The sequence below is a fragment of the Saimiri boliviensis genome, chromosome 7, assembly GCF_048565385.1.
Source record: "Saimiri boliviensis isolate mSaiBol1 chromosome 7, mSaiBol1.pri, whole genome shotgun sequence".
NCBI lineage: Eukaryota > Metazoa > Chordata > Mammalia > Primates > Cebidae > Saimiri > Saimiri boliviensis.
In genome coordinates this window covers 11571166-11856150 of record NC_133455.1, presented here as the reverse complement: position 1 = coordinate 11856150, position 284985 = coordinate 11571166, and the positions used below count along the sequence as shown (strand labels likewise).

Below are 284985 nucleotides of genomic sequence, written 5' to 3'. Positions count from 1 at the left end.
GTGCCATGGTGGTTTGCTGCATCCATCACCCCATCATCTACGTTAGGTATTTCTCCTAATGCTATCCTTCCCCTATCCCCCTGCCCCCTGCTATCCTTCCCCTAGCCCCTCAGCAACCCAAAGTGCTGGGATTACAGGCATGAACCACTATGCCTGGCCAAGCCCCAAATTTAAGTGACGGGCAGAGGAAGAGAAATTTAGGCAGTACCAGCTGGGGTGGCTAAAGATTGGGGAACAAACCAGAGTTTTCTTTCTTTCTTTTTTTTTTTTTTTGAGACGGAGTTTCGCTCTTGTTACTCAGGCTGGAGTGCAATGGCGCGATCTTGGCTCACCGCAACCTCCGCCTCCTGGGCTCAGGCAATTCTCCTGCCTCAGCCTCCTGAGTAGCTGGGATTACAGGCACGCACCACCATGCCCAGCTAACTTTTTGTATTTTTAGTAGAGACGGGGTTTCACCTTGTTGACCAGGATGGTCTCGATCTCTCGACCTCGTGATCCACCCGCCTCGGCCTCCCAAAGTGCTGGGATTACAGGCTTGAGCCACCGCGCCCGGCAAACCAGAGTTTTAAAAAGTCATCCACATTGCCCAATGCTTTTGAGAATTTAAGACACGCAGATCTGAGAATTACGCAGGAAAACCACTGGCAATGGAGGTGGGTGCAGTTTTAGGGGAGAGGAGGGAGCTGAAGTCAGATTAGGGTGGGTGGGATGGGGGGCACGGAGACCGGAAGTGCAGATGATTCAAGGAGTTCATCAGTCATGACATATTTCAATTTAACTTTTCAAACTGGCTAACCCCAAGTGGAAAGCATCACATGTTTTAATCACATGAATTCTAAAAGTTCTTATATTTCCAATGTTTGGTAGTACTTAATCCTTGAGCAATACCATATTATGAGGATTTAAAGAGCAGTGACACGTAGAGATGAGATAGCTGTGTTGCCCAGGCTGGTCTCAAACTCCTGGCCTCAAGTGATCTTCCTACCTTGGCCTCCTAGAGTGCTGGGATTGTAGGTATGAGCCACCACACCCAGCCCATTTTACCTATTTTTGCTTAAACTGTTTTGAATTGGGTCTGTGACTTGAAACCCACAATGTCCCTATGTTCCAGGAGTGAATGGAATGGAAGGACACATGGGCAGAAAATTGACTGGCAGGCTTGACATGGGGTCTGGATAGAAAGGCAAGTAAACCAGGTGTAGACGAAAGGCGTCAGCAGTCCAAGCTCCTTCTTCCTTGAAACCCCAAGACTTTCTTCTCTGAAGCCCTTCTTGGAGCTGAATCAAATTCACTGGGTGCCTCCTGGTCCCCCTGTGATACTGGGCTCTTGCTAACTCCTGTCAGCCGGTTTTCTGTAGGCCCCAAGAACTCTACAGAATTGTGAACACCCCCCTGTTTAAAAGTAGGAAGACTGTGGAGCCCTGTCCCTGATGATTACCATAATTCATCTCCTTGTACTCTTTTTTTTTTTTTTTTTTTTTTTTTGCCAGAAAACTCAGAGGTCCTGATAAGGCAGCCAGCCAGGCCCCAGGGAGGTGTCTGTGAGCGCTGCACAGACAGTGAAGGCAGGAGCAGTTACCCAGCCTGGAAGGGGCTAGGGCTTCCCCGGAGCTGCACTCAGGCACCAAGTCTGTGGGTCTTATGATTCTTGCTACAAACAGCTCAGCTGGACTTGTGGGTCTTAGGCCCTTTCTCCTCGTGATATCTGGAGAGCCATGGAATAAAGCTGCATCCAGTCTGCAACCTACCCAAAGGACAGAAACCTGCACAAAAATTGTCTCAATGCCTAATATCACAACATTTTCTCCATCCTCCTTCCTGGCTCTAAAGCACGAGGGAGATAGCTCCTGGGGATCCTGAAACCAACTGGCAAATGGCAAATGTTGTCAGGGATAAACATGCAAATTTATGCATAAAGTAGGAAAGAACACCAATGGTCAGAACTTAATCACATGGTCACACCCAGCTGCAAGGGAGGCTGGGAAATGTAGTCTTTAGCCTTTGGCAATGTGCCTAACTAAAAATTCTATTGCTATGAAAGAAAGGGAGAAAGGACATTGAGGGAAAATAGCAATTTCTGCCACAACATTTGTTCTGTTTTTGCCATTTTGGCCCTGATATAGAACTAGGAGTGAGGGAACTGCCAGGACTGGAAAGAATCCAGCTCTTTAGAATTCTCTCTACCCCAACACTAGGATATGAAGGCAGAGTTTGGAGGGGGCAGCGGAAGGACCTAATAACAGCTGGTAGCTGCTGCATTTATTGAGCACTTGTGTGCTAGGCACTGGGTGAAGAATTTCACCTGTGTCATGTTGTTCCAGACCTCGACCAAGACTTCACTCAAACCTCCTCTAATTCATCCATTCATTCAACACGTTTACTAAGCACCTATTATGTGTTAGCCACTATGTTAGGGACTGGGAGACAGTGGTGAACAAGATGGTCCTCCGTTCTTACTGAGTTTACAGCAAAGCAAAGTCGTTGTAGCATGAGCTTTGGATCCAGAGTGCCTGGGTTCAAATCCGAGTGTATACATTGTGTGAATGCGGAAGTCGTCGAAACTATCTGTGTCTCAACTTCCCCACCTGGAAAATGAGGATGATAATATTACCTACATCCTAAGGCTACTGGGATGCTCCAAAGAAGTGAGAGATGAAAAGCACTCAGCCTGGTACCTGGTACATAGTTGGTACTCAATAAATGTGAGCTATTCTAATGGAGCAGACAAATTTCAAATTGAAATTTTAATTAGATGAGTATGAACAGAAAGAAGAGCAGGGTTCACTCTCTGTTAGCAGTGGCTAGAAATCTGGGAGTCTTTTTTTTTTTTTTTTTTTTTGAGATGAAGTCTTGCTCTGTTGCTCAGGCTAGAGTGCAGTGGTATGATCTCAGCTCACTGCAACCTCTGCCTCCTGGGTTCAAGCAATTCTCCTGCCTCAATTTCCCTAGTAGCTGGAATACAGGTGCATGCCACCACACCCTGCTAATTTTTTTCCCATATTTTTAGTAGAGATGGTGTTCCACCACATCGGCCAGGCTGGCCTCAAACTCCTGACCTCAAGTGATCCACCTGCCTCAGCCTCCCAAAGTGCTAGGATTACAGGTGTGAGCCACTGTGACTGAATCATTCTTTTTCTGGATTATTCAGTTGAAATTTCAGATGTAACTCACACACAACAGAGCACACAGATTTGAAGTGCCGTGAATGAGGATGACGTGACTTGCCACCAGATGCCCCTTCAGGACTGGGACACTCATTTCCCAGCTGTTGGGAGTGTTGCTGCTGACAGCTCCTAGTTGAGTCCCTGCCAGAGCATTGCCCTCAGACAATGAGAGGTTGCTTCACTCAAGATCATGTCCTCGGGCCGGGCATGGTGGCTCATGCCTGTTATCCCAGCACTTTGGGAGGCCAGAGAGGGAGGGATGCTTGAACCTGGGAGGCGGAGGTTGCAGTGAGCTGACATTGAGGAAGGAGACCCTTACTCATCCTTAAGCATCTAAAACCACCTCCCTCTTGACTTTCACATTGTATTTCAATAGGGGAAGTAAAGGCTGGCAGACTGGGCACCACCTTTAATCACCATCCTATAGATCACAGGCATGGTATGGAGGAACCTTTCCAGAAGGCATTGCTTTTACTTAAACACGATCAAACCCCCACCTAAGTCATGTACCTCACGCTACTCCATGGACCAAGACCCTTCACATGTAATTTCTAGAGTTGTAAGCCCCAAACCCTTTCACATAGAATTGTAAGCCCAAGACCCTTTCACATGTAATTTTTAGAGTTGTAAGCCTTTAAAAGGGCACAGACTTTCTTTGTTAGGTGAGCTCGGCTGTTTGGGGCATTCAGAGCCGCTGCAGCTCCTGGCCAAATAAGTTACCATTTCCTTCTCAGTTTGGTGTTCGAGAGGTTTGTTTCACAGCCTTTCATGCTTCAAGATCATATCATTGCACTCCAGCCTGGGTGACAGAGCGAGACTCTGGTCTCAAAAAAAAAAGAAGAAAAAAAAAAAGAAAAGAAAAAGAATGGTAAATATCTGTAATTACAAAGAGTTCTTACAACTGATGAGAAAGACAGCTCAATGGGAATATGTGTAAAGTACATTAATAGCTCCCTCCTGGCCTCAAGTGATCCTCCCACCCCAGCCTCCTGAGTAGCTGGGACCACAGGTGAATGCTACCACACCTGGCTAATTTTCTGTAGAGACAAGGTTTCATTATGTTGCCCAGGCTGGTCTTGAACTCATGGGCTCAAGTAATCTGCCTACATTGGCTTCTCAAAATGCGGCGATTACAGGCAAGAGCCTGGCCTAACGATTCATTAAAGCTGCGTTTCTTTCCTTTGCAGTCTTATTCTCAGCAGCTGTTGCCATTCCCAGGTAAAGCCTGATTTGCTTAAGATAGCTTTCATTCTAGCAAGATGAACCAAATCTAGATTTATAGTCAAGGCATTTTTGATTTAGGGTGATGTGTTAAAAGTTGAATACAGTTTAGTACTTTTCCAGGGGAAACCATGCTACAAATAGGTATTTGATTCCATCGTCAACCCCTAACAACCTCTCTGAACCCGTAGGATACCCTCTGATATTACTAGGTAGTTTCTATCAAAATCAGTGTCATTTTAGAAGGAAAAAATATATATACAAAGATATATAAATATAAATAAATCTTTGTGACTTTAGGGGTAAATAGTGGAACTTGTTAAAGAGGAAACGAAAGGCATACATTTTATTTTAATTTCTTTTAAAAAGTTAAAAACTTATTTAAAAAATTAAAAATTTTAAATAATTGAGCCAAGGTCTTGCTGTGTTGCCCAGGCTGGCCTCAAGCTCCTGGGCTCATGCGACCCTCTCCCCTCGACCTCCCAAAGCGTTGGGATTACAGGCGTGAGCCACGGCGCCTGGCCAAAAAGCATACATTTTCTACAGACCTGTTACCCGTATCCCACTTGATTGTCTGGCACTCAGACAGCTGCATCCCAAATCATCATCATCATCATCCAGATTTTTTGAATAGTTTACTGTTTAAGAGCCCTTTCCCATGCTTTGTCGCATTTACCGTTATAAACCAGCTTTAGAGAGGAAGAGACTGACGCTCAGAGAGACAAAGTAACTCATCCCTTACCATTCCGCAATCCCACAGTCCCACAGTCCCACAGGGCAGAGCTGGGATTTGAACCCCGCGGATTCCAGAGTGCCTACCTTAGCCACCTTCAGCACCCTGACTTCTTGGTGCAGAATCAGCTCAGCACAGCACTGATCCCTCAAGAACTGCTTGACTCTGTGCCTGGCATCCTTCTCTCCATCCTTCTAGTCCCCCTGGGGCTGGAGGCTGTGTGTTAGGAAGGCATCCAGCCTGTTCCTGGGTTGTCATACTGGTCCTGGAAGCCTGCCATCTCTGTGGGACCAGGAATGAATCGTCTCTGCCTCTGCCCAGCCCTGTAAGTGGCAGCTCCCAGCCTTTGTCCAGCAGGTCTCAAAACTGCAGATGGGGTGAGTTAGAGATTTAGCTTTTTTTTTTTTTGAGATGGAGTTTCGCTTTTGTTGCCCGGGCTGGAGTGCAATCTCGGCTCACTGCAACCTCCTCCTCCCAGGTTCAAGCGATTCTCCTGCCGCAGCCTCCTGAGTAGCTGGGATTACAGGCGTCCGCCACCACGCCCAGCTAATTTTGTATTTTTAGTAGAAACAGGATTTCTCCAGGTCGGTCAGGCTGGTCTCGAATTCCGGACCTCAGGTGATCCACCGTCCTTGGCCTCCCAAAGTGCTGGAATTACAGGCATGAGCCACTGTGCCATGCCTTTTTTTTTTTTTCCTGATACAGAGTTTTGCTCTCTCACCCAGGCTTGAGTGCAGTGTGGCACTGCAAACCTTCGCTCCCCGGGTTCAAGCGATTTTCCCACCTCAGCCTCCCACTTAGCTGGGATTACAGGCGCCCGCCACCACGCCAAGCTAATTTTTTTTTTTTAAGACAGGGTTTCGCCATGTTGGTCAGGCTGGTCTTGAACTCCTGACCTCAGTTGATCTGCCCGCCTTGGCCTCCAAAGTGCTTGGATTACAGGCATGAGCCACCAGGCCTGGCCTAATTTTTTTTTTTTTTTTTTTTTTTTTTAGGCAGAGCCTCACCCTGTTGCTCAGATTAGATTGCAGTGGCACGATCTCGGCTCACTGCAACCTCCTCCTCTGGGATTCAAACGATTCTCCTGCCTCAGCCTCCCAAGTAGCTGGGATTACAGGTGTGTGCCACTGTGCCAGCTAATTTTTATATTTTTAGTAGAGACAGGGTTTCACCATGTTGGCCAGGCTGGTCTCGAACTCCTGACCTCTTGAACTGCCCACCTCGGCCTCCCAAAGTGCTGGAATTACAGGCGTGAGCCACTGTGCCAGGCCCTAAAACTCTGTCTGTAGAAAATATTCAAAAAAATTAGCCAGGCATGGTAGCATGCACCTGTAGTCCCAGCTACTCGAGAGGTTGAGATGGGAGGATCACCTGAGCCTGGGAAGTCAAGACTGCAGTGAGCTGTGATCAAACCACTGCACTCCAGCCTGGGCAACAGAGTGAGACTCTGTCTTTAAAAAGTTAAAATAAAAATGTCCAGATTCATGACACCCTGTCTCTCATTCTGCTTGATGGAATAAAGGATACTGAGCCTGGAAAAACTGGCTTAGAAGATGCAGGCCGGGCGTGGTGGCTCACACCTGTAATCCCAGCATTTTGGGAGGCTGAGGTGGGTGGATCACAAGGTCAAGAGATTGAGATCATCCTGGCCAACATGGTGAAACCCCACCTCTACTAAAAAATACAAAAATTAGCTGGGCATGGTGTTGTGCACCTGTAGTCCCAGCTACTTGGGAGGCTGAGGCAGGAGAATTGCTTGAACCTGGGAGGCAGAGGTTGCAGTGAGCTGAGATCGGGCCACTGCACTCCAGCCTGGCGCCTGGGGACAGAGTGAGACTCTGTCTCAAAAAAAAAAAAAAAAAAAAAAAGAAGAAGAAGAAGAAGATTCAACAGTTGCCTTGGAGAGGGGAAAAGCACTGTGTCCAGAGATGCCTGTGAAGAGTTTGAGTTAAAAATCCTTTTTGAAAACTGAAAGGGGAAAAGAGTAATACTTACATATAGTACCCCCATAACCTATATAAATGTATAGGTGTATCTAAATAAATTAACTAAATATTGGAAGCGCATATTTCATTTCCTGTAAGCTTAATCAGGGCTACATCAATATATTTTTATTTATTATTCATTTATTTATTTTTATGTTTTTTCTCCATTGGTTTGTGTGATTCTGAAACACATTTTTTTATTTTCTTACTGGCAAATATTTGTTATTAGTCCACTGGGAAAACTGATTGGAATTGGGGATCACCTTGTATTAGGGCATTTTTGGTAGATGTGCTCATATTTTACAAACTGTGGCTTCCAGTACATGCTTCTCACAGGAAACTGACATTTTTGTCAATTTTCCTCTCTTCCACAAGGTGGTGCTGCACACGCACCTGAAACAACCACCATTTCTAGTTCCTAGGATCCTAGTGCGAAGAGGCAGAGGGGATCTGCTTAACCCTTGTTTTGCAGGAGGCGGACAGGAGCCCCGAGTGTTCACCAGGGCTCTTTGACATGATGGTATTAAAATTCACCCCAATAGCTATTACTTATCAAGCACTTTGTGTATACCAGGCTCTTTACGCAGTTTATTTTATTCTTTTATTTTTTTGTGATGGGGTCTGGCTCCATCACCCATGCTGGAGTATGTGGCATGATCTCAGCTCACTGCAACCTCACCTCCCAGGCTCAAGTGATTCTCCCACCTCAGCCTCCTGAGTAGCTGAGACTACAAGTACGCACCACCACATCAGGCTAATTTCTGTATTTTTTTTTGTAGAGACGGGGTTTTGCTATGCTGCCCAGGCTGGTCTCAAACTCCTGGGCTCCAGAGATCCACCTGCCTTGACCTCCCAAAGTGCTGGGATTAGAGGCATGAGCCTCTGCACCCAGACTCTTTTCACAGTTAAATTCCCATAATCCTCATAAGACTCTGTAATGTAAGTTCACACCATATTACATATGAGGAAATTGAGTCTCAGAAAGATAATGTGACCTGCCCAGAGTCACACAGCAAAGAAGTAGACAAGGTGTGATTCTTCTATTTTTTTTTTTTTTTTTTAGATTAGGGAGGCCAGACAGACAAGCTGATTCAAACCCAGGATCCCTGATTCTAAATGCCAGAGGCTTACCCACAACATTGTCCTCCTGCACGAGGCTTGGAGAATACAGAAAAGAATAAGGCAGCCCCATTCTATGGGCAGCTTGTTGTGTGTCTTCTCTACTGGAAATCTTCAGGTGAGATGCTCATGGTCCCAGGGTCTAGCACAGAGCTTGGCACACAGTGGGGCCTCAATGAATGTTGGCGCACAGTGGGGCCTCAGTTAATGAATGAATGACACCATGTTTCCTCGGAGCACTTGAATCTTGTGACTGTATTTTTTAGTCCATAAAAGGGATAGACTGTGGAGGACAGAGAACTTCCTGGTGCCTTTCTGCTTGTCCCATCGAGGCTTCTATCAAGGGTCCCCACCTTTGAGTATAGTGACTCAACCACAGTGGACCATCCCAAAGGTCCCCTCTGGTTCTGTATCGCAGACATTCTGTGCATGGAGGCTTCTTCATTTACCCCAGGGTTTCTTAACATTTTGGAGTCTTGTGCATGCCGGAGAAGATGATGAATGCAAGGGGCCCTTTCTCTAGAAAACATGTCTATGCTTATATTCTGCACGCAATTTCAGAGGCTTCCTGAAATTTTTTTTTTCCAAAATGCAAAATTTCCTTCTATTGCCCCCATCATTTGCACACATTTTTGTCAAGTCCAAACATAATTTGAAGTGAGGTAGGCAGTTTCTCTCTCCTTGTGCTGTTGTCCTGGGGGTGATGTCGGGGCCTGTGCCCTGAACATGCTGGGGCAGTGCCAGGGCTGGCACCAGTGGCTGGTGGAGCTTCTCAGTTGGCTATATTCTCAATCTCGTCCAAATCATCTGTGTCCAATCTTTCTATCTTCTTATGAAAATGCCCCTGGATTCCATTCAGAATGTTCATGCTGGGCTTGGTGTCCACCATGTTCACTGCCAGTCCCCTCCTGCCAAAGCGGCCCGTGTGTCCGATCCGGTGCAGGTAGGTCTCATTGTCAGGGGTCCCATCCTGGTCCACGGGAAGATCAAAGTTGATGATGAAAGACACTTGTTCGACATCCGTCCTGCAGGTGCACACGGTGGTGGTCACCAGAACCTTCTCTTTGCCCCCTCGGAAGTGCTCAGTCCCCACAGCCCTCTGCTCCACCATCATCTCCCCACTCAGCAGAGCCACCTGGTGGCCTTCTTTTGAGAGCTCTGCCGCCAGCCAGCTAGTGGTTTTGTGAGTGTGGCAGAAGATGATGGCTTGAGCAATGGTGTGTAGCGGTTACACAGGGCCTGGAACTTCTCACCTCTGCTGCTGCACAGGACACAGTACTGCTTGGTGGTGTCCAGGGTCTCTTCCTCTCACTTCAGTTTGTTAACGTTTGGATCTGGGACCACTTTCTGGGCCAATTTCCACACAGAGTCTTCAAAGGTGGCGGAGAAAAGCAGCATCTGGCAGTTCCTGGGCAGCATCCTCTGGATGCAGATGCTCTGATCCTGGTGGCCCTGAGTGGCTATCGTGACGTCAGCCTCATCCAGAACAAACACCTTGATTTTCTTGGGATCAATGAACTTGAGCTTGGAGCACTAGTCCAGCACAGTCCCGGGGGTGCCAATGATAATCTGCTCACTGGTCTTCTGGACTCTTTCCAATTTATTGCCTCAAATGGCAGAGGCAAGCTTCAGTTCTTCCGCAGATGGGTAAAATGTGCCCCTCTGCTCAATTGCTTTTCCTGTTTGAAGCACCAGCTCATATGTTGGGGAGAGGCAGAGACGCCGGGGTATCTGTCTGCTGGCTCCACTCGGCTGAGCACGGCCAGGAGAAAGGCAGCTGTTTTACCAGTGCCAGACTGAGACTGGGCAATCAGATTCTGTGGGGGATCAGCAAGTATCATGGGTAACACGTTCTCTTGTATCTTGGATGGTCGGTGGAAGCCCATAGCATGGACTCCCTTGAGAAGCCGTGGTTTCAACCGAAGCTCTTCAAAAGACTTCACTGAGGCCGGGCGCGGTGGCTCAAGCCTGTAATCCCAGCACTTTGGGAGGCTGAGGCGGGTGGATCACGAGGTCAAGAGATCGAGACCATCCTGGTCAACATGGTGAAACCCTGTCTCTACTAAAGATACAAAACATTAGCTGGGCATGGTGGCGCGTGCCTGTAATCCCAGCTACTCAGGAGGCTGAGGCAGGAGAATTGCCTGAACCCAGGAGGCGGAGGTTGCGGTGAGCCGAGATCGCGCCATTGCACTCCAGCCTGGGTAACAAGAGCGAAACTCCGTCTCAAAAAAAAAAAAAAAAAAAAGACTTCACTGAGTACAGGGGGGAGTTTGGATCCTGCTGCGGGACTTCCACTTGGTTTGTGTTATCCACAAGGTTGCTTCTGATCAGCTCGTTGAGTAAGGACTGTGCAGCCCTGTCCTCTTTCTCCTCTTCATCTGTTTTCTTGGCAGTGGTACTGGTTTTGATAATACCATCAGTGTCTGCTTTGACTTTCTCTTCCTTGATCTGCAAATTGGTCATTGACTTTACAGCCACTTCCTGTTCATCCACCGCCAGGGCCCACGAGTCGGTGGCCATAGTCCCAGAAAAGAGACCCGCTTGTGAAAATATGAGCTGCACCACATCCCAACGCCCTTTTTTTTTGGGGGGGGGCTGTGATATCGATTTATTGCAGCTCCAATCTGAGTCCACTCCTACTCACACCCTGATTCTCAGGGGCTTGGGGAAGGCTACCCAACCAGACCTTGGACATGGGAATCTTTCCCAAGCAGGGGTGCTGTCCTTCTTGGGGGCTCCCACATCTCTCCCGGGCCTGTCCGAGCTCTGGGCAGGGCTGGCACGTGGCTATTAAGAATCTTTTCTGTGGGGCTAGATGCAGTGGTCATGTCTGTAATCTGAGCATTTTGGGAGGTCAAGGTGGGTGGATCACTTGAGGTCAGGAGTTCAAGACCAGCCTGGCCAACATGGTGAAACCCCATCTCCACTAAAAATACAAAAGAATTAGTGAAGTGTGGTGGTGGGTGCCTATAATCCAAGCTGCTTGGGAGGCTGAGGCAGGAGAATCGCTTAAACCGGGGAGGCAGAGGTCGCGGTGAACCAAGATTGCACCACAGCACACCAGCCTGGGTGTCAGAGTGAGACTCTGTCTCAAAAAAATAAAAGAACGAATCTCTTATTTTTTATTTTTCAAAATTTTTGTTAGAGATAGAGGGGCATCTCAGTATGTTGTCTAGGCTGGAGTCAAACTCCCGGGCGCAAAGGATCCTATTGCTTCGTTCAGCCTCCTGAATAGCTGGGATTACAGTGCATGCCACCATATGTGGCTTCTCCTGTAGAAGATTCTTGAGAACCAAAAGACATCCTAAACAAGAGTCCCATCTCAAACCTTTTTCCTGAATTTCGACTGTGCATCCTGCTGAGTGTTAAGGGATACTGTAGGAAGAATCAGCAGTCTTCAGATCAATCAGAAGGGAGCCCTGGGGCAGCAGGGCACCTGGTCAACAGCCTCTCAGGTCTCAAGCCACACAGGGGCATCTGAGTGTTTCCCACCTCCCCAGTAAGCCTGCAACTTTTTCTTCCGTCTGGCCCCCATTTTAGAGCCTTGCATCAGTTTCTCCAAGAGAAGCCTGTTTAATCCTGAATTGCCTCTAATAACCACATTCAAAAAAATTTTTTTGAGATGGATTCTTGCTCTTGTTGCCCAGGCTGGAGTGCAGTGGCACAATCTTGGCTCACTGCAACCTCCGCCTCCTGGGTTCAAGTGATTCTCCTGCCTCAGCCTCCCGAACAGCTGGGATTACAGGCACCGCCACCGTGCCTGGCTAATTTTTGAATTTTTTGTAGAAACGGGATTTCACCATATTGGCCAGGCTGGTCTCGAACTCCTGACCTCAGGTGATCTGGCCACCGAGGCCTCCCAAAGTGCTGGAATTACAGGCATGAGCCACTGTGCCTGACTGTAACCACATTTTAAAATCTTGTTTCCAACAGGTATCCCAGGAAGTACAAAAAACAGTTGCACTCAGGGTTATAAGTTCAAAGTTGCCCTCATCCCAACCATCATCAATAAAATGCAAGAATGGTTTTCTTCTTTTCGTTAATGCTGAAAATAAGATTTTGCTATTTGTTGGGATCATATGTATTGAGCACATTTGGGTAACTTGTGACTCTGGGTCACAAAATAAGACTGGGCTTTTGAAAATGTGAGTAGATAAGGTGGAGTGAGGGGGTGGGATAAGCTCATAGCTGGCTGCAAAAGCCTATCCAGGGTTTGTGGAGCTTCTACAATTTTCTAGATCCTGTTTAAGAAAAACGACATAAAATAGTGAATACGAATTTCAGTTCAAAAGTGTTGCTGTTTCTGACCTATGTCATTTTCCTTGTTTCTGAACACTTTTTTTTTTTAAAATTTAACATTTCTTGCAAGACAGATCTACTGGCGGTAAATAACTGACACATTTTGCCTAAATCCAACCCTCATTTTTTCTGCATTTATGAAATGGAAATCTATATTCCTCCAACATGCCCCACCATTTTTTGCTCACCTGAAAGTTCTTTATTTCTCTTTCACTTTTGAAAGATAATTTTGATGGGTACAGAATCCTAGATGTGTGGGTTTCTTCTTTCAACACTAGGTATTTTACTCCACTCTCCTCTTTCTTATATAGTTCCTGACGAGTTCCATGTAATCCTTGTTTTTCTTCCAAGACAGGGTTTCACTCTGCCCAAGCTGGAGTGCAGTGGCATGATCTTGACTTACTGTAGCCTCAACCTCCTAGGCTCAAGCAATCCTCTTGCCTCAACCTCCCGAGTAGCTGGAACCACAGGCACATATCATCAATCCCGGCTAATTTTTTGTAGAGATGGGGTTTCTCTATGTTGCCCAGGCTGGTCTCAAACTCCTGAGCTCAAGCAATCCTCCTGCCTTAGCCTCCAAAGTGTTGGGATTATAAGTGTGAGCCACTGTAATTACACTGGGATTATAAGTGTAAGCCAGTGTAAGTCTTTTTTTTTTTTTTTTTTTGAGATGGAGTTTTGCTCTTGTTACCCAGGCTGGAGTGCAATGGCGCGATCTCGGCTCACCGCAACCTCCGCCTCCTGGGTTCAGGCAATTCTCCTGCCTCAGCCTCCTGAGTAGCTGGGATTACAGGCACGTGCCACCATGCCCAGCTAATTTTTTGTATTTTTAGTAGAGACAGGATTTCACCATGTTGACCAGGATGGTCTCAATCTCTTGACCTCGTGATCCACCCGCCTCGGCCTCCCAGAGTGCTGGGATCACAGGCTTGAGCCACCGCGCCCGGCCGAAGCCAGTGTAATTCTTATACTAGTTCCTCTACAAGTAATGTGCATATTTTCCTTTGGCTTCTTTCAAAGTTTTTTTTTTTTTTTCTTTTTCTTTTTTTTTTTTTGAGATGAAGTCTTGCTCTGTTGTCCAGGCTGGAGTACAGTGGGGCAATTTCAGCTCATTGCAGTCTCCACCTCCTTAGTTTAAGCAATTCTCCTGATTCAGCTTCCTGAGTAGGTGGGATTACTGGTGCCTACCACCTCACCCGGCTAATTTTTGCCTTTTTAGTAGAAACTGTGTTTCACCATGTTGGCCAGGCTGGTCTTGAACTCCTGACCTCAAGTGATCTGCCCGCCTCGGCCTCCCAAAGTGCTGGGATTACAGGCGTGAACCACTGCACCTGGCTTCTTTCACAGTTTTTAATCTTTGATTTTATAAAATTTGAATATGAGACGATGAGATATTGACTTCTTTGTATTTATCCTGTTTGGTGTTCTGAGATTCCTGGATCTGTGGCTTGGTGTCTGTCAATAATTTTGGTAAGTTCTCAGGCACTATTAAAGTATTTCTTCTGCTCCTCTCATTCTTCTCCTTTTAGTATTCCCTTTACAAAGATGTTATCCCTTTTGTAATTGTCCTGCCATTTTTAGATATCCTTTTCTGTTTTCCTCAGTCTTTTTTTTCTCTTGCTTTTCAGCTTGGGAAGTTCTACTGACATTTCTTCAGGCTCACTGATTCCTTCCTTAACCATGTGCAGTCCACTGATGAGCCCATCAAAGGCCTTCTCCATTTCTGTTATAGCATTTTTTATTTCTAGCATTCCCTTATGATTCTTTCTTAGTGTTTCCACTTCTCTGCTTACATATCATTGGTTCTTACATTGCTTCCACTTTTTCCATTAGAGCCTTTAGCATATTAATCATAGTTATTTTAAATTCTCAACCTGATAATCATCAAATCTCTGTATATCTCAGTCTGGTTCTGATACATGCTCCATCTTTTCAAACTGTGGTTTTTGCCCTTGAGTATGCTTTGAAAATTTTAGGATGAAGATGAAAGAGTTGTTCTGTTTCAAAGAAAATAGGTACTGGCTGGGTGTGGTGGCTCGTCCCTGTAATCCCAGCACTTTGGGAGGCCGAGGCGGGCACGTCACCTGAGATCAGGAGTTTGAGATCAGCCTGGCCAACATGGCAAAACCCAATCTCTACTATAAATACAAAGATTAGCCAGGCATGATGGCATGCACCTGTAATTCCAGCTACTCGGGAGGCTGAGGTGGGAGAATCGCTTGAATCTGGGAGGCAGAGATTGCAGTAAGCTGAGATGGCACCATTGCACTCCAGCCTGGGCAACAAGAGCCAAACTCTTTCTCAAGAAAAAAAGAAAAAAGAGTCTTCCGATTATTTATCAGTTTGGGACAGGTGCTGAGGCTGAGGAGTGGCCAAGCACTGAAAGAATTTGACTGGTCATCCCAAGTGGTGTCCTTCAACTCTTAAAATCTGCAAAGCTGTCCAAAAGCATTTGTGCTTTTTCTTTTCTTTCTCTCTCTCTCTCTTTCCTTTTTTTCTTTTTTTTGAGGCTGAGTTTCACTCTTGTTGCCCAGGCTGAAGTGAAACGGCATGATCTCGGCTCACCGCAACCTCCGCCTCCGGGGTTCAGGTAATTCTCCTGCCTCAGCCTCCTGAGAAGCTGGGATTATAGGCACGTGCCACCATGCCCAGCTAATGTTTTGTATTTTTAGTAGAGACGGGGTTTCACCATGTTGACCAGGATGGTCTCGATCTCTTGACCTTGTGATCCGCCCACCTCGGCCTCCCAAAGTGCTGGGATTACAGGCTTGAGCCACCGCGCCCGGCTTTTTTTTTTTTTTTGAGGCTGAGTTTCACTCTTGTTGCCCAGGCTGGAGTGAAATGGCATGATCTCGGCTGACCACAACCTCTGCCTCCCCAGTTCAAGCGATTCTCCTGCCTCAGCCTCCTGATTAGCTGGGATTACAGGCATGCACCACCACACCCAGCTAATTGCTGTGTTTTTTTTTCTTTTGAGATGGAGTTTTGCTCTTGTTGCCCAGGCTGGAGTGCAGTGACACGATCTTGGCTCACTACAACCTCCACTTCCCAGGTTTGAGTGATTCTCCTGCCTCAGTCTCCCGAGTAGCTGGGATTACAGGCATGCACCACCATGCCCGGCTAATTTTGTATTTTTAGTAGAGACGAGGTTTCACCATGTTGGACAGGCTGGTTTCAAACTTCTGACCTCAAGTGATCCACCTGCCTTGGCCTCCCAAAGTGCTGGGATTACAGGTGTGAGCCACCACCCCCGGCCTAATTTCTGTGTTTTTAGTAGAGACGGGGTTTCTCCATGTTGGTCAGGCTGGTCTCAAACTCCTGACCTCAGGTGATCCGCCTGCCTCAGCCTCCCAAAGTGCTGGGATTACAGGCATGAGCCACTGCGCCTGGCTCAAGTCATATTTGAAATCTCTGTAAGACCCCACCAGACTGTATTTGACCTGACTTGAAGTTTGTCTGAGGCAAAAAAGCCTTTTCTCTGGCGCAACTGTCAAAAACCATGAGAGGCAATTGTTTAACTTTGTGGCTGCTTGAAGTGGTGGATTACAGTTGAGGCAAACAATACATTTAAAAGCTTAAAGGGAAAGCTGGCGAGTGAGATGACCTTATGGCTTGTGAAAAGTTCAGACACATTCCTAGGTATCTAGAAAATGCGCAAGGGTTCCCCTCTCTGATAAAAGAAACTCACTGTGCCTAAACTGCTCTTACAAACACTATGGTTTGTGCCAAAGATATTCTCTTCCTGGGATACTGGAATTTCGGTATGGGCTAGGAATAGGACACCAAATAACTAGTCCCCTTAAAAACCGTGGGCACTTAGTCTCCAGTGAGCCTCCCTGGCAGACAATGTTTCATACATGTTGTCACAACTCGTTGGAGAAAAGTTTTGTGCCTGTGTGATTTGTTTGGACAGGATTCTTGGAAGGCTGTGCCTGGTTTCCTCTGAACTTTGCCCCATGCACCTTTTTTTTTTTTTTTTTTTTGGTTTATTTTGCTAGGCATGCTTTCACTGTAAGAAATCACAGCTAGGTGTATGACTATACACTGAGTCCAGTGGTTTATCCTAGAGAATCACTGAATCTGTGGTGCTTCTGGGCCTCTCCAACACAGGCTGATTGGTACACTGGAGAAAAAAAAGCAACCAATAGATACCATCCCTGAGGAAGTCCAGGCATTGGATTTACTAGACAAAGATTATATTAGCTGTTTTCAATGTATTCAAAAAATTAAATAAAACTATACATGAAGCACTGAAAGGGTGACAATTACGTTTCACACCATAGAAAATAGTAATAAAGTTATGAATCATAAAGGAGAACTAAATAGAATTTCTGAAATTGAAAAGTAAAACACCAACTAAAAATTTACTCGAGGGGTTCGTATTTGTTTCCTAGGGTTGCCAAAACAAGTCGTCTCGGTGGCTTAAAACAGCAGAAAGTTATTTGCTTACATTGCTGGAGGATAGAAGTCCAAAGTGAAAGCATCAGCTGGGCTGTGCTCTACTTGAAGGCTCTAGAAATAATCCTTCTTTGCTTCTTTTTAGCTTCTGGTGATTGCTGGAAATCTTGGGCTTTCCTGGGCTTGTAGCTGCAGCACTCCAGTCTCTGCCTGTGTCATCACATGGCTTTCTTTACTTTGTACCTGTGTTCAAATCTCCCTGCTCTTATGAGAGAAACAGTAACTGGATCAGGGCCCACCCTAATACAAGATGCCCTCATCTTAATTGATTACGTCTGCAAATACTGTATTTCCAAATAAAGCCACATTTACAGGTTCTAAGGAAGAGGGCTTTGAACATATCATTTTGGAGAACACGATTCAACCCACAGCAATGCTGAACAGCAGATTTCAGCAGGTAGAAAGATTCAGTGAATTTGTAATTGGTCCATTGAGATTATCTAGCCTGATGTTAAAGAAAAAAAAGCAAAGAGCCTCAGAGAACTATGGAACGCTATCAAGCAATACCAACATATACATGAAAAGAGTCCCAGAAGGAAATGAGTGAGAGAAAGGGGATACAAGAATATGTGAAGTCATCACAGCCAAAAACATCTCTAATTTTATGAAAAATATTAATCAAAATATGCAAGAAGTTTAATACACTTCAAGTAGCATAAACTCACATCTTAATAAGTTAATCAAAAACCAAAGGCAAAGATAATCATGACAGCAGCAAGCAAGAAATAGTTATTTATAAAGAATCATTGGCAAGATTAACAACTACAAACTTTCAGTTTAAGATAAATTCTAAGGATCTAATGTATAGCATGGTAGCTGTAGTTAATTGTACTGTACTGTAGACTTGAAATTTGCTAACAGAGCAGGTCTTAAGGGTTCTGATTTTTAAAAAGTACCTATGTAATGTGATGAATATCTTAATTGACTTGGTTGTGGCAATCATTTCACAATGCATATGTGTAGCAAATCATCACACTGTACATTTTGAATGTAAACAATGCTTTTTGTTAGTTATACCACAATAAAGCTGAAAGAAAGAATCCTTGGAGGCTAGAAGGCAGTGGGATGACATATCCAAAGTTCTGAAAGGAAAAATAAATGTCAGCCAAGAATTTTTTTATCTAGATGCGTCCTTCAAAAAATGGAGACATGAAAGGATTCCCAGATAGACAACGTTTGAGAGAATTCATTGCTATCAGACCAGCCCCATCAAAAACATTAAACAGAGTCCTTCCAGCTGAAATGAAGATGAGAGAGTAACTCAAATCCACCTGAAGAAATAAAGAGCATAGGTAAAGTTACGTAAGTAAAAACAAGAGAGTATGTCTAAATAAATAAAATGTATGGGCTGGATGTGGTGGCTCACGCCTGTAATCCCAGCACTTTGGGAGGCTAAGGTAGGTGGGGTGCTTGAGCTCAGGAGTTTGTGACCAGCCTTGGCAAAATCCATCTCTACAAAAAATACAAAATTAGTCAGGTATAGTGGTGTATGCCTGTAGTCCTAGCTACCTAGGTGAAAGGCTGGCTTGGGCCCAGAAGGCAGAGGTTGCAGTGAACTGAGATTGCACCACTGTACTCCAGCCTGGGTGACAGAGTGAGACCCTGTCTCAGTAAGTAAGTAAGTAAGTAAGTAAGTAAGTAAGTAAATAAATAAAATGTATGTAGTAAAAATGTATCAATAATGAGTTTTTCATGTATCTGTTTTGAAGGACAACTACATAAAGCAAATATAAATTTATGTTCTTGAGCACACAATGTATAAAGACATAATTTGTATGAAAATAAATAACATACAGAGTGGGGCATGGAACGTGTATGGGAGAAAAATGTCTATATGCTATTGAAATTATTAATCATACTTATATGTTTTAAGTTAAGATGTTAATTGTAGTCTCCAGGGCAACTATTAAAACAAAAAAATTTCAAAAATATATGTGACAAAAGAAACAGCACAGGGATTGAATCAGCACAATAGGAAATACCTAACACAAAAAAAGGTGGTAATGGAGGAATATCAAAAGCAAAAGACACACCACTTATAGAAAAATAGCAAAATAGAATATTTCGATCCTGTTAGTATTTTACTAAACTCTAATTCGTAGTTAAATCAAATGGACTTTGATTATACACTTCAGTTAAGTGGCAGAGAGTGGTAGAACAGATTTAAAAAATGTGATCTATCTATATCCTGTCTGCAAGAGTCAAACTTTAAATTCAAGACACAAAGATGATCGAAGTAATAGAACGGGAAGAAATGCATCGAGCAAGTGTTAACCAAAAGAGAGCCAGAATAGCCTTATTAATATTGGGTCAAATAGAACAAAATTATTCCTAGAGATGAAGAAGAATATTTTATAAGGACCAAAGGGTCCATCCTTCAAGGGTATAATAATTACAAAATTGCCCTGCAATTATAAATGTATAAATTATAAAGAATTTTGCGCTTAACAACAGAGCTTCAAAATACATGAAGGAAAACTGACAGGATGGAAAGGTGAAATAGACACTTCAACAATAATATTTGGAGACTTCAATACGTAATCTTAAATAATGAATAAACAGTGAGGCAGAAAAGTTCGACAAGGAAGTAGAAGACTTGAACAATACTCTCTGAGAAACCTAACAGGCATCTACAGATTGCTCCACTCAGCAAGACACACATTTTTCTCAAGACACATCAGACACTCCCCAAAATAGACCATATGCTAGGCAAAAAAACAAATCTCCATAAATGTAAAGTGATTAAAATCACACAAGTTATGCTTTTGGGCCACAATGTAATAAAATCAAAAATAGGCAAAAATTTAGGAAATTCACAATATAGGTTAATCAAGCAATATCACGTCTATATAGCTTGTGGGTCAAAGACACAACAATAGGAATTAATAAAATACTTTATTTATTTTTTTATTTTTTTATTTTTTGAGACGGAATCTCACTCTGTCGCCCAGGCTGGAGTGCAATGGCGTGATCTCAGCTCACTGTAACCTCCACCTCCTGAATTCAATCGATGCTCCTGCCTCAGCCTCCCAGTTAAATGAGATTACAGGCATCTGCCACCACACTTGGCTAATTTTTGTGTTTTTAGTAGAGATGGGGTTTCACCATCTTGGCCAGGCTGGTCTTGAACACCTGACCTCGGGTGATCTGCCCACTTCAGCCTCCCAAAGTGCTCGGATTACAGGTGTGAGCCACCTCACCTGGCCATAATAAAATACTTTAGATAGACGGATACAATAACACAAAATACCAAAACTTTAGGGATACAGCAAAAGCTGTGCATCAAGGGAAATTGGCATCCTATATTAAATACATTTAATATAGGAAATGCCTATATTAGAACACCTGAACTACCTCAAATCAGTAACTTAATCTTCCACCTAAGAAACTGAAAAAAAAAAAAAAAGCCCAAACTAAACCAAAGCAAGCAGAATGAAGAAATAGAGATTATAATGAAAATTTAAAAAATGGAGAAAAGAAACAGAATAATCAATGACCAAAATTTCCTTGAAAATATCAGAAAAATTGGCAAACTTTTAGCTAGATGGATCTAGAAAAAGAAGACTCAATACCAACCCTACAAAAATATTAAAAAATGATAATACCATGAACAATTGTATGCTAACAAACTATGTAAACTAGATGAAATGAAGAAATACCTGGAAAGGCACAAATTGACAAAACTTAAAAAGATAAAGAATATCTACCAAGGCAGCCACGGTAGATTGAGCTATTAATTCTTATTTTTTAAGGCCAAAATCCCCATAAAGGAAAGATCGGGGCATGATTGTTTCACTGGTGAATTCTACTACAAGTTTACAATAGAATTAAGTCTTTCACAAACTTCTAAAACATGAAAGGGGAGGTGTCATTTCCCAACCACCCATCCTATAAGGTTAATACCTTGATATCAAAACCAGCCAAAAACATCATAAGAAAAAACACAGCAGGCCAATATCTTTAATGAATACAGATGCACAAAGTCCTCAACAAAGTGCTTGCACACCGAATGCAGCAACAACAACAAGGGTGATACACGGGCCCTGTGCGCTGGCTCCCGCCTGTAATCCGGCACTTTGGGAGGCCAAGGCAGGCAAATCACTTGAGTCCAGGAGTTCAAGACCAGCCTGGGCAACATGGTGAAACCTCATCTCTACAAAAAATACAAAAAAAAAATGAGCTGGGTGTGGTGGCATACTGCTGTAGTCCCAGCTACTTGGGAGGCTGAGGTGGGAAGATCACCTGTGTCTGTGGAGGTCAAGGCTGCAGTGAGCTATGATCACACAACCACGCTCCAGCCTGGGGAACAGAGTGAGAGTCTGTCTCAAAAAAAGAAAAAGAAAAGAGAATGATAATACATGATGACCAAATGGGATAATTTTAGCAATGCAAGGTTGGTTCCAAAAATTCGTATTAGTCAATGTTAATACACCATATTAATAAAACAAGGTTAAAATGCGTAATCATCTCTCGTGTCCCCGTGTCTTGGTTGAGGAGCGGCCTCCCGAGGTCTCCTCTGCGAATCTGCTCTGTGGCCCAGCGCCCCTGTCCCCGACACCCGTGATCGTGTGCCAAGGCCCGATAGGGGTGGCCGCCCAGGCGGACTGGCTTCCACTTCCAGAAACAGCTCCTGCGGCAGTGCCAGGCTCCCCGGGGAAGCCATCCCCCACCCCCCGGGTCTCCCCAAGGCGGACCCCGGTCTGGTGGGCCAGATTCTTTTTCAGGAAGTCCACCCTGCTGTTCATGGCCATGGTGTTGAGGGCGGCAGAGCACCCGAGACTCCCCAGGCCTCCAGCAGCATGACCACCTGGGGCCTGGCTCGGGACACCCCAGGAAGCAGCCCGGTGGCCAGTCCAGCACAGCCAGCGCTGGACCCCCATCCTGACCTGAGCCGCCACCACCAGCCCCATGTCTGCAGAGGTGCCAGGCCACCAGACCCCCTCCCCAGTCCCCTTCCCACTCCTCACCCTGTAGACTAGGCGGCTGCAGCAAGCAGACGTTCCATTAACACAGCAGACCCCAAAAAGGAGTGACAAAGCCCCTCTCCCCACGGCCACAGCACTTGTGAGCTTTCCTGATACCTGGAACTGTGCACCTGGCACCAAGTGGAAAAAAAACTCCAAGCAGCCAGGAAAAAAAAAAAAAAAAGCATAATTATCTCAATAGACTAAAAAATGATTTGGCAAAATGCAACACCCTATCATCATTAAAAATAGTTGACAAACTACGAATAGAAGGTAACTTCCTCAACCTTATAAAGGACAGCTATGAAAAGCCCACTGCTACTTAATGGTAAAAGACTGAGAAATTTCCCCGATATTAAAAGAAGATAAGGATGTTCACTCTCACCACTTTTAATCCAATACTGTAATGAGGATTCCAGCTACAGCTACTAGGCAAGATGAAGAAATAAAAAGTAGGCTGGGTGTGGTTGCTTGTAATCCCAGCACTTTGGGAGGTGGAGGTGGGTGGATCACAAGGTCAGGAGTTTGAGTCCAGCCTGACCAACATGATGAAACCCCTGTCTCTAAAGCAAATAAATAAATAAATAAATAGCATACAAATGGGCAGGGAAGAAATAAAACTGCCCCAATTTGCAAATGACATGGTGCTGTATGCAGAAAATTATAAGAAATAAACAAAACAAAACACTATTTGGACTAATAAGCAATTCAGCAGTATTACAGGATACAAAATCAATAGGTAATAATTGTTCTCACCACAAAAACGATAAGTATTTGAGGTTGTGGATTTATCAATTAGCTTGATTTGATTATCCCACATTGTATTGGTAAATCACAGTATCACTTTGTACCTCATAAATATGTACAATTATAAATTGTCAACTTACAATAAAATAAAAATTCTTGGGCTAGAATTACTGTGTCAAAGGAAATGATGCATTTTAAGATTTTTTTTTTTTTTTTTTTTTTAGATGGTGTCTTACTCTGTCACTCAGGCTGAAGTGCAGTGGCATGATCTTGGCTTACTGCAACCTCCGCCTCCTGGGTTCAAGCTATTCTCCTGTTTCAGCCTCCTGAGTAGCTGGGATTACAGGCATGCGCCACCACACAGGGTTTCACCATGTTGGTCAGGCTGGTCTCAAACTCCTGACCTCGTGATCCCCCCCCGCCTCAGCCTCCCAAAGTGCTGGGATTATAGGCATGAGCCGCCGCGCCTGACCAAGGATCTTGATAACTTGCCAACTTGCCTTCCAGAAAGTTGATATGAGTTTATTCTTCCACCTGTCCATAAGAGAAGATTTCAAGTTTTTTTGAGCATATTCCTATATTGAAAAATAATAATAAACCTTTACAAGGCTTCGAGGCTTGATAAACAAATCAATTGTATTTCTATGCACTTGCATAAACAATCTGAACTTGCAATGAAGAAAACAATTCCTTTTGCAATAGCATCAGAAATAAATACTTAGAGGCCAGGCACTAATTCCTGCACTTTGGGAGGCTGAGGTGGGTGGTTCACTTGAGGTCAGGAGTTTGAGACCAGCCTGGCCAGCTACTTGGAAGACTGAGGCAGGAGAATCACTTGAACCTGGGAGGTAGAAGTTGCAGTGAGCTGAAATCATGCCACAGCACTTTAGCCTGGGCAACAGAGCAAGACTCCATCTCAAATAAATAAATAAATAAACAAATAAATATATAGAAATGAATTCATCAAAAGAAGTATAAAACTTGTACATTGAGAACTAAAAAACATCATTGGAAGAAATTGTAAAAGATCTAAAAAATGGAAAGACATATGTCCATAGACCGGAATAGTTACACCTAATACTGTTAGATGTTGTGTTCCCCTAATTCATTGACAGATTCAGCAAATTCCTATAAGGATTTCAGCTGCCTTGAAACTGACAAGGTGATCCTAAAACTCACAAAGGAATAGAATCTAGTATAGAGAAAATAATCTTAAAAAAGAACAAGGAGCCGGGCGTGGTGGCTCAAGCCTGTAATCCCAGCACTTTGGGAGGCTGAGGCGGGTGGATCACGAGGTCGAAAGATCGAGACCATCCTGGTCAACATGGTGAAACCCCGTCTCTACTAAAAATACAAAAAACTAGCTGGGCGTGGTGGTGCATGCCTGTAATCCCAGCTACTTAGGAGGCTGAGGCAGGAGAATTGCCTGAGCCCAGGAGGCGGAGGTTGCGGTGAGCCGAGATCGCGCCATTGCACTCCAGCCTGGGTAACAAGAGCGAAACTCCGTCTCAAAAAAAAAAAAAAAAAAAAAAAAAAAAAAAAAAAAAAAAAGAACAAGGACTCAGACTATAATCAATCTGTACAGTACTGGTGAAAGGATGGATATATACATCAGTGGAATAGAACTGAGGGTCTGGAAGTAAATCCTCACATTTACGTTAATTTTTTAAAAGGATGACAAGGCCAAAGACAGAAGATTTTTTTCAAAAAATGGTGCCAGGACAATCAGCATCCACATGCAAAGAATGAAGTTGAACCTCTAACTCACATCATATACAAAAGTTAATTTAAAAGGCCAGGCGTGGTTGCTCATGCCTATAATCCCAGCACTTTGAGAAGCCGAGGTTGGTAGATCAACTTGAGGTCAGGAGTTTGAGACCAGCCTGGCCAACATGGTGAAACCCCATCTCTACTAAAACTACAAAAATTAGCCAGGCATGTTGGCACATGCCTGTAATCTCAGCTACTCAGGAGGCTGAGGCAGTAGAATTGCTTGAATCTGGGAGGCAGAGGTTGCAGTGAGCCAAGATTGTGCCATTGCACTCCAGCCTCGGAGACATGGCGAAACTCTGTTTCAAAATAATAATAATAATAACAAATGGACATAATAACAAAATAATAATTAAAAAAGATCAAAGACTGATAAAACATAAAACAAAAAACATAAAAGAGCAGAACTATATGAATCTCAGAAAGAAAGGCATACTGTTTAATTTTCTTGAATTTGGTGATGAATTCTTAGATGTGTCACCAAAAGTACAAGCAACCAAAGGAATAATAAATAGGACTCACCAAACGTAAAATCTTTTGTGTTTCAAAGAACACCATCATGAAAGGCATACAACACCACACAGAGGTGCATAGATGATCTGCAATTCATGTATCTGATAAGGTCTGTTATCCGGAAGAGATGAAGAACATTAGCAAATCAACAGTAAAATGTCTAACAAATTTTCAAAATGAAAATTGGATTTGTATAGATACTGCTGTAAAGAAGATACACAAATTGGCAATAAATACATGAAAACATGTTTAAAATCATTGGTTAATAGGGAAATGCCCATCAAAACCACTGAGATAGCACTTCACATCCATTAGTGTGGCTACAATTTAAAAAGCAAGTACAAGTGTTGGCAATGATTAGAGAAACGGGACCTTCCCACGTTGCTTGTGCAAATGTAAGAAGGAAAAGCCTCTGGTGGTTCCTCAAACAGTTACTCACAGGGCTACCACGTGACCTGGCAGTTCCACTGCTGGTTGTATACTCAGGAGAAATACAAAACATTTGCTCATACAAAAACTTGAACATGGGTGTTTATAGCAGTACTGAAATATAATTCGCATCCCATAAATGCACCTTTTCAAAGGATACAATTCAGTGGTTTTTAGCATATTCTGGTTTTGCCATCATCTTCACTAATTCCAGTCCTGCACCACTCCAGAAACTGGAGAAGTAGTCACCACTTTTGATAGTGGTCAAAACATGAAAATAGCCCCTTTGTCCATCACTGATAAATAGAAAAATGAAATGAGCGTTGTCCGCACAATGGATGATACTGACGACAAACAGGTGAGGTCCGGATTCAGGCCACAGCACGGGTGAACTTGAGTACATTCTGCCTGTGGAAAGAAGCCAGGACATAAAACACAGCCCATTGTATAATTCGAAGTATATGAAATGTCCAGAATAAAAAAATCCATAGACCAAAAACATATTAGGGGTTGGCAGGACAGGGCCTGTGGAGAGAATAGGGTTGGCTGACATGGGCAAGGGGTTTCTTTTTGGAGTGGGGAAGTATGAAGGCAAAACCAGAATATGCTAAAAACCACTGAATTGTATCCTTTGAAAAGGCACATTTATGGAAGGTGAATTATATTTCAGTACAAAAGAATATGACTATTTTGTTTCTAAACATGTTACACTAAATAAACTACAACAATTGCTGGTGAATGAATTCAAAGATTAAATTCCCCCAGGGACGTCAGTGGAGGGGGTTGTACGGGATGATATTTGAGGCTTAACCTCGTTCTTTGGCCAGAGCCTGTTTTGACGCAGCCGGACAGCTGTGGGGCTCGGGGGTACGTTTTCTTCCCCAAGGATCCATCCCATGTACATTCGTTATTGGAATCCATGATCTCCTTATCAGTAACTGTGCAGCAGTGCCACCTGAATGAAAGTGGGGTTACGAGGAGGGATCTTGTAGTGTACTGTGCGGAAAACACCCACAGGCAGATTGTATGTGAACAGTCGCTTTTGTTAGATGAGACCGTGTAGAAACTTAGCACAACACTGTGACCAGAGCATGGGTGCCAGAGCCTGATGACCTGAGACGAAAGCCATGTGTACCTGGGAATGTCACACAGGACAGAGCCCTACTGTTCCACATGGGCACGGGTGCGACACTTTACAGCTCCTGGATGGGCAGAGCAGGGGCTGTGACATTTACTTTATGGTTCAGGGCACTGAAATGTACAGAGATCCAGTGACTTGCTCAGAGCGGCAACACTGATGGGTAATAACGCAGGGAATTTACTGGTTCCCAAGAGATGGAGATGCCCGAACACCCGAGACTGAGGCAGGAGATGAGCAGGACTCACTTTCCCAGCACCTGTCACGGCCCTGCTGATCAAAACAAGATGTAGCAAAGAAACTGGCCCAAACCAGCTAGGACTAGGAATTCTAATGCATTCGCTTGGGTCACTCCCCCAGGGCCGTGACAGTTTACAAATGCTATAGCAATGACCTGGAAGTTACCTTACATACTTCCAGGAACTCGTGCCCCTTTACCAGAATAGCCCACCCCCTGATTAGCATATAATTAGGAATAGGTATAGATACAGCCAGCCGTCACTCCACTGGTGCTTCACGCCTCTGGACAGCCCTGCTCTCTATGGAGCAACCATTTTGGGCGATACTTGTTCACACAGACATGCCTTCGTTCACCGTTCGCTCGTTCTTGCTTATTGAGTAGAGAAAACTTTCAAGCTCATCTGCGTCAAGACCATTAGATCCCGCCCTGGACACTGAACCAAGGACCCTCCTCACTCCTCGTCCAAACCACCACTACGCCCACAGCTGCTGCAGGGAGACACTGACGCCTGGAGGAGGTTCGTGGCCCTAGAGAAGGGTCCAAATCCCGACTGAACTCCCGGGTTTACATTTCAATCCCAGACCCAAAATGCCATGACTTTCCCCAAATGAAGCCCTGCTGAAGGCATGGGGTCCAAATTTGCATCTGTCTCCCCCAGCACGTGACTCTGTGGCTGCCCTGTGAAGACACTTCCCTGAGGTTGGGTGACTGCCCTGAATGACCAGTAGCCCCCTTGACTCCCAACCGACTTGGAATACAGGACGCTCCCCACCAACTGCCCATGTGACAGTTGGACTTTGAATCACATTCGCCTTCAACTGACCAAACCGGGCTGCTGGGCAGTTCAGATTCTTTCACTGAAAGAGTCCTGCTGGGCTGATGCTTGGGCAGCTCAGGGAGTGAAGCCTGCAAGCTGCCAGGGTCTCAGTGCCTGTTGATCAGAGCAGCTGCCGCAGCAGCCTGGACTCAGGCCTGGCTGAGAAGAAACAGTGGCTGCCCCAGCTCTGAGTGGGCGCCTCCCTGCTGCTGTCCGTCCTCACCAAGACTCAGGCCCTGCCGCGCAAACCGCAACAAAGACCCCAATCTCCTGACGGCTTCAGGTCCATGACGCCCTCAGTGGAGGAGCGGGCAGGGGTGATGTCTGAGGCTCCCCTGCTGTGGCCAGATGCCGACTGGGATGCTCTGGGAGTAGCCAGGAGGTTTTGTTGAGCCCAGATCATGTTTCTGGTGTATTCTAAATTTGAATATTTGGTGATATCTTCTTGTATCCACGAGCCATGAGCTGGGAAAAATACATTGAAAGTAGCGCCCCCTGTTGATACGGTGCGGGCAGGCGACCACGGGCAGGTGTTCATCTGTCCCAGGTCACACTCCTGCCCAGCAGCTGCCTAGGGGAGCCAGCGAGTCACAGCTGGGCTTAGGAGCACGGGTGCTGGGGTGCTGTGAGCTCTTCATATCAACACCGGGCTGATAGCGTGGGAACTTGCCTCTAATGAGACAATTCAGAAGGCAGCTGAGCTCCGCGACCCAGAGCAAGGACAGGTGCCTGATGGCCTGAGCTCAGATCCCACCTAGAGGCAGACCCAGATGAAGCCGAATCCAAATAACTGACGCTTCCTAAGTGCTCTAGTGGTGCTCAGATCCGGAATGTCTGGGGACTGGGACAAGCAGCGGTGCTTTCCTCCAGAGACCCCACAAGTCATGAGTCACTTTCCAGCCTGGACACGGGCAAGATGCCTTCCAGCTCCTCAAGAGCATCTGCCGCCATCCCTCTGACCCTCACAGGGGCCCCGTGGAGTGCGCGGAGCAGGGCTGGGACCCACAGTTTACAGCTGAGGACACTAAAACTGAGAGGGCCTAAGTGACTTCCCCCGAGTCACAACACTGAGGAGGGCTGTGGCTGAGCCAGGAACCTAGTTAGTTCCCAGGAGATGGAGCTCCCTGAAGCCCAGAGGCCTCTCGATCATGCCCTGGGCGCCAGAACCACGTCTTCCCTCACCCCATATCCCAAATCCTCTTGTTCCAGGAATGCTTTGAGGAGAGCTCCTCTCATGAGTGGTCCCTGACCCAGGCTCCTGCCTCCATGTTTTAATCCTTGATCAAAAATCTGACCCAGGTGACCTCAAACAAAGAGAAGGATCAGGGTCCACTCTGCGCCCCTCCTGCCCCGACACCTTCCCACCAGGAGCCGCCTCAAGGTGAGGTTTCCGATGCTCCAGCGACCACCCTGAATGACTAGTGGCCTGCTTGACCCCTCACTGGCTCAGAGCTCAGGACTCTCGAGCCAGCCACACCATGGGAGCAGAACCTCTCAAAGAATTAGCTTCACTGTAACTGACAAACTCTTATGACCAGTGAAGGTGGACACCTGGGGAGGAGGCCTCTGGGCTGGTGCTCCGGTGGCTCAATGAGTGAAGCCTCCCAGCACCCGCTTTCCTCTCCTTCATGGACTAGAGATCTGAGCAGGTGTCTCAGCAGCCCGGACTCAGGCCTGGCTGGGAAGAGGCAGTGGCTGCTCCAGCGCACAGTGGGCGCCTCCCTGCCCATGTCCCTCTTCACCAAGACTCAGTCTCCAAAATCTTCTCCCTCCCTAGACCCTGCTGTGCCAGGGCCAGAGTCCATCTCTTCTTAGAGGGATCTGTCCATCGCCACAGCCTGAAGACCCCACCCCAGGATCCTTCCTGAGGACCACCCAGGGCCTCCGTCACTCTGTTGCCAAATGTGTATTCCATGGGCCCGATGGCACCTCCTTTCTCACCACTCTCCTGGCTGCACCAAAACAGCCAGGGGTCCTGTCCTCCTCAGTCCCATGCAAACCTCAGCAGGAGAGTTCACTGACTTTCCTTCCAAGCATCTCGGAATCGACACTGCTGAAGATTGCCGTCAGATTTGGACACATCCTCTCCAGAGCCTTTGGCCTGACGTTCCCCTTCCCTGCAGTGTCTGTTGCTAGGGTGGGGTCAAGAGTCTCTGCATCTGATGAGGCAGCTGGATGGGTCCCCACGTCTCGTCTCTGGAAGAGCATGTAGGAGATTGGCATTCTTTCCACCTTAAACATTTGGTAGAAATCAGAGAAAACCAACCTATGCCCGTAGTTGCCTTTGTGGCAAAAAAGGACTTTTCTGCTCTGTTTTGTTGTAAAATGGACGCTTATTTTGCCGATGATGTGGTGCACAAATGGGAAGCGTACAGCCTGGTTGCTCTTTAGAGCCACGTGTCTCACCAACCCCCAGTTCAACATACACGACGTCCCCAGCACCCTGACAGCCTGCTGTGGGTGGGGAGGAGAATCACACCCAACGTCAGGTTTTAAGAAAGAAACCAGTGACTTCACTTTTGAGCACAAAACTCCACCTAATTAGCACAGAAGGAGTGGGGAATGACCCTCGGAAGGAGCAGGGCAGAGCGGGAGAGCATGGAGAAGCCCACGGAGGCGGTGGGCACTTTCCATTAGAGAGTCTGAGGACAGGGCCAGGAAGCTGAGAGAAACCTCTCAGGAGCACTGGGCTCCACAGTCGGAAACACGACCGCAGTGTAAAGGGCAGAGCTCAGAGGATCATCAAGGCCTCTCTGTTTAGGCTGCTTTTCACAGATTGATCTCTTTTTATACAGAAAATATTTATAAAATATGATTAGTTGTAGGGAAAGCCACCTGCATTAAACATGAACATTTCTCAACACAATCCTGAATCTGTAATATTGAAAAATGAACCACCGCTATATGAAGTGAGGCAGCCTCCTGTCTGTCTCCATCTCCCTGAACCCTGTCCCTCTGCAGGTCCTCTCTGGGCCTGGCTGGGGTCTGCACATCAGGGCCTGCCTGGGTGTGGGACAGAATCCGCCACACAGACCTGGGCGCAGGGTCACTGGGAGGCCCAGGGAGAGAGGAGGAGAGGCTCGCTGGACTGGGTGAGCAGGACCCAGAAAGAAGCCCCTCAGGCCCCGGAAGGTGACCTGGCCTGACGACCCCCGGCTCAGGTCCGCAGGGCACTGAGGCCTGGTTGCTGCTCTCTGCTAAGGATGCTGTCTGCCCGCAGGCCTCCTCCACAGTTAATTCGCCTTCACTGCTCTTAAGAGTTTGTCAGTTACAGTGAAGCTAATTCTTTGTGAGGCTGTGTCCTATGGATCTGTCTGCATAAATGTGTATAAATGTCTTGCAGAAGCAAATTAACGCAGACATTCAACTGGGTAGACTTCGGGAATCTGGTCTCTGGATTGTTGAAAAGGATGCTCTCCTCTGCCCTTAAGAGAACCTGCTCCAGTGTTTTCACGGACGAAGATCACTGATGTTATGGTCAGGGCAGTAAGAAAGTGTGGGGCGCACTGGGCCGCGTGCCCGTCCTGGCTGCCCCTCTTCCTGAGGCCCCTCCACGCTCGCTCACTCATTTCCTCTGCCACCTTTGTGTCCTCTGTGTCCTCTCCTGCAGGGAGAATGGGACGCTGTCCTGACTTCTGGAAGAGAAGACCTGTGCATGTTTAGAGCCCCTGGGGCAGAAAATGCCTGGTGAGGAGGGTGTCCAGGGCAGACCCAGACTTTCCTTGGGGTTCCCTTCAGCACGAGGGGTCCAGCTCTTCCTCCCCCAGCCCAGCTCCCTGCCTGGAGCCCTCGGGGCTGCTCAGCAGGAGTCAATGCTGCAGCCTGGGGTCAGCACCCAGGGCAGGGCCAAGGCGGTGAAAGGAGGGCTGGGGGCTCCTCCTCAGCGCAGACCCAGGACCTCAGCTGCCTGGGTGGGACCTGGTCCTTCAGGGGGACGATCCTAAAAGACGGAAGAGGGAATGGCGCGGGGCTCAAAGAGAAGCTCCTGACAAAGAAAGGGGGGATGAGAAGGAAAGGGAGGATGAAAGGAAGATGAGACAGGAACTAAATGACATGCCGGCCGCTGCCTCCACTCCAGACTCCGTGCAATGTGCCGCATTCCCGGCTGCATGTCCTCCTGCAGGAAGCGCAACGGGGTGGCCTTGGGAAAGGAAGGGGCAAGTTAGAGTGCAGGTGGGAACCCGGGTTCCTGCTGCTCCGGGGATGATGGAGCCCAACCCCAGGGCCTCTTGGTCCTCAGCTCTACGGTCACCTCCTCCCAGGGCCTGGGTCCCGTCACCTCTGCGAGGAGAAGCGGGCCTCGGATTTCACCACTTTTCCAGTCATCACATTCCAAAACTGTGAGCAGGAAGGGGTTGCCTGGGCCATCCGGTGTCTCTGAGAGTTGGCCACCGTCTCCGTAACTTTCTGTGTATCACACGGACTTCCCTCTGTCCTCCCCATTTCTTCTCGGTGATAACAGCCATCTCCTGTCCCCTCCTCACCTTCCACCATTCATATTGTCCTCCAATCCCTGATGCAGTCACCATGGGCATACTGCCACCACCTCCAGTCAGTTGATGAGTTCACCAAACTGAGCAGCCCAGGGCGCCCCTCCCACCGTCCTGAGTTATGTTGGGTACTATGGGAGAGGATTAAATCAGACTCACCATGCCACGTGAGGTTTCTGCTTTTGGTATAACTTTGGGGACCTGCGGAGACATTGGATCTTCATGGCAATTCCAGAGCCCATGAGAGGATAAACATGAGTTTGGGGTCATGTAACTTGCGGAAATAACCTTAGTCTGAAATTGAGGCAGCAGGGACTTGACAACAGGCAGGATCTGGCCACACACAGAGAGGGGACCGGTCAGGGTTTGCACCAAGCTGTGGGTGGGAGGACGGGGTGGGAACCTGGTGCCCCAAGGGTGGAAGACAGAGAAGAGGCTGGAGCGTGGGCAGCAGGGCAGCGCTGTCTGGCCAGGGCAGTGGGCATCAGAGTGCAGAGAACCCTTTCCCTGCTGCCAGGGACTCTGTCCCGGGCCTGGAGGATTCCAGGGATCAAGTCACTGAGACCGTGGCACTCAGAATGGGCAGCAAGCCCAGCTCCCTTCACACGTCCTCTCAAATGGGGAAGGTCTCCAAGGGCAGCTGGACTGGGGCCTCTCAAATCAAAGTAAATTCAGGTTTTATTCCCCATCACAGGATGTAGTGTTTGGGTGAGACCTGGGGACTGAAACGTGCTGAGGGCTGTGTTCCCTGTTGGGTCTCCAGGATGCAGGACATCTGCAGTTATCCCAGGGGAGATTCCTTCCCTTGTCCAGCCCAGGGAACAGCCTTTCAACCAGGAACAGACAGTGAGGCAGACCAGGAAGCAGTGGCCACAGTCCTGAAAGCGAGGAGGGAGAGGGCCGGCTTCTCACCCCCCCTGCACTGGCGAGAAGAGGTTTGGCTCCCGGATCCCGTGGTGCCTTCGAGGGAGTAGGGCACCCAGATTCCATCCCCTGCTGGTCGATGCCGAAAACCCAGACCGAAATCTCCTGTGTACATTTCCCAAGAGGTGCTGCACACATCACCAAAGGCTTTGAAGATTGGCTGAGGCAAAGACAGGAAAGACGTGGTTTGCTGGGAAAGATTTTTTTTTAAACTGCAGAGAGAAAAAGTGATTACAAACGCTGCACGCGCCAAGCCCAGAGGATCTAAACCTCTCCCTGCTGGGTCAGGAAAGACAAGGACAAAGCCGCCTTCCTCACACACCTCCTTTCTCTTTCTGATTCGTCCCACTTGCTTAGTCTCTGAAGCCGCAGGCCGACCCCAGCTGCTGCAGGCGCCCTCTTCTATCGGGTCCCTCCTTGGGTTGTTCCAAACCCAGAGTGTCGTCTTCTTCACTATTTCGTTCGTGTCTTCTGTTGACCATGGAGTCTCTAGAGAAAAAAACGATGACTCCAGAGGAAGGCTCATCCATCCTCCTCCTCCAGCTGCCCTGGACCGCCCAGGACCACCCTGCTGTCTCTCTTGGGCTGTTCAACCCTCCTTTGCCTCTGTGGAGTCTGGAGTCTCCAACGAGACGCTGCTGACACGTGCAAACCGTCAGGAGAGGGGACCCCTGCGTCTTCCCACTTCCCCGTTTCCACTAGGTCATTAGAGCTCTCATTTCCATTCTCATTCACCTGAAATTCCAGCTCTGATGCACGGGTTTCTTCGTTAGATGAGTTCAATGCACAGACTCCATGCCATGCTCCGAGCAGAGTCCCAGGGGTGTGTTCCATGTGGATGCAAATGCTCTCACTTTACTGTTGAATTTGGTGGCCGGTGGCACAAAGTGTGTGGGGCACGGGAAATGTGGCCAGTGTGACTGGGGAGTGGAATGTCTCGTTCTATTTGGATTAATTGCACTCACGAGTGAACTAGTTATACACAGCACCGCCAGGCCGGGACTCCCATGCTGGATGGTGCAGCTCTAGAGATACACAGATGAGGAAGGTGTGACTTCCTTCCTGGGTGTTTCCTTGCAGAGTTGTTGGGTGCTCTGATCCGATCATTCATGTGTGGTTTCTGAGGGCTTTTGAAAGAAAATCACATATGTTTAGAACCTGCAGAAGGGCCAGGCACTACGAGTTGTGGGCACTTAACAGTGAGGATAGTGTCTGGACCCAGAGGGACCCTGTGCTGTAGGGGGTGCACTTGCACTCAGCAGAGTGAAACCAACCCTGTCTAGACAGGATCAGAGCAGAGGGAGCCCAAGAACAGGGACAGCTCTGTCTGCAGGAGCCCGCCCTCATCACCCCCTGGTTTGATTTGAGCCCTGGGAAGACACCTCACCCAGTGGGAGGGTCCAACAGGCGGGACAGGGTGAGGAGGGAACTTTCGTCCACTGGAGCCTGGTCCAGGGCTGCGTTCATGAGACCCTCCTGGGGCCTAAGACAGGCTGCCCAGGGCTGAGGGCTGTGAGGAGAGGCGATGCCAAGGGCAGAGATCCTGTCCTTGCACTGAAAAGCTGTGGCCAGAATGTGGCTCCCCAGGAGGACGAGGACTCAGAGTTTGGGCCTGAGAACTCGGAAATCCTTTCAGAGAAACTCTCAAACCCATGTCGCCTGTGCTGTGAAACGGAGGAGCAAGGAAGGCCTGGGCTCTGGGATCGGCCTACCTCGCTTTGCTGAGCTCGCCTGGCACGGGACTGGTGCCCTCGTTTTTACCGGGCAGCTCCAGTGTGTGCAGCTTCCCTGGCCGGGTGGGGGCCACACTGCCTTCAGTTTCAACACACTTCTGAGCTAGGCAGCCTTTGGCTAGGGCCGTCTACAGAAGCACGCTTGACAGGAAACTTCCAGAAGCAGGTGGCAGACGGAAACTGGTTTCTGTCCAGCCCCACAATGATCAGGCCTGGGATCCTCTCTCTGTCAGGCCTCACCTTGAGTCTATCCCTGCTGAACTATGTCCCCGCCAGTCTGGCTCAGAATATCGGAAATGTGATTCCTACTCTCTGGCTGTGGCCAGCTTCCAGGATGGGAAAGGTCTGTGTCGTCACAACCTGATGAAGACCCCGGTCCCCAGCTCCTGTCACAGAGACTCCTCAGGAAGGAACCCCCTCTCTTGAGAAAGGTCAGAGGTGTCCATGCAGGGCTCACTGCAGCCAGGACAGTCCTCCCTGCTCTTTCCCACTCAGAAGGAGCAGGAAAATCACCGGACTCAGGGGATGATGATGCAATGAGTCTCCTGACATTAAACCCTGGAAGCCATCCTGCCCCATCCCCGCCCTCTCCGCGCCCGGGTGCTCTTGGGACTTCCTTCTCCCCCTCTGTATCTTCTCCCTCTCAAGGTCCAGCCTGGGGCCCCAGCCCTGCCTTCTCCCGCGAGCCCACCGAGCGGCCCCTCCGGGTTCCTGGAGCCCTGTCTTGTCGTCACTCCTTTTGGCATGGAATTCCTCACCGTGGGTTTTTGCTCAAGCACCACTGGGCCGCTGTGTTCTGGAGAGTGAGAAACGTCTAGGGCAATCTTGTTATGAGAAGCCTGTTTCTGGAGAAAAAGTGACCCTTTCCAATGGGGCGGTCTCATCTTTTTGTTTTGTGGAAAACAATATGAAGAGCTCAATTTCAGGCTCACGGAATTCTATGCAATACAAAGCATTTCACGTGATGTTTATGATCCAGAGGGTTCCTCAAGCCATAATATGCCTCATTTTTCATCTACATTTTCTTAAGCAAGAACCCTGTTTTCTTCCAAAGGACCTCAGAAGGCAGCAGAAACCTGTATCACCCGCGAGGTTAGGCAGGGAATCGGGTGGGTTGATTTTGGTCATGAGACTGAGTAAATCTTTCCCAGCCTTGCAATCCACCACCTATCATGTCTTCCTCCTAGGAAGAGGCCACGTGCTTGCCTGATGCTCAGTCCCTGAAGAAGCCCCTTTTCTCATTTTACATGGCACACCTTGCCCACCACGCAGAAGCCGTGAAGGGTGGTGAAGGGAGGCAGACTTTCCACATTCTTGGGAACATTCTCTCCAGTGAATCATGACACTCTAGTACAGAAGGTTGGAATGAAGTTTCCATGACTCTGCATGGAGCATCCTCCTTTCTCAGATTCCTATCAGAACTGGCTGGGTGGTGGCTGCAGGTTCCTAGGAAATTTCACAGTGGGGGTGGAGCCCCAGGACCCCAGGGCAGGAGGCTGCTGCTGTCCCTGGTCCTGGCCTTGCTGACACTAGTGGGTGTTGGAAGGGCCTGGGTAGATGGAAAGAAGCTCCCACTGAAGCCCACATGAGGCCTTGCAAAGAAAGGCTGGGAAGAGAGGGTAGCCGCTACGAGGTGATCTCAAAGTCAGATGCTGGCTATGAATGAATATCGCTGAGTGGAATAAGGCCCTCTGAAAAAGCTGCCTGCTCTATGATTCCAGGCGTAGACAGTTCTGGAAAAAAAACCTCTAGAGACAGTGAACAGGACTGTTGTTGCCAGGGCATCTGAAAAAGGGGAGGGGAATTGTCGGGAGAAGCACAGGGAGAGTTTGGGACATGCAGCTTCTTCGTTGGGGTGGTGAGAGGTATTCAGAGTTTGTCAAAACCCATAGAGGGTACAACACGCTGAACCTCAAAGCAAACTCCTGACTTCAGTTGGTAGGAATGTAGCAATACTGGTTTAATTGCTCTTACACGTGAACCACACCACTAAAAAATGGGGTTCAAAAAAGAAAAGTGTGGACAAAGGGTCTGAGAGCTTTCTGTACTGTCTGTTTCAGTTTTATGTTAACTTCAAAGTGTTCTACCCCGTGACTAATTTTGTCAGGGATGGCAACACTGTTTCAGGAAGAGGTTTATCTGTCTAACATTAGATTGAGATGTTGCCTTCTAGTAAAAGAGTATCAAACTTTACATTGTAAATACCTCTTTACTTCTCTAGTTGTAGGAATAGCAATGACTTCATTTTAAATGTGCACAGATGAACTGAAAGAAAACTAAAGCATAAAAGTGTTAGAGTTCTGACTTCAATACGGGGCACTGAACCCACTGGAATCGTGATGATTGAATGAACCTCACTGACTTCCCACAGGACCTTCAATTGATGGTTTTCTGGGAGGGACTCAGCTGTGTGGCCAGTAGTGGGTTTTTCAGAGCCACTGCATGGGGCAAGAATAGACGGTGCCGACTCCTCAGGAACTGCTGTCAGATCCTGGAGGCCACATCCTCCCAAATGTATGACGATAAAGACAGCTGTTGACATCTTGTTGGCAGGATTTATACAGAGATTCACACCAATTAATTTGCACTTGAAGCCGTTGATTCCCTTGGGATTTTGCAAGACGTGGCTGAGCCCAGAGAAGAGCTCGTCTCAGACGACGTTTCACACTGAATGTGGAACGTTACATTGAGATGGGGCTTTCTGGGAAAACTGTCCCAGCTTTACACAGTATATATATCCTCCTTCTCTAGTTATAAGACTAGCGATTGACTTAGTAATTTTGAATTAGCACAGATGAACTCAAAGAAGACCATAGCATAACAGTGTTAGAGTTTTGCCTTAAATATGAGACACCGAACCAACCAGAATCATGATGACTGAATGAGCTGAACTGGTTTTCCACAGTACCTTCCACTGATGGCTTTTTCACCTGCACAGAATGGTGCAGCCAGTTGTGAACTTTTCTGAACCACTGTGTTGGTCCAGCAATAGAATTCCCTGTGCTGAGTTTTCAGGTACCACTGTCAGATCCTGGATTCAACATGCTTTCAAGTGTATTACAAGAAAGACCACTGGTGATATCTGGCTGGCAGAATTCCATAGGGAATTTCTTAGTAGTTTATTCATAGTTCAAGCTTTGGAACACTGTTTGAGCAACTGCATGGGAAGCCACCTGAATCTGAGCTGGGCTCTAGAAAGAGCTTGAAGCTTGGGTTGCACTTAGAACCCAACAGACTGATGTGTGGGCAAGCATGTGCTTTATATGAGGCAAGAGAGAGAGACAGCATATCCTAGTGAGCAAGGGCACAGCGCCTGGAGCCTCCCTGGCTGGGTTCAAATCCTACTGAGGAGCTCTAGGTACCGGCATGTTCTGTAGACCTCTCTATGCCTTGGTGTGCCCAGTTCTGAGAGGGTCAAACATTAATAGGGTCTTTGTTATGCTTTAAGGCTCAAAATGATTGTATTCAGGTAAAGCCTTATGTAGACTAGTTCCTTCTCAGCACGCTATAGTATTCATTCATTAAATGTCCCACAGAACAGGCCAGACTCTTGGTAGAGGTTGAATGCAGACAGGGGGTTTGCATGGCTTCAGGGAAGTGGGAGATAGAGACTCCCTTCATTCTTTATGTGGGGTGATCCTTTCTCTCTTTTGGCACTTATCTGGGCAGTTTGTATGTGGCTCAAACCTGTAACCTCTTGGAAGATGTGGCTGATCCCAGAGAACCTCAAATCGTAACACAGCCTCCCTCCTCTAGGTTTTCATCCCTGACCCAACATATGACAGTTTCCTCCTAACCCCAGCCTCAGCGAAGGTCAAGTTCAACGGTGTGAGCTCCTCCCCCAGCATCTTCACACTGTGGGCGGCCTCGTGCCGAACCTTCCTGGCCAGTTGACTAGTCCAAGAGCCCATGGGCAGCCTGGCTCCTAAGCTGGCTCAGGATGCAAGATATTCAAACCAATGGCCACAGGATGGCTAGGCCAGGAATGAACTTCCCTTCCACTGACAGCCTGGATGAGCATGAATGGGAATGAACTGGGGATGGGGGTGTCTGGCAGGTGCTTCAGCAGATGAATGAGTGGAGAGAGTGACCCCCACTGTCTCACTGACCATACTTTCCATAGCAATGTGATCAGGGTGAACCCAGGCCTGATAGGAAGGGGCAGTGGCTGCGCCTGCACAGAGCGGGCCCCTTCCTGCTCACATCCTTCCTCACCAAGACTCAGTTTCTACAAACTCCTCCTGCCTCCGTAGGCCCATAGGGGTTGGGGGGAGTCCCTCTCCTCTTAGAGGAACCTGTCTGTCCACAGCATTTCAGATTTCCCAACTCGGAGGACTCTATGTGAAAGTCTCTCAAATTGCCACCTGCTGAGGCGGACTCTTCCACTCTCAGGGTGGCAGCTGAAATGGAAGGGAAGACGCTAATCAGTGCGTGGCCGTGGGCACGTGTCATTATGGAGTTTTCAAATGTGCGACTGCCTCACTCTGGGTTCCCATGGCTCTTATCCAAACGTGTATTTTTCACGTACAAGGGCGTGATTTGGGGGCACCTGTTCTGTTTCATAAACAGAATCACTCCCTCCACATGATTATATTCTCTTTGTAAAAACAAGTTACAGGACAAAAGGGACCTGCCCCGTCATGTAGAGCTGAGAGTGTGGACACAGAAAGTAAACATTTGAGAGTAGAAAGTTCATCCCAGTGTTTGTGCTTAGTTGTTAGCGTGCTGATGTGTAACAAGGTTCTGGGAAGGCGTGCGTCCCACGCTTCCGTGAAAATCCACTCGCCATGCTTATGAACTACAGAAGGGTCTGAACTTCTATTCCTGATGTGAAATTTCAAAGTTCGAATGGAGCTTTAAAACCTGTGTGTAGGAAGCTGTTAGCGTCACGGAGCCAGGAGGAGGCCCCACAAGGAGAGGCTGGGGGGGTGGGGGAGTGGTGTCCGTGGGGGTGACCTCAAAGTCAGTCTCTGCCTGAAGAGCCACCCTGCAGATGTGCTGGCCAAGGGGCTGGACCCAGCTGCAGATGCAGGGATGGGCAGGCCAGGGGAGAGAGCGGAAGTAGGCTGAGTAGGGGAGAGAGTCTCTGAGTGGACGCGATGGAGGAGCCACACACCTGGGGCATGGGGATTGCGTTCTGGTGGAACTGGGCGTGGGGCGGGAGGCAAAACTGGCATCTGCTGCAGCTGGGCTGAGACCTGGGGATGGGAAGGGCCTCCGTGCTCCCCATTCAGAGGGGCCTGGTGTGGGCTTCAGTGTGAATGGGGAGGGGCTGCACAGCTGCAGGAGCAGGAGAGGCAGGGCCTGGGCTTCTCATGGTTCCATCCATGTTCTTCTCGGCTTGTAGCTCAGCAGAGAGCAGGGGTGCATGGATTTGATGGCCCAGGGGACAGCTCAGCTCTTACTGAGCCTACAAAAAGGACAGAGCAGGGGTTGGCCAGGTGAAGGAGGCTAAGGGCAGGGAGTGTGAAGAGGCCAGAAGATTCCCTGAGGAGGGGCCTGGTGAGCTGTGCTTCCTCCCAGATGCAGGAGGCATGGAGGTGGCCACTGCAGCAGATGCCAGGAGGGACCCTGGGCCCAGGGAGACCTGTGACCTGTCTCTCTCCTGCTGTGCAGCCATGCTGGGGGCTGAGGGGCAGCGGCGGAGAAGCAGTCCCTGAAGCAGGCGGGGGCGAAGCGTGGGAAGACTGTGAGGCTCTGCTCTCCCAGATGACCTTGGCCTCACCCCGCAGTGCACTGTTATGCACTTGAGCACTGTTGCTGTCTCCTCCAGGTTTTCAGAAACCCAGGGGAGAGGTGGTGACAGCATCGAGCGCGGCTCCCTTCACTTGCACGGCAGCAGAGGAGTCTTGGATTCACAAGAAATGGGGGATGGGAGGGAGCCTGCCCGGGGGTCAGTTTCTGCCCTGATATTGTATCCACCGCTTTTCACTCTTGAGTCTTCCTCTTAGAAAGTTCTGAAGCTGCAGAGGGAGACCAAGGGTCCTCCTCGTTCAGTTTCTTTGAGGACCCAGGGGCTGCTGGGAGCTGGGTAAAACTCGCCCCCTCCTCCTCGTTAGCAGTGGGAAACCTCCCAGGCTCGGTAGGAGCTGGAGTTAGCATTTTGTTTAGGGCAGGAGCCCACCCAGGAGGCCTGGGATTTTCTTGTTGGATCTGACTTCTCACTTGTAGCCAGGGAGCTTTCTCTGCAGAGTGCCAGGCAGTTGAAGAAACAAACAGAGACTCCATTGACCCTCAAGTGCTTAAATGGGGTCTGTGCACTCCCAGTGCCGGCAGGAAGCCTTCTCTGATGGTCTGTGTCCTTGTCCTGCTCAGGGGTCTGGCTCTTGTTCTCCCTCAGGGCCCTGAACAGGATCCTCTCTGGGCAGAGACTCTTGGGCACATCTGGATGTTGTGGGTCCCAAAGGGGCGGCTTCCTGGTCCTGGGCCCCACGGAGTCACTTTGCTCAGTGTACTGGCTGAGCTGCAGGACATCTCAGAATTGGGAACACACATCACCCACCTCTTCTGGTGGTGACTTTTGCAGATGGAAGTCGGGACCCTCAGGAAGGAGCACAGGGTCGGCAGGATGATGGAATATGGTCTTGAAATGTTTGTACAAGTCACATGGTACTGCCAGTCTCGGCGCAGGCACAGCTAGGGCACCCACCAGCCACGGGAACGGGGGGACTCGGTGAGCAGGCTCTAGGTAGCTGACTCCTTCCAGGCAGGTCCTGAACCCCCAGGACAGCAGGTAGGGGCAAAGGGCAAAGCTAGTTCAGGTAGCTTCCCCTAGGAGCAGTGGGGTAAGCTTCCATCCTTGAACTAGAGGGCTGGGCTCTGAGCCTCCTCCTCTAGCTGCCGACTGGGCCATAGGTGACACATGCGCTGTTTCCTCGTTTGCCAGGGTGATGCATCTTTGACCTCTGATAGATGAATGCGCACGCCTTACACATTTGCAAGGAACTGGCTTGGGCATGCACCTGCTGGCAACCTCCAGGGGCAAAGGATCCTGGAGGAAGATGCGCCAATGCCAATGACCCAGGAGGAACAGGGGAGCCCAAATGCTGGGGATCCCGCCCCTGGACGCCTAGAGGTTCTCATCTCTTGTTGATGGTTTAGGGTGCTGGGCTCCAGGGAGATGCACTTACTGGCAGAGCAGCGGCCCCAGTTTTCCCATGTCAAGCTCTGGAAAGTCAGGACATGTCCAGGATGGGGACCCGGCACACAGAGGGTGAGCTGCTGGGGAGCAGGGTTCGTGACCTGGCAGCTGGGGCAGGGGGTGACAGCTTTGGGATCCGTGCTCATCTGTCCTTTTGCCCTTACCCTGGGAACACCGGAGGGGAGCGTGGCTAACGGAAGTGCAAGGACCACCCAGAGTCTGCTGGGGTGGCGGCCAGGGCAGGCAGGTACCCTGGGACCCTGCACTCCCACCCCTGGGCTATTTTACCAAGGAAACCCAAAACTCAGCTTCTCGCAAAACCTGTATGTGAACGCTTTCGCTGCTCTCTTCTCCTCTCCTAGGTGAGGACTGAGGAGGTGATCCGGCTTTTCTGGAGTGTGTCCTTGTTCTCACTGTTTTTGACCTGTTGTTCTGGGAATAATACTAAGTATGTCAATCATTTCACCAGCTAATTAGAGTTACTATTTCACCAGTGATAGAAAACAGAGAAGCTTTGCAGCCACATATATTGTGTTCCCTTCCTCACTTTCTGTTACCGTTGTCGTACATATTAATCTTTATACTAATAAAGTTCCATGGCCTGAGACGGTGGAATACATCTTGCATTCAAAAGTCACACATCCATGTAGGAAGCGGTGGCTCACGCTTGTGATCCCAGCACTTTGGGCATCCAGGGCTAGCGAATTGCTGGAGCCCAGGTATTTGACACTAGCCTGGGCAACATAGGGAGACCTTGTCTCTAAAAAACCTTAGCTGGGTATGGTGGTGTGCACCTTTGGTCCCAGCTACCCAGGAGGCTGAGGAGGGAGGCTCACCCGAGCCCCAGAGGTCCGGACCGCAGTGAGCTGTGATCATGCCAGTGTCCTTCCAGCCTGGGCAACACAGGGAGACCCTGACCCAACAAACAAACCAACCAAAAACAACAACAACAACAAAAAAATAAAAACACAGAAGCGTCTTGAAAAATTCATAATTATTCTAAGAATTTCTAACATTTTTTATTATGAAAAATGTCATTTTTTTGCATAACTGAATGTTGGTGATAAAAAGCATGCAACTGCGGATCGGATGTACTCATTTTAATTCTGGCGGCATTGTCACACCGGTATTCTAGTATTTTATTCTTATTTTTGTGCTTGTGACGTTGAAACAAACTAGAACAATAGTGGTAATGAGACCCCTTCCTTTCCAGTCTGTAGATGTGACTTTCCACCACCGGCTGCGCCTGTGTGCAGCTCTCCGTTGTCTGAGGGCGGCAGTGTGCGTCCTGGCGGGAATGCGCAGTGACATGGCCCATCTGGAAAGGGATCTTTAGCTCTTTGCGAAGTTGAACATAAACTTTTCATTGACTCTAGCCATTGTATCCCTGGAAATTCTCCCAGAAGAAATAAAAATGTATGTTCACAAAAGACTTGTACATAAATCTTCTCAGAACAATTATAACAGCCAACAAACAGAAACAACTTAAGCATCCATCAGCTGGTGAATGGATCAACAAAACGTGTGCATCTGGGCTGTGGAGAACTACTCAGCAATAAAAAGGAGACAAGAAAATCCCTCCAGATGCACGCTAGGTGATGAGGGAATCTCACACACATTATGCTGAGTGAATGAAGGGGTCCAAGGCTGTGTATTGCATGATTCCATTGATATGAAATGTCTGGAAAAGGCCCATTTATGAAGACAAGAAAAGCACTGGAGATTTTTCTCAGTCAGCAACCTATGCTCAATGCAGCAAGCTGCAGGATTTGCATGGTCCTTAGTCACTCAGGGCATAGAGTCAACACAACGCCATGGTGATGCAGTTGTGAGGCTCAGACTTTCATCCACGACATGAGGTTACACAATGAGGTACATGAGAATCTAGCACCTTGCCCTCCCTCCTCCACCCCCGACACACACACACACACACACACGCACGCACAAACACACACACACCCCCTTCTGTGTTATATACCTTTGGAATGGTCTTTAGGAAGACTGAAAGACAAAATTAGCCACATCTTCACGGCTGCAGAGGGATATTTGGCAACTTGGGGAAATTTTACATCCGTATTTTAAGTACTTCTATCGCTAGAAGCTTTATGAAATATCTTGGAATCCCTGGATATTTGTAACCTGGTTCTCCATGAAGTAAAAACCCATTTGAAAATACTCTTTGACAAAGTCTACATAGCCCAAAATATACATTTGATTTCAAAATCACTTTTTCTTTTATTGTGAAGATGAATTAAACAACTTTAAAAAGCACAATCAATCATAGGTAAATGAAATATCCAAACATCATATTACACAATTTTAGATATAAGAATATTTCCAGCGCCGGGCGCGGTGGCTCAAGCCTGTAATCCCAGCACTTTGGGAGGCCGAGGCGGGTGGATCACGAGGTCGAGAGATCGAGACCATCCTGGTCAACATGGTGAAACCCCGTCTCTACTAAAAATACAAAAAAAACTAGCTGGGCATGGTGGCACGTGCCTGTAATCCCAGCTACTTAGGAGGCTGAGGCAGGAGAATTGCCTGAGCCCGGGAGGCGGAGGTTGCGGTGAGCCAAGATCGAGCCATTGCACTCCAGCCTGGGCAACAAGAGCGAAACTCCGTCTCAAAAAAAAAAAAAAAAAAAAGAATATTTCCAATCCAAATTGAGAGGCATGGCTGGATGCCGCGGCTCAGGCTCGTGCTCTCAGCACACTGGGAGGCCGAGGCAGGTGGACTGCATGAGCCCAGGGTTTGGAGACCAAACCTAAATATAAAAAGGAAAAGACTTTGCTGGTTCCTCAAACAGTTACAAGCCTACCATATATGATCAGCAATTCCACTGCTGGATAGACACCAGGGAAAATTCTAAAAATATATGTTTTCCAAATCTTGAACAGTTTGATAGTAGCCAAAAAATGAAAATAACGTATTTTTCCACCAAGTGATAAATGGAAAAACGAAACGAGTGATGTCCACACAAGGGGTAGTATTCAGCCATAAACAGGGGAGGTCCAGAGTCGGACCACAGCACGGGTGAACTTGAGTACATTCTGCCTACAGAAAGAAGTCAGGATACAAAAGACAGCCCATTGTATGATTCTATGTATATGAAATGTCCTGAATAGAAAAATCTATAGCCAGAAAGCAGATTAGAGGCTGGTGAGTCACAGCCTGTGGAGAGAATGGGGTTGGCTGACGCGGCCAAGGGGCTTCTTTTTAGAGTTGGGAAGTACTGGAATTAGGTAGTGGGAATGACGGCAAAACCGGAATTACTGAGAACCACTGAACTGTATCCTTCAAAAACGTGTATTTATGGAATGTGAATTGTATTTCATTACAAAACAATACGAGTATTTTAGATGCACTGAATACACAACAATTGCTGGTGAATGAATTCAATGATTAAATTCCCCCAGGGACTTCAGTGGAGGGGGTTGTACGGGATGATATTTGAGGCTTAACCTCGTTCTTCGGCCAGAGCCTGTTTTGACGCAGCCGGACAGCTGTGGGGCCAGGGGGTACGTTTTCTTCCCCAAGGATCCATCCCATGTACATTCTTTATTGGAATCCATGATCTCCTTATCAGTAACTGTGCAGCAGGGCCACCTGAATGAAAGTGGGGTTACGAGGAGGGATCCTGCAGTGTACTGTGCAGAAAACACCCACAGGCAGATTGTATGTGAACAGGCGCTTTTGTTAGATGAGACCGTGTAGAAACTTAGCACAACACTGTGACCAGAGCATGGGTGCCAGAGCCTGATGACCTGAGACCAAAGCCATGTGTGCCTGGAAATGTCACTCAGCCCCTCTGTCCTCAGCTCCCTGTTCTGGGGTGTGAACATGTTACTAGGGCTTGCTTAGTACTACCACGTTATGAGGCTAAACGTGAACACAGACACAGCCTGGAGAAAAATGATGGGTCCTTCATAAGCGCTGCCTACAAAAGTGTTCAGTGATCACATGTCTGGAAGGATGAGGAAGACAGGCAGCACTGGTGACCCTCAAAGAGGGGACATGGAAGGTGACAGATGGGGGAAGGACAGAGCCCTACTGTTCCACATGGGCACGGGTGTGACACTTTACAGCTCCTGGATGGGCAGAGCATGGGCTGTGACATTTACTTTATGGTTCAGGGCACTGAAATGTACAGAGATCCAGTGACTTGCTCAGAGCAGCAACACTGACGGGTAATGATGCTCAGGCAGGGAATTTATTGGTTCCCAAGAGATGGAGATGCCCGAACACCTGAGACTGAGGCAGGAGATGAGCTGGACTCACTTTCCCAGCACCTGTCACGGCCCTGCTGATCAAAACAAGATGTAGCAAAGAAACTGGCCCAAACCAGCTAGGACTAGGAAGTCTAATGAATTCCCTTGAGTCACTCCCCCAGGGCCGTGACAGTTTATCAGTGCTAAGGTCATGACCTGGATGTTACCTCCTACGGTTTTGGGAACTCCTGCCCCTTTTCCAGAAAGTCAGGAATAGCCCGCCCCCTGGTTAGCATATAATTAGCATATAATTAGGAGTAGGTATAAATTCAGCCAGCCAACACTCCACTGGTGCTCCTCGCCTCTGGGACAACCCTGTTCTCTGTGGAGAGCAGCCATTTGGGGCGATACTGTTGTTCGCACAGACACGCCTTCGTTCACTGTTGGCTCACTCTTGTTTCCTGAGCAGAGCCAATCTTCAAGCTCACCTGCATCAAGACCATTAGATCCCGCCCTGGACACTGAACCAAGGACCGTCCTCACTCCTTGTCCAAACCCCCCCTACGCCCCCGGCTGCTGCAGGGAGACACTGACGCCTAGAGGAGGTGCGTGGCCCCCAAGAAGGGCCCAAATCCCGACTCAACTCCCGGATTTACATTTCAAACCCTGACTCAAAATGCCATGACTTTCCCCAAATGAAGCCCTGCTGAAGGCGTGGGGTCCAAATTTGTGTCTGTCTCCCCGCAACGGTGACTCTGTGGCTGCCCTGTGAAGACACTTCCCTGGGGTAGGGTGACCACCTTGAATGACCAGTACCCTCCTTGACACCAAACTGACTCGGAATGCAGGACGTCATCCACCAGCTGCCCACATGGCCATTGGAATTCAAATCAGATTCACCTTCAGCTGACCAAACCGGGCTGCTGGGCAGTTCAGATTCTTTCACTGAAAGAGTCCTGCTGGGCTGATGCTTGGGCAGCTCAGGGAGTGAAGCCTGCAAGCTGCCAGGGTCTCAGTGCCTGTTGATCAGAGCAGCTGCCGCAGCAGCCTGGACTCAGGCCTGGCTGAGAAGAAACAGTGGCTGCCCCAGCTCTGAGTGGGCGCCTCCCTGCTGCTGTCCGTCCTCACCAAGACTCAGGCCCTGCCGCGCAAACCGCAACAAAGACCCCAATCTCCTGACGGCTTCAGGTCCATGACGCCCTCAGTGGAGGAGCGGGCAGGGGTGATGTCTGAGGCTCCCCTGCTGTGGCCAGATGCCGACTGGGATGCTCTGGGAGTAGCCAGGAGGTTTTGTTGAGCCCAGATCATGTTTCTGGTGTATTCTAAATTTGAATCTTTGGTGATATCTTCTTGTATCCACGAGCCATGAGCTGGGAAAAAGACACTGAAAGTAGCGCCCCCTGTTGATACGGTGCGGGCAGGCGACCACGGGCAGGTGTTCATCTGTCCCAGGTCACACTCCTGCCCAGCAGCTGCCTAGGGGAGCCACCGAGTCACAGCTGGGCTTAGGAGCACGGGTGCTGGGGTGCTGTGAGCTCTTCATATCAACACCGGGCTGATAGCGTGGGAACTTGCCTCTAATGAGACAATTCAGAAGGCAGCTGAGCTCCGCGACCCAGAGCAAGGACAGGTGCCTGATGGCCTGAGCTCAGATCCCACCTAGAGGCAGACCCAGATGAAGCCGAATCCAAATAACTGACGCTTCCTAAGTGCTCTAGTGGTGCTCAGATCCGGAATGTCTGGGGACTGGGACAAGCAGCGGTGCTTTCCTCCAGAGACGCCACAAGTCATGAGTCACTTTCCAGCCTTGACATGGGCAAGATGCCTTCCAGCTCCTCAAGAGCATCTGCCGCCATCCCTCTGACCCTCACAGGGGCCCCGTGGAGTGCGCGGAGCAGGGCTGGGACCCACAGTTTACAGCTGAGGACACTAAAACTGAGAGGGCCTAAGTGACTTCCCCCGAGTCACAACACTGAGGAGGGCTGTGGCTGAGCCAGGAACCTAGTTAGTTCCCAGGAGACGGAGCTCCCTGAAGCCCAGAGGCCTCTCGATCATGCCCTGGGCGCCAGAACCACGTCTTCCCTCACCCCATATCCCAAATCCTCTTGTTCCAGGAATGCTTTGAGGAGAGCTCCTCTCATGAGTGGTCCCTGACCCAGGCTCCTGCCTCTATGTTTTAATCCTTGATCAAAAATCTGACCCAGGTGACCTCAAACAAAGAGAAGGATCAGGGTCCACTCTGCGCCCCTCCTGCACCGGCACCTTCCCACCAGGAGCCGCCTCAAGGTGAGGTTTCCGATGCTCCAGTGACCACCCTGAATGACTAGTGGCCTGCTTGACCCCTCACTGGCTCAGAGCTCAGGACTCTCGAGCCAGCCACACCATGGGAGCAGAACCTCTCAAAGAATTAGCTTCACTGTAACTGACAAACTCTTATGACCAGTGAAGGTGAACACCTGGGGAGGAGGCCTCTGGGCTGGTGCTCCGGTGGCTCAATGAGTGAAGCCTCCCAGCACCCGCTTTCCTCTCCTTCATGGACTAGAGATCTGAGCAGGTGTCTCAGCAGCCCGGACTCAGGCCTGGCTGGGAAGAGGCAGTGGCTGCTCCAGCGCACAGTGGGCGCCTCCCTGCCCATGTCCCTCTTCACCAAGACTCAGTCTCCAAAATCTTCTCCCTCCCTAGACCCTGCTGTGTCAGGGCCAGAGTCCATCTCTTCTTAGAGGGATCTGTCCATCGCCACAGCCTGAAGACCCCGCCCCAGGATCCTTCCTGAGGACCGCCCAGGGCCTCCGTCACTCTGTTGCCAAATGTGTATTCCATGGGCCCGATGGCACCTCCTTTCTCACCACTGCACCGAAACAGCCAGGGGTCCCGTCCTCCTCAGTCCCATGCAAACCTCAGCAGGAGAGTTCACTGACTTTCCTTCCAAGCATCTCGGAATCGACACTGCTGAAGATTGCCGTCAGATTTGGACACATCCTCTCCAGAGCCTTTGGCCTGACGTTCCCCTTCCCTGCAGTGTCTGTTGCTAGGGTGGGGTCAAGAGTCTCTGCATCTGATGAGGCAGCTGGTTGGGTCCCCACATCTCGTCTCTGGAAGAGCATGTAGGAGATTGGCATTCTTTCCACCTTAAACATTTGGTAGAAATTAGAGGAAATTAACTTGTGCCTGTAGTTGCCTTTGTGGCAAAAAAGGGCTTTTCTGCTCTGTTTTGTTGTGAAATGGACGCTTATTTTGCCCATGGTGTGGTGCACAAATGGGAAGCGTACAGCCTGGTTGCTCTTTAGAGCCACGTGTCTCACCAACCCCCAGTTCAACATACACGACGTCCCCAGCACCCTGGCAGCCTGCTGTGGGTGGGGAGGAGAATCACACCCTACGTCAGGTTTTAAGAAAGAAACCAGTGACTTCACTTTTGAGCACAAGACTACCCTTAATGAGCACAGAAGGAGTGGGGAATGACCCTCGGAAGGAGCAGGGCAGAGCGGGAGAGCATGGAGAAGCGCACAGAGGCGCCGGGCACTTTCCATTAGAAAGTCTGAGGACAGGGCCAGGAAGCTGAGAGAATCCTCTCAGGCGCACTGGGCTCCACAGTCGGAAACACGACCGCAGCGCAAAGGGCAGAGCTCAGAGGAGCTCATCAAGGCCTCTCTGTTTAGGCTGCTTTTCACAGATTGATCTCTTTTTATACAGAAAATATTTATAAAATACGACTAGTTGTAGGGAAAGCCACCTGCATTAAAAATGAACATTTCTCAACACAATCTTGAATCTTTAATATCGAAAAATGAACCACCGCTATATGAAGTGAGGCAGCCTCCTGTGTGTCTCCATCTCCCTGAACCCTGTCCCTCTGCAGGTCCTCTCTGGGCCTGGCTGGGGTCTGCACATCAGGGCCTGCCTGGGTGTGGGACAGAATCCGCCACACAGACCCGGGCGCAGGGTCACTGGGAGGCCCAGGGAGAGAGGAGGAGAGGCTCGCTGGACTGGGTGAGCAGGACCCAGAAAGAAGCCCCTCAGGCCCCGGAAGGTGACCTGGCCTGACGACCCCCGGCTCAGGTCCGCAGGGCACTGAGGCCTGGTTGCTGCTCTCTGCTAAGGATGCTGTCTGCCCGCAGGCCTCCTCCACAGTTAATTCGCCTTCACTGCTCTTAAGAGTTTGTCAGTTACAGTGAAGCTATTCTTTGTGAGGCTGTGTCCTATGGATCTGTCTGCATAAATGTGTATAAATATCTTGCAGGAGTGAATTATCGTAGGTGTTCACCTGGGCAGCCTTGGGACCCTGGTGGCTGGATTGTTGAAAATGGTCAAAGAAAGTCCACAGATCTCCAGGGCTCCAGGAAGGAAAGGCAGCGTCCCCTGCCTCTGGGCCCTCAGAGCCCCGGGGGGGGGACTGATGACACAGAAGTGGGAGAGGTGACCCGGCCCCTCCACGAGGACCCTCAGCAGCATGGGGGTCAGGACCCTGCTCGTTCCCATGGACAGATTACGGGAGCTCTTTTCTGTTTGCCCCTAATCATCCTTTTTTGTCTTCAATCACCCGACACAACTTGCTGTGGTTTTCAACTAAAAAGAAACATGATTCTGCGGCGGCAGGCCCCTCCCCGGCCCCTTCCATGGCTTGCATGCGTGCTCGGCTCCTCTGCTCTGCCCCTGTTGGGTTCCCCTTCAGAGAAGCTGCTCCAGTGTCTTCTGGAATGGACTTCACTGATGTTGTGGTCAGGGCAGTAAGAAAGTGTGGGGCGCACTGGGCCGTGTGCATGTCCTGGCTGCCCCTCTTCCTGCGGCCCCGCCGCGCTCGCTCACTCTCATTTCCTCTGCCATCTTTGTATCCTCTGTGTCCTCTCCTGCAGGGAGAATGGGACGCTGTCCTGACTTCTGGAAGAGAAGATCTGTGCATGTTTAGAGCCCCCGGGGCAGAAAACGCCTGGTGAGGAGGGTGTCCAGGGCAGACCCAGACTTTCCTTGGGGTTCCCTTCAGCACGAGGGGTCCAGCTCTTCCTCCCCCAGCCCAGCTCCCTGCCTGGAGCCCTCGGGGCTGCTCAGCAGGAGTCAATGCTGCAGCCTGGGGTCAGCACCCAGGGCAGGGCCAAGGCGGTGAAAGGAGGGCTGGGGGCTCCTCCTCAGCGCAGACCCAGGACCTCAGCTGCCTGGGTGGGACCTGGTCCTTCAGGGGGACGATCCTAAAAGACGGAAGAGGGAATGGTGCGGGGCTCAAAGAGAAGCTCCTGACAAAGAAAGGGGGGATGAGAAGGAAAGGGAGGATGAAAGGAAGATGAGACAGGAACTAAATGACATGCCGGCCGCTGCCTCCACTCCAGACTCCGTGCAATGTGCCGCATTCCCGGCTGCATGTCCTCCTGCAGGAAGCGCAACGGGGTGGCCTTGGGAAAGGAAGGGGCAAGTTAGAGTGCAGGTGGGAACCCGGGTTCCTGCTGCTCCGGGTATGATGGAGCCCAACCCCAGGCCCTCTTGGTCCTCAGCTCTACGGTCACCTCCTGCAGCCGCCCTGGACCGCCCAGGACCACCCTGCTGTCTCTCTTGGGCTGTTCAACCTTCCTTTGCCTCTGTAGAGTCTGGAGTCTCCAACAAGACGCTGCTGACACGTGCAAACCGTCAGGAGAGGGGACCCCTGCGTCTTCCCACTTCCCCGTTTCCACTAGGTCATTAGAGCTCTCATTTCCATTCTCATTCACCTGAAATTCCAGCTCTGATGCACGGGTTTCTTAGTTAGATGGGTTCAATGCACAGACCCCATGCCATGCTCCGAGCAGAGTCCCAAGGGTGTGTTCTGTGTGGGTGCAAATGCTCTCGCTTTACTGTTGAATTTGGTGGCCGGTGGCACAAAGTGTGTGGGGCACGGGAAATGTGGCCAGTGTGACTGGGGAGTGGAATGTCTCGCTCTATTTGGATTAATTGCACTCACGAATGAACTAGTTATACACTGCACCGCCAGGCCGGGACTCCCATGCTGGATGGTGCAGCTCTAGAGATACACAGATGAGGAAGGTGTGACTTCCTTCCTGGGTGTTTCCTTGCAGAGTTGTTGGGTGCTCTGATCCGATCATTCATGTGTGGTTTCTGAGGGCTTTTGAAAGAAAATTGCGTATGTTTAAGAACTGCAGAAGGGCCAGGCACTGTGTGAGTTCTGGGGACTTAACGGTGAGGACAGTGTCTGGGCCCTGAGGGACCCAGTGTCGGGGGTAGGGGGGGTGCACTTGCACTCAGAAGAGTGAAACCAACCCTGTCTAGACAGGATCAGAGCAGAGGGAGCCCAAGAACAGGGACAGATCTGTCTGCAGGAGCCCGCCCTCATCACCCACTGATTTGATTTGAGCCCTGGGAAGACACCTCACTTAGTGGGAGGGTCCAATGATTGGAGAGAATGAGGAGAGAACCCTTGCCAACTTGCCATAGAGCCCAGCCCAGGGCTCCGCACATGCGACCCTCATGGGGCCTGAGACAGGCTGCCCAGGGCTGAGGGCTGTGAGGAGAGGTGATGCCGAGGGCACATTCCCTGCCCTTGCATTGAAAAGCTGTGGCCAGAATGTGGCTCCCCGTGAGTGAGAGCACTCAGAGTCTGGGCCTGAGACTCCAAGACGGTTTCAGAGAAACCCTTAAACCCATGTCCCCTGTGCAGTGAAACGGAGGAGCAAGGAAGGCCTGGGCTCTGGGATCGGCCTACCTCGCTTTGCTGAGCTCGCCTGGCACGGGACTGGTGCCCCAGCTTTTACTGGGCAGCTCCAGTGCTTGCAGCTTCCCTGGCCCGGGGGGGAGGGAGGCACACTGCCTTCAGTATCAACACACTTCTGAGCTAGGCAGCCTTTGGCTAGGGCCATCTACAGAAGCACGCTTGACAGGAAACTTCCAGAAGCAGGTGGCAGACGGAAACTGGTTTCTGTCCAGCCCCACAATGATCAGGCCTGGGATCCTCTCTCTGTCAGGCCTCACCTTGAGTCTATCCCTGCTGAACTATGTCCCCGCCAGTCTGGCTCAGAATATCGGAAATGTGATTCCTACTCTCTGGCTGTGGCCAGCTTCCAGGATGGGAAAGGTCTGTGTCGTCACAACCTGATGAAGACCCCGTTCTGCGGCTCTTGTCACAGAGTTTCATCAGGAAGGAACCCCCTCTCTTGAGAAAGGTCAGAGGTGTCCATGCAGAGCTCACTGCAGCCAGGACAGTCCTCCCTGCTCTTTCCCACTCAGAAGGAGCAGGAAAATCACTGGACTCAGGGGATGATGATGCAATGAGTCTCCTGACATTAAACCCTGGAAGCCATCCTGCCCCATCCCCGCCCTCTCCGCGCCCGGGTGCTCTTGGGACTTCCTTCTCCCCCTCTGTATCTTCTCCCTCTCAAGGTCCAGCCTGGGGCCCCAGCCCTGCCTTCTCCCGCGGGCCCACCGAGCAGCCCCTCCGGGTTCCTGGAGCCCTGTCTTGTCGTCACTCCTTTTGGCATGGAATTCCTCACCGTGGGTTTTTGCTCAAGCACCACTGGGCCGCTGTGTTCTGGAGAGTGAGAAAAGTCTAGGGCAATCTTGTTATGAGAAGCCTGTTTCTGGAGAAAAAGTGACCCTTTCCAATGGGGCAGTCTCATCTTTTTGTTTTGTGGAAAACAATATGAAGAGCTCAATTTCAGGCTCACGGAATTCTATGCAATACAAAGCATTTCACGTGATGTTTATGATCCAGAGGGTTCCTCAAGCCATAATATGCCTCATTTTTCATCTACATTTTCTTAAGCAAGAATCCTGTTTTCTTCCAAAGGACCTCAGAAGGCAGCAGAAACCTGTATCACCCGCGAGGTTAAGCAGGGAATCGGGTGGGTTGATTTTGGTCATGAGACTGAGTAAATCTTTCCCAGCCTTGCAATCCACTGCCTGTCATGTCTTCCTCCCAGGAAGAGGCCACGTGCTTGCCTGATGCTCAGTCCCTGAAGAAGCCCCTTTTCTCATTTTACATGGCACACCTTGCCCACCACGCAGAAGCCGTGAAGGGTGGTGAAGGGAGGCAGACTTTCCACATTCTTGGGAACATTCTCTCCAGTGAATCATGACACTCTAGTACAGAAGGTTGGAATGAAGTTTCCATGACTCTGCATGGAGCATCCTCCTTTCTCAGATTCCTATCAGAACTGGCTGGGCGGTGGCTGCAGGTTCCTGGGAAATTTCACAGTAGGGGTGGAGCCCCAGGACCCCAGGGCAGGAGGCTGCTACTGTCCCTGGTCCTGGCCTTGCTGACACTGGAGGGTGTTGGAAGGGCCTGGGCAGATGGAAAGAAGCTCCCACTGAAGCCCACATGAGGCCTTGCAAAGAAAGGCTGGGAAGAGGGAGTGGTCGCCAGGGGGTGACCTCAAAGTCAGTTGCTGGCTGTAAATGAGTATTGCTGGGTGGGATAAGGCCATCTGAAACAAAGCTGCCTGCTCTATGATTCCAGGTGTAGACAACTCTGGACAAGAAAACTCCAGAGACAGTGAACAGGACTGTTGTTGCCTGGGTTTCTGGCAAAGGGGAGGGGGATCGTCGGGGAAGCACAGGGAGTGTTTGGGACATGCAGCTCCTTCCTTGGCGTGGTGAGAGGCATTTGGAGTTTGTCACAACCCATAGAGGGCAAATCACACTAAACCTCAATGCAAACTCCTGACTTCAGTTCCTAAGAATGCAGCAATATTGGTTTAGTCATTTTACACATGGACCACACCATTCAAAAATGGGGTTTAAAAAAGTGTGGACAAAGGGTCTGGCAGCTTTTTGTACTGTCTGCTCCATTTCTATGTTAATTTCAAACAGTTTCTACAGTGACTAATTTTGTCATGGATTGCAACACTATTTCAGGAAGAGGCTCACCTGAGCGGATGTTTCAGACTCAGCTCTATGTGTCAACAGGAGTTTGAGATGTTGCTTTCTAGTAAAAGAGTAGCAAACCTTAAATTACAAATCATCGTTATTTCTCTAGTTGTAGGAATAGCAATGACTTGATTTTAAATGTGTGCAGATGAACTGAAAGAAGACTAGAGTATAACAATGTTAGAGTTCTGACTTCAGTATGGGGCACTGAACCCACTGGAATCGTGATGATTGAATGAACTTCACTGACTTCCCACAGGACCTTCAATTGATGGTTTTCTGGGAGGGACTCAGCTGTGTGGCCAGTTGTAGGTTTTTCTGACTCACTGCACGGGGCAAGAATAGACGGTGCCGACTCCTGGGGAACTACTATCAGATCCTGGAGGCCACATCCTCCCAAATGTATGACGATAAAGACAGCTGTTGCCGGGCGCGGTGGCTCAAGCCTGTAATCCCAGCACTTTGGGAGGCCGAGGCGGGTGGATCACGAGGTCAAGAGATCGAGACCATCCTGGTCAACACGGTGAAACCCCGTCTCTACTAAAAATACAAAAAATTAGCTGGGCATGGTGGCGCGTGCCTATAATTCCAGCTACTCAGGAGGCTGAGGCAGGAGAATTGCCTGAACTCAGGAGGCGGAGGTTGCGGTGAGCCGAGATCGCGCCATTGCACTCCAGCCTGGGTAACAAGAGCGAAACTCCGTCTCAAAAAAAAAAAAAAAAAAAAAAAAAAAAAAAAAAAAAAAAAAAAAAGACAGCTGTTGACATCTTGTTGGCAGGATTTATACAGAGATTCACACCAATTAATCTGCACTTGAAGCCGTTGATTCCCTTGGGATTTTGCAAGACGTGGCTGAGCCCAGAGAAGAGCTCATCTCAGACGACGTTTCACACTGAATGTGGAACGTTACATTGAGATGGGGCTTTCTGGGAAAACTGTCCCAGCTTTACACAGTACATATATCCTCCTTCTCTAGTTGTAAGACTAGCGATTGACTTAGTAATTTTGAATTAGCACAGATGAACTCAAAGAAGACCATAGCATAACAGTGTTAGAGTTTTGCCTTAAATATGAGACGCCGAACCAACCAGGATCATGATGACTGAATAAGCTGAACTGGTTTTCCACAGAACCTTCCACTGATGGCTTTTTCACCTGCACAGAATGGTGCGGCCAGTTGTGAACTTTTCTGACAAAAAATGGGGCCAGCAATAGTGTGCCAACTGCTCAGGAACTACTTTCCGATCCTGGAGTGAATCGTCTCCCAAATTATTACAAGAAAGACAACTTGCTGGCAGAATACCATAGAGAAATTTACAGTAATTGACTCACAGTTGAAACTTCTGATCCTTTTTCACCATCTGCATAGGAATCCACCTGCGTCCGAGTCGGGCTCCGGGAACCCCCTGCAGCGTGTGTTGCACTTAGAACTCTGCAGACTGTGTAGACGAATCCCTGCCTGCAGAGGGGATGAGAAAGACAGGCAGCAGACCCCAGTGACCAAGGACACAGTGCGTGGAGCCTCACTGTCTGGGTTCCAGTCCTGCTGAGGAGCCGTCTACTGGGAATGTTGCGTAGACCTGTCCGTGCCTCAGTTCTCTGTTCTGACATGTTCAACCATGATTACGGTGGCTGTTTTCTTATGAGGCTAAACGTGATTGAACTCAGGTAGAGCCTTGAGAAGACGGGGCTTCCTAAGGGCCCTAATGCGCTCAGTCATTAACTGCTTAGGAGAACAGGCCAGACTCTTCCCAGTGGTTGAATATAGACAGAGAGCTCGCATGGCTTTAGGAAAATGAAATGGAGCAGCTCACATTATTCACAACAGGTGGTGATCCTTTTCCTCTCATGAAACACATCTTAGCCGGGCGCCCGTGGCTCACACTATAATATCTTGGAAGATGTGGTTGACCCCAGAGAGAACCTCAAATCCTAACACAGCCTCCTTCCTCCAAGTTTTCATCCCTGACCCAAAATATGACCGTTTCCTCCTAACCAAGACTTGGTGAAGGACAAGTTCAATAGTGTGAGCTCCTCCCCCAGCATCTTCACACTGTCACGGCCTCGTGGTGAGCCTTCCTGGCCAGTTGGCTACTCTAAGTGACCAGTGATCCGCTTGGCTCTCAAGCTGGCTCAGGACTCAGGACATTCAAACCAACTGCCACAGGATGGCTGAGCCAGGAATGAACTTCCCTTCCACTGACTCGGCCTGGATGAGCGTGAAAGGGAATGAAGTGGGGATGGGGGCATCTGGCAGGTGCTTCAGCGGATGAATGAGTGGAGATAGTGACCCCCACTGTCTCACTGACCACGCTTTCCGTAGCAATGTGATCAGGGTGATCTCAGGCCTGCCTAAGAAGCGACAGTGGCTGCACCTTCACAGAGCGGGCACCTTCCTGCTCACATCCCTCCTCACCAAGACTCAGTTTCTACAAACTCCTCCTGCCTCCCTAGACCCTGCAAGGGTGGAGGAGAGTCTCTCTCCAAATTGTGGAGAAAAAGCCATTATTTCCATGTTTCAAGCTCATTGTTCTACAATTCTGTCAACCTTAAGGAGAAATCTTCCTCATCCATTCCTTCCGTGTGTAGGGGAAGGATTCTAATAAATCGGACTTTGGTTCTGTGTTTGCGGGTCGTGGGCCGTAGCGCCATGCTTGGCCAGCTTTGGGAATCACAGTACACGCGTGTCTCAGGCGGGCGTGGGAATGGTATTAAAGTGGGTACCCTAGTTGGAACCACAGATGGAATTGGGAAGCAGATGTTCCCTAATTGCAAGGAGAGGGGAGGAAGTGCTGTCATCTGAGGACAGGAACGTGGGCAACCCGAACAGCGCCCGCCTGGACTGGGCCTCCAGCATTCTCCATCTTCCCATTTCCCCAAGATGGGAATCGCGGGGGACGCTGTGTTCAACTCTCTCAAACTGCCAACTGCTAATGCGAACTCTTCCACTCACAGGGTGACGGGCGGAGTAAAAGGCCATACGCCAATCAGCGCATGGCCTTGGTGACAGGTCACCACGGGATTATCAAATACACAACACAGCCTCACTCTGGGTTTCCACCATTGCTATCCAGACATGCCTATTTTCACATGTACAAGGGTGTGATTTCTGAGCACCTGTTTTGTTTCTAAACAAAATCACTTCCTCCACATTATTATATTCTGTTAAAAAAAAAGTTTTAGGAGTAAAGGGACTGGCCCCATCCTATAGAGTTGATAGAGTGGACACACAAAGTGAACATTTGAGAATAAGAAGTTTCTTCTAGTTTTTATCGTTAGATGGGAAGTGTGTTGATGTTGTTAGATCACGGAGAAGGCACATCTCACATGTGCCTGTCAACATGCAATCATCACGGTGAGGCGCTACAGAAGGATCTGACATTCCATTCTTCATTAGAAAAGCCAAGCCCACGCATTTCTGTTGCTCCTGAGTGACCAGACACTTCTAGATGTGCTACTTTCACAATTTCTTGATTGAATTAAAACACATGGTGGAAATACAATTTAAGAGATTCAGTGTCCCTCACTGAGAAACATTGTGAAATGATTCAAATGGTTCTCTCATTACCTTTTGTGTACCTGCTACTAAGACTTCACACTTAGTTATGTCTTTGTCTTTGTGACTTCACTGAGCAATTTCACATGGTTGCAGAGGGTGGGATGATAGATAATGGGTACTTGGAAAAGTGAGGGGGTGGGAGGGAAACGATGATGGGGAATTGGTTAATAAATTCAATGTTCATTACTCAGGTGATGGTTACCCTAAATGTTCTGACTTAACCACTGCACAATCTGATTGCAACAAAATTGCACATGTATCCCATACATTTATGCAAATAAAAAGGAAAAAGTAAATAAATGGCACTCACACAAGGTCCATCCTGGGAGGATGATGGACACTGGCTCCAGGAAGGTTTCCTCTGAGTCCTACAATCTCCTCTTAGATCACAGCGAATGCATCCCAATCTGGAGGAGGATGAGCTGGCGGACGGCCCTGGAGTTCTGTAACCAGCAGAACCCTCGACAGGGTACTGGGAGGCCATAGAGTTGAGGTTTCCTCTCTCTGTGCCCAGAGAGATAGAGTTGCTAGGGTCAGAACCTGGCCTGGACTTGCACCTAAGGGCAGCCTTTCTTTCAGTGGTCTTGGGCCCCCCAGGTAGAATGACAGGTTTCTGCTTCAGTGATTCACCAGAGATGTAACCGAAAAGAGGGGTAACAGTGCCTCCAAAGAGACACTGTTTCCAGCACTGGGTCCCTGGGTCACCATGGCGTCCTCTGGCTAGGGGAGCCGCACCTGTTCAGGCCGAAGCTTCCCCCCATAGGTTGTGAGGTTCTCAGGCCTCTCTCCTTCCTGCTGTGCTGCCGAGTGATACAAAGTTGGAACTCAGATCTGGGGTCTCCTCTCTGCTCCCAGAGCCCACGGGTGCCGCTGAAACTGCCAACCTCAGGGAGCTGAGCTTGTGCTGCCCAATGTGGAGCAGGGCTGCTCAATGTGGGGCCAAACCCCGTTCCCGGTGCTGGGGGTGTCGAGGCAGCTGCAGAGCCAGAGGCAGTGGGTGTCCCCGGGGGATGAAGGAGGCACAGCAGAGACCTTCTGGGTGCTAGTGTGGGTGAAGAAGATGGAATTTGTAGATGATGAACCTGCAAAGCTGAGTGTGCTGGGCTGCCCCTGGCAGGTGGGGCCTGGAGTGGAGGTTGCGGCTGGAGCTGGAGCTGGAGCTGGAGCTACCAGATCTCCAAACCAGAAATAGCGGTCAGAGGCAGGGGCTGCAAGCTGCTGTCCATCAGGGACTCCCAGTACTGGCTGGGTGGTGGCTGAAGGGTTACTGGGAAATTGTAAAGTTGGGGTGGAGCTGCAAGACCTCATTGCAGGAGGCTCGTGGTGTCCCCGGTGGAGGCCTTGCTGCCCCTGGGGTACAACTGAAGGGCCTGGGCAGATGGAAAGAGGCTCCCACAGGAGCCACCATGAGGCCTTGTAAGGAAGGGTGTGAAGGGGGAGTGGTGTCCATGGGCGGGACTCAAAGTCAGCTGCTGGCAGTCCACGTGTATTGCTCAGTGAGACAGTCAGTCTGAAGAAGCTGTCTACTCCATGATTCCAGCTGTATAAAATTTTGAGAAAGAAAAGTATAGAGACAGTAAATAGGGCAGTTTTGTCTTACAAATGGGACACTGATCGAAGTCTAATCATGACGATTGAAAGCGCTCCACTGACTTTCCACAGTACCTTCAACTTGCTGCTTTTCTGGATGAACTTGGTGGTGCGGCCACTTGTAGATTTTTCTGACCCACTGCGTTGGTCCAGCAGGAGAATTCCCTGTGCTGAGTTTTCAGGTACCACTGTCAGATCCTGGATGCAACATGCTTTCAAGTGTATTACAAGGAAGACCACTGGTAATATGTGGCTGGCAGAATTCCATAGGGAATTCTTACTAATTTATTCACAGTTCAAACTCTGGAACACTGTTTAAGTAACTCCATGGGAAGCACCTGAATCTGAATTGGGTTCTAGGAAGAGCTTGCCATTTGGTTGCACTTAGAACCCAACAGACTGATGTGTGGGCAAATGCCTGCTTTATATGAGGCAATAGAGAGAGACAGCATATCCTAGTGAGCAAGGGCACAGCGCCTGGAGCCTCCCTGGCTGGGTTCAAATCCTACTGAGGAGCTCTAGGTACCTGGGCATGTTCTAAAGACCTCTCTAAGCCTTGGTGCCTGGTTCTGAGAGGTTTAAAAGTTAATATGGTCTCTGTTATGCTTTAAGGCTCAAAATGATTGAATTCAGGTAAAGCTTTCAGTAGATTAATTCCTTCTAAGTGCGCTAAAGTATTCACTCATTAAATGTCCCAAAGAACAAGCCAGACTCTTGGCAGAGGTTGAACGCAGACAGGGAGCTTGCATGGCTTCAGGGAAGTGAAAGATAGAGAGACTCCCTTCATTCTTTATGTGGGGTGATCCTTTCCCTCTTTCGGAACATATCTGGCCAGGTGCACATGGCTCACACCTATAACATCTTGGAAGATGTGATTGATCCCAGAGAGCCTCAAACCCTAACCCAGCCTCCTTCCTCCAGGTTTTCATCCCTGACCCATAGTCTGAGAGTTTCCTCCTAACCAAGGCTCTGTGAAGGTCAAGTTCAAATGGTGTGACCTCCTCCCTCAGCATCTTCACATTGTGGGCGGTCTCGAGCTGAGCCTTCCAGCCAGTTGACTACTCCAAGTGCCCAGTGGAGAGCCTGGTTCCCAAGCTGCCTCAGGACTCAGGACATTCAAACTAATGAGCACAGGATGGCTGGGCAAGAAATGAACTTCTCTTCCACTGACACAGCCTGGATGAGCATGAATGGGAATGAAGTGGGGATGGGGGCATCTGGCAGGTGCTTCAGTGGATGAATGAGTGGAGAGAGTGACCCCCACTGTCTCACTGACCATACTTTCCATAGCAATGCGATCAGGGTGAACTCAGGCCTGATAGGAAGGGGCAGTGGCTGCACCTGCACAGAGCGGGCCCCTTCCTGCTCACATCCTTCCTCACCACGACTCAGTTTCTACAAACTCCTCATGCCTCCCTAGGCCCATAAGGGTGGGGGAGAGTCTCTCTCCTCTTAGAGGAACCTGTCTGTCCACAGCATTTCAGATTTTCCATCTTGGAGGACGCTAAGCAGAAGTCTTTCAAACTGCCAACTGCTGACGCGAACTCTTCCACTCACAAGGTGACAGCTGAAATGGAAGGAAGATGCTGATTAGCACATGCCCGTGGGAACAGGTCATCGTGAAGTCTTCAAGTGAACAACCGCCTCACTCTGGGTTCCCACGGCTCCCATTTAAACGTGCTTTTTTGCGTGTGTGTCCAAGAGTGTGATTTCTGACCTTCCCTTTTGTTTCAAAAACAGGATCACCCCCTCCACATGGTTATATTCTGTTTCTAAAAACAAGTTACAGAAGAAAAGGGACCTGCCCCGTCATATAGTTGATAGCGTGGACACACAACATGAGAATTTGAGAATAAAAGGTTCCTTCCATTCTTTATTGTTAGGCCAGTAATGTGCTGCATTTGTAACAAGCTTCTGGGAAGGCACTTGCCACACATGCCCGTGAAAACCCAATCATCATGCTTGCGAACTACAGCGGGATCTGAAGTTCCATGCCTGCTGTGACATGCTAGGTCAATGTATTTCTGCTATTTCAGAGTCACCAGATGGTTCCAGATCCTGCTATAACGATTGTTTGACACAGTAGTAAACATCACATTGTACAAACTGAATTTTAAAAATTCATTGTCTCTCAGTAGGTAACATTGCCAAACTATAGAAATTGTTCTTTTATCAACCACATATTTTACCTTTCCCCTGCCTGCCATTGAGTCTATGGACTCAACTGTCGTCTCTCAACCTCTGTGAGTTCCTCAGAAATTTCAAATGTTTGGAGACAGTGGGATGGTAGATAAGAAGACTGGGAAGTGTGAGGGGTAGGACGGAAAGGATGATGGGGAATTGTTTAATAAATTCAATGTTCATTACACTGGTCATGGATACCACTTCACAATCCGTGCATGTTACAAAATTTCACAGGTATCCCACAAATTTGTAGAAATAAAATGGAAAACAGTTAGCACTTACACCAGGTCCATCCTGGGAGGATGACGGACACTGGCTCCAGGAAGGTTTCCTCTCAGTCCCGCATTTCCCTCTTGGTCCCAAAGGGAATGATGGATCCCAATCTGGAGGAGGATGAGCTGTTCCCAATCTGGAGTTCTGTGACCAGCAGAACCCTCAACAGGGTACTAGGAGGCTGTAGAGTTAAGGTTTCTCCTCTTTGAGCCCAGAGAGAAGCAGGGTTGCTGGGGTCAGAACCTGGCCTGGACTTGCACTTAGAGGCGGTCCTGGGCCTCCGAGTTAGAATTAGAGGTCTCTGCTTGGGTGATTCTCCGGGGAGGTGACTCAAAGGAGGGGCCAGAGTTCCTCCAAAGAGACACTTGTTTCCAGCACTAGGTCCCTGGGTCTCCATGGAGTCCTCTGGCTAGGGGAGCCCCTCCTGTTCAGGCTGAAGCTCCCCCCAGAGGGTGGGGTGCTTAGTCCTCACTCCTTCCTGCTGAGCCGCTGAGTGACACAAAGTTGGAACTCAGATCTGGAGTAGCCTCTCTGCTCCCAGAGCCCATGGGTGCCGCTGAAACTGCCAACTTCTAGGGGCTGGGCTTGTGTTTCCCTATGTGGGGCAGAGCTGCTCAATGTGGGGCCAAACCCCGTTCCCAGTGCTGGGGGTGTCGGAGGCAGCTGCAGAGCCAGAGGTAGCAGGTGCCCCCAGGAGACGAAGGAAGGACAGCAGAGACCATCTGGGTGCCAGTGGGGGTGTCCAAGATGAAACTTGTCAGTGAGGAACCTTCAAAGCTGAGTGTGTTGGGCTGCCCTGGCAGGTGGGGCCTGCAGCAGAGGTCGGGGCTGGAGCTGGGGCTGGAGCTGCACTATCAGATCTCAAACCGGAAGCCGCGGTCAGAGGTGGGAGCTGCATGCTGCTGTCCATCAGGGACTCCCAGTACTGGCGGGGTGGTGACTGAAGGGTTACTGGGAAATTTCAAAGTTGGAATGTAGCTTTAAAACCTCGGTGCAGGAGGCTGTTAGCAGCGCGGAGCCAGGAGGGGGCCTCATCAGGAGAGGCTGGGGTGGGGGAGTGGTGTCCATGGGGGTGACCTCAAAGTCAGTCTCTGCCTAAGGACCCACCGTGCAGATGTGCTGGCTGAGTGGCTGCAAGCAGCTGCAGATGCACGGATTGGCAGGCCAGAGGAGAGAGAGGAACGAGGCTGAGTAGAGGCAGGGAGTCTCTGAGTGGAGGAGGTGGAGAATCCACAGGCCAGGGGCATGGGGATCGCATTCTGGTGGAGCAGGGAGTTGGGGCGAGGGAGGCAGAACCGGCACCTGCTGCAGCTGGGCTGAGACCAGGGGATGGGAAGGGCCTCCGTCCTCCCGGTTGACAGGGGCCTGGGGTGGGCTTCGGTGTGAGTGGAGAGGGGCTGCACAGCTGCAGGAGCAGGAGAGGCAGGGCCTGGGCTTCTCATGCTTCTGTCCACGTGGGATCTCAGCTTGCAGCTCAGCCAAGAGCAGAAGTGTACGGATTTGGGGGCCTAGGAGACAGGTTGGCTCTTAGTGCCTGAAAATAGAACAGAGCAGGGATCAGCCAGGTGATTGGGGCCGAGAGCAGGGTATACAAAGACGAGGCCAGAAGATTCCCTGAGGAGGGGCCTGGTGAGCTGTGCTTCCTCTCAGATGCAGGAGGCATGGAGGTGGTCACTGCAGCAGATGCCAGGAGGGACCCTGGGCCCAGGGAGTCCTGTGGCCTATCTCTCTCCTGCTGTGCAGCCATGCTGGGGGCTGAGGGGCAGCGGCGGAGAAGCAGTCCCTGAAGCGGGGAGGGGGGAAGCGTGGGAAGACTGTGAGGCTCTGCTGTCTCAGATGACCTTGGCCTCACCCCAAAGGGCATTGTTTGTTCTTTATTTCACTGGAGCTCTTCCTTCTCCTCCTCCTCCTCCAGGTTTTCAGAAACCCAGGGGAGAGGTGGTGACAGCATCGAGCGCAGCTCCCTTCACTTGCACGGCAGCAGAGGAGTCTTGGATTCACAAGAAATGTGGGATGGGAGGGAGCCTGCCCGGGGGTCAGTTTCTGCCCTGATATTGTATCCACCGCTTTTCACTCTTGAGTCTTCCTCTTAGAAAGTTCTGAAGCTGCAGAGGGAGACCAAGGGTCCTCCTCGTTCAGTTTCTTTGAGGACCCAGGGGCTGCTGGGAGCTGGGTAAAACTCGCCCCCTCCTCCTCGTTAGCAGTGGGAAACCTCCCAGGCTCGGTAGGAGCTGGAGTTAGCATTTTGTTTAGGGCAGGAGCCCACCCAGGAGGCCTGGGATTTTCTTGTTGGATCTGACTTCTCACTTGTAGCCAGGGAGCTTTCTCTGCAGAGTGCCAGGCAGTTGAAGAAACAAACAGAGACTCCATTGACCCTCAAGTGCTTAAATGGGGTCTGTGCACTCCCAGTGCCGGCAGGAAGCCTTCTCTGATGGTCTGTGTCCTTGTCCTGCTCAGGGGTCTGGCTCTTGTTCTCCCTCAGGGCCCTGAACAGGATCCTCTCTGGGCAGAGACTCTTGGGCACATCTGGATGTTGTGGGTCCCAAAGGGGCGGCTTCCTGGTCCTGGGCCCCACGGAGTCACTTTGCTCAGTGTACTGGCTGAGCTGCAGGACATCTCAGAATTGGGAACACACATCACCCACCTCTCCTGATGGTGACGGCTACAGATGGAAGTCAAGACCCCCAGGAAGGAGCACAGGGTCGGCAGGATGATGGAATATGGTTTTGAGATGTTTGTACAAGTCACATGGTACTGTCGGTCCCGGCGCAGACACAGCTAGGGCACCCACCAGCCAAGAAAACTGTGGGGTGCAGTGAGCAGGCTCTAGGTAGCTGATTCCTGGCAGGCAGGTCCTGAACCCCCAGGACAGCAGGTAGGGGCAAAGGGCAAAGCTAGTTCAGGTAGCTTCCCCTAGGAGCAGTGGGGTAAGCTTCCATCCTTGAACTAGAGGGCTGGGCTCTGAGCCTCTTCTTCTAGCTGCCGACTGGGCCATAGGTGACGCATGCACTGTTTCGTCAATGCATCTTTGACCTCTGACAGATGAATGGGCGCACCTTAGGCATTCCGGAGGAACCTGCTCGCGCAGGCGCCTGCTGGCAACCTCCAGGGGCAAAAGATCCTGGAGGAAGACGCACCAGCGCCAATGACCCAGGAGGAACAGGGGAGCCCAAATGCTGCGGATCCCGCCCCTGGACGCCTAGAAGTTCTCGTCTCTTGCTGATGGTTGAGGGTGTTGGGCTCCTGGGAGATGAACTTACTGGTAGAGCAGCGGCCCCTTTTCCCCCAAGCTGGACCCCAGAAAGTCAGAGCATGTCCAGGACCGGGTCGCGGCGCAGCAGAGGGAGAGCTGCTGGGGAGCAGGGTTCTTGGCCTGGCGGCTGGGACAAGAGGTAACAGGCTTTGGAATTCGCGCCTGTCTTTCCTTTGCCCTAACCCTGAAAACCCTGGAGGGGAGCGTGGCTTACAGAAGTGCAAGGACCACCCAGAGTGTGCTGGGGTGGCGGCCAGGGCAGGCAGGTACCCTGGGACCCTGCACTCCCACTCCTGGGCTGTTTTACCAAGGAAACCCAAAACTCAGCTTCTCACAAACCCTGTCTGTGAACGATTTCGCTGCTTTCTTCTCCTCTCCTAGGTGAGGACTGAGGAGGTGATCCGGCTTTTCGTGAATCTGTCCTTGTTCTCACTGTTTTTCACTTGTTGTTCTGGGAATACCACTAAACATCCCAATCATTTCACCATCTAATAAGAGTTAATCTTTTACCAGTGATAGAAAATGGAGAAGCTTTGCAGTCATATGAATTGTGCTTTCCTCCTGTCTTTATGTTACAGTTGTCAATATGCATTAATCTTTATAAAAACAGAATACGATGCCCTGAGGAGGTGGGGTAGATCTTTCGTTCACAAGTCACGCATCCAGGCAGGAGGTAATGTGTAATCCCAGCACTTTGGGAGTCCAGCACCATCAGATTGCCTGAGCCCAAGAGTTTGACACTAGCCAGGGCAACATAGCATGACCTTGTTTCTAAAAACCTTAGCTAGGTAGGGTGGTGTGCACCTGCAGTCCCAGCTACCCAAAGGCTGAGGTGGGAGACTCATTTCTTGACCCTCATGGGAACTCTGCAAAGTGGGCAGAGCTGGGCTGTGACCCACAGTTTACAGTTGAGGATGCTAAAACGGAAAGGGCCTAAGTGACTTCCCCCGAGTCACAACACTGAGGAGGGCTGTGGCTGAGCCAGGAATCTAGGTAGTTCCCTGGAGACGGAGATTCCTGAAGCCCAGAGGCCTCTGGATCATGCCCTGGGCACCAGAACCACGTCTTCCCTCACCCCATATCCCAAATCCTCTTGTTCCAGGAATGCTTTGAGGAGAGCTCCTCTCATGAGTGGTCCCTGACCCAGGCTCCTGCCTCCATGTTCTAATCCTTGATCAAAAATCTGACCCAGGTGACCTCAAACAAAGAGAAGGATCAGGGTCCAATCTGCGCCCCTCCTTCCCCGACACCTTCCCACCAGGAGCCGCCTCAAGGTGAGGTTTCCGGTGCTCCAGCGACCACCCTGAATGACTAGTGGCCTGCTTGACCCCTCACTGGCTCAGAGCTCAGGACTCTCGAGCCAGCCACACCCATGGGACCAGAACCTCTCAAAGAATTAGCTTCACTGTAACTGACAAACTCTTATGACCAGTGAAGGTGGACACCTGGGGAGGAGGCCTCTGGGCTGGTGCTCCGGTGGCTCAATGAGTGAAGCCTCCCAGCACCCGCTTTCCTCTCCTTCATGGACTAGAGATCTGAGCAGGTGTCTCAGCAGCCCGGACTCAGGCCTGGCTGGGAAGAGGCAGTGGCTGCTCCAGCGCACAGTGGGTGCGTTTCTGCTCACGTCCTTCCTCACCAAGACTCAGTGTCTACAAGCTCCTCTTCCCTTTCTAGACTGTGAAGGGGCAGGGCCAGAGTTCATCTCCTCTTAAAGGGATCTGTCCATCGCCACAGCCTGAAGACTTCACCCCAAGCTCCTCCCTGAGGACCACCGAGGGCTTCCTTCCCTCTGTTGCCAAATGTGCATTCCACGGGCCCGATGGCACCTCCTTTCTCACCACTCTCCTGGCTGCACTGAAACAGCCAGGGGTCATGTCCTCCTCAGTCCCATGCAAACCTCAGCAGGAGAGTTCACTGACTTTCCTTCCAAGCATCTCGGAACCAACACTGCTGAAGATTGCCATCAGATTTGGACACATCCTCTCCAGAGCCTTTGGCCTGACGTTCCCCTTCCCTGCAGTGTCTGTTGCTAGGCTGGGGTCAAGCGTCTCTGGATCTGATGAGGCAGCTGGATGGGTCCCCACATCTCGTCTCTGGAAGAGCATGTAGGAGATTGGCATTCTTTCCCCCTTAAACATTTGGTAGAAATTAGAGGAAATTAACTTGTGCCTGTAGTTGCCTTTGTGGCAAAAAAGGGCTTTTCTGCTCTGTTTTGTTGTGAAATGGACGCTTATTTTGCCCATGGTGTGGTGCACAAATGGGAAGCGTACAGCCTGGTTGCTCTTTAGAGCCACGTGTCTCACCAACCCCCAGTTCAACATACACGACGTCCCCAGCACCCTGGCAGCCTGCTGTGGGTGGGGAGGAGAATCACACCCAACGTCAGGTTTTAAGAAAGAAACCAGTGACTTCACTTTTGAGCACAAGACTACCCTTAATGAGCACAGAAGGAGTGGGGAATGACCCTCGGAAGGAGCAGGGCAGAGCGGGAGAGCATGGAGAAGCCCACGGAGGCGCCGGGCACTTTCCATTAGAGAGTCTGAGGACGGGGCCAGGAAGCTGAGAGAAACCTCTCAGGAGCACTGGGCTCCACAGTCGGAAACACGACCGCAGCGCAAAGGGCAGAGCTCAGAGGAGCTCATCAAGGCCTCTCTGTTTAGGCTGCTTTTCTTTATCTTTTCTTGTATAGAAATTATTTTAAAAAATAAAACTGGTCGTAGGGAAAGCCACCTGCATTAAAAATGAACATTTCTAAAAACAAAAACTTCTCAATGCAATCCCGTATCTGTAATATTGGAAAATGAAGCTGGGCGTGGTGGCTCACGCCTGTAATCCCAGCACTTTGGGAGGCCGAGGCGGGTGGATCACGAGGTCAAGAGATCGAGACCATCCTGGTCAACATGGTGAAACCCCGTCTCTACTAAAAATACAAAAAATTAGCTGGGCATGGTGGCACGTGCCTGTAATCCCAGCTACTCAGGAGGCTGAGGCAGGAGAATTGCCTGAACCCAGGAGGCGGAGGTTGCGGTGAGCCGAGATGGCGCCATTGCACTCCAGCCTGGGTAATGAGTGAAACTCCATCTCAAAAAAAAAAAAAAGAAAGAAAGAAAAGAAAAGAAAAACGACCCACCGTTAGATGAGGTGAGGCAGCCTCCCGTCTGTCTCCGTCTCCCCAAAAGCTTTTACTCTGCACGTCCTCTCTGGGCCTGGGTGGGGTCTGCACATCAGGGCCTGCCTGGGTGTGGGAACAGGATCTGTCACACAGACCCGGGCGCAGGGTCACTGGGAGGCCCAGGGAGAGAGGAGGAGAGGCTCGCTGAGCTGGATGAGCAGGACCCAGAAGGCCCCTCAGGCCCTGGAAGGTGACCTGGCCTGATGTCCTCGGTTCATCTCCGCAGGGTACTGAGGCCTGGTTGCTATTCTCTGCTGAGGGTGCTGGCTGCCCACAGAGCATGCCTAGAACTGTTGTGTAGCAGGGAGTGAACGTAGGCGTTCTGAGCAAACTTCGGGATTCCGGTGTCTGGACTGTTGAAAAGGAGGCAAAAAAAATGAGGAGATCTCCAGGGCTCCGGGAAGGAAAGGCAGCGTCCCCTGCCTCTGGGCCCTCAGAGCCCAGGGGGTCAGATGACACAGGGGAGGGAGAGGTGACCCAGCCCCTCCACGGGGACCCTCAGCAGCATGGGGGTCAGGACCCTGCTCGTTCCCATGGACAGATTACGGGAGCTCTTTCCTGTCTGCCCCTAATCATCCTTTTTTGTCTTCAATTACCCAACACAACTTGCTGCGGTTTTCAACTAAAAAGAAACATGATTCTGCGGCGGCAGGCCCCTCCCCGGCCCCTCCCATGGCTTGCATGCGTGCTCGGCTCCTCTGCTCTGCCCTGTTGGGTTCCCCTTCAGAGAAGCTGCTCCAGTGTCTTCCGGAATGGACTTCACTGATTTTGTGGTCAGCGCAGTAAGAAAGTGTGGGGCGCACTGGGCCGTGTGCCCGTCCTGGCTGCCCCTCTTCCTGAGGCCCCTCCACGCTCGCTCACTCTCATTTCCTCTGCCACCTTTGTGTCCTCTGTGTCCTCTCCTGCAGGGAGAATGGGACACTGTCCTGACTTCTGGAAGAGAAGACCTGTGCATGTTTAGAGCCCCTGGGGCAGAAAACGCCTGGTAAGGAGGGTGTCCAGGGCAGACCCAGACTTTCCTTGGGGTTCCCTTCAGCACGAGGGGCCCAGCTCTTCCTCCCCCAGCCCAGCTCCCTGCCTGGAGCCCTCGGGGCTGCTCAGCAGGAGTCAATGCTGCAGCCTGGGGTCAGCACCCAGGGCAGGGCCAGGGCGGTGAAAGGAGGGCTGGGGGCTCCTCCTCAGCGCAGACCCAGGACCTCAGCTGCCTGGGTGGGACCTGGTCCTTCAGGGGGACGATCCTAAAAGACGGAAGAGGGAATGGCGCGGGGCTCAAAGAGAAGCTCCTGACAAAGAAAGGGGGGATGAGAAGGAAAGGGAGGATGAAAGGAAGATGAGACAGGAACTAAATGACATGCCGGCCGCTGCCTCCACTCCAGACTCCGTGCAATGTGCCGCATTCCCGGCTGCATGTCCTCCTGCAGGAAGCGCAACGGGGTGGCCTTGGGAAAGGAAGGGGCAAGTTAGAGTGCAGGTGGGAACCCGGGTTCCTGCTGCTCCGGGGATGATGGAGCCCAACCCCAGGCCCTCTTGGTCCTCAGCTCTACGGTCACCTCCTCCCAGGGCCTGGGTCCCGTCACCTCTGCGAGGAGAAGCGGGCCTCGGATTTCACCACTTTTCCAGTCATCACATTCCAAAACTGTGAGCAGGAAGGGGTCGCCTGGGCCAGCCGGTGTCTCTGAGAGTTGGCCACCGTCTCCGTAACTTTCTGTGTATCACACGGACTTCCCTCTGTCCTCCCCATTTCTTCTCGGTGATAACAGCCATCTCCTGTCCCCTCCTCACCTTCCACCATTCATATTGTCCTCCAATCCCTGATGCAGTCACCGTGGGCATACTGCCACCACCTCCAGTCAGTTGATGAGTTCACCAAACTGAGCAGCCCAGGGCGCCCCTCCCACCGTCCTGAGTTATGTTGGGTACTATGGGAGAGGATTAAATCAGACTCACTATGCCACGTGAGGTTTCTGCTTTTGGTATAACTTTGGGGACCTGCGGAGACATTGGATCTTCATGGCAATTCCAGAGCCCATGAGAGGATAAACATGAGTTTGGGGTCATGTACTTGTAGAAATAAATTTAGTCTGCAAGTGAGGCAGCAGGGACTTGACAACAGGCAGGATCTGGCCACACACAGAGAGGGGACCGGTCAGGGTTTGCACCAAGCTGTGGGTGGGAGGACGGGGTGGGAACCTGGTGCCCCAAGGGCGGAAGACAGAGAAGAGGCTGGAGCGTGGGCAGCAGGGCAGCGCTGTCTGGCCAGGGCAGTGGGCATCAGAGTGCAGAGAACCCTTTCCCTGCTGCCAGGGACTCTGTCCCGGGCCTGGAGGATTCCAGGGATCAAGTCACTGAGACCGTGGCACTCAGAATGGGCAGCAAGCCCAGCTCCCTTCACGCGTCCTCTCAAATGGGGAAGGTCTCCAAGGGCAGCTGGACTGGGGCCTCTCAAATCAAAGTAAATTCAGCTTTTATTCCCCATCACAGGATGTGGTGTTTGGGTGAGACCTGGGGACTGAAACGTGCTGAGGGCTGTGTTCCCTGTTGGGTCTCCAGGATGCAGGACATCTGCAGTTATCCCAGGGGAGATTCCTTCCCTTGTCCAGCCCAGGGAACAGCCTTTCAACCAGGAACAGACAGTGAGGCAGACCAGGAAGCAGTGGCCACAGTCCTGAAAGCGAGGAGGGAGAGGGCCGGCTTCTCACCCCCCCTGCACTGGCGAGAAGAGGTTTGGCTCCCGGATCCCGTGGTGCCTGCGAGGGAGTAGGGCACCCAGATTCCATCCCCTGCTGGTCGATGCCGAAAACCCAGACCGAAATCTCCTGTGTACATTTCCCAAGAGGTGCTGCACACATCACCAAAGGCTTTGAAGATTGGCTGAGGCAAAGGCAGGAAAGACGTGGTTTGCTGGGAAAGATTTTTTTAAAACCACAGAGAGAAAAAGTGATTACAAACGCTGCACACGCCAAGCCCAGAGGATCCAAACCTCTCCCTGCTGGGTCAGGAAAGACAAGGACAAAGCCGCCTTCCTCACACACCTCCTTTCTCTTTCTGATTCATCCCACTTGCTTAGTCTCTGAAGCCGCAGGCCGACCCCAGCTGCTGCAGGCGCCCTCTTCTATCGGGTCCCTCCTTGGGTTGTTCCAAACCCAGAGTGTCGTCTTCTTCACTATTTCGTTCATGTCTTCTGTTGACCATGGAGTCTCTAGAGAAAAAAAAAACGATGACTCCAGAGGAAGGCTCATCCATCCTCCTCCTACAGCTGCCCTGGACCGCCCAGGACCACCCTGCTGTCTCTCTTGGGCTGTTCAACCCTCCTTTGCCTCTGTGGAGTCTGGAGTCTCCAACAAGACGCTGCTGACACGTGCAAACCGTCAGGAGAGGGGACCCCTTCGTCTTCCCACTTCCCCGTTTCCACTAGGTCATTAGAGCTCTCATTTCCATTCTCATTCACCTGAAATTCCAGCTCTGATGCACGGGTTTCTTCGTTAGATGAGTTCAATGCACAGACTCCATGCCATGCTCCGAGCAGAGTCCCAAGGGTGTGTTCTGTGTGGGTGCAAATGCTCTCGCTTTACTGTTGAATTTGGTGGCTGGTGGCACAAAGTGTGTGGGGCACGGGAAATGTGGCCAGTGTGACTGGGGAGTGGAATGTCTCGTTCTATTTGGATTAATTGCACTCACGAATGAACTAGTTATACACAGCACCGCCAGGCCGGGACTCCCATGCTGGATGGTGCAGCTCTAGAGATACACAGATGAGGAAGGTGTGACTTCCTTCCTGGGTGTTTCCTTGCAGAGTTGTTGGGTGCTCTGATCCGATCATTCATGTGTGGTTTCTGAGGGCTTTTGAAAGAAAATTGCATATGTTTAAGAACTGCAGAAGGGCCAGGCACTGTGTGAGTTCTGGGGACTTAACGGTGAGGACAGTGTCTGGGCCCTGAGGGACCCAGTGTCGGGGGTGGGGTGCACTTGCACTCAGCAGAGTGAAACCAACCCTGTCTAGACAGGATCAGAGCAGAGGGAGCCCAAGAACAGGGACAGCTCTGTCTGCAGGAGCCCGCCCTCATCACCCCCTGGTTTGATTTGAGCCCTGGGAAGACACCTCACCCAGTGGGAGGGTCCAACAGGCGGGACAGGGTGAGGAGGGAACTTTCGCCCACTGGAGCCTGGTCCAGGGCTGCGTTCATGAGACCCTCCTGGGGCCTAAGACAGGCTGCCCAGGGCTGAGGGCTGTGAGGAGAGGCGATGCCAAGGGCAGAGATCCTGTCCTTGCACTGAAAAGCTGTGGCCAGAATGTGGCTCCCCAGGAGGACGAGGACTCAGAGTTTGGGCCTGAGAACTCCGAGACGGTTTTGGTGCTCGCCTGGCACGGCAGCCGGTGCCCTTGCTTTTGCCGGGCAGCTCCTGTGTGTGCAGCTTCCTTGGCCGGGTGGGGGCCACACTGCCTTCAGTTTCAACACACTTCTGAGCCAGGCCACCTTCGGCTAGTGCCATCTACAGGCGGGCACTCCACAGAAAACTTCCAGAAGCAGGTGGCAGATGGAAACTGGTTTCTGTCCAGCCCCACAATGATCAGGCCTGGGATCCTCTCTCTGTCAGCCTCACCTTGAGTCTATCCCTGCTGAACTATGTCCCCGCCAGTCTGGCTCAGAATGTCGGAAATGTGATTCCTACTCTCTGGCTGTGGCCAGCTTCCAGGATGGGAAAGGTCTGTGTCGTCACAACCTGATGAAGACCCCGTTCTGCGGCTCTTGTCACAGAGTTTCATCAGGAAGGAACCCCCCTCTCTTGAGAAAGGTCAGAGGTGTCCATGCAGGGCTCACTGCAGCCAGGACAGTCCGCCCTGCTCTTTCCCACTCAGAAGGAGCAGGAAAATCACTGGACTCAGGGGATGATGATGCAATGAGTCTCCTGACATTAAACCCTGGAAGCCATCCTGCCCCATCCCCGCCCTCTCCGCGCCCGGGTGCTCTTGGGACTTCCTTCTCCCCCTCTGTATCTTCTCCCTCTCAAGGTCCAGCCTGGGGCCCCAGCCCTGCCTTCTCCCGCGAGCCCACCGAGCGGCCCCTCCGGGTTCCTGGAGCCCTGTCTTGTCGTCACTCCTTTTGGCATGGAATTCCTCACCGTGGGTTTTTGCTGAAGCACCACTGGGCCGCTGTGTTCTAGAGAGTGAGAAACGTCTAGGGCAATCTTGTTATGAGAAGCCTGTTTCTGGAGAAAAAGTGACCCTTTCCAATGGGGCGGTCTCATCTTTTTGTTTTGTGGAAAACAATATGAAGAGCTCAATTTCAGGCTCACGGAATTCTATGCAATACAAAGCATTTCACGTGATGTTTATGATCCAGAGGGTTCCTCAAGCCATAATATGCCTCATTTTTCATCTACATTTTCTTAGGCAAAAACCCTGTTTTCTTCCAAAGGACCTCAGAAGGCAGCAGAAACCTGTATCACCCGCGAGGTTAGGCAGGGAATCGGGTGGGTTGATTTTGGTCATGACACTGAGTGAATCTTTCCCAGCCTTGCAATCCACTGCCTGTCATGTCTTCCTCCTAGGAAGAGGCCACATGCTTGCCTGATGCTCAGTCCCTGAAGAAGCCCCTTTTCTCATTTTACATGGCACACCTTGCCCACCACGCAGAAACCGTGAAGGGTGGTGAAGGGAGGCAGACTTTCCACATTCTTGGGAACATTCTCTCCAGTGAATCATGACACTCTAGTACAGAAGGTTGGAATGAAGTTTCCATGACTCTGCATGGAGCATCCTCCTTTCTCAGATTCCTATCAGAACTGGCTGGGCAAAGTGCGTGGAGCCTCACTGGCTGGGTTCCAGTCCTGCTGAGGAGCCGTCTACTGGGAATGTTGCATAGACCTGTCCGTGCCTCAGTTCTCTGTTCTGACATGTTCAACCATGAATACGGTGGCTGTTTTCTTATGAGGCTAAACGTGATTGAACTCGGGTAGAGCCTTGAGAAGACGGGGCTTCCTAAGGGCCCTAATGCGCTCAGTCATTAACTGCTTAGGAGAACAAGGCAGATTCTTGGGAGTGGTTGAATACAGACAGAGAGCTTACATGTCTTTAGGAAAGTGAAATGGAGCAGCTCACATTATTCTTCACACGTGGTGATCCTTTTCCTCTTACAGAACACATCTTAGCCGGGCGCCCGTGGCTCACACCTGTAAAATCTTGGAAGATGTGGTTGATCCCAGAGAGAACCTCAAATCCTAACACAGCCTCCTTCCTCCAAGTTTTCTTCCCTGACCCAAAATATGACAGTTTCCTCCTAACCAAGCCTCCGTGAAGGACAAGTTCAATGGTATGAGCTCCTCCCCCAGCATCTTCACACTGTCAGAGGACTCAGGGTGTACCTTTCTGGCCAGTTGACTACTCCCAGTGACCAGTGATCAGCTTGGCTCCCGAGCTTGCTCAGAAATCAGGACATTCAAACCAACAGCCACAGGATGGCTGAGCCAGGAATGAACTTCCCTTCCACTGACACAGCCTGAATGAGCATGAATGGGAATGAAGTGGGGATGGGGGCATCCGGCAGGTGCTTCAGTGGATGAATGAGTGGAGATAGTGACCCCCACTGTCTCACTGACCATGCTTTCCACAGAAATGTGATCAGGGTGAACCCAGGCCTGATAGGAAGGGGCAGTGGCTGCGCCTGCACAGAGCGGGCCCCTTCCTGCTCACATCCTTCCTCACCAAGACTCAGTTTCTACAAACTCCTCCTGCCTCCCTAGGCCCTGTAGGGTTGGGGAAATCTCTCTCCATATCGTGGAAGAAAAACCCATTATATTTATGTTTCAAGCTCATAGTTTTACAGTTTTGTCAACCTTAAGGAGAAATCTTCCTCATCCATTCCTTCCGTGTGTAGGGGAAGGATTCTAATAAATCGGACTTTGGTTCTGTGTTTGCGGGTCGTGGGCCGTAGCGCCATGCTTGGCCAGCTTTGGGAATCACAGTACACGCGTGTCTCAGGCGGGCGTGGGAATGGTATTAAAGTGGGTACCCTAGTTGGAACCACAGATGGAATTGGGAAGCAGATGTTCCCTAATTGCAAGGAGAGGGGAGGAAGTGCTGTCATCTGAGGACAGGAACGTGGGCAACCCGAACAGTGCCCGCCTGGACTGGGCCTCCAGCATTCTCCATCTTCCCATTTCCCCAAGATGGGAATCGCGGGGGACGCTGTGTTCAACTCTCTCAAACTGCCAACTGCTAATGCGAACTCTTCCACTCACAGGGTGACGGGCGGAGTAAAAGGCCATATGCTAATCAGCGCATGGCCTTGGTGACAGGTCACCACGGGATTATCAAATACACAACGCAGCCTCACTCCGGGTTTCCACCATTGCTATCCAGACATGTCTATTTTCACAGGTACAAGGGTGTGATTTCTGAGCACCTGTTTTGTTTCTAAACAAAATCACTTCCTCCATATTATTATATTCTGTTAAAAAAAAGTTAGAGGAGTAAAGGGACTGGCCCCATCCTATATAGTTGATAGAGGGGACACACAAAGTGAACATTTGAGAATAAGAAGTTTCTTCTAGTTTTTATCGTTAGATGGGAAAGGTGCTGCTGTGTTAAGAACAGTTGGAGAAGGCACATCTCACACGTGCCCATCAACATGCAATCATCACGGTGAGGCGCTGCAGAAGGACCTGAGATTCCATTCTTCCTTTGAAAAGCCGAGCCCACACATTTCTGCTCTTCCTGAGTCGCTAGACACTTCTAGGTGTGCTACCTTCACAATTTCTTGATGGAATTAAAAACATATGGTGGAAATGAAATTTAAGAAACTCAGTGTGTCCTCACTGAGAGACACTGTGAAACGATAGAAATGGGTTTCTTACCACTTATGTAAGTTACCTTTTGTCTGCATGCTACTAAGTCTACGCACTTAGTTCTGTCTCAGTCTCTGTCAGTTCACTGAGCAGTTTTACAAGGATGCAGAGGATGGGATGATAGACAATGGAGACTCTGGTGGGTGAGGAGGTGGGAGGGAAAGGATGATGGGGAACTGGTTAATAAATTTACGGGTCATTACTAAGGTGATGGTTAGCCTAAATGCCCCGACTTGACCACTGCACAATCTATGCATGTAACAAAACTGCACGGGTATCCCTTAAATCTGTACAAATAAAAAGAAAAAAATAAATCATAACACACAAGGTCTATCCAGGGAGGATGATGGACACTGGCTCCAGGAACGTTTCCTCTGAGTCCTGCATTCCTTTTTTGGACCCAAAGGGAATGGATTCCAATGTGAAAGAGGATGAGCTGGTGGACGACGATGTAGTTCTGTGACCAGCAGAGCCCTCAACAGGTACTGGGAGACCGTAGAGTTGAGGTTTCCTCTCTCTGTGCCCAGAGAGAAGCAGGTTTACTAGGGTCAGAGCCTGACCTGGACTCCCACCTGGAGGCAGCCTTTCTTTCAGTGGTCCTGGGCCCCCAAGTTAGAATTAGAGGTTTCTGCTTGGGTGATTCTCCAGGGATGTAACCCAAAGGAGGGGTAACAGTGCCGCCAAAGAGACACCTGTTTCCAGCGCTGGGTCCCTGGGTCACCATGGCGTCCTCTGGCTAGGGGAGCCACACCTGTTCAGGCCGAAGCTTCCCCCCATAGGTTGTGAGGTTCTCAGGCCTCTCTCCTTCCTGCTGTGCTGCCGAGTGATACAAAGTTGGAACTCAGATCTGGGGTCGCCTCTCTGCTCCCAGAGCCCACGGGTGCCACTGAAACTGCCAATCTCAGGGAGCTGAGCTTGTGCTGCCCAATGTGGAGCAGGGCTGCTCAATGTGGGGCCAAACCCCATTCCCGGTGCTGGGGGTGTTGGAGGCAGCTGCAGAGCCAGAGGCAGTGGGTGCCCCCAGGGGAGGAAGGAGGGACAGCAGAGACCTTCTGGGTGCTAGTGTGGGTGATGAAGATGGAATTTGTAGATGATGAACTTGCAAAGCTGAGTGTGTTGGGCTGCCCTGGCAGGTGGGGCCTGGAGCGGAGGTTGCTGCTGGAGCTGGAGCTGGATCTCCAAACCGGAAACAGCGGTCAGAGGCGGGGGCTGCAAGCTGCTGTCCATCAAGAACTCACTATGTTGGCTGGCTGGGTGGCAGTCAGTTTGTTATTCAATTCCCAGGCTGCAAGAAGTATTCGCAGAAGACTGAAACTAGACCCCTATCTCTCACCACACACAACAACCAAATCAAAATGGAATAAAGACTTAAAACTTTTTGGAGGCAGGATCTCACTCTGTCACCCAGGCTGGAGTGCAGTGGCACTCTCCTGGCTTATTGCAGCCTTGACATCCCTGGGCTCCAGTGACCCTCCTGCCTCCCAAGTAGCTGGAACTGTTCAGACACACGCCACCATTCCTGGCTAATGTTTGTATTTTTTGTAGTGATAGGGTTTTGCCATGTTGCCTAGGCTGGTCTGGCACTCCTGAACTCAAGCAATCCTCCGCCTTGGCCTCCCAAAGCTCTGGGATGACAGACATGCACCGTCACTCCCAGCCAGACTTAAATCTAAGACCTGAAACTATGAAACTACTAAAAGGAAACATTGGGAATATGTTCCAGGACACGGCTCTAGGCAAGGAATGTTTGTATAGGGCCTCACAAGCGCAGGCCACCAAAGCAAAATCAGACAACTGAAATTACATCAGCTAAAAACTAAGAGAAACCACGAAGTGAGGAGGCCAATGCAGGGCAGGTGAACCCCAAAATTAGCTCGGGAGGGTTCTTGGCTTTGCCCAGGAAAGAATTCAGGGGTGAGCCCGTGGTGTTAGACAGCAACTGTCATCGAAGCAGCAGTATGCAGCAGCGACAGAGGTTCTGCTGCGTGTTGAGCAGTGTGCCCAGAGCAGCAGCTTAGGGGACGTTCTGCAGTCCTATTTAGAGGGATGAAATGCAGAAATTTCTAGAAAAAGGGTGTTAACTTCCAGGTTGTTGAGTTGCCGCCATGGAAGGGGGTGGTAACTTCCGGGTGTTGCCATGGCCACGGTAAACTGACAGGCACAGTGGTGGCCCTGACTTATGGAGAAGTGCTTTCGCCTCTTCCCTGTTTTAGCTAGTCCTCAATCTGGTCTGCTGTCTGAGCCCTGCCGCTGGCATCGAGTTCCACCTCCTATTTCAAGACAATCCATAGGATAGGAGAAAATATTTGCAAACCATCTCACAAGGGATCAAAAACCAGAATATATATGGAGCTCAAACAACTCAATAGCAAAAAAAAAAAAAAAAAAAAAAATGAATAATCCAATTTTAAAATGGGCAAATGATCTGAAATATGTTTCTCAAAAGCAGACATTAAAATGGCCAACGTGGTTGGGTGTTGGTGGCTCATTCCTGTAACCCCAGCACAGTGGGAGGCCACAGTGTGAGAATCCAGTAGTTCTCACACCAGTAGTTCAAGGTCAGTAGTTCAAGACAAGCTTGGGCAACATAATATAATTCTGTTTCTACAAAAAATAAAAAATGATCTGGACATGGTGGCATGTGCCTGTAGTCCCAGCTACTCAGGTGGGTGAGGCAGGAGGCTTGCTTTATCCCAGGATAAGAAGATGTGGTAAACACTAAGGAATAGTATTCAGCCACACAAAAGAATGACATCTTGTCATTTGCAGCAATGTGGATGGACCTGGAGATTATTATGTTAAGAGAAATAAGCCAAGCACAGCAAGCCAAACATCACATGTCCTTACTCATCTGTGGAAGTTAAATAAACAGCACTCGTCAAGATAGAGAGTAGACTGATGGTTACCAAAAGCTAGCAAAGGAACAAGGGAAAGGAAGACACAAGGAGGAAAAAGAATATATATAACTGTACTTATTATTACCAAATTTTACACTTAAAAATGGTAAAAATGGCCAGGAACAGTAGCTCACACCTATAATCCCAGCACTCTGGGAGGCCAAGGTGGGAGGATTGCCTGAGCCCAGGAGTGCAAGGTTACAGTGGCCTATGATCAAACCACTGCACCCCAACCTGGGTGACAGAGTGAGATCCTGTCTCTTAAAAAAAAAAAAAAAAAGTAAGGCCTGGAACTCACGCCTGTAATTCTAGTACTTTGAGAGGCCAAGGCAGGAGGATCACCTGAAGTCAGGAGTTCGAGATCAGCCTAGCCAACATAATGAAACCCCATCTCTACTAAAATTATAAAAATTATCTAGGCATGGTGGCACATGCCTATAATCCCAACTACTTGGGGGGCTGAGGCAAGAGGATAGCTTGAACCCAGGAGGAAGAGGTTGCAGTGAGCTGAGATGGCGCCACTGCACTCAGTCCGAGCAACGGAGCGAGACTTCGTCTCAAAAAAAAAAAAAGACAACCCCAAAACCAAAACCGAAAACAAAAGCAAAAAACAACAACATCAAAAGACTATCAAAAACAGTGACTGGATGTTTGGGGTGTGGCTATCAGAATCTGGAGCTGGGGACAGGTGTGTCATTTTATTGTCCCTTTGGAGAACCGCTGTTGACCTAAAGCTATTCCAGTTCCCTAGCGGATTGCTAATAACTGGTGCAGCTGCTGAGACACGGAAAGGGGCTTACTTCATTTTCCAAAACAAAGAGCAATATTTGGATGAGAATGCAGTACATTTCATCACATAAAAACTGCAAAATACCAGGCTCTGCCATTTTTAAGCTAATATTTCTGGGAGTCCACCAACCCGCCTCTAAGACAGAGCTGATTGTGAATATGCTGCTGCTGGGTGCAGTGGCTCACACCTGTCATCCCAGCTACTCAGGAGGCTGAGGTGGGAGGATCACTTGAAGCTAGGAGTTCGAGGCCAGCCTGGGCAACATAGCAAGACCCTGTCTCAAAAAAAAAAAAAAAGTCTGGGAAAAAAAAAAAAAGGAAAATGCTAAGCCAAATGATATAGCCTCTAGAAGCCACAGTTTGCTCATTTATAAACTGGAGGAGAATAAGATGAGAATTGTTTACTATAGAGGATCAGAAAGTGCTTCATGAACCATAAAGCAGGTAATGAGTGATTGATGCTATGCTGCTCAGACGTACAGCAATGGGTTCATACCATTCTGAGAGTCTAAATTTGGGATGTGATGTGACCAAAATTGCCAGAATTAAGTTTCTTATGCCTCTGGGGCTCTGCTTCCTCATCTCTGCACTGTGGCAAGGCCTTGCTCTAACTATGCACTGATTTTTTTTTAAAAAAAGCCAATAAAATAAGGCTCTTTGAAAAAGAGAGTGACACAGACCACGAATTAATGATTTCAATGTTCCTGTCCAAGGCCAGACAAAATGCAGATTCGCAGAGAATGTTGGTGCATCACTGCCCTCTGCTGGTCGATTAACAGCACCACCCTGGTTACAGATAGGAAAAGTCTTTACAAATGGATTCCTGGGAAACTGAGGCACAGAGAAGAGAAGGGATTTGCTCAAGGGCACAGAGTTAGCTTTGGACAAAGTGATGGCTCGAATTTCAGATTCCTGATTCCTAGTTCTTTCCAGAGAGAGGGAAATAAGGGCTGGAAACTCGTCCGCTGTGGTTTCACTCTCACCAGGCTCTCCACGGCGTTTCTAAACGGCCTGATTGGAATTTCTCTCTCCCGTTCTCCCCTTGCTACCCAAACTGCTCGGGTTTCTTGTCCTTTTCTTCATACCAGGATAATCACCTGTGGCCCCTTAAGGCCCAAAGTCCTCCTGGGTGCTGGGTGCTTTACAGAAATTACCTTGGATCCTTATAAGTTAGGCCAGGAAACTAAAGCTCAGAGAGGTTAAGACACTCGCCAGAGGTCCAACAGCCAATAAAGCACAGAAGCTGGGGTCTGAGCACTCACTTGAGACCCCAAGATCCACAATCTATTTACCACCAAAAAAACAAGACAAAGCAAAACACCTTGGTAACTTGTGTTGAAGAAGATAGATTTAAAGTCATCTTGTGCTTTGTAATTGCCCCGAATGGTGTTTGCTGGGCAGACACACGATGATGCCACAGTGGAGGGAAGATGTTTTTGAGCACCTATCACGTGCTGGTGATACTCACATACATTATCTCTGTTAATTCTCCTATGGACACAAAAGGATTTTTTTCTTCCCCAAGATGGAGTCTTGCTCTGTTGCCCAAGCTGGAGTGCAGTGGCATGATCTCAGCTCACTGCAACCTCTGCCTTCCGGGTTCAAGTGATTCTTCTGCCTCAGCCTCCTGAGTAGCTTGAATTTATAGGTGCCTGCCACCATGCCTGGCTAATTTTTGTATTTTAGTAAAGATGGGGTTTTACCATGTTATCCAGGCTGGTCTTGAACTCTTGACCTTGTGATCTGCCCACCTGGGCCTCCCAAAGTGCTAGGATTATAGACGTAAGCCACCACGCCCGGCCCGACACAATATGATCTTGAATCCTGTCCCCCAATATTGAGGCACAGATGAAGAAATGAGTTCAGAGAGGTTCAGAAATTTGCCCAAGGTCATTCGGTGGAAGCTGGGATTCAGACTCTAGTCTCCCTGCTTGATGTTAGAATCTAAGTAAATAATGCTTTTAAAAACATAAATAGAGGAAAGAACAGGGTAGCAGTCAGGATGCACCACAGGCCTCCCAGAATGGAGCCCTTCAGACTCTCCCATAGAAACGAGGGGAGCTGAGCCAGGTGCAGTGGGTGCCTGTAATCCCCACTTGGGAGACTGAGGCAGGAGGATCACTTGAACCCAGAAGTTCAAGGCTGCAGTGAGCCATGATTCTGCCACTGCACTCCAGGCTGGGGGAGAGAGTGAGACTCTAAGTCGAAAGAAAGAGAGAGAGAGAAAGAGAGAAAGGTAGGAAGGAAGGAAGGAGGGAAGGGAGGGAGGAAAGGAGGAAAAGGGCCGGGCCAGTGGCTCACGCCTGTAATCCTAGAACTTTGGGAGGCCAAGGCAGGCAGATCACTTGAGCCTAAGAGTTTGAGACCAGCCTAGGCAACAGGGCGAAACCCATCTCTACAAAAAATACAATAATTAGCTGGGCATGGTGGCACGTGCCTGTAGTCCCAGCTATTTGAGAGGCTGAGGTGGGAGGATCACCTTAGCCTGGGAGGTTGAGGCTGCAGTGACCTGTGATCACCCTCAGGACTGGATTCAAACTCTACATTTCTGATTTGCCAAGCCCTGGCAAAGCATGTTTCTTTTAATTCTCCTGATAACACTGTAAGGTTGGTATAATTATTATACCATTTTACAGATGAGCAAGTTGAAGCTCTGAGGTGTTAAATATCTTGCTTAAGAGCAAGAGCTGTGGGTGAGCCCAGGTGTTGATAATTCGCTAACATTTGCTGAGACCCTTCACGGTCTTATTCCTCCCCATTTGCAGACAGGAAAACCAAGTCACAGACAAGTGAAAGTGACTTGCATTTGCTGTCATCTCTGCGGGGAATGCTCTTCCCAGATACGCCCTTGGCTCGCCCCTCACCTTCTCAAGGTCTTCACCTAAAAGTCATCATCTCAGGGAGGTCCCTTCTGATCACCGGATTTAAAAGTTTAGGCTGGGCGTTATGGCTCACACCTGTAATCCTAGCGCTTTGGGAGGCTGAGGCAGGAGGATCACTTGAGCCCAGGAGTTCAAGACCAGCCTGGGCAACATGGTGAAACCTGCTCTCTGTAGAAAATGCAAAAATTCACCTGGTGTGGTAGTGCCCGCCTGCAGTCCCAGCTTACACGAGAGGCTGAGGTGGGCGGAACACTTGAGCCCAGGAGTTTGAGGTGTCAGTGAGCTGTGATTGCACCACTGCACTCCAGCCTGGGTGACAGAGTGAGACCTCGTCACAAAAAAATAAAAATAAGTTCACCCCATGCTTTTAACTCAAGAACAAAAAGACAAACAACTGAAGTCAAAAGTGAGCAAAGGACTTGAATAGACATTTATCCAAGAAGACATAGGCCGGGCGCAGTGACGCGGGCCTGTAATCCCAACACTTTGGGAGGCTGAGGTGGGTGGATCACCTGAGGTCAGGAGTTCGAGACCAGTCTGGCCAACTTAGTGAAACCCATCTCTACTAAAAATACAAAATTAGCTGGGCATGGTGGTAGGTGCCTGTAATCCCAGCTACTTGGGAGGCTGAGGCAGGAGAATTGTTTGAACCCGGGAGGCGGAGGTTCTAGTGAGCCGAGATCGTGCCACTGCACTCCAGCCTGAGTGACAGAGTGAAACTCCCTCTCAAAACAAAACAAAAAAAAGAAGATATATACACACAGCCAATGAGCACATGGAAAGATGCTCACCATGTAATTGTCTGCATTAGGGAAACAAATGTAAACCACAGGACACATGACTTCCTATCACTAGGACTACTGTGATTTGTAAAATGGAAAATAACAGGTATTGGTGAGAAGATGAAGAAGTTGGACCCTATGTATATTACTGATAGGAATGCAAAATGGGCTGCTGCTGTGGAAAACGGTTTGGCCATTCCTCAAAAAGCTAAATAGAATTACCATACGACCCAGCACTTTTGGATTTTTACCCCAAATAATTAAAAATGGAGACTCAAACAGATATCTTTTTTATTTTTTATTTCTAGTAGAAATGGGGTTTCATCGTGTTGGCCAGGCTGGTCTCGAACTCCTGACATCAAGTGATCCACCCGCCTTGGCCTCCCAAAGTGCTAAGACTACTGGTGTGAGCCACCAGGCCTGGCCTCAAATAGATACTTGTAACCTGGATGTTCAAAGCAGCACTATTCACAATAGCCAAAGACGGAAACAACACAGATGTCCCTAAACAGACTAATGGGTTCACAAAATGGGGTCTGGGGTCAATTTTATTTAGCCATGAAAAAGAATGAAAGACGGCCAGATGCGGTGGCTCAAGCCTGTAATCCCAGCACTTTGGGAGGCCAAGGTTGGCAGATCACGAGGTCAGGAGTTTGAGACCAGCCTGGCCAGTATGGTAAAACCCCATCTCTACTGCAAATATAAAAATTAGCCAGGTGTGGTGGCGGGTGCTATAGTCCCAGCTACTCGGGAGGCTGAGGCAGAAGAATCGCTTGAGCCCAGGAGGTGAAGTATGTAGTAAGTGAGCCGAAATCATACCACCGCACTCCAGCCTGGGTGACAGAGCAAGACTCTGTCTCAAAAAAAAAAAAAAAAAAAAAAAACGGGGGAGGTGGGCACAGTGTCTCACGCCTGTAATCCCAGCACTTTGGGAGGCTGAGTGGGCAGATCGCCTGAGGTTGGGAGTTCAAGGCCAGCCTGACCAACATGGAGAAAACCCATCTCTACTAAAAATACAATATAAGCTGGATGTGGTGGTACGTGCCTGTAATCCCAGTTACTTGGGGGGCTGAGGCAAGAGAATTGCTTGAACCTGAAAGACGGAAGTTGTGGTGAGCTGAGATCACACTATTGCACTCCAATCTGGGCAACAAAAGCAAAACTCTGTCTCAAAACAAAACAAAACAAACAAACAACAACAACAAAAGAAGCTACAACACGAATGAACCTTGAGAGCAAGGTAAGATTTTTGTGAAAGGAGCTAGTCACAAAAGGCCACATAGTATATGATGCCATTTATGAGAAATATCCAAACACAGACAAATCCATACAGAGAAAGAAAAGCAGTGGTTACCAGGGGCTGGAGGGGGATGGAGAGGGGCCACTTAATGGAAATGGAGTTTCCTTTTGGATAATGTGAGCCGTGATTGTGCCGCTGCACAATAAGAATGTTCTGGAACTAGACAGAGATAGTGGTTACACAACATTGTGAATGAACTAAATGCCACTAAATTGTTCACTTAAAAAAAATAGAGATAGGGTCTTGTCATGTTGCCCAGGTTGATCTCCAACTCCAGGGATCAAGTGATCCTCCCTCCTCAGCCTCCCAAAGTGCTGGGATTACAGGCTTGAACCACCGCGTGGCAAATTGTTCACCTTTAAATGGTTAATTTCATGTTATGTGAATTTCACCTCAGTGGAAAAACTCAACCCCAAACATGCCTTATCTTCCCTCCCTGCCTGATTTTTCTGCTAGTGCACAGGGTGCCTCACATATGGTATGTTTGACCTATGTGTCCTGCTTCTTTAAAATATAAATTCCAAGAGAGTAGGGATTTTGTCTGTTTTGTTAACTCACACATGCCCAAAGAGTCTCTGGTCCTCAATAAATGAATTAGATCGGGTGTGGTGATGAAGACAGTCCGGTCGCCATCCCCACCCGTATGTTCTTGACCTTGGAGCCTGTTAAGGATGATCCTCAGTCTCCGCTCATTTTCCCCTTCCTGACTAGCAGCATCCACAGGCTTTTGCTCAGCTCAGCCCCTTGCAACCCTTCTCTGCTGAGAGTTTGAGATAAAGGGGGCCACAAGAGAAGACAATGAATCCATCACCATGTGTGATGAGCTGTCTGCTCTGTGCCTTCCCATAGCAATTTATCATAACCTGGAACCACAGCTGTGAGGCAGGGTATTCCCATGCCAGGACCTCGCTCCCCAGCTGCTTCAGAGGGGGACATTTACAGGAACCTGTCAATACCTATTTACTGAACAGTTGCTCAGATGCAGCACTGTCTGAGGCACTCAGCCAAATGACAAATGAACTATATAATCATTCATTCATTCATTCCATGATTCATTCATTCTGGGACTGATTCATTCATTCATGCATGTGGTTGTCAAACATTCATTAAGCACCTGCTGTGTGCCAGACGCTGTACCTTACACTGTGGCCCTTGATTTCGGAGATGTCAATGCGTTATAGGCCAGGATTTCTCAGCCTAGGCACTGGGGATACTCTGGTCTTTTGTTTTTGTTGTTGGTTTTGATACAGGGTTTTGCTCTATGGCCCAGGCTGGAATGTGGCGGTACAATCACAGCTCACTGCAGCCTCAACCTCCTGGGCTGAAGCAATCCTCCCACATCTGCCTCTCAAGTAGCTGAGACTACAAGCACACACCACCAAGCCCAGCTAATTCTTTTGTATTTTTTGTAGAGACAGGGTCTCCCTATACTGCTTAAGCTGGTCTTGAACTCCTGGGCTCAAGCAATTCTCCTGCCACAGCCTCCTAAAATGCTGGGATTGCAGGTGTGAACCACTACGTCTGGACACTGTGCACATTGGGACCAGACATTTCTTTGTCCTGGGGGTTGTCCTATATATTACCAGCATCCCTGGCTGCAGATGCCAGCAGCACTCCCTCAGTCATGACAACTAAAATGTGTCCAGACATTGCCAAATGTCCTTGGGGCACACAGTCACCCCTAGTTGAGAATCACTGGTCTAGACAAGTCTATTTTCCACAAATTAGCAGAGACAAAAATGCATTCATTTTTGCTGTTTCTTCCCTCTCTCTCTCCCTCCACTTACCTACCTACCTGACTCATTAGACTAGAAGGTAAAAGCATAGTTACAGTTAATATTTGTAAACAGATTTGTAAGCACATAGTAAGGGGTCATTTTTTCTTGGTTATTCTCGCAACGACGACATGGGGAAAATACTGCAAATGTTCATTTTACACATGAAGAAATCAAGGTTCAGAGATGCTAAGCAAGTTGTCCAGGATCACACCAAGATGCAGGGGCAGGGCTGAGATTCAAATCCAGGGCCAGAGGACTCCAGAGCCCGAGCTCTGCCCACTGTACCACACACTCCCTGGCCCAGAGCCGCATACATCATAGTGATCAATAAACATTTATTAGCTCAATGAATGAACACAAGATTTGGACAAGGATTTGGAGAAAGGCCTGGAGAAGCCTCGGCTGTAATTTGAGGGCTTGATGTTCCGGAGGGATGTGTATTATCTTAATTATTTCCACCCATCAGTCCATCCATCCGTCCATCCATCCACTCATTCACCAAGCATTCCCCAAACACCTGACTTGTGCCTGGCACCTAGGAGAAATTCTGGTTTCAAGATCTCATAGCTGGCTGGGTGCGATGGCTCATGCCTTTAATCCGAGCACTTTGGGAGGCCAAGGTAGGCAGATCACTTGAGGTCAGGAGTTCGAGATCAGCCTGGTCACCACGGTAAAACCCTGTCTCTACTAACAATATAAAAATTAGCCAGGCATGTTGGTACACACCTGTAGTCCCAGCTACTAGGGAGGCTGAAGCAGGAGAATCACTTGCACCCAGCAGGCAGAGATTGCAGTGAGCCGAGATCGCACTACTGCACTCCAGCCTGGGCAACAGAGAGAGACTTCATTGCAAAAAAAAAAAATTCTTATAGCCAAGGAGGATGCCTGAAATGTGCTCAGGACTAATTGCAAGTTAAGATACAAAGTGAGAAGCCACATTATGAAGGGACACATAGATGCTAGATTAGCCAAGACTCTTGGTCAAAAGTAATAGGTGTGCCTGCTCCAATTGGCTAAAGCAATAAAGGGAGATTATTGGCTTCTATATCTAGTCGAGGTTTCAGGTATGGCTTGATCAGGGTGTTCAAATAATATCATCAGAAATCCCTCCATCATTTCCCTCTAGTTTTCTTCATTCCCTGCTGGCATGATGGCCACCAAGAGCTTTAGGCCTGCATCCTTCCAGCTTAGCAACTCCAACTCAAAGAGCACCACTTTTTCAATGATTTTAGCCAAAATCCCAAGGCTCATATTAGACCCACCTGAATCATGTGCCCCCTCTTGAACAAAGCACAGTAGCCAGGGGAAGATGGTGCTGTGATTTTCTAGGGCTGGGTCCTGGAGCCACCCCTGGGACTTGTGGAAGGGGACAGCTCGACCTGAGCCATGTCAACTGAGAACATAGGAAGCATGGTCCTACCAAGAGGTGTCTACTCCAGGTATGACAGAACCTCAGAGGAGCGCGTGACTGTCTTTCAGCTGGTGGATCAGGGAATGGTCCAATAAGCAAGCCACAGCTCTGGATCTGAAGGTCTGTTGATTTCAGATTGAGCTAGAGGAGGAAGTTGGGCATGGCAGAAAAATCGGTCAGTCTCTGTTATAGTTAAATGTTTGAATATTGGATTGTTTGCAGATCTTGTGAAATCAGTGACCTCTGGGTCATCTAGGGACCCAGCACATCCCCACAGGACACAGCCTAGCAGCTGATCAGAGCAGCAGTTCATGCCTGAGTCCCTGGACTTTCAGACCCTCCCGCAGCCCCCACCAGCCTCTGTCAGTGCCATGCTGGACAGAACCACCACATAAGGTTGGCCGGGCCTCTACCCCATGGAAAAACACAGAATGGTTGTTTGTTGCCTGTACATTCCTGGACAAATAAATTCTCTTTTGGGAGCTTTTTCCTGTCTGGACTATGTTACATGCCTCATAGCTGCCCAGATCCTCTGGGAACCCAAAGACCTCCTTCCATGTGCGGGACAGGCTACTCATTCAGCCCCGGGTCAGAGGACTGTTTCGTGGGTATTGGTGGTGGGAATTCTTGGTTGTCCTCACTGTCTGGATTCCTGATTTTCAGTGGGGAACATGGTCAACAGACGAAGGACTGCACTTCTCACCTTCTGCTGTAGGCAGGTGTGACCGTGTGACCACGCTCTGGACAATGACCTGCAAGTGGCAGTGACAGATCACACCCTTCAAGGGAGGAACATGCCCTCTCTTTCTCCTTTCCTCCTTCTTCCAGGCTTTTTATTTTTGTTTATTTATTTATTTATCGAGACTCACTCTGTTGCCCAGGCTATAGTGTAGTGGTGCAATCTTGGCTCACTGCAACCTCCATCTCCCAGGTTCAAGAGATTCTCCTGCTTCAGCTTCCCAAGTAGCTGGGATTACAGGCATGTGCCACCATGCCCAGCTAATTTTTGTATTTTTAGTAAAGATGGGGTTTTACCACATTGGCCAGGCTGGTCTCGAACCCCTGACCTCAGGTGATCTGCCTGCCTCAGTCCCCCAAAGTGCTTCCAGCCTTTTTAGAATTCAGTTCCAGTGGGAACCATTTTGGATCATGCTTATGAGAGTCACACCATAGAGATGGCAGAGCTGGGGCTGGGCATGGTGGCTCACATTTGTAATCCTACCACTCTGGGACGCTGAGGTGGGAGGACCGCTTGAGCCCAGGAGTTTGAGACCAGCCTGGGCAGCATAGTGAAACCTCATCTGTACAAATAAAATCCTGGCTCAAGCGTTCCTCCCATCTCAACCTTGTAAGCATCTGGGCTGCAAGCACACACCACCATGCCTAGCTAATTTAAAAAAAAGAAAAAAAAAATTTTTTTGTAGAGACAAAGTCTTGCTATGCTGCCCAGACTGGTCTTGAACTCCTGACCTCAAGTCATCCTCCTGCCTTGGCCTCCCAAATTGCTGGGACTATAGGCATGAGCCACTGCACGTGGCTCATATTCTCAACAGAGTGGTCCAATTGGCCACTGGCTCTCCTGGGCAGATGCTCACCCTGGTCCAATAAGCCACACCTATGGATATGAAGGTCTGTGATTTCAAGTTGAGCTAGAGGGGGAAATTGGGCATGGCAGAAAAATCTGTCAATCTCTGCTACAATTAAATATTTGAATATTGGATTACTGAAACTTGGCATACAGTAGCCACTGTCCTTGTCTTCTAAGAGCTTATATCCTATTATTATCTTATTAGTACTAGTAACATATGATTATTAATTAATAGCTGCAGTTCACTGAACGTTATTAGGTACCAGGCATGGTGCTAGTAATTAGCCATCTCACTGAATTCCCTCAATGAAAATTGGGTAATCAGAGACCTTTCTTCATGGATCGCAACCCCAGGGGCACATGGGATTTCAGAGATGTGTTTTGGGGAAAGAGGTCTAATTATTCAACTTTCAGTTAATCAGAGAAGCTAAATGGTAGGTGGAGCTGCAAAGGAAGGCAAAGAACCGGGCAGGCAGATGCTAAGTGGGAGATTGTTCCAGGCAGAGAAACGGGGGTGGCTATGAAAAAAAGCGAGCAAGAGAGAACGAGAGCCAAAGGAAATTTGTTGAAAAGAAGGAGTTTTGGTAGGAGCTATGCCACGGGCAGGGAGAAGTACACAGATCGTCCATCGTGACTCTGTCGCCATCCGCTCTCCTCTTCCTGCACGTGGGCAGAGCCAAGGTGCTCTTGCTCTTCCTACCCCTTCTTCCTGGGGCCGCCAGAGATCCTGAGTTCATCGTCCTGGCCTGGCCCCTGGGCTCTGGCCCTCATGTCCTGCTTGCTGTACCTGCCTTATCCCATGTCACCATCTCCGTGCCCCAGCCCGGTGACAATCCCACTTCCTACCCATTCCATTGGCTTCTCCATCTGGCATGGAGCTCTTCAGCTGGACTGAGACGACTACTCTGATGAGTGCCATGTCACTGGCTCGACGGAATGGGCCCGAGTGAGTCAGTGTCATCGACACGGAGGTGCTGTCAGTTTGGTGGGGGACCGAGGGAATGAGACTGTGTTTTAGTGGCATTCGTTTGATTGTGAGGAATAGGCAGTCACACACTTAGGGCTTCTTACGCGGATGCTCAGAGAGAAATACGGAAGAAGAGATTGCACAGAAAACAAGAGGACACGCTGTAAATGAGTCAGGCTTCCTGGAGTCCAGGACAAGGGAGGAACTCTCTATTGAGGACCGCTCTAGGGGGTCTGGGGGCTGAGGGTCTCCAGGCCAAAGCCCCACACTCAGCTCCTCTCTTGCCTCAGTCTCTCTGCTTCTGTTTTTTTTGTCTCCTGGTCCTAAATGTCCAACCATTCAGTGTAACTTTATTCTGTTCTCCTCTCTATCCTCTGTAGCAAAATGCGCTGTTGAAAATAAATTTTTATTCATTATTATTATTTTTTAAGACGGAGTCTCACTCATTGCCTAGACTGGAGTGCAGTGCTGTGATCTCGGCTTACTGCAACCTCCGCTTCCCAAGCTCAGGAGATCCTCCTGCCTCAGCCTCCTGAGTAGCTGGGACTACAAGTGCCCACCACCACACCTGGTTATTTTTGTATTTTCAGTAGAGATGGGATTTCACCATGTTGGCCAGGCTGGTCTCGAACCCCTGACCTCATGTGATCCCCCTGCCTTGACCTCCCAAAGCGCTGGGATTACAGACATGAGCCACTGCACCTGGCTGGAATTAAATTAATAATTTTTATTTCTGCTTTAGCGAGAGAGGCGGTGACTCGCTAATACAAGGAAGGTATTTCCCCTTCCAAGGGTGATGTATGCAGCTTTTGAGTTAAAAAGGAGATGCTGTTAGGCACGCGTGCCTATCCTGGTAGATTACATAAAAGCACTGAAGAAATGCTCTCTGTGTTAAAAGAAGAAAACAGAAAAAACAAAATTTGTTTCCTCAACAACTTAAATACAGAGTGACCATATGACCCAGCAATTCTACTACTGACTATATCCCTCTCCCCTGCCAACCAGGTAAAGGACTGAGAGCAGGAACATGAACAGGAATTTGTAGAACCATGTTTATACCGGCATTATCCACAGTAGCCAAAAAAGTGGAAACAATCTGAACATTCATCAATGGATAATAGATAAACAAAAGGTGGAATATCTGGTCAACAGACTATTATTCAGCCTTTAAAATAAATGAAATTCTGCGCCAGGCACAGTGGCAAAAGCCTATAATCCCAGGACTTTGGGAAGCTGAGGTGGGCAGATTTCTTGAGCCCAGCAACAGGAGGAAACCTCATCTCTCCAAAAAATACAAAAAGTAGCCCAGTGTGGTGATGCACACCTGTAGCCCTAGCTACCGGGAGACTGAGGCAGGAGGATTGCTTGAGCCCTGGAGGTTGAGGCTGCAGTGAGCTACGATGGTGCCACTGTACTCTAACCTGGATGACAAAGCAAGATCCTGTCTCAAAAATGAAAGAAAGAGAGAGATAAAGAAAGAAAAAGAAAAGGAAGGAAGAAAAGAGGGAGGGAGGGACGAAGGCAGGAAGGAAGGAGGGAGGGAGAGAGAAAGAGAGAGAGAGAAAGATAGAGAGAGTGAGAGAGACAGAGACAAGGGGAGGAGAGGGGAAGGGAGGGGAGGGGAGGGGAGGGGAGGGGAAGGGAATGGAAAGGAAGTTAGAGGCAATCAACCCATCCATGATTTGAATGAGAGCATCTCTTCTGTGTTAGGACTGAAAGAAAAGCTGACAGAACCCTCAAGGGGAATGAGAAAATGGAAGAGAATTGAGGCTTTGGGTCTCTAAGGTAGCAGACACCTGAGCTGCATTCCAGCCCCTTATTCCAGGATCTGTCTATGACCAGGAGATGCCAGGGCAAGGACACCACAGGAAAGATGCCAGTGTGGGTGGCCCATTGCATGCTGGATCGGAGACGGATCCCAGCACCCAGGCAGCTGCCTCCAGGTGGCTGGATGTTTGCCTGGGTCTATACTGCAGGGATGCTGTGGTCTGTCTTCTGATCATCACAGAATTCTTTGGCTATGAGTAAATGAAACCCCAGTTAAAATGGCTTAAACAATATTAAGAGAGAGAGAGAGACAGAGACAGAGACAGAGACAGAGAAAGTCCCAAGGCAGGGTGGCTCCTGGGTTAGTTAACTGAGTGGTTCAAACCTAGTCCCACCTTTCTGCTCTGCCATCCAGAGCATGCCGTTTCAGGCCATCTCTTCTCGTGTCTGTTTCTTAGGCATGACTCCTTCCCTCTTTCCTTCCCTCTTTCCTTCCTTCCTGGCTTCTCTCCCACTTTCCTTCTTTTCCTCTGCCCCTCCCTCCTACCCTCCCTCCTTCCTTCCTTGACGAGCTCTCTCTCTCTCTCTCTCTGTCACCTAGGCTGGAGTGCAGTGATATGCAACCTTGACTCCTGCGCTCAAGGGATCTTCCCACCTCAGCCTCCCAAGCAGCTGGGACTACAAGTGTGCGCCACCACACCTAGCTCATTTTTAACATTTTTGTAGACAGGTTTGACTGTGGTGCCCAAGCTGGTCTTGAACTCTTGGTCTCAGGCAATCAGCTCGTCTCAGCCTCCCAAAGTGCTAAGATTACAAGTGTGAGCCACGGTGCCTGGCCCCTACATCTTTCTTTAGAAGCCCCCAACAAACTTCTTCTCACGTTTCATAGCCATACACTTGTTTTCATATCCGTTCTTACCAGTCACCCACAAGTAGAACGGGGCTAGCCTGAGACTGCTGAATTGAGGGTGATGTTATCTTTCTCAAGGGTTTCAAACCTGAACAAAATTGGGGATTCTGTTAAGAAGGAAAATAGAATGAATTATTTATTTTATTTATCGAGACAGGGTCTCCCTCAGCACTCCAGGCAATCACAGCTCACTGCAGCCTCAACCTCCTGGGCTCAAATGATCCCGTGCAACCACCACCCAGCTTTCAGAGTAGCTGGGACTACAGGCACGTGCCCACCACACCTGGCTGTTTTTTTTTGTAGAGAAAGGGGGTCTCACTATGTAGCTCAGGCTGGTCTTGAACTCCTGGGCCCAAGGGATCCTCCTGCCTCAGCCTCACAGAGTGCTGGGATTATAGGCATGAGCCACCACACCCCACCTAGAATGGATTTTGAATAGGCAACTAGGAGTGTCTGCTACACCCCTGATACGACGAGCTCTAGGGATTAATGGACAGGTGGGAGGGATTGTTTCAAGCATGCTTCTATTACCAATTAGCGAGTGGGGATATGACCCAAACTCTGGGTCAAAGGTGGCTCACCTACAGATTCTCATTCCAGCCTGTGAGACGGAGAAAAGGAAGAGTGGGGTGTGCTCTCTGTTTTTAAGGTCCTGACCTCTGCACACAAAGTTCCCTCTACTTCCTGCCCTGAGTAAGACCTGGCTCTTCCCGACAGTCCTTGAAACCCTTCCCAGAGGATGGTGGTCCGTCTCCCATCCCCATGGTGTCCTCTGTGCCCCACACCTCCATTACCAGATCCAAAGTTCTCTATCGTGTGTAAGCGCTGAGGCTCCTGGCATCTGGCTGTACCACCTTCTGTGCCTTCTCATGGATGATGCCTACTTATCAATCAATCAATCAACCATTATTCTCAGAGAGCTTCGGCACCTGGCTTATTCTTCTCACCCCAGTTCCTACCGCCATATCGGTGACTTTAATGACCCAGGACCTGGCCGAACTCCTGGTCCCCTCAGCTCCTGTCCCTTCTTATTCCAGTGACCTTCACCTCCACTCCACTTAAGCCACCATCTCCCTGGACCATGTTTCTCCTGAAATGAATCTTCCTCTAAAGTCTCACATTTCTCTCATCACAGACTTGTACCTTCTGTTCTTTTGATCGTTCCAGCTTAGCAGGTCTTTGAACTCTAGAATCCCGTGGCCCTTCCACTTTCTCCCTCCCAGGACCCTCCTTCCTCCAGTTCCCATCCAGCCTAGATTCCATGATCTTCGCTCTACCGAGGAGTCATGGACGTTGTGAACAACTCGCCGACATCCATTCCAACCCGGATGGTTGGTACAAGTGGGTCATGGTCATTCCCTGTCTCTTATCAGGAGAGGAACAGGCGTGCGACTCACTTCTAGTACTAGAGGGTAGCGTGAAGTGGGGTGAAGAAGACTCTGGGAAAGATTTTCCCATGAAAGAGACACAAGAATTGATGATCTTTCCTACTGAGAAGAAATTCAACAAGGGTGACAATGCAGAGAGACAGAAAGAACCCAGATCCTTGATGATGTTGTCAAGCCACCAAATCAGCCCCATCTGAAGCTTATCTTCCCCCAGGACATCCCAGTACATGAAATAATAATTTATTTCATATTTAAGCCCGCTTGAGTCAGGCATTCTGCTACTCTCAGACAAAAGCACCCTAAATAACATAATTTGCAACTTGCAGCAAAAGCCCAGCCCTGGATCAATGTAAATTTCCTTCCATTCTGTTTTTATACCTGTTCTGCTTAGATTGGAGGAGAAAACAGTAGGTTCTCTGTCCTCCAGAAACTCAGACGTCCCTCAGCCATCCACCATCAGGAAAGCCTTTCCTCAGCCATCTGCAGCCTTTGTTTAGGGTTGCAGAAGAACTGGGTTGTTATGCGAAGTGGCCAGCTGTCTTGAACAGGAAATAAACATTTTTAAAAGTTCTCAAGAATAGCATAGGTATTTGGCTTGGGTAGAGGGAAACAGGGGAGATCTTGAGGTTAAAGGAAATCCAGCATTCATAAGAAGGTGCAGTAGTTATACCCAGATTAAGTGGAGTGAACCAAGTCATTTCCAGCGACTGAGTTGAGTTAGGGGACAAAGAGCCACTTCCTGCCCGGTGCTGTGGCCGGGCAGGGGTTGCAAGCCCCACGGAAGGGTGACCTATGGGCAGAGCAATAGAATCAGCCTTGTGCTCCTGTATCTTGGGCCTGGCATGTTACTGTCCACACATGTCGACACCATAACAAACATAGTAGATGCCAATGATGACACAACCTAAAACTATGTGAACCAGTTGGCAGGTCCTGGTGGGTTGCTGGGTGTGGAAATGGGAGGCGGTTCCCGTTGGTGGGAAGGCCCCAGGCCCCTACCATAATCTCAGCCACCTAGACTGTTGGCGGTAACAAATTCATGATCTCTAATTCTTACCACCACCCCGGAATTCCTGTTTGCCCCGTTGGCTCTCTCCTCCCGTTCACCATGGCAACTGTTCTGAATCTTCTCCACTCCTCCCACCTCCCACCTGCCTGCCTTCCCTCTCACTGTCAGGCAAGTCTGCCTCCTATTTCTTTATCTTTTCTTTCTTTCTTTCTTTTTTTTTTTTTTTTTTGAGACAGGGTCTTGCTCTGTTGTCCAGACTGGGGCGCAGTGGTACAGTCATGGCTCACTGTAGCCTTGACCTCCTGGGCTCAGGTGATCCTCCCACCTTAGCCTCCCAAGTAGCTGGGGCTACTCTGCTTCCTATTTCACACAGAAATTTTTTTTTTTTTTTTCCAATTTGTTACCCAGCCTGGTCTCAAACTCCTGGCTTCAAGTGATCCTCTGACCTCAGCTTCCCAAGTAGCTGGGACTACAGGCATGAGCCACCACACAAGGCTTCACACAAAGTATCTGATGGGGACTATCCGTACCTTCCTCATTTACCTGCAACTGTCGCAGCGCTGTCCAGCTGACCTTCCTGTAATGCTGGGCTGCTTATCTTTGCTGCATATCTGGCTGTACATCTTTGCTGTTCAATATGGTAGCCACTAGCTACATGTGAAGATCAAACTATGGCTTGTACAGCTGAGAAAGTGAATTTTAAATTTTACTTCATTTTAATTAATTTAAATTGAAGCAGGTGTGAGTGGCCGCCCTATTAGGCAGCACCAGTCTAGCATAACTAAAAGAAAAACATTTTTGGATACCAAGGCACTGGGGTTTCTGCCAACCCTTTGACATCACTAGGCAATAGACTCTTGACCAACTTATAAGAATGCTGAATTAGGTGATGAGAAGGAAGCAAGAGAGAGTTAAAGAAGCACACGTGGCCGGGCACAGTGGCTCACGCCTGTAACCCCAGCACTTTGCGAGGCTGAGGTGAGTGGATCACTTGAGGTCAGGAGTTCGAGACCAGCCTGGACAACATGGCATAATGCTGACTTTACTTTGGGAGGCTGAGGCCGGCCAATCACAAGGTCAAGAGATCAAGACCATCCTGGCCAACATGGTGAAACTCTGTCTCTACTAAAAAATACAAAAATTACCTGGATGTGGTGGCATGTGCCTGTAGTCCCAGCTACTCGGGAGGCTGAGGCAGGATAATTGCTTGAACCCAGGAGGTGGAGGTTACAGTGAGCCAAGATCGTGCCACTGCATTCCAGCCTGGCGCCTGGAGACAGAGTGAGACTACGTTTCAGGAAAAAAAAAAAAAAAAAATACAACAATTAGCCAGGAGTGGTGATGTATGCCTGTAACCCCAGCTACTCCGGAGGCTGAGGCAGGAGAATCACTTGAACGTGGGAGGCGGAGGTTGCAGTGAGCCAAGATCACGCTATTGCACTGCAGCCCAGGTGACAGAGTAAGACTCTGTCTCCAAACAAAAGCCACATTCATTGAGAAATTGCCCTGGAGAAATATAGAGGAAAAAAAATATTGCTTTGACATGCTTTTTCAGTCGTGGCAGTTATCAGGAAAGAAACCACAGTGACGTGGTCCACAGCGAACATCGGTTCCATGGCTGGTACGTGGCTCTGTACACCTGGCAGAGAAGAAAAGCCTTGCATCATGGCTGAAGGCCCACCGGTACTGACATGTTCACAGTCTGTGGGAGGAAGACTAGAACGCCAGCCAGGTAGAGAACAGCGTGAGGGGTCGTCGTCAGTTCAGTAACTTCAAAGGGCGTCCTCTTTGCCTTTTCTACCCTTCGTGCAAAATGTGTGCAACACAAACGGATTGGTAACTTGCATGTCCCATTTTGGGTAGCTGATGTTGCTCAGTTCTGGGGACTCTCCTCCCAGGGCGGTCCTGGAGAAACAGCTGAGAGCGCAAACCAGCAGAACGCTCCTTATTTTCTTAAGATAGCCGCAAAAGCTCTATTTCGTTTCTTAAACAGTTTCTTTCCGTCTCTTTACCTATAGGTGTGCTAGTTTACGAGGACTCCAGATGGCCTGGGAGCTTTAGAACAGTTCACCAATTATCAGAGGAAAGTAAGGCCAGCTGGAAACCAGAGCAAACCAGAATCAGGGACTCCTTGTCATCTTTAAACCATTAATATATCATTATAATACTAAAACCCCCACCCACAAAAGAAAATTGTCATTTTCTTTCTTTCTCTTTTTATTTTTAATTTTTGTCTTTCTTTTGAGACAGAGTCTCGATCTGTCCCCCAGGCTACAGTGCAGCAGCTCAACCTCGGCTCACTGCAACCTCTGCCTCCTGGATTCTCCTGTCTCAGCCGCCCGAGTAGCTGGGATTACAGGCGGGTGCCACCACGCCTGTCTAATTTTTGTAGAGAATTGCCGTTTTCTAAACATGCGTCCTCTGAAAAGACATGTTTATGATTTTTACCTGCATATCTTTTTTTCTCTCCTTTTTTTTCCTTCATTTTCGACCCTTGGTGCTAAACCATTAGCTGCACATCTAAAGTTCTTCCTTGCACAAACATACAAACCTTCCCGCCCCACATGTAATTCCTTAAAATTTCCCAGCTTGGCCAGTGGCCATGGTATGATGGCTTATACCTGTAATCCCAGCACTTTGGGAGGCTGAGGTGGGCAGATCACCTGAGGTCGGGAGTTTGAGACCAGCCTGGCCAACATGGTGAAACCCTGTGTCTACTAAAAATGTCAAAATTAGCCAGGCATGGTGGCAGTCACTTGTAATCCCAGCTACTCAGGAGGCAGAGGCAGGAGAATCACTTGAACCCAGAAGGCAGAGGTTGCAGTGAGCTGAGATCTCGCCATCACACGCCAGCCTGGGCAACAAGAGTGAAACTCCATCTCAAAAAAAAATTTTTTTTTCGAGCTACCCACAACCTGGGGCGGTATCTCCGCAGGAAGAGGCCACTTCTTCTCCTTCTCTGGCCAGAGAATAAATCCTTTGCCTTTATTTTCCCCAAAATTTGTGTGTTCTTTCTTTGCAACTGATATAAAGTAGGAAAAGGACTCAGTTTACCCATGGCAGTTCTATCACATTTTAAATAGTTACACACTTTTCCAAATCTGCAATATTTGAGTACATTTTCCTGTCTCATCTGACCTCCTCTGAATGAGCAGCCAATTGTTTAAAGATCCTATTTGGAGGAATTTCTTTCTCCCCTATTTAAATGCTTTTATTACACATTAAGTTTCTACTTTTTTTTTTTTTTTTTAATTATTGCATACAGAGTCTCAGTCTGTGGCCCATGCTGGAGTACAGTGGCATGATCTTGGCTCACTGCAGCCGCAACCTTCCGGGGTCAAGCAATCGTCCCACTTCAGCCTTCTGAGAAGCTGGAACTACAGGTGTGCACCCCCAGGACTGGCTAATTTTTTAAAATTTTTTTGTAGAGATAGGGTTTTACCATGTTGCCCAGGCTGGTCCCGAACTTCTGAGTTCAAGCAACCCTCTTGTCTTGGCTTCCCAAAGTGCTGAAACTACAGGTGTGAGCCACCGCACTCAGCCTGCACCTATCTTCGTGTTTCATACTTGACTCCATTCTGTTCCAGTCATGTGTCTGTCAGTTCCCTTACTAGAGCTGCCTTAATTACACAGCTTTACCATCGCTCTTACTGTCTCCTTGACCACCGGCTTATTTGTGAAGTGTTCATGCCGTGGCCTCTGGGGACTCCCTGTCTCCTGGCTTTCCTCTCCTCCCTACTGCCTCAGCTTAGTCTCCTCGGTGCTGGTGTCCTTCAGGGATCTGTCTTCGGTCCCCTGCCACGTCACTGTGCCCTCTCCCTGGGCAGACCCGTGGGTCCACTCCTGCCCCTTCCGCCCATTTTCCACGGTGCTCTGACTGAGCTGCAAATGAGATGATGTCACACACTGTTTATAAACCCACCTATTGCTCTCAGGGCAAATTCCAGATCGATTTCTTAACACCAGCACATAAGGCTGGACGACATTCAGGTGCAAGCAGCTTGTTTGGGAGGTGACCCAGGAAGAGGATTGAGAAGGGAAGGGAAGGCAGACAATACAGGAAGCATTCAAGAGCAGCTCAGGAGGCCGGGCGCGATGGCTCACGCCTGTAATCCCAGCACTTTGGGAGGCTGAGACGGGCGGCTCACCTGAGGTCAGGAGTTCTAGACCAGCCTGGGCAACAGAGTGAAACCCATCTCTACCAAAAATACAAAAATTAGCCGCAAGTGTTGGCAAACGCCTGTAGTCCCAGCTACTTGGGAGGCTGAGGCAGGAGAATCAGTTGCTTGAACCCGGGAGGCAGAGGTTGCAGTGAGCCGAGATTGCACCACTGCACTCCAGCCTGAGCGACAGAGCAAGACTCCTTCTCAAATAAATAAATAAATAAATAAATAAATAAAATTGAATAATTAATTAAAGAGCAGTTCAGGGCTGTGGGCATCTGGGCTCAGTACCCCTAGGGCCCTCTGGAGACTGCCTAGATGTGCCTCAGAGTCTTCCCACCTGAGGGAAAAATTGGGGTATTTAACCAGCAGTCCCTCAGGCGTGGAGCCCGGCGGAGAGCCACATTCTCTCTCTCTCACCCTCCCCATCTTCCTTTTTCCTCCCCCTTCCCTTCTCCCCTTGGCCCTTGACGCCATGTTTGTCTATGGCCCCGCCCACAGCAATAGCTGATTGGACCACAGATAAAGAACTAGGCCAATCAGATTCATTCCCCTTGACTCCGGAACCGGGCAGGGCATCTGGGTTTGCCTCTGAGCTGTGGACACTTCACTTCGAGAGCCTTGCTGGACCACGTGTCCTGGGAGAAACAGAGGAAACCAGTGTTTAGGAGACTCGCCATGTGCGCACAAAGAAACAGAGGCTGGCTTCAGACCACGCAGCTTCAGACAAACTGAAAGAGCAACCTCAGCAGGAGACAGTTTAGTTTCTGATTCTGTTAATAGGTTCTCGTGAGGCTGGGCCACATTTCCTGCAATTGAAGTCTGTGAGATAAGTGTTTCCTCAAAAACACCTCCCTTTTCTGCTAAAGAATGTCACTTGATTTTCTGTAAATTGTAAACACACGCACATGCAATCCCCAATCTCCATTCCTTCACACCTGGCTTCCTACTCCACAAAGAAACAGAGACCACCATTCTCAACATCCCACTTAGTACACTGTAATCTTTGAGTGGCTCAAATGCTTCCAGCTTCTCTACATCCTTGCAACACACACACACACACACACACACACATTTTTCCTTGACTCCATTAAAAACCATTCTTACCTCTCTCCTATAGAAAAAGTAGTCCATGGCCAGGCGTGGTAGCTCACACCTGTAATCCCAGCACTTTGGGAGGCCGAGGCAGGTGGATCACTTGAGGTCAGGAGTTCAAGACCAGCCTGGCCAACATGGTGAAACCCCGTCTCTACTAAAAAATACAAAAAGTAGCCAGGCATAGTGGTGCGTGCCTATAATCCCAGCTACTCAGGAGACTGAGGTGGGAGAATCGCTTGAATGCCGGAGGGGCGGAGGTTTTAGTGAGCGAAGATCGTGCCACTGCACTCCAGCCTGGGTGACAGAGCGAAACTCCATCTCAAAAAAAAAAAAAAAAAAAAAAAATGTGGTCCATGATTGCTGTCTGCACTCTCTCCTCTCATTGGTCCTTCCTTGCACTATTATTCTGTGGGAAGGTGTTTCATTTTGAAGATGTGATTCGAAGTGTCTGTGGGATATATAGGTTCATAGGTTGATAGACTACACAGGGGTGGAGCTCAGAACTCAGATACGGTCTGGAGATACAGATTTAGCATTCAGTGATTTAAAAAGTAATGAACACATATGGTAGAAAAAAATTCAGACACAAGAAGGGTGATAAATAAATCTCTTGTCAAATACCAACCAATTCCCCCAGCTCCCTTCCCAGAGACCACCTTGTGTGTCTTCCAGATGTGTCATCTTCATGGGCATGGGACCTGTGCAGTCATATAGAGACCCACACTTAGAAGGAAACTGAATTCATTTAACGCTTTGCTGTCGCCATTTTCAAATTCTTAATTTTTGAATAAGGGACCCCACATTTCATTTTGCCCTTGGCCTTGCAAATTATATGGTAGACCCTGTTTCCTGTTATTTTCCATGCATCATTAAACATGTAATATACATATATGCCCCTTGCTCTCACCTGTATTTCTTTTAGCATCTTTTTCTTTCTTTCTTTCTTTCTTTCTTTTTTCTGAGGCAGAGTCTCTCTCTCTGTTGCCCAGGCTGGAGTGCAATGGTGGGATCTTGGCTCACTGCAACCTCTGCCTCCTGGGTTCAAGCGATTCTCCTGCCTCAGCCTCCCGAGTAGCTGGGATTATAGGCACCCACCACCATGGTGGTTTTTTTTTTGTTTGTTTTTTGTTTTTTGTATTTTTAATAGAGACAAGCTTTTTGTATTTTTAGTAGAGATGGGGTTTTTTGTATTTTTGTATTTTTAGTAGAGATGGGGTTTCACCATGTTGGCCAGGCTGGTCTCAAACTCCTGACCTCAGGTGATCTGCCTGCCTCAGCCTCCCAAAGTGTTGGGATGACAGGTGTGAGCCACCATGCCCCGCCTGATTATTCTTAAAACAATGTGTGTGAATGAAATTTCCCAGGGAGAAGATCCAATAATCATTAGCGCTGTTCACCGAATATTTCTGCTTCTTCTGTTTCTGGATACATGGGGGAGATACGTGGAGATTGTACTTCCTTGCTCCCTAGTGGCTGGGTAGAACGAAGTGATTACTTTTGATCAATGAGTAATATGAGTAATGAGTAGAAGTGAGTGCATTTCCAGGTCAAAGCTTTTATACATATGTATATATTCGTTCAACCACGAGGTCAGAACGTAAACTGCTGCTGTGAGACTCTCCAGGGTTCTCATTAAAGAGTTCAAGACAGTGGCTGTTCTGCTAGCCTTGATCTCTGAGTGATTACAGAGAGCAGAGACTTCTGGGAGACCCAGACCCGCATGTAGTGTGGGTGAGAATTAAATCATCACAGTTATAAGCCATGAGACTCTGAGAGTGCTGTGTTATTGCAGCATAATCTGTCCTATCCTAATAGAAACATAAAAAGTGCTGAGAGACAATTTGCTGGAACTGATACTTACAGGGAGAGGAGAGCCAGAGAAAGAGAAGACAAAGGTTGGATGCTCATGCCTATAACCCCAGTACTTTGGAAGGCTGAGGCAGGAGGATCACTTGAGACCTGGAGTTCAATACCACCTTGGGCAGCATACCAAGACACTATCTCTACAAAATTTTTTTTTTAATTAGCCAAGCTTGGTGGCATGTGCCTGTAGTCCCAGCTACTCAGGAGGCTGTGGTAGGATGATCACTAGAGCCCACAAGTTTGAGGCTGCAGTGAGCTATGATCACGCCACGGCACTCCAGACTGGATGACAGAGCAAGACCCAGTCTCTAAAATAAATTAATTAAATTAATTTTTAAAAAAGAAATATAAAGAGTCATAGAAGTACAAATGAGAAACCAGGAGAACATAGGACCCAGGAGAGTAATGGAAACCAAGGGAAAAAGCTGGTCCAAGAAGCAGAAAGCGGCCAGTGATGTTGAATGCATCCAAGAGATCAAGTAAAATAAGGAATAGAATATGTTCACTAAGTCTGGCAACTGGGAAGTCTTTGGTAACCTCATTGAGAACAGAATCCTTGGAGTGGTGGAGGTGGCAGGGGTGAAACAGCAGATAAGGGCTGAAGCAGTGGAGAGGAGACAGCATGAGGAATCCGTGCAAGAGTTTAGCAGAGAGACAAGAAAACAGGCTGGGCGTGGTGGCTCCCGCCTGTAATCCCAACACTTTGGTAGGCTAAGGTGAGTGGATTGCTTGTGACCAGGAATTCAAGACCAGCCTGGCCAACACGGTGAAACCCCATCTCTACTAAAAATACAAAAATTACCTGAGTGTGGTGGCACACGCCTGTAATCTCAGCTACTTGGGAGGCTGAGACATGAGAATCTCTTGAACCCAGGAGGCAGAGGTTGTGGTGACCCAAAATCGTGCCACTGCACTCCAGGATGGATGACAGAGGGAGATTCCATCTTAAAAAAAAAAAAGAAAGAAAGAAAAGAAAATAGATGTCTTTTAGTGGTAGCAAGAGCAACACTGAAGTGATTTGCCTATTCTGGACATTTCCTATAAAGAGAGTCATAAAAGATGTACCCTTTTGTGTCTGGCTTCTTTCACTTAGCGTAATGTTTTCAAGGTTCATCTATGTTGGAGCATGGGTCAGGGCTTCATTCCTTTTTATGGCTGAATAACATTCCCCTGTATGGACAGAATCCTTTTGTGTATCCATCCATCAGTGGATGGACACTTGACTTGTCTGCCTGTTCATGGTGCTCTTGGGAATGAGTGAATGAATGAGGGAATGAATAGCAGAAACAGAGCCGTTCAAGGTCACAGAGCTGGTAAGATGTGGAGCCAGGATTGGAAGCCAGGCCATTAGTCCCCTGGAGCCTATGTTCTAAGCATCAGGCTTTCCCTGTGAATCTCCTCCTTGTACAGATGGAGATGACCGTATCACTCAGATTCCCAGCAGGAAAGCAATGGCATACTCAGGTGGGGTAACTAATGATGGGGGCATTTACAAAGCTGTAGGCAGAGTTAAGAAAAAGTAACAGGGGATAGTGAGCTGCCTGGGGCTGGCAAGAGTGGGGAGCCCCCGCCACTCCCAGGACTAAAGGAGGGAGTGGTGGCCAGAAGCCCCGCCTATATGCACCTGAGAAGGGCGGGGCCGGGGAGTCCTGTCCATCCTCACTGCTTTCCAGTTTCCTGAACTGGAAGCCAGAGGGAGAGGGGGAACCCTGATGCAGTTTGGGTGGGTGGGAAAGTACAATTCACTCAGACTGAAAAAGTAAAAATCTACCCGGCCACTTAGCAGGCTACAGTAACAGAAACGGATCATGCCAGCTGCAGAAATAACAGGGAACACTATTTCTCTGTAGCTGTAAAGTAATAATACAACCCTGCATCTTTAAGCGACTGCTGAAACATTGTCCTTTAAAATCACAGACCTGCAGAAACTTTGCTGTTTGAGATTACGTGACTAAGACTGAAGTATTCCAGTTTTGCCTGGAGGACCTAAGTCATCTTGACAAAGAGAAGCAGCCTCAACTTACAACTCAGGAGCAGAGCTGCAGGTAGTTTCTGGACACATTTGACATATATCTTAGCTATGTTGCTTTCAAGGAAACAGGGCCCTGGGACCCCTTTGCAATCCAGATTTGAAGATGACTGCTTTGTACAAACCTGCTTTGCTTGGAGTCTTTCAAAACATGACTTCATTTAGATTTTATCTAAATTCCACTTTCCTGGGAATCCTTTAATACATTGCTCTACTCCTTTGGTAATATGCTGTGGCTCTTCTGGTGGGTGGTGTCCCTCACTGAATAGGTCAAGAAATGTAACTCTGTTGGACTGCCACTGTGTTCCTGGTCATCTTGGGCTCACTGGTCTAGGTCATGGGTTGACCTTCCGGGGTGTAGGGCAGGGTGGAGAGTAATTCAGAGGGTCAGGCATGAAAGAGCTGGCAGAAAAATAAAGTCCCTCTACCCCCACCACCCTCACCCTTGCAAATCTGATTTCCCCCACCAACTACAGACCAGACAGACCAGGCAGTGGAAGAAGAGAGGGAGACCTTCCTTTACCCAGAGCTCCTGTACATCAGGGGCTGAATAAAGGCTTGTAGAAATGAATGAATCAATCTCTGAGAGGGGCTTGAGGCAATGGAAAGATCGCAGCCCTTTTCTGAGGCACAGTGAAAGCTCCGGGTCTTGCGACATTTGCAGAGCTGCCCCTTTCTCCCAACAGAAATGAGCCCAAAAAAGCAAAAGGAAAGGAGAGAAAGGGAGAATTCTAAAAATGCCTATCCTCTGAACACCGTCTTTGTGAAGGCATCTGGGGGAGGCCAGCTGGGGCGAGGTCATCTGCCAGCCTGGTCCGTAGGACTTGGCCCTTCTTGTTTATTGCAGCCACATCTGGGGCAACTGCCAGGGCCCGCCCTTACTCTACAGCCATTGGAGGAGCTCAAAGTTAAAGGCTCCTACTAAAAATCAGTAAGCTTCATTTTGCAGTTACTGGGAGGGAGCTTGCTGTGGCCCCACCGGGGATAGCTGAGCCCTGGTCCAGCCCCGCGCAGGGAGGGAGCCTGTCACCATGCCGGCCTGCTGCAGCTGCAGTGATGTTTTCCAGTATGAGACCAACAAAGTCACCCGGATCCAGAGCATGAATTATGGCACCCTTAAGTGGTTCTTCCACGTGATCGTCTTTTCCTACGTTAGGTAAGTAGGATGCAGGGAGGACCCCAGACCTCTTGCAGTGGTTACCAGCACAGTAAGCCCCAGGGGGCAGCTTCAGGTGCGCATTCTGAATCTCACATGGTTTCGGAATCTGAGACGCTCTCTCGCAGCAAGCTGGGCGGGAGGGCGGAAGCAGCAGCAGGCAGGATGACAGGGCGCCGCCGCCGGGCTGCAGCAGAGAGAAGCGGCGGCAGGCGAGTGGGACTCCTTTCCGCTCTACTCTGGGCCGGCCCGGGCGAGCAGGGCAGGGCGTGGCTGGGGAAGGTGGGAAAGCTCAGGGAAACACCCTGGATTCCCGGAGAGAAGGCAAGGATCTCGGGGCACGCCTGGTGATCATGCCATCATCTGAGTCACCGTGCTTGGGAGGAATAGGCCCAGGCTTGAAAATGTATTATAACTTTAGGTCACCAATGTCAGGAAGACACTGTTTTTTTCTAAAAGAAACTTACCGAGATAGAATTTACACACCATACAATCCACCCATTTAAATGATACAATTTAATGGTTTTTTGGATTATTCAGAGTTGTGCAACCATCCCACAATCAATTTTAGAATATTTTCATCGACTCAAAAAAAAAAAAACTCACACTCCTTCGCCACCATTTCCAGCACTGTTCCTCCTCCTTCCCACTCATGAATTCACTTTCTGCCTCTATGGATTCGCCTATTCTGGACATTCCCCTAAATGGAATCACACAATCTGTAGCCCTTTGTGGCTGGCTGTTTTCACTTAGCATGTTTTGAATGCTCATTCATCTTGTAGCATGTGCGGACACTTCATTCAATTTATTTAAGAGACGAGGGTCTCACTATTTGCCCCGGCTGATCTCAAACTCCTGGACTCAAGTGATCTGCCTACCTCGGCCTCCCAAAGTGTTAGGATTACAGATGTGAGCCACTGTTTGCCTGGCCTATCCTTCACTCCTTTTTGTGGCTGAGTCATATGGTTGCATGGAGAGACCACCTTTCATCCACCCTTTCATCCCTTGATGGACATTTGTGTTGTTTCCCCTTTTTGGCAATCATGAATAATGCTGCACGAACATTTGTGTACAAGGTTTTATGTGGATATATATTCTCATTTCTCTTGAGTGTGTACCTAAGAGTGGCATTGCTGGGTGATATGTTAAGTATATTTCACCTTTAGCGGAACTGTGGACTGAATGTCACAGCAGCTGCAGCGTTTTGCATTCCCATCAGCAGAGTATGAGGGGTCCAGTTTCTCCACATTGTCACCAACGCTTGTTATCGTCTGTCTTTTTGTGCTTTTTGTTTTTGTTTTTGTTTTTTGAGATGAAGTCTTGCATAGGCTGGAATGCAGTGGTGCAATCTTGGCTCACTGCAACCTCCACCTCCCCAGCTCAAGCGATTCTCCTTCCTCAGCATCCTGAGTAGTTGGGATTACAGGCATACGTCGCCTGTAATCTGGCTAATTTTTGTATTTTTAGTAGAGACAGGGTTTCATCATGTTCGCCAGACTGGCCTCGAACTCCTGACTTCAAGTGATCTGCCTACCTCAGCCTCTCAAAGTGCTGGGATTACGGGCATGAGCCACCATGCCTGGCCGATTGTCTGTCTTTTCAATTCTAGCCATGCTAATGGGTGTGAAGCGGTAGTTCTCTGTGGTTGTGATTTGAATTTCCCATATGGTGAGTGCCTCTTATTCTCTGTGCTGATTGATAATGATGATGGAGGCAATTTGTATCTATAGAGGGTGGCAGTGTAGTTTACTAAGAGTTAATCCAACTTATTTCATACTACTGGCTATGTCTTCCGGGGCCAAGTCATTAACTTCTCTGAGCGTCTCAGTTTCTGCATCTGTTCGTAGGGTTGTGACAATTAAACAAAAAAAAAGCATGAGCAGCCCTTATTATGGTGACTGACATAGGATAAGAGCTCCATAACTAGTATCTATTTTTAAAAATAATCATTTTGAGGCTGGCCGCGGTGGCTCACGCCTGTAATCTTAGCACTTTGGGAGGCCGAGGCAGGCGGATCGCTGGAGGTCGGAAGCTTGAGACTAGCCTGGCCAATATGGTGCGACCCTGTCTCTACCAAAAATTCAAAAGTTAGCCAGGCATAGTGGTGCGCACCTGTAGTCCCAGCTACTTGGGAGGCTGAGGCAGGAGAATCACTTGAACCTAGGAGGTGGAGGTTGCATTTAGCCAAGATCGCACCACTACACTCCAGCCTGGGCAACAGAGCAAGACTCTGTCTCAAAACAAAACAAAACAAAACAAACAAACAAAAAAAAAACCTTTTTTAATTATATAATAGTATACGTATGTGTATAAAATACATATATGTATTTTTATGTACATCTTCTGGTCTGACCCTCAGAGTAACCATATATAAGCTCAGGATTTGAGATCTGGAAATGTGGACTGAAAAATCCTTCACTTCTTTGAGCCTTGGTTCCCTCATGTGTAAAATGAGGAGACTCATTGATAGGAATATTAAATGAACTAATAAATGCCGAGCTGTTTGAAAAATATATGGCATATATTTTTGTTAGTTCTCTTATTGTTACTTCTTATTAATATTGCTATTATTAGGATTATTACTATTATTTGATTCATATGTTTACTGTTTAATAAATATTGAATGATAAACATATATGCTGGGCTGGACACGGTGGCCCATGCCTGTATTTCCAGCACTTTGGAAGGCCAAGGCAGGCTGATCACTTGAGGTCAAGCATTTGAGACCAGCCTAGCTAAGGTGGTAAAAACATCATCTCTACTAAAAATACGAAAATTAGTTGGATGTGGGAGTGGGGGTGCCTGTAGTCCCAGCTACTGAGGAGGCTGAGGCAGGGCAATCACTTGAACTTGGGAGGTGGAGGTTGTAGTGAGCTGAGATCATGCCATTGCACTCCAGCCTGGGTGACAGAGCAAGACTCCATCTCAAATAATAATAATAAATTTCTAAAAACAGATTACTATGAGAACACCTTATAATGATAAATATTTTTCCTTCACATGGTGAAATCATAACTTACATGTATTTAACTCCCCCAGATTCAGTTATACATGTTCCACATGGACATGGAGAGAGAGGTCTCCCAAAGTGCTGAGATAACAGGCGTGAGCCACCACGATAACGCAATGATCCAGCAACCCTGGCGTAGGTCTGAGATGGGATACTTGCATCTGGGCTTCCCTCCGTCAATCTCTGTTCCCACGTGCTTCTCACAGAGTGAGCATCTTGCTGCTCTACTTATTAATATAGGTACATATTTTTCAGCCACATGACCCCTAAAATAAGTCAACTCCTTCGCCTTCACCTGGAGCAAAACTGTAAAAACAGCAACTTGTTCCAGAGCTGGAGGAAAAATTGGCTCCAGCAGACCCAAGTGGGAAGTGTTTGCTATGCTTTGTGGACAATTCAAGGATTTATCAAAGGCAATTTTGATGAGCCATGATTTTCATCTTAAGTGTCGACCTTAGAGGATAAGCTGCATATTAAAGTTTCTCCACTCTTTGTATTTTAAAATATAAAATGGAAGAGAAAACATTGCCAGCTTTGCTTTTTTCCTCTTGGTTAATGGACTATTAACATCTCACCAAATGGCCAAATGGAGCCTCACAGTACACAATTTCGGAAATGCTGCCTTAAGTTGCACGTGAAGCTTTAAGTTCATGTAACCATGACTTAGCCATCTGTGAAATAGGTAGACCCAATGGGCGTAGGGATTGGGGGAAGTAGTTTGCATCAAGTAGGACTGGTGTGGACCATAGGTGGAAATCCAGACAGGCTCGAGCAATGCTCAGGACACAGCAGCAAGTGACAAGTTCTGGCCAGCTGTCCCTCCTGGGGCTGGAAGGACTAAGAGCCAGGATAAGGATATGGGGCCTCGGTCATTGAAAATGGGATACAAAGCAGGGACTGATTATGGAGGAAATTAGCCAAGAGGCTGTTCAGCTTCTCCTATTCTCACAACCAAGTTCAGATCTGGAGTCAGAGGCAGGGATGCCCCTGTAAGAGGAGTTTGTGTTGGAGGTCTGTGTAGATAGGATGCTGAGCAGTGACAGAAACTCGACTTACATTAACCACAAAGCCTCAATGGGGAATTTATTGGATCATGTAACTGGGCAGTTGAAGAGATGGTGCTGTCCTCGGACATGGATGAAGATAAGAGTTCAAACTATGTCATCAGATCTGATCTCTCTCCCTACATGTTGGCTCCATTTGCTCCTATTTGGCTTCCTTCTTGAGCAACTCTTATGTACCAAGATACTCTTACAGCAACCTCAGAGGAGCAAACAAATCTTTCCTGATAGCTCGGATAGGAAAGTCCCAGGAAAGACGCTGATTGGTCAGGTGTGAGTTACAGATCCATCCCTGAACCAATCACTGTGGCCAGGGCCAAGGTGTCACCCGATTGGCCAGCTTGGGTCATCTGCTGCCTACCGTGGCACGAAGTAGCGAGAAGACGAGGAAGCCGTGTGAGCCCCACGTGAATGAACCACATCCAGTGGATTTTCCTCAGGAAGGAAGATTCTGTTCCCAGACAAAATGGGAAAAAGAAGTGGGGAGGGTAGGCAGACAAAAAAAAAAAAAAAAAAAAAAGCAGTGATCTATTACAAGGTCCTTCCGAAACCCAGAAATTCCAGGGATTTCTGAAGTCTGCTTCTCTAGTCCTGGCTTGTCTCAGCCCTGCACCTGGACTGTGGAGAATTAGGCAATTGCTGAGCTTCTTTCTTACCTTGGCCCCTTCCTCAGTCCCACCAGGAGCCCTGCTCCTCATCCCCAGATGTGCTGCTTGGGCCCACGGAGGCTGCCGGCTCACCTTGGTACTTCACTACTACTTGGTTCCTGTTGCCACCAAGCTGTTGCTTAAACCAAGCCGCCTGTGATGGCACTGCCTTGATAAAAAAAGCAAAAAACAGAATACTCTTTTTTACTTTTTTTTTTTTTTTTTTTTTTGAGACAGAATCTCGCTCTGGTTTCCGAGACTGCAGTGTGGTAGTATCTTGGCTCACTGCAGCCTCAACCTCCTGGGCTCAGGTGATTTTCCCACCTCAGCTTCCCCAGTAGCTGGGACTATAGGTGCATGCCACTATGCCCAGCTAATTTTTGTATTTTTAGTAGAGATGGGGTTTCACCATGTTGGCCAGGCTGGTCTTGAACTCCTGACCTCAGGTGATCCACTCTCCTCAGCCTCCCAAAGTGCTAGGAATACAGGCATGAGCCACCGTGCCCGGCCGGAGAATTCTTTCAAATTTATTCCAAGTGGGTTGAGAAGCCATGGGAAGATTGTAAGCAAAGGAATAAAAGATGGTTACATTCTCTTGGGAAGATTTCCCTCTTCCCTGGAGACCAGTCCTCACAGAAGCTTTTCCAGCAGCCGCAGAAGACCAGGGAGGATTGAGAGAGGCACAGGAAAACAAACTCCACTCACAGCGGCTGCCCCACTGCCCAGTCGGCCTCCACTGGCAGCCACAGTGAGCCTGTGCTGTCATTCCTGGTCCCAGGCTGGCTGTTGCCGTGGAGATGGTGCTGCCATGCTAGTTTGTGGCTGTTAAAATGGAGCTCCTGGCTGGACACCTGTTTCCCAGTGGGTGGCCACACACCTGGGCCTCCTCCAGCTGAGCAGAAGTGAGCCCAGCACAGAGGCCAGGGAGGCACCAGATGCCAGGAGGAGCAAATCTCAATCCAATGCAAGCGTGGCACCTCTGCCCCGACCATCTTTTTTTTTTTTTTTTTTTTTTTTTTTTTTTTAAAGACAGATTCTCTCTCTGTTACCCAGACTGGAGTGCAGTGGTGCAATCTTGACTCATTGCAACCTCCACCTCCCGGGTTCATGCAATTCTCCTGCCTCAGCCTCCTGAGTAGCTGGGATTATAATAGGTGTGCGCCAGCACACCCAGCTAATTTTTGTATTTTTACTAGAGACAGGGTTTTGCCATGTTTGCCAGGCTGGTCTTGAACTACTGGCCTCAAGCGATCTGCCCACCTTGGCCTTCCGAAGTGCTGAAATTACAGGTGTGAGCCACCACACCTCATCTGTCCCGACTGTCTTCAGAGGAATAGAAACATGAGGTCTGCCACATTCTCATCCTACCTTTGACACCTGAGTGAGGTGATAGAGCTTGAGGGGAAGGTCAGAGATAACCCAGTTCAGGAGGTGACCCCATAGGAGGATTAGAATCCAGCCATGTGACACATGGTACCAAGAGAGCAGTAAATGCAAAGCTCTGGAAACACAAGAGGAACAGCAAGGACAGCACATTCCGGAACCTGGGGAGAGAGGAGGGGCCACCGGAGCTGAAGGCAGGTTAGGAGAAGGGTTTCAATTTGATTTTCAGTGCCACGGGAGGCCACTGAAACATTTTATGCAGAGAAGTGAAACCACCTGACTCATGCTTCTAGAAGCTCTCATGGGCCACTGTACAGAGCATAGAGTGTGGTGGGACAAGAATGACAGCGAGGGACCAGTGAGAAGGTTCCTGGAGTCACCGGATGTGAGGAGATGGAGACTTGGGCTAGAATAGGATGGCAGAGCTGGAGGGATGTGGACAAAGCCCGGATGTGTTTTGGAGGCTGATGGATTTGCTAGGAGGTGAAGGATGGTTCTGGATTCCTGAGGCATGATGGCCTTTCACCAATGTAAGGAAGACCAAGGAGAGGCTTGAGGACTAACAGAGCACTGTTAAGGATGTCAGGCAAAGATGGAGACTGCCATGAGCTGTGATTATGCCACTGCACCCTAGCCTGGGTGACAGACTGACATCCTGTCTTGAAATATACATGTAATAAAAAAATAATAAATAAATAAAGGTCCAGGCGTGGTGGCTCACGCCTGTAATCCCAACACTTTGGGAGGCTGAGGCAGGTGGATCACCTGAGGTTAGGAGTTCAAGACCAGCCTGGTCAACATGGCAAAACGCCATCTCTACTAAAAATACAAAAATTACCCGGGCGTGGTGGCGCACACCTGTAATCCCAGCTACTTGAGAGGGTGAGGCAGGAGAATCACTTGAACCCAGGAGGCAGAGGTTGCAGTGACCCTAAATTGCGCCATTGCACTACAGCCTGGGCGACAGAGGGAGACTCCATCTCAATAAATAAAGTCGGGCAAGCAATTAAAACACTTGCCTACTACCGTCTATCCTCGTCCCTGTTTCATGTCTAACACCGAACCACCAAAATAGTTGAAGCACATCATCTCAAAAGATAAGCACAGTTCTTTCAAATGAGTGGCTTTAGCATATGAAAAGCTGCCTCAGTGTCTGATTTTCTTGTTTTCAAGGGGTAATGATGGAGGCTTCTCTCCTGCACCGGCTGGCCTCTGCGGATGCCACCCCAGCCCCGCTGCGTGAGTAGCACAGTGTTGGGAAGAGGAAGGAGCAGTTTGTCTGGCGTCTTCACAGGCCCGCAGCTGGCGGGTACAGTGGCAGAGAAGGCGATGCCAAGGTGGAGCTGGGGAAGCCCGCGGGGGCCAGATCATGGAGGGCCTTGGCTGCATCTGGCAGACACTGAGAAAGAGCACAAAGAGCTGTACCCGCAGCCCCCAACGTCTTATTAGAAAATATTCAAACATACAGAAAACATGAAGGGTTTTATGCTCATGTTTTCATTTTACGGAGATCATTCTGCTTGAAATATAACATCTTCTTTTTTTTTTTTTTTTTTTTTTTTGAGACGGAGTTTCGCTCTTGTTACCCAGGCTGGAGTGCAGTGGCACGATCTCGGCTCGCCGCAACCTCCGCCTCCTGGGTTCAAGCAATTCTCCTGCCTCAGTCTCCCTAGTAGCTGGGACTACAGGCATGCACCACCATGCCCAGCTGATTTTTGCATTTTTAGTAGAGACGGGGTTTCACCATGTTGACCAGGATGGTCTCGATCTCTTGACCTCGTGATCCACCCACCTCGGCCTCCCAAAGTGCTGGGATTACAGGCTTGAGCCACCGCGCCCGGCTGAAATATAACATCTTCTGAGTCCTGCCGAGGACTTAGCCTGTGCTGGGTTCTCTTCTTAGCACGTGACATGTATTGGCCTGTAGAGTGTGGCCACGTTTGTAACATCAGTATACCTATTTGGATATCTAGGTATGGACATAAAGAGATACCTAGGAGACATTCCCATTGCCTATGGGAGTGATTTGTGCTGGGATATTATTTATTTATTTATTTAGAGATGAGCCTCTCTCTGTCAGCCAGGCTGGAGTGCAACGGCGTGATCTGGCTGACTGTAACCTCTACCTCCCAGTTCAAACTATTCTCCCGCCTCAGCCTCCCTGGCAGCTGGGACTACAGGGGCCTACCACTGTGCCTGGCTAATTTTTGTATTTTTAGTAGAGATGAGTTTCCACATGTTGCCCAGGCTGGTCTCAAACTCTTGACCTCAAGTAATCTGCCCACCTTGGCTTCCCAAATTGCTGGGATTGCAGGCATGAGTCACCATTCCCGGCTGGAATCTTAATTTATATTTTTTTCTTTCTAGCCCTTGATTTTCACCCTGTTAGGCTGACTTTAGGAATCTGACCCCAAAACTGCAAAAGAATAAATTAATCTGGAAAGCCACTAAGTTTGTGGTAATTTGTTACAGCAACAACTTGGCTCAGGGGTGCTGGCTCTTCCCCACTTTCTTCTCAGAGCATCTCTTGAGTCCTCGCCCCTTGCCGAGCCCCCACCATGGCCCGGTGGACCAGCGATGGACCCAATCAGATTCTCCTCTTGGGATTTTAAATAAAAGATGCATGAAGGCAGGCGGATCATGAGATCAGGAATTCAAGACCATCCTGGCCAACACGGTGAAACCCCATCTCTACTAAAAACATAAAAATCAGTCTCACATGGTGGCGTGCGCCTGTAGTCCCAGCTACTCGAGAGGCTGAGGCAGGAGAGTGGCTTGAACCCAGGAGGCAGAGGTTGCAGTGAGCCAAGATGGAGCCACTGCCCTCCAGGCTGGGCAAGCGAGCAAGACTCCATCTCAATAAATAAATAAATAAGAGATGCAGAAGCCACATGCCCAGCCTCTCTGGGCTGCACTGCAGGCACAGTGCCTGGTACCACCACTCTGTAGGGGTCCTGAAGATGTCTGTTGGCCTGGGTTAGGCGTGAGCTAAGGGATATGAGGGCAGTTCACACTGGGGGCTCAGCCCTTTGGTGTTACCTTTGCTCTGGAAGCCCAGGGACTGTAAGGGGGAGAGAATGACTTCACTGAAAGGCAGGACCTCCCTGCAGAGCTTGAAGAACAATCTAATCATCGTGGCATGGGCCCATCCCACCTGTGATGCCAGTGTCAGTCTGCGAAAGTCGCTCATATTCACAGCATGTGGATTGCGACTCTGCGGAGTCCCAGTGGTGGGCACCTTCATCTCCATTTGGCAAATCCAGTGCGAGCAGCCTGAGGGTTCCATGGGCCCAGCCTCACCTCCATCCTTATTTCCCTGCCGCTCCAGGGGCTCCTTCTCAGCCACACTTGCCTGTGAGTGCCCCTTGGCTGTATCGGTCTGTTCTCATGCTGCTCATAAAGACATATGCAAGACTGGGTCATTTATAAAGGAAAGAGGTTTAACGGACTCACAGTTTCACATGTTCAGGGAGACCTCACAACAATGGCAGAGGCGAAAGGCATGTCTTATATGGTGGCAGGCAAAGAGCAAATGAGAGCCAAGTAAAAGAGGAAACCTATAAAACCATCAGATCTGCCAGGTGCAGTGGCTCGCACTTTGGGATGCTGAGGTAGGTAGATCACCTGAGGTCCAGAGTTCAAGACCAGCCTGACCAACACAGAGAAACTCTGTCTCTACTAAAAATACAAAATTAGCCAGGCATTGTGGCAGGTGCCTGTAATCCCAGCTACTCAGGAAGCTGAGGCAGGAGAATCGCTTCAACCCGGGAGGCAGAGTTTGTGGTGAGCCAAGATCGTGCCACTGCACTCCAGGGCAACAAGAGGGAAACTACATCTCAAAAAAAGAAAAAAAGCCATCAGATCCCATGGGACTTATTCACTACCACGAGAACAGCATGAAGGAAACCACCCCCATGATTCCGTGATCTCCCAGCAGGTCCCCCCCCACACGTAGAAATTATGGGGGCTACAATTTAAGATGAGATTTGGGTGGGGACACAGCCAAACCGTACCCGTGGCCCTGGCTTCTCTCCCATCAGTTCTCTTCTACCTCCCAGACTCTTTTGAGCTTTGCCTTTCGTCTTTTTCTTCTTTAGAGGCTGGAGTCTCACTGTGTTGCTCAGGCTGGTCTGGAACTCCTGGGCTTAAGGGATCCTCCCACCTCAGCCTAACAAGTAACTGTGATTATAGGCACACACCACCACGCCCCCACAACTTACCCATCCTCCCCATCCCAGTGAAATCCCCAAGTTCTTCACAGCCCTGTTAGCTCTAGGCACCAGTGGCTTTGCCTTCTATAGAATGGACGACATGATAGCATCTTAGAACAAGCAGTCATGGGGATTAGGGAGGCTGGGAGTTCTTTCTTCATTCAGGGATTAAACCTACCACCTGAAGGGGTGACATGGCTTGTCTCAGTCACCAGACAAGGTCAGGAGAGTATTTTTGGGACAGACATTAGAATGTTGAAAGGGAGGACACTGCAAAGTCACTTTCATAATCACAGTATCCCCCCGACAGATAAAGTGGCAAACTCATTTTCATTCCCTGTTTGCCTTTGATGAAGCTCTGAACCATTTTAATTCTTTTTTTTTTTTTTTTTTTAAGACATTCTCCCTCTGTTGCTCAGGCTGGAGTGCAGTGGTGCAATCTCGGCTCACTGCAACCTCCACCTCCTGGGTTCCAGCAATTCTCCTGCCTCAGCCTCCCGGGTAGCTGGGACTACAGGCACCCACCGCCATGCCGACTAATTTTGTATTTTTAGTAGAGACGGGGTTTCACCATGTTGGCCAGCCTGGTCTCGAACTCCTGACCTCAGGTGATCCGCCCACGTCCACCTCCCAAAGTGCTGGCATTACAGGCATGAGCCACCGCGCCTGACCAGCATTTTAATTCTTAAAATTTACATGTTCATGATGACACAGAGACAGGTTTTCTGTTTAGGAGAGGGCTGGATTCCATTAAGGCTGATGGATTGTATGTTGCACATTCCGGAATGAACATGAGAGATTAGAATCAAGCTTCCCACATGGTGGGTCACACTGAACAACCCAGTGTTGCTCCAGGAGTGTTGAGAGAAGTGAAGTTTGTGAGTATTGATGAATGCTGAGTGTATGATAGAATATATTATTTGCTAGGAAGAACGATGGCAAGGAAAACCTAGCTGTCCCACCTCCCCCCCATCCCTGCCCAAGTAGAAAACTACTTGGGGCATTCCAAAGTGGCAGGACAACCTGTAAATATCATACACCTGGGTGGCTCATGCCTGTAATCCCAGCACTTTGCGAGGCCGAGGCGGGTGGATCACGAGGTCAAGAGATTTGAGACCATCCTGGTCAACATGGTGAAACCCCGTCTCTACTAAAAATACAAAAACTTAGCTGGGCATGGTGGCACATGCCTGTAATCCCAGCTACTCAGGAGGCTGAGGCAGGAGAATTGCCTGAACCCAGGAGGCAGAGGTTGCGGTGAGCTGAGACCGCACCATTGTACTCCAGCCTGGGTAACAAAAGCAAAACTCTGTCTCAAAAAAAAAAAATCATACACCGGTTAAAACAATTCTTTAAGATACCTGCCCTGCCCCTGTGGCTCCCTCATGGAGAATATACTTTAGCTTGTTCGTAATCAGTGGTAAGCAGGCAACAGCTGCCTACTTGGTATATTTTTGTGTTATGAGAAAATACAGAACACCTGTTTGTTAATAATAATCATCTGTTCAGAGAGAATAACTATGTGAATCAGCATCTGCTCGGGGCCTTCAGCCTGGACTGCTGGCAGCCCCTGAGGCTCTCAGTTTGGAAGGCTGCAGGTCCCCCGATAGACCCACTTTGCTGTTCTGTGTGGTGTCTGCCTCTCAGTTCCTTCAGCCCTACCTGGTGGGGGTCTCTACAGCCGAGCTGGTTCTTGGTACAGGAGAATGTTGCAACATCCAGTGTGAGAAAGCACGGCACGCACCATGTATGTGCCGGGATGCCAGGCTGAAATGTACTATTGAGCAAGTGTATTATTGAGCACGTTCATCTGTGGAATTCTATTTAATAGCTCTGGTCATGTGTGCTGACTGGGTCCCAAATCTGGATCTCTCACCCCAACATCTTTCTTGAAAATCTTTCTTTTCTTTTTTTTTTTTTTTTTTTTTTTTTTTTTTTTTTTTTTTTTTTTTTTTTTTTGTGAGACAAACTCTCACTCTGTCGCCCAGGCTGGAGTGCAGTGGTGTGATCTCAGGTCACTGCAACCTCTGCCTCCAGAATGCAAGCAGTTCTCTTGCCTCAGCCTCCCAAGTAGCTGGGACTACAGGTGCTCGCCACCACGCCCAGTTAACTGTTTGTAGTTTTAGTAGAGACGGGGTTTCACCATGTTAGCCAGGATGGTCTCAATCTCCTGACCTCGTGATCCACCTGCCTTGGCCTCCCAAAGTGCTGGGATTACAGGAGTGAGCCACCGTGCCCAGCCAAAAGTCTTTCTTTTATTTTTATTTTTATTTTTTAAAGACGGGGTTTCACCATGTTGGTCAGGCTGGTCTTGAACTCCTGAACTCAGGTGATCCACCTGCCTCGGCCTCCAAAGTGCTTGGATTACAGGCGTGAGCCACCACGCCCGGCCAAGTCTTTCTTTTTAAATAAATGTTATAAAAAATACTAAAACATACAGTGAATAATATAAAACCCACGTACCACTATCCAACTTAAATAATAAAGCACTACTAATCCACTTTTGCCCTCTGCAAACTCATCCTTCATCCCATTCTCTTTTCTTTCCCTTTATAAAGATCCTGCAGCTGGGCATATTGGCTGCACCTGCAGTCCCAGCTACTCGGGAGGCTGAGACTGGAGGATCACTTGAGCCCAGGAGTTTGTGGCTGTAGTGTGCTATGATTGCACCTGTGAAATAGCCACTGCGTTCCAGCCTGGGCAGCGTAGCAAGACGCCATCTTTATTTTTTTCTTTTCTTTATTTTTATTTTTATTTATTTATTTTTAATATTCTTTTTTTCAAAATGGGGTTTCACCATGATGGCCAGGCTGGTTTTGAACTCCTGACCTCAGGTGATCCACCCACCTCGGCTTCCCAAAGTGCTAGGATTACAGGTGTGAGCTACCACGCCCAGCCCAGACTCCATCTTTAAATGAAATCCTTTTTTTTTTTTTTTAGATGGAGTCTCTATCACCCAGGCTAGAGTGTAGTGGCACCATCTTGGCTCACTGCAACCTCTGTCCCCCGGGTTTGAGCGATTCTCCTGCCTCAGCCTCCCGAGTAGCTGGGACTACAGGTGTGCATCACCACGCCTGGCTAATTTTTGTATTTTTAATAGAGATGGGATTTCACCAAGTTGGCCAGGCTGGTCTCGAACTCCTGACCTCAGGTGATCCGCCCACCTCAGCCTCCCAAAGTGCTGGGATTACAGGTGTGAGCCACCTTGAACAGCCTAAACAAAATCCTGAATTTGGCATTTGTCATTCCCTTGTTTGTTTAGTTGTTTGGTTGCTTGTTTTTGAGACAGAGTCTCACTCTGTCGCCCAGACTGGAGTGCAGTGGTGCGATCTCTACTCACTGCAACCTCTAACTCCCGGGTTCAAGGGATTCTTCTGCCTCAGCCTCCCAAATAGCTGGGACTACAGGCACCTGCCACCACACCTGGCTAATTTTTTTGTATATTTTAGTAGAGATGGCTTTTCACCATGTTGGCCAGGCTGGTCTCAAACTCCTAACTTCAGATGATCCGCTCACCTCAGCCTCCCAAAGTGCTAGGATTACAGGCATGCGCCACTGTGCCTGGCCCCTTTGTTTGTTTTTACATTTCTACAGCACATATATGTTTACATATGTAAAAAAAAAATTCTATTGGGGTGAAATTCACATAACATAAAATGAACCACTGTAAACATGAACAATTCAGTGACATTTAGAACTCTCACAGTGCTATGTACCACCACCTCTCTCTAGTTCCAGAACATTTTCATCACCCCCAAAGGACACCCCATGCCCATCAGCTGTCACTCCCCATTTCTCCCCCCTCTGTCCCCTGCAACCACCCAAATCTGCTCTCTGTCTCTATGGATTTACCTATTCTGGATATTTCATATAAATGGAGTCATACAGTGCATGGCATTTGGTGCCTGGCCTATTTGACTTAGCAGACATAATGCTTTCAAGGTTCATCAGTATTATAGCATGTTTCACAGCTGAATAATATCTCATTGTACAGACCACATTTTGCCTATCCATTCTTCTACAGATGAACATTTGGGTTATGTGAATAGTGCTGCTATGCACATTTGTGTATAGATACTTGAGTATATAGTGTTGCTTTGGATTTCTCTAAACTTTATATCATACTTCAACTTGCTTTGGTTGTTCAATGTTAGGTTCTTTTTTTTTTTTTTTTTCTTTGAGACAGAGTCTGGCTCTGTTGCCCAGGCTGGAGTACAGTAGAGCAATCTTGGCTGGCTGCAACCTCCACTTCTGGGTTCAAGCGATTCTCCTGCCTCACCCTCCCAAGTAGCTGGGACTACAGGTGCACACCATCATACCTGGCTAATTTTTTGTATTTTTAGTAGAGATGGGGTTTCACCATGTTGATCAGGCCGGTCTTGAACTCTTGACCTCAAGTGATCCACCTGCCTCAGCCTCCCAAAGTGCTGGGATTATAGATGTGAGTCACCACGCCCAGCCTAGCCAGTTTATTTTCACTGCTGCAAAGCATCCCATTTTTTAAAAGTATTTTATTTTATTATTATTTTTTTGAGACAGGGTCTCACTCTGTCACCCAGACTGGAGTACAGAGGCGCGATCACAAGTTGCTATAGCCTTGACCTCCTGGGCCCAAGCAATCCTCCCATGTTGGCCTCCATAGTAGCTGGGACTACAGGCATGTGCCACCACACCTAGCTAATTTTTGTATTTTTAATCAAGACGGGGTTTCTTCATGTTGTCCAGGCTGGTCGAACTCCTGCGTCAAGCAGTTCTCCCGCCGCAGTCTCCCAAAGTGCCAGAATTATAGGCATAAGCCACTGTGTCTGGTCCAAAGCATTCCATTGCATGACTCCAACACTGTATTTATCCATTCTGGTTTGAGAATATTTAGGCTATTTCCTGCTTTCCCTCTTACAAGGCTGCAGAAACTTTCTTGTCCATAGTTCCTAAGGCTACAAGAGCTTCTCTGGGGCACATATGTAAGAGTTTTATGCTCTCCCATCAGCCACCAAAATACAGATTTTCGTGAAAACCCTTACCGGGAAGACCATCACCCTCGAAGTCAAACCCTCGGATATGATAGAAACTGTAAAGGCTAAGATGCAGGATAAGGATGGAATTCCTCCTGATCATCAAAGACTGATCTTGGCTGGAAAGCAACTGGAAGATGGATGCACTTTGACCACAACATTCAAAAGGAGCTACTCTTCCACTTGTGTTGAGACTTCGTGGTGGTGCTAAGAAAAGAAAGAAGTCTTACGCTACTCCCAAGGAGAATAAGCACACGAGAAAGAAAGTTAAACTGGCTGTCCTGAAATCCAAATAAAGCAGGAAAAGCTGCACGACAAACCTCTCCAACACTGACCTGGGAAGGAAGGGGTGATTTATTCATCAGGGAGCTGCAGAGACATAGTTGCCTAACAGCCAAGCTCACCTAACAGTGAAAGTCCCCGCCCTTTCAAGGGCTTACAACTCTAGAAATTACATGTGAAGGGTCTTGGTCCACGGAGCAGCGTGGGGTACATGACTTAGGTTGGGGTTTGATCGTGTTTAAGTAAAAGCAATGCCTTCCGGAAAGGTTCCTCCATACTATGCCTGGGATCTATAGGAGGGCGATTAAAGGTGGTGCCCGGTCTGCCAGCCTTTACTTCTGTTGAAATCAAGGGGGAGGTGGTCTAAGATGCTTAAGGGTGAGTAAGGGTCTCCTTCTCAGTGGATGTGAATGACAAAATTAGTCGCCTTTGTGGAGACTGCCCTTCTGATGGCTGCAGTGCTGGAGTGATTATGGCAAGCCACTTTGACAGACATTATTGTGGCAAATGTCTTCAACAAACCAGAAGACAAGTAACTGTATGAGTTAATAAAAGACATGAACTAACAAAAAAAAAAAAAAAAAAAAAAAAGAGAGAGAGAGAGAGTTTTAAGGTCTCAGGGAAGCCCTTCTTCAAATGTACTTGTTGTTGTCAAATACGAGCTGTCTTTTCGGGAGCCTCCCAGTGTTATCAGCCCTGACTATGCATTAGAATCACCTGGGAACTTTAAAAAATATATAGGCATCTGGAAAACTCCGTGTTGATATTCACTCGGGGTGGCTCACAAAATATTAAAGGTATTAACTATTAGGAAAAGTTATAGATTGTAATCTCAAACCTTTTGGAAGACCCAAAGGTTTTATTGAGGCATGCCGAAGGCAGCCACCTCATTCACATTAGCATAGGAAAGAGATAGAGGCGATCAAAGGCCTTACCCACATCCCTTCGACTCCACTCTGTTTACTCATGTAAATTTTGTGCTGGGTGGGCCCCTCCAAGGAAGATCAAAGGGGAATTACCTGTTAATAGCATTTACTCTGCCCCCCCAACCTAAACCTTTTATCAGTTGTAAAACCATTCTCTTAATCATGTTTATTATCCACAAGTGTGTCAATTTAGAGCCTCTGTTGTAACATCCATGAAATAAATGTGTAGATGGACAGAGGGTCTTGGCCGACTGGTTGCATTTCGCCCTTGCCCACTTGTGTCACTATAAAGGTGTGAGAGTGCATTCATTCATTGGTCGTTGAGTCAGTTTCTGCAGACCAGACCCACAGGTGGCGACCGACGTCTCAACTTCCCCAACCCGTGGAATCATAGTCTCCAGGGATGGGACTGGGCGGCTGCAATTTTGAAAGCCCCCTGGGTGGTTATTTAGCCAAGGTGGAGAACAGCTGGGGCCAAGTCCTGGCCCAAGGTCAGAGAGGGTTGCCATCATCTTAGACTTACTAACATCACTCAGCAGTTGGGCAAAGAAAAGGGACTAAATATAGTCTGAAAGAGTAGACAAAGCATTTCAAACAAACCCTTTAGGGCTGGGCCCGGTGACTTACGCCTGTAATCCAGCACTCTGGGAGGCCAAGGTGGGCGGATCACTTGAGACCAGTAGCTCGAGACCAGCCTGGCCAACATGGTGAACCCCGTCTCTACTAGAAATACAAAAATTAGCCAGATGTGGTGGTGCACATCTGTAATCCCAGTTACTCAGGAGGCTGAGGCAGGAGAATAGCTTGAGCCCGGAAGCAGAGTTTACAGTGAGCCAAGATGGCGCCACTACACTCCAGCCTGGACTACAGAGTGAGACCCTGTCTCAAAATAAATAAATAAATCTACTAAAACCCTTTAAGTTGGGTACAGTGGTGCATGCCTGTAAGTCACGGTAACGATCTCCTACTGTTGTGGGATTTAAGGAGATGATGTCTGTAGAGCACTTGGCATGTATTAAGTGCTCAATAACGAGTTCCTGCAGCCTGGTGAGAAAAATGGCTCACACCTGTAACCGTATGTTGGGAGGCTGAGGCGAGAGGATCCCTTGAGGCCAGGAGTTTGAGACCAGCCTGGGCAATATAAAGAACCTCCCCCCCCCCACCATCTCTACAAAAAAATAATGAAAATTAGCTTGGCATGGCGATACATGCCTGTAGTTCCAGCTAGTCAGGAGGCTGGAGTGGGAGGATCAACTTGAGGTCAGGAGTTGGAGGCTGTAATAAGCTGTGATCGTGCCGCTGCACTCCAGCCTGGGCTACAGAGCAAGGCCCTTTCTCTAGAATAAAAAAGAGAGAGAGAGTAGCTTCCATTTTCAATGTTGTTGATAAAGCAGGTGGGTGTTTCTGAAAATGCAGCAGACACAGCCTTAGACTGCAAGAGGCTGATGGGTTACTGAGCCTCCAGACAGCTGGCGAAGCCACCAGAGCGTGACTTCATGACTTGAGAAGCTGTTCGATCTATGAGAGTACATGTTAGGCAATACATACGTATATATGTAATTTTTTTTTTTTTTTGAGACGGAGTTTCACTCTTGTTGCCCAAGCTAGAGTGCAATGGCGTGATCTTGGCTCACTGCAACCTCCATCTCCCGGGTTCAAGTGATTCTCCTGCCTCAGCCTCCCAAGTAGCTGAGATTATAGGCATGCAGCACCATATCTGCCTAATTTTTTGTATTTTAGTAGAAACGGAATTTCACCACATTAGCCAGGCTGATCTCGAACTCCTGACCTCAAGTGATCCACCCACCTCAGCCTCCCAAAGTGCCGGGATTACAGGCATGAGCCACCGTACCCAGCCCTGTTAGGCATTATTAAAGAATAGGATTGGGGGCAGTAGCTTTCCTGTAGCAAGTGCTCACTATGTGCCAGATACCGGGAGAAGGAGTTTGCAGACATCTCTCATTTCATCCTCACAATCCATGAGGCAGGTATGACTATTCTTCCCACCGTGCAGAGAGGGAAAACAAGTCACATGGAAGCACGTCACACAGCAGAGCTAGGATTGGAACGGAAGCGCCTGCATCCTTCAGCACCTGCATCCCGCCCGCTGTGCTACGCCTCCCCTTGATGCTTTCCTGTGTCTGCTATTTAGCTTTGCTCTGCTGAGTGACAAGCTGTACCAGCGGAAAGAGTCTGTCATCAGTTCTGTGCACACCAAGGTGAAAGGGATAGCAGAAGTGAAAGAGGAGATCCTGGAGAACGGAGTCAAGAAGCTGGTGCACCATGTCTTTGACACCGCGGACTACACCTTCCCTTTGCAGGTAAGCGCCTTGTAGTGTTCTCCCAGGCTCGTCGCTGGTCACCGTCGCCAGGACCTTGCCCCTTTCCCCTAGGATCTAGAGCCTCACTCCAGAAAAAAACATTGGCTTTATTTTAAAAGCTCTGTGAACATCCCAACTGAGAAAACCTAAAAATTGCAAAACTGGGTGAGATCCAGCAGCTCAAAGGAGATGATTCGTTGCTTTACGAAGTCCTACAGGGTTTCTCAAAATAGCAGCATGTCCTGTGTACGTTGAAAACAGGATTAGATTCCCTCACGCTTGATGTATACGCAGCTTTTTAGAGGCGCAGCCACCAAGCCAGCAAAGTCTGCTGAGATTCAGGACAGAGAACTTTCTACTGAAGAGCACCAGCCCTTCTAGATTCTCTGTGTGGTATTTTATCAACAAAAACGTCTCCAGGAGACCGTTCTTGGGTGCATTTTTGCACAAAGAAAGGATGTAAATGGCAAAAAGAGGAAGGTGTCCCTGTCGCAGAGAGAAGGCGTGTGACTGATTAAATATGAAAGCAGCATTGCCAAAAAGGAGAAATTAAACTAGGGTTGAGGAAGCCAAAAAAAAAAAACTGATAAGGGGGTGAGAGGGACAAAGGGCACATCTCCAGCCTCGGGGAGCTAAAACGCTTTGCAAAAACCCGTAAAGCCCAAGCTGCTCTCTGTTGGCTTCTAACCGTGTGTCGTGAAAATCCCGTGACTGCTCAGGTGGTGGGATGCCCTGGTGCCCCTTGATTAAAGTCTGAGAACATCTGAACGGTGTTCCGACAAAGGCTGCTCCCCTACCCTCGCCTCCCCAGGTCTCCTGAGTTTCAATTTAAGGAGATTTTACTGTGTAAAACAATACGAAAGCCTGCTTCGGGGACTGCATCGGTAAATGACTCCTCAATCCATTCGAATGTTCCTTTGCTGTTCCTCAGCTCAGCAGGGCTGCTCGTCCAGCTTTGCTCCTAAGCCCTCGGCATATTCCAAGTTGCCCACAGACCCTGATTTCTAGAAGCTTAGAAAAGTGGAGAGGTTCACCCCCAGGCACTTAGCAAGCTGGATTATTATCATTAAGTAGTTTCTCTTTTCAAAGGCCTTGCATTGCCTTAGGGTCTCCTTCTCCACAGGGGAACTCTTTCTTCGTGATGACCAACTTTCTCAAAACAGAAGGCCAGGAGCAGCGGTTGTGTCCTGAGGTAAGGAGGGGACCGGGAGGCCGGGCGCGGTGGCTCAAGCCTGTAATCCCAGCACTTTGGGAGGCCGAGGCGGGTGGATCACGAGGTCAAGAGATCGAGACCATCCTGGTCAACATGGTGAAACCCCGTCTCTAACAAAAAAGTGCAAAAAATTAGCTGGGCATGGTGGCGCGTGCCTGTAGTCCCAGCTACTCAGGAGGCTGAGGCAGGAGAATTGCCTGAACCCAGGAGGCGGAGGTTGCGGTGAGCCGAGATCGCGCCATTGCACTCCAGCCTGGGTAACAAGGGCGAAACTCAGTCTCAAAAAAAAAAAAAAAAAAGAAGGGGACCGGGAGTGGTGGGTCGCGAGTTCCTGGGGGAGGTGCAGGTCAGAAGAAGCCGAAATTAGGACCCTGAGGTATACTTGAGCCGACAAATATTTACTGAGCACCTGCCTCTTTTGTAGGGTAGGGCTGGGCTGAGTGGAGGAAGGGAGAGAACGCACCCACCTCTTAGAGTCTCAGCCCCTGCATCAGGCGCACGCGCCCCCCTGACTCCCCACCACCCCGACAGTCTTTCCCAGCTTGGCTTTGCCCTCTCCACAATGCTGCCCCTTTCTGGAAAAACTTCTTCCCTATCAAATCCTATTTGTTTTATTCTGGCCAGGTGTGGTGGCTCACACCTATAATCTCAGCACCTTGGAAGACCAAGGCAGGAGGATCACTGGAGCCCAGGAGTTCAAGACCAACCCGGGCAACACAGTGAGACCTTGTCTCTCAAAACAAAAGAAAACGAAAACTGTATTCGTCCTGTGCTGTACCTCGCCATCCTGCTCTCTGCTCTTGAAGATGAAAACCAGCTGTTCTTCTAAGTTTATCTTTGCCAGTGTGTTACTGTTACACATTACCTGTAACTCCCAACCTCCCAGCCACCCCTCTCAGGTAATGTGACCGTGCTGTACCAGGGACCATTCCCAACACTGAGGGCTGCAGCAGCACTGGTCATACCCAGCCAGGTCCCCCACTGATGAGTAGGACCAGCCCTGCCGGTGGGGCTTTGCTCACAGGCCCACTCCGGCAAGAAGGTCTAGCCTCCTGAGTGTCCAGGGGCTCTGGGTAAAAATGCTGTCTTCGAGTTCATCACTTGTACCCACACTCGGAACCAAGATAACATTCCCTTGGTGCGTATCTCGATGACACTTCCCCTAAAAGGAGAGCTCTCTACGTTTGTCCCCATCTCCCCTTAACGAACCCTGCAGCTCAGATGAAATCTCTGCCAGCCGGGCCAGCCACGCCCTCCCTCCCGCCTCCCTTCCTAGCAGTATTCCATCTCCAATCCACTTTCGGGGCCCTGGTTTTCTTTTGTCCCATTCTCTGGTCATCTCGACACCACACACCGCACACCACCTCTGTGTACACAAAAGACACTTTTGGAGTTAGTGAGACTTGGAAGAAAAGAGAGTTAGGATAACCCAGAGATTAAGACCCTGGGCTCAGAAGCTAGACTGCTGAAGGTTCAAAACTTCAACTTCCCAGCTCTGTGACCTCAGGCAGGTGACTCTCCGCCTCTCTGTGCCAAGCTGTGTGCGTCTGTAAAATGCTATAAGAAACATTCATGGAGCATGTACTATGTTCTAAATCCTTTCTTTTCGTAACTCGTTGAATCTTCACGACCACCACACAAGACAGATCTGTTCACTCTGCTTTTACGAACGAGGAAATCGACGCTCAGAGAAGCGAGGGAGTCGGCCAAGGTCTCTCAGCTAGAAAATGGTGCAGCTACTGCTGAACCAGGTTTATCCGGGTCCAAGAACTAGGTCCCTGGCCTGAATCACTGTAGAAACCACAAACTGCACGGAGGACGAAGAGCAGAGGCTATTTTCTTTTTCTTTTATTTATTTTTATTTTTATTTTTTTTTGTTTGAGACGGAGTTTTGCTCTTGTTCCCCAGGGTGGAGTGCAATGGTGCAATCTCGGCTCACCGCAACCTCTGGCTCCCAGATTCAAGTGCTTCTCCTGCCTCAGCCTCCCGAGTTGCTGGGCTTACAGGCACGCGCCACCATGCCTGGCTAATTTTTTTTTTGTATTTTGAGTAGAGACGGGGTTTCTCCATGTTGGTCAGGCTGGTCTTGAACTCCTGACCTCAGGTGACCTGCTCACCTTGGGCTCCCCAAGTGCTGGGATTATAGGCGTGAGCCACCGCGCCCAGACGCAGAGGCTATTTTCACACCTGTGTCATGTTCTGGCTTCCCAAAGACTGGCCATGCAGCCTGCTCCCTAGAAAACAGGAAGGGAAATATGCATATGACCAGGGCAGCTCATTTCTCTTTTCCATGTTGTATAATTCAGCCCTGAGACCCAGCTGGTCTCATTTTTCTTGGGCCAGGTGAGTGTCCTAGCCAAAGTCCCTCCGTTCCACTTGTCCTGCTGCGTCTCTGCACCTGTCTGCCCTACTGAGTCCTTTCAGCCACAGGACTGCTTGGACCAGGCCTCCTGTCCTCCACCCCAGCCATCATCCCTGAAAGTGATCTCGGGCTGCCCAGAACTCTGCTTTCCCCATATTTATTTATTTTTATTGGGATATATTTCACATACCATAAAACCCACCATTTTAAAGTGTACAATTCAGTGGTTTTTAGTATATTCACAGAGTAGTGCAACCATCACCACTGCCTAATTCCAGAATATTTTCTTTATTTTCCCTTTTCTTTTCCTTTTTTTTTTTTTTTTAAGGTGGAGTTTTGCTCTTGTCACCCAGGCTAGAGTGCAGTGGCAAAATCTTGGCTCACTGAAACCTCTGCCTCCCGGGTTCAAGCAATTCTCCTGCCTTAGCCTCCCTAGTAGCTTGGATTACAGGTGTACACCACCACACCTAGTTAATTTTCATATTTTTAGTAGCTACAGGGTTTCACCATGTTGACCAGGCTGGTCTCAAACTTCTGACCTCAGGTGATCTGCCCGCATCGGCCTCCCAAAGTGCTGGGATTATAGGCATGAGCCACCGTGCCCAGCCTCCAGAACATTTTCATCATCCACAAAGGAAACCCCAAATCCATTAGCAGTCGCTCCCCACTCTCCCCTTCCTGTGGTCCCTGGCCACCACCAATCTGCTTTCTGTCTCTATAAATGCCTGTTTTGGACATTTCCTATAAATAGGATCCTACCTGATGTGGCCTTTTGTGTCTGACTTCTTTCGCTCAGCATCATGGTTTTGTTTGTTTGTTTGTTTGTTTGTTTGTTTTAGATGGAGTCTCACTCTGTCGCCCAGGCTGGAGTGCAGTGGCATGATCTCAGCTCACTCCAACCTCCGCCTCCGAGATTTGAGCAATTCTCTGCCTCAGCCTTCTGAGTACCTAGTATTACAGGCACCCGCCACCATGCTCAGCATATGTTTTTTGTATTTTTAGTAGAGACGGGGATTCACCATCTTGGCCAGGCTGGTCTTGAACTCCTGACCTTGCGATCCACTGCCTCGACCTCCCAAAGTGCTGGGATTACAGGCGTGAGCCACCGTGCCCGGCCTAGCATCATGTTCTTGAGATTCATCCATGTTGTAGCCTATGTCAACGCTTCGTCCTTCTTATGGCTAAATAAGATTCTGTGTATGAATGTACCACATTTTATTTGCCCATTCATCCATCAGTGGCCACTTGCATGGTTTCCAGGTTTTGGCAATTCTGAGTACTGCTGCTATGAACATTCATTTGCACATTCTGGTGGACATCAAATCACCTCTCCATGTCTTAGTAACACACGTCATTTACTCCCCACTCTCTCATCCTTCTCTCTGCAGTATCCCACCCGCAGGACGCTCTGTTCCTCCGACCGGGGTTGTAAAAAGGGATGGATGGACCCGCAGAGCAAAGGTACCTTCTGCTTCTTTTCCCGAGATCCTAGGGATGGGTGGTCTGGCATCTTGGTGACATTTGCGATGCCTAGTTCAGGCCTTCAGCCTCTGCTCTCAGCTGCCTTCTTCTGCCATCACCAAGCCATAGGCGAGTCTGCCCACACTTCGGCTCTGTCCCCAGCAGACCAGCTGCTGACTGTAAACATGATTCCAGTTTCCCAATGAGAGAAGTTCCAAAAAGCCTCAAAGGTTCAGGGTTCTCATTGGTAGAAAAATCACATGGCCAGGCCTGGCGCTGTGGCTCACATCCCAGCACTTTGGGAGGCTGAGACAGGCAGATCATGAGGTCAGGAATTCGAGACCAGCCTGACCAACATGGTGAAACCCCATCTCTACTAAAAATACAAAATTAATCGAGCGTGGTGGCACTTGCCTGTAGTGCCAGCTACTCAGGAGGCTTAGGCAGGAGAATCCCTTGAATCCAGGAGGCAGAGGTTGCAGCGAGCCAAGATCGTGCCACTGTACTCCAGCCTGGGCAACAAAGCGAGACTCTCTGTCTCAGAAGAAAAATCACATGGCCCATAGCATCATCTGTGTTTTCTAAACTTTCCCCTTGAATCTCCTCAAAGGTTAAGGATCATGAACTTATACACACAGGGCACCTGGCAGCAATACGCACATTAACCTGCAGAATTTTTTTTTTTTTTTTTTACTTAAAAATTTTTTTCTGTATTATTTTATTTTGCTTTTTTTTTTTTTTTTTTTTGAGACGGAGTTTCACTCTTGTTACCCAGGCTGGAGTGCAATGGCGCGATCTCAGCTCACCGCAACCTCCGCCTCCTGGGTTCAAGCAATTCTCCTGCCTCAGCCTCCCAAGTAGCTGGGATTACAGGCACGTGCCACCATGCCCAGCTAATTTTTTGTATTTTTAGTAGAGACGGGGTTTCACCATGTTGACCAGGATGGTCTACGATCTCTCGACCTCGTGATCCACCCGCCTCGGCCTCCCAAAGTGCTGGGATTACAGGCTTGAGCCACCACGCCTGGCCTTTTATTTTGCTTTTGATTTTATTTATATCTAAGAACCATGCTATTGCAATACCTACAGAATTGCTTTATCTCACATTTTAACTTAAAAAAGAACAGGGCACCAGGCGCAGAGGCTCATGCCTGTAAACTCAGCACTTTGAGAGGGTGAGGCAGGTGGGTCGCTTGAGGTCAGGGGTTCAAGACCACACTGGTCAATATGGTGGTATACTAAAAATACAAAAACTAGCCAGGTGTGATAGTGCACACTTGTAATCCCAGCTACATGGGAGGCTAAGGCAAGAGAATTACTGGAACCTGGGAGGCAGAGGTTGGAGTGAGCTGAGATCACGCCACTGCACTCCAGTCCGGGTGACAGAGCAAGCTTCTGTCTCCAAAAAAAAAAAAAAAAAAAAAGGCACAGGACAAGTTTTAAAATACTGCCCTGTAATATTTTTAAAATATATATTTTTTAAATATTTTAAAAAACAAAAAATCAGTGGTTATAATACAAACACACACAAAAAGGCATATAACCATTATTTTCTTCTACTCCACACTATATGTGTATTTGAGCTGATACAAAGGTTATTTTAAGATTGCTCACTATGTATTTATTTCTCCCTTGGAAACTGGTCAATCACCCTGACACTTCAGGAAGATGTGCCATGTTTATTTCATGGCTTTGCGAACGCTGGCCAGGCCGTGTACCCCTTGAGGGCCCTGTGCCCCTTTAAGAGGCCGCGTTCTAGTCCATTTATACTGAGAGCATACACCTGTTCTGCTCCCCTCAGGGGCATCTTTTCTTGTAAAGAAACAAAAGGAGCCAACAGAATCCACAGTCTTTCTGTGTTCTCTCTGACCTTTATTAGGAAGCTCGCTGTCCAAAGCTCGTTGGCTTTGCCTTGTGTTCGCTGTGGTTAGGATGGGGCTGATGGACGCTGAAGTCGTTGTGATTAGGATGGGGCTGACAGATGCTGGAGTCGTGGTCAGGATGGGGGAGGGCCGCTGAACTGCGTGACTTGGCAAGCCTGGTCCAAGCCTCACCTCTAGCCTGCGTCGAGTTCATGACATCCCTTCTGGAGAACTTCCTCTCCACAGTCCTTTCACATCCGTGGTTCTGCGACGCTTTGACCTCCACAGGAATTCAGACCGGAAGGTGTGGAGTGTACAAAGGGAACCAGAAGACCTGTGAAGTCTCTGCCTGGTGCCCCATTGAGGCTGTGGAGGAGGCCCCTCGGTGAGTCGCACGGGGAGACAGATTGTGGCCCTTGGCAGCGCTCAGATGAGGCCTTGCCGAGGCTGCCTGGGCTTTCCCCTCTCAGCACAGCCCTGCAAAGTGCTGGGTCCTACCGGCCTGGGGATCCCATGCTCCGGATACACTGCTTGGCGCAAACTAGAGTCTCTGGGAGGGCCATGGTGGTTGGTCAACTATTGTAATAATTCTGTACCAGCTGGTGAATAGCTACTACCCTGAGCATCCTTGGGTGTCCCTGGCCCCCTTCCCTCACCCAGCCCTTCCAGGGCACCTCCAGACCCCTCCTCTAGTGCCACAGCAGGGTCCCGTCTGACTCGCCAGTGTCCACACTGAGTGACTAAGAACGGGAAGGAAGGAAGGAAGACAATGGAAGGGAAGGACGAAGCAAGGAAAGAGAAGAGGAGGAAAAAGGAGGAGGGGCGAGGGCAAAGGAGGGGAGGAAAAGGGGAAGGGCCTTTTCTCAGATGCAATGCTCACAGTGACCTACGGATTCGGTGGTCCCCTGTATTGATTCTTGTGGTCAACACACAAAGTCAGGATGTTAAATCTCAGCAGCCACAAGGGCTGATGTATTTCAGCAGGGAATCGTTAGAGGAGACCGGGATTCAATTCCTAGCTCTAACACATTTTTGCTGTGTGTCCTTGGGCAAGTGGCTGAACCTCTCTGAGTTTCAGTGTCCTCATCTGTAAAATCAGAATAACTATCTCGCCAACCTCGTAGGGCTGTGGTAAGGATTAAATGAGATGATACTTGTAAGTTATTGCACAGTAAGCCTCATGCCTGGCTTATACACACACACAGTCTGCCCTTAGGAGTGTGGTGGTGCTAGACCAGCACTGTCCAATAGAACTTATGCACTGATAGAAATGTTTTGTATATGTGGTGTCCAATAGGGTAGCTACTAGGTACATGTGGCTACTGAGTACATGAAATGTGACTACTAAATTTTTTAAATATAGATAGATAGATAGGTTTTGCTCTGTTGCCAGGCTGGTTTTGAGCTCCTGGGCTCAAGCAATCCTCCTCTCTTGGCCTTCCTAAGTTTTGGGATTACAAGTGTGAGCCACTGCTCCCAGCCTGAATTTTTAATTAAATTTAAATTTAAATAGCCACACATGCCTAATGGCTACCATATTGAACGGCGCAGTTCTAGACCAGTGTGATTCAGGATCATTCCCTCAGCATCCGTGGGCAAAGAGAAAACGGCCCCCACGCTGGCTTGTAGAAGGCTCAGGTGAAGGTTTCCCAATGTCAGGGTGGGATGCACTCAGAAGCATCACCCTCTATGGTCCTCAATCGCTAATAGCTCCACTCAGGTTCATTTCTAGGTCAGGGAAGTTTCTTTGACATAGAAGGAATCACCCAGCTCTGGGAGACAGAGCAGCCTACATTCAAGTAGTCCTTGGTTCAAGACAAGGGCCCTTGGCTGGCTGTGGTTTCAGTTCCAGCTCTGCCATCAACTCATTCATCAGATAAACGGTGTGTCTCCAGTGTGCCTGCCTCTGGGTGAGATTTTGACGTGGCCTTGGCCAAGCAACTCCCTGCACTTCAGTTTCTCATATATCATATGAATTAGCTAAGATAGTTCATTTAATCATTCATTCAACACATCCATCACCACGTAGTAGGTGTTTGGTATTTATTTCATATGTAACTATGCACAAGAGGCTGCTAAATTTTAGGTAAAATACAAGTCCCAGATATGGAGTGAGTCCCAACCACTGTACATACCTGAATGTATAATTATGTCAATGTGAGAGGTGTCACAGTAAAATGCCATCAGGTCTTGCATTAGTCCGTTCTCACACTGCTATAAAGAACTACTTAGCCGGGTGCGGTGGCTCACACCTGTAATCCCAGCACTTTGGGAGGCTGAGGCAGGTGAATCACATGAGGTCAGGAGTTCAAGACCAGCCTGGCCAACGTGGTGAAACCCCGTTTCTACTAAAAAATACAAAAATTAGCCAGGTGTGGTGGCACACACCCATAATCCCGGCTACTCAGGAGGCTGAGGCAGGAGAATCACTTGAATCCAGGAGGTGAAGGTTGCAGTGAGCCAAGATGGCACCATTGCACTGCAGCCTGGGTGACAGAGTGAGACTCCATCTCAAAAGAAAAAGAAAAAGAACTACCTGAGACTGAATATTTTATGAAAAAAAGAGGTTTTAATTGACTCAGAGTTCCACAGGCTTAACAGGAAGCATGGCTGGGAAGCCTCAGGAAACTTACAATCATGGCAGAAGGCGAAGAGGCAGCAGGCACATCTTACTATGATGGAGCAGGAGCAGGGTTGTGGGGGATGTGCCACACACTTAAACGATCAGATCTTGTAAGAACTCATTCACTATCACGAGAACAGCAAGGGGGAAGTCCGCTCCCATGACTCATTCGCCTCCATGGGAATTACAATTCAAGATGAGATTTGGGTGGGGACATAGCGCCAAACCACATCAGAGCTCAAGAAGGGAGAAATTCTTGGAGAAGCTGGAGATGCTTTGTGGAGAGTCTCAGCATGCTTTGCCCACTGTTTGGTGTATCCATTTCTCTTCACTCGTCCCAAAGACCAAACCAAGAAACCAGAAGCCTCTGGTCCCACTGGCCCATGGACTCCCTTGGTCCCTGCAGTCACTAATGGTCATTTTGCATGTCTCTCTCCCAGCCCTGCACTCTTGAACAGTGCCGAAAACTTCACTGTGCTCATCAAGAATAATATCGACTTCCCTGGCCACAACTACACCACGTAAGTGCCCAGGCTGCCTGGCTGTATTAGTTATCCACTGCTGCGTAGTAAATTATCCCAAACCTCAGATGCCTGAAACAACAAATGCCTATTGTCTCCCACGGTGTCCGTGGGTCAGGAGTCTGAAAATGACTTTGTTGTGTGGCTCTGAATCAAGGTCTATCAGGTTGTAGCCAAGCTGTCAACCAGGGCTGCAGTCAGTTCTAGGCTTGACTGGGGCTGGAGAACGCTTTTCCAAGCTCTCCACAGTTGGTGGGAGGGCTCAGTTCCTCATCAAGCGAACCTCGCCCTAGGGCCACTTGAGTGTCCTTGCGATATGGTGGCTGGCTTCCCCCAGAGCAAGGAACCCAAGAGACAGAGCAAGCAACCAAGCATATCAAGATGGAAGCCAGAGTCTTTGGGAGCGAGACTCCAGCACTTCTGCCATATGCTATTGATCACACAGGCCAAACGTGGTCCAATGTGAGAGGCCACTGCCCTAGGGTCCCAGGAGGCGGGGATCACTTGGGGCTTTTCATGGAACCTTTCTACCACACTGGCTCACTTCTGGGAAAGAGACAGATCTGTTTTCTTTTCTTTCTTTTTTTTTTTTTTTTTTTTTTTTTGATACAGTTTTGCTCTTGTTGCCCAGGCTGGAGTGCAATGGCGCAGTCTTGGTTCACTGCAACCTCCGCCTCCTGGGTTCAAGTGCTTCTCCTTCCTCAGCCTCCTGAGTAGCTCAGACTACAGGCATGCGCCACTACATGCAGCTAATTTTGTATTTTTAGTAGAGACGGGCTTTCTCCCTGTTGGTTAGGCTGGCCTCGGCCTCCTGACCTCAGATGATCTGCTCGCCTCGGCCTCCCAAAGTGCTAAGATTACAGGTGTGAACTGCTGTACCTGGCCAAGACACAGACCTGTTTTCAAAAGAGGTGTTTATTTGTTTGTTTGCTTATCATTATGCACAGGAGAAACATCTTGCCAGGTTTAAACATCACTTGTACCTTCCACAAGACTCAGAATCCACAGTGTCCCATTTTCCGACTAGGAGACATCTTCCGAGAAACAGGAGATAATTTTTCAGATGTGGCTATTCAGGTTGGTGGTGCTTTGTGTACTGGGATGTGGGGTGGGGGTGTCTGGAGATGGAGAAAGTCAGATAGCCAAGAGGCCGGGCCACTGGGTCTTCATAACTCAGCTCACATTTACTGAGCATTTCGTAAATCCACGCACCATGCCAAGGGCTTAACCTACGCTACCTCATCAAATCCCAAAACAATCTTAGGAGTGAGACCTACTTGGTGTATTCCTTTCCTGCGGCTGCTGTAACAAGTTACCAAAGTTTAGTGGCTTAAAATAATACAGATTTTTCTTTCTTTTTCCTTTTTTTTTTAGGCAGAGTCTTGCTCTGTCACCCAGGCTGGAGTACAGTGGCACAATCTAGGCTCACTGCAACCTCCACCTCCCGGGTTCAAGCGATTCTCCTGCCTCAGCCTCCGGAGTAGCTGGGATTACAGGAATGCACCACCACACCCAGCTAATTTTTTTGTTTTTTTAGTAGAGACGGGGTTTCACCATGTTGGCCAGGCTGGTCTTGGACGTCAGATCTCATGATCTGCCTGCCTCAGCCTCCCAAAGTGCTAGGATTATAGGCATGAGTCACCGTGCCTGGCCTGGACTTGATCTTTAATAGGGCTGTGGGGGGCATTAAAGGTGTTTGGGTGCAGGAATGGTCTGTTGAAAGTAGTGTTTTAGGACAATGAATTTAACGGTGGTGTGTCCCTGATGGGAGTAGGGAGAGTTAGGAGACGCGTTTGTGGCTGCCACAGTTAACGCTTATGCCAATTAGATGGGGCAGTACATATGGTTCTTTAATCAGCCTTTCTCCTCTAAAAACCTTGAGCGATCATGGCTGTGCAGGGAGATGTGTGGCGGTTGCACAACGCACTCCCAGCAGCCGTAGAGACTGTCTCTTGTTGACTCCTTCAGGGCGGAATAATGGGCATTGAGATCTACTGGGACTGCAACCTAGACCGCTGGTTCCATCACTGCCGTCCCAAATACAGCTTCCGCCGCCTTGACGACAAGACCACCAACGTGTCCTTGTACCCTGGCTACAACTTCAGGTAACTCCAGGGCCCTGGGTCAGACTCGCCCAGTGGTTGAATCGCAACCCCAGCAGTTGGTGAGACTAATTTTGGTTCCCAAGGCAACAAGATGAATAAAAAAAAGACTTTCTCTAAGAACTAGACCGGGTTCGGTGGCTCACGCCTGTCGGCCCAGCACTTTGGGAGGCCAAGGTGGGCCGATCAATTCAGGTCAGGAGTTCGAGGCCAACCTGAGCAACATGGTGAAATCCTGTCTCTACCAAAAATACAAAATTTGCAGGGCTTGGTGGCACGCACCTGTAATCCCAGTTACTTGGGAAACTGAGGCAGGATAATTGTTTGATCCTGAGAGGTGGAGGTTGCAGTGAGCCAAGATTGCACCTTTGCACTCCAGCCTGAGTGACAGAGCAAGACTCTGTCTCAAAATTAATTAATTAATTAATAAAAACTAGGTGGTGACTGAATTTTCAGCATTTTTTTTTTAATTCTCAGAGATGCACACTTTTTTTATTTTATTTTATTTTATTTTGGAAACAGAGTCTTGTTGTGTCACCACCCAGGCTGGAGTGGAGTGGCGCAATCTCAGCTCACTACAACCTCCACCTCCCAGGTTCAAGCAATTCTCCTCCCTCAGCCTCCCAAGTCGCTGGGATTACAGAAGGATGCACCCTTTTTATAAAACAAAACTAATGGGAAACAGAAAAGCATAGAGGGAGATAAAAATGACTCATAATTCCCCTACCCTGAAATAATCAATGATAACTGTCAGGGACATTTTTCTCATCTATACCAATTATTTCATGAGGCTCCAGTGAGATCATAGCATATGTATACTTTGGTATTCTATGGGGTTTTTCATGCCCCAATCACTCAAAATGCTTTGTAACCATCACACTAATGACTATAACATTCCATCGTGTGGGTGTACAAATAACACCTACTACAATTCAGGAAGCGTTTTCTTTTTTTTTTTTTTTTTTTAAGATGGAGTCACACTCTGTCACCCAGGCTAGAGTGCCATGGCACAGTCTCAGCTCACTGCAACCTCTACCTCCTGGGTTCAAGCAATCCTCCGACCTCCCAAGTAGCTGGGACCACAGGCATGTGCCACCACATCCAGCTAAATTTTGTATATTCAGTAGAGACAGGGTTTCACTATGGTGGCCAGTCTGGTTTCGAACTCTTGACCTCAAGTGATCTGCCTGCCTCAGCTTCCCAAAGTGTTGGGATTACAGGCATGCGCCACGGCACCTGGCCCAGGGAGGGTTTTCTATAACAGGCAGTCAGCAGCATCATCCCTAAATCTCCCAACAGCCCTGGAAGAAAGATTTTATGGTTTCTGGAAGATGATTTGCCCAAGACCCACAGCTGATAGTAGATGCCATGTAACTCTAACCAACATCACCCTGACCCCACACTCACCTTCCATCCCTTCCTTCCCATCTCATGATTTTCTCACCCATGCCTCCATGATTGAATATTTGAGTTGTTTCCAGTTTTTCTATTACAAGTAACTGCAGTGTGCATCTTTGCACATAAACTTCTGTTTGAATTTCAGGTTAGTCACTTAGGATAAACTTCTAGACTTACTGAATCAAAGGTTGTGAACATTCTATCATATGCTTTCAGATTTTTTAAAGTATGTATGGTTGGCCAGGTGCAGTGGCTCATGTCTGTAATCCCAGCACTTTGGCCGAAGCAGGCAGATCACTTGAGGTCAGGAGTTCGAGACCAGTCTGACCAATACGGAGAAACCCTGTGTCTACTAAAAATACAAAATTAGCCTGGCGTGATGGTGTGCACCTATCATCCCAGCTACTCAGGAGGCTGAGGCAGGAGAATCACTTGAACCCAGGAGGCAGAGGTTGCGGTAAGCCAAGATGGCACCATTGCACTCCCAACCTGGGCAACAATAGCGAAACTCTGCCTCAAAAATAAATAAATAACAAAAATATCTCTGGTTATCATGGTTTTTTTTTCTGAGACAGACTCTCACTCTGTCGCCCAGGTTGGAGTGGAATGGGTATGATTATAGCTCACTGCAACCTCTGCCTCCAAGGCTCAAGTGATCTTCCCACCTCAGCCTCCTGAATAGCTAGGACTACAGGCGCACGCCAGCATGCCCAGCTAATTTTCAAAAAATTTTTGTAGAAAGGGGGTCTCACTATATCACCCAGGCTGGTCTCAAACTCCTGGGCTCAAGCAATCAGCCTGCCTCAGCCTCCTAAACTGTTGGGATTACAGGTGTGAACCATTGCACCTGGCCTGTAATTTTCATTGCTAGGATTTTTATTTGGTTCTTTTTCAAAGTCATCTATTATTGTTCCGGTGAGTCCCATTCTTACCTTAAGGATCCTACTCCTTCTGTTCATTCTACTGTATCATTCTTTTTTATTATTTATTTATTTTATTTTTTTTGAGATGGAATCCCACCCTGTTGCCCAGGCTACAGTGCAATGGCACAATCTCGGCTCACTGCAATCTCCACCTCATGGGTTCAGACGATTCTCCTCCTTCAGCCTCCCATGGAACTGGGATTACAAGTGTCCGCTACCACACCCAGCTAATTTTTGTATTCTTAGTGGAGACTCCTGACCTCATGATCTGCCTGCCTTGGCCTCCCAGTGTGCTGGGATTACGGGAGTGAGCCACTGCACCTGGCCCTGTATCATTCTTTTGTTGACAAGGAGAGGGCCAGCTGGAACTCTCCCACTGGTGGGGGTGTAAAATGGTACAACCACATCAGAGAATTGTTAAGAAGTTTCTTATCAAGTTAAGCATACACCTACCCTGTAATCTAGAAATCTCACAGTCCCATTCTTAGGTATTTGCCCAAGAGAAATGAAAATACATGTCCACACAAAGATTCATACAAAATGTTCACAGCAGCCTTATTCATAATAGCCAAAAACCAGAAACAACCCAAATGTCCAACAATAGGTGAATGGATAAATTGTGATATATTTATATAGTAAAACACTACTCAGCATACATTTTAAAAGAAACTTAACTACTGATACGTGCAAGAACATAGACGAATCGGTCCCACACACAGTAATTATGCTGAGTGAAAGAAGCCAGACCGAAATGGTACAATACTGTATGACGCCATTTATATAAAGTTCAAGAAAAGGCAAATGTCATTTTAGATAGAAGACAGAACAGTGGTTGCTGAGCTGAGGAGGGCATGGGGTAAGGACTGACTACAAAGGAGTACAAGAGCGTTTTCTAAGACAATGGAATGTTCTAGATTTTGATAGGGATATCAATTGTTTTTCTTTTGTTTTTGTTTTTGTTTTTTTTAAACAGGGCAGGGTCTCATTCTGTCACCTTGTTTGGAATGCAGTGATGCCATCTTGGCTTACTGCAACCTCCACCTCCTGGGCTCAAGCAATCCTCACATCTCAGCCTCCTGAGTAGCTGGGACTACAGGTGCAAGCCACCATGCTCAGCTTATTTAAAAACAATTTTTTTTTTTTTTGGTAGAAACTGGGTCTCAGTATATTACCAAGCATAGTCTCTTGTCTTGACCTTCCAACATGCTGGGATTACAAGCATGAACCACTGTGCCCAGTTGGGATACAGATTATACCAGGTGTTTATTTGTCAAAACTCATTGACTGGAACCCTTAGAATTCGTGCATTTTATCATATGTAGATTATTTCTCAGCAGGACAAATCCAACCAAACTATCACACATAATGATAAGCGCAGTGAAGAAAGTCAAGCAAGATAGTCTGATGGGGGAGACGTGACCAGGGAAAGCCTCTCCAAGCATGGGGGCAGAACCCTGAAGGCATCATTCACTTTCCTGTTTTCCCAGTTAAGAAGAAGAAAAACTGCACAGACAGGAACGCCTATCAGAATCTAGAATGTTCTGGCTGGGTGCAGTGGTTCATGCCTGCAGTCCCAGCATTTTGAGAAGCTGAGAGGCGGGAGGACTGTTTAAGCCTGGCAGCTTGAGATCAGATGGAAACATAGTAAGATCCTGTCTCTAAAAAATAAAAATAAAAAATAGCAGAGTAGGCCGGGCGCGGTGGCTCGCGCCTATAATCCCAGCACTTTGGGAGGCCGAGACAGGTGGATCACGAGGTCAAGAGATCGAGATCATCCTGGTCAACATGGTGAAAACCCGTCTCTACTAAAAATACAAAAATTAGCTGGGCATGGTGGCACACACCTGTAGTCACAGCTACTGGGGAGGCTGAGGCAGGAGAATTGCTTGAACCCAGGAGGCGGAGGTTGCAGTGAGCCGAGATCGCGCCATTGCACTCCAGCCTGGGTAACAAGAATGAAACTCCGTCTCAAAAAAAAAAAAAAAAAAAATAGCAGAGCTGGATATGGTGGTGTATGCCTGTAGTCCCAGCTACTTGGAAGGCTGAGGTGGGAGGATCGCCTGAGCCCCGGAGTTCGAGGTTGCACTGAGCTATGATCATGCCACTACACTGCAGCCTGGGCAACAGAGTGAGACACTGTCTCAAATATATATACATAGAGAGAGACAGAACATTCCATCATCTCAGAAAACTCTCTTGTACTCCTTTCTAGTCAATTCCTACCCCTACCCCCCAGCTCAGCAACCCCTGTCCTGTCTTCTTTCATCTTAAATGAGTTTTGCCTGTTCTTAAACTTCATATAAACAGCATTATACATAGGAATCAATTTGGAAAAACTTATCTGAATCCTTTTGGTGTTTATGATCTAGACTAGTGGTTCTCAAAGTACAGTCCCCAGCATCAGCATCACATAGGACCTTGTTAGAAATGTACATGACCAGCCGGGCGCCATGGCTCACATCTATAATCCCAGCACTTTGGGAGGCTGAGGCGAGGGGATCACTTGAGATCAGGAGTTTGAGACCAGCCTGGCCAACATGCCAAAGCCCCATCTCTACTAAAAAAAAAACACAAAAATTTGCCAGGTGTGTTGGTGCCTGCCTTTAATCCCAGCTACTTGGGAGGCTGAGGCAGGAGAATCACTTGAATTTGAGAGGTGGAGGCTGCAGTGAGCTAAAATCATGCCACTGCACTCCAGCCTGGGTGACAGGGTGAGACTCTGTATCAAAAAAAAGGGAGTGAGGGGCCGGGTGTGGTGGCTCACACCTGTAATCCCAGCACTGGGAGGCCAAGGTGGGCGGATCACAAGGTGAGGAGTTCAAGACCAGTCTGGCCAACATAGTGAAACACCATCTCTACTAAAAATACAAAATTAAGGCCAGGTGCACTGGCTCACACCTGTAATCCCAGCACTTTGGGAGGCCGAGGCAGGTGGATCACGAGGTCAAGAGATCGAGACCATCCTGGTCAACAAGGTGAAACCCCGTCTCTATTAAATATACAAATATTAGCTGGGCATGGTGGTGCGTGCCTGTAGTCCCAGCTACTCGGGAGGCTGAGGCAGGAGAATTGCTTGAACCCAGGAGGCGGAGGTTGCGGTGAGCCAAGATCGCACCATTGCACTCCAGCTTGGGTAACAAGAGCAAAACTCTGTCTCAAAACAAACAAACAAACAAAAATACAAAATTAGCCGGGTGTGGTGGTGTGCGCCTGTAATCCCAGTTACTCAGGAGGCTAAGGCAGGAGAATCACTTGAAGGCAGAGGCTGCAGCGAGCTATATTCAAGCCACTGCACTCCAGCCTGGAAGACAGAGCCAAAAAAAATGAAAACAACAACAACAACAGAAAGACCAATCACTCAATATAGCAGCAGGAGAAAAAGTTCTCTTGGAATAACCACATGCAAAGAAACTGAATTCCCTCCAGTCAGAAACAGGAACAACACTGCCTGAGAATATCTAATTGATTTCAGTGTCAGGTCTTGAAAGAGTTTTTTTTGTTTTTTTGTTTTTGTTTTTGTTTTCTAAGATGGAGTTTTGCTCTTGCTGCCCGGGTTGGAGTGCAATGACACGATCTTGGCTCACTGCAACCTTCACCTCCCAGGTTCAAGCGATTCTCCTGCTTCAGCCTCCTGAGTAGCTGGGATTCCAGTCATGCACCACGATGCCTGGCTAATTTTTTTTTTTTTTTTTTAAATATAAAGATGGGATTTCACCATGTTGGTCAGGCTGGTTCTTGAACTCCCAGCCTCAGGTGATCCGTCCGCCTTGACCTCCAAAGTGCTTGGATTACAGGCGTGAGCCACCACACCCAGCCAATTTTTGTATTTTTAGTAGAGATGGGCTTTCACTATGTTAGTCAGGCTGGTCTCCAACTCCTGACCTCGTGATCCGCCCGCCTAGGCCTCCCAAAGTGCTGGGATTACAGGCACGAGCCACCACATCTGGCCGAGAGGTTTTTTAAAAAGCATTTCAGATGTTCCTTACTATTTTTTGGCAGAACATCTGCCATCTGCTTTCTTCTCTCCCCACATCTGTATTAATAACTCAGAAAAAATATACATGTATATCTAACCTTATAGAAAAGCAACTATCAAAAAGTGGTGAGAAGAAGGGGCAGATTTAAAAGTTTTATGAAGCATTTGTTTTAAGCCTCTGTAACTATGCTTGAAAACCAAAACACACCACTCGTCCTGACTGCAGCACTGGTGAGGATTGCATATTAGGAGTGACTGTGATGATTTGTGCCCGGGGCTTAATTTATAAAGTTAGTACTGAATGATGGCATACAGAGATCAATGCCACTGAAAGAAGATTTTTTTTTTTTTTTTTTTTTTTTTTTTGAGATTCTCGCTCTGTTGCCCAGGCTGGAGTACAGTGGTGGTGTGATCTTGGCTCACTGAAGCCTCCACCTCCTGGGTTCAAGTGATTCTCCTGCCTCAGCCTCCCAAGTAGCTGGGATTACTGGTACCTGCCACCACACCCAGCTAATTTTTGTATTTATAGTAGAGATGAGGTTTCACCATGTTGGCCAGGCTGGTCTCAAACTCCTGACCTCAGGTGATCTGCCCGCCTTGGCCTCCCAAAGTGCTGGGATTACAAATGTGAGCCACTACACCTGGTCAAAAAGAATTTATTACGTACTTTTCCCAAGACATGGGGCCACACCACGCCACGCCAGGCCACACCAGGCATTGCCAGACTAGACAGGGCCACAGGATGAAGTACCAGATTTAGTCAGGAGGCAGAATAAAGGGGAAAGAATGGTCTAGAAGCTTTGCTGTGTTTTCCAGTGGAAGGGCAAGGGAGGACTGGGGAAACAGCTTAGGGTTAATGACTTTGAATAATACCAGTGGGTTCTGGGTTACAGGGGTGGTCTCTAAATGTCTGGCCCTCACCCTACCTGCCCTTAAGGAGAAATACTGGAGAGTTAGAAAAGGAGGTGGCTGGGCGCGGTGGCTCACGCCTGTAATCCTAACACTTTGGGAGGCCGAGGTGGGTGGATCACCTGAAGCCGGGAGTTCAAGACCAGCCTAGCCATCATGGTGAAACCCCATCTTTCGAAAAAAAAAAAAAAAAAGAAATACAAAAAAGTTAGCGGGCCGTGTTGGCACGTGCCTGTAGTGTAGTCCCAGCTGCCCACTCACTCGGGAGGCTGAGGTGGGAGAATCACTTGAACCCAGGGGGCGGAGGTTCCGCTGAGCCTGGGTGACAGAGCAAGACTGCTTCTCGAAAACATTAGAATGAGGCCGGGCGCGGTGGCTCACGCCTGTAATCCTAACACTTTGGGAGGCCGAGGTGGGTGGATCACCTGAGGTCAGGAGTTCAAGACCAGCCTGACCATCATGGAGAAACCCCATCTTTAAAAAAAAAAAAAGAAAGAAAGAAAAGGAGGTGGCTATGGGATTGGTCGGAGGGATTGTAATCCAATTTTCACACCCTCACAAACGCCGGATTGTAGGGGAGATGTAAACAATTTCGGCCTTGGGAGGCCAAGATGAAAGAATGGCTCGAAGCCAGAAGTTCAAGGCTGCAACAAGCTGTGATCACACCACTGCACTCCAGTCTGGTTGAAAGAATGAGACCCTGACTCTAAAACATGTTTGAATTTTTTTTTTTTTTTTTTTTTTTTTTTTTTGAGACAGTCTTGCTCTGCGGCCCAGGCTGGAATGGTATGGTCCGATCTCGGCTCACTGCAACCTCTGTCTCCTGGGTTCAGGCGATTCTTATGCCTCAGCCTCCTGAGTAGCTGGGATTATAGGCATGTACCACCATGCATGGCTAATTTTTGTATTTTTAGCAGACACGGGGGTTCACCATGTTGGCCAGTCTAGTCTCGAACTCCTGACCTCAAGTGATCCACCCGCCTTGGCCTCCCAAAGTGCTAAGATTACAGGCGTGAACCACCACGCCTGTCCAGCAGAAAAATTTAAAAATAAAAATTAGCCATGTGTGATGGTGCATGCCTGTAGTCCCAACCCAGCTACTTGGGAGGCTGAGGTGGGAGTATCACTTGGGCCCAGGAGGTGGAGGCTGCCGTGAGTTATTATCATGCCAGTGCTCTCCAATCTGGTGACAGAACAAGACCCCACCTCAAAAAAACAAAACGAAACAAAACAAAACTTCGGCCTTTAGTTTGGCCCTGTGATTATTAATCGCCAAATAGACGTATGCACAAAGAATCTAAGAAAATACAGTATGCTGGGGTGCGCCTGTTTCAGCCCAGTAATTAGTATCTAAGATTCGCCACCAGCCACTCCCACTTTGTTCTAGATGCCAAACTTCTTTTCCCCCCTTAAGAAACAGTCAGATTTCTTGAAGTTATTATTATTATTATTATTATATTTTTTAGATGGAGTTTTGCTGTTGTTACCCAGGCTGGAGTGCAATGACGCGACCTCGGCTCACCGCAACCTCCGCCTCCTGGGTTCAGGCAATTCTCCTGCCTCAGCCTCCTGAGTAGCTGGGATTACAGGCACGCGCCACCATGCCCAGCTAATGTTTTGTATATTTAGTAGAGACGGGGTTTCACCATGTTGACCAGGATGGTCTCGATCTCTTGACCTCGTGATCCACCCGCCTCGGCCTCCCAAAGTGCTGGAATTACAGGCTTGAGCCACCGTGCCCGGCCTGAAGTTATTTTTTTAAATGCCTCTGCTTGATGTTAATCCTATGTTGGTTTAAAATGCACATTTTAATCTTAAGTAACAAGCTGATTTTCTGTCACTGAGATGATACAAGGACAGGCAGTGGCGCAGGGAAGGGATGCTCTTCAGTTCAGGGTGGGAGAGAGCCACCAGGGCTTTCAATCGTGTTCCTTCCCCCGTCACTTGTGGCAGAGCCAGGGACAGACCATGAGGACTAGACGGGCCACTGTTTGGGCTTTTCCTTCCATCAAATACCAACGTTTTTGGCCAGATGCGGTGGCTTATGCCCATAATCCCAGAAACTTGGGAGGCTGAGGCAGGCGAATCACTTGAGCTTAGGAGTTTGAGACCAGCCTGGACAACATGGCAAAACCCCGTCTCTACAAAAACTTCAAAAAATTTCATCCTGGCCAACATGGTGAAACCCCGTCTCTACTAAAAATACAAAAATTAGCCAGGCATGATGGCAGTGAGCCGAGACTGTGTCACTGTACTCACTCCAGCCTGGTGACAGAGCAAGACTCCATCTCAAAAAAATACAAAAGAATTAGCCGAGAATGGTGGTGCCTGCCTGTAGTCCCAGCTATGTGGAAGGCTGAGGTAGAATCATCTGAGTCCAGGAAGTCAAGGCTGCAGTGAGCAGTGATCCCGCTACTGCACTCCAGCCTAGGTAACAGAGTGAGACACCATCTCAAAAAAAAAAAAAAAAAAAAGAAAAGAAATGAAAAAAAGAAACCTAGCACTTTCAAAGAGATCTTTATATGGATAGATCTTTTTCTTCCCTCAGATACGCCAAATACTACAAAGAAAACAATGTTGAGAAACGGACCCTGATGAAAGTCTTCGGGATCCGTTTTGACATCCTGGTTTTTGGCACCGTAAGTCTCCCTTCCCAGCTCCAGGCACCTGCATCCCGTGACTGTGCCCTAATGAGTCCTGTGGGGCCTCCGTGGAGGGAAGGTTTTTGGTCACAGCCATTAACTAGCACTGGGCATTTCACACGTGGGATAAAAGAGGAGGGAGATATCCTTGGGGTGCTGTCCTTGAATGGGTCATCTGACCAGTACAGGAGTGGCGTGGAAGGCAATTCTCAGATTTGGCTTTAAAAATATTCTGATACAGCCAGGCGCGGTGGCTCATGCCTGTAATCCCAGCACTTAGGGAGGCTGAGGCGGGTGGATCACGAGGTCAAGAGATCAAGACCATCCTGGCCAACATGGTGAAACTCCATCTCTACTAAAAATACAAAACATTAGCTGGGCATGGTGGTGCGTGCCTGTAATCCCAGCTACTCAGGAGGCTGAGGCAGGAGAATTGCCTGAACCCAGGAGGCAGAGGTTGCGGTGAGCCGAGATCGCGCCATTGCACTCCAGCCTGGGTAACAACAGTGAAACTCCGTCTCAAAAAAAAAAAAAAAAAAAAAAAAAAATTCTGAGACATAAAAAGAGAGAAAGAAATCTCTCTGTAAAATAGTTTGTAAGTAACAGAATCCAACTCAAACTGGCTTAAGGGCAAAAAATTTTTTTTTGAGTTGGCTTTTTCTGGTTCACATAACTGAAAAAAATCCAGGGATTATTTTATTTATTTTATTTTTATTTATTTATTTAGAGATGGAGTCTCGCTCTTTGCCAGGCTGGAGTGCAGTGGCTTGATCTCAGCTCATTGCAACGTCCACCTACTGGGTTCAAGCAATTATCTTGCCTCAGCCTCCTGAGTAGCAGGGACTACTGGTGCCCACCACCCCACCCAGCTTTTTTTTGTATTTTTAGTAGTGACACAGTTCACCATGTTGGCCAGGATGGTCTCGATCTCTTGACCTCATGATCCACCTGCCTCAGTCTCCCAAGTAGCTAGGATTACAGGTGCCTGCCACCCGCACTAGCTTATTTTTGTATTTTTAGTAGAGATGGGGTTTCAGCACCTTGGCCAGGCTGGTCTTGAACTCCTGACCTTATGATCCACCCACCTCAGCCTCCCAAAGTGCTGGGATTACAGGCGTAAGCCACCGTGCCCACCCTCCCACCCCAGGGATTATTTTTAAGCTTCAAGCATGGCTGGATCCAGGGATTCAAACAACATTCTCATCAAGAACTTACTGCCCTCTGCGTCTTACATACGTACATCCTCCTCAGTCTTGGCATCATCCCCAGACCGGCCATCTCTCTACAAAGGTATCAGGCAGCACCTTCAATCTGACTGGTTTAGCAACCTCCGTGAAAAGAAAACAACTGTTTGCCAGAAGGTTCAGCAAAGGTCTCAGACAAATGTCATTGGCTCTGATTGGCCCACTATGAATGGCATGCCCACTGCTGAACTAATCAGTGACCACAGTCATGCCATACTCCCAGTGGTTGGTCTTAAACCAGCCCTAATCCAGCCCCTTCAAAACACACACACACACACACACACACACACACACACACACACACACAAACTACATGGACTGAAAAGAAAATTGGGTATTGTCTTCTGAAGACGCAAGGAAGGGATTCCAGATATGCAAAAATCAACGGATGCCACGACCCCCTGTCCAAGAGTATGTTATTTATGTAAGATGGTGATAAGCAGGATGAGAAGCAATGAGAGAGAGCTGAGAGAACGCAAAGACCACTGGGAATAAAATCCCCGAGGCCACCCGAGAGACGAATCCCTGCAGACATTCCTTCCCTCTGCTTCTGAAATAATCTCAAACCGCTTGGAGGAGAAGCTTGTCTGAAACCCTCGCCCTGTATGGAAAACGACAGACCTTCAGTGGTTCTCCCCTTAATGTGTGGACCCCAGTGCTTGCTGATGTAAAACCTTTGTGGGTCCAGGCACACCCTGGGCAGATGAAGCAGGGTGCCCGAGAGTCACAGTTTCCATCTGCACAAGTCTCTGCCTTGGCGAGCACTTGAACACATCCGTCCGAGTGCCAGCATGAGGCTCCACTCCCTGATAGAACCCACAACTGCACGTTAAAGAAAAGAGCGTTGCTCTCAATTTCACCTGAGTAAACTTTCCCACTCTGTTTTTAGGGAGGAAAATTTGACATTATCCAGCTGGTGGTGTACATCGGCTCAACCCTCTCCTACTTCGGCCTGGTAAGAGATTCTCTTTTCCGCGCTTTAGGAAAATGCTTTGGAGAAGGAAGTGACTAACGTGGCACCTGTCTGGGTTTTCCCCAGGCCACTGTGCTCATTGACTTTCTCATCAACACTTACTCCAGTAACTGCTGTCGGTCCCATGTCTATCCCTGGTGCAAGTGCTGTCGGCCCTGCGTGGTTAATGAATACTACTACAGGAAGAAGTGCGAGTCCATCGTGGAGCCAAAGCCGGTGAGGCCGCTGTGTTCACAGGACACCAGGACACGGAGAGATTCCATGAGATCACTGATAAATGCACCAAGTTAGGCCCAAACCATAGGCTTAATCCTGCAGTGGATACATCTCTGGGCTCTCCCCAATCAACTATCTCAGATGAATTATTTGGTCTTGGAGGAGAACAGAAACAAACATGGAGGGGCGAGATAGAGGGAAGGCAAATTTTTATGTCCAGGACTCGTCGGTTTTGTCATGTATTTATTCGTTTATTTATTTTTATTTACTTTCAGACAGAGTCTCACTCTGTCACCCAGGCTGGAGTGTAGTGTCTCGATCTCGGCTCACCGCAGCCTCTGCCTCCCAGGTTTAAGTGATTCTCCTGCCTCAACCTCCCAAGTAACTGGGACCACAGGCGCACACCACCACACCCATCTAATTTTTGCACTTTTAGTAAAGACAGGGCTTCACTATGTTGGCCAGGCTGGTCTCAAACTCCTGACTTCAAATGATCCACCCACTCAGCCACCCACAATGCTGGGGTGACAAGTGTGAGCCACTGTGCCTGGCTTGTTTTGTCATTTATTAAATTGGTATAGCCAAAACAAAAAAAAAAAAGAAAAGAATAACAACTTTGGAGAACCATTTGGCAGTGACTAATAATGTTTAAGTGGGACATACTTTACAGCCTGGCATTTCCAGTTCTCCAAACCTGCCCTAGAGAAACACTCACATGAATACCCAAGCAGTACACATACACAAAATGCTCAATTGTTTATTACATTATTAATAATGTATGATTATTAATAGTAAAGAAATAGCATCTAACCAAATATCCAATAGGTGAATGGTGAAAGAAACTATGGTAAATCCATAGAAAGGAATACCAGGCACCAGTTTAAAAAAATGAGATAGATAATAATAATGGCAGACATAGGCCAGGCACAGTGGCTCATGCCTGTAATCCCAGCACTTTGGGAGGCTGAGGTGGGTGGATCACCTAAGGTCAGGAGTTTGAGACCAGCCTGATCAATACGGTGAAACCCCGTCTTTAAAAAAAAAAAAAAGAATAAAAATAATAATAATAATAATAATGGCAGATATTTACACAGCACTTCTAAATGCTTTATATATTAACTCACTGAATCTTCACAACCACTTGATGTAAACAGATACTAGTATTATCTCTTTCTATTGACTAGGAAATTAAGCCACAGGAAGGTTAAATAATTGGCCCCAGGCCAGGCACGGTGGCTCACACCTGTAATCCCAGCACTTTGGGAGGCTGAGGCAGGCAGATCACTTGAGGGCAAGAGTTTTGAGACCAGCCCGGCCCACATGGTGAACCCCGTCTCTACTAGAAATACAAAAATTAGCCAGGTGTGGTGGTATACACATGTAGTCCCAGCCATTTGGGAGACTGAGGCAGGAGAATTGCTGGAACCTGGTAGGTGGAGGTTGCAGTGAGCTGAGATCATGCCATTAGACTCCAGCCTGGGTGACAGAGGGAAACTCTGTCTCAAAAAAAAAAATACATACATACATACATATATATGTGTATATATACGGCTTGACGAGAGCAGATCTCCAAGATGTTTTGTTAAAAGGAAAAAAAGCAAACCGTCCAACAATATATATGATATGTAGGCTTAAAAGAAACCACTAGACACAGAAGTTAATCTGTATGTTTTCTACATCTACATGCTACATATACACACGTGTACACACACATACATATACATATGTGTGGGTGTATCTATGTACACAAAATTGTAGCAGCAGTTGCTTCTGGAAAGGGGCTTAGTGTGGGGGAGTAGTCACAGGGATTTGAGCGTCATCTGTATTGTTTTGATTTGATTAATCTGGACCTTATTAAGCAGTCCTCTGCATTCAACTCCGTGATTTCCCCCAAAGAGAAATCTCTGGTGCCTAAAAACAAAGACAATTTCTTTGTCTTTCCCTCATCTAAGAACACGATTGTCCTGTTCCGGCAGCTGAATGCACCATTCACTGTCCATTGTACATACATCCGCAATTTGAAATAAAAGTTCATCTCTGCAGCTAAAACTAATCCCCACTTCATGGCCCAAGATGAGATGAAATTTAACAAACACATCAATAATTAAAGTTGCAGTCGTACAACTTTCTGGAGATAACTGAATCTAGAGTCACTGAAATTGAGAGAATACAACAAAAAAATTTTATGCAGCAATTGGGGGATCCAATCTAAAAACATTAAGTAGTAAGCTGTGGCTGTGTTGAATCTACAAGTTAAGATGTGTGGGGTAGCAGGGCGCGATGGCTCACACCTGTAATCCCAGCACTTTGCGAGGCCAAGGCAGGAGGATCACAAGATCAGGAGATGAGACCATCCTAGCCAACGTGGTGAAATCCTGTCTCTACTAAAATACAAAAAATTAGCCAGGCATGGTGGCAAGTGCCTGTAATCCCAGCTACTCGGGAGGCTGAGGCAGGGGAATCGCTTGAACCCGGGAGGCAGAGGCTGCAGTGAACCGAGATCACACCACTGCACTCTAGTCTGGAGATAGAGCAAGACTCCATTCCCCAACCCTGCCCCCCCAAAAAAAAGATGCATGGGGTTCCATTTCTGATTTACCTTTAGACTCAGAAATCATTAATTCTTGGTTAATGAGAGTTTTGGGCTGGCTTGTTTAATAGTCTATCATTTGGCAAAGGGAATAACAATTGCCTTTAGATAGGCAATTCTTGATATAATTCCGTACAAAAGTGGGTAAACTTTTAAATCATCTTTTTCTAGACATTAAAGTACGTGTCCTTTGTGGATGAATCCCACATTAGGATGGTGAACCAGCAGCTACTAGGGAGAAGACTGCAAGATGTCAAGGGCCAAGAAGTCCCAGTAAGTTAAATGATTTTTGCTCTTTTTTTTTTTTTTTTTTAAAGAAAATTTACTATTAAATATAAACACATCCAGAAACTTGTATAAATCAAAACTAATGGATTTTAACAAGGTAAACATACTCATGTAACCAGCACTCAGATTAAACAATTGAAAATTACTAGCAGGAGTCCCTCTTATGCCCCCTTCCAATCACTACCCTTTCTCTCTTTTTTTTTTTTTTTTTTTTGAGACGGAGTTTCGCTCTTGTTACCCAGGCTGGAGTGCAATGGCGCGATCTCGGCTCACCGCAACCTCCGCCTCCTGGGTTCAGGCAATTCTCCTGCCTCAGCCTCCTGAGTAGCTGGGATTACAGGCACGTGCCACCATGCCCAGCTACTTTTTTGTATTTTTAGTAGAGACGGGGTTTCACCATGTTGACCAGGATGGTCTCGATCTCTTGACCTCATGATCCACCCGCCTCGGCCTCCCAAAGTGCTGGGATTACAGTCGTGAGCCACCGCGCCCGGCCCCCTTTCTCTTTTTTTAATTTTTAAAATTTGGCCAGGCACAGTGGCTCACACCTGTAATCCCCACACTTTGGGAGGCCAAGGCAGCCAGATCATTGAGGTCAGGAGTTCAAGACCAACCTGGCCAATATGGCGAAACCCCGTCTCTACTGAAAATACAAAAATCAGCTGGGTGTGATGACATACATGTAATCCCAGCTGCTTGAGAGGCCGAGGCAGGAGAATTGCTTGAACCTGAGGGATGGAGGTTGCCGTGAGCCAAGATTGTGCCACTGCATTCCAGCCTGGGCAACAGAACAAGACTCTGTCTCAAAAAAAAAAAAAAAATGTATTTTTTAATTACAGACGAGGTCTCACTATGTTGCCCAGGCTGGTCTCAAGCAATCCTCCCACCTCAGCCCAGCCAACTGCCTTATCTTAAAAGTAATCATTATTCTATATCTAAGGATTAATTTTATTTCTGCTGGAACTTTCTTGACATTGAATCATGTAGTGTGTAAGCAGCATATCCTCAGTTGAGTGTCTGGCTTCCTTTACTCCACATTATTTTTGTGAGAGTTGTTCATGACGTTGTGCACAATTCATTCTCATTGTGTAATTCCATGTTATCAACATCCAACTTATTCAGCCATCCTACTGTTGATGGACATTTGGGTAGTGTCCAGTTGGCGGCTAATGCCAATAATGCTGCTATGGTCAACGTATGGCACTCTAGCAGGCGGGCGATTACCTAAGAGTGGAACGTATGTCATAAGGCAGACATACGTTCCGTTTTAGGAGACACTAACGAACAGTGCTGCAGAACGGTTGCTCTCACGCACGCTCTCCCCAGTGGTTCTGGCTGCTGTGCGTCTTCAATCTCCTAGGGATGAATTACCACAAACTCAATGGCTTAAAACAGCAGAAGCGTATTCTGTCACAGTTCTGGAGCCTAGAAGTCTGCAATTAAGGTGTTGGTAGGGCGGGCCCCTGTCTATCTGAAGGCTCTAGGGAGGAATCCTTCCTTGCCTCTTCCTGACATCTAGTATTTATGACACTGACTAGGACCTCCAGTATAATACTGAACAGCAGTGATAATAGCAGCCATCTCTGCCTCATTCCCTATCTTAGGGAGAAAGGTTTTGTGTATTTTTTTTTATTGTTTTTTGGGCTGGAGTTTTGTTCTTGTTGGCGCATCTTGGCTCACCGCAACCTCTCCACCTCCAGGGTTCAAGCAATTCTCCTACCTCAGCCTCCCAAGTAGCTGGGATTACAGGCATGCACCACCATGCCCAGCTAATTTTGTATTTTTAGTAAACATGGGATTTTTTTCCATGTTTGTCAGGCTGGTCTCAAATCCCGACCTCAGGTGATCCGCCCACCTCCGCCTCCCAAAGTGTTGGGATTACAGGTGTGAGCCACTGCACCTAGCCTGCAGTGAGTTTTTAAGAATGCACTATCAGATAAGAAAATTCCCTTCTGTTTCTAGTTTGCTAAGCACCATTAATGGATATTGATTTCTTAAATAATGGCTTTTTTTTTTTCTTCTGGCTGGGTGCAGAGGCTCATGCCTGTAATCCCAGCACTTTGGGATGCCAAGGCGGGTGGATCACCTGAGGTCAGGAGTTCAAGAACAGCCTGGCCAACATGGTGAAACTCTCTCTATTAAAAATACAAAAATTAGCCAGGCGTGGTGGTGCACTCCTGTAATCCCAGCTACTCAGGAGGCTGAGGTGGGAGAACTGCTTGAACCTGGGAGGTGGAGGCTGCAGTGAGCTGAGATCACACCACTGCACTCTAGCCTGGGCAACAGAACAAGACTCCATCTTAAAAACAAAAAGTTTTTTTGGCTCCTTTTGAAATAGCAATGAGTTTTTTTTCTTTTCTTTCTTTCTTTTTTTTTTCTGTTATGTGTTGAATTGTACTGATTGGTTTTCAAATATTAAGCTAACCTTGCATTCCTGAAGTAAACTCAATTTGAATGTGTTACACTATTCTTTGTATTTATTACTGAATTCCATTCACTAATATTTAGGATTTTTATATCTCTTCTTGAGAAACACCGGGCAAAGTTTTTCCATTCTTTTAATGTTTTTGTTGGATTTGGGTATGAAGTGAACTACAGTCATGCATCACTTAATGATGGGGATATGTTCTGAAAAGTGATCCAGGCTGAGGTAGGTGGATCACTTGAGGTCAGGAGTTTGAGACCAGCCTGGCCAACATGGTGAAACCCCGTCTCTACTAAAAATATAAAAATTACCCAGGTGTGGTGGCACATACCTGTAATCTCAGCTACTTGGGAGGCTGAGGCAGGAAGATCATCTGAAACCAGGAGGCAGAAGTTGCAGTGAGCCAAGTTGAGCTAGACCCCACGTCAAAAGAAAAAAAACCAATTCACAAATACACACATTAGCCTAGGGTCCAGTTCATCAATATCACTGTGTTTTGCCTCTATGTCTTGTCCCACTGGAAGGTCTTCAGGGACAATAACACACATGGCGCCATCATCTCCTATGATAGTAATGCCTTCATCTCCTGAAGAACATACCTGAGGCTGTTTTAAAGTTAACTGTTTTTAAATAAATAGAAGCAATACATTCTGAAATAATAAAAAAGTATAGTATAGTAAATACATAAACCAGTAACAAAGCTGTTTATGATCAAGCATTATGTACTGCACATAATTATATTTTATACGACTGCTAGTGAGGTAGGTCTGTTTACGTCAGCATCACCACAAACATGATAATGCACTGCACCACGATGTGATGGTGTACATGATGTCACTAGGGGATAGGAATGTTTCAGCTCCAATGTAATCTTATGGGACCACTTTCATATATGTGGTCCATCACTGACCAAAATGTCACTATGTGGCACACAATTGTGTTTAGTATGTATGTGTGTATGTGCACTCACGTGCATACGGTAAAATATACGTAATGAAATTTACAATTTTAACCATTTTACAGTATACAAGTCAGTGACATTTGGCTCGTTCGCAACACTGTGCAGCCATCACCACTCTCTAGTTCCAGAGTTCGTTCATCTCCCCAAAAGGAAACCTGTGTTCACTAAGCAGCCTCTCCCCATTCTGATGTCCCCCAGCCCCTGGCGACCACGAATCTACTCTCAGTCTCTCTGGATTTGCTTATTCTGAACATTTCCTATGAATGGACTCGCACACCATATGGCCTTTTGTGCCTGGCTTCTTTCATGCCGCACTGTATTTTCTAGATTCGTCAGTGTTGCAGCAGGTTCCAGCACTTCATTCCTTTTTATGGCTGAATAATATTCCATCGCATGGACTTATGTTTTGTTTATCCATTTATCAGCTGATGGACACCTGGGTTGTCTCTGCCCTTTGGCTGTGGTGAAAAATGCTGCTATGAGCATTCACGTACAAGAACCATTTAGTTTTCGTGTTCTTGACTCAGGCCTTCATCATCCAGTAAATGAAAGGGTATGTCACAAGGAATAGATGTGGCAACCACAGCAACTTCCCTTAGATAATAAACGGATTTGGCCGGCGCACTGGCTCATGCCTGTAATCCCAACACTTTGGGAGGCCAAGGTGGGCAGATCACTTGAGGTTGGGCGTTCAAGACCAGCCTGACCAACATGGTGAAACCCCCATCTATACTAAAAGTACAAAATAAGCCAGGTGTGGTGGCACATGCCTGTAATCCCAGCTACTGAGGAGGCTGAAACAGGAGAATCACTTGAATCCGGGAGGTGGAGGTTGCAGTGAGCCGAGATCATGCCATTGCACTCTAGCCTGGGCAACAAGAATGAAACAATGTCTCAAAAATAAAATAAAAGTGGATTTGCCAGGAGGGAGAGCATGGTGGGAAAGAGAGAGTCGTGCTAAGTCAACAAGTATTTCCCGTCTCTCATGCGCCGGGCCCCAGCCCAGGCATCACGGATATGGCAGTAACAAAGCAGACAGCGTCCCTGCTTCTGTATGGAAGAAGAATCATCATCAAGTAAACACATAAATTAATAAGACAATTTCCAGTAGTGCTAAGTCCTGTGAAGAATGTGGAATACCGTGGTGTGATAAGAGAATCACATGAGAGAAAAGCTGCTAGATATGGTGGTCAGGCCCAGAGGCAACATCTCAACAGAAGCCTGGCTTTTCTGAATTTTATTTTCCAAAATCTATAAAATAGGCCATGTGCAATGGCTCATGCCTGTAATCCCAGCACTTTGGGAGGGTGAGACAGCTGGGTCACCTGAGGTCAGGAGTTCAGATCAACCTGGCCAACATGGTGAAATCTTTTCTACTAAAAATATGAAAGAATTAGCTGGGCATGGTGGCATGCACTTGTAATTCCAGCTACTTAGGAGGCTAAGGCATGAAAATTGCTTGAACGTGGGAGGTGGAGGTTGCAGTGAGCCGAGATCGCACCACTGCACTCCAGCCTGGGAAACAGAGTGACACCCTCTTAAAAAAAAAAAAAAAAACAACAAAAAAAAAAACTGTAAAATAGAGACAAGGATACATATCTGACAAACGTCTTCAAAGGCTTGAATGAGGTAATGCTTACAGAACCCACGCAGGGTCCTGACAGCTACACTTCATAAATGACAGCTACTACAACTTATGTAATATTAAATGTAACTTTCCAAGTTAATAAAGTTAAAGAACCTAGAACCTCAAGGGTTGTCTGTGCTAATAAGTTTGGGAACTTGCCTTTTCAGAGACCTCCGGTGGACTTCACAGACTTGTCCAAGCTGCCCCTGGCCCTCCATGACCCACCCCCTACTCCTGGACAACCAGAGGAGATGCAGCTGCTTAGAGAGGAGGCGACTACTAGACCCAGGGACAGCCCAGTCTGGTGCCAGTGTGGAAGCTGCCTCCCATCCCAACTTCCAGAGAGCCGCAGGTACCTGGAGGAGCTATGCTGCCGGAAGAAGCCGGGGGCCTGTATCACCACCTCAGAGCTGTTCAGGAAGCTGGTCCTGTCCAGGCACATCCTGCAGTTCCTCCTGCTCTACCAGGACCCCTTGCTGGCGCTGGATGTGGACTCCACCAACAACCAGCTGCGGCACTGTGCCTACAGGTGCTACGCCACCTGGCGCTTCGGCTCCCAGGACATGGCTGACTTTGCCATCCTGCCCAGCTGCTGCCGCTGGAGGATCCGGAGAGAGTTTCCCAAGAGTCAAGGGCAGTACAGTGGCTTCAAAAGTCCTTACTGAAGCCAGATGCGTGGCTCATGTGTGTAATCCCAGCACTTTGGGAGGCCAAGGCAGGCAGATCACCTGAGGTCAGGAGTTGGAGACCAGCCTGGTTAACAAGGCAAAATCCCATCTATACTAAAAATACAAAAATTAGCCCGGGATAGTGGCACATACCTGTAATCCCAGCTACTCAAGAGGCTGAGGCACGAGAATCATTTGAACCTTGGAGGTAGAGATTTCAGTGAGCCAAGATTGCACCACTGCACTCCAGCCTGGACGACACAGCAAACCCTGTCTGAAAAAATAAAACTAAAGTCCTTACTGATAGCAGGGGGCTGCAGTAGCCACATTAACATGACCTTTGCTAGCATCTTGAACTTCATCTGCAAAGCTCTGTGACCACAATTTCACCCAAAGGGAAATGTGCTTTCATCTTCTATAGCTCTCTGTGTCTGAGAGCAAAGTAACCTGGTTAAACAAACCAGAATCCCTCCGCCTGGACAGAGAGCAGAGAGATTCAGATGAAGTCTCAACTCTGTCCCTAGGAAGCTGTGTGTGACCCTAGTCCTCTCACCTCTGCCTCTGCTTCCCCATTGCCCAACTACTATCTCAGAGATACTGTGAGGATAAATTAAGTGTACATGAACTGTCTTGTTAATGTGTAAAGAGCTATGTGAATGCAAAACATTTCATTATGAGGTCAGACTAGGATAATGTCCAACGAAAAACAAACCTTTTTGCTTCTGGTTGGAGAATGTGGAGGACTAAAGGTGGCCACAAATACTGTGACACTCAAATCCCCCAAGACCTAAGGGTCTTATCTCTTCCCATTGAGTATGGGTGGCTCTGATTGTTTTATCCAAAAGTGAAAGTGATATTGTGACAGTTTCAGATCTTGGTCTTAAGAGACTGACAGCTGCTACTTTGTGTCCCTTGGAACTCTTGCTACCGGGGAAGCCAGACTCCATTTAAAAATCTGTCTATCCTGGCCGGGCGTGGTGGCTCATGCCTGTAATCCCAGAACTTTGGGAGGCTGAGGAGGGCTGATCACTTAAGGTCGGGAGTCCGAGACCCAACTCATCAAAATGGTGAAACCACAGCTCTACTGAAAATACAAAAATTAGCTGGACATGGTGGTAGGCACCTGTAGCCCTAGCTATTAAGAGGCTGTGACGGGAGAAATGCCTGAACCCGGGCGGTGGAGGCTGCACTGAGCTAAGATCGTGCCACTGCACTCCAGGCTGGGTGACAGAGCAAGACTCCATCTCAAAAAACAAAAAAACAAAAAACAACAAAAAAAAAAATGTCTGCCTATCCTGAGACTGCCCTGCTATGAGGAAGCCCGAGCAGCCATGTGGAAAGTGCCTGACCAGCCCCAGCTTTCAGGCCATCCAAACTTGGTCACCAAACATGAGAGAGAAGTCTTCAGGTGATTCTGGACCCTACTAACATATGACTGATACTGCATGATACATCCCAAGTAAGAACTTCCCCATAAATCCAGAAAACCAAAATGCTATCTTAAGTCACTAAGTTTGGGGCTTGTTTGTTCCAAAGCAACAGGTAACGGGAACAGAGAGCAAGCCTGACGAATGCGCACACAGACTCAGCCCCTACCTTCCCTGGTTCTAATGTTCTTAGGGAGCCCAGGCCAACCCTGGAACCCTCAGGAACATCGGTTTCCACTGGACAGTTCAAGAAGGGCTATAGCCCAAATCAGTTAACTCACCAGACCAGCCCTGGAATCCATCAAATCTAACGCTGAGCTACCCAGTGCAGGCCAATCCTCGTCACAATTCTATGACTGAAGACCAGGCACTGTGGCTCATGCCTGTAATCTCAGGACTTTGGAAGGCGGAGGTGGGTAGATCCTGAGGTCAAGAGTTCAAGACCAGCCTGGCCAACATGGTGAAACCCCATCTCTATGAAGAATATAAAAATCAGCTGGGTGTGGTGGTGGGTGCCTGTAATCCCAGCTACTCGGGAGGCTGAGGCAGGAGAATCACTTGAACCCGGGAGGTGAAGGTTGCAGTGAGCTAAGATCATGACACTGCACTCCAGCCTGGGCAACAGAGCAAGACTCTGTCTCAAAAAACAACAACAAAACAAAACAATGCTGTGACTAAAAGTGACTAAAAAGCTGCCTTGATGCCATTAACACCCTGTACTTTGTAGCCATTCAGAATTGATGCAGTCTGGCTGCTAGCTACTTCAAAAACAACCCACAACCACACCTTTACCATTTCCATCATCAACTGCTAAGAACAGGAAAATGCATAGTGACGGGTTTTAGGATCCTGCTTTAGGATTTCCTTTTCCTGGTTTTGTCACCAGAGTTGGCTATTTAACTGTTTCTAAACAACCACCATTTAATCGAACAGTTTGGAGACCACTGTTAAATATCATGACTGATAAAGGATCTGTGAATTTTTTATACATATTCTAAGAGTTACCATTTTGATACCTTTTAAAAACCAGCAGCTTTCTACACTATTCATATAGAACAGCATGAATAAAAAATGTTTTTTGATACAGGGTTTTATCTGGCTTTAAACTCAGGAACCAAGTTAATTATGCCAGATTGAACTTCGATTTTTCATACCTTTTCAAAGATATTTTTAAAAGTGCATTATTATATATGAATTCTTTGGAGCTGACACTTCTTTACTCCAGGAATTCTATGTCACTCTTACAGGGTTCCATTCTGATGGCCTCTGGGCCTTTGTACCTTCGTGTTTGGTGCCTTATTCCTAGTATATTTCTATCACTTTAATGAGGCCACAGATGGAATTAAAATGTGAAGTTACAAATCATCACTGGAACCATCTGCTTTTCTCACCTTCTACACTGATGCTCTGGGCGAGACAGTGACATGTCACTTCAACTGGGTAACATGTCACACACGTCCCACAGTAACAGGAGTCATAGTTGTATTCTTATTTTTAATTTACTGTAGAAAATAATGTCATCTCCAAAGGTGATGGGAGTCACATTTTGTAGGACATGTTTTCTTATACTTCTGCTGTGGTAACGGCCAGTATTCATGGCTTCGTCTCAGAAAAGAAGGGATCTGCTTTCTCTTGGCTGATTTCACATAATATTGGTAATGAACTTTCATTCCTCATTCGAATGGGGAATTACTTTTTAAACCCTTCCTGATTTTAGCCTGGTAATGTAAGTATCCTTAATGTGACTATTTTGATAATAAATCAATCTCCCTTCCTGATTTTAGCCTGGTAATGTAAGTATCCTTAATTGGTAATGTAAGTATCCTTAATGTGACTATTTTGATAATAAATCAATCTCCCTTCCTGATTTTAGCCTGGTAATGTAAGTATCCTTAATGTGACTGTTTTGATAATAAAAAAAAATGTATAATTTATTTAAATCTTCTCTTTATTTTCTTTCCTTTCAGAAGGTCCCCAAATCACAGTTAACTCATTCATTGACACATTTCTTCAACAACTACTCATTGAGACACTCTCTAGAGATCGAGGTTAAATAAGGTTGGTGGTCTTGTGAAAATGTGAAGAGATGAAAAATAATTCCAGCAAATAGAATCTGGCAACTTGTGCTGAGTATCATGGTAAAGAGGCAAATGATGCCATGAGAGCTTATAGCAGGGGAATTTAGCCTACTGGGGAGATCAGCCTACCTGAGGAAGGAATGTTTTAGCTAAAATTTGAAGGATGAGCACTACTTAAATAGTGAATGGGGAAGGAAGGAGCACTCTAGGCAGAGACAACAGTATGTGCAAAGGTCCTGGGGCAGGAAAAGCATAGCAGGTTTACAGAACTTAGAGACCTGTATGTGCCATAAAGAGTACAGGGAAGTAAGGCATGAGTCACGGTTGGAAGCAGGCAGGGGCTAGGCTTCCTGGAATCTTGTGGGTCACAACAGAGTTTGTCTTTATCCTAAGACCTAAGCCACATAAAGGTTCTAAACAGGAGCCTGGTGAGATCATATTTAATTTTTATTTTTATTTATTTATTTATTTATTTATTTTTTATTTGTTTTGAGATAGAGTCTTGCTCTGTTGCCCAGGCTGGAGTGCAGTGGCTTGATCTCGGCTCACTGCAACCTCTGCCTCCTGGGTTCAAGTGATTCTCCTGCCTCAGCCTCCCAAGTATCTGGAATTACAGGCACGCAACACCACACCCGGCTAATTTTTGTATTTTTAGGAGAGACGGGTTCATCAGGTTGACCAGGATGGTCTCAAACTCCTGACCTCAAGTGATCTGCCAAAGTGTTGGGATTACAGGCGTGAGCCACTGCGCCCAGCTGCCATATTAATTTGTAAATGCTCACTGCAATCGCTGTGTGGAAAATGAGCTAGGCGCGGTGGTGGATGTGGTCTTTGTTTTTGTTTCAGTCTTTCCCTGCTCCATGAAACATGTGTCCCATATATGCGGCCAAACAGAATGTTTCTCTTTTCTTCCCTCCTCTTCCTCTTGGGAAGTCACCAAAAAAAGGGGGGGGGGAGGAAATCAGCAGCAAGAGAAAAGGAGGAAAAGCTTCGGTGTGCCTTGAATTTTGGAATAGCCCCTGCCCCCAGTTGGCAGGGATGAGACTGCTTGTTGAGCTTCAGATCACGGGAAGGAGTGCAGCAAATCAGGAGACGAGGGGCAGTCAGCAGGGCCCACTGGGTATCCACCCTGCGGTGTAAGGCCTAAGATCAAGCTCTCAGATGAGGTGCTGCCTTGACGTCAGGTGAAATCAGGAGTGCCTAGAATAGCCTAACCCCAAGTTTCTCTCCCAGTCCTCCCTCGGCCAAGGGTGCCCAGCGAAACGATCTTCCTTATCAAACAGACCCGACGAAGTTCCTGCTAACCCATGGAATTGTCCAAATGAGCCAACCACATCCTCCAGGGAAACCAGGTCCTCCTCACCCTCTTATTGCTACAGAGCGTGCCCCCCACTGGCCCTGGTTGTTCACTGTTTCTGTGTGGCCCTGCATGGCATGTGGGGGTCTTCCTCCTTGAGCTGTGAGTATGTGTGACCAAAAATTGCTGCCAATCTCATTTGCCCAGTGTTGGGTGTCACGTGTTTAGCCATCCCCAGAACACTGGGGTGGGAACTGGGAATCCCTCCCTCACCACTGAGGTAAAGAGGAGGTTATTAAAACATCCCTAATTCGGCCAGGGCAGTGGCTCATACCTGTAGTCCCAGTACTTTGGGAGGCTGAGGCAGGTGGATCATCTGAGGTCAGGAGTTTGAGACCAGCCTGGACAACATGGTAAAATGCTGTTTCTCCTAAATATACAAAAAATTAGCTGAGCATGGTGGCCAGCACCTGTAATCCCAGCTACTTGGGAGGCTGAGGCAGGAGAATCACTTGAACCTGGGAGGCAGAGTTTGCAGTGAGCCAAGATTGTAGCACTGCACTCCAGCCTGGGCAACAAGAGCGAAACTCCATCTCAATAAATAAATAAATAAATATAACTCTCTAATTCCAAGTCAACCAGCAGCCCTAAAAAATTAATCTTGGTCTGGCTTCTGCCCAAAGTCACGGTCACACAAAGCCCTGCCTACTAGAGGCAATAAGCAACCATAACCACCCCCCACCATTTATTCAAATTATCTACTTGAATGTACCAGGTGGGGTTTCACTCTCCGCTGTTTTTATGTTTCTCAATCCATATTCTTTTTTTTTTTTTTTTTTTTGATACGGAGTTTCGCTCTTGTTACCCAGGCTGGAGTGCAATGGCGCGATCTCGGCTCACCGCAACCTCCGCCTCCTGGGTTCAAACAATTCTCCTGCCTCAGCCTCCCGAGTAGCTGGGACTACAGGCACGCGCCACCGTGCTCGGCTAATTTTTTGTATGTTTAGTAGAGACGGGGTTTCACCATGTTGACCAGGATGGTCTCGATCTCCAGACCTCGTGATCTACTCGCCTCGGCCTCCCAAAGTGCTGGGATTACAGGCGTGAGCCACTGCGCCCGGCCTCTCAATCCATATTCTAATCCCATGCAGTCATCATTCAGGAAGATCCCCTAACTCAACTTTCCCTTTTTGAAAAAATTAGAAATTCCTGTCTTCTTTCACTTTAACTATGACCTTTCAGCTTCCTGTTTTTCATTCCTGAGGGCTATGAATCATAGTTCCAAAATAAACGATGATCTATGGAGAGGATTTTGCATTTCCAACATCCTTAGCTAACTTTACTGAATTATGATAGTCGCATGATCCTGAGGTCTCAGGAATCGGAGGAGGTGGCTGACACTAACTCACCATTTTAACCAAATAAGCATCTCACCTAAGCTTGGATAAGGGTCAACTCATGCTAACAGGGCTCTTATGCAGGCTTGTTCAGTCTGGTAAGTTATGAGTATTTATGTTTTATTTCCCCCCAAAAAACAAGCAGCCCCTCAGAGGCAAGGAATTCATTTTGGTTTTTGTCCCTTCCACACCTGTCTCATCCCAGTGCTGTGTGGGCACTGGAAACAGATCGCCTGGCTTTAAATCCTGGCTTGGTCACTTATTGGCCAAGTGGCCTGATACAGTTTGGTTGTGTCCCCATCCAAATCTCATCTTGAATTGTACTCCTGTAATTCCCACGTGTTGTGGGAGGGACCCAGTGGGAGACAATTGAATCATGGGGTGGTTTCCCTCATACTGTTCTCGTGGTAGTGAATAAGTCTCGCGAGATCTGAAGAGTTTTATAAGGGGTTTCTCCTTTCATTTGGTTCTCATTCTCTTTTTGCCTGCCACCATGTAAGATGTGGCTTTGCTGCTCCTTGCCTTTGCCAGCCTCCCCAGCCCTGTGTTACTGTGAGTCAACTAAACCTCTTTCCTTTATAAATTACCCAGTCTTGGGTACGTCTTTATTAGCAGCGTGAGAAACAGACTAATACATGGCTTTGGGCAGCTTCTCAGGAGTCTAGCCATGGTAGCTATTCTTATGATTTGGATGGTGCCCAAGCATCGCTCTTGAGTTCTAGGCCCATATATCCAACCACCTCTAGATAGTCTATACTTAAATGGTTTAGCAGCAACTCAAACAGATACAAAAGACAAATCATGATCTCTGTTCACCCCACCCATCCACATGTGACTTCCAGGGCTCTAAATTCAGACAGTAGCATCACCTGCCATGAGCTCAACTTCCCAAGCCAAAATTCAAAGGACACCTTGATGTCTCCCTTCTCCTTCCCCATCTGTCCAACCTCATCCCTTCATTATGAGGTTGCACTTACTGAGCACCCCGGCACTGTGCAGGAGCTGGGGATGAACAGGTGAATAAGACAGGCTCTTTGGGAGGTTAGGTGCGGTGAGGGAAACAAGCAATCACAGTGAAAAGAAATGGGTTGAGGACAGCTTGGAATAGATTTTGAGAGAAACAAGCAGGATCCTGTGATAGGAGCAAGGGAGTTATTTCTGATAGAGGGCAGGGAGGATTTCTCCAAGGAAGTAGCATTTATGCTAGATCTGAATATCGAGAAGGAGCCTGCTGTAATGAGTTGAAAGATGGGCATTCCAAGAAGAGCAACAGCAAACACAAAGCTGAGACGTGAGAGAGAAATAAGAGCGTCCCAGAGCTGGGTGCGGGGGCATACACCTGTAATGCCAGCAATGAGAGATCATCACTTAAGCCCAGGAGTTTGAGGCCAGCCTGGATAACACAGTAATACCTATCTCAAAATGAAAAAAAAGAAAGGAAGAAAAGGAAAGAAATGAGTGTGTTCCAGGAACTGTCAGACGGCCACTACAACCATGCTCTGAGAGACACAGATTTGCTTGTTTTCTTACTGCCTCCTAAACTGTGTGGTCCCATTTCACTAAAACAGAAGCTCAAAGAAAGGTGAAATTCACACAGGCAAGCACAGCCTTGGGAGGGTTATGAAGCTCGTGAGATATAAGCGGACCCTCACTGGAGGAAGGGGCTGGAAACAGTGGGATGAGAGGAGGCATTCCCAACAGGACCAGCGGCACAAGCCAGGCCCAGAAAGAAATGACAATGATAGTGGAAGGAGATTAAATGGCACTGATTTGGGGAAACCTTCATAAAGAAAAAAAGGCCGAGATGTTTGAGCCAGTTGCAAAGTTAAGATAGAGCCATTCCTGGGGCTGAAAGAAGACATGAGAGAAGCAATGACTTCAGAACATCCCTCAGACAGACATGAGGACATGAGATGGGAGGGGAAGCCTGGGGTAGTGACATCATTTAGGAGTCTGCTGGGATTATATAGGGGTGTCTCAATAAGCTACCTCCTGTACTACTGAATTGGTGGTGGTGATAGAAAGAAAAGGAAGACTCATTAAAATGTATTTTTTTTCTTTTTTTTTTTCTTCTTTTGTAAAGATAGAGTGTCCCCATCTTGCCCAAGCTGGTCTTGCACTCCTGGCCTCAAGCAGTCCTCCCACCTAGGCTCTCAAAGCTCCAGGATTATCGGCATGAGCCACCATCCCCAGCCTGGCTAAATGAATTTTTAAAAATTCCTTTAAGTCCAACAGGAGGAGCTCGGTTAAGTAAATTATGGCACATTCATATAACAGAAGAGTTTGCAGCTATTTTAAATGATGCCACAGAAAGACAGTTAATGACATGGACAGGTGTTCAAGGCAGAACACAGCACGTATGACATTTCTTGCTTAAGGAAAATCTGAGCTTCTAATCTCTTTTTTTTCCTGAAGAGATAGTATTTATTAAAAATCTTTAACCTTTAGTGCACATTTAAGCAGACAAAGAAGAACTGCCTCATTCCTCCTTGGAATATGTTATAGATAATAACAAACTCTTTTTTTTTTTTGAGATAAGTCTCACTCTTCTTGCCAAGGCTGGAGTGCAATGGCGCAATCTCAGTTTACTGAAACAGCCACCTCCCAGGTTCAAGCAATTCTCCTGCCTCAGCCTCCCGAGTAGCTGGAATTACAGGCACCTGCCACCATGCCTGACTAATTTTTGTATTTTTAGTAGAGATAAGCTGTCACCATGTTGGCCAGGCTGGTCTCAAACCCCTGACCTCAGGCGATCCACCTGCCTTGGACTCCAAAAGTGCTGTGATGACAGGAGTGAGCCACCGCACCCAGAGATAATAAATTTTATCATTTGGAGACATCAGGAAATGTTAGTGGTATTTCCTGAAATCCAGAAATCATGCTTAAAAACCATCTTGGGCCAGGCACAGTGGCTCACGACTGCAATCCCAGCACTTTGGGAGGCTAAGGTGGATGGATCACGAGGTCAAGAGATTGAGACCATCAGGGCCAACATGGTGAAACCCCATCTTTACTAAAATGAAAAAAATTGGCCTGCCGTGGTGGCGCACACCTGTAGTCCCAGCTACTCAGGAGGCTGAGGCAAGAGAATCGCTTGAACCCAGGAGGCAGAGGTTGCAGTGAGCTGAGGTCACGCCACTGCACTCCAGCCTGGGCGACAGAGGGAGACTCCATCTCAAAAAAAATAAAAGAAAAGAAAAGAAAAAACATTTTTTTTCCTCTACTATGATTTGTTTTGAGTAACTCAACTAAGATATGGCATGTAGCTAACATTATATATTTCTTCCTTCTGTTTAATTGTGACAAATATATTTTAAATACAAATCTAACATTTGTGTTTGACAGTTCCTCAAAAATTATGCATAGAATTACCATATGATCCATCAATTCCACTCCTAGGTATATACCCAAGAGAATTGAAAGCAAGTACTCAAATAGATGCTTGTACATGAATGTTCGTAGCAGCATTACTGACAATAGCCAAAAGGTGAAATAACCGAGTTGTCTGCCAACAGATGAATGGATGAACAAAACGTGGTCTATCCATACACTGGAATAGTATTTGGCCATTTAAAAAAATGAAGTTCTCAGTTGGGCGCTGTGGCTCACTCCTGTAATCCCAGCACTTTGAAAGGGTGAGGCGGGCAGATCACAAGGTCAGGAGATCGAGACTACCCTGGCTAACACGGTGAAACACTGTGTCTACTAAAAATACAAAAAATTAGCTGGGAGTGGTGGTGGGCACCTGTAGTCCCAGCTATTCAGGAGGCTGAGGCAGGAGAATAGCTTGAACCCAGGAAGCAGAGGTTGCAGTGAGCTGAGATCATGCCACTGCACTCCAGCCTGGGCAACAGAGCAATACTCCATCTCAAAAGAAAACAAACAAAAAAGAAGTTCCCATATGTGCTACAACATGGAGAAATCTTGAAAACATTATGCCACATGAAATAAGGAAGACACAAAAGAACAAATATTGTATGATTTCACTTACAAGAATTACCTAGAATAGGCAAAATCATGGAGGCAGAAAGTAGAATAGAGGTGACCACACCCGGAAGGGAAAAGGGATGGGCGTTACTGAGGAATGGTATAGCACTTCTGTTTCAGATGATGAAAACGTTCTGGGAGTGGACAGTGGTGATAGCTACACAACTCTGTGAATGTACTTAATGCCACTAAATTAGATACTTAAAAATGGTTAAAAGTGGGCAAGGCAAGGTGGCTTATGCCTGTAATCCCAGCACTTTGAGAGGCCAAGGAGGACAGATCACAAGGTCAAGGGTTCGAGACCAGTCTGGCCAACATGGTGAAACCTTGTCTCTACTAAAAATAGAAAAATTAGCTAGGCATGGTGGTGTGCACTTGTGGTCCCAGCTACTCAGGAGATTGAGGCAAGAGAATCACTTGAACCTGGGAGGCAGAGAGGTTGCAGTGAGCCAAGATTGCATCACTGCACACCAGCCTGGGGGACAGAGTGAGACTCCGTTTCAAAAACAAAACCAAAAAAAGGCCAGGCATGGTGGCTCATGCCTGTAATCCCACCACTTTGGGAGGCCATGGCAGGCAGATCACAAAGTCAGGAGTTCGAGCCTCTCCTGGCTAACACGTGAAAACCCCATTTCTACTAAAAACACAATTAGCTGGGCATAGTGGCACGCACCTGTAGTCCCAGCTACTCTGGAGCCTGAGGCAGGTGACTCCCTTGGACAGGGAGGCAGAGGTTGCAGCGAGCCAAGATCACGCCATTGCATTCCAGCCTGGGTAACAGAAAGAAAAATAAATGGTTAAAAATTACAAATTTTACATTATGTATATTTACCCATTTTTTTATTTTTTATTTTTATTTTTTTATTTGAGACAGAGCACCAGGCACAAGGCTGGAGTGCAGTGGCGCGATCTCGGCTCACTGCAACCTCCACCTCCCAGGTTCAAGCAATTCTCCTGCCTCAGCCTCCCGAGTAGCTGGGACTACAAGTGCACACCACCACGCCCAGCTAATTTTTGTATTTCTTTAGTAGAGACGGGATTTAACCATGTTGGCCAGGATGGTCTCGATCTCTTGACCTCGTGATCAGCCCACCTCAGCCTCCCAAAGTGCTGGGATTACAGGCGTGAGCCACTGCACCCGGCCCAAAATTTTTTAAATCACAAAAAAGAAACCCACTAATGCTTTGACAATTGTGAGATTTTTGTGGAAATTTCTTTATGTAATTAAAAAAACGTAATTGTTTAAGCAGAATCTTGTCATTCTTTTGGTGTGAGTCTCATTGGAAGCTTGGATTCACGTGCTAGTCTCAATTTCTGTGCCCTCCAAATGCATACGAAAGTACTTTGTTAAGAAAATATTCCACTGGAGAGGCCCAGGATAAAAGACTCCACCTCAAAAATAAATAAATAAATAAAATAAAATAAGAAATGAATTAAAGAACTAGGTCCACAAAGGGACTCGTGGATCTCTGTGTCTGAGCCAGGCTTGTGTGCAGGGCGGCCTCGAACGTGCCCCGGCCGTCCCGTTTGCAGAGTTTGAGGACTGCCTGACACAGCACCTGGGTGTAGCACCTGGAAGCTGCTGGCTCAGCTGCTTCCGCATTAGCTCCTGTGTCACTGGGAGAGCAAAGTGGCTTGGCTCGCAAGGAGGGGTAGGTGGGAAAACCCATAAGCAGCCAGGCAGCATCAGTGTCCATTGCTGTGAATGTTTTGTGAAGTGAAAGCTTTTGAATGTGTCACAGAGGCCCCATTAAAAAGTGGCTAGGACAGGTCATCCCAGAATGAAGGTGGCACACAGGGCAGGCTGAAACTGCTGCCTCCTAGAAGCAGATCCAGATGTCAAAGTAAAGCAGAAGGGGTGAAATTAGAGCGTGCAGGGCATTTTAGGAAGGGGAGTCCCTGTGGGAAACTCACTTTAAAAAACTAAGTAAATGGGAGGGGTGAGAGTGATTTTTGCTTGACAAAGGGGTTCATAAGAAGATAAGAGCTGGGCGTGGTGGCTCAAGCCTGTAATCCCAGCACTTTGGGAGGCCGTGATGGGTGGATCACGAGGTCAAGAGATCGAGACCATCCTGGTCAACATGGTGAAACCCCGTCTCTACTAAAAAGACAAAAAATTAGCTGGGCATGGTGGTGCATGCCTGTAATTCCAGCTACTCGAGAGGCTGAGGCAGAATTGCCCGAACTCAGGAGGCAGAGGTTGTGGTGAGCCGAGATCGTGCCATTGCACTCCAGCCTGGGTAACAAGAGCAAAACTCCGTCTCAAAAAAAAAAAAAAAAAAAAAAAAGAAGAAGATAAGATTCCTTCAAGAACACCTGAATGAAATTGTAAAAACTGAGTCCTCTTTTTCGGGAGCTTGTCTATGCAAGAAGCAGAGGGATGCTCAAACCCTGGCTGTGAGAGCACTTTAGCCCGGGGCAGTGGTGCGCACCTACAGTCCCAGCTACTTGGGAGGTTGAGGCAGGAGAATTGCTTGAACCCGGGAGGCGGAGGTTGCAGTGAGCAGAGATCACTGAAAACTAAGCACTCTTAATTTTCTTATTTTCAAAAGAAAAGGATTAAGCTAAACATGATCTCTAAGGTACTTTTTAAATTTTTCTTTATTTTATTTATTTAATTTTTCTGGAGACAGGGTCTGTGTCACCCAGGCTGGAGTGCAGTGGCATGAACATAGCTCACTGCATCCTCAATCTCCTGGGCTCAAGTGACACTCCCTCCTCAGCCTCCCAAGTAGCTGGGACTACAGGCACATGACATCATGCCTGGCTAATTTTTTTTATGTTTTGTAGAGACTAGGTCTCACCATGTTGCATAGGCTAATCTCAAACTCCTAGACTCAAAGAATCTCTTGCCTTGGCCTCCCAAAGTGCTGGGATTACAGACATGAGCCACTGCACCCAGCCTGTAAGGTACTTTTAATCTCAAAATGTGAGGATGGGCCAGGCGCGGTGGCCCACGCCTGTAATCCCAGCACTTTGCGAGGCCAAGGTGGGCAGATCACAAGGTCAGGAGTTTGAGACCAGCCTGGCCAAAATGGTGAAACCTTGTCTCTATAAAAATGCAAAAATTATCCCCAGAAACATTAGGCAAAAGAAAAAATAAAAATAAATAAAAATTAAAATGCAAAAATTAGCTTGGCATGGTGGCAGGCACCTGTAATTTCAGCTACTTGGGAGGCTGAGGCAGGAGGATCACTTGAAACTGGAAGGCAGAGGTTGCAGTGAGATTAGATGGCACCACTGCACTCCAGCCTGGGCAAGAGAGCGAAACTTCACTCCCCCCACCCCCACCCCCCGCCACACACACACAGAAAAGTGAGGATGTTCTGTGCTAGATAAAAGTAATAACAATAATGGCCAGGTGTAGTGGTTCATGCTTGTAATCCCAGCACTTTGGGAGGCTGAGGCGGGTGGATCACCTGAGGTCAGGAGTTCAAGATCAGCCTGACCAACATAGTGAAACCCTGTATTTAATAAAAATACAAAAATCAGCCTGATGAGGTCGCATGCACCTGTAGTCCCAGCTACTTGGGAGGCTGAGGCAGGAGAATCGCCTAAAGGGAGGCCAAGGTTGCAGTGAGCCAAGATCGCGCCACTGCACTCCAACCTGGGTGACACAGTGAGACTCCATCTCTAAAACAAAACAAAAAAAAAAGAAATAATAGCAATAATCTCAAAACGCTCTCTCCATTGTATAAAATGAGACTGATTTGTACCTGACATTATGCTTCTGTGAAGTACTTGGCAAACCACACAGTGTCAGTGAATGTACTGCATTAGCTAAGACTGAAGTCCACACTATGGCCTCAAAAGCCTCCTAGATCTGGCCTCTAGCTGCCTCTCGGGAGCTTAGCTCACATCACTCTCCTCCCTGCCCACTATGCTCATTCATACTGACCTTCCTTCTGTTCCTGGGAACACACCAAGCCCATTCTTACCTCAGGGACTTAGCACCTGCTGTTCCCTTTGCCAGGAATACTTTTCCCCAAGAAAAATATTCAGAGAGCTGGCTTCTTCCTGACATCCAGGTCTCCGCTCTGATGGACTTCCTCAGAGAGGGCCTCACTCAAACTATTAGATATAGAACGAATTCAACACCCAGCCAAGAAGGTACTTTTTTTTTTTTTTTTGACCCAGAGTCTTGCTCTGTTGCCCAGGCTGGAGTGCAGTGGCACAATCTCAGCTCACTGCAACCTCTGCCTCCCGGGTTGAAGCAATTCTCGTGCCTCAGCCTCCTGAGTAGCTGGGATTATAGGTACGTGCCACTGAGTCTGGCTAATTTTTGTATTTTTAGTAGAGATGGGGTTTCACCATGTTGGCCAGACTGGTCTCATACTCCCCACCTTGGGTGATCCATCTGCCTCGGCCTCCCAAAGTGTTGGGATTACAGGCATGAGCCACTGCACCCAGCTGGTACATTCTTTTTTAGGATACACAAGGAAGAGTTATAACAACAGATACGCATTAGGTCATTTATTTTTCTCAATACATTCCCAACAGCAATATGATACAGAGCAGGTTCTCTAACCACATTTCAATAAAATTAGAAATAAATTTTTTTTTGAGACAGAGTCTCACTCTGTCATCCAGGCCGGAGTACTGTGATGCAATCTCTGCTCACTGAAACCTCTACCTCCCGAATTCAAGCAATTCTCCCTGCCTCAGCCTCCCGAGTAGCTGGAATTGCAGATGCCTGCCACCATGCCCAGCTAATTTTTATATTTTTAGTAGAGACAGGGTTTCGCCAGATTGGCCAGGCTGGTCTCTAACTCCTGACCTTAGGAGTTCTGCCTGCCTCACCCTCCCAAAAGTGCTGGGATTACAAGAGTGAGCCACCACACCTGACGAGAAATTAATGTTTAAAAGGTAGATTTTTAATATATTTGGAAACTAAATGAAATATTGCTAAGAAATATTGCTAAATGACTCAAAAATATTTAGAACTGGATAATGAAAGTAATATATGTCGAAATTGGTGGCACACGGCTAAAGCAGTACTTTTTATTATTATAATTATTATTATTATTATTATCATCACTAAGCTGTAGTCTCACTCTGTCACCCAGACTGGAGTGTAGTGGTGCAATCTTGGCTCACTGCAACCTCTGCTCCCAGGTTCAAGTGAGTCTCCTGCCTCAGCCTCCCAAGTAACTGGGATTACAGGTGTGTACCATCACACCGAGAAAATGTTTGTATTTTAGTAGAGATGGGGTTTTGCCATGTTGGCCAGTCTGTTCTTGAACTCCTAGCCTCAAGAAATCTGCCCTCCTCAGCTTCCCAAAGTGTTGGGGAATTACAGGCATAAGCTGGCCAAATGGCAGATTTTGTCCAAACAGAAGGTTAAGGCTGACCCTAAGGCTAACCCTAACCTTAGCCCTAACCTTAACCCTAATTGGATTAGGGTAAAATGACTAAATGCCAGAGACGAGCGTTTTGGATATTTCTCAGGGAAGGAGAGAGGCAACTTTTATCCTCCACTGACCCAAAGAAATGGACTGTACTTTGTCCCCGACTTTCCACTCAATTTCCTACTTTGACCCCCATTGTCCCTCCCCTTGCCTGCCCCAAGCTTCACTCTGGAGGCAATAGCTAAACCTGTGCTAAACTTGAACCAGATCTGTTAGAAAAGAAGGGGCTGTTGCAAGAAGCAGGGCGGCTTCAAAGAAAGCCAAAAAGAAAGTGACCCTGCTTACTCACCCGGCTTCCTGCTCAATTTCCTTCTGCCCAGGGAACGGAACTCATGAGATGGAAAGCCCAGAAAAAGGGAAGCGAGTGAAGAAAGGGACAGGGCGCTACTCTCCACAAACACTGCCTGCTGGCCGTGCTGACCTCACTGCACGCCATGCCTCTCGTGACTTGGGGTATAGCTCACACACTTAATGCCTTAGAGTTCTAAAACAATTCGGAGCCAGTGTTCTCTGATTTTTCAGTGGCTACATTTAAGAGTAGAAAAGAATTGGGAAAATCCCAACAGAACATTTTGTGATTGCTAATGTGGACTTAAAGGTTATTCTTAACAACATCTAAACAACTGAAAATGCAAAATGTTACAACACGTGGATAGTTTTGGAGTCTGAGGAGTCCTGCTTTTCCTTCCTCTTAGCAAACAACTGTTATCTTTTCTGTTGTTGAGATGGAGTTTCGCTTTTGTTGCCCAGGCTGGAGTGCAGTGGTGCAATCTCAGCTCACTGTAACCTCTGCCTCCCAGAGCTCAAGCGATTCTCTTGCTTTAAACTCCTAAGTAGTTGGGATTACAGGTGCCCCCCACCATGCCCAGCTTTTTTTTTTTTTTTTTTAAAGACAGGTTTTCACCATGTTGGTCAGGCTGGTCTTGAACTCCTGACCTCATGTGATCTGCCCACCTTGGCCTCCAAAGTGCTTGTATTACAGGCGTGAGCCACCACGCCCGGCCTAATTTTTTGTACTTTTAGTAGAGATGGGGTTTCGCCATGTTGGCCAGGCTGGTTTTGAACTCCTGGCCTCAAAGCAATCCACCAGTCTCAGCCTCCCCAAAGTGCTAGGGGATTACAGGCATGAGCCACTGCACCCGGCCTGAATTTCTTTTCTTATGCGTTCATTTTGAAGTTTACTTTCTGTGCTTATAAAAATTACTTTTTGGGGGAATAGCTATGAACCTGAGAGAGTTACAGTTTTGGACTTCTTCTAGCCCGGGCCCATTGCCATGTATTTGAGTGTACACCAAAGTTCTCCCAAAAGAAAACAAAATGCCCCAACATTAAAGACAAAAGACAGTAAATGTAATTCTTGTGGCCTAATCTGAATTGTGAATCTTATGTTTACAATGTTTCCATGGAGTTAGTAACTGTTACTAGTTTCTTATGGCTGCCATAACAAACTACCACCAGCTTCCTGGCTGAAAACAACATAAGCATTACTTCCAGTTCTGGAGGTCAGAATCCGAAATGGGTTTTACAGGCTACCACCAAGGTGCTGGCAGCCCCGCACTCCGCCCGGAGGCTCCAGGGAACTCATCTCCGGCCTCTTCCCGCCTCGTGCCTTCCTCACGGCCCCCACCATGCAATCTCTTCACTCTGCCCTCACATCCCCTTCTCTTGAGTCCTCACCCTCTCCCTTCCATTATTATTATTTTTTTTTAAGACAAGATTTCACCATGTTGGCCAGGCTGGTCTTGAACTCCTGACCTCAGGTGATCCACCTGCCTCGGCCTCCCAAAGTGCTGAGATTACAGGCGTGAGCCACCATGCCCAGACTTTCTCCCTTCCATGTTTAAGGACCCTTGTGGTTAAATGGGGCTCACTTGGATAATATAGGCCACTCTCCCCATCTCAAGATCTCAACTTAGCTGCATCTGCCAACTCCCTTCCGCCATATAAGGCAACGAATTCACGGGTTCCAGGGATGAGGAACTGGTATCTTCGGGGGATCATTACTCTGCCTACCACAGTAATTAAGTCACCACCTTAGACATCTAGTCATTGGATTTGACACTACTGAGACTGTATCTTTGGGTCTTATTTTCCTAAGTCTAGTCTGTTGAGTAATTCTGTTAAATATCTAGGCATCTAATAGTTTCTAAATACATTTGAAGAGATTTCTTTTTTTTTTTTTTTTCCTGAGATGGAGTTTCACTCTTGTTGTCCAGGTTGGAGTGCAATGGCTCAATCTCAGCTCACCACAACCTCCGCTCCTGGGTTCCAGCGATTCTCCTGCCTCAGCCTCCCGAGTAGCTGGGGTTACAGGCACGCACCACCACGCCTGGCTAATTTTTTTTTGTATTTTTAGTAGAGACAGGGTTTCTCCATGTTGGTCAGCTGGTCTCAAACTCCGACCTCAGGTGATTTGCCCACCTCGGCCTCCCATAGTGCTGGGATTACAGGTGAGCCATCATGCCCACCTGATTTCCGACTACGTCATATGCTACAGTGTTCCTGCCTCTCTATCATCAGGGAACATGAGGAAATGTGTGGGGGCTCCATTAACTGCCATCTCCACAAGCAGGATTTCTTCCATCTCAAGGTGACCCTATGATTGCCATCATCCCTTACATATGGAGCAGTGGAAGCAGATCTCACTCTAAAAATGGTCCCAAGTAATATTACACAATGTTTTTGAGCAGACAAAATGGTTTCACAGCATTTTAAGGCTATATAAAGAAATAGTTAAAAGCAAAGATGTGCCTGGGTATGGTAGCTCATGCCTGTTTCCCAGCACTTTGGGAGGCCAAGGCTGGAGGATCGATTGAAGTCAGGAGTTCAAGACCAGCCTGGGCAACATGGCAGGACCCCATCTCTACAGAAAATACAAAACACAAATAAGCAGGGCATGGTAGCACACGCCTGTGGTCCTAGCTACTCAGGAGGCTGAGGTGGGAGGATTGCCTGAGCCTGAGAGGTTGAGGCTACAGTGAGCTGAGATCATGCCACTACACTCCAGCTTGGGCAGCACATTGAGAGGCTCTGTCTCAAAAAAAGAAAAAAAAAAAAAAAAAGCAAAGATGATTGATGGAATCAGATGGCAAATGTGCACTCAAACCCGACTCACCCACCCGTATGACCTTGCTAAGTCTCAGCTTTACTTCTCAGTACCTACTTCATGGTTCACGTGAGATGGAATGAGATGAAGCCTATAAAGCTTTGGCAGGGACTTCACTGTTGTTATTTTTATCAAGAAATCAATACTATACCTGACAGAATAGATTCCCTAGTTTACCTATAAAGAAAGAGACTCACCAGGCACAGTGGCTCATGCCTGTAATCCCAGAACTTTGGGAGGCCGAGGTCGGGGGATTAACCTGAGGTCAGGAGTTCAAGATCAGCCTGGCCAACATGGTGAAACCCCGCCACTACTGAAAATACAAAAATTAGCCAGGGGTGGTGGCACAAGCCTGTAATCCAAGCTACTCAGGAGGCTGAGGTAGAATTGCTCGAACCCAGGAGGTGAAGGCTACAGCGAGCAGAGATCGCGCCACTCCACTCCAGCCTGGGCAACAAAGTAAGATGCCGTCTCGAAAAAAAAGAAAAGAGACGAGACTCCCCAAAAGCAAATAACTTGTCTAAAATGGCACAGCTAGTACATGTCAGTGCCTAACACACATGGTATTTACTCCTGAAATATCTTTGTTGCTGATCCTTTTTGATCAGAGGTCCTTTTAAAAATTTCTTCTCTCAGGATTTGCAGAATCTGTTTCCAGCCAAGGTTTCTACATACACTTAGTCAACTTTAAAATGTACTGATTAAGAAATGTTTCAATTTAGTTTCATTTTACAAATAATTATATAAACAATTATTAGCAGGTCTCCAGATTTTTAGTCTAGCATTTTTTTTTTTTTTCCAACGGAGTCTTGCTCTGTTGCCCAGGCTAAAGTGCAGTGGCTCAATCTGGGCTCACTGCAACCTCCACCTGCCAGGTCCAAGCGATTCTCCAGCCTTAGCCTCCCAAGTAGCTGGGAATACAGGCACACGCCACTGTGTTCAGCTTAATTTTTGCATTTTTAGTAGAGACGGGTTTTTTTTGTTTTGTTTTGTTTTGTTTTTTTTTTTTTTTTGAGACGGAGTTTCGCTCTTGTTACCCAGGCTGGAGTGCAATGGCACGATCTCGGCTCACTGCAACCTCCGCCTCCTGGGTTCAGGCAATTCTCCTGCCTCAGCCTCCTGAGTAGCTGGGATTATAGGCACGCACCACCATGCCCAGCTAATTTTTTGTATTTTTAGTAGAGACGGGGTTTCACCATGTTGATCAGGTTGGTCTCGATCTCTCGACCTCGTGATCCACCCACCTCGGCCTCTCAAAGTGCTGGGATTACAGGCTTGAGCCACCGCGCCCGGCCGAGACGGGGTTTTACCACGTTGGCCAGACTGGTCTCGATCTCCTGACCTCAGGTGATCTGTCTGCCTCAGCCTCCTGAAGTGCTGGGATTATAGGTGTGAGCCACCACACCCAGCTGAGTTTCACTCTCGTTGCCCAGGCTGCAGGGCAGTAGTGAGATCTCAGCTCACTGCAACCTCCGCCTCCTGGGTTCAAGCGATTCTCCTGCCTCAGTCTCCTGAGTAGCTGGGATTGCAGGTGCCCACCACCATGTCTAGCTAATTTTTTGTATTTTTTTTTTCTTTTTGAGACAGAGTTTCGCTCTTGTTGCCCACACTGAAGTGCAATGGCACAATCTCCGCTCACTGCAACCTCTGCCTCCCGGGTTCAAGCAATTCTCCTGCTTCAGCCTCCCGAGTAGCTGGGATTACAGGCATATGCCACCGTACCCAGCTAATTTTGTATTTTTAGTAGAGACAAGTTTCTCCATGTTGGTCAGGCTAGTCTTAAACTCCTAACCTCAGGTGATCTGCCTGCCTCAGCCTCCCAAAGTGCTGGGATTACAGGCATGCCACCGTGTCCAGCCCTAATTTTTTTTGTATTTTTAGTAGAGATGGGGTTTCACCATGTTGGCCAGGCTGGTCTCAAACTCCTGTCCTCAGGTAATCCACCTGCCTCAGCCTCCCAAAGCTTGGAATATAGGCATACGCCACCAAGCCTGGCCTTTAATCTAGTATTTTAAAGACAAATACCAGGGAAGAAAAGATTGATTCAAAGAATCATTCTGGCCAGGCTCTGTGGCTCACATCTATAATCCCAACACTTTGGGAGGCCAAGCCAGGAGGATTGCTTGGGCCCAGGAATCAAGACCAGCTTGGGTAACATGGTGAGACTCTGTCTCTACCAAAAAAAGAAAAAAAAGAATCATTCTCCCTGGATAAAGCAAGACGCTTCTCTTCTTCTGATGTATATAATTTAGATTCTAACACTTAAGCTGTTCTGTATCTTGCCTTGCCTTTTTCTCACTTAACATTACAGCATAAGCATTTCCTACATATAATTAAATGTATTTCATAAACATTTTTAGGAGTTCCAGGTAGCTGGGACTACAGATGTGTGCCACCAGTTAATTTTTGTATTTTTGTAGAGGCAGGATTTCACCATTTTGGCCAGACTGGCCTCAAACTCCTGGTCTCAAACACCTCAGGTGATCCGCCCACCTCAGCCTCCCAATGTGCTGGGATTACAGGCATGAGCCACTGGGCCTGGCTGAAACCATACTTTTATCAGTTGTACCTGTGGCCATTAAGTACAAATATGTAACAGAGATTTGGGACTCTTTTTAACTAATTTAGACCCAAATACTTTTAAAGGATGGGACATATATAAAATGCAGATGTCCCTAAATTTCATTAAAAGGTTATTTTTTAAATGTTATATTATTAATACACTTAAAAAGCAAAGTAGAGGCCATGCACAGTGGCTCATGCTTGTAATCCCAGCACTTTGGGAGGCGGAGGTGGGCAGATCACGAGGTCAGGAGTTCAAGAGCAGCTAGCCAATACGGCGAAACTCCATGTCTACTAAAAATACAAAAATCAGCTGGGCATGGTGGCAGGGCCTGTAGTCCCAGCTACTCAGGAGGCTGAGGCAGGAAAATTGCTTGAACCTGGGAGGCGGAGGTTGCAGTGAGCTGAGATCCCGCCACTGCACTCCACCCTGGGTAACAGAGACAGACTCTGTGTCAAAAAAACAAAAAAGACACTGGGTATTTGTTTTTGTTTTTTGTGTTTTTTGTTCCACAATAGATTCAGTCTCATGGACTACCCCACACCACCTCTTACAGTCACAGGTTACTCCCCATCCACCCTCTATTCTATGTGCCTATCAAAGGGTGTGATCTCTGAGGTCTTTTACAGCCTAGTGACGAAACTTTAATGGGCTAAGATGTCAAGATCCAGGTATTAGAATAGGTCCAGCTCATCTGCAAGAATATCACCCTTTCCCCATCTCCTCCATGTCAACAACCTGTAATTCCTCCCACCCAATGAATGGGAGGAAGCACCTACAGATCATGTAGCTGATATGGAACTTGTATCTAGAATATATAAAGAACTCTTATACTTTGAAATCCTAAGACAAAAGGCCAGGCATGGTGGCTCACACCTGAATCTCAGCACTTTGGGAGGCCAAGGTGGGCACACCATCGGAGGTTAGGAGTTCGAGACCAGACTGACCAACGTGGTGAAACCCCGTCTCTACTAAAAACACAAAAATTTGCTACGCGTAGTGGTGCATGCCTGTAATCCCAGCTACTTGGGAGGCTGAGGCAGGAGAATTGCTTGAACCTGGGAGGCAAAGGTTGCAGTGAGCTGAGATCCCACCTTGCACTCCAGCCTGGGCAACAGAGAGACCCTGTGTCAAAAAACCAAAAAGGACATTGGGTCTGATGGGGTTGAGAGGATTATCTGTGATCAATATGTGGCCTATGAGATAAGAGTCAGGGTTTTTCTGTTCTGTTTCTTTGCTTTTTTTTTTTTTCTTGTTCCATAATAGATTCAGTCTCAAGGACTACCCAGGGAAAGCAACAGCAAAATTATAAAATGATTTATTCCTCACTTTTGCTATCAACTTGTTCTTTATTTAGACGTTCTGCTTCTGGAAGTAGATATAATTACACTGTGTGCCACACATATCTGTCATTATGTTATACAATGACGTATTTCACAATGTCTATGCGCCAGATAAGCGAATCTTACAGCTTTAAATGCCTGAACATGTAATTTAAACATTTTTTCACTAAGGATTCTTCTGAACAAATGACACTGTCTCATTTGACTGGCCTTTTGCGACTCAAGGACATGGTGACAAATGTCAGTCTTACGTAACTATAACCAAATGACGCCGAGGCACACTGAGGCCTATCACCACTGGCCTCTAAACTAAATGGTCCCAGACTGATGAGTTTTTTGGAGTTCTTGGCTCCGCTTTTTATAGAAACATTTCTTTTTTATGGGCTATTTGTGTATCTGCCGCTCTTAGTATTGGTGGCCTTGGGCAATGTGTCCCATCTCTTTCTAACTTGCTGCATTCAAAGAAATGTTTGTTTCACCACCTACATTACTGGTGACATAGTACATTTTTCATCTGTTAGATTTTAGGGCTACAGCCATAGTCTTTTCAATTCCAAGTTTCAGGAGGCTAATAGCTTAAGCAAAAAATGTACGCTTATTCTAAGATTATGGGGGTATCTCAAAGGTAAAGGTGAACGGGGTATGGGGCAGAACCAGGAAATAGAAGCTCAGCAGAAACCAGAGGCCATTCTCTTCGTCTCTCTCACCTCTGTGTGTCTTCGCCGGGCTGTTTCATTGTTTTGCTTCTGCAGATGACTGTTCTCAGCTTCTCCATGCACGTGAGGGTTACGTCAAGTCCGTTCCAGTCACCTACAGAGAAGAAAGAGTTGTCTGTATCCCAAGGCCAAAGCCAGAGAGACTGGGCCGGTTTGGGTCAGGCCCCCACCTGTGTTCCAATCAGCTGTGGCCAGGAGGATAAGGTCACATAGTATAAAAATGGCTGCTGACATGCCTGTAATCCCAGCACTTTGGGAGGCCGAGGCGGGCGGATCACAAGGTCAAGAGATAGAGACCAACCTGGTCAACATGGTGAAACCCCGTCTCTACTAAAAATACAAAAAATTAGCTGGGCATGGTGGCGCGTGCCTGTAATTCCAGCTACTCGGGAGGCTGAGGCAGAATTGCCTGAACCCTGGAGGCGGAGGTTGTGGTGAGCCGAGATCGCGCCATTGCACTCCAGCCTGGGTAACAAGAGCGAAACTCCATCTCAAAAAAAAAAAAAACGGCTGCTGAGCCACCTCTGGGAGAAAGGACAGCCTAGAGGAAGGAGGCACTAACTTAATGTCTTCACCAGCAATAAAGGAGGCAGATAATCAAAACTGTTCCAATTGCATCTAAAATAAAAATAGAGGCTGGGCACAGTGGCTCACACCTATAATCCCTGCACTTTGGGAGGCCGAGGTAGCTGGATCACTTGAGCTCAGGAGTTCAAGATCAGCCTGGGCAACCTGGTGAAACCCTGTCTCTACCAAAAATACAAAAAAAATATAAAAAATACAAAAAAAAAGCTGGGCATGGTGGCAAATGCCTGCAGTCCTAACTCCTTGGGAGGCTGAGGTGGGAGGATCACTTGAACCTGAGAGGCAAAGGCTGCAGTGAGCCGAGATCCCACCCAGGTGACACAGTGAGACACTGTCTCAAAAAGAAGAAAAATAAATAAATAAATAACCTTGGTGTGATGTTCCCCTATGAAGAAAGAACATGAGGTCTGGCCCCATGGATGCATGGTATATACTTTGCTTTCCTTGAGACGTTGTTTACTCCCTGTTTATTGGAATTATTACTGAGACATAACTCACATACCATAAAATTTACTTTTTAAACGTACAATTCAGCGGCTTTTAGTATATTCACAGGTGCTGCAACTATCACCACTTTCTTTCCCAGCACATTTTCATCCCCTAAACGGAAACCTCGTACTCATCAGCACTCTTTCCAGTCTTCCTTTCCTCCAGGCCCTAGCAACCACTAATCTACATTCTGCTTGTTTGTTTTCGTTTTTTGTTTTTGAGATGGAGTTTCGCTCTTGTTGATCAGGCTGAGTGCAGTGGCGCGATCTCAGCCCACCGCAACCTCCACCTCCTGGGTTCATGCGATTCCCCTGCCTCAGCCTCCAGAGTAGCTGGGATTACAGGCACCCACCACCTGGCTAACTTTTGTATTTTTAGTAGAGACAGGGTTTCTCCGTGTTGGTCAGGCCAGTCTCAATCTCCCGACCTCAGATGATCCACCCACCTCAGCCTCCTGAAGTGCAGGGATTACAGGTATGAGCCACTGCGCTTGGCCTCTACTTTCAGTTTCTATGGATTTGCCTGTTCCAGACATTTCCTATACACAGAATCATACAGTAAGTCCCCTCTCGTGTCTGGCTTCTCTCACTCAGCACGGTGTTTTCAAGGGTCACCCATGGTGTAGCGTGTGTCAGTGCTGCCTTCCTGTTGTGGCTGAATCATACTCCATTGTGTGGATGGACCGCATCGTATTTATCTGCTCATTAGTTGATGGACATTTAGGTTGTTTCCACTTTTTGGCTATTATGAATGCTGCTATGAAAACTATGTTTTCATCAGAGATTTATAATTTTAGATCTTATATTTATGTCTTTGATCCATTTTGAATTTTCTTTCTCTTTCTTTCCTTATTTATTTTTATTTTTGATATAAAGTCTCGCTCTGTCATCCAGGCTGGAGTGCAGTAGCACGATCTCAGCTCATTGCAGCCTCCACCTGCTGGGTTCAAGCAATTCTCCTGCCTCAGCCTCCCAAGTAGCTGGGATTACAGGCATGCGCCACCACACCTGGCTAATTTTTGTTATTTTTAGTAGAGACAGGGTTTCACCATATTGGTCAGGCTGGTCTCAAACTATCAACCTCAAGTGATCCACCCACCTCAGCCTCCCAAAGTGCTGGGATTACAGGTGTGAGCCACTGCGCCCAGCCTTATTTATTTTTGAGACAGGGTTTCACTCTGTCACCCAGGCTGGAATATAGTGGTACAACTGCAGCTCACTGCATCCTTGACCCCCTAAATTCAAGTGATCCTCCTGTTTCACCCTCCCAAGTAGCTGGGACCACAGGCATGCAAGAGCATGCCCGGCTAATTTTTAAAGTATCTATAGAGATGGGGGATCTCCCTATGTTGTCTAGGCGGGTCTCAAACTCCTGGGCTCAAGCAATACTCCAAGTTAATCTCTCAAAGTTCTGGGATTATAGGAATGGGCCACTGTGTCTAGTGAATAAAGTTGTTTGTTGTTGTTTTTTTTAAAGAAATAAACCAAGCTGGGCACTGTGGCTCAAGCTTGTAATCCCAGCACTTCGGGAGGCCAAGGTGGGTGGATCACAAGATCAGGATATCAAGGCCATCCTAACTAACATGGTGAAACTCATCTGTATTAAAAATACAAAAAATTAGTCGGGCATGGTGACACACACCTATAGTCCCAGCTACTCAGGAGTTACAGTGAGCCAAGATCACGTCATTGCACTCCAGTCTGGGCAACAGAGTGAGTCTTCATCTCAGAAAAAAAAAAAAAAAAAAGAAGAAGATAAACCAAGGGCAACAGTGTAAACAAAATCACTTTCTTTTCCTGGCCTTTTCTTGGCCTCTCAAAGTGCTAGGATTACAGGCTTGAGCCACAGCGCCCAGCTGATTTATTTTTTAGGATCAGTTTCTTTGGTTGGGCCTAATGCTGCTACAACCAGTAATTTATGAAAACTTGCATTTCTGTTTTTCTTACCTGTCCCCATTCCAAAACACAAGCAAACCATATAGATTGAGGATTTGTAAGGTTGAGACGAACTCATTACTATAGAGTAAGTATGAAAAGGGGCTGGAAATGTGTTTTGATTGTTGCCATGACTTTTTTTTTCTTTTTCTTTTTCTTTTTTTGAGATGGAGTCTCACTCTCACCTAGGCTGGAGTACAGTGGAGCCATTTCAGCTCACTGCAACCTTTGCCTCCCAAGTTCAGGCAATTCTCCTGCCTCAGCTTCCTGAGGAGCTGGGATTGCAGGCACCTGCCACAACGCCCAGCTAAGTTTTTCATATTTTGAGTAGAGACAGGGTTACATCATGTTGACCAGGCTGGTCTGGAATTCCTGATCTCAAGTGATCCACCCACCTCGGCCTCCCAAAGTGCTGGGATTACAGGCGTGAGCCACCGCGCCCAGCCATGTTTTGATTCTTAAGGAAATGATTTTTTTAAGACCACTTCCAATGAGGATTTAGCAAGGGAGCTTTCCTCTTCTACAGAGAATTTGAGCTTTCCCAATTGCACCAAGCTCCATCTGGGCAGAGACCTTACCTGTCTGTTCACTCCATATCCCTAGCATCAAGAAAACTGCCAAGCGAAAAACAGGCACTCAGTAAATTTCTGTCAAATGAATGAATAAAATACCACCACCTGGGACAATTTTGGACCAAGGCATGCATGGGCATCTCTGTTCTCCCACTAACTTAACAATTTCATCTCTTAGAGGCAGATGCTGTTTTCTGCAAATTTTATTATTCACCTTTCTATATTTGGAAAAACAAGTTGGTGTAGCTTAGGAATCTCACATCCAGGAAATGAACTAAAAATGTTGTATCAACGATTATGCACAGGATCCACAAAGTAAGAAGCAAGCAGATGAGAGCAGTTACAGACATCATGCCATATTTTCCAGAAGAAATGGTCCATGCATCAAAAATTATCATGATGGGCCAGGCATGGTGACTCACACCTGTAATCCTAGCACTTTGGGAGGCTGAGGCAGGTGGGTCACCTGAGGTTGGGAGTTCAAGACCAGCCTGACCAACATCTCTAGAGATGGAGAAACCTCATCTCTATGAAAAATAGAAAATTAGCCTAGTGGTGGCACATGCCTGTAATCCCAGCTACTAGGGAGGCTGAGGCAGGAGAATCGCTTGAACCCAGGAGATAGAGGTTGCAGTGAGCCAAGATGGCGCCATTGCATTCCAGCCTGGGCAACAAGAGCGAGACTCTGTCTCAAAAAAAAAAAAAAAAAAGAAAAAAAATCATTATGAGTCTGCAGTAACATAGAAACCAAATAGTGTGAATCAGAAAATGAAAAGCACAACCATTGACTGTGATTACAAACCATAACTTCATACCAATTACCTGATAGAATTTATGCTGCATGAAGGCAGGAAATTTTGCTTGTTCTCTTCACTGGATAGTATTTGGCATATGGAATGTGCTTATTAATATTTTCTGAATGTATTAGGGAAAGTAAATATAAAAACAAATCTGTTGCAGTGGCTCACTCCTGTAATCCCAACACTTTGGGAGCCCAAGGCAGGTGGATCACGTGAGCTCAGGAGCTGGAGACCAGCCTGGCCAACATGGTGAAACCCCAGCTCTACTAAAAATACAAAAATTATCTGGGTGTGGTGGCAGGTGCCTGTAATCCCAGCTACTTGGGAGGCTTGAGGCAGGAGAATCACTTGAACCTGGGAGGCAGCAGTTGCAGTCAGCCGAGATCAGGCCGCTGCACTCCAGCCTGGGTAAGAGTAAAATTCTATCTCCAAAAAAAAAAGAGAGAGAGAGAGAAAAAAGAAAACATATCAAGGGAATGAGCAAATATCCATGTGGAAAACTGTGTTTCTGAAATAGAACAGTGGCTGTTTCCCCCACTTTCCCTCTATTTTCCAATTCTCCCCTGAAGTAGTGATACCATTTTCTCAGTGGAAAGGATGACCAGAGAATCACCTCCCCCGGGCTGCAACTAAGGGAGCATTTGGATTGGAGTGAGAATGCGGCCAGGCTTCAGATCCAGTACATCTTACAGGGTGTGTGGCTCTCACCCAGGGCTCACACGACATCTGATATTTAGGCTGAGGGCAGTGCGGCCCCAGCTCCCACCCAGCTCCAGCTGCACGCGTTTAGGAGCCTGTAGTCCGGAGCGATGGCTGCTCCAGACAGCCCCCGAGTCCTCTACGGAAGTCCCTGGCACCTAAAAGGACCCCTAATGGGGGTCGCTCGTTACCCCTCACTTGAACTTGGCCCCAAATGGGAGGTCATTCTCTCCTCGCGGACTCCCTCTTCCCCGAAACAGTCTCTCGTTCTCCCTGGCCCTGCTGAGAAGGTCATTACTCCCCAACCCGCCGTTTTTATTGTTTTTGGTTTCTGGTTTTTTGAAGCAGGGTCTCGCTTCATCTCCCAGACTGGCGTGCAGTGGCGAGGTCACAGCTCAAGGCAGCCTCGACCTCCTGGGCTCAAACGATCCTCTCACCTCAGCCTCCCCAGTAGCCGGGACCACAGGCGACCACGACTACGCCCGGCTTCGTGAGCATTTTTGATAAGAGACGGGGTCTCGCTATGTTGTCCAGGCTGGTCTCTAAGTCAAGGGACCCTCTCACTTCGGCCTCCGAACGCGCTGGGATGACAGGTGTGAGCCACCGCGCCAGGCCCCTCGCCCGCCTTTGGAAGGAGTCATTCGTCCCCAAGGGCGAGGCCACTCCCTTCCCACGAGTTCCAGGCTCCCTAGAGGGTCCTCGTTCCCGACGGCGAGGTGGCGCCCTCCCCCGGGCCCCGGGCCCCGGTCCCCGACCGCCAGCACCGCCTCCTTCCGGGCCCTCCCCCGCGACGACGGCGCCGCAGGCCGGCCGGGATGGGCGGGGCTCCGAGCGGGGACCGAGAGCCGGACGGGCTCGGGGACCGGGAGCGGGCGGCGCGGCCATGGCGGGCTGCTGCGCCGCGCTGGCGGCCTTCCTGTTCGAGTACGACACGCCGCGCATCGTGCTCATCCGCAGCCGCAAAGTGGGGCTGATGAACCGCGCCGTGCAGCTGCTCATCCTGGCCTACGTCATCGGGTGAGCGCGGCCGCGCGGGGTCGCGCGGGGTCGGGCGGGGGTCGCGCGGGGTCGGGCGGGGGCTGCCCTCGGCTCCGCACCCTGCGGCTGCTCCTCCCGGCCTCCGTCACCTGGGCGAGTATGGGGGCGGCAAGCCGAGGCGGTGACACCTTCCCCGGGCTCCAGCCGCCGCGCCGCGGTCCCGGGGGCAGGAGGCTGCTTGCTGCTGTTCTGAAGCCACAGGCTGGGCCGGGCGCGGTGGCGCACGCCTGTAATCCCAGCACTTTGGGAGGCCTAGGCGGGCCCATCGTCCGAGCCCAGGAGTTCGAAACCAGTTTAGGCAACATCGTGGGACCCCCGTCTCTGCAAAAAATTAAAAATCAATCGGGCCGTCGTGGCGCGCGCCTGGGGTTCCAGCTACTCACTCAGGAGGCTAAGGTGGGAGGATCGCTTGAGCCCAGGAGGCTGAGGCTGCGGTGAGCTGTGATCACAGCACTACGTCGGAGCCTGGGAGACAGTGTGAGAGCCGTCTCTTTACAAAATAAATAAAGGCAAAGCCTGGCTAAGCCTTTACCCTCTCCTGCTTGACAACGCATAGTGCCCCTTGGCTGTGGGGGGTTTGCCCTGAACGTCTCAATCTTCTCTCTTCACTTCCCATCCTGCTGATTTGCTGACAAAACCAAAGATTGGAATTTCCGCTTGATTCCTTCCCAGTCGGCCTTGCCCTTGGGGACGAATGACTTCTGTTCATTTCTTTTGATCACTGTATGATCAAACGAAATATAGCGAGGTCAGACTTCGAGAGTATTTAAAGTTCCCGTCCTTTGTTTTGTAAGATTGTGGGGCTTTTAATGGTACCTGCTCTAGCGCAGTCAGTCATTCACCACGCTGCCCCCTTAGGCTAGAGATGCCCTACTGCCTCAGGCCTCGCTGAATGTGCCACTGTACTTGAAGGCACCTGTTACTCTTTTTTTTTTTTTTTTTTTTTTCTGAGATGGAGTTTCTCTCAGGGTGGAGTGCTGTGCCATGATCTCCACCTCCCAGGTTCAAGCGATTCTCCTGTCTCCACCTCCAGAGTAGTTGGGATTACAGCGCCTGCCACCATGCTCGGCTAATTTTTGTATTTTTTAGAAGGGACGGGGTTTCGCCATGTTGGCCAGTCTGATCCTAAACTCCTGACCTCAGGTAATCCACCCGCCTCAGCCTCCCGAAGTGCTGGGATTACAGGCTTGCGCCACTGCGCCTGGCCAGCACCTGTTACTATTGAATACAACCCAAGAGAGAAGATGGGAATTACCTTGTCACCTAGGGCCACTTTAAAGGCTCACCTGGGGTGTTCCGGTGTGTACAGCTGTTGGGCTGACACTTATTGCTTAGTGCAGTGGCCCCCAAACTGCACATTGGAACCATCTGGGAATCTTTGGCACCCATCCCCAGAACTTTTGTGTTTTAGATGGAGTCTAGCTCTGTGGCCGAGGCTGGAGTGTGGTGGTGCAATCCTGACTCACTGCAACCTCCACCTCCCGGGTTCAAACGATTCTCATGCCTCAGCCTCCCGAGTAGCTGGGATTGTAGGCATGTGCCACTATGCCTTGCTAGTTTTTGTATTTCTTATAGAGAAGGCGGTTTTTCCATGTTGATCAGGCTGGTCTCCAACTCTTGGCTTCAAGTGATCCACCTGCCTCGGCCTCCCAGAGTGCTGGGATTATAGGTGTGAGCCACTGTGCCCAGATGCATCCCCAGACCTTGTGATTTAATTGCTGTGGAGTATGATTAGCTCCCCAGGTGATTCTGATGTTCTGCAACGTTTTGGAACCAATGAACTGTTTCCCAAGCTTACCTGATTATGGAAGACTCATCTGAAGAATTGTTTAAAAGTAAAAATCCCAGAGCCGAGCGCGGTGGCTCAAGCCTGTAATCCCAGCACTTTGGGAGGCTGAGGCGGGTGGATCACTAGGTCAAGAGATCGAGACCGTCCTGGTCAACATAGTGAAACCCCGTCTCTACTAAAAATACAAAAATTAGCTGGGCATGGTGGCACGTGCCTGTAAACCCAGCTACTCAGGAGGCTGAGGCAGGAGAATTGCCTGAACCCAGGAGGCGGAGGTTGCGGTGAGCCGAGATCGTGCCATTGCACTCCAGCCTGGGAAACAAGAGCGAAACTCCATCTCAAAAAAAAAAAAAAAAAGGTAAAAATCCCCCTCCTTGGGATAAGGTTTGGAATCTGAATACTGCCCAAGGGAATTCCCCATGACTGGGCAGGTTTGCCTTCTAACATCTGTCAGCAGCAGCAGTAGGTGCAGACGGTATTCGAGATGGCTTTTCAGGTACAGACCCAACATCAGAACCACCTGGCCCACACCTATAGTCCCAGTGCTTTGGGAGGCCAAAGCGGGAGGATCACTTGAGGCCAGGAGCTCAAGAAAGCCTGGAAAATTCACGAGACCCCTCCTCTAAAAGGAAAAGAAAAAAAAAAAGGTTAAAATGGTAAATTTTACTGATGGAGAGGTGTTAAAAAAAAAAAAAACTTAGGGCCGGGCATGGTGGTGCAAGCCTGTAATCTCAGCAATTCGGGAGGCTGAGGTCATGAGGTCAGGAGTTCAAGACCAACCTGGCCAACATGGTGAACCCTGTATCTATTAAGATACAGCAAATTAGGCCAGGCATGGTGGCTCACCCCTGTAATCCCAGCACTTTGGGAGGCTGAGGCGGGTAGCTCACAAGGTCAAGAGATCAAGACCGTCATGGCCAACGTGGCGAAAACCCGTCTCTACTAAAAATGCAAAAATTAGCTGGGCATGGTGGCTGATGCCTGTAATCCCAACTATTCCGGAGGCTGAGGCAGGAGGATCACTTGAACCCAGGAGGCAGAGGTTGCAGTGAGCTAAGATTGCACCACTGCACTCTAGCCTGGCAACAGAGCCAGACTCCGTTTCAAAAAACGAAAAAAAAGATACAAAAAATTAGCCGGGCATGATGGCAGCTGCCTATAATCCCAGCTACTCGGGATGCTGAGGCAGGACAGTTGCTTGAACCCTGGAGATGAGGTTGCATTGAGCTGAGATCACACCATTGTACTCCAGACTGGGCGACAGGGTGAGACTCCATCTCAAAGGAAAAAAAAATTTTTTTTTGGCCAAGCACCGTGGCTCATGCCTGTAATCCCAGTACTTTGGGAGGCCAAGGCGGGTGGATCACCTGAGGTCAGGAGTTCAAGACCGGCCTGGACAACATGGTGAAACCCCATCGCTACTAATAGTACAAAAAATTAACCAGGCCTGGTGGCAGATGCCTGTAATCCCAGCTACTAGGGAGGCTGAGGCAGGAGAATCGCTTGAACGCAGGAGGTGGAGGTTGCAGTGAGCCGAGATTGCACCACTGCACTGCAGCCTGGGCAAGAAGAGCGAAACTCAAAAAAAAAAAAAAAACAACTTTTTTTTTGAGACCCACTGCTAGCCAGTTAACTGAACTTACATCTGTGGTTGAACCTGAAGCATTTGGGCCAGGAGCTCCCCTGTGGCTTTTTGCTTTTGGCGTTTGCTGCTAGTGGGAGAATCAGTGCGTATCTACCTTAGGGTACCTGTAAAATGGCGACTGCAGCAAGTATCCATAGCAACGTTGTACTTAGGTAGCGCTAGTAACATGTAGCTATTGAATATTGTAACTCTTCTGCTCTAAATTGAGATATGCTGTAACTGTAAAATACACACTGGATTTCAAAGACATAGTACAGAAAAAGAGGCAGCAGGGCACGGTGGCTCATGCCTGAAATCACAGAACTTTGGGAGGCTGAGGTGGGAGGATCACTTGAGCTCAAGAGTTGAGACCAACCTGGGCAACATAGGGAGACCTCGTCTCTATAAAAAACAACAACAACAACAACAACAAAATTGGCCAGGCACGATGGCTCACACCTGTAGTCCCAGCACTTTGGGAGGCCAAGTGAGTGGATCACAAGGTCAGGAGTTTAAGACTATCCTGACCAACATGGTGAAACCCCATCTCTATCAAAAATAGAAAAATCATTTGGGTATGGTGGCAGGCGCCTGTAATCCCAACTATTCGGGAGGCAGAGGCTGGAGAATTGCTTGAACCCAGGAGGCGGAGGTTGCAGTGAGCCGAGATCTTGCCACTGCACTCTAGCCTGGGTGACAGAGCAAGACTTCATCTCAAAAAAAAAAAAAAAAAATTAGCCTGGCATGGTGGCACATGCATATAGCTCTATCTGTTTGGGAGGTTGGAGCAAGAGGATTGATTGCTTGAGGCTGAGAGGTCGAGGCCACAGTGAGCTGTGACCACACCAGCACACTCCAGCCTGGGCAACAGAGCAAGACACTGTCTCAAAAAAAAAAAAAAGAGTACCACTATCACATCAATACATTTTCTATTGATGACATGTTAAAATATTTTGGATATATCAGGTTACACAGAATATATCATTACAATTAATTTTTCCTGTGGGTTTTTTTTTTTTTTTTTGAGATGGGGTCTCGCTCTGTCACCCAGACCTAAGTGCAGTGCACTATCTCAGCTCACTGCAACCTCCGCCTCCCAGGATCAAGTGATTCTCCCACCTCAGCCTCTGGAATTATTTTGACTACAGGTGCACACCGCTACAACTGGCTAATTATTGTAATTTTTTTGGTAGAGATGAAGTTTCTCATCTTTGCAATCATAAGGTTTCTATGTTGCCCAGGTTGGTCTCAAACTCCTGAGCTCAAGCAATCTGTCTGCCTCAGCCTCCCAAAGTGCTGGGATTGCAGGCGTGAACCACCACACCTGGCCTTTCCTGTTCCTTTTTGCTTTTTGACATGGCTATTAGAAACTTTTAAATTACAGATGGCTGAGGTGTCTTACGCCTATAATCCCAGTACTATGGGAGGCTGAGGCAGGTGGATCCCTTGAGCTCAGGATTTTTGAGACCAGCCTGGCCAACATAGTGAAACCCCATCTCTACCAAAATTATAAAAAATTAGCTGGGCATAGTGGCACGCACCTGTAGACCCATAGTGGCTGAGGTGGGAAGATTGCTGTAGCCTGGGAGGTGGAGGTTGCAGTGAGCTGAGATTGCACCACAGCACTTCAGCCTGGGCGACAGAGTGCCTGTCTCAAAAAAAAAAAATGTAGCTCATATTGTGTTTGTATTGGACAGCCCAGCTCTATAGGATTTCTTATGGTGTATTCACTATCTCAGTCATGAGAATCTTTAAAGCAGTAAATGCTTTGCTTTTGTCCGTCTTGCTATAAACAAAACTGACTCAGGATCTGAATGAAGGCTCTTTTTTTTTTTTTTTTTTTTTTTTAACTCATCTCTTAACTTTCTGATCCAACTCATCTTGGCGAAATTGTGGTCTCGTCCTATAGCAACCCTTCCTTAAAGAGAGACTGAACACACAATTCTCATTTATCTAACTCTGTTAACAGTCACATGGTGAGGAAGTAATCACATGATAATGAGTGGCCTGTGTCTCTAAGTTAGGCAACTCCCTGCAATTGATGAGTACATGGGTCTTCCTGCCCCAAGCTTTTGTGTGTCAGACTGGAATTAAATGGAAGCTTACACTGCAGCTGAATTCCTAGAAACCAGGAATTCAGAAGAAAAGAAACTTGTGAGGGGGAAAGCCCATCTCTAGGCTGGCCAATGAACTTGGAGACTGCTCAATCAGACACACTCATAAGTAACGAAAACCAGTTAATTCCTCTTCCCTTCCTTCCTTCCTTCTCTTCTTTCTTCCTTCCTTCCTTTCCTTCCTTTTCTTCTTTCTGAGTCTCACTCTGTTGCCCAGGCTGGAATGTAATGGCACGATCTCAACTCACTGCACCCTTCACCTCTTGGGTTCAAGTGATTCTCCTGCCTCAGCCTTCCGAATACCAGGGACTACAGGCACCCACCACCACACCCGGCTAATTTTTGTGTTTTTAGTAGAGACAGGATTTCATCATCTTGCCCAGGCTGATCTGGAACTCCTGACCTCAACAAAACCAGTGAATTTCTGAAACCTTAGCATCTAGGACTTAGAAGAAGGAGGAATCTATTGTTTCCTGATTCTATAAATAACGACACTAATAGTCTCTAGTAGATGTTTGATGACAGTTTGGAGGGAGGAGTCCTGATTTGTAGTACTGGCCAATTTCCACGGTGTCAATACTTGCTCCATAATCAACGATGGCTCACAAACATTGTTTTAAACACTTGACATACATTAACTCATTTACGCTCACAAGAATCCTGTGAAGTTCTATCATTCCCATATTATAGATGGGAAAACTAAGGCACAACGAGGCTAAGTACCTTGGCCAAAGTTATGCCTGGTGAGTGGTGGACCTGAGCCGTGAACCAGGGCCTGCTGCCTTCCGTCTTCCTAACCCCCATGAGCTAATGCCTGGAGATGTTTTTTTTGAGACAGGGTCTTGCTCTGTCACCCAGGCTGGAGTGCAATAGCATCATAGCCCACTGCAGCCTCCATCTCCCAGGCTCAAGTGATCCTCCCACCTCAGCCTCCCAAGTAGCTGGGCTCACAGATGTGTACCATCATGCCCAGCTAATTTTTTTTTTTTTTTTTTTTTTTTGAGACAAGAGTTTTGCTCTGTTACCCAGGCCGGAGTGGTTTCACCATGTTGGCCAGGCTTGTCTCAAACTCCTGGCCCCATGATCCACCCACCCTGACCTTTCAAAATGCTTGAGCCACCATGCCCAGCTAATTTTTTATTTTTTGTAGAGATCCCTCCATTGTCCAGGCTTGTCTCGAGCTCTTGGACACAAGTAATCTTCCCCACTCAGCCTCCCAAAGTACAGGGGTTACAGGCATGAGCCGCTGTCCCCAGCCCCTTTGGATTTTTAATTGTTCAGACTGGTAGTCGTATTCCCACTTCAGAGGAGAGGAGCATATATGTGATGAGAGTTCTTGGGGGAAAAGTAAGAAACTACTCTTAAAAGTTTGTTAAAGGGTAGAATTCTCTTTTGTAGAAAGAGTAGCCTAGGGGTGTCCAGTCTTTTGTCCTCTCTGGGCCACATTGGAAGAAGAAGAGTTATTTTTAGCCACACATAAAATACACTAACACTAACAATAGCTGATGAGCTTAAAAAAAAAAAAAAGGCTTGGGAGGCCGAGGCGGGTGGATCACGAGGTCGAGAGATCGAGACCATCCTGGTCAACATGGTGAAACCCCGTCTCTACCAAAAATACAAAAAATTAGCTGGGCATGGTGGTAGTGCCTGTAATCCCAGCTATTCAGGAGGCTGAGGCAGGAGAATTGCCTGAACCCGGGAGGCGGAGGTTGCGGTGAGCCAAGATCACGCCATTGCACTCCAGCCTGGGCAACAAGAGTGAAACTCCATCTCAAAAAAAAAAAAAAAAGGCAAAAGTCATAATGTTTTGAGAAAGTTTATGAATTTGTGTTGGGCCTCATTTAAACCTATCCTGGGCTGCATGTGTCCTGTGTACCATGGGTTGGACAAGCTTACAGCAGAGCATAGTGGGTGAGAGAAGAGGCTTCAGGGGCTTCTGGCTTGACTTCAAATCCTGGCTCTGCCACTCACTAGCTGTGTGACCTTGGGTAAATGACTTAACCTCTCTGTGTCTCCGTTTCCTCCTCTGTAAAATGGAAATAATAATACCTGCCTTATAAAGTGGTCAGGATTAAATGAGTTAATACATATAAAGAGCTTAGATCAGTGCCTGGCGCCTATAAACACTCCAGTGGTAACTGTTGTAACACACGTAATAAAGACCCTATTCATCGAGCATTTTCTTTGTGCCGTCAGTGTGCTGAGTGCTTTACCTGCACCACCTCATTTGTTTCCTGCAAACCCTCCTGTGGTTAGGTGCTACTATCCTCATTTGGCAGAAGTGGAAATGGAGGCTCTAGAAGTCACGTGATTAGTCAACACCATACTTCCAGCCTCTGGCTGTCAGAGGCTTCCTGGCATCAGTTCAAATCCATTGAATCCTAACGGCAATTTCAGAGGCCTGTTTTATTTTATAGGTGGGTGTTTGTGTGGGAAAAGGGCTACCAGGAAACTGACTCTGTGGTCAGCTCTGTTACCACCAAGGTCAAGGGCGTGGCTGTGACCAACACTTCTGAACTTGGCTTCCGGATCTGGGATGTGGCCGATTACGTGATACCAGCTCAGGTGTGTCTCCCACTGTGTCTTCTGTCTAACACTGACACTTTGCTCTTTAATGACTTTGCACACTTGATTAATGATTGCCATGGCCCGAGTCCTGACATCACCGGTGCCCAGACTGATTGTTTTAGTCCAAGAAAGCGGTGCAGCCAGGTCTCCTGAGGGCTTACGATCTACCAGAGTGTATCCAGGCAGCTGTGGTCCCTCAGCTTGAAAGTGCGGCAGGCTGAGACACCTGAAGCTTTCCGGGTGGATATCTCTGTCTATCTCAAGCCCTGAAAGATTAGAAAACACATGTCTTAAATCCTAGTAAAAATTCAAGTAGAAATAGCACCTGTCCACGTTTTGGGTTTGCATCATTGTCCTAAATCCACAAGGTAAATCTTTTCAGACAGTGTAAAAACTTAAGGCTGGGCACAGTGGCTCACATCTGTAATCTCAACACTTTGGGAAGACGAGGCAGGTGGATCCCTTGAGCCCAGGAGTTCGAGACCAGCCTGGGCAATATGATGAAACCCCATCTCTACCAAAAAGAAAAAAAAAAAAAAAGAGGGCCAGGCACGGTGGCTCACACCATTAATGCCAACACTTTGGGAGGCCAAGGCTGGTGGATCAGGAGGTCAGGAGATTGAGACCATTCTGGCTAACACAGTGAAGCCACTTCTCTACTAAAAATACAAGAAATTAGCTGGGTGTGGTGGCATGCACCTGTAATCCCAGCTACTCGGGAGGCAGAGGCAGGAGAATCACTTGAGCCCTGGAGGGGGAGGTTGCGGTGAGCTGAGATCACGCCACTGCACTCCAGCCTGAGCAACAGAGCGAGGCTCCGTCTCAGAAAAAAAAAAAAAAAAAAAAAAAAAAGAACTTTAACAGCAATTAGAGACCAAAACCCAAATAAGAAGGAAGCAGACAGAGCCCCGGACCCTATCGGAACCAAAGGGAAGGGAAGACACTGTTTACTGCCACCTGCTAGTCTCCAGGCTGTTAATCTGCAAAACTCCAAGTTAAACATTGACTCTTTAGCCCTGGTAACAGCTCCGTGCCACACAGCCAAACCCTGACATACCCCTCCAGATGGCCTGTGTGCTACGGGACCTAGGATGACCAGTGTAGATAAGCTGCCAACTCTTGGCTCAGAGCTCTTGCCAAGGAAAACAAGGACTTCAGAAACTGTTTCTTCAGGTGTGCTCTTCTTCCCTCTGCCTTCTCATGAGAAGGATCTTGTGGGGTGCGCAGAGAGAAGACGGAGCCAATGAGCCATAAAGGTCAAGTGGAACAGGGGATCTGTAGTTAGCTGGAGGGGGCAATCCTGTTAGCATGCACCTGTCTCAGCAGAGACGTGGCTGCCTCCCGTGCCCCTGTAGCCTCGTCCCAGCAAACTCAGAGTGTCATGCTTGGGGTGTTTACTGGGCGGATGAGGAAGGACACAAGCCCCGCTTTTGTCCCTTGGTGGGAAGGAGCACCCCGCAACTCGGCCTTCCGTGGTGGATCTGGGTGGGGGCCATGTAAGATCCCCAGGGCTTTCTTCATGAGCTTTCATGATGTCTGTGTTCTTCCGTAGATAAGAGCACAGTCATCTGTTTGCAGCCACTTGGCTCATCTCCAGACTGAAATTCCCCTTAATTTGAAGGAGATAAGAGATAGGAAACAGGCCAGGTGTATAATCTCAACACTTTTGGAGGCCGAGGCAGAAGGATCACTTGAGCTCTGGAGGTTTTTTGTTTGTGTGTTTTTGTTTCTTTCTTGAGACGGAGTTTCGCTCTTGTTGCCCAGGCTGGAGTGCAATGGCGCGATCTCAACTCACTGCAACCTTGGCCTCCTGGGTTCAAGCAATTCCCCTGCCTCAACCTCCCAAGTAGCTGGGATACAGGCATGTGCCACCATGCCCAGCTAATTTTTGTATTTTTAGTAGAGACGGGGTTTTTTCCATGTTGGTCAGGCTGGTCTCAAACTCCCAACCTCAGCCTGGGTGACAGAGTCTAAGACTTTGTCTCCAAAAAATAAGATAAAATAAAGGAATAAAGGTGATCCACCCACTTCGGCCTCCCAAAGTGCTGGGATTACAGGCATGAGCCACCCCACCCAGCCAGAGCCCAGGAATTTGAAGCTGGAGTGAACTATGATCAGGCCACTGCACTCCAGCCAGGGCAATAGAGTGAGACCCCAACTCTAAAAAAGAGAGAGAGAAGGAAAGATAGGAAATAAAAAGTAGACCATACTGCATTGTTCCAAGTGTGACTCAGGAGAGTCTTAGGAGCGGCCTTCTCTAACACCAAACGAGGAGGGGTTTTGTACATTGAACACCTGGGAACACGACAGCATGGCTGTGGTGACAGCTCATGCTGCATCCCCAGGCTTCCTCTTGTGGCCTTCTTGTCTCCCAACATAGTTTGCCCTAGGCCTTTGGAGGATGCCAGCTATTCCTAGGGCTTCCACCACTTCTCAGCCTGGGGGCGGGGATGTCTACAGACTCCTTGGTTTCTGAGTTGCTCTGATCCCCAAGATGGCTCCCACTGCTGACTGTTCTTCCCAGGAATGTGAAATGCTGAAAGCTTTGGGCATGTCCTTTTAAAATGCCTGGGCCCAGCCAGGCAGAGTGGCTCACGCCTGTAGTCCCAGCACTTTCAGAGGCCAAGCAGGAGGATCGCTTGAGCCCAAGAGTTCAAGACCAGCCTGGGCAATATAGTGAGCCCCCATCTTGACTGGATGGGTGAATGGATAGATAGATGGATGGATGGACAGATAGATAGATAAGATAGATGGGTGGATGGGTAGATAGATAGGTTAGATAGGGTAGATTAGGTAGGTGATAGATGATAGATAAATAGGAAATAGAGATAATTAGGTAGGATACATTAGAGATAGATAGATTAGATTAGATGGATACCAGCACCCAATGAGAGGAAGATCGAACTAGAATCTTTTGGGGTCTTTGCCTCTTATTCCTCATGTGAGGAGGTCATTATCAGCAGTTCTTCAGTCTCATCCCTGGCAAACTGCAGAAATTCTAAATCAATGATTTGGCACCTTCATATGTGTGAGGCAGAAACAGAAGCTTCTCAAAGAGAAATGTCACTTGCTGACCTTGGCCGAGTCTTCTCTAGAATGTTTTATTTATAATTTCAGTTAGGAAAGAAAAGCAGCCAGATCTGAGCCCCATGAGATGAGGCCTCATGTTTTTACTCCTGAGATAATCTGGTTGGCAGGGAGTGTTGATAGCACTTGTTGGCTCTTTCCCTCAATTAGTCAAGCTTACCTGAGAAACCATTGTTTCAGCTTGCAGAACTCCCTTTTTTTAAAACTACAATAAAATTCACTTACAGAAATTAACCATTTGAAGCCAGGCACAGTGGCTCATATCTGTAATCCCAGCACTTTGGGAGGCTGAGGCAGGTGGATCACTTGAGACCAGGAGTTTGAGACCAGCCTGACCAACATGGTAAAATCCCGTCTCTGCTAAAAATACAAAAATTAGCCAGGTATGGTGGTAGATACCTGTAGTCCCAGCTACTTGGGAGACAGAGAGGCAGGAGAATCGCTTGAACCCCGGAGGTGGAGGTTGCGGTGAGCCAAGATTGTGCCACTGTACTGCAGCATGGGCAACAGAGCAAGGCTTCTCTCAAAAAAGAGAAAATAAATGAAAGAAATCAACAATTTTAAAATGAAAAATTCAGCAGCATTTAGTGCATTAACAGTGTTGTACAAGCCTCACCTCTGTCTACTGCAAAACATTTCAGTCACCCCAAAGAGAAGCCTCGTATGTTACGCAGCGCTCCCCCTCCCCGTGTTCCGCACATCCCTCACTCCCTGGCAACCACTAAGTGCTTTCTGTCTCTGTGGACTTGACTATTCTGGAAATTTCACGTCAGTGTAATCGTGTCCTGTGTGGCCTTGTGTCTGGCTTCTTTCATTCAGCATCATGTTTCTGGAGTTCATCCATGTTGTGGCCTGAGTCAGTGCTCTATTCCTTTATTTATTTTTAATTAATTAATTAATTATTTTTTTTAAGATAGGATTTCACCACGATGGCCAGGCTGGTCTTGAACTCCTGACCTCAGGTGATCCACCCACCTGGGCCTCCCAAAGTGCTAGGATTACAGGCGTGAGCCACCACACCCAGCTATTCCTTTATTTTATTTTGTCTTATATTTTTGAGACAAAGTCTTACTCTGTCACCCAGGCTGGAGTGTACTGGTGTGATCTCCGCCTCCTGGGTTCAAGTGATTCTCCTGCCTCAGCCTCCCGAGTAGCTAGGATTACAGGCACCTGCCACCACACTTAGCTTTTTTTTTTTTTTCTTTTGATATTTTTAGTGTAGATGGGGTTTTACTGCATTGGCCAGGCTGGTCTGAAGCTCTTGACCTCAGGTAATCTGCGTACCTTGGCCTCCCAAAGTGCTGGGATTACAGGTATGAGCCCCCGTGCCCAGCCCCTTCATTCCTGTTTATTCATGGCTGAATCACATTCCATGTGTGGCTCAACCAGGACAGACATTTGGGCTGTTTCCACCTTTTGGTTCTTGTGAAAAGTGCTGCTGTGAATATTTATATACAAGGATTTGTTTGAGTCGCCATTTTCCATTAGATTATAAACTTTCCTGGAAGAGAGCCAGAGGCCGGGTGGTCAGTTTTTGAACAGGCCTATTAAGTCAAAGTCTGCCTTTCTCGGCTCTCCTTGAGTCCTCTGAGCATGACTTGCCCACATTCTCTCCCCTCTGCAGGAGGAAAACTCCCTCTTCATCATGACCAACATGATCCTCACCATGAACCAGACCCAGGGCCTGTGTCCCGAGGTAGGCGGCTCCCCCGGCAGAGCCCCAGGCCCCCACCCCTCTCTCCACGCCTGTCCGCAGGTGTGTGGGGCTGGGCCACGTGGACCTTCTTCTCACTCCTTCTTCATTTTCCAGATTCCAGATGTGACCAGTGTGTGTGAATCAGATGCCAGCTGTACTGCTGGTTCTGCCGGCACCCACAGCAACGGTATGAGCTCGAGGCCTCCTGGGGAAGGCAGTCCCTGATCAGACAGACCACCTCCACTGTGAAGCCTCTTTGATGGGGAAATCCCAGGAATAAAGAAATGCCCCCAATTCCTTCACATGACCCTGGGTGAGCCAGGTGTCGAGGTTGGGCCCTAGAACCCTCTCTACATTCATGGCTGTCATCCCAGCTCTTGCCCTGTTATTTTATTTATTTATTTATTTTTGAGCCAGAATCTTGCTCTGTTGCCCAGGCTGGAATGCACTGGTTCGATCTCAGCTCACTGCACCTCCCGAGTTCAAGCAGTTCTCCTGCCTCAGACCCCGAGTAGCTGGGGCTGCAGGCACGAGCCACCATGCCTGCCAATTTTTCTATTTTTGGTAGAGATGTGGTTTCACTATGTCGGCCAGGCTGGTCTCAAAATCCTGACCTCCAGGTGATCTGCCCGCCTCAACCTCCCAAAGTTCGGGGATTACAGGAGTCAGGCACCGTGCCTGGCCTCTTGCCCCATTCTTTTTTTTTTTTTTTTTTTTTTTTTGAGACGGAGTTTCGCTCTTGTTACCCAGGCTGGAGTGCAATGGCACGATCTCGGCTCACCGCAACCTCCGCCTCCTGGGTTCAGGCAATTCTCCTGCCTCCGCCTCCCTAGTAGCTGGGACTACAGGCGTGCGCCACCATGCCCAGCTAATTTTTGTATTCTTAGTAGAGACGGGGTTTCACCCTGTTGACCAGGATGGTCTCGATCTCTTGACCTCGTGATCCACCCGCCTCGGCCTCCCAAAGTGCTGGGATTACAGGCTTGAGCCATCGCGCCCGGCCTGCCCCATTCTTTAGCTTAGTATCACCCTGGCTGAGATGTGACCGGCACACAGGTGACTCTCTTCCTCTGGTTCTAACTCCTGGACACTGACACTGGCTAAATCCCAGATTTGCAGAGCTCAGGATTGGCTGTGTGGGAGGCTGGGTGGGGCTGTCACTCTCTACTCCAAAAAGGTAGAAAATGGGAGACCCATGTGGACCTGGGACCCCCTTGTCCTTGTAGGAGTCTCAACAGGCAGATGCGTGCCTTTCAACGGGTCCGTGAAGACCTGCGAAGTGGCAGCCTGGTGCCCGGTGGAGGATGACACACACGTGCCACAGTGAGTCCAGCCTGAGGGAAGAAGGAAAAGGCCTTTTTTTTTTTCTGGAGACACAGTTTCATTCTGTAACCCAGGCTGGAATGCAGTGGTGCAATCCTGGCTCAACCTCCACCTCCCAGGTTCAAGCGATTTTCGTGCCTCCCAAGTACCTGAGATTACAGGTGCCCACCACCATGCCTGGCTAAATTTTTGTATTTTTAGTAGAGACAGGGTTTTGCCATGTTGGCCAGGCTGGTCTCAAATTCCTGACCTCAAGTGATTCGCCTGCCTTGGCTTCCCAAAGTGCTGGGGTTACCGGTGGGAGCCACTGCGCCCCGCCGGAAGCACCTTAAACTCTGGGTGTCAGGCTTGAGCAGAGGTCATCAAGGGTTACACCTGTGTGTTGTGGCTTTCTGTGTGTTTCTGGTGTCTGTGTGGAGTCAGGCTGCCCTAGGATGACTGCTTTCAACCATGAGGCAGCGACCATCAGTGGCCAGGTGGGCCACAAGTGTCTGTCACTCACGAGAAGGGCACAGGTGATTTCCTCGTATGTTAGGACTCTGTCAGTTTCAAATAACTGACAGGAAACGGTTCTCAGTGCCTTAAGCACATGTGCACAAACACACACACACACACATACACACACACACACACACACACGTGTGTGTGTGCTTAGCGGGGGCCATGTATTGTTCAGCTAACCAAAAAGATCCAGCGAGGCTGTGAGCATCTCGTGCCAGGCTGAGGCAGGGGAATCACTTGAACCTGGCAGGCAGGGGCTGCATGAGCTGAGATGGTACCACTGTACTCTGACCTGGGTGACAGAGTGAGGGCTAAAGGACAACACCCTGGTCTCCCCGCCTGCCTCCACGTCCCTCCGTGCCAGCTTCACTCACAGGATCTACCACATAGCCCAGGGGGCAGTGCTGCACTTAGAGCCCCCAAGGCTGAGTCCCAGCTGTCCCTGGAGAGTCTAGACCTGTCCATCACCACATCATCAGCCAGAGCTCTCAACCCATCTGTGTGTCTGGGGCATGGGTTTTGCTTATCAGCTTGGGCCTGGGTCTCATGCCCACATCTGCAGCTGGGGCTAGAGTCAGACCCGCCCGAGTGACACAGGCAAGAATCAGGGAGGTATGGCTTCCAAAGGAAACTTGGGGTTGTTATCAGAAAAGCTGCGAGCAGACGCTGGGAAGAAAATAACAGATGTTTGCTACATTATATTTTAAACTAAACTAGACAGGTTCGGCCAGGCACAGTGGCTAATGCTGTAATCCTGGCACTTTGGAAGGCTGAGGCGGGCAAACCACCTGAGGTCAGGAGTTTCAGACCAGCCTGGCCAACATGGCGAAAAACCCCGTCTTTACTAAAAATAAAAAAATTAGCCAGACATGGTGGCTGTCACCTGTAATCCCAGCTACTTGGGAGACTGAGGCAGGAGAATCGCTTGAACCTGGGAGGCAGAGGTTGCAGTGAGCCGAGATCACACCACTGCACTCTAGCCTGGGTGACAGAGGGAGACTCTGTCTCAAAAATAAAAATTAAATAAATAAAAATTTAAAAAACCAACTAAACTAGACAGGTTCAAGGTTGCTCCACACTAACATTCTCCCCGGTTGTAATTGGCTGCACTTGGCGGGGTGGAGTCCAGGCGGCGCTCTGAGAAGCGCATGCAGCCCAGTGCCTTTCTCACCAAGAGCGCCGACTGAGGCCTCCTTGAGCCCCGGTGAGCAGGAACACAGTGAACCTCATGCTGGGTGTGTTGAGAAGGAGGGAAAGCCTGAGAACTGCAGATGTAGAGATTGCCGAGGCAAAGGAAGGAGGTAGAAAAAAGGAATCCTAGCATCTGAGAGCTGGAGAGGATCTCACGGAGCTGTGCTCTCCAGTGCAGGAGCCTCTGGCCCCACGTCGCTGTTGAGCAATTGAAATGTGGCTGGTCTGAAAAGAGATGGGGCATCCATAGGAAGTACACTCATAATTGATTCTGAATTTTTTTTTTTTTTTTTTTTTTTTTTTGAGATGAAGTCTCGCTCTGTCACCCAGGCTGGAGTGCAGTGGCACAATCTCAGCTCACTGCAACCTCCACCTCCCGGGTTCAAATGATTCTCCTGCCTCAGCCTCCCAAGTAGCTGGAATTATGGATGCCTGCCACCATGCCCAGCTAATTTTTGTAGTTTTAGTAGAGACACCGTTTCACTATGTTGGCCAGGCTGGTCTCGAACTCCTTACCTCAGGTGATCCACCCACCTCAGCGAGAAAGCAAGAAAAAAATGGTATCTTGTGAGACACAACTACAAGCCACACTCCAATTTAAAGTTTTCTAGTGGCCACATTAAGCAAGAGAAACAAGTAACATTTTATACAATAACCCAAAACATTACTTCAACATGTATCCAACGTAAACTATCAATGAGATATTATACATTCTTTTTTTCATAATAAATATTCAGAATCAGGCTGGGCACAGTGGCTCATGCTTGTAATCCCAGCACTTGGGGAGGCAGAGACAGTTGGATCACTTGAGACCAGGAGTTCAAAAACAGCCTGGCCAACATGGTGAAACCCCCTCTCTACTAAAAATATAAAAATCAGCCTCGTAGTATGCACCTGTGATTCCAACTACTCAAGAGGCTGAGGCACGAGAATCCCTTGAACCTGGGAGACAGAGGTCGCAGTGAGACAAGATCATGCCACTGCACTCCAGCCTGGATGACAGAGTAAGACTCTGTCTGAAAAACAAAACAAAAACGTTTTAGAACTAGAGGTGCCGATTGCACAACATTGGAAATGTAGTGAATGCCACAGAATTGTCCAGTTTAAGATGATTAATTTTATATTATGTGAATTTCGTCTCATTTTCTCTAAAAAGGTGAGCTGATCTTAAAGTATTGCATATGAGGCACACAGATGTGCGGGTGTGTTATGTACAGGAAATGACAAAAATTTGTACACCCCTGTTGTGAGCCATTCCTCTTGAGGGAGCAAGGACTTTGAAGATCTGAGATAAGGCTGGGCGCAGTGGCTCACGCCTATAATCCTGACTTTGGGAGGCCGAGGTGGGTGGATCACCTGAGGTCAGGAGTTCAAGACCAGCCTGGCCACCATGATGAAACCCCGACTTTACTAAAAATACAAAAATTAACCAGGCATGGTGGCATGTGCCTGTAAACCCAGCTACCCAGGAGGCTAAAGCAGGAGAATCGCTTAAACCTGGAAAGCAGAGGTTTCAGTGAGCCAAGATCACGCCATTACACTCTAGCCTGGGCAATGGGAGCGAGACTCTGTCTCAAAAAAAAAAAAACAAAAACCCTGAGAGAAGCCCCTTGGTCTCGGCCTTTGTTTGACAGCAGCGGTGACAGGCTCAGCTCTCCTTAGAGTGTGGCTCTGTCACTGGCCTTGCTCCTGTCTCGGGTCTGGGAAGACTGTCGATGTTGTCATTTCAAAGATCCCACCTGGATGAGGGGAGCATCCCCCACAGAAGGGTCAGCCCTACAGTGCCAGATTCTCCAGGAGAAATTCACCAACGAAATGGCAGCCCCTTGGGGACAGATTCAACTTGTATTGTCAGCCAGGAGCTGACGTGGCACTTCTAAGAAGGGGCTGGCGCACCTGCTGGCAGGTGCTTTATGTACTTTTCAGACAGGTCAGAATCCAGCCTGTAGGCAAATTTACCAAGGCTTTGACTTGTAAAACTGGACCCTGCCCAGCCTTCATGCCTCTCCTGGAGAATGCCTGAGGCCCTGAGGCCTGGGAGGACTGATTTCCAGCGAGGCCATGCATCCCCTCCCTGGTTAGCTTGATTCAGTTCTCCCTGCCTTGAGGAGAGGCTTTGCCCTTCTTTGAGTGGAAGAACCTGGAAGCCTTGGCTCAGTCTCTTTTCTTGACGCACTGTGTATGCAAAAGGGGGTAAAAATGCTAGGGGTGGTGCATCTTTTTGACAAAATGACATTGTAAGATGTGTGTATATGTTTTTAAAAATATTACGTACTGGCCAGACATGGTGGCTCACTCCTGTAGTCCAGCACAGGGAGGCGGAGGCGGGAGGATTGCTTGAGGTCAGGAGTTCCAGACCAGCCTGAGCAATGTAGCAAGACCTTGTCTCTATAAAAAAAAAATTATTTTCATGAGCCAGGCATGGTGACGCATGCCTATAGTTCCAGCTACTTGAAAGGCTGAGGTGGGAGAATCCCTTGAGCCTGGGAGGTCAAGGCTACAAGAACCTGTGTTCATGTAACTGTACTCCAGCCTGGGCTACAGAGCAAGAGCCTGTCTCAAAAATATATGTAGGCTGGGTGTGGTGGCTCACGGCTGTCATGCCAGCACTTTGGGAGGCCAAGGCGGGCGGATCACTTGAAGCCAGGAGTTGGAGGCCAGCCTGACCAACATAGTGAAACCCCATCTCTACTACAAATACGAAAAATAGTTAACCAGACTTAGTGGCACAGGCCTGTAGTCCCAGCTACACGGGAGGCTAAGGCAGGAGAATTGCTTGAACCCAAGAGACAGAGGTTGCAGTGTGCCAAGATCACGCCACTGCTCTCAAGCTTAGGTGACAGAAATGAGACTCCATCTCAAAAAATATATAGATAGATAGATAGATACACACACACACACACACACACACACACTACGCATTTACACATGTATATATCTAATGGCTATGTGAGTATATGTATATATGTGTGTGTTTCATTAACAGTAATGTTATTGCTTTTCAGACCTGCTTTTTTAAAGGCTGCAGAAAACTTCACTCTTTTGGTTAAGAACAACATCTGGTATCCCAAATTTAATTTCAGCAAGTAAGTGGCGGCCAGGTGTGTGAGTTCACCAGGGTCTTGGGGAATCTTCCGGCTCCTCTCTCCTCTGAGGCGTTCGTGGCTCTGATTTTCTGCTTCCTCTCGACTTCAGGAGGAATATCCTTCCCAACATCACCACTACGTACCTCAAGTCGTGCATTTATGATGCTAAAACAGATCCCTTCTGCCCCATATTCCGCCTTGGCAAAATAGTGGAGAATGCAGGACACAGCTTCCAGGACATGGCCGTGGAGGTGGGTGCGGGCCCTGGCTCTCCTGACCCAGCCCTGGTCGCATCTCGTGCCAGGCGCTGAGGAAAGCCTTGCTGTGTCTCCGCTGTTTACCCCCAGGGAGGCATCATGGGCATCCAGGTCAACTGGGACTGCAACCTGGACAGAGCCGCCGCCCTCTGCCTGCCCAGGTACTCCTTCCGCCGCCTGGATACACGGGACGTCGACCACAACGTGTCTCCTGGCTACAATTTCAGGTGGGCGTGAGCTTGGTCCCCCACTTGTGTTCTGGGGGTGCTGGTGGCTGGGTATGCGCCAGTGGGGGCACCCATGCCTGCTGAAGACCAGCACTCAGGTAGCACGCCAAGGCAGGCTGCTGGTCCCCTGTCCAAGGCAGCAGGGAGGCCATGCCAGGAAAGTGCCCTCAGTAGTGCCCTGCTCCAGGGCCCTCCTGGCCCTTTCCTGTCACAAGAAACATAGTGTGATGGTTCTTTGAGCAGCCAGGAGAGGCTGAGGGCTTGAGCTTTCCAGCGCCAGCCTCAGCCGTGACCTCCACGCACTGTCTCAAGGAGTGGATGGTCTCATGATCCTCCAGTCCAAAGGCCTCTGGGGCCTGGCCCAGGATTTGGCTTCTCAAAGGTTGAGCCTGCCCAGAAGCGCCAGAGTGCAGGGGACACAGGTTTGAGGCCCTGAAAGGTCTCAGTGTCCTGGGATTGCTGAAATCGAGTCCCACAAACAGTGGTGTCTCAGTGTCCTGGGGTTACTGTAACCAAGTCCCACAAACAGTGGCTTGCAACCACAGGACTTGATTCTCTCACAGTTCTGGAGGCCAAAACCTAAAATCCAGGCGTCAGCAGGGCCGTGCTGGCTCTGAAGGTTCTAGGGAGAGTCCTTCCTTGCCTCTTGTGGCTCCTGGGAGCCCAAGGTGTTCTTGGCTTGTGGACGCAGTCTCTGCCTCTGCAGCCATGGGGCCTTCTGCCCTGCGTGTGTCTCTGTGTCTTCTCTTCTTGTAAGGACGTCAGTCATTGGATTTAGGGCCCACTCTATCTAGTGTGGCCTCAACTTAACAAATCACATCTTCAGATACCCTATTTCCAAACAAGGTCACACTCCCAGGCTTCAGGTGGATGTGAATTTGAGGGACACACTGTTCAACCTGCTACAGCTGATGATCTCATGACAGGGCCTTATTGCCACTTCCTCAAGGCAGCAGAAGCTGTAGCCAGGTACGTTTTCACGTATGCTTTGTTGTATTTTTCACACTCCTTAAAAAGAGGCTCTCCAGACCGGGCGCAGTGACTCACGCCTGTAATCCTAGCACTTTGGGAGGCCAAAGCGGGCAGATCACTTGAGGTCAGGAGTTCAAGACCAGCCTGGACAACATGGCGAAATCCCATCTCTATTAAAAAAAAAATACAAAACTTAAGTCGGGTACAGTAGCTCACGCCTGTAATCCCAGCACTTTGGGAGGCCAAGGCAGGTGGATCACCTGAGGTTGGGAGTTCCAGAGCAGCCTGGCCAACATGGAGAAACCTTCTTATCTCTACTAAAAATTAAAAAAATTAGCCGGGCATGGTGGTGCATGCCTGTAATCCCAGCTACTTGGGAAGTGGAGGCAGGAGAATTGCTTGAGCCCTGGAGGTGGAGGTTGCAGTGAGCCAAGATCACACCACTGCTGCGCTCCAGCTTGGGTGACAGAGCAAGTCTCCGGCTCAGGAAAAAAAAAAAAAAAAAAAAATGCCCCCTCAGGGACCATCCCAGGCATTCAGCCGTGCTTTTGGGCTGCATTTATCTCCCTCTAGTGGTGACGTATGGAATCCAATCTGTACGGGATCCCAAGACTTCTGAAATTGTGGGGTCTGCTGTCCTTTTGCACCATCCGGCTCACTGAGTAAGGCAGATGTTTGAATTTTTTTTTTCTAGCAGTTAGATTTGTGTTCCATCTCTACTGTCACACACTTCTTGTGGAATCCTCAAACTTGGGTCAGAGCCCTAGAACAGAGAGACCTCAGGACACCTATCCCCCAGCCTCGGCCAGCATCAGGCCCTGCCTGAGCCTCCCCGACCCATGACATGGAAGTTGTGGGCCAGATACAGCATGGGCCTAGGGTGCGGGCCTGGGCTCCTGGTGGATACCCAGAGAACATGCGGCAGCAGATGGTATGTCTTGATGGTCCTCCGCCAACCATCCATCCCTGTGTGCACGCACTTGCACGCGCTGTGTGTGTGTGTGTGTGTGTGTATTTTATTGTTGTTGTTGTTGTTGTTTTTTAAGGCAGTGTCTTGCTCTGTCGCCCAGGCCGGAGTGCAGTGGCTCGAGTGCCACCACGCCCGGCTAATTTTTAGTAGAGACAGGGTTTCACCATGTTGGCCAGGATGGTCTTGAACACCTGACCTAGTGATTCGTCCACTCGGCCTCCCAAAGTGCTGGGATTACAGGCACGAGCCATGTAATGTTGGAGTTCAGGGGTTCAGGGTGCCCTCAGCTCCCCTGAGAGGACGTTTCTCCAGGTTCTTGGTTTCCTGCCCTCTCAAGAATGAGAGGGGAGGAGACCAAGTAAATGCACAGTAAATGCCAGGCACAAAAGTGTTTGTAGAAAGTGATTTATTTAGAGCAGAGAGAGAAAAAGGGGAGCGAGAACCAGCTAACTCTCACCCGGAGTGAGAGAAAGAAAAGCTGCTCTCACCCTGAGTGAGGAGGGTTCCCCGAGAGGGAAAACCAGAGAAGGAAATCTCCTCTCACACTGAGTGAGAGAATCCAGAAAGATGGAATCCAGGAGAGGAAAGCAGCTTCCACACCGAGTGGAAGGGAATAGAGAGAGATGGAGTTTAGGAGGGAAAGACAGGCTTCCATGAAAGAGTGTGGAATGGGACTCCAGAGGGAAAATCCAGGAGAGAAAAAGATGGCTTCCATGAAGGGCATGTTCGTGGAAGGGGAGCCAAGCATGGAGTCCAAAGGGATGTGGAAGAAGGGGACTTTTAACCTGGGAGGAACCCCCACCTTCTCTAAGACCCCAGGGCAATGAAAGGAGTTCCTTAGAACTTCTGCTGGAGTGATTGACTCTTAGTTTCTTCCCGTGCCCCTGAAATTTAAGCATAAACTGTTAAATCTCCCAGATGGAGAGAGATGGGAGTGGGGCATGGCGCTGAGAAGTTCTTGCCCTTAAAACTACACCCCCTTTGGACCCGGAAAGAGAACACCTTCTGTCACCCCTGCGCCCATTTGTTTTGTTTTGTTTTTTTAAAGGCAGTGTGTTGCTCTGTCGCCCAGGCTGGAGTGCAGTGGTGCGATCTCAGCTCACTGCAACCTCCACCTCCAGGGTTCAAGTAATTCTGCCTGCCTCAGCCTCCTGAGTAGCTGGGATTACAGGCACACGCCACCACGCCCAGCTAATTTTTTAATTTTTAGTAGAGATGGGGTTTCACTATGTTTGCCAGGGTGATCTCAAACTCCTGACCTCAAGTGATCCACCTACCTCGGCCTCCCAAAGTGCTGGAATTACAGGCATGAGCCATCACACCCTGCCACGTGTTTTTAAACGGTCTTAATGAGATGCAATTCACATGTCATACCGTTCACCCATTCAAAGTATAGAATTCACAGTTTTCACCATATTCACAGATAAGTGCAACCTTCACCACAGTCCATTTTAGAACATTTCCGTCGTCTCAAGAAGAGCCTCTGCACCCTGTCATCCCCTGGCCCCCGGCAACAGCAATCTACTTCCTGTCCCTGAGGATGTGCCTCTTCTGGGCATTTCATATAAAGAGAATCATGCCCTGCGTGTCCTTCTGTGCCTGGCTCCTTCCCCTCAGCCGGATGCTTTCCAGGTTCATCCGTGTCGTGGCCTGTGTCAGTATCTCATCTCTTTATAGGCAAATCATATTCTGTTGTGTTGCCAGATTACGTTTTGTTCATCTGTTTATCTGTTTGACAGATCAGTGGTTCTTTTTGTTGTTGTTCTTGAAGACCGCGTGCACAGAACCAGTGTTTCTGGATTCTGCACTGGTGCTGTGTTTGGGGGCTGGCCCAGTCCCTTCCTGCAGTGCTGCTGCCACATTCTTACTGCTAGATGTTAGACACCAGGGTCCCTTGAGGGAGCAGGTGGGTTGTTGAGAACAAACGGTTCAGGTGCGGTAGGGGATGGTGGCGCTGGAGGAGGAGGCCTCCCTGTGCCCCTGCACCCCGTGGGCCCTGCATCCTCCTGCACAGCCCACCTGAGCCAGGACAGAGGCCCCGAGCCGCTCATCTGTTCAGCCGGCCAAGTGGACCGTCCGCCCACGCCGGCTCTGCGCTAACGTCCTCTCCCGGGGCCAGAGGTCCCGCCCTGGCCGTCTCCCTGCCCCAGCTGTCCCCGCCAATCCATCCTCCTTCCTCTCAGGTTTGCCAAGTACTACAAAGACCTGGCTGGCAACGAGCAGCGCACACTCATCAAGGCCTATGGCATCCGCTTCGACATCATCGTGTTTGGGAAGGTAGCTCCCGCCACTGGCTCCCCTGTCACTCCCCCAAGGGGCAAGGGGCCTCCCCCTGCCCCCGCGGAAACACGTTTGTTCTTTTTCTCTGTCTTTGCAGGCAGGGAAATTTGATGTCATCCCCACCATGATCAACATTGGCTCTGGCCTGGCGCTGCTGGGCATGGTGAGTGGTTTAGGCCCTGCCTTCACCCTCACGGTGAGGTAAGACCCTGGGCTGGGTCCTGGCCCTGGGACCCGGACCTCGACGTGTTTCTAGACTTCTTTCCCTCTGCCCCCAGCCCTCTTCTACCTTCCCGTGGCCAAGACCACGCCCCTCAGGTCCCAGCCTTCTCCTGAGAGACAGGGGTGCCTTTCCATTCCGGCAAAGATTCCAGGCTCCGTGGGAAGGGGCACGCGCAGTGAAAGGGGCTGTAAGCCTCCCGCTCACTCTCACCCTGTGCTCAATTCAGGCGACCGTGCTGTGTGACATCATAGTCCTCTACTGCATGAAGAAAAGATTGTACTATCGGGAGAAGAAATATAAGTATGTGGAAGATTACGAGCAGGTAGGCCCCTCCTGGCGCCCGCCGGCAGAGGTCTCTTGTCTCCGGGGTGCAGAAGCCATGGGCATGGGACCGTCTGGGGAGGCCCTTCTGCAGAGGCTGGCGCGGGTTTGGCACAGTGTCACCCTGTTAGTCTGGGCAGTCCTGCCACTCTCAGCAGCTGCTCCATCCCTAGGCCCCTTTACTGGATTGACTCTTTCAACCCAGCCTCATTTCAACCAGCAACGTCTCAAGTTGGTTCTGATAATGGATGCCCTGAGAAAGCCTGGTGCACACGCTACTTAAATTCACTTTGCATAACAGGAAGGGTGGGTTCCAGGCCTTGGACCAACTTGAGAACCCCTCGGGGTGAAGTCCCGGGAGAACTCCCGCCTGCCCCGCCTGCCGCAAGGGGTCCCGGGGAGCGGGGTGAGCCAGGTGTACCTCGATCCACTCGTGTCCTTCTTGGCAGGGCCTTGCTAGTGAGTTGGACCAGTGATGCCTACCCCGTCAAAGAACAGAGAGGAGGAGGGAGAAATGGCTGTCACATCACCCCAGAGAAAGTTCTGGAATCTGATCAAGTCTGCGCTCCACAAGTACTCAGGGTTGCCCACAGCTCCTGTGTGTCATGTGCAGAATCTGTTTGCCCACACAGCCCAGTAGCTCCCGGGTCTGTTCTTGGCTGGGTCAACTCTGTGGTTCTTGCAGCCTGGGGTTATGGGTGAGCGCTGGCCCGAGGCAGTGGCACTGCTATGGCTTTCCGGGCAGGAGCTGGCTTTGCCTCTAGCTTCCTACAGAACAGGCCCAGTCCTCCGAGGCACCGCGGCTCTGTTCAAGCACTTTATGTGGCAGAGGAGGCCACCTGGTTGCTGACACTAGACCTGCAGCAGGCCTGGGCTACAAGGCTGCCCCTGACATTCCCTGCAGTCAGGAGGCAGAGCGGGCATTACTCCTCAGAAAGCGCTGTGCGGACGTGGTGGAGGACCAGACATTAAAACATGATTTTCTTAATCCCCGTCTGTTGTCTCACGGCATGTGCTAGACCTTTGCTTCCTACCCTTTTACGACGACCAGTGAATCCACTTGTTCAGCCCACTGTGCTCAAAAAAGGTCCATGGAACAGTCTGTTTCCGGAGCTTATGCACATTTCCCTCTACTATATCTGTTTTTGAGGCAGATTCTCACTCTGTCACCCAGGCTGGAGTGCAGTGGCATGATCTCTACACTGTAACCTCTGCCTCCTGGGTTTAAACGATTCTCCTGCCTCAGCCTCCCAAGCAGCTGGGACTACAGGAGCGCCACCACACCCAGCTAATTTTTGTATTTTCAGTAGAGACAGGGTTTCACCATGTTGGCCAGGCTGGTCTCAAACTCCTCACCTCAAATGATCCACCCACCTCAGCCTCCCAAAGTGCTGGGATTACAGGCGTGAGCCGCCATGCCCAGCCTATTTACTTATTTTTATTCCCAGCCTGGAGTGCAGTGGCACGATCATGGCTCACGGCAGCCTCCACCTCCTGGGCGCAAGCAGTCCTCCCATCTCAGCCTCCCATAGTGCTGGGATTACAGGCATAAGCCACCGCGCCCGGCTGTCTACTTTTAAAGCCTAGTAATTTCTGTCATTAGCTTGTCTTCTTATACAGTTCACATGATGCTTTTTCTCTAGTGACATCTTACCTGTGCTTCAATTTTGACATAAAATTACAATTCTGTGCTACAGGTAATGCAATTTTTGGTAGCATGGAAGTGGCTTCCTCTCCCCTCCCTGTTTGCTTCCCAAAAGTTTCCAGTTAAAAGCAGCAGCACGCGCACCTAGCTCTGTACAGTTTTGAAACATTCATGAAGCTGTTTCCAGCTGCAACTTCACACCAACTGAATTGGTGCTGTTTTGGTTTATTGCTGTTGTTTGTTTGTTTGAGAGAGTCTTGCTCTGTTGCCTAGGCTGGGGTGCAGTGGCACGATCTTGGTTCACTGCAACCTCCACCTCAAACCCCTGACCTTGTGATCCTCCCACCTCGGTCTCCTAAAGTACTAGGCTTACAGGCGTGAGCGACCATGCCTGGCCACACATCAGCTGAATTCGGGCATCAGGTATTTAGAATCCCCCTAGAGGAAGCAGTTTGCCATTCGCCTCTGCGATGAATTCACTTCCAAGTACCGAGGGGAACTATTATTTCAGAAATACTCTGCTTCTGCTGGATAAATTACCGAGCTGGGCTTTTCTTGTCTTTAGGAAGAAAAAAAAAAAAAGTTTACCAACTCCCTTTATTGAAGCTGTGGTTCATGCTGCCTTTTAAAAAAATGCTTGTTGCCTGTAATCCCAGCACTCTGGGAAGCCAAGGTGAATCACTTAAGCATAGGCATTCAAGACCAGCCCGGTCAACATGGTGAGACCCTATCTCTACAAAAAATTAGATTAGCCGAGTGTGGTGGTGTACCTCTGTAGCTCCAGCTACTTGGGAGGCTGAGGTGGGAGGACTGCTTGAGGCCAGAAGTTTGGCCAATGTAGGGAGGCCAAAAAATTTAAAAGTTGGCCGGGTGCGGTGGCTCACCCCTATAATCCCAGCATTTTGGGTGATGGAGGCAGGTGGATCACAAGGTCAGGAGATCAAGACCATCCCAGCTAACATGGTGAAACCCCAACTCTACTAAAAATACAAAAAATTAGCTGGGTGTGGTGGCACATACCTGTAATCCCACCTACTCAGGAGGCTGAAGCAGAGAATTGCTTGAACCCAGAGGCAGAGGTTGCAGTGAGCTGAGATGGCATCACTGCACTCCATCCTGGGTGACAGAGCAAGACTCTGTCTAAAAAAAAAAAAAATTAAAAAACTATCTGGGTGTGGCAGCAGGCCCCTGTGGTCTCAGCTACTTTGGAGGCTAAGATGGATGGATCACTTAAGCCTGAGAGGTGGAGGCTGGAGTGAGCCAAGACTGCCACCGCACTCCAGCCTGGGTGACAGAACAAGACCGTCTCAAAAAAGAAAAAGAAAAAAACCAGAATGGTTTTGCTGGCAAATTCTAACCCTTGGATCACTGACTTTTTAGAGCCTCACCTCACAGATGATGATCATAAACATGGCTAATGCCTACCTCATGGGGCAAAGCATCACGTGGCATGGCAGGCCACAGCTCAGCGTGACTGAGACCGCTCAGGGGCTACGCACCTATTTGGCCTCCACCAGAATCTTGCAGTTACCTGCCTGCGAGAGCAGTGCTGCTCAAACTTCAGCATGCAGATGACTCACCTGGGAAGCAGGTTTAAGCCAAGCCTGGGCATCTGCATTTCTTTAATCTTTGGGACAGGGTCTTGCTCTGTTGCCCAGGCTGATGTGCAGTGGCATGATCACAGCTCACTGCAGCCTTGACCTCCAGGGCTCACACAATCCTCCCACCTCAGCCTCCCGAGTAGCTGGGACCACAGGCATGCACCACCACACTCGATTAAAATTTTTTTTTGAGATGGAGTCTTGCTCTGTAGCTCAGGCTGGAGTGCAGTGGCGCGATCTCGGCTCACTGCAACCTCCGCCTCCCAGGTCCAGTTCAAGCAATTCTGCTACCTCAGCCTCCCAAGTAGCTGGGATTACAGGCACGAGACACCATGCCCAGCTAATTGTATTTTTTAGTAGAGACAGGGTTTCACCATGTTGGTCAGTCTGGTCTTGAACTTCTGACCTCATGATCCACACACCTTGGCCTCCCAAAGTGCTGGGATTGCAGGCGTGAGCTACAGTCATGGCTGCCTCCTGCACTTCTTTTTTTATATTTATTTTTTTGAGTTGGAGTTTTGCTCTTGTTGCCCAGGCTGGAGTGCAGTGGCGTGATCTCGGCTCACCACAACCTCCACCTCCTGGGTTCAAGCAGTTCTCCTGCCTCAGCCTCCTGAATAGCTGGGATTACAGGCATGCGCCACCATGCCTGGCTAATTTTTTGTATTTTTAGTAGAGACGGGTTTTCTCCATGTTGGTCAGGCTGGTCTCAAACTCCCGAACTCAGGTGATCTGCCTGCCTCGGCCTCCAAAGTGTGGGGATTTCAGACGTGAGCCACCGCGCCGAGCTGGCAGCTGCATTTCTATCCCACACACTGAGTAGCGAGGTCCTAGGACTGCTGTCAATTCGAGATTTGCTGAATACAGTAGCTTTGCCTTGGGCATCTGACCTTGCTGTCAGCCTGAGGCAGGAATACACACATCAGGGCAGAGAGCCTGAGTACACAACCACCAACACAAACACAATCAGCACAAACATCCCAAACAGGCCCCGGCTTTGCACCATTTTGCTATTTATTTCAACTTTACAGAGAAGCTTAAACATCTGTGGAAAAACACCAAAGGCTTATTTATCTCTTCGGTTCATGTACTTTTTAGTGATAAATACACAGTATTTAACTCTGTACACCTGATAAAAGGAAAATGCATAGTAGAAAGGGTCGGGAATGAAACAGAAGCATCGGGCGTTGAATCGATCATAGAGTAGAAAAGGCAGTCCCCAGAAACTCGGCCTCCAGCTGGAGCGGGGAACCAGCATACCCTGAAACTTCCCTAGCACCTTGGAAGCAAGTGGAGGTCGTGATTCTTCCACTCGGCAACATGAAGCTCCCCACTGGAAGACGAGTGAGAGCAACAGGCCAGGCCTGTGTATCCACCTGCACAGGCGTTCTCCTCCTTGTTCCAGAAAGGCTGAGGATGAGAGCCCTGCCTCTCGGGAAAGGCCAGACCAGTGGGGAGAGGCCTCTGCAGCCCCAAGTGTCAACAAGGGGCTCGATAAGGCTTTCTGGGAGCCACTGGCAACTGGTAGCATGGAAGGGGACGGCGGAAAAGAGCCGAGAAAATGGAAAGTGGATGGAGGGTTTGTGCTTCCTTCGCGGCCACAGGTGCAGGCCACAGGTTGCTTACACCAAATTGGTCCCACAGATGAGCCAGCAATGGAGGAAATGATGGGCGTCCTCTGTGCCCACTGGAAGAGCTGCTCATAACAGTGCCTCCTTTCCCGACAGAGCTGGCTTTTGAAAAATCAGTGTGCTCCGAGAGAGTGTAGCTCAAATGCTTTGTGTTTACAGCCGTCTTAGCTTATCCTTTTCAGGTGGGGCAGGTCCTTTCCACAGCTTTCTTTGGTGTTTCTTCGTATATAAAAAAAAGTCATCAATGTGGGCCTCTCCCACCCCACTGCCCCAACAGCTGGGTGCTGCCTGACTGCTGGCATTCCTGGGAAGAAATCTTAAATGGAAGTTTCCGTGGTGGGGAGAAATGGCATTGTCGGATGCAGCTGTGTAAACAAGAGAAGCCCTGCAGAAGCTCTGAGCGCTGCCGCCCCCTGGGCCAGCCACCAGGCCAGGCCAGAGCCCACAGGCAGGCTGGGCCTCAGACTAGGGACCTGCTGGCTTTAACCTCTGCAAGGTGCTTATTGCAAACTAGCCAAGCCCCATCTAGTGCCAGGAGTGCTGGGGCCATTGAGTCCTTTCCCCATAAATGTAAAGAAGAAGCAGTGCAAGAGGAAGTGCTGGATGACAAAGACCCAGCAAGCAGGCCAGACGACCCTCTCCAGACGACCTGTCCTTTGCTCTTCAAAGCCAGCATTCCCTAATTCGGAACTGCTTATAAGATAACAAGAAAAGTCTGGCTAAACTACAGTCAAGAGCTTAGTTAGGATCTGTGGAAGCCAAGAATGCCCAGGGCTCTATGCACAGGCTGGGCCGGGGTACCAGGCTTTGCCTTCATCTGAGAAGTCCTCACACCAGGGCTGATCAGATGAAAACGACGGGGAAGTGGAGTCTTCCAAACCCAGTTCCTGGTACAGTCTTTCCCCAGCTCAGATTCTGCCAAGCCCTGGAAAGCAGAGCCGGGAATCTCCCAGGGCGGAGTCCTTCCAGCCTTCCTCCTCCTCCACGTCACCCTCCCCCATCTGCAGCTCTGAAAGGAGTCACACTGGAACCTCAACCAAACTTCCCAATATTAATTGGAAGTCAAAAAGATGAACCCTGCCTTTCTGGACTTTGAGCTACAAAGGGGAACTTCCCGTGCCCAGCCCTGGTTTCCTCATACCCTGAGGAGTGCTGTAGGTTTTAACCATCTTCTCTAAAAGGGTGCCAAGGTTACTGTGTGGAGTCTAGGGAAGCTCAGATCCTCAGGAGGATCACTTATGTGTCAGTCCAGTGAAAGCATTTCCCAACTGGCCCTCCAGAAACTGGGTAATTTCATTGACCACAACAATCAGCTAGGATTTAAAATGAAAACAAAACCTTAGCAGTCTCTAGAATACACAGGTTATGAACTAGCTAAGCTGCTAATATATACAGACAGGCATAGGTTTCATCGGCTCTAACTGATCACATGCCTGAGCCGTGAACTGGATCCTGGAAGCTCTAAATCATTTCTGAACTACTGTGCTCTAGAGTTCAGTCTAGTGAAGAGACTTAAAAATATTTTTGTTTACTCTTAAGCCTTGTAATGTACATGGAAGCATAGGATTTCACCTGAAGTTTTTGTAATTTGACAAAGAGATTTACCAGAGCTCAGTTAACTATCTCAGAAACCTGCTTTCAGCAGCTGTCATGAAAAAACACGTTCAGTCTTTCAGGAGAAACTTTTCCCTCCACAGCTGCCAAATACCCTTCCAGGCTTGGAAAATCCCCTTCTAGAAGCACTTACTAAATTTCAAGCCCTTTCTGTTTTCCTGACTACAATTCTACCCATAAAAAAAATTTAAAAATCCTTCTTAGAAATAAGTTGCATCAGAGCTCCCTGCAGCTACTGAGGGCCAGCCCCACTCTGCCTCCTGGAGTCCACAACTCTGGAAGGCGCCACGGTTTGGGTTTGCACAAGGGGCCACATCTAACTGCCTACTCCCTCTCAAATGCAGCAACCACCTCCACGGCCTCAGACTGTCGGAGTTTTCTGCTCACTTTCCCACAGTTGTCAACACACACACACACACACACACACACACACACACACACACACTTGGTCTATCTGGCACAGTCCTGAAAATCACAATGAAGGATTTTTGGCATAAAAACGTTTTAAAAAGCAACTGTCCCAAAATGCACATGGGTTTGGGTCTGCAACTCCTCACACCTGCCTGTTCAGCCAGCCAGTGGCCAAGGTCGACGTCACGGAGTCAAGTCCTTTTTTTTTTTTTTTTTTTTTTTTGTCCCCTTTAAAACAACAAAGGAAAAAACAAATAACCAGAGATGACGATCAAGGCTCTACACACGTGCTCGGTTTCCGTAGGACATGCTGCTATGGAAACGCGGGTGTAGCAGCCCCGCAGAGGCGACGCAGCGTGCATGCGAGGTCGAGCGGTCCAGGCAGCTACTTGGACTCCATCGCCTCCTCCAGCTGCGGTGGATGCATGCATGCGGGGGAGCCGGGGGCAGGGGCCCCACAACTTTCCACGCAGGGGCTGCCTTTCACAAGAGCACTTCCTCCTCCCCCACGGGGGGCGGGTCGGTGCCCCGGAGGTTGTCTTCGCTGCCTTGCTTCCTGCTCACCGAACAGAAAACCAACATTAAGACTCCCAAGATAACGCCAGCGAGGCTCTTGAGCCAGCTGCTCCCACATCTGGGCCCCCCTGCCCAAGTGAGCCATCGCACACCCCCGGAACATGATCTACATAACCCAGTGTTTGAGATCCTCTCCCCCTTTTCTTTGCTTACATACATTTTTCAAAGAAGACTTTGCAGCCAACCCCTCTGTAAATGAAAGACCAGCCTCATCGGCTAAAATTAGCAAGGAGCTGTACAACAGTTGCAAAACTATGTAACACCAAGAATCACTGTACAAACCCCACGGTGCCTGTCATGCCAGGTTTTTAGGTACCTCGACCCCCACCTAGGTTATGAGCTCTAGCAGGGAAGGGACTGTGACACTTGTCCTCCGTCACCAGCTGTTGAGCTCCTTGTGTGTCGGGAGGGGCGGGGGTGATCAGGGCCTTTCCCCGGCCTGGCACATTGCTGGCCCTCAGGAAAGGGCTGCTGACAACCGCTCCAGTGACCCTCCCGCCTCGGCCCTCCCACAGCCAGTACTGGGGGAGGAACCCCTCAGACGGAAGGGGAGGCCCCTTCCTTCCTGGAATTGCGGGGAGGAGAGCCCCTGTGTCCCTGAAGAGCCCAGGCTAGAGCCGCCGGTGTGACAGCGTGGATGGTGTGACAGGTACGAGGGGAATCCCCAAGGAGGGGCCCATCCCCTCACCAGCATCACACAGCTCCCCCGATCGTAGGGAGGCCACTGGGCATGCCACGTGGGTCACTGGCTGTCCTTCCCCAACAGCAATCTGTGTCTCCTGTCCAGGCGGGAGCCTGTCCTTACACAAGGGAAGAGAAAGCGTGATGTCTGGCTTGCTATGTTTCTGATGAAGAAGGCGGGGAAGATGCCGGGGAGGAGGTACTGTAATAAGATGTCAGGTCAGGCCTTCAGTCTCCACCCTCGCAGCTGCCTATGGGTAGGGGCTGGGTCTTACTGTAGACGGCAGAGGGGACTCCAGTCCAAGACCCTCAGTGCCTGAATCAGCTGTCAGCTCCCATGACCAAGGCATCCCACCTGCTGGGGGCTGAGGGCAGGGGATCCCAGGTGAGGGAGGAAGGGGCGGTAGAGCCCTTTGAGCCAATCTCCGTCTGCTGCTGTCTTGCAATTTTGATCTCATTGAAAATAGGGCCGTGGTGACTCACGTCTGTAATCCCAGCACTCTGGGAGGCCGAGGCAGGTGGATCACCTGAGGTCAGAGTTTGAGACCAGTCTGGCCAACATGGCGAAACCCCGTCTCTACTTAAAAAAAAAAATACAAAAATTAGCCAGGCATGGTGGTGAGCACCTGTAATCCCGGCTACGCAGGAGGCTGAGGCAGGAGAATCACTTGAGCCTACGAGGCAGAGGCTGCAGTGAGCCGAAATCATGCCACTACACTCCAGCCTGGGCGACAGAGCAAGACCTTCTCTCAAAAAAGAAAACAGAAAAGAAACCGACAGCAGATTGGCACACTTGCTCCCAGACGGGCAGTAGCCCCAGCCTGGTGGCAGACCCTAAAACGGAGACTGATAGGAGGAAGGCCGAGGACAGGCCAACCCGCTGAGTTTCCACCCCATCGTCCCGTGAGGCTCACACCCAAGGCCAGGCTGCCCAGGCATCTGTCTGGGCACAAGGTGGGGGACTTCGTCCGCCTTCTGAGGTGCTGAAGACCGGCTCTGAGGGATGGCCATTTTCCCTGCTGTATGCTGGAGGGCAAGGTTTCTTTCAAAAGCATAAATAACTCCCAAACAGGTGTTCCTCCTAGATTACCACATAAGCCCTGACTCCCTACTCCCACGGGATGGGTGGCCAATCCATTGCGTCTCGTAAGCCAACTCCTGACACGTGTACGCCAATGTTCATAGCATCAGTCTGCATTCAAGAGCCAAAAGGTGGAGACAAGTCCATCCACAGGTGAATGGATGAACAAAGCGAGGTGTGTCCATACAATGGAATATTATTTGGCCACAAAAAGGCATGAAGCACTAATGCACATAAAGCATGGATGAACCTCGAAAACATGATGCTAAGTGAAAGAAGCCAGACACAAAAGGCCATGTAGTGTATGATGCCATTTATATGAAATGTCCGGGATAGGCAAATCCATAGAAAATTAAAAGGTGAGTGGTTGCTGGGGTGGGGGAGTTGGATGGGGACAGCTCAGGAGTGTAGGGTGTCTTCTTGGGCTGATGAAAATCTCCTAAAGTTGATGGTGGTGATGGCTGCAGAACTCTGACTGTATTAGAAAGCACTGAATTGTATACTTCCCATGGGTGAATGACATGGTATGTGAATTATACCTCAATAAAGCTATTTTCAAGAAACAGGGCCAGGCGCGGTGGCTCACGCCTGTAATCCCAGCACTTTGGGAGGCCAAGGTGGGTGAATCATGAGGTCAAGAGATCGAGACCATCCTGGCCAACATGGTGAAACCCCGTCTCTACTAAAAATACAAAAAATAGCTGGGAATGGTGGCACGTGCCTGTAGTCCCAGCTACTCGGGAAGCTGAGGCAGAAGAATCTCTTAAACCTGGGAGGCGGAGGTTGCAGTGAGCCGAGATCGCGCCACTGCACTCCAGCCTGGAAGACACAGGGCGACTCCATCTCAAAAAAAAAAAAGAAAGAAAGAAAGAAAGAAAAGAAAAAGAAAGAAAGAAAAAGAAGAGACTGTCTGGAGCGCCCACCGAATCAGGTGGCCACGACGGGCTCAGTGGGAAGGACAGTGGTGTCCGCGCCCACCATGGCACCTGCAGTAGCGGTGCCCAGCAGCTTCCCCCAGTCTCATAGGACACAAAGCCTCATCTGTCCTGGGAGGTTCTGGTCACCGGGCTGGGTATGTGTGTGAAGGAAGCGTGGCTGACAGCAAGAAGGTCTGCATCCCACTTGGGTGAGAGAATGCTTACATTACTTTGCAACAGGCAGGAAGGGGATTTATTTTCTAGGTCTAAACACATCAAAGAAAGAAGAGTGGAGGCCAGAGAGCCCTGAACGAAGAGCCACACAGTGCAGCATGCCTGACCTATGCTCTGACCATGCGGACTCGCTGGGGCACCCGTGGGCCCCATGACAAGAGCTTCAATGCCATTGACGTGCACTGAGAAGACATGGAGGCCACAGGGGTCTTCAGACCTGGGTGCATCCACAGGCATTCCAGCTGGAGCGCCATGCACCCGCAGCCCCAGCCTACATGCATGACTCACCATCGGGTCCAAGCCCCCGAGGCCCCTCGTTCTAGTACTGGGTCTAGAGGCCCGTGGTGAGCCTGGCCACAGCGGCCCAGGCTGGAAGAAACGTCTGCCTAGGTGGGGATGCCCCGTGCTCTGCAGCTGCCCCCACCCCCAGGCCCCAGCAGAGGCTATGGCACAGGCAGGCAGGCATTACCTTGAGCTCAGACAGGGGCTCACATTCCCTGGTTGTTTTTTTGCTGGAATCACCAGAGGGAGGGAAAAGGGACGTGAGAAGGGAAACTTGGAATCCATGGGATGCCCGTTCCCCCACCCCAGAGACACTCAGACCCCAAACACCAGCTTCAGAGAGCTGAAGCCAGGATGGTGTTGACAGCCGATGAGTGGACACCTCTCTGCCTGGACACACGGGGTCCTAAGTGAGACCACACTGCTCACTCACCCATCGCAGAGCCTCAACCTCCCCATCAGGCACTCACGCTCCCTGGCCCAGAAAAGCGCCTTCCTTCCGACTGCCCAGAGCACCCCCAACTACAGTGCAAGTCCCCAAGAAAGGTAAACTTCAGGTGGCTTAGCCGTCAGCAAAAGGGGGTGGGCTGAGCCCAGGAAGGGGTGCTGACTGCCCCGGTGCGCCAGGCGGCTTTCATCTGAGTTCAGATGGCACCACTTCAGAGAAGGCCTGTGCAGAGTGGGCTGGCCAGGGCTGCCCCAAGCTCGGCCTCCAGCCACCCACTCCCTCACCCAAGAAGGCAGGCGGCCACTCACGTGAGCAGGTTTCCAGGCGCTGACAACGAGCGCTCCTCCCGCCGGCTGCCCTCAAATGGGTTCCCAAAGGAGCGTTTCCGTATCATGGTCTTCACCAGGATCTGAAGAGGGAGAACAGAGGCAGTGGCACATGACTGCCTGGCAGGTAGGGGCGAATCCAGGCAACACTCTCCCTCTTCCTTCTCCCCAGCCCCTGCCAGCTCCCAGGGCTAGTGGCCTACAGCAGGCCTTTGAGAGAAACTGGCAATGTCCTTCCCACCTGGGTGCATGTGACAGAGCCATCCCTAAGTCTGCCTTGTTCCAAAACCTCCTGTGGCTCCCTGGCTGCCAACAAAATAAGGTCCCAACCCCCTGGTCTGACAGTCAAGGCTGGTCATCATCTAGTACCTGCCTCACCAACTCCCACAGGCCTGTCCTCCAGGAGAGTGGGCCTGCACCATCCCTCGGGCACACTGGCACCTCTGTCTCACGGAAGCCATGGCTGGATAGGCTCTCCAGGCCCCTCAGCCTGTCTCATCTTCAAGGCCAGGACTTTATTTTTGGTGAAAGCTGTTTATGACCACCCCATTGAGAAACTATTGCCTCCTCGGTATGATTCTGGGAGTCGGGCTGCTTTTTCAAAATTGAGACATACAAAAGTGAGTAACTCAGGAATGGAAAAACCAAACATCATTGTCTTCATATTTGTAAGCGGGAGTTAAGCTATGAGGACGCAAGGGTGTTAAGAATGACACAATGGACTTTGTGGACTTGGCGGGAAGGGTGGGAGGATGGGTGAGGGATAAAAGCCTGCACACTGAGTGCAGTGTATACTGTTCAGGTGGCGGGCGCACCAACATCTCAGAAATCACCACGAAAGTGCTTATCCACGTAATCAAACACCACCTGCTCCCAAAAACCTATTGAAATAGAGAAAAAAAAAATGCATGGGTTTGAAAAAAACAAAAATCAAAATATGATTCACATGACATAAACTTTTTTTTTTTTTTTTTTTTGAGGTGGAGTCTTGCTCTGTCACCCAGGCTGGAGTGCAGTGGTGCAATCTCAGCTCACCGCAACCTCCGCCTCCCAGGTTCAAGGGATTATCCTGCCTCAGCCTCCCAAGTAGCTGGGACTACAGGCACTTGCCACCACGCCCAACTGATTTTTGTACTTTTAGTAGAGACGGGGTTTTACCATATTGGCCAGTCTGGTCTTGAGCCCCTGACCTCAGGTGTTCCGCCTATCCCGGCCTCCAAAAGTGCTGGGATTACAGGCATGAGCCAACAGGCCTGGCTCCCACCATGGTAAAGTATATGATTCAATGGTTTTTAGTATATTCATAGTCCCACTATCTAATTTCAGAACATTTGTATTACCCCAAAAAGACACCCGACGCCTGTCAGCAAGGCATGCCCCACTCGCCCTTCCTCCAGCCCCTGGTGACCACTAAGCTCCCTGTCTGTGCATACTGACCCATCCGGGACGTTCCTATAGATGAAATCAGACCACCCGCGGCCTGTTGTGTCCGGCTTCTCTCACTCAGCGTCGTGCTCCTGAGTGCTGGAGCACAATCAGTGCTTCACTGCTTCCTATGGTCCAACAGTAACGCTCTGCACAGATGGACCACATTCAGCTTCTCCATTCATCTACCGATGGACGTGCATTCCTACCCTTTGGCTACTGTGAATAGCGCTGCTATGAACATTCATGCATGAATTTGGTATAGACATGTTACCCACACAACATGTCATTTCTCTTGGGCCCAGACGAGGAGAGGCATTTCTGGGTCACATGGTAATTCTATGTTGAACAACTTTAGGAAATATAAGACTGTCTCCTACAGCAGCCACGGCATTTTACATTCCCCCCAGCAACACACCGGGGTACCAGTTTCTCAGGGCACTGTGTCTTAGTCGGGGACGGGAGACATCCCAGAACGCTGAGGATGGCCAGGTCACAAGCTGGTGCGGTGTGAGAAGAAAAGCTTGGCCACCCTAGAAGGTGTTTCTGAGAGATGATGGGGGCTGGCCTCAGTGGCGGCCCAGCTCTGCCCATACTAAATACAGACCACATAGGCAGCCTGGCTGGGAAACAGCCCCCCAGCAACCCCCACCGAGAGAATACTCTGGGAAAAGGTGGGTCCTGCACCACACCCCTCAGCCACTGCTCAGCGCCTCTCCCAGGCCTCCTACTTTCCACTTCCCTCCCTCCGATCCCTTCCAAAACCCAGATCTGGTCCCCTCACTTCCTGACTCAGAATCCTCACCCAAAGGGGTCTGGAACTTGGCCTGTGGCCAGCCAGAGAGCCCCAGAAAGTTCTGGAGCAAGGGCATGAACAATCACCCTTGGTGATGCTCTTGGCTGCCATTTCCCATGAAGAGAATGGCCTGCGGACCCCGTAAGAGTCTCTGGGCTCCTCACTCCACCCCAACCGGGTGTGGTACCCCTTCAAGCTGTTTCAGGAATTCACTAAGCTTCTGACTTTTTAAGCATTTGCTGCTAACAAGAAAAATAAGTGTTTAAGAAACATTGAGGCCAGACACGGTGGCTCACGCCTGTAATCTCAGCTCTTTGGAAGGCTGAGGCAGGCGGATCACAAGGTCAGGAGTTCGAGAGCAGTCTGGCCAATATGGTGAAACCCTGTCTCTACTAAAAATACAAAAATTAGCCAGGAGTGGTGGCACGCGCCTGTAGTGCCAGCTACTCAGGAGGCTGAAGCCGGAGAATGGCTTGAACCCAGGAGGTGGAGGTTGCAGTGAGCCGAGATTGTGCCATTGCACTCCAGCCTGGGCGACAGAGGAAGACTGTCTAAAAAAAAAAAAAAAAAGTTTCTTTTTTAGACACATTGATTTACCAAAAGGTAGAAACACCCAAATGCCCATCAACTGAAGAACAGATAAACTCAAAGTGGTCTGTCCGTATGAAGGAACATGATTCAGCCATAAAAGGAATGAAACACTGATCCAGGCTACAACCGTGCCAGGCCCACAAGGCCACATAGTGTAGGATTCCACCGGAATACAGAAATCTATAGACACAAAGGGCAGGTGAGTCAGTGCCAGGGCTGGGCGGAGGGGAATGGAGGGTGACTGCTGACGGACGAGGGTGTAAAGTCATGAAAATGTTCAGAACTATGGAGGGGATACCTGCACACCACCGACAATGTCCCAAATGCCACTGACTTGTTTGCTTTAATTTTATGTGAATTCTACCTCAATTTAAGAGAAGGTGGGAGCTGGGTGTGGTGGCTCACGCCTGTAATCCCAGCACTTTGGGAAGCCGAGACAGGCAGATCACCTGAGCCGGCCTGACCAACATGGTGAAACCCCGTCTCTTCTAAAAATACAAAAATTAGCTGGGCATGATGATGGGTGCCTGTAATCCCAGCTACTCAGGAGGCTGTGGCAGGAGAATTGCTTGAACCCAGGAGGCGGAGGTTGCAGTGAGCCAAGATCGTGTCATTGCACTCCAGCCTGGGCGACAGAGGACTCCATCTCAAAAAAAAAAAAAAAAAAAAGAAAGAAAAAGAAAGAAAAGAAAAAAAGCAGCACCGACTTTGGGAATGAAGGCCTCTTCCCCTGCTGAGGTTCCTACCTACAGTCACCGGGACATGCCAGCCCCTCTTTCCTCTGAACCTGGGCAGGGGTCACTTCCCTAAGTGAGCCAGCCCTGTCACCTCCCCTGCGGCCTTGTCAACCCAGGGCAGGAACTCCTCCTCTGTGAAGCCCCCAGCCCTTGCACCTCTGATCGTACCAGAGGCTGATTCTCCCCAGGTCCAGCTTTCTCATAAGGCCAGGAGCTCCACCCCCCGACGCCCGAGAGCTGGCACTGGGCCATGCTCATCTTTGACACCTGTGCCTGGCACATGCTGCTGCTCCGTTTCCTGAATGGTGAACACATGGAGGGGGCCTGCACCTTGCAATCCTGTTCCAAGTGAGACCCTTTCCCACTATCTACTTGCCCATCCCTGCTCCAGCTGCCGTGGTTCGAACCCATGGCTCTTGGAGTAAAGATATCAAATTTTGCCGCACCCTCCCCTCCACTTCCTTGCCCTGCTTCAGTGGCCTTGCCCAGGTGTGTTAGCCCCTTCCACCCTCTCTCGGTGGCGTTAATGCCCTACCACCTTTCGGTGTCTATCCACTTCTTCCAGGTGGGGCCAAGTGTCCCTCCATTAGGGGCGTGTCTTGCCCTGTACATACATTTGCTGGTTTGACCAGCATCTGCCTCGCAAGCATGGCAGAGGCCATGGGGGTTTTGCTCATCACCCAGCCCCTGCTCCCAGCCTGGTGTTCCACAAATGTTTCCAGAATAATGAATGCCTACTCCACACCTCCAGGGTCAGACGCTTTCTCCCAAGAACCTGCAGCTGAGAGCTGGGGAGGAAAGAGAGGGCAACTAATTCAGGACTGGAACATCCCAAGCCTGGAACAGAGTAACCCACAGTGGGTGCAGAGTCCGAAGCCAGCTGCCTCCCCATCTACAGGCGCAGGGGGTGGGTGGGTGGCTGAGGAAGGGTGCGTGGGTGTGAGTGAGTCTTCAGCAGCGACGGTCATGCGCAGCCCCGGGGGGGAGTGGAGGAAGATGTGGATGGATGCCCCAGCCAGGGCTCAGCTTTGGAAGGAGGAGAGAGCAAGTGTGTGGGGAAGAAGAGAGGAGAAGTGCAAAGCTGGAGGAGAGAAGCAGCAACCGGGCCCCTACAGGGCTAGTCTCTCACAGCTGGACCTTCTGTGCCTTTGCAGTCAGTCTCATGGGTCCCTCCCAGAGCCACCAGTGCTGGCCAACTGCAACCAGGCCTTTCGAAGTGGCTATGGTAGGACAACCTGTTGGTCTCTGTCCCCAGGCCTGCTGCCTAGAGCCTGGACCCCCAGGACTCCTGGCCTCCCTCTTGGAGCTAGCTGCCCTCCTGGACAGGGACTTGGTCATTGGAAATTCCCAGAGCCTCCCAGGTTAGGCCTGAGGACTCGACATTCTGGCTTCTTCCTGGGTCAGGATCCAAATAAAACGGGACCTGGTGGCTCCTAAGCAAAATCCCACCCTCAGGAGACGGGCAGAACTTTCCTGGTGGCTGCCCACACAGCAGGCGTGAGATGTGCTACCCCATCCACCCTGGAGCCTGAAAGTCCAGTCAGGTGGGACTCCTGGCTTAGCGACCTCAGCCCCGGCTCCCAGCCCTTGCTCCTGCCTGGCACTTCTAGTTACTCTCCCCTGATAAGCTCTGAAAGCAGGAATTCCAGAAGGAGAAACTGCCCCCTCCCTATGGTAACATGGAACCTGGCTCAGAAGATGCAGGGGTCACCTGGCCTGATGTGTGACTGAGGCCCAGAGGCCAGCAGCTGTGGGTTAGGGGCGGCCCCCAGCCATCTCCTGACTCCCAGGCACCCGCCTGTGTCCTGCCTGTCCTGGCCAGGCCCCACCTCAGGCTCCTGGGTCCCTGCTCTGGTCAGGGGTCCGGCTGCCTTACCACGGTCGCCAGGCTGGGAATATGTTTGACTGAGTTCTCGACCTCCTCTTCGGTCACTTCGACCAGCGTGCAGTTCTCGTCCTCCGACGGCAACGGCTCCGCCCCGTGCCTCGTGACCCAGGGGTGCAGCTTCAATGAACAACAGGAGGGGTGAGGGGCGGGCGCGGCTGGCTCCCTGAGGGCCCTGCCAGCGAGCGGAGACACGAGGGCATGCAGGAGGGAGAGGCGAGGGCCTGTGGTCGGGCATGCAAGACAGCTGGCGAGCAGAGGGCGGGGGTGAAGACGGAGAGACAGGACAGGAGGAGCTTCGAGGCTGACATGGGAGAAGGCGATTCTCCATCCCGCCCCAGGTCTTGGCCGAAGTGGCTAGAATTTGGCATCTGCCTTGCCTGGCTGCCAAGGAGCCTCCATCGTGCCTCAGCCACAGTTCCTGACGCCGGGGAGGTTCGGCACACAGCAGGCGGCATTATCCCCACCTCACAGCAGGGGAGGCAGACACTGGCGGGCACAGCGAGACCAGCCGGCAGGACACCATCGGGAGAGGACCCACCAGGGGTCTGCCCCTTGGGTCCAAGCCCTAAACCTAAAATCACTTTCTGGGCTGCCTCCTGTTAAGACACCTTCAAACGCTGGTTAGCTAGGTGCCTAGAAGGTCCCCAGGCAAATCTCTAGATTTCTTTTTCTTTTTGTGAGATGGAGTCTTGCTCTGTTGCCCAAGCTGGAGTGCAGTGGTATGATCTCGGCTCACTGCAGCCTCTGCCTCCTGGGTGCAAGCAATTCTCCTTCAGCCTCCCAAAGAGCTGGGATTATAGGTGACCACCACCACACTTGGCTAATTTTTGTATTTTTTAGTAGAGATGGGTTTCACCATGTTGACCAGGCTGGTCTCAAACTCCTGACCTCAAGTGATCCACCCGACTCAGCCTCCCACAGTGCTGGGATTACAGGTGTGAGCCACTGTGCCCGGCCTATCTCTAGATTTCTTTTTTTTCTTTTTCATTCTTTTTTTCTTTTTCTTTTTCTTTTCTTTGCTCTAGATTTCTTAAAGGGCCAGATGTATGCGTGTGGCATTAGTGGGGATGTGCTGGGGAGGACACTTCCCTAAAAGTGCTTTCTGCAAGAGGGTGGACTTCGGCAGGCTGGGGAGGTGGAATAGCTCACTAATTTCCTCCTGTCCTCACTGCAGTTTTTCAAAGGGACTGTCCTTTGTTAAGGATCCGAGTTCCGGCAACAGGGAGTGGAGCACGGGCCCCAGGTTGGCCAGCGGCGGGTGGATCCCATTGGCCCACACCAATCGGAGCAAGTGCAGGCTGGCCGGTCACAGATCCCACTCCAAAAGCACAGTGCACACGACGCCCACATCTTCTTCCCCACCCCTCAACAGAGCCCCCAGCAGCTCAGAGGCCCCCGGGGCCTGGGAGAACAGCAGTGCCAAGGAGGGTGTGGTGCTGTGGACACAAGGGTGTGGGGCCTGGCTGAGGCAGAGCTGAGCCAAACAGTTCCAAGCACAGGCACTGGCTGAGCCAAGGGTACCTTGATTTCCGGCACCACGATCCTCGACTCAGGGTTCTTGTCCAGCATACGGGTGATCAGGTCTTTCAAGTCCTCAGCTATATCTGGCCTGTGGATGGAGACATGTCAGGGTGGGAGACACATCAGGTGTGGGAGACACAGGACTGCCAGGAACTCGAACCGGGAAGTGACGCAGGATGGCGGGAGATACTCACTGGTCTGGAAATTCCAGGGCCTGACTCTTGATCTTACTGTGTAAACACATGATCCGCTCGTCCATGAATGGGCACTGTGAAGAGACCAGGGACAGAGTGACGGTCCACGGCGGCCACCAGTGCTGTGCCACTCCACATAGGACACAACTGAGAAACCAACAATTGCGGCCCAGGCTGGGGAGTAGACAGTTCCCATTCTCCCCGAGAATGGCGCAGACACAGGGGTGTGGGGCCCCACTGAGGCTGGGCAGAGCCAGGAATGCCCAGGAGTGTCCTTCTCAAAGGGCTAGAGCCTTTCCCAAGCACACTGCAGCCTCCCTCTGTAGCTGGGCCTCAGCACACTGCTCATCACCCTCTTGCCAGGTGAGCAACAGAAACACCAGAAAAAAACAGAAGCTTCGAAGCAGCAGCAGCAGCAACACTGACATGCAAGGGTGTAGCCTGGACCACGCCGCGCCCCACTCTGGGATTTTCATTCACTGTTCCCCCTCCCTGCAATGTTCTTCCCACCAATATCTACATGGCTTGGTCTCTCCCACCATGCAGGTATTTGACGAAAGCTCGCCATCTCAGGGAGACCTTCTGCACCTCTGTCTCAAACAGACAACCACCAATGCCACTGCTGCCCACACTGTCCCATCGTAGACTTATCCCTGATGTTATCGTACAGATTTGTCTATTGGTTTATTTTTGTTTGTTGGCTTTTTTTTTTTTTTTTTGAGATGGAGTTTCACTCTTGTTACTCAGGCTGGAGTGCAATGGCGCGATCTCGGCTCACTGCAACCTCCACCTCCCGGATTCAAGCAATTCTCCTGCCTCAGCCTCCCGAGTAGCTGGAACTATAGGCATTCGCCACCACACCCAGCTAATTATTGTATTTTAGTAGAGACGGGGTTTCACTATGTTGGCCCGGATGGTCTCGATCTCTTGACCTCGTGATCCACCCACCTTGGCCTCCTAAAGTGCTCGAATTACAGGCGTGAGCCACTGCACCCAGTCTTGTTTATTGTTTAACTCCTCCCACGGGAATGTCAGCTCCAAGAAAGCAGAGATTTCTGTCTGTCTTGCTCACTGCAAACTCTCGCATGCCTAAAAGCATTCCTGGCACAAAGTAAGGGCTCAAGAAATATCTGCTGAATTAATGGACACTTGAATTATTTCTGTCAATCCTCTCAGAAGTCATCAGAAATCATAAGGAGCATTCTCATTTTACAGAAGAGAAAAACAGAAGTTCAGAGAAATAACGTGTCCCAGGAAGTACAAAGAGTGATGTAAGCCTAGATTCAGCTAACTCTGAAGCCTATTTCTGCACCACCTTCTGGGTGACAAATCGAAGCTTTCACCCAGCCGAGGGCCTGACTCAAGAGGAGCTCAGTTATGTGTGCTGGAAAAGGAAGCTTTACATGGGGCACTAAAATGGTGGAAAAAGTGGCAGAGAGGTACCTGAACCACCCCTGTCTAAGGAAAATGATTTCATTAAGAGCAGTGACTTGAGCTCTAGCTAATCACTGCCTCCTAAAGCGTTTGGAAGGAAGAGCAGAGACGGTGGTAACTTACTCTGAAATACATTAAGAAACCAGATGGACTGAGGGATGGGTAAGGTAATGAACAGACAAGCACAGAAAAAGGTTAACAGTAGAATCCAGGTGGTGGGTATGCGGGTGTTCACTGCACAACTCTGCCAACTTCACTGTATGATTGAAAAATCTTCTCATCAAATATTGAGAGGCAATCATTATAAACTCCATTATTTCTTCCTAAGTTTCTTAAGCTTTCCTGAACAAGAACACAAGCTCAGGAAAGCGAAAAATCTACATTTTTATTGCTCACATAATCAAACTGAACTTCAGAGTTAAAAGGAGAAGGCCAGGTGCAGTGGCTCACACCTGTAATCCCAAATCCCAGCACTCTCGGAGGCCGAGGTGGGCGGATCACTTGAGGTCAGGAGTTTCATACCAGCCTGGCCAACATGGCAAAAAGCCGTCTCTACAAAAATACAAAAATTAGCTGGGCGTGGTGGCTGGCACCTGTAGACTCAGCTACTTGGGAGGCTGAGGCAGGAGAATCACTTGAACCCAGGAGGTGGCGGTTGCAGTGAGCCAAGATCACACCACTGCACTCCAACCTGGGTAACAGAGCAAGACTCCATCTCAAAAAAAAAAAAAAAAAAAAAAATATATATATATATTGAGATATGGAGTACAATGGTGTGATCTCGGCTCACTGCAACCTACACCTCCCGGGTTCAAGCAATTCTCCTGCCTCGGCTTCCCGAGTAGCTGGGATTACAGGCGTGGGCCAATATGTCCAGCCTAAAATAACTCTTACATAAGTAAGTATGGTCTCCCCACAAGGATGACTATCAGCCCAGGGGCCACCCAGCAGCACTAAGGGGACGGGACACCCTACCCTCTTACCTGGCCAAAGACAAAGCAGTAGAGTGTCACACCCATGGCCCAAACATCCAGTGCCTGCAAGAAAAAGAGAGCTTAGTGTGAGGGCACAAGGGGCAGTCCAGTATCCAATCTTCCAGCTTTCCTTTGGGGAACCACCTCTTGACTCTCAGCCCTTGGAGCTGGGGCGGGACCAATCCTGTCTCCTAGGCTCTGGCACAGGCACAGATCCAGGCCAGGCCAATGAGGGACCCAGTACCCCCAGCCACAGCAACTGGTTGAAGCATTGACACATGACCCATGTTGGGCCAACCAGAGCCAACCCCAGGGTTATTGCAGGAGCTAGTCAGAGAGAGGAACACTATTGCCACTGAGGTTGGCAAACGACTGAAAGTAACCTGGACCCTTGGTGCCTGACCTAGCTGTAGAGGAAACCAAATAAGGAAAACAACTGAAAGATGGAGAGAGATGGTTTCAGTCTGAGTCCCTGGATCTAGCCAAGCCTGAAGCCTACGCCTCAGTATCACGATCCAGTGGATTCACTGTTTAAGCCTGGGTGAGTTGGATTTTTGCTGCTCAAAACCCAAAAGACTAACACAGGTAGAACCCTGTGCCTGAGGCAAGCCCAAGCTCACCTTCCCAGAGAAGATCTTGCGGGTCTCAGAGAGCGACTCGGGCGCCATGAAGGCGGGCGTGCCCACGGTGTTGGAGAGGAGAGCGTCGCTGCCCTTGAACTCATTGCTCACGCCAAAGTCGGCAATCTTGATGTGCCCATCTTCTCCGACCAGGAGGTTGGAAGGTTTGATATCACGATGGATGATCTTCTGGTAGTGTACTGGGGAGAGGTGGATAGCAGGTGGGAAAGGAAAACCCCGTGAGGACCTCTGTGTGGCCACACGGCCTGGAGGCACAAGCATGGCGCCCTCTGGTGCCTTGTCTCCCACAGACAGGCCTTTTCCAACCTCCCCCTCCCCAAACCCGCTGAGCACTCGCATGCTCTAAAAGATGAGGGGAAAAGAGTATCTTCAAGGAAGTACCAGCTCACCATCGCCCCACCTTTTCTCAACAATGAACATGAAACTGCCAATAGCAGTTCGTAATCGCCTGTTATTAAGGCACAGGTGAAAGTGCATGGGAAGTTTTCGCTGGGCTTGGCTCCCAGCTCTGGGTGAGACTGACGGTGAAACATAGTTTCATTTACCAACAGCCAACACTCAGCTGATTTACCAAACCGACAATGACCTGAGCAGGCCGATTTAAAATGTGAACCATACAGCCGAACTGGGGGCTTGGTTAACTCTTCCTGGCTATCGGCCCATGGCACAGGACAATTCTACAGCCTGGAAGACCCAACTGCCATGAAGATGACTTCTGTAAAAGCAGCAGCAGCTCCCTCTGCAGAGCACCAAGGGGCTTAGCCCTGCATTAGGTGTTTCACATTCACATTTTACATTTAATTAAACCTCCAACCATCCTATGTGACAGGCAGGGGTAAGAGCTAACATGATGGCTGGGCGCAGTGGCTCACACCTGTACTCCCAGAACTTTGGGTGGCCAAGGCAGTAGATGACCTCAGGTCAGGAGTTCAAGACCAGCCTGGCCAACATGGCAAAACCGCATCTCTACTAAAAATACAAAAATTAGCTGGGCGTGGTGGCGGGTGCATGTAATCCCAGCTATTTTGGAGGCGGAGGCACAAGAACCACTTCAACCCAGGAAGCAGAGGTTGCAGTGAGCTGAGATCACGCCACTGCACTCCAGCCTGGGCAACAGGCAAGAATCTCAAAAAAAAAAAAAAAAAAAAAAATAGCTAAGATGTTTAATAAGCAGAAACAGAAAAGACACCCGCCAATCAAACCACTGATGTGTACTAGCTGATCTCTCAGCCCTGGTGAGAGATACGTTATCCCCATTTTACAGATGAGGAAACTAAGGTTCCAGGAAGTTAACAGGACCCTCATCCCAGGGTGGCTGGAAGGAGTAAGAAACAAAAAAAGTAGAGCCCCAAACAGTGCCTGGTGCACACAGAAAGTGCTAAATAAATAGTCACTATTGCTACCGCTCTTCATTTTTCCGAGTGGCAGGAAGAAGGGTTTTGGCTTGCCTGGGCCATGGCCCTAGGGTGGCTCTCCACAGCTGGCCCTGATTCTTCATCTCACACAATTTTGCTTCCTGTTGTGATGGTTAATACTGAGTGTCAACTTGATTGGACTGAAGGATACAAAGTACGAATCCTGGGTGTGTCTGTGTGGGTGGTGCCAAAGGAAATTAACATTTGAGTCAGTGGGCTGAGAAAGGCAGGCCACCCTTAATCTGCTGGGCACAATCTAATCAGCTGCCGGCAAATATAAAGCAGGCAGAAAAAAACGCAAAAGGTGAGGCAGGCCTAGCCCCAACAGCCGGCATCTCTCTCCCGTGCTGGATGCTTCCTGCCCTCGAACATCGGGCTCCAAGATCTTCAGTTTTGAGAGTCAGAGGGGCTCTCCTTGCTCCTCAAGCTTGCAGACAGCGAATTGTGGGACCTTGTGATCCTGTAAGTTAGTACTTAATAAACTCCCCTTAGCCAGGAGTGATGGCTCATACCTATAATCCCAGCACTTTGAGAGGCTGAGGCAGACGCATCACCTGAGATCGGGAGTTCGAGACCAGCTAACCAACATGGAGAAACCCCATCTCTACTAAAAATACAAACAAAAAACATAGCCGGGCATGGTGGCGCACACCCATAATCCCAGCTACTCAGGAGGCTGAGGCAGGAAAATCACTTGAACCCAGGAGGCAGAGGTTGCAGTGAGCGAGATGATGCCATCGCACTCCAGCCTGGGCAACAAGAGCGAAACTCTGTCTCAAAAAATAATAATAATTAATAATAAATTTAAAAAATAAACTCTTCTGTGTGTGTGTGTGTGTGTGTGTGTGTGTGTGTGTGTGTGTGTATCCATATCCTATTAGTTCTGTCTCTCTAGAGAACCCCCGTCCACCCACCCACCTCCTTGTGCTCCAGGAAGAAAAGAAGACAGTTTCCATTTTGCACCCACAGCTCGTAACGCTAACTACCCGCCGGCTGAGAGTCCTCCCACAGGCCCTGCTTACAGTACTCGATGCCTTTGATCAGATCCTGGAAGTAGAAACGGGCCTGGTCTTCAGAAAGTGGTTTGAGGGTGGGCACTTCCATCACGGGCCTGAAAGGTCGACACACGCGTGAAACACAAACCAGATCCGCCCGGCCCTGGCCCTCTCTCACCAGCAGAGCCCAGTGGCACCTCACTCAGCTACGCAGCTGGTAAAGCTCCTCGCATCACCCGTGCCGGGAGCTGAGACACTCACCCTTGGTTGACCAGTTCGAACACTATAAGGAAGAAAAGGGAGTGAACTGTTACATGGGAAAATGAACATCCATCTCCCTGTCCTCCCCACCTCCCAACCACCTCCAGGAACACCGAGAAAGACAGAAACTACTATTAGAGCTGGGGAGAAGAACAGTCCACTGAACGAAGCTGGCCAAGGTCCTGCTTTGCTAAATTTCCATCAGAAGGCAAAGAACCAGGGATTTCTGACATCCCTAGCTCCAGTTTGGCTTGGATTCTAGCACTCAGATTGGCCCAGGATTCACTAATCAAAGAAAACAAGGCAGGAGCTGGGCACGGTGGCTCACGCCAGTGTAATCTCAGCACTTTGGGAGCCAAGGCAGGCAGATCACCTGAGGTAAGGAGTTCGAGACCAGCCTGGCAAACATGGCACAACCCCATCTCTACTAAAAATATAAAAATCAGCCAGGCATGGTGGCAGGTGCCTGTAGTCTCAGCTACCTGGGAAGCTGAGGCATAAGAATCACTTGAAACTGGGCGGGAGAGGTTACAGTGAGCCGAGATCATACCACTGCACTCCAGCCTGGGCAACAGAGCAAGATTCTGTCTCAAAAAAAAAAAAAATTGAGATCGAAATTTGCATCACATAAAACTATTCATTTTAAAAGTATGTAATTGAGTGGCATTTAGTGTATTCACAATGTTATGCAATCATCACTACTTCCAGAACTTTCTCATCACCTCATAAGGAAACCTCGTCCCATTAGCAGTGGTCACTCCCCATTCTTCCCTCCCTCAAGCACCTGGCCACCTCTAACGTGTTTCCTGTCTCTATAGATCTGCCGGTTCTGGACATGTCATGTAAACAGAACTGTACACTACGTGGCCTTTTGTGTCTGGCTGCTTTCACTTAGCATCATGTTTTTGAGGTTCATCCACACTGGAGCATGGATCGGTGCTTCATTCCTTTTAATGGCTGAATAATATTCCATCGTATGGATAGACCACATTTTCTTTGTCCATTCATCTGTTGAGGGCATATGGTCTGTTTCTACTTTTTGGCTATTGTAAATAGTGCTGCAGTGAACATTCGTGTACACGCATTTGTGTGTATATCTGTTTTCGGTTCTTTTGGGTATATACCTAGGAGTGGAATTGCTGGGTCACATGGTATAGTTAATTTGATTCTGCTACAATAAGCATAACTGGGAATACAAGGCTGTACTTTAGGAAGAAAAAAAAATAAAAAGAGCACAGTAGATTTCAAAACCAGTGAATGACTTCCGGGTTGATTATTATCTGGAGTCGTACACTCATAATGAGATGAGCATGTAATAGAAACCAAAGGGGATATCCCATTTTCCATGATGTAAGAATGCATTGCATGCCGGTATCAAAACGCCTCATGTACCCTATAACTATATCCACCTACCATGTCCCCATAAAAATTTAAAAAAAAAATTTTTTTTTGAGATCGAGTCTTGCTTTGTTGCCCAGGCTGGAGTGCAGTGGCACGATCTTTGCTCACTGCAACCTCTGCTTCCTGGGTTCAAGCAATTCTCCTGCCTCAGGCTCCCAAGTAGCTGGGACTACAGGTGCCCACCACCACACCTGGCTAATTTTCATATTTTTAGTAGAGACAGGGTTTCATCATATTGGTCAGGCTGGTCTCAAATTCCTGACCTCAGGTGATCCACCCAGCTTGGCCTCCCAAAGTGCTGGGATTACAGGCAATTTTTTTTTTTTAAATGAAACCAAAGAGTTGTTTCAAAGCTCTCCAAGGCCTGAGGAGGCCAAGGGGAGCCGGGAAGCTACTCAGACAAAAAGAAGACTTAAAGATTCTGATCAGGAAAGAACTGAACTCTCCCAGACCTTCCCTGTCTTCACAGCATCAACCACTGTGAGTTAGGGCAGATTGGCCATGGCCTCAGGCTGCAGTTAAAAGCAAAAGTAATGCGAAGGTGCAGCTTCTCCAGACAACCCAGTGCTAGCCCCCTCAGCTTTGGCCTTTTCTGCTATTTAAGTCTTAACTTGCAAGCTTCATGAATTTCTGCACCATCCTCCCACCCACCCAAGCACCATAAATCAGGTGGCATGAGGGAGGGTGGCCTGTTGAAACAGGTTTATTTTCAGTCACTGACAGTTCAACCACTTTTGGGGCTGAACAGTGGGTGGGAATTTTTTAACCTCCAGAAATAGAGATCGAGTTTTCCACCTTTTTTTTTTCTTTTTTCTTTTTTCTTTTCTTTTTTTTTTTTTTTTGAGACAGAGTCTTCTCAGTTGCCCAGGCTGGAGTATAATGGCACAATCTCAACTCACTGCAACCTCTACTTCCCAGGTTCAAGTGATTCTCCTGCCTCAGCCTCCCAAGTAGCTGGGATTACAGGCATGTGCCACCACACCTGGCTAACTTTGTGTTTTTAGTATAGACGGAGCTTCACCATGTTGGTCAGGCTGGTCTTGAACTCCTAACCTCAGATGATCCTTCCGCCTTGGCCTCTCAAAGTGGTGGGATTACAGGCATGAACCACCATGCCCAGCCCACTCCCTTTTTTTTTTTCAATTGAGACAGGGTCTTGCTCTGTCACCCAGGCTGGAGTGCAGTGGCACAATCGTAGCTCATTACAGCCTCAAACTCCTGGCCTCAAGTGAGCCTCCCAACTCAGCCTCCCAAAGTGCTGGGGTTACAGGCATGAGCCACCGCACCTGAAATGAGTTTTCTGCTCTTTGCATGTCAGGCCTATGGCTGCAGAGCCTTCCTGACACCTACTACCTGGCCTTGTGCACTGCCCTGTCTGTCTCAGGCTCACATGGCTGTGGCTGGAAAGTAAAATATAACTGTGTCAGGATTTTCAAAACCACTGGAATCACATATCCCAAATTAGCATGGCTCCTTTCTGCAACTGCCACCTTGAGTAGTGAAAAACTATGTGCAGCTGCCCAGCTCAAGCAGATCAGGAAACTCCTCTTAGAGGCTTGGGCCATGTTCTTCTTATACTCATTCCACCCCTCAACCCAACCCCTGCCAATGGCTTCCATCACCCTCAGAATCAAAGCCAAATTTTTAATTTTTTTTTTTTAGGCAGTCTCACTTTGTTGCCCAGGCTGGAGTGCAGTGGCACCATCTCAGCTCACTGCAACCTCCACCTCCCAGGTTCAAATGATTCTGGTGCCTCAGCCTCCAAGTAGCTGAGATTACAGGTGCACACCACCACGTCCAGCTAATTTTTGTATTTTTAGTAGAGATGGGGTTTCGCCACGCTGCCCAGGCTGGTCTCAAACTCCTGAGCTTAGGTGATCCACCCGCCTCGGCTTCCCAAAGTGCTGGGTTTACAGATGTGAGCCACCGCGCCCGACCCAACTTCTTTACAAATGTTGTAAAATACCCTCTGCCACCTGGTCCCTACTGTTCTGCCCAAATGTCACCTCGGTGAGACAGTCCCTGCGGAGCCACTGTATTTCTCCATCCCGCAACCCAAAACCCACGGCCCCTCATGCCCTGCTCGGGGTTTCTGTTTTGTTATGGTGGTATCGCTTTCGAACCCCGTGCATCATGCTCAGGTGTGCTCCCTGAGGACAGGAGGTTTTGAATGTTGTCCCTGATTAACCTAAAGCAGCTCTGACAAATTGTAACTTCTATTGAATGAACAAAGGCATGCCTCAGAAACAGCTCAAAGCCATTCTGAACTGGATCTCGGGTCCCAATTGAGAGAATTCTGCTAAGAATGCCATGCTGGAACAAAATGACTTTTGACAGATCGCGATTTCTACAGCATCTCCCAAATTTCATTGATTTGCCCACTATGTTGATCATTTGGCCATACCTAGATGCCACATAAATTCTTTAATGTTTTTCTTTAAATTGACTGTTTTTAATTTTTCAGCCTTGTCCTAGATGATAATATCCATGAAATCAGGAGTTTGGGATGCTGGTTATAGATTTTCCTATACAATGTTAAATCAAATCTAAACATTTTTTTCTACATTTTTTTCTATATTCCACCTAAAACAGTGCCCCCCATATAAGAGGTGGTCAATAAATATATGCTTTGGGAGGCAGGAGGATCTCTTGAGCCCAGGCATTTGAGACCAGGCTGAACAACATAGTAAGATTCTGTCTCTACAAAAATTTTTAAAATTAGGCCAGGCAAGGTGGCTCACATCTGTAATCCCAGCACTTTGCGAAGCCAAGGCGGGCAGATCACAAGGTCAGGAGTTCAAGACCAGCCAGGCCAACATGGTGAAATCCCATCTCTACTAAAAATACAAAAATTAGCCAGGTGTGGTGGCGTGCACCTGTAATCCCAGCTGAGGCAGAAGAATCACTTGAACCCAGGAGGCGGAATTTGCAGGGAACTGAGATCATGCCACTTCACTCCAGCCTGGGTGAAAGAGCAAAACTCTGTCTCAAAAAAAAAAACTTTTTTAATTAGCTGGGTATGGTGGTGCATGTCTGTAATCCCGGCTACTCAGGAGGCTGAGGAGGGAGGATCGCTTGAGCCTGGGAGATCAAGGCTCCAGTGAGCTGTGCGCCATTGAACTGTAGCCTGGACAATAGAGCGAGACCCTGTCTCCGAAAAATAAATATACGCAAATGAATGAAGAAGAGATCCAGATAAAGTTCCAGCAAGAACTCCCTTCTGCCTCCTGATCCCAACCATAGTGTGGCCTCCAGTGGGGCCAGCTGGACCAGGAAGGGGAAAGCTATCTTTGGTGGGAGGTGCCAGGGCACGGGCTGCCTCGAGAGGACCCCTGGGCATTGGCAGGTGTGTTGCCTGAGTGAGGATGGTAGAAGAAAAGGGCTTCCTTACCCATGTACAGATGGTCCTCATTGGGGTCATCCAGGACCTTGGCACAGCCGCACAGAACAGGCAGGAAATGGACGGCAGGGGACAAAAAGAGAGAACAGATATGAGCAGGAAGGAAGCAGCATCCACGTGGCTACGTTTGCCAACAGAAGGGCTGCACTTGGCAGTGAGTTTCCCAGTTAAGATGGAGGGCATAGGGAAAACTCCAGAGTGTGAGATCCTAATGGCTATGTGGAAAATAAATGCCTCTTAGTCTGATCGTCGGGGATCCGAACACTCAGAAAGGAAGATGCAAAAGGAAGGGGGCAAAATACCCCCCGGGAAATGTCTGTTGCTTGAATAAGAATCCAACCCATCTCCTAGGAGACAAGGGTCTTAAGGGTGAAAATTCAAATCCAATCTGGGCTCAAGTAACTCCGTGAAGCCTCCCCATTGCCCCTTGCCCCACAGGAAATGACGTCGCCCTGCCCGGAACAGCCATAGCACTTTCTCTCTCTCCAAAGGGCAGGCAGCAGGCTACATCCACCTTGGTTTCCTCAGTGGCATCCAATACAGGGTATGGCATACAGTAGGTGCCCAGGGAACATCTGATGAATGAACAAACAGATGGGCTGGCAAATAGTCTTGTTGGGTGTAAAGGCCAAATGCCATAGGGTAGCAGAGAGCAAGACACCCTGCCAGGACCCAGGGCCACTCGCTAACCAAACACCCTTGGGCTTCCTCAAAGATGGCCAACTCCAGCACCAGCAAGTCAAGACTGTGACACTTAGTGTGACTGGTAGTGATGGCCTGCAACTGCCATCCGTCTTCTTTGGGAAGAAACACATGCAGCCTCCCTGGCTAGACCAGTCCCCTTGATTCTTCCCCCATCACGTCTGCCTTCTCTAGCCACCCAAGATCAAGAAGACAGCAGGCCCCGGGAAAGGGAGGCACCGCAGGCAGAGCCCAGGCAAGCAGCCTGAAGCCCTGAGCCGTGCCCTGTGGGAAAGGCACACACGGGGCCTTGTCCACCTGGAGTTCTGCACTAGTAGAGTCACAGGCAAGGTGGTAGCCAGCCCTCACATCTCCTGAAGGCAGCGTGTACTCCCCCAAATAGAGGCCTCCAGCTCTTTATACATGCAGGTCCCTGCCCTGCAGTGCCTTTCCGTGACTTCTCATCAAGGGAACAACCATGGCCACCTCAAACGTCATTTCCTCTAAGAGGCCCCTCCCAGCCTCTCCCAGTGAGCTGGCTGCCCTGGACTCCCATGGCACTCCGGACGTCCGGCATAGTGACAAGTCCTCGTCATCTAGACCAGAGGTGCTCCAAACATGGCCTGGAGACTTCTGTGGATCCCCGAGATGCTTTCGGGGAGTTTACAAGGTTCAGCATTTTCACTTTACAACGAAGACAATATTTGCTATTTTGACTCTCTTTCACTAGTCTACAGGGTTTTCCAGAAACTGATATGTTATATCACAACAGATGGAATGCAAAAGCAGATGTGAGAATCTAAATGTCTCCTATTAAGCCAAACATTAACCAAAAAAAGGCAAAAATGAAAAACTAAGCCACTCCACTTTTTATTTTCCATAAAAATGTGTGACTCGTGTTAATATGTAATAAGCTTATTGTTCTCTTTTTGTTTTTTTCTTTTCTTTTTTAGAGTCAGGGTCTTACTCTGTCTGCCAGACTGGAGCGCAGTGGCGCAATCATGGCTCACTGCAGCCTTGAATGCCTGGGCTGAGGTGATTCTCCCATCTCAGCCTTTGGAACGTCTGGGACCACAGGTGTGTAGCACCATACCTGGCCAATTTTTTAAATTTTTTGCAGACATGAGGTTTCTCCATGTTGCTCAGGCTGGTCTCAAACTGCTGGCCTCAAGCAATCCTCCCACCTCAGCCTCCCAAAGTGCTGGGATTATAGGCATGAGCCACCGTGCCCAGCCTGCTGTTTTTAAATGAATTAACAGCTTAAATTTAATTTTCTGAGTTTCAAATTCTAATGTGGTAGCTATTAATAAACATAACTCATAGAAGCAAAAGTGCTATGGGGGTCTTCAAAAAAAAAATTTTTTTCTTTGAGACAGAGTTTCACTCTTGTCGCCCAGAATGGAGTGCCATGGCATGATCTCGGCTCACTGCAACCTCCATCTCCTGGGTTCAAGCGATTCTCCTGCCTCAGCCTTCCCAAGTAGCTGGGACTACAGGCACCCGCCACCATGCCCAGCTAATTTTTTTGTATTTTTAGTTGAGATGAGGTTTTTTTTAGGAGTACAAAGGGATCCTGAGACCTAAAAGCATGAGAACTGCTGATGTAGAGCAGGGGCTGGCAACCTACAGCCTATGAGCCAAACTCAGCCCTCTGCCTATGGATTTTTTATTTATTTGTTTCATATTTTTAGTAGAGACAGGGTTTCACCACATTGGCCAGGCTTGTCTCAAACTCCTGATCTCAAATGACCTGTCCGCCTTGGCCTCCCAGAGTGCTGGGATCACAGGTGTGGGCCACTGGGCCTGGCCTTGTTTTTGAAAATAAAGTTTTACTGGAATACAGCCATGCCATTTGTTTACATCGTGTGTGCGGCTGCTTTGGCACTACGATTACCCATATGTCTAAGCAGAAAGAGAACCGGCTTTAAAGAGACAGAAATGGGTGAAGGGATCCCTCTGAGCCTCAATTTCTTTGTCCGTAAAGTGAGAGTAACAAACACCTGACAGAGTAACAAACACCTGACAGAAAAACGAAGTAGGCAAAAGAAAGGAGGGGAAAAAAAAGAAATGTGAGTAATAACTAGTCTCCGGGAGCAGTAACCATGACTGAGCCCTGCAGTGAGAGGGCTGGTGTGACTGGGCTCTCCCTGGAAACCAGAGGCGGGTGTTTGGGGATTAACAAAGCCAGGGCCTCCCTCCCTCCTCGGTGCCTCCACCCTCACCTCCACCAGCTTCACCACATTGGGGTGGTCCAGCTTCTTGAGGATGGCGATTTCCTGGTACACCTGCTCGATGGGGCCCCTGGGCTGGATGCAGCCTCCAGGGGCTGGCCGGGTGCCTCGGGGTGGGGGGCGACCTGGAGGAGACAGAAATGGACCAAGGATCAGGGCAAAGAGACCTTCCTTCGCAGAGGGCGGCTGCAGGCGGGATAATGAAAGCGGGAGGGTCTCCGCAGGGCTGAAGGGGCTGCTGCCACCAGGGGCTTTAACGAGCCTTCTCCTCCTGTGCCTCCTCTGCTGCTGCAAGTGAGTGAGGGCGGCGGCCTCAGCCGTCCTGTGAATTCCCTCCTTCCAGCCACATCCCCAGTCCATGATGAGAGGCAGGAGTACTGCGGCAACTGTAGCCTAGCTCAGCAACCTCAACACCCCAGCGTGAGTCAGTCGCTGCCCCTCTCTGGGCTCAGTTTTCGTAGTCCATAAAACAGACATTAACATGATCTCTCATCTCCTTAACTCACAGCACAGATGGCTGGCTGGGCACTGTGGCTCATACCTATAATCCCAGCACTTTGGAAGGCTAAGGCGGGCAGATTGCTTGAGCCCAGGAGTTCAAGACCAGCCTGGGCAACACGGCGAAACTCTGACTCTACAAAAATTACAAAAAATTAGCCAGGTATGGTGGCACGTGCCTGTGGTCCCAGCTACTCAAGAGCTGAGGTGGGAGGATCACCTGAGCCCAGGAAGGTCAAGCTTGCAGTGAGCCATGACCATGCCACTGCACTCCACCTGGGTGACAGAGCGAGACTCTACCTCAAAAAAAAAAAAAAAAAAAAAAAAAAAGAATAGAAATAACACAGATGTAAAATGAAGCCAGAGAGAAGAAAAGAAGCAAGCATCAGGAGAGAAAACAAAAGGTTACGCCAGAAAGGAGAGGCACTCAGGTCACCACCTGACCCTCCAGTAAATAATAAACAAACAGGGCCGGAAGAGGTGGTTCATGCCTATAATCCCAGCACTTTGGGAGGCCGAGGCGGGTGGATCATGAGGTCAGGAGTTCGAGACCAGCTTGGCCAACATGGTGAAACCCCGTCTCTACCAAAAATACAAATATTAGCTGGGCATGGTGGTGGGCACCTGTAACCCCAGCTACTCGGGAGGCTGAGGCAGGAGAATCGCTTGAAACAAGAAGGCAGAGGTTGCAGTGAGCTGAGATCGTGCCACTGCACTTTAGCCTGGACGAGAAAGCAAAACTTCTGTCTCCAAAATAATAATAATAATAATAATAGGCAAACAGTCACAAGGATGTACAGGCCCACAGTGGAAACCCTCATGATGGCACACATCCTGGGTAAGGGAGGCTCTAAGTGTGATTAACAGAACAGAACTGGGATGTGATTGGCCTTGGAAAAGGCAAGGCAAAAGTGCAGGTGTCAGAAGAGGGATATGAAAGAAGAGAAGCTGAGTTCAAAGGAAAAGGGAGGGTGAGAACAGCCTCCTCTTAGAGCGTGGGGAGCAGGGAGACACTCGCCATGCAGTGAGGGGAAGTGACGGGTGTGTGGCCACAGAGGAGCTGGCCAGCCTGCTGGAGAAAGGGAGGTGCTAAGGTCAGGATGTTTGTGATCCTCCAGAATTCTTGTGTGAAAACCTGATCCCCGGTGTGATGGTATTAGGACATGGGACTTCCGGAGGAAAGGAGGTCGGGAGGGTAGAGCCCTCATGAATGTTATAAGAGACCCCAGAGAGCTGCCTCGCCCCTCTGCCATGTAAGGATTCGGTAAGAAGGCACTATGCATGTTTGTTTGTTCGTTTGTCTTGAGACAGGGTCTGTCTCCCAGGCTGGAGTTCAGTGGTGCAATCAAGAATCACTCCAGCCTTGAACTCCCAGGCTCAAGTGATGCTCCCACCTCAGCCTACCAAGTAGCTAGGACTACAGGCACACACTACCACGCCCAGCTAATTTTTAAATTTTTGGTAGAGACAGGGGGTCTCACTACATTGCCCATGCTGGTCTCCAATTCCTGGGTTCAAGTGATTCACACACCTCAGACTCCCAAAGGCTGGCGTGAGCCAGCGCACCGCACCTGAGACGGTGCTAATTATGAAGCAGCCTCCAGAAGTGTGAGAAATAAATGTCTGTGGGTTAGGCCACCCAGTCTCGGGGACGTTGCTATAGCACACCGTTTGTTATTTTGTTAAGACAGGAGGTAAGAAGGAGTGTTTAAGCAGGCAAAATCCTCCACAGTCACTGGAAGAAGTCAGAAGCAGATGTCAAAAATGAATAATAGTGACACAAGGATTACTGCCTGGTACAGTAATTGGATACGAAGGATAAATGAGGGTCCCACACTCTGATTTCTTTTTGGCCCAAGCTGACATTTTGCCCAGCAGCGCAGGCAGGGAGCTTCCACTGAAGCAGCCTCTGACATACTCACCTGCAGGCCTGTCATCTGACCACACACAGGACTTACCAGCAACTAACAGCACTAAAAGCCAAGTCTGCCTCTAGGAGAAGGGAAGAGAGCAAGAAACTCTCCTCCATTGTATGCCCTCCTGTCCTTTGGCTTTTTTTTTTTTTTTTTTTTTTTTTTGGTAGCTATTATTCAAATACCTCATGGTATTTAAATTTTTTAAATTTACCCTTTTTTTTTTTTTTTTGAGATGGAGTCTCGCTCTGTCACCCAGGCTGGAATGCAGTGGCACGATCTTGGCTCACTGCAATCTCCACCTCCCGGGTTCAAGCGATTCTTCTGCCTCCGCCACCCAAGTAGCTGGGATTGCCACCCCCAGCAAATTTTTACATTTTTAGTAGAGATGGGGTATCACAATATTGGCCACATTGGTCTCAAACTCCTGACCCCATGATCCGCCCACCTCAGCCTCCCAAAGTGCTGGGATTACAGGCGTGTGCCCGGCTTTTTTTATCTTTTTTTTTTTTTTTGAAAGGTAATCTCACTCTGTTGCCCAGGCTGGAGTGCAGTGGCACGATCTCGGCTCGTTACAACCTCCATCTCCAGGGTTCCGGTGATTCTCCTGCTTCAGCCTCCCAAGTAGCTGGGACTACAGGTGAGTGCCACCACACCCAGCTAATCTTTGTATTTTTAGTAGAGACGATGTTTCACTGTGTTGGCCAGGTTGGTCTTAAACTCCTGACCTCAAGTGATCCACCCGCCTCAGCCTCCCGAAGTGCTGGGATTACAGGCGTGAGCCACTGTGCCTGGCCGACTACTGAATACTTTCAATGCCTCCCCAAATATATACATATCTATATCTAGTATCTATTGGCATTTACCCATCATGTCCCCTGTCCCCCAGGGCCCCTAGCAATCACAAATCTACTTTTGTTCCTATGGATTGGCCTATTCTGGGTATTTCACATAAATAGAATCATATAATATGTGACCTTTTGTGTTAGGCCTCTTTTTTTTTTTTTTTTTTTTTTTTGAGATGGAGTTTTGCTCTTGTTGCCCACAGTGGAGTACAATGGCATGATCTCGGCTCATTGCAACCTCTGCCTCCCAGGTTCACGCAATTCTCCTGCCTCAGTCTCCCAAGTAGCTGGAATTACAGGCACCCGCTACCACACCTGGCTAATTTGTGTATTTTTAGTTGAGACATGGTTTCACCACGTTGGCCAGGCTGGTCTCAAACTCCTGACCTCTGGTGATCCGCCTGCCCTGGCCTCCCAAAGTGCTGGGATTACAGGTGTGAGCAACTGCACCTGGCCAGGCTTCTTTCACTTAATATAATGTCTTTAAGACTCCTTTGTGTTGGAGCATGAATTGGTACTTCATTACTTTTTATGGCTGAATAATACTCCATTGGCTGCATGTCTACTCTATTCATTCGCTGAGGACATGTCAGTTGTTTCCATGTTTTAGTTATTGTGACTAAACCTGCTATGAACATTCACATACAAGCTCCTGTGTGAACACGTATGTTCTGTTCTCCTGGGTACGTAAGTAGGAGTGAAATTACTGAATTATGGTAACACCATGTTTAACTTTTTGAGGAATCGCCAGAGTGTTTTCCTCTACTGGATTTTTTTTACTTCATACCTATATAACTTTAATAAATATTTTTATTTTATTATTTTTTGAGACAGAGTCTTGCTCTGTCACCCAGGCTAAAGTCCAGTGGCATGATCTAGGCTCACTGCAAACTCCACCTCCCAGGTTCAAGCAATTCTTGTGCCTCAGCCTCCCAAACAGCTGGGATTACAGGTATGCGCCACTACCCTTGGCTAATTTTTGTATTTGTAGTAAAGATGAGGTTTCACCTTGTTGGTCAGGCTGGTCTTGAACTTCTGGCCTCCAGTGATCCACCTACCACAGCCTCCCAAAGTACTAGGATTACAGACATGAGCCACTGTGTCCAGCCATAAATATTTTTAAGAAAAAATGAATGAAGAGGCTGATGGTGGCTCACCCCTACAATCCCAGCACTTTGGGAGGCCGAGGCAGGCAGATCACAAGGTCAAGAGATCAAGACTATCCAGGCCAACATGGTGAAACCCTGTCTCTACAAAAAATACAAAATTAGCTGGGCATGGTGGTACATGCCTGTAGTCCCAGCTACTCAAGAGGCTGAGGCAGGAGAATCGTTTGAACCCTGGAGACAGAGGTTGCAGTGAGCCAAGATTGTGCCATTGCACTCCAGCCTGGGAGACAGAGTGAGAGACACCGTTTCAAAAAAAAAAAAAAAAAAAAGAATAAATAACCTCAGCAAGAAGTCAAGCTCTGCCTTCGGTAGAGAGCCCTGAGTGGGATGGGGTGCCCCCACAGGGCACCCTCTGCGACAGTTCCCATCCAGGGGGCTCTGCTCTGTCTTGCCCCAGCACCTGCACCTAAGAATAAAGCCCAGCCAAACTCACGTGGAAAGCCAGCCTGCCGGATCAGCTTCTTTTTGGACAGCACCTTCATTGCCTACAGGAAAAAAGACCCCAGGTCCTGGTTAAAGCAGGGAGGAAAAGGAGGAGGAAGGCGAGGTGAGGGTTCGTCTACTCTAAGGCTGGCCCAAGCTCCTGGCCCCTTGGCAGGCTCAGGACAACAGAGTAAGCCCCTCATTACCAGAGGGGGTCAAGCAGCCATGAGGTGTAGGGAGGCTAGACTCCTAGGGTGCCTCCAGCCCTGAGGTGTTCCTGGGGCCCACAGTCAGCTCTCCCAGGTGGGAAACCATGAGCCTCGGGACTTGCTGCTATCGAATCAGAACACAAAGGAGCTGGAGCAATGGGCAAAGGAGGGGCAGGACTGGTTGTTTTACACATGGGGATATAGCACTTGTCAGGGACACATGGTTGGCACACAGTAGAGGCAGGTTCAAACCTATGCTGGACTGACTCCAAAGCCACCCACACAGGCATCTTTGTCACTGCTGCCTTGTTCTCAGTACTACGGAGGATACAGAGATGAGAGCTCAGAGGAAGGGCATAAATGCCTTCTGTTGAATGAGTAACTCCTGGGCTAATCACCTCACCTCCCCATTTTCCCATCTGTAAAACGGGCATACCACTTCCTTCCTAAGGCATGAAATAAACATGACCTAAGAATAAAACGAGACAACAGCTATGAAAACTTTCCAGCAAGCTGAGTGCTGGAAAGGAGGCTCTCCTGTGGATAAGGATGGGGGCAGGGAGGAGAATGCGGATACTCACATAGTAGGTATTGTCATTTTCATTGTAGGCCAACTTGACGACGCCATAGGAGCCCTGGATAAAGGGAGATGCCCATGACATACTATCCAGAAGTTAAGATCTGCAAAATGAGAACCCTAATACAGAGGGTGCAAACCGGCAGCCCATTGGCCAAATCTGTCCCACAACTGTACTTTGTTGGAGCCCAGGTTTTCACAAAGTTCAGACTAATTGCCAACATTTAAAAACAGAAAGAGCCGGGCGCGGTGGCTCACGCCTGTAATCCCAGCACTTTGGGAGGCCAAGGCGGGTGGATCACAAGGTCAAGAGATCAAGACCATCCTGGTCAACATGGTGAAACCCCATCTCTACTAAAAATACAAAAAAAATTAGCTGGGCATGGTGGCACGTGCCTGTAATCCCAGCTACTCAGGAGGCTGAGGCAGGAGAATTGCCTGAACCCAGGAGGCGGAGGTTGCGGTGAGCCGAGATCGCGCCATTGCACTCCAGCCTGGGTAACAAGAGTGAAACTCCCTCTCAAAAAAAAAAAAAACAGAAAGAGCTGGGCCAGGTGCAGTGGCTCACACCTGTAATCCCAACACTTTGGGAGGCCAAGGCAGGCAAATAGGCAAATCACTTATGGTTAGGAGTTTGAGACCAGCCTGGCCAACATGGCAAAACCCTGTCTCTACTGAAAATACAAAAATTAGCCGGGCATGGCAGTGGGTACCTCTAATCCCAGCTACTCGGGAGGCTGAGGCATGAGAAGTCCTTGAACACGGAAGGCAGAGGCTGCAGTGTGCCAAGATTGCAGCACGGCACTCCAGCCTGACTGACATAGCAAGGCTCAGTCTCAAAAAAAAGAAAGAAAGAGGGCCGGGCGCGGTGGCTCAAGCTTGTAATCCCAGCACTTTGGGAGGCCGAGGCGGGTGGATCACGAGGTCAAGAGATCGAGACCATCCTGGTCAACATGGTGAAACCCCGTCTCTACTAAAAATACAAAAACATTAGCTGGGCATAGTGGTGCGTGCCTGTAATCCCAGCTACTCAGGAGGCTGAGGCAGGAGAATTGCCTGAACCCAGGAGGCGGAGGTCGCGGTGAGCCGAGATCGCGCCATTGCACTCCAGCCTGGGTAACAAGAGCGAAACTACGTCTCAAAAAAAGAAAGAAAGAAAGAAAGAAAGATCTGATAGGCGAGGCGAGAGCTGCGCGAGGCGAGTGTCTCGGACACCGTTTCTGGTTTTCATCATATAGACAGACCAGCCCTTCTGCAAAGATGGTCAACGTACCTAAAACCCGAAGAACCTTCTGTAAGAAGTGTGGCAAGCATCAGCCTCACAAAGTGACACAGTATAAGAAGGGCAAGGATTCCTTGTATGCCCAGGGAAAGAGGCACTATGATCGGAAGCAGAGTAGCTATGGTGGGCAGACAAAGCCAATTTTCCGGAAGAAGGCTAAGACCACAAAGAAGATTGTGCTCCGGCTGGAATGTGTTGAGCCTAACTGCAGATCCAAGAGGATGCTGGCCATTAAGAAATGTAAGCATTTTGAACTGGGAGGAGATAAGAAGAGAAAGGGCCAAGTGATCCAGTTCTAAACTTTGGGATTTTTTCTTTTAATATTGGAAAGAAAATGTTGAAGCCGTAGAAAAATTACCTGTTAGAAAATAAATACAGTGATATTCTTATAAGAAAAAAAAAAGAAAGATCTGATATAAAAATCCATATTCCGGCCAGGCGCAGTGGCTCACGCCTGTAATCTCAACACTTTGGGAGGCCGAGGTGGGTGGATCACGAGGTCAAGAGATCGAGACCATCCTGGTCAACATGGTGAAACCCCATCTCTACTAAAAATACAAAAATTAGCTGGGCATGGTGGCGTATGCCTATAGTCCCAGCTACTCGGGAGGCTGAGGCAGGAGAATTGCTTGAACCCAGGAGGCGGAGGTTGCGGTGAGCCAAGATCGTGCCATTGCACTCCAGCCTGGGTAACAAGAGCGAAACTCCGTCTCAAAAAAAAAAAAAAAAAATCCATATTCCTTCCAGGCACAGTGGCTTACACCTGTAATCCCAGCACTTTGAGAGGCCAAGGAGGGCAGATCACTTGATGTCAGGTTTAAGAACAGCCTGGGCAACATAGTAAAACCCCGTCTCTACAAAAAATACAAAAATTAGCCAGGTGTGGTGGTGCGCACCTGTAGTCCCAACTACTTGGGAGGCTGAGGCAGGAAAACCGCTTGAGCCCAGGAGGCAGAGGTTGCAGGAAGCTGAGAATGCAAGACTGCACTCCAGCCTCAGTGACAGAGTGAAACGGTCTCAAAAAAAAAATACAGATACCTAGTTTCTTTTGAAAAAAACTGGAAGCTCTAGCTATATGTAGCCCTCATTTCCATATGTTAATGGTTTGCCAAGTCCCTACTACCTTACTACCTTACTACCACTCCCTATTGCCTAACACCTGGCATGCCTCTCTCCTTTCTGTTACTTATTTGTTTTCTATTGGCATTCGGATTTTTGACCATGGTAACCATACCCCCCCTTGGCTAAAACAAAAGCAAAACTAGATGTCAGAGTACTTCGGGGTGAAACAAAACCCCAAATGTGATGGGAATGTAACTATCACCAAGGTAATATGAAATTTCTCTGGAAGCTTTCTGAGCTTCTGCAGAAACATATTTAATTTGACAAAACCCCCTCCACCAGCCTTGCCTCCAAAGACGCCTCTCCTGCTGGCAGCTTTACCCCGTCCCCTCCATAGTACCTCAATGCCCCTAATGAATGCAGAAAACCACCCTGGCTCCGGGGATATTTACCTTTCCAATTTCATCCTTCAGGGTATACTGATTCAGCTGCACACAGTCCTAGAGAGTAAGCAGAGACACATGGAAAATGAATTTTAAGTTTGCAACTAGAGGCCAGGCACAGTGACTCACGTCTATAATCCCAGCACTTTGGGAGGCCAAGGTGGGAGGATCACTTGAGTTCATGAGTTCCAGACCAGCCTGGCCAACATGGTGAAATCCCATCTCTACTAAATAATAGACAAATTAGGCCGGGCATGGTGGTTCATTCTTGTAATCACAGCACTTTGGGAGGCTGAGGTGAGTGGATCACCTGAGGTCAGGAATTCAAAACCAGCCTGGATAACATGGTGAAACCCCATCTCTACTAAAAATACAAAAATTAGCTGGGTGTGGTGGTATACACCTGTAATCCCAGCTACTCAGGAGGCTGAGGCAAGAGAACTGCTTGAACCCAGGAGACAGAGGTTGCAATGAGCCAAAATCGCGTCATTGTACCAGCCCAGGCAACAAGAGCAAGACTCCGTCTTAATTAAAAAAAAAAAAAAAAAAAAAAAAGCCAGGCGTGGTGGTAGGCCACCTGTTATCCCAGCTACTCAGGAGGCTGAGGCACAAAAATCGCTTGAACCCAGAGGCAGAGGTTGCAGTGAGCCAAGATTGCACCATTGCACTCCAGCCTGGGCAACAGAGTAAAACTGTGTCTCAAAAAAAAAAAAAAAAAAAAGAAGTTTGCAACTAGATACATTCCTCCAAATTAAACATACACAGGTAACCAGAACCCAAATCAAGAAAGAGAATATCCCCAGCTCCCCAGAAACCACTCCCACCCCCACCCGCTGCCCCTCCCCAGGGTGACCACTATCCTGACTTCTAACAGCACAGATTTTACTTCTTGTACTTTGTTTTTTGTTTTTTTTTTTTTTTTTTTTTTTTTTTGAGACGGAGTTTCGCTCTTGTTACCCAGGCTGGAGTGCAATGGCGCGATCTCGGCTCACTGCAACCTCCGCCTCCTGGGTTCAAGCAATTCTCCTGCCTCAGCCTCCCAAGTAGTTGTGATTACTGGCATGTGCCACCATGCCCAGCTAATTTTTGTATTTTTTTTAGTAGAGATGGGGTTTCACCGTGTTGGCCAGGCTAGTCTTGAACTCCTGACCTCAGGTGATTTGACCACCTCAGCCTCCCAAAGTGCTGGGATTATAGGTATGAGCCACCGCTCCCGGCCAAAACTTTGGCTCTTTGACACACTACGAAAAAAATCAAAACAGCCAAGTACAGTGGCTCATGCCTATAAACTCAACACTTTAGGAGGTCAAGGCAGGAGGACTGCCTGAGCCCAGAAGTTTGAGGTAACAGTGAGCTATCATCACACCACTGCATTCCAGCCTTGGCAACAAAGTGAGACTATCAAAAAAAAAAAAAAAAAAGAGAGAGAGAGAGAGGGAAAAAAAGGGAAGAGAAAGAAAGGGAAGAAGAGAGGGCGGGTGGGGAGGGCAGGGGAGGGGAAGGTAGGGGAGGGGAGTGGAGGGCAGGGGAAAGAGAAAGAGAAAAAGAAAGAGAAAGGGAAGGGAAGGAAGGGAAAGAGAAGGGGAAGGGAAGGGAGAAAGAAAAGGAGAAAGAAGCCGGGCGCGGTGGCTCACGCCTGTAATCCCAGCACTTTGGGAGGCCGAGGCGGGTGGATCACGAGGTCGAGAGATCGAGACCATCCTGGTCAACATGGTGAAACCCCGTCTCTACTAAAAATACAAAAAATTAGCTGGGCATGGTGGCACGTGCCTGTAATCCCAGCTACTCAGGAGGCTGAGGCAGGAGAATTGCCTGAACCCAGGAGGCGGAGGTTGCGGTGAGCCGAGATCGCGCCATTGCACTCCAGCCTGGGTAACAAGAGCGAACCTCCGTCTCAAAAAAAAAAAAGAAAAGGAGAAAGAAAAGAAAGGAAAGCAAGGACGTAAACAAAAAGGCAGGCCTCAAACTTCAGATTCGCAGCACAGATATTAGACAAAGGACACTTACAACTCAATAAGATGACCAACAACCCAATTTAAAAATGAGCAGAAGATTTGAACGGAAATTCCTCCAAAGAAAATATACAAGTGGACATAAGCACAGGAAAAGACACTCGCCATCACTAGTCATCAGGTAAACGTAAATTAAAACTGTATCCACTAGGCTGGCAAAACTCAAGAGGACTAATCAGGCTGGGTGAGGTGGCTCACACCTGTAATCCCAGCACTTTGGGAGGCCAAGGCAGGTGGACTGCTTGAGCCCAGGAGTTCAAGACCAGCCTGTGCAATATGGTGAAACTCTGTCTCTACAAAAAAAAATACAAAAATTAGCCGGGCATGGTGGCGTGTACATTGAGTCCCAGCTACTGAGGAGGCTGAGGTGGGAGGATTCATTGAGCATGGGAAATTGAGGCTACAATGAGCAATGATTGCACCACACTGCATTCCAGCCTGGGTGACAGAATGAGATCCTGTCTAAAAAAAAAAAAAAATTAAAAAGGAGATTGATCAGACCAAGTAGTGGAAGAATGCAGAGCAAATGAAATTTTTATATGCCGCTGGTAGGAATGTAAAAGGGGGTACTCTTTTTGGAAAACAGTTTGTCAGTTTCTTTTCTTCTTCTTCTTTTTTTTTTTTTTTTTTTTTTTAAGGCATTGAGGCAGGGTATCATTCTGTTCCCAGGCTAAAGTAGAATGGCAAGATCACAGCTCACTGTAACCTCGAACTATTGGGTTCAAAAGATCCTGCCACCTCAGCCTCTCAAGCAGCTGGGACTACAGGAATGTGCCACCACACCCAGCTAATTTTTGTATTTTTAGCAGAGACGGGGTTTCACCATGTTGGCCAGGCTGGTCTCCAACTCCTGGCCTCAAGTGATCTGCCCACTTCAGCCTCCCAAAGTGCTGGGATTACAGGTGTGAGCCATCGCCCCTAGCCTGTTTTGTTTTTTGGAGAGATGGGTCTTGCTATGTTACCCAGGCTGGTCTCAAACTCCTGGTCTTAAGCAATCCTTCTGCCTCAGTCACCCAAGTATCTGGGATTACAGGCACGAGCCACTGCACCAGGCCTTGGCAATTTCTTAACAAACACCTACCATACCACAGGCCATTCTATCCAAAAGAAGTGAAAATCTATTTACAAAGACTTGCATATAAATATTAATAACAACTTTAGTTGTAATAATAAAAAATTGGAAGCAATTCAAATGTCCTTCAACAGGTGAACGGATATACAAACTGTGGTACATCCATACAATGGAATTTATTCAGCAATAAAAAAGGAACTACGAATATATGCCACAACATGGATAAATCTCAAAATCATCATGCCGTGAAAGAAGCTAAGCTAAAAAGGAGCCATTGCTCATGGGTCCTAGCTCTGTCTTTGGCTCACGCTGTGAATTCTCCCTGCTCTGAACTCTCCAGGGCCCCATCTCCAATGATGAAAGTTTTTCCTAGCCTTCAAAACGTAGCCCCCTTAGCCCCTTTAAAATCAGTCCCTTTGGCTGGGCACGGTGGCTCATACCTGTAATCCCAGCACTTGGGGAGGCCAAGGCGGGTGGATCACTTAAGGTCAGGAGTTCAAGACCAGCCTGGCCAATATGGTGAAACCCCATCTCTAGTAAAAAAAAAAAAAAAAAAAAATTAGCTGGGTGTGATGGCACACGCCTGTAGTCCCAGCTACTAGGGAGGCTGAGGCAGGAGAATCACTTGAATCTGGAAGACGGAGGTTGCAGTGAGCCAAGATCAAGCCATTGCACTCCAGCCTGGGTGACAGAGCGAGACTGCATCTAAAAAAAAAAAATTAGCCCCTTTAGAAAGGCATCCTGATGTTGAGTCTTCTTCCAATTAAATTAATTAATTCCTTCAACAATTATTTTTTCACTCCTGCTACATGACAGGCACTGTGCTAGGCACTGAGGATGGGAGTGGGGTTGGGGGTAAACAAAATGTTCCTATGGAGATTACATTCTGAAGACAGGTAACAAACAATGAAACCAACACACAGATCATCAGATGCTGACGAACGTCATGAAGGAAAGTAAATAGGGCCATGGGGTAGAGAGAGGCTGGGGGTACTTTAGGGAGGGTGGCCCAGGAAGCCTTTTGGAGGAGGTGATACTGGAGATTAGACTTGGACATGAGACGGAACAGGCCTTACAAAGCTGGCATGGGGTGGGGGGGAGGTGGTTCCAAGCAGAAGCAGCAGCCAGAGTAAAGACCCTAGGCGGACAAAAGCTTGGATTCCAAGGAATTCGAAGAAGGCAGGAACAGAGGGAGCTTAGGGAGCAGGCAACAGAATGGCAGGAGGGGTGGGGAAGGGCCAGACCACACAGGGCCCTGTGAACCCCGGTGGGGATCTGAGTTCTAATCTGCCCCCCAGAGTTCATGGTAGGGGGTCCTGTGAGAAATGGTCACGAAGTGCTGAACCTGGTGCCTGGTGCCAACACACGCTCAGCCAGGCGGGGGGTCACCAGGCTCTCAGTGACCACTTCACTCCCTCATAACTTGCGCTCACCCACACCTCAGTCTCTTTGCTGGAGGCTCTCTCTGGCCCTGCCGCTGCTCTGTCCACACCCGCAGCGGGTCACACACACCTGCCCCAACAGCTCTCACCCATGAATGTACACACCCCAGCTCCTTTGCCCCTGGTGGGATGACTCTGAGGCTGCTGTGCTGTGCCGTTCCCCAGGGTCCCCCCGAAGGAACAAGCCCCAGCGGCCCACACTCCACACTGGTAACCAGCTCCATAACCCATGCTTTGCTGACTGCGTTCCCTTCCCCATGCTGATTCACAACCCCCCTAGGGCCCCCTTTTGGCGCTAGCCACCCCCCAGGTTCTCTGGAGTCAACTCCCAGGTGAAGGGTTGCACTCAAATCCTTTTGGGGGACCTCATCCTTCCACAGAGACCCTCCTGGGGGCAGGGAAGGGCACCGGGGACCCCCAGGACCTGGCTTACCACCGACTCACGCACCTGCATACCCGTGATGGAGACATGGTGAGACTCCACTGTGGGCCGCCGGGGCAGCCGAGGCGAGGACTGCGGGGAGCTGACCGGCGAGTAGGGCAAGGACGGGCAGATGCAGCGTCCGTTCATGTCCAGGCTGCCGCCGGCTGCCAGCCCAGCCTGGGATCGCTCTTGCAGGGACAGCTTGCGACCAGAGACGTGGGACCGGGCCTGGGACCCGGAGGTGTCGAGGGGGGCCTCTTGGCCATCGGCCTCCAGAGGCCGGTCCCGGGCCAGGCCGAGGTCCACAGCACAGCCCGGCTCACACTCGGTGACCACGATGAAGGACTCCATGCCCAGGTGGATGCTCAAGGATGAGAGGCCCCGCAGGGCCGCACAGGGCTGCTGGCTTTCGCTGCTGCTGCTGCCCCTGCCCCCCAGATCATCCTGGGGGGTGGCCCGGTTGCTGCTGGGCTGGCTAGAGACACATGATGACATGGTGCATGTGCCAGCTTCATCCAGCACACTGGGGCGCTCCCATCCGGCAGCGGAGCCACCTGTGGAGAGGGAAGGGTCAGCCAGCCCAGCTCCTGTGGGCAGGGACAGGGAAGGGGCACCTCTCTTCCTGGCCCAGGCTGCTAATTCCTGCCTCTAGTTGACATCCTAAAAAAATCTTGCAAAATATGGTGTGCGCTGGGTGCGGTGACTCACACCTGTAATCCCAGCACTTTGGGAGGCCAAGGTGGGTGGATCACAAGGTCAAGAGATTGAGACCCTCCTGGCCAACAGGGTGAAACCCCGTCTCTACTAAAATACAAAAAATTCACTGGACATGGTGACGCGCACCTGTAATCCCAGCTACTCAGGAGGCTGAGGCAGGGGAATCGCTTGAACCCAGGAGGCAGAAGTTGCAGTGAGCCAAGATCACACCACTGCGCTCCCGCCTGGCAACAGAGCAAGATTCCTTTTCGAAAAAAAAAAACCCATATATATATATATATATATATATATATATATATACACATATATATATATATATATATATACACACACACACACTGTAATCTGATCTCAGTCTATACAGAAAAGCACAGTCTGCATCTTTTCTGCCCCCCCACCCCCCAGCTTTTTTTTTTGAGACAAGGTCTCTCTCTTTCTCTGCTGCCCAGGTAGGAATACAGTGGCGCAATCGTAGCTGTACCCTTGAAATCCTAGGCTCAAGCAACCCTCCCATCTCAGCCTCCCAAGTAGCTGGGACTACAGGCACGTGCCACCACACCCAGCTTGCATCTTCTCATTTTAAAAGCCCCTTCTCATACACCATGACAGCAATTCCTAACTCAATTCTTATAGGTACAAGCATAAGAAAACCCCGAAATAGAGCACATATGTCCCCTACAGAATTGACAGCTGCTTCCAGCTCAAGCCAACTGTCGCTCAGCAGGAATCTGAACCTACTATTGCGCTTTGTTTTTTCCCAAGAGACGGCCTAAGGAGGTTAATAAGGTTGCCTGACCTTTTCGCATTAGCAATTATTTCAAATATTTTTAAATGCTGGGCACTAAAAATGAAGGTCAGGGCTGGGCACGGTGGCTCACACCTGTAATCCCAGCACTTTGGGAGGCCAAGTCAGGCAGATCACTTCAGGACGGGAATTCCAGATCAGTCTTGCCAACATGGTGAAACCTTGCCTCTACTAAAAATACAAAAATTAGCCAGACATGGTGGCACACGCCTATAATCCCAGCTACTCAGGAGGCTGAGGCAGGAGAACTGCTGGAACCGGGAGGCGGAGGGTGCATGAGCCAAGATCATGCACTGCATTGCAGCCTGCGCAACAGAGCAAAACTGTCTCAAAAAAAAAAAAAAAAAAAAAAAAGGTTGCGGGGGAATCAAGTATATGCCACAATATGGATGAAACTCTAGAATATTATGCTAAGTGAAGGAAGCCAGTCGCGAAAGGTCATATATATATGATTCTATTTATATGAAATTTTTAGAACATGCGACCCAAGTCAGAAAGTGGACTAGTGGTTGCCTAGGACTATGGGGATGGTGACGTTAGCAGGTGTGGGAAATGACTGCTAAGGGGTATGGCATTTCCTTTTAGGGTGATTAAAATGTTTTGGAATGAGAGGTAATGGTTGCACAATATCGTGAAGGTACTAAATGCTACTAAACTATATGCTTTAAAGTGGTCAACTTAAAAATATTATATGAATTTTTATCTCAATTAAAAAAAAAAAAAAAGGCCAGGTGCAATGGCTCACGCCTGTAATCTCAGCACTTCGGGAGTCCGAGGTAGGTAGGTCAGGAGTTTGAGACCAGCCTGATCAACATGGTAAAACTCCATCTCTACTAAAAATACAAAAATTAGCCGGGCGTGGTGGCACACACCTGTAATCCCAGCTACTCAGAAGGCTGAGGGAGGAGAATCGCTTGAACCCAGGAGGTGGAGGGTGAAGTGAGCTGAGATCACACCATTGCACTCCAAGCTGGGCGACAACATGAGACTCCGTCTCAAAAAAAGAAAAGAAAAAACAAAAAGGCCGGGTGCAGGGGCTCGCTCCTGTAATCTCAGAACCTTGGGAGGCCGAGGAGGGTGGATCACCTGAGGTCACAAGTTCGAGACCAGCCTGGCCAACACGGTGAAACCCTATCTCTACGGAAAACACAAAAATTATCCGGGCATGGTGGCAGGCACCTGTAATCCCAGCTACTCAGGAGGCTGAGACAGGAAATCACTTGAACCCGGGAAGCGGAGGTTGCAATGAGTGAGCCGAGATCGCGCCACTGCACTCCAGCCTGGGCAACAGAACAAGACTCATCCCCCACAAAAAATAAAAAAAAGATTAACACATCCCCCTTAGGCTGTCAAATCTTACTGTCTCTGGGACAGAACATTAACCTTTGGTTCACATGTTTGACAAATTCTGCTGGACAAATGTCACAGGTATCGCTGGAATTCAAGGAGTACATCCGTAGACAGACACCTGTGGACGATGGCCACTCCATGCCAATCACCCATATCACAAAGGGTCTCTCTGCAGGTCCCAGGAAAACAGTAGGGACTCAGTAGAGAGTTTATGAATTAATAAAATGGTATCTCTGATGACACTGCGTGGTGGTGGGTGGGGAACAGAGAGGAAGGTATAAGACAGCGGAAAGACAGAGCTCCCTGGAGGATCTGGCTGAGAGGCAGAAAACGTCCCTCAGCCCTCTCGGACAGAGAAGAATTGATGGAATAGCTACTATGCCAAGCAGGTAGCAGGGAAAGTCCAACGGGAAAGGCACAAGGGAAAAACACAACGTTCCAGCGCTGACACAGGCCTGATTCATGCACAGAGAGTGTGGTAAAAGAACACCAAAGAGGCCAATCATGTGGCAAGATGCTCAACCGCATAGTGAGAGAACTGCAAATTCAAACTACAGTAAGGCAGCCTGGTGGTTCCCCCAAAAACTGAAACATGGAGTTACCATATAACCAGCAATTCCCCTCCTAGGTGTAGACCCAAAAGAATTGAAAGCAGAGATTCAAACAGATACTTGTACACCAGTGTTCACAGCAACATCATTCATAATAGCCAAAAGGTGGAAATAACCAAGTGTCCATCAACAGACGATGAATAAACAAAATGTGGCAGAGCCACACAACGGAATACTACACAGCCACAAAAGGAAGGAAACTGACTCACGATACAACACAGACAAACCGTGAAGACATACGCTAAGTGAAACAAGCCAGATACTAAAAAACAAGTATGGTAAGATTTCAGTTACATAAAGAATCTAGAATAGTCTGATTCAGGCCAGATGCAGTGGTCCACACCTATAATCCCCACACCTTGGGAGGCCGAGGCAGGTGGATCACTTGAGGTCAGGAGTTCCAGACCAGCCTGGCCAACATGGTGAAACCACATCTCTACTAAAAATACAAAAATTAGCTGGGTGTGGTGGTGGGTGCCTGTAATCCCAGCTATTCAGGAGGCTGAGGCAGGAGAATCACTGGAACCCAGGAGGCAGAGGTTGCAGTGAGGCGAGATCATGCCACTGCACTCCAGTCCAGGTGACAGAGGGAGACTCCATCTCAAAAAAAAAAAAAGTGTGTGTGTGTGTGTGTGTGTGTGTGTGTGTGTGTGTGTGTGTTTTAGTAGAGACGGGGTTTCTCCATGTTGGTCAGGCTAGTCTCAAACTCCTGACCTCAGGTGATCCACCCGCTTCGGCCTCCCAAAGTGTTGAGATTACAGGTGTGAGCCACCATGCCCGTGCAAAAAAAAAAAAAAAAAATTTAAAGGCAAGAAAATACCTGTAGCCATGATAGAAGTTATGATGATAAGGCCTCATATGCTATGGGATCAGATGGGGCCGGAGGTCTTATCTCCTATTCTTCTATCCCCCACCCCCTTACTGTATCTGAGAAAGAAATCATCAACTCTGTCCCTGTTTCAGCTTCCCTGTCAATGAGAGAATACAACTCAAGTTCAATATTTCTCTGTGTCCTTAGCTGCTGCTACTTTACTTATCCTTTCCATGATCCTTATCTCCCAGAAGAGGAAACTCAGATCCCCTGAAGCTCAGCTTAAAGTAATCCTGTAAAGCATCCTGTAAAGTCGGTGCCCATCTGATAGTCATAGGATTAGATGAACCAAGCGCTCAGCATCACACCCGGCACAGCACGTGGTTAAGTGCTCAGAAACTGTTCCTTCAACAATTACCTGTTGGATGCTGATATGGTTTGACTCTGCGTCCCCACCCAAATCTCATCTTGAATTGCACTCCCATAATTCCCATGTGTTGTAGGAGGGACCTGGTGGGAGATCACTGAAACATGGGGGTGGTTTCTCCCATACTGTTCTCATGGTAGTGAGTCTCACCAGATTTGATGGCTTTTAGCAGGGGGTTCTGCTTTGACATCTTCCCCATTCTGTCTGCCTGCTGCCTTCCATGTAAGACGGGACTTGCTCCTCCTTGCCTTCTGCCATGATTGTGAGGCTTCCCCAGCTACGTGAAACTATAGGTCCAATAAAACCTCTTTCTGTTGTAAATTGCCCAGTCTCAGGTGTGTCTTTATCAGCAGCACAAAAACAGACTAATACAGTTGCCCATGGCCTGCTATAGTAGGTAGCCTATGCTCTGGAATGTTCCCATGAGGACTGATGTCCAGGCGAGCTAGCCTGCTCCTGGGTGTGTCCCTCAGCCCTGGCCGTGTGGCCTACGTCCCCAAGGGCAGGCAGTGTCTCCCCCATCCTAGAGCTGCCTCTGACAGGGCTGCAAGGGTTCCTGAGAAGCAAATGAGGCCTGGCAGTGCCTGGGAAAGTCAATGAAGATTTTTTTTCCACCAACAGAAATACAATTGCTTATCAATCCCGACTCCAGGTCAAGGGCACCAAGCCATCCGCCCCCGGCAAGGCTGCTTTTAATCAGCCTCCTTGGCAAGCTGGCATCTGGACGGGGCCTCCCTCACAGCTCTCACGGAGTCTCAGCCTTTTTGGTCTGGAGGAGGAGGGAGAGAAAAGATGCCTCGGACCCAGGGCAGTGGCCTCAGCGCTGGCGGGGCAGGCATGAAACCCCAGAGCTCAGCAGAGAGGAGCCCAGGGGACGCAGGCCTCAGTGCCACAGGATCTGACAGGACGAGGTACATCCAGGGGCTTCTTCTTTTTTTTTTTTTTTTTGAGACAGAGTCTCAGCCGCTCAGGCTAGAGTACAGTGGTATGATCTTGGCTCACTGCAAACACCGTCTCCGGGTTCAAGCAGTTCTCCCGTCTCAGTCTCCCAAGTAGCTTTGATTACCGGCGCCCGCCTTCATGCCTGGCAAATTTTTGTATTTTAGTAGAGATGAGGTTTCACCATGTTGGCCAGGCTAATCTCGAACTCCTGACCTCAGGTGATCCGCCTACCTTGGCCTCCCAAAGTGCTGAGATTACAGGCATGAGCCACCACGCCCGGCCATCCAGGGGCTTCCTGTCTCACAGATGCCTACAGAGTCTAGGCCAGTGTCCTGAATGGTTTGGGGGTCACAGACCCTACAAAGATCTGATGAAAGCTACCAACACTCTGTCCAGGAGAAAGAAATCATGCAAAGAGATAATAGTTCAGCCTGGAAACAGCAACAGCTAACATTCAATTGAGCTCTCATCAGGCACCCAGCACGAGCTAACCACCTGGCCACGTAACCCTCACAGAACAGGCCCTCTGCCAGGGAAGGACAGTGAAGCATTCAATTCCAGGGATGGAGAGAGAGACGACCTTTTTGCAAAGTTGATTGGATTTGACAAAATGTCGACCCTGGCCCCGAATCCCTGCCAAGAAATCCAAGCAGAGGCCATCCCCCAAGGCCATGCATCCACCCTCTTCCCTCTCACAGGGCAGCTCGTCATGAGCCACAAGAGCCTTCCTGAAGCAGATGGACCCGGGACCCGGGCCAGGATGAGGGAAACGTTCCTTCCTCTGCCAGGAAGCCAAGTGGCACAGGCCTCCAGGAAACACCTCCTTTCCTAGGGGCTGTTTCCAAGCTGCATCCACTGCCTCCCCCACAGCAAGCTGCCGATGGGTGCCAAGGAGATGCTCCCAAGCCCAGACACACTTGAGGCTGCCTCATCCCAGGCACAACATAAAGGCCCAAAACAGCTTCAAGGATCCTGCCAAGGCCATGGATGATGTCCTGCCTCGGACATCAATGTCCCCCCTGGGAAAATGGGCTCAGCCAGCCACATTCTGTCTCACGTGGGGAAACTGAGGCCCACAGAGGTCCTCGAGGAAATTCATTCATGTGTTCTTTCATCGAGTAATTATAAAGGAATGATCATCTGCTGGATAAACAAAACAGATGTGGTTTTGCCCTCAAGGGACTGACCGTCCAGTGAAGGGTACCAACATTTAAAAGTAGGTGCACAAGGCCAGGCATGGTGGCTCACACCTGTAATCCTAGCACTTTGGGAGGTCGAGGTGGGTGGATCACCTGAGGTCAGGAGTTCGAAACCAGCAAGACCAACATGGTGAAACCCCCGTCTCTACTAAAAATGCAAAAATTAGCTGAGTATGGTGGCTTGCGCCTATAATCCCAGATACTCGGGACTGAGTCAGGAGAATCATTTGAACACGGGAGGTGGAGGTTGCAGTGAGCCAAGATCACACCACTGCACTCCAGCCTAGATGACAGAGCGAGACTTTGTCTAAAAAAAAAAAAAAAAGTAGGTGAGAGCCAAGGGTGGCTCACACCTGTAATCCCAGCACTTTGGGAGGCCGAGGTGGGCAGATCACAAGGTCAGGAGTTTGAGACCAGTCTGACCAACATGGTAAAACGCCATCTCTACTAAAAAACACAAAAAAATTAGCTGGGTGCGGTGGTGGGCACCTGTAATCCCAGCTACTCAGGAGGCTGAGGCAGGAGAATCGCTTGAACCTGGAGGTGGAGGTTGCAGTGAGCCGAGATTGCACCACTGCACTCCAGCCTGGGCAAGAGGATGAGACTCCGTCTTAAAAAAAAAAAAAAAACAGGAGATGTACAAGTGAATCTACAAGCACAGGCTAGGGCAGAAGACCAGGGTGTGACCAAAGAGCACAGCAGAGGGGCCTACTTGAGAGCTAAAGGTGGGTGAAAGAAGGCCCCTCTTGGGGAAAGGCTACTTAGGCTGAAACCTACAGGGTGAGTAGGTGCTAAGGGAGCAGAAATTTGTTCCCAGCAGAGGAAACAGCTTCTGAGAAGGCCCCCTATGGAAAAGAGGTGGGAGAGGGAGGGCAGCAGAAACAAGTTCCCCGGGTCTGGAGCTCGGGAGCAGGAAGCAAGTTGAGGAGCAGGGGCTGGAAGAAGCCAGAGCTTTGTGGGAAGCCGATGATGATGATAATGATGATGAAGACTAGAGTCAAGGGCGGCCCAGGGCAAAGCTACAGGGACTGGGCTCGGATCCTGCTGTGAGTTGAACTGTGTCCCCCGAAAAGGTATGTGGCAGTTCTAACCCTCAGGACCTCAGAATGTGGCCTTATTTGGAGATAGGCCTTTACAGAGATGATGAAGTGAAAATGAGGTCATTAGTCCAACAGGCCTAGTCTAGTAAAGGGGAAATGCAGACGCACAGACAGCACAGAGGGAGACAGCCACGCAGACACGGAGGTGGGTGGGGGCTCCTTCTACAGGCCTAGGAGTGTCAGATTGTCAACCACCACCAGCCGCCAGGACGGAGGCCTGGAACAGACTCCCCTCCAGCGCTCAGAAGGAACCAGTCCTGCTGAAGCTTGATCCAGACTTCTGGCCTCCAGAACTGACAGAACAGACCTCTGTCTTTCAAGCCACCCGGCGAGTGGGGCTTGGTCACAGCTTCTCTAGGAAGATAATACAGCACCCCGCCCAACCAGTGGGGTTCAGGGAAGCCGGCTGCCTTGGAGGCCACAGACTCTGATGCATTTCCCAAAGCTCAGCGGGGAGACCTGAGAGGCTCAGCTGCATCCGCAGAGGCAGTGCTGGAATATTCCAGACCCAGGGCCCTTGCCTAGCTAAGCAGGGTTATCAGATCCAGTGACACCAACTGTTACAACAGGCTCTCCTTCAGTTCTCTTTAGTTTGGGGCCAGTGAACAACTGGGTCCCCAAAGACAAAGGCCCTCCCTTGTCAGATGGCAATCGAGATCTCTCAGGCTTCAGACACCCTGTCCTCATCATAGTCCCTAAAACAGAAAAGTTGCAAGCACTGACTCCTGGATGACATGTGGCCACCAACATGTTGGCTGTACACGAGGTTCAAAGCTATCTGAAGAAGAGGTGCTCATGGCCATAATCCCAGCATTCTTGGAGGCTGAAGTGGGAGGATGGCTTGATGCTAAGAGTTCAAGATCAGCCTGGGCAACATAGTGAGACCCCATCTCTACAAAAATTTTTAAAAATTAGTTGGGGTTGGTAGCTCACACCTGTAGTCTCAGCTACTCAGGAGGCTGAGGCAGGAAGATGGCTTGAGCCCAGGAGTTGGAGGCTGTAGTGAACTATGATTGCACCACTGCACTCCAGCCTGGGTGGCAGAGTGAGGGTCTATCTCTAAATAAATAAATAAATAATGATCCGAATGAGATGCCAACATTTCAGAGCCAGGAGATTTCAGAAAAAAGTGCAAGTTTCCAGATTCTCTTGAAGAACTGCACACTGATAGCACTGGGCCTCTGTTCTATCCTAGCAACCACTCGCTGCAGCTCTGGCAGGGGACACCCTCGCCAGCATGCCACAGTCCTCACCACTCCCCAGTGCCTCCCTGAAGCTGAGGACAGGCTGCCGGCCACGGGCCACGCCCTCCCCTTGGCTCATATCTCACGCCCTGCCTCCCCACTACAGGTGTCTGAGTCTGCAGCCCCCGCTTTTGAGTCACTGAATGTCAGTGCGAAGATGGACGCACATCGGTGGTCACCTGCTCTGACCGTTTCATTCAACCAATGAGAAAAATGAAGGCTCAGAAGGATTTACTGATTTGCCCAAATCACTTAGTGGTTCCAGGCAGGGCGACAATTGGGCTGACTGCTGTTGTTGTCGTTGTTTTTGAGACAGAGTCTTGTTCTGTTGCCCAGGCTGGAGTGTCGTGGTGTGATCTCAGCTCACTGCAACCTCTGCCTCCCAGGTTTAAGCAATTCTCCTGCCTCAGCTTGTCAAGTAGCCGGGGACTACAGGCGCACCACCATGCCCAGCTAATATTTGTATTTTTCAGCGGAGACAGGGTTTCACCATGTTGCCTAGGGCTGGTCTTGAACTCCTGATTTCAAGTGATCCACCCGCCTCAGCTTCCCAGTGTTGGGATTACAGCTGAGTCCATGTGCCCGACCAGGCTACGTTTTTCAGCAGGCGTCCCCAAACTACTGAGGCCATTTATCCGGCCCCCTGCCGCACTTCAGGAAGGGGCACCTCTTTCATTGGTGGTCAGTGAGAGGAGCACAGTATGTGGTGGCTCTCCAACGGTCTGAGGGACAGTGAACTGGCGCCCTGTGTAAAAAGTTTGGGGACGCCTGTTTTTCAGGAAGGGGCCAACAATTACAGGTGCAGCCTTGCCATGTCCACGTATGGCATTCTCAATAAAGTCCAGGCTGGGCCAAAATCTCTAACCAGGGAGAACACGCAGCCCATTCCTCTGCCTTCATGGGAACCTCAGCCTGTTTGAAAGAGTCGAGAGCGAAGGCACAGGATCTCAAAGTGCTTGGAGAGAAGCCAGGCGCGGTGACGCACACCTGTGATCCTAGCACTTTGGGAGGCTGAGGTGGATGGATCACCTGAGGTCAGGAGTTCAAGACCAGCCTGGCCATCATGGTGAAACCCCATCTTTTAAAAAAAAAAAAAATTATTTTTAAAAAAAAAAAGTGCTTGGAGGAGAAATGCACAGGGTTTGGGCACAAGGACATGGACACGACTAACTCCTGAGCGCTGTGACTTTGCTCTCCTTGTTTACAGCCGAATTCCAGGGCCTAGAACTTTCTAGGACACTGCTAGCATTCAGTCAATACTGGCTAGAAGTTGTTATTTATTCCATGCCAAGGCCACTAAGAAGGTCAGAAGCTTTCTTTAGCTGGCCTAGTTGACGTTTCTTTAGTCTGGTAACAGTAGCTCAATATATGTCTGGGAAGCCATCCCTCCATGTAAGAGGTGGTCCTATGGAGCTGACCCTACCATCAGCTTCAGAGATTCAAACATGACTCAAGCCTGGCCAGCCAGTCATCAATTGCTCTAGTCAAGTGGGTAACTCAAGAGTAGATGTGAGGCTGAGTGCGGTGGCTCACACCTGTAATCCCAGCACTTTGGGAGGCCAAGGTGGGCAGATCACTTGAGGCCGAAGTTCAAAACCAGCCTAGCCACCATGGTGAAACTCCATTTCTACTAAAAATACAAAAATTAGCCGGGTATGGTGGCACATCCCTGTTATTCCAGCTACTCAGAAGGCTGAGGCACGAGAATCACTTGAACCCAGGAGGAGGAGGCTGCAGTGAACTAAGATCACACCACTGCATTGCACTCCAGCATGGGCAACAGAGCAAGATCTCATCTGAAAAAAAAAAAAGAAAGAAAGAAAGAAAGAGAAGAGTACAGTGGCTCACACCTGTACTTCTAGCACTTTGGAAGGCTAAGATGGGCAGATCCCTTGAGCCCAGGAGATTGAGATCAGCCTGGGCAACATGGGGAGACCTCATCTCTACAAAAATACAAAAAGCTAGCTGGGCATGGTGGTGTATACCTGTAGTCCTAGCTACGAGGGAGGCTGAGGTGGGAGGATCATTTGAGCTGGGGAGGTTGAGGCGGCAGTGAGTAGTGATCACACCACTGCACTCCAGCCTGGGTGACACAGTGAAACCCTGTATCAAAAAAAGAGATATGTGTGACCCAAGTCAGTCTATTGGATCTTATTCTGTGGTTTTGTGGAAGTGTTGAAAAGTGTCCTTTCTATTGAACCTAGAGCTCAGAGGATATATTCCTAAAGCTACCAGGGGCTGGGGAGAACCCTGCTTCAGAAGGAAGTCTCAGAAGAGAAAAGAGAGATAATAGACGGAAAAGAGCTGAGACTGAAGACATTGTTTGGGCACCTGGATTCAGCCATGCCAGAAGCTCATGTATTTCCATTTTTGCTTATGCTATTTCATAATAAGTTTTCCATCATTTACAGTCAAGGGCCCTGACTTACCAATGACAGAGCTGACCGAGAGGAAAGCTGCTATCTCCCTACACCCCAAGGCTCTTACCTAAGCCAAACTGCCAGGCAGCTGTAAGGAAGGCCTCTGGCAACCTGGACAGCCTTCAACCAGCACTTCCAACACTGCTTTTCTCCTTTCTTTTAATCTGAAAACATCAAGGATGGGGCAGGGAAGGGCTGATGAACAGGCAGAGGAGAAGAAACTGGCATTTTCAACACAAGAATCGCATTGCGGCAGATGCAGTGATACTAACGGCTAGCCTTCTTCGGTGCCTGGCACTCTTCTAAGCCTGTGTCATCTCATTTAATTGTCATAACCACCTCATGAGTGATAGGTGCTGTTTCGTTTGGTTTTTTTGAGACAGGGTCTCACTCTGCCACCCAGGCTGGAGGACAGTGGCACAATCTCTGCTCATGGAAGACTTGATCTCCTGGGCTCTAGCGTTCAAGCCCCCTAAGTAGCTGCAACTACAGGTGTGCACCATTATGCCTGGCTCAATAGGTCCTATTGTTAATCCCTGTTCCACCAGTGAGGAAACTGAGGCACAGGGAGCCTGACCGCCTTGCCCACCATCATCCAGCTAATGAGTGTTTCAGGAGGGCACAGGTGTGAATGCTCACCACATAGAAGCTGTTGCCAAGAGAGAACTTGGGCAGTTACTGAATTCAAATTCAAGGCACTCAATTGGCTTCCTTTTTGTGTGTGTGAGACAGGGTCTCACCCTATTGCCCAGGCTGGAGTGCAGTGGTGCAATCATAGCTCACTGCAGTCTCGAACTCCTGGGCTCAGGTGATCCTCCCACTTTACCTCCCGAGTAGCTGGGACTACAGGCACACACCACCACACTTGGCTAATTTTTTGTCTTTTCTGTAGAGATGGCATTTCACCATGTTACCCAGGCTGGTCTCAAACTCCTGGGCTCAAGAGATCTACCTGTCTCAGCCTTCCAAAGTGCTGGGATTACAGGCATGAGCCACTGCGCCTAGCCGGTTTCAATCTATTTTAAAACAAAATCTCTGAACTCTCTAATCCCACCTTGCTGACTTCACTGTTTCCCTCTTCCCTTCTAGCCCTTGTCCATATGCATCACATTTCACAAAATTAAAAAGTGTATGCATATAATTTCCCACCCTTGCTTCCGTGTGTCGTAAGAGCACGCTCTCACACGGCTTTTGCAATCAACACAAGAGAGGCTGCAGATGCAGTCACTGACACTCAGGGAGGTTGACATGACCTCATCCAGGCAGCCCAGCAGGCTTGCAAGTGAGACCAGGAAGAGGTCCAGGTGGCCTGTCCTGCAGCCCAGTGACTCCTGCCATCCTGGATGCTCAGAGCAAGCAGCTCCCCTGTCTTGCTGCTCGCCAGGGCCAACTTGCCTTAAGAGTTCTTAGGCAGCTGTTACTCAGTCAATAACAAAAAGGCATTGAAAGAATGGCCCCAGTCATGCAGTCAGGCATCTAAAGCCCGGTGTGGGCCAGGCACAGTGGTGGCTAACGCCTGTAATCCTAGTGCTTTGGGAGGCTGAGGACAACTGCTTGAGGCCAGGAGTTTGAGACCAGCTTGGGCAACACAGCAAGACCCCATTGCCACAAAAAAAATTTAAAAATTATCCCAATGTGGTGCTGCACACCTGTGGTCCCAGCTCCGTGGGAGGCTGAGGTGGCAGGATCCCGCGAGGCCAGGTGGTTGAGGCCGTAGTGAGCTGTGATTGCACCACTGCATTCTAGCCTGAGCAACAGAGAAAGGCTCTTTCTCAAAAAAAATGTTAAATTTTTAAAAATATTAATAAAAATAAGGCCAGATGTGCACAGGTAGCCCCAGTCTTGAAGTGTGAGGAAGTTATGAATGTCGGGGTGACTCTGGGTGTGTGTTTAGGGGAGGGAGATATTTAGAAATAAAGGGTAGAAACCATCTTCCTTCCTCTTCCCCCACTGCACCCTTCCCAAGCTTTCATGGAACAGAAAGAAGAGGTTGGAAAACACCTGGAATTTCAGTTTGTAATGAACAAGAAAAAGACTTCAACTCCAGCATGCTCATGGCAAATCAGAGATGGAGAGGGACAGCTCGAAACACACAGGCATCGGTGCCTGGGCCACCCACGACCCTTCTTCCTCCCTCCTCCCCACCTTTTGGACGTCATGCTAAATCTAGCTGCAAGCCTCCTCAGGTGAGGGACAGGAAGAGGGCAGGGAGCCAGCTCTACAGCTCTGAGGGGCCCACCCTGTCCCCACGCCTGGACCCAGAGGGCAGCACTGTCTGGGATGAACCTAAATGAAATATTTCTCTGCCAGAAGCCTTGAAGGCAATGCCCCAAAGCACATTTCAAAAACCAAAAAGGGAATGTGCTTTCCCCCTGCACCCTGGCCCCCGCAAAACACTAGTTCCCCATTTAAACTTCTCTAACAGAAGCTTCTCTCAGGCACCACCCACAGACCTCCTTCCCCACCCACTGGGTTCCTGCCTCATGCTTAAGCACGGGCAGAGGGGCATCACCTTGGCCTACTGCTGACTCCCACCTGCCTCTCCTCCAAGGACCACCATCCCTCTCTCTTTTCCAGGTTGGAATTAGCATTTTTATCTCGGCAACTGCCGTCTCTCAACTATTTACAGAAGCCACCAGGATAAAAAGAGGCAACATAAAAATAGTTTCTCGGCAGCTTTCAGGATGGGGTGGGGTGGGGTGGGGTGGGGTGGGGTGGGGGTGGGGGTGGGGGTGGGGGCACAACAGAATCTTCTCATTTTCTTTCGTTCCTTTTCAAAAGGGAAAGGATGCCAGAATTGTTCATCTTTTCCAAAAGGCCACTCACCTGGGAGCTTCTCGGGGGACAGGAACCAAGCCCCAGCATTTCTCAGTTCCCAGGGCACAGCTTGTCACCAGCGCCCCCGCCCAACCAAAAGAGTGGGCTGGGTGAAGGGTTGAGGATACAGAGCCAGGGCACCCCGCTCTGCCCCGTTTCCGTCACCTCCCGGGCCTCCTTCCAGCTTTCCAAAAAGCGAGCCAGTTCAAAAAAAAAACAAAGCAAAACAAAACTTTGGCTTTTCTCTATGCTTAAAATGTTTCATAATTGAAAAAAGAAATTCAGTGGCAATACGACACACACCACAGAAACTGAAAACATGGGCAGCTAAAATCATCCCTTTCCCATTTTGATCATTAACGTCCCTGACAGGGAAAGCAGGTGCCAGGGGTCTTCCCTACAATACCTAACAGAATACACACCATTTTAAAGATGGCTTTTTTATTGTTATTATTTTGGTTTTGTTGAAGAAGGGGTCCAATCAGCGTAGAAAACAAATAGTAATGCCAAATCTTATTTTTCAGACCAAAAAACTATTCAGAAATGTTTTCCATCCCATAACCTCCCAGGGTAGGTGGACTCCATCAGAAAATGAACATAATCTGCCAGGATAAGGAGCCAAAGCCAGGCACTGTGACTCACGCCTGTAATCCCAGCACTTCGGGAGGCCCAGGTGGGTGGATCACTTGAGGTCAGGAGTTCGAGACCACCCTAGACAACATGGTGAAACCCCGTCTCTACTAAAAATACAAAAATTAGCCAGGCGTGGTGGCGCACACCTGTAATCCCAGCTGCTCCAGAGGCTGAGGCAGGAGAATCGCTGGAACCCCAGAGGTGGAGGCTGCAGTGAGCCAAGATCAGTGTGACTGCACTCCAGCCTGGGCAACAAGAGCGAAACTCCGTCTCAAAATAAAACAAACCCATTGCCTCCTGGATCAAGTCATGGTCATTTCATTACAAGTGTGATTTTTCAGGGACAGTCTAGATTTTATTCAGTTCCATTCTTTTCAGTTATGATGGTTATTTGTTTGTTTTGATTTTGTTTTTGAGATGGGGTCTCGCTCTGTTGCCCAGGCTGAAATGTAGTAGTGCCATCATGGCTTACTGCAGCCTCAACCTCCCAGGCTCAAGAGATCCTCCTGCCTCAGCCCTCGAGTAGCTGGGACTACAGGCCTGCACCACCACGCCTGGCTAATATTTTTAATTTTCTTTGTAGAGACAAGGTCTAGGCTAGTCCTGAACTCTTGGGCTCAAGTGATCCTCCTGCCTTGGCATCCAAAGGTGTTGGGATTACAGTTGTAAGCCACTGCACCCAGCCATGATTTGTTAAATGCAGGTCCCCATGTGATTTTATTAGTACATATTTTGTGAGACTTTTTTTCCAAGTAAATAAATCCACAAAGTAGAGAAAACCTAACCAGTCAGTCAGTGCCACGGCCCTGTGGCCATGAGTGGAGGCAGCCCAGTCTGTCCTGATAGCTTTGCCAGGAATACCCACCAAGAAAGCAGAAATGGAAAGCTGGCCTGAGAGGAAGCCCAGCGGAGATCAGCTCCTGAACCCCGTCCCCTGACCCCACGCCCCTCCTTTCCCCCTGTGTTTCAGAGTGGGGAGGCAGAGTATGGAGAGGAAGGGAGGGTGTGATCTGTTTGGAACAATTACATTGAGCCGAGCTGTGTACTGGGGACTTCCATATAGAAGATCAACTCTATAGCCACCCTCTAGGTAGGTGTGGGTGGCTCCATTTCATAGATGAGAAAATCAAGGCTTAAGGTCCTCTGGGGTCTGTATCCTTCCCTGATGCACCTTCTCTTCCGGAGTTCTCAGGCCTTCCTTGCCTTCCCCTCCTCCTTTTTTTTTTTTTTTTTTTTTTTTGAGACGGAGTTCCGCTCTTGTTACCCAGGCTGGAGTGCAATGGCGCGATCTCGGCTCACCGCAACCTCCGCCTCCTGGGTTCAGGCAATTCTCCTGCCTCAGCCTCCTGAGTAGCTGGGATTACAGGCATGAGCCACCATGCCCAGCTAATTTTTTGTATTTTTAGTAGAGACGGGGTTTCACCATGTTGACCAGGATGGTCTTGATCTCTCGACCTCGTGATCCACCCGCCTCGGCCTCCCAAAGTGCTGGGATTACAGGCTTGAGCCACCGCGCCCGGCCTCCCTTTTTTTTTTTTAAAGCAGAGTCTCACTCTGTTACCCAAGCTGGAGTTCAGTGGCATGATGGCTCACTGCAACCTCTGCCTCCCCAGTTCAAGCTATTCTCCTGCCTCAATCTCCCAAGTAGCTAGAATTACAGGCACGCTCCATCACGTCTGGCTAATTTTTGTATGTTTAGTAGAGATGAGGTTTTATCATGTTGGCCAGGCTGGTCTCGAACTCCGGACCTCAGGTGATCCTCCTGCCTCAGGCTGAGGCAGGAGGATCACCTGAGGTCCGGAGTTCGAGACTGAGGCAGGAGGATCACCTGAGGTCCGGAGTTCGAGACCAGCTTGGCCAACATGGTGAAACCGCGTGTCTACTAAAAATACAAAAAATTAGCCAGACGTGGTAGCATGCGTCTGTAACCCCAGCTGCTCTGGAGGCTGAGGCAGAAGAATCACTTGAACCTGGGAGGTGGAGGTTGCAGTGAGCCAAGATCATGCCACTGCACTCCAGCTTGGGACACAAGAGCGAAAATCCATCTCAAAAAATCAAAACAAACAAAAAGCAATATAAGATGCTCTGATTTAACGGAAAATCTGAAATATCATTTGCCCCAAATCCCCAGGATCAGGAAATGAAACATTTGCCATAGCAACAAGAAGAAAGCATGCTGGGGAGGGAAGGTCACAGGTGACCCTCTGCAAATTACTCAGCCTCTCTCAGCCTTTCCATACAATGAATTGATAGAATAATGGTGATTCTGTGGCCCATGTTAAAATTTGGGCCAGCCTATAATCCCAGCACTTTGGGAGGCAGAGACGGGTGGATCAGGAGGTCGAGAGATCGAGACCATCCTGGTCAACATGGTGAAACCCCGTCTCTACTAAAAATACAAAAAATTAGTTGGGCATGGTGTCGTGCGCCTGTAGTCCCAGCTACTCAGGAGGCTGAGGCAGGAGAATTGCCTGAACCCAGGAGGCGGAGGTTGCGGTGAGCCAAGATCCCGCCATTGCACTCCAGCCTGGGTAACAAGAGCGAAACTCCGTCTCAAAAAAAAAAAAAAATGGGGGCCAAAATGCCTTCAAAACAGGCTTGGCCTACCCCACTTGGCCCGGTCCTTTCCCCTGAGAGTGGTGTCTGGCCACCCATCTTCCATCTAGGATGAGGTTCTCAAAGAGGAAACCCCCTGCTACCATACAAAGTTCCCTTTGCTAGGTCATTCCACCCTATGCCCTTCCCCTCCTACTCCCACCCAATCTCTGATTTCTGGCCCATCCTTCAAGGCTCCGCACAAATGACACCTCCTTCAGGGAGCCTCCCAGATTCACACCAGCCTGAGATTTCTCCAGAACCCTCAATGCCCTCTGCTTCTACCATTGTGACAGCACTCATTTCTTATCATGTTCTTCAGCAGTGGCGCTACTGGCATTTGAGCAGGGTGATGCTTTATGTCGTGGCCCTGGACACTTTAGCGGGCATCCCTGGGTCTTGCCCACTAAAAGCCAAGAGTGCTTAGCATCTTTTTTTTATTTTTTGAAGCGTTTATACATTCACAGTGGCGGACTTAGCATCATTTTGACAACCAAACGTCATCCCCACACTTTCCCAAATCCTTGTCAGGAGGGTGGGGCCACCCGCAGATGAGAACTAGTGCGTAGTTATTAGTGACTATATTTGCCAGCCCACTAGGCAAGTTTCAGGACGGGTAGTGCTACAGACCCTGCATAGAGCTGCATCGGCAAACAGTGATTTAGTGAGAAAACCAAACAAGCACCTGGGCTCCTCAAGTGGCTGAGGGCAGCCTTGCAAGGGCCTCTGCTCTAGAACCGGTGGCAAAGCACAAAGGTTCTAAGGCCTGACATGCCTGCATTGGCTGTGTGACCCTGGGCAAGTTGCTCAACGTCTCTGAGCCCTTCCATAAAATGGGGCTAAATCCTAGCAACACTGCAGAATTTTTGTAAACCTCAATCCCCTAATCTCTACAATAGGGCTAAAATAAAATTCCCTGCTTTGTAGGATTTGGTAGGCATGAAATGAGATAATGCAGGCAACACAGCACAGAATCTGGCACGCAGCAAGAACTCAATAGATGTTAGTTGTTAACATTGTTATTATTATTGTCTAGGGCCCGCAGGTGGCTCATGCCTATAATCCCAGCACTTTGGGAGGCTGAGGTAAGTGGATCGCTTGAGGTGAGAAGTTCAAGACCAGCCTGGCCAATGTGGTGAAACCCTGCCTCTACTAAAAATACAAAAATTAGCCAGGCGTGGTGGCGGGTGCCTGTAGTCCCAGCTACTGGGAAGGCTGAGAGGCACAAGAATCGCTTGAACCCGGGAACCGAGATCATGCCGCTACACTCCAGCCTGGGCAACAGAGCGAGACTCACTCTCAGTAAATAAAAAAAAAACAAGTAAGTCTTACTATTATCCAAGTTAGGGGCTCATCAAATGATGGCTGTTACCCTTCATTACAAAAATGTGTTCCGCGTCCTCATCACAATGCCTGCTTCCACAGGAAGGGTACACGAGCAGCAGTCTGCAAGGGGATCTGGGGCTCACGCTAAAGCTGCATTTGCGGGTCCTGCACACTGTTTATTCCGAAACTGCACGTTTTTGTGGGGTGATTAGGGAAGAGGGCGGCTGACTCCCCCAAAGCCCTCCCCTTACTGCAGCCCCCGCCTCCTCCAAGGAACAAAGGAGCTTATGGGGACAAAAAGCCATCCTCTTCTCTCTCCTCTGGAGGCAGAGCTAGGGGAGGGGAGTGGCTAACGGCAGCACAGCTCTAGGGCACCTGAAGTTTCTGTCCCCTGCGTGGGGACTCCCAACACCAGGCTGAGGAAGGTAAAAGTTGCCTGTAGGAAAATGGGCACTGCAGGTCCCATGCGGAGGCCAGGTGCCCCCTCTTGCTGATGGCACTGAGATGCCCTCCCCAAAGCTCCATCCCTCCCCCTCAACCTTCTGAGGGAGATCGGAGGGGCACCAAGTGAGAGCGGCGGGGGGGGGGGGGAGCAGGCTCGCAGAGCTGTGGAAGCACCCCACTTCCTCAACTGGGCAGTGCAGGGGCTGGGGGGAAGTCAGGAAAAGCTCAAGGCTGGGTGGGGTGGCACCCCAGGCACCGAGCCCCAATGCTGAGAGGGGCTGGGTCCAGCGTCCCTGAGAGCCAGGCGGACACCTCTCTGCATTCACAGCATACTGCAGCCCCGAGGTGAATGTAGGTCAGAAGGACCAAGCCTGTGAGGCTCCGGCTGAGAAAAGAGGTGCGGTGGGGGCGGTGAAAGGGCAGACCGAAGACAGCCAAAGGTCCTCTAGGTCCCCGCAACTGCTGGCCTAGGGTCCTGCCACCTGGTGTACAAGCCACCAGGGCCTGGGTTTGCCCCGAGATAGGCAGGCTGCGGCGTGGGGGGTGCCCGAAGTCCGCTGGTCCTCTCTTCCCGGGAGCGCTCCGGGTTTCCCCACCTGTCAAACGCGACGGGGTGGGCCTCGGCCGCCTCCACGAACCCTGACGGCCCCGGCCCCCAGCGGCAGCGGTTCCAAACTCCAGGACCGCCCCTGCCACCCGGACAGGGCGCGGCCCAGCTGAGGAGGCCACCCCGAGGCCCAGGGCGCCCTGAGGACGCGGGAGAAGGGGTGTCGGGGACCCTGTCCCTCCACGTGGCGTGGCGTGGGGTGGCGCACGTGGGGTCCCTCGGCGTTAGGAGCCCCAGGCCAGCCTCGGGGCTTTGTGTGCCATCCCGGCGGCGGTCCCCCGCCTTGTGAGGGAAAAGGAGCGGGCGCCCGGGGCCGCGGCGGCTGCGTCCCCCGCCCTGGGCCCGGCTACCGCCAGCTCACCTGGGCTCCGCGCCGCCGCCGCCTCCCGCGCTCTGCGCCCCCGGCTCGGCTCGGCTCCGCTCAGCTTGCTCTGCGCGGCGGCGCGCTCCTCTTCTCTGCCCGGGTGGCGGGCGCGCAGGGGGCGGGGGCGGGAGGAGCCGTCGGGCTCGGCTCGGGCGCGACGCCGCCCCGGGCAGCGCGGGGATTGGCCACGGCCGCGGGAAACCCGAGCGCGGAACCGCCTGCGCCCGCCGAGCACCGCCCCCTGCGCGCCCTCGCCCGCTCGACCCCGCGCCGGGGAGGGCTGGGGAGGCGAGAGCCTGCGAAGACTGAAGTAGCGGCGAGGCGGCGGGCAGGGAGAAGAAAGGGAGGAGGCGAAGAGCGGGGGAAGGGAGGCCCGGCCGGGAGGATCGGAGGCGGCGGCGAGGAGAGCCTGGCGGGGCGCAGAGCGCGGGAGGGGGCGCCGCAACTTTGTCCTGGCTCGCCCGCGGCGCGCACCTGCCCAGGTTCTTCCCGCGGCGCCCTCGGGCGGGCCGCGCCGGCAGCGCTCGCTTTGTTTAGCCAAATGCGGGGACTGCAGGGCGCCGCCAGGCCGATCCTGGGAAAGTTCCCCAAGCCGGCGGGAACACCCGGAGCACCCCCTCGCGACCCGGCTGCTGCCCCTGCGCTAGGCGCCGGGCGGTGGATGCGGCCTAGATTTCGGGCCACTACCGACTCGGGGGAGCCCCTTTCGGCAGCCACCTCCCGACCGACCACTTGCTCAGGGCCGGCCCTAAAGGCTGGAGGAAAGCGTTCCTCTCCCATCCCCAGCCCACCTGGATGCACCATTGAAGTTCTGGCTTTTCCAGACGACTGCTTGGACGCTTTTTGTGAGATACAGCATATTCTTCCCATTCCCTTTTTGGCACCCACTTTGTTGGAGCCTTAAGTGTGCGTCGGGTCCCCCCGCTGGAAAACAGCACTGTGCGGGGGAGAGGGGAAGCGAAGACCTAGAGGGCTCCCTGAATGAAGCCGCGTGGAACGACCCAGGGAATGTCTCGTTGACCCTGCCAAACAGCCAAAAGGGAATCGAGTTCAGAGGAGAGTCAGCCTCCAAATTAATACAAGGTTCAAAGCCCTCTGGTCAACTGGGTGAATTTCCAGCCCGTTCCGATGAGCTGCTCTGGTATTTCTAGGCTGTGGGGTCACTCACATGCAGTGAGCCAATGAAAAGGCCACTTCCACTCCTACCCCCACTCCCACAGCCACCCTCACCCCAATCTCTTTTTTTGGAGACAGGCTCTTTCTGTGTTGCCCAGGCTGGAGTGCAGTGGCACGATCACAGCTCGCTGCCGCCTCGACCTCCCCAGGCTCAGGTGATCCTCTAGCCTCAGCCTCCTTAGTAGCTGGGACTACAGGCACATGCCACCACACCCGGCTAATTTTTTCTATTTTTTGTAGAGAACAGCGTTCTCCCTATGTTGCCCAGGCTGGTCTTGAATTCCTGGGCTAAGGGGATCCTCCTGCCTCTGCTTCCCAAAATGCTGGGATTACAGCCAAGGCACCTGGCCATCCACCTCTTCTGATGTTACTCAACATACATACATTTGTTGGAAATAGTAAAAACCTGAGGCCGGGCGCAGTGGCTCACACCTGTAACCCCAGCACTTTGGGAGGCCCAGGAAGGCAGATCACTTGAGGCCAGGAGGTTCCACCCTGGCCAGCATGGTGAAACCCCATCTCTATCAAAAATACAAAAATTAAGGCCGGGCGCGGTGGCTCAAGCCTGTAATCCCAGCACTTTGGGAGGCCGAGGCGGGTGGATCACGAGGTCGAGAGATTGAGACCAACCTGGTCAACATGGTGAAACCCCGTCTCTACTAAAAATACAAAAAATTAGCTGGGCATGGTGGCGCGTGCCTGTAATCCCAGCTACTCAGGAGGCTGAGGCAGGAGAATTGCTCGAACCCAGGAGGCGGAGGTTGCGGTGAGCCAAGATCGCGCCATTGCACTCCAGCCTGGGTAACAAGAGCGAAACAACGTCTCAAAAAAAAAAAAAAAAAAAAAAAAAAAAATTAGCCGGGCGCAGTGGCTCACGCCTGTAATCCCAGCACTTTAGGAGGCCGAGGCGGGCGGATCACGAGGTCAAGAGATCGAGACCATCCTGGCCAACATGGTGAAACCCTGTCTCTACTAAAAATACAAAAATTAGCTGGGCGTGGTGGCTCGCGCCTGTAGTCCCAGCTACTCCGGAGGCTGAGGCAGGAGAATTGCTTGAACCCAGGAGGTGGAGATTGCAGTGAGCCGAGATCGCGCCATTGCACCCCAGCCTGGCGCCTGAGCAAGACTCTGTCTCAAAAAAAGGAAAAAAAAAATATATTAGCCCGGTGGCGGGTGCCTGTAATCCCAGCTACTCCAGAAGCTGAGGCACGAGAATCGCTAACCCAGAGGCGGAGAGATCGCACCACTACACTCTAGCCTGGGCGACAGACCAAGACGGTCTAAAAACAAAACAAAACAAAACAAAAAACACCTGGGAACAACTTCCTATATGTTCATCTAAGGAATGGATAAATGAAACTCATTTCAGTTGTTTGATGGAATACTATCTAACAGTTAAAAGGGGTGCATTATGCTGGGTGTGGTGGCTCACGCCTGTAATCACAACACTTTGGGAGGCCAAGGTGGGCGGATCACCTGAGGTCAGGAGTTCAAAACCAGCCTGACCAACATGGAGAAACCCCATCTCTACTAAAAATACAAAAAATTAGCGGGCCATGGTGCCGCAAGCCTGTAATCCCAGCTACTCAGGGGGCTGTGGCAGGAGAATTGCTTAAACCCAGGAGGTCGAGGTTGTGGTGAGCCGAAATCTCACCATTGCTCTCCAGCCTGGGCAACAAGCGTGAAACTCCGTCTCAAAATATTTTTTTTTAATTAAAAATTAAAAAATAATAACAGCCAGGTGCAGTGGCTCACACCTGTAATCCCAGCACTTTAGAAGGCCAAGGCAAGGAGATCACCTGAGGTTGGGAGTTCAAGGCTGAGGCAGGAGAATCACTTGAACCCAGGAAGCAGAGATTGCAGTGAGGCAAGAGCGTACCATTGCACTCCAGCCTGGGCAACAGGGGCAAACTCCATCTCAAAAAATAATAATAATAACAAAAAATAAAAGTGGTGCATTAGATCTGTGCTGACATAAGAAAATCCCAAAAACATAATGTTGAGTAAAAGAGCAAGTTGCAGAATACAGCACGATGCACAATTTGTGTGTATCTTACAATCCCACACAGTAGATACTGTTCATGGACACATGCTTACATACAAGCTTTTTTAAAGTCAAAGGGAAGAATATACATTAAATTCATGACAGTCTGCCACAAGAAGAAAGTAGGCACAGAACAGGACAGGGAGCATAAGGCATGTTGTCAGGTTTTATCCTTTTTAGTACTAATAAATGGCTGTGAGGCAAATGGCAAACTGTTAGCAACAGTCAGTTCTGAATGAGGGATGCATAGTCCTGTACTTTTCTATATTCTTGTATTTTCTCCTCCCCACCTCCCCACATATGTATCAGAGCTGGTGGAGATTATCTGGGGCATTTATGACTGTAAGGCAGGGGTCAACAAACTTTGTAAAGGGCCAGATAGTAACTATTTCAGGCTTTGCAAACCATAAGCGCTCTAATGCGGCTACTCAACCCTGCCATCCTAGCAGCCACAGGAAATAGTAAATGAATGCATGTGGCAGTGTTTCAATAAAACTTTATTTATAGACACTGAAAGCTGAATTTCATAAAATATTCTTAAGTCACAAAATATTACTGTTTTGGTTTTTAACCATTGAAAAATGTGAAAGGCCAGGTGCGGTGGCTCACCCCTACATGTGTGATTACAATCTCAGCACTTTGGGAGGCCAAGATGGGACGATCACTTGAGCCTATAAGTTCGAGACCAGCCGGTACAACATAGGAAGACCCATCTTGACAAAAAGAAATATGTAGAACCATTCTTAGCAGGCCATAAAAAACAGGTGGCATGACAGATTTGGCCTATGAGCAATAAATAGTTTGGCAACCCTGCTTTACTAAGGTGACCAACATGGATTTGGGTGTCCTTTCCTGTTACTGGATGTCTTTTTCTGCTACTCATTAAACAATTCTGTATGTTTACATCATGTTACTAAATTGCCTATGTTTTATTAGGACACCGTAGCTCACACAGGCAGAAACATACATATATATACATACAGCTGTGTAAACTTAAGATGTTTTTTTAAACTTAAAAAAAATTTAAACACTTAATTTTACACACAGCCATGTAAAATTAAGTAAGAAAGGAAGTGTCCCTACAAATCCAAACCCTAGCTCAAGAGCTGCTTCTTCCTGATACAGTTTCCTGAAACGCTGTGAGCCAGGCCCTCCCTGCCCTCTCCCTCTGATGTCTTAAAGCAAGGGCTGTACCATTTATGTGATGCGCAACCACGTTCCTTCCTTCTTTATTCTTTCCTTTTTCACTCTTGTATTTTGACTTGCCAAATCGACCTATATGTTGTTTCTGGCATCTAGGCAGGTACCATATCTGAAACATTTGTATACTCTCCACATTGTGGGTGAAAGCAAAGACCCTGAAGTCAGACAGATTTGGTTCAAATCCCAGTTTCACTAGTTACCAGCTGTGTGGCCTTGGGCAAATGACTTGATCTCTCCCAATTTGGTTTCATCAGCTGTCAAATGGGGATAATAATAGTATCTAGCTCACAGGTTTCTCATGAGACTTAAATATAATCATGTATGCATGTAAAGATACTAGCCCTGTGCTTGGTACAAAAGTCCTCAATGATCCTAACTTTGCACAGAGCTAAAACCCCCATCAATTTGTGTGCCTTTATTATTTAAGTGAATTAGAATAAGGCAGAAACATCACAGTTGCAATTTTTTTTTTTTTTTTTTTTTTTTTTGAGATGGAGTTTCGCTCTTGTCCAGGCTGGAGTGGAATGGTGCTATCTTGCCTCACTGCAACTTCCACCTCCCGAGTTCAAGCGATTCTCCTGCCTCAGCCTCCCGAGCAGTTGGGCTTACAGGCAGGCACCACCATGCCCAGCTAATTTTTTGTATTTTTAGGAGAAACGGGGTTTCCCATGTTGGCCAAGCTGGTCTTGAACTCCTGACCTCAGTTTGATCTGCTGCCTTGGCCTCCCAAAGTGCTGAGATTACAGGCTGAGCCACGGCACCCAGTCTGACAGTTGTGATTCTTATAAGAATCATCTCACTTAAGGAAACCATTTTCTTCTTAGAAATAGGAAAATAAGAATTTGTTTTGTTTTTTTGGATTTTCCTCCTCCAGGAACACCAGAAAATACTATTCTAGGCAAACAGATCTTGTTGTCCTGACAACGGATTGCCAAGAAAATAAGTAAACAAAGCATCTGAATCTTATTTTTGCAGAAAACTTGAACTGTATACAAGGGAGGGTCTGAAAGTAGGAGTTTAAAATTACCTCACCCCCCAGGACGGCACTGTTCTCTCCTGCGGAGGCTTCATCCTTCCTTTCTGAGCCGCGTGCCGCTCATGTTACTCACTGGAATGTTCCACCTCCCCAACCTTGAACATCCAAATGCAGACAGCAGGATTCATCACACCAAGGTACTGAGACAGGAGGCTGAGACAGGAGAATTGCCTGAACCCAGGAGGCCGAGGTTGCGGTGAGCCGAGATCATGCCATTGCACTCCAGCCTGAGTAACAAGAGCGAAACTCCGTCTCAAAAAAAAAAAAAAAAAAAAAAATGACATCAGATGAAAAAATATATTTCAAAGAATAAAAAGAAACTCATAACAGTTACCTCCTATGGGGAAGTATTACTTTTTTTTTTTTGAGACGGAGTTTCACTCGTCACCCAGGCTGGAATGCAATGGCCCGATCTCAGCTCACTGCAACCTCCGCCTCACAGGTGCAAACGATTCTCCTGCCTCAGCCTCCCAGGTAGCTGGGATTACAGGCACCTGCCACCCTGCCCAGCTAATTTTTGTATTTTTAGTAGAGATGGGGTTTCAGCATGTTGGCCAGACTGGTCTTGAACTCCTAACCTCAGGTGAGCCACCCACCTTGGCCACCCAAAGTGCTAGGATTACAGGTGGAAAAATTCCTTTTTACTACATAGCCTTTAATGTTACTCAGTGTTTACCATCTGTATATATAACCTTTCAAATGCATTATCAAAGATTTTCAATCAACATACCAATTAATCTCCATCTCTCCACCAAATCTTCCGTTTCCAGAGCAGCTGTCTTTGGCCAGTAAATCTACCTGGCCAGCAAATGTACCTGAATGGATACAACTGTTTTACAGTGCTTCAAAGAGCACTGGAGAGAAATTACTTCCCATCAGAAGGTTTAACAAAGAACCAATAACAGCAGCTGCAAATTTTAGTTGGTTCCCTGTTGCTTTATCAAGACTATTTGGGCTGGGTGCGGTGGTTCACACCTGTAATTCCAGCACTTTGGGAGGCCGAGGCAGGTGTATCATCTGAGGTCAGGAGTTTGAGACCAACCTGGTCAACATGGTGAAACCCCATCTCTATCAAAAATGCAAAAATTAGCCAGGCATGGTGGTGCACACCTGTAGTCCCAGCTACTTGGGAGGCCGAGGCAGGAGAATCCCTTGGACCCAGGAGGTGGAGGTTGCAGTGAGCCAAGATCATGCCACTGTGAGCCTGGGCAGCAGAGCAAGACTCCATCTTGGAAAAAAAAAAACAAAAAACAATATTTGGGTACAGCTGCTGCTTTGGACTTGAAACAATGGCATTTTTCTGTGAACACTCAAGGATAAGAAATTCATGAACAGAAAAAGCAGTTAACTGGCTTCTGCTTAACTGCAGGGTTAAGAAATCTAAATTATAAGGCTGGGCATGGTGGCTCACACGGGAGGCCGAGGCGGGTGAATTACGAGGTTAAGAGATCGAGACCATCCTGGTCAACATGGTGAAACCCAGTCTCTACTAAAAATACAAAAAATTAGCTAGGCATGGTGGCGCGTGCCTGTAATCCCAGCTACTCAGGAGGCTCAGGCAGGAGAATTGCCTGAACCCAGGAGGCAGAGGTTGCGGTGAGCCGAGATCGCA

At 48.9% G+C, this 284985-nt stretch overlaps 4 protein-coding genes, 1 long non-coding RNA gene, 4 other non-coding genes and 1 pseudogene across 20 annotated transcripts; 3 read left to right on the top strand and 7 right to left on the bottom strand.

Moving 5' to 3' along the window:
• Positions 1-8966: 8966 nt before the first annotated feature.
• Positions 8967-10745, bottom strand: LOC101047064 (ATP-dependent RNA helicase DDX19A-like; annotated as a pseudogene).
• Positions 10746-39456: 28711 nt separating this feature from the next.
• Positions 39457-39558, bottom strand: LOC120365229 (small nucleolar RNA U13). The gene has a single exon (XR_005580235.1). It is a non-coding gene; the product is annotated as a small nucleolar RNA U13 (small nucleolar RNA).
• An 18656-nt stretch (positions 39559-58214) lies between these two features.
• Positions 58215-58316, bottom strand: LOC120365227 (small nucleolar RNA U13). Its single transcript, XR_005580233.1, has one exon. It is a non-coding gene; the product is annotated as a small nucleolar RNA U13 (small nucleolar RNA).
• A 3651-nt stretch (positions 58317-61967) lies between these two features.
• Positions 61968-62071, bottom strand: LOC120365216 (small nucleolar RNA U13). The gene has a single exon (XR_005580223.1). It is a non-coding gene; the product is annotated as a small nucleolar RNA U13 (small nucleolar RNA).
• A 14459-nt stretch (positions 62072-76530) lies between these two features.
• On the bottom strand, positions 76531-76634 carry LOC120365225 (small nucleolar RNA U13). Its single transcript, XR_005580231.1, has one exon. It is a non-coding gene; the product is annotated as a small nucleolar RNA U13 (small nucleolar RNA).
• Positions 76635-106314: 29680 nt separating this feature from the next.
• P2RX7 (purinergic receptor P2X 7) lies at positions 106315-161792 on the top strand. Of its 3 annotated transcripts, XM_003932171.4 has the most exons (13): positions 106316-106594; positions 125279-125447; positions 126571-126639; positions 130411-130483; positions 132634-132730; positions 135409-135489; positions 136437-136566; positions 137458-137594; positions 147346-147436; positions 149573-149638; positions 149723-149872; positions 152634-152735; positions 157931-161792. In XM_003932171.4, the coding sequence occupies exons 1-13, from the start codon at positions 106470-106472 to the stop codon at positions 158426-158428; spliced, it is 1788 nt and encodes a 595-aa protein (XP_003932220.1). In that variant the 5' UTR covers positions 106316-106469; the 3' UTR covers positions 158429-161792. The 3 variants fall into 3 exon arrangements, with proteins under 3 accessions (XP_010341102.1, XP_003932220.1, XP_010341103.1); XM_010342800.2 differs by lacking the exons at positions 149573-149638; positions 149723-149872 and having other exon boundaries at positions 106315-106594; XM_010342801.2 differs by lacking the exons at positions 106316-106594; positions 125279-125447; positions 126571-126639 and adding an exon at positions 127375-127559.
• Positions 161793-167666: 5874 nt separating this feature from the next.
• LOC141585060 (uncharacterized) lies at positions 167667-187572 on the bottom strand. The gene is made up of 3 exons (XR_012518327.1): positions 187270-187572; positions 181745-181847; positions 167667-169387 (listed from the first exon to the last, which is right to left on the bottom strand). It is a non-coding gene; the product is annotated as an uncharacterized LOC141585060 (long non-coding RNA).
• A 63-nt stretch (positions 187573-187635) lies between these two features.
• Positions 187636-219259, top strand: P2RX4 (purinergic receptor P2X 4). Of its 2 annotated transcripts, XM_039472360.2 has the most exons (12): positions 187636-187849; positions 195815-195962; positions 200677-200748; positions 200863-200935; positions 201975-202071; positions 206769-206849; positions 206959-207100; positions 207197-207333; positions 211459-211552; positions 211653-211718; positions 212005-212100; positions 212549-219259. In XM_039472360.2, exons 1-12 carry the CDS (start codon positions 187716-187718, stop codon positions 212573-212575), a joined length of 1167 nt encoding a protein of 388 aa, XP_039328294.2. In that variant the 5' UTR covers positions 187636-187715; the 3' UTR covers positions 212576-219259. The 2 variants fall into 2 exon arrangements, with proteins under 2 accessions (XP_039328294.2, XP_074258252.1); XM_074402151.1 differs by lacking the exon at positions 195815-195962 and having other exon boundaries at positions 187667-187849.
• On the bottom strand, positions 216342-278039 carry CAMKK2 (calcium/calmodulin dependent protein kinase kinase 2). Of its 9 annotated transcripts, none has more exons than XM_074402147.1 (18): positions 277912-278038; positions 257527-258056; positions 252562-252609; positions 249770-249823; positions 248990-249041; positions 244123-244256; positions 241211-241247; positions 236419-236440; positions 236185-236273; positions 233727-233926; positions 233116-233169; positions 230699-230772; positions 230505-230592; positions 228972-229100; positions 223529-223629; positions 222960-223002; positions 220266-220377; positions 219076-219557 (listed from the first exon to the last, which is right to left on the bottom strand). In XM_074402147.1, exons 2-18 carry the CDS (start codon positions 257995-257997, stop codon positions 219232-219234), a joined length of 2034 nt encoding a protein of 677 aa, XP_074258248.1. In that variant the 5' UTR covers positions 257998-258056; positions 277912-278038; the 3' UTR covers positions 219076-219231. The 9 variants fall into 9 exon arrangements, with proteins under 9 accessions (XP_039328280.1, XP_039328282.1, XP_039328283.1 ...); XM_074402148.1 differs by lacking the exon at positions 277912-278038 and adding an exon at positions 271955-273500; XM_039472347.2 differs by having other exon boundaries at positions 219475-219557; positions 220266-220372; positions 277912-278037.
• On the top strand, positions 250946-251437 carry LOC120365054 (large ribosomal subunit protein eL42-like). Its single transcript, XM_039472351.2, has one exon. The coding sequence runs from the start codon at positions 251026-251028 to the stop codon at positions 251344-251346; it is 321 nt and encodes a 106-aa protein (XP_039328285.1). The 5' UTR covers positions 250946-251025; the 3' UTR covers positions 251347-251437.
• Positions 278040-284985: the final 6946 nt, after the last annotated feature.

What these genes read in the sequence shown, in the direction of transcription:
- CAMKK2 (XM_074402147.1), bottom strand. Translation starts at nt 257,997, where the DNA reads ATGTCATCATGTGTCTCTAGCCAGCCCAGCAGCAACCGGGCCACCCCC. An exon ending in ATGTGGTGAAGCTGGTGGAG is followed by an intron (nt 241,248 to 244,122) that starts GTGAGGGTGGAG and finishes GGCTGTGCCAAG; the next exon opens with GTCCTGGATGACCCCAATGA. An exon ending in GCAAGATCTTCTCTGGGAAG is followed by an intron (nt 233,170 to 233,726) that starts GTGAGCTTGGGC and finishes TTTTTCTTGCAG; the next exon opens with GCACTGGATGTTTGGGCCAT.
- LOC120365054 (XM_039472351.2), top strand. Translation starts at nt 251,026, where the DNA reads ATGGTCAACGTACCTAAAACCCGAAGAACCTTCTGTAAGAAGTGTGGC.
- P2RX7 (XM_003932171.4), top strand. Translation starts at nt 106,470, where the DNA reads ATGCCGGCCTGCTGCAGCTGCAGTGATGTTTTCCAGTATGAGACCAAC. An exon ending in ACATCCTGGTTTTTGGCACC is followed by an intron (nt 147,437 to 149,572) that starts GTAAGTCTCCCT and finishes CTCTGTTTTTAG; the next exon opens with GGAGGAAAATTTGACATTAT. An exon ending in TCAAGGGCCAAGAAGTCCCA is followed by an intron (nt 152,736 to 157,930) that starts GTAAGTTAAATG and finishes TTGCCTTTTCAG; the next exon opens with AGACCTCCGGTGGACTTCAC.
- P2RX4 (XM_039472360.2), top strand. Translation starts at nt 187,716, where the DNA reads ATGGCGGGCTGCTGCGCCGCGCTGGCGGCCTTCCTGTTCGAGTACGAC. An exon ending in TGCCGGCACCCACAGCAACG is followed by an intron (nt 200,936 to 201,974) that starts GTATGAGCTCGA and finishes TTGTCCTTGTAG; the next exon opens with GAGTCTCAACAGGCAGATGC. An exon ending in GATGACACACACGTGCCACA is followed by an intron (nt 202,072 to 206,768) that starts GTGAGTCCAGCC and finishes ATTGCTTTTCAG; the next exon opens with ACCTGCTTTTTTAAAGGCTG.